This window comes from Schistocerca gregaria, chromosome X (genome assembly GCF_023897955.1).
Source record: "Schistocerca gregaria isolate iqSchGreg1 chromosome X, iqSchGreg1.2, whole genome shotgun sequence".
Lineage (NCBI taxonomy): Eukaryota > Metazoa > Arthropoda > Insecta > Orthoptera > Acrididae > Schistocerca > Schistocerca gregaria.
Window position 1 is genome coordinate 514,314,478 of NC_064931.1, and position 288,358 is coordinate 514,602,835.

Sequence of the window (288,358 nt, forward strand, 5' to 3'; positions counted from 1 at the left end):
CGTATTCTGTACCTCAGGGACCCACTGTTTACGAATCATGACAAATATTTTGTGTAATTATAATCCGGGGTAGCAACACAAACAACCTCCTTATATTCACTACATTAATCACTCATCGAAATTGTTGTAAAAAAAAAAAACACCACTAATAAACAGTGGACCATAAGACAACACAAAAATCATGGTTCAATAAACACAACCACGTGTGAGGGAAAATGTTTTGCTTTTTTAATCACACATCCAAATTGTAACGAAAAAAACCACCACTCATAAACAATGGACCGTTACCACACACATGAGAATAACACATGCATTTTTCAAATCAAGTAATTAAATTTTGATGTCGCATGGTGTAGCTGCAAAGTATGAGGCATCTTATCACAGTTCGCGTGGCTCTCCCCGTCGGAGGTTCGAGTCCTCCCTCAGGCAAGGGTTTTTGTGTTGTCCATAGCATAAGTTAGTTTAAGTTAGATTAAGTAGTGCATAAACCGCAGCAGTTTGGTCCCATAGTCCTTACCACAGATTTCCAAAATTTCCAATTATATTTTGGTAAAGAACGCACTCGCCGTAGCACAAAGAACATCTGAGGTTTTGTATGCATCGATGTTTGAGAACAGAAGCACCTTCCTCCGTGCGCTGCTGTAGTCACCATCATCATAACATTTCCACCCTACACTAAACGTATCTAGCAAAAACAACCTTTCAATAGAACAGACTCACTATCGCGAAATGAGCACTGTCCACCCAGAGGGATTGTCACAATGACTGGCAAGCCGTCAACTGATCAATTTGTGAGGAATATTCGTCCACTGCAGACACTCGAAATATTGAATCTTCTCCCGCAATACACACATCCACTTCTGTCGCCGCTCAGTGTGCATACTGGTAACTTTGCTGTTCAGCCACCCTGTGGACCTCTTCACAAGAATTGTTCCCAAGGCTACGGGCTACAACCGACAGATCAGATCATGCTTTGTAGCTAACTGGTCATTACAGGCTAAGCCACAGCGTCCGGCTGGCCAAGCTCCCGTAACCGTCCCTGATCCTGGCAGTAGCACACGCATGTGTGGCTTGGATGTATAGTTCTAACTGCAGTTCCATTCCAGACATAGACTCCCCAGTTTATAAAATCCACTTTACCCAATCCGAGACAGGGATGTTGCTTTGTCCATACACCTCGAATTTCTCACATGAAATGTAGATTTCTCCCTTTTATACAAGTTATTTTTGAAGACAGAAGAAATCGGAGCATACATGCTATTTCAATTCACTAAAGTATTGTTACTTCTTGTGAAAATTCTATTCAAAGGCATGGCATAAGCTTTATTCCAATAAATATTGTTCCATCAGGTAGAAAAATCTGTTCTTATCCGTTTAACATCTGTTGAGCCCTGTATCTTAGAACTATAATATTAAACTCGTTTTTGGCTCACGATGGAGTCTAAGAGCATGCTCTACCTCTGTCACAGAATGCCTCCTCACTTTCAACCTCTCTTAAAGTAGCCAAACGTCACAGATATCAAATTGATTCACTAATGAATTAAATTGATTATGAGAGTCTCGATTATATTCGTCAAGTAACCTTTACAGAAGATTCTGTGACGTCACTGGGGGCTTCCACAGGCTAGTTAGTCACTTCCTTTGACACCAAAATGAGTGGTAAACGTCGTTAAATGGCTGAAGATATGCAGTGCTAATCACGTTCTGCCTGTTGGTTACCATGTTAAGCTGGTGGGAGTAAGTCACTTAGAATGTCAGTATACTCCTCCTGACATAAATCTGCTGAGACTTATCGATCGATGGGGGTAGTAGGATGTTTCACTCTCTTCTCAACCCCCGTGACACCTCTGCTCCTGCCCCAATCTCCGCCATTGGCCCACATGTGAAAAGCAGCCACCACTGCCACCGCCAAACATGTATGAAGCTGCAGACATGGGTTTCCCTCAGAGTACAGCTCTGTAGAAGCAATCGTATAGTGTTCCGCCAAATAGGTGGTTGAATGCTTCAAGAACTCAAATGGGAATCTCTGGAGGTGTGCGATGCTCCTTTTGGGGAACACTATTGAAAACCGCCATTTACTGCTGACTGCAGAAGCATTCTACTGCCATCAACATACATTTCACGTAAGGACCACAAAGACGCAATATGAGAAATTGGGGCTCATATGGAGTAATATAGACAGCCCTTTTGTCCCTTGCTCTGTTTGCGAGTGGAACAGGAAATGAAGTGACTATTGGTGGTTCAAATGGCTCTAAGCACTATGGGACTTAATATCTGAGGTCATCAGTCCCCTAGACTTAGAACTACTTAAACCTAACGAATCTAAGAACATCACACACATCCGTGCCCGAGGCAGGATTCGAACCTGCAACCATAGCAATAGCGCGGTTCCAGACTGAAACTTCTAGAGCCGCTCGGCCACAGCTGCCGGCACTATTAATGGCACATGATATCGTCTGCCATAACTGTACAATGGCTTGCAAGGTATGCATGTAAATTTAGTCTACCTATGAAGCTGTCAGTTCTTGTGTTTATAGGCACACAAAACTCGCAGAACAATGTTGTCTCCTATTCATCGAGAACACAAGAGATGGATCTTCTGCTGCGGATTGTCTCTCTGTAAATACCTTCATATTAGTCTAATTTTCTCATAGCAGTCACTTTGAAAGATGTCTGTGAGATGTTGTAATATGTTTGTCCACAATATTTAGAAGAAACGGTATAGACCTTATCTCTCAACTCCCCTCTCATCAGAGTATCACTTACCAACCGTATTCTCATGAATCCTCCTGTCTTCGATATAATGCACATGAATTTACCTGATTTCAACGAGTAACAGATGTCCCCTGCTAAGCCACAGACAACCGATAAAGTATTGGGACATATTTATCATTCCCAAGTACCGTTATCCAAGATGGCGGCGATGACATCATCTAATATGGCGGCCGTGACGTCAGTCAAAATGGCGGATTTTGGTGGGAGGTTTGATTTTGGAGGGAACGTGCGACGACCCCATCCCCAGAAAAATGGCGCGAAGTTCAAATTCCAACATGATAATGCACCACACTGTGCTGATCTATACTAAGCAAAGAAAATGGCAATAAAGAAAGGACACTTGCATTAACATGACCTCCTCCTAGGGATTTGATCGAAAAAGGACTTGTCTTTATTATTTAACCAATTTCAAGCAGTTGTGTTCATCAAGGGGTCTGGACCTCCACTTATTTTATTTGATATCGGTGCTACCAGAGGGCGTTCTCACGTCAGATCATGATGCAAGTACCGTTATGCAAGATGGCGACAACTAGTGTGTTCACCACGAGCTCCAGAGCCCAACTGACTTAGTTCATATCGTGGCCACCAGAGGGCACTACTGTGACAGCAGGTGATGACAAGATCGTCTGCTCTCTCCCTCTCGCAAGCGTTATAACCAGACACGCGCCGTGTCAGCGGCCCACGAGCGAGCGACGGCTGACCTCACAGCCTCAAGCCCGCACCTTTATACTTGTGCCAGACAGTCTTCTATAAATATGCTAACGACTTCAACTGTACACATGTGCCGCCCCCCCCCCCCCCCCATGCGTTTGACGCAGCCCACACTGGTGAAAATTGCGTCTATACAGTTTCCCTTATACCGACGTCACAGAACCCCAAGGCGCAGCCCCCATACCTCAAGCCAGCATTGTCTTTACCGCGGATTGCAGAACAGCACAGGCTGCTTCCATCTAACGGAACATACATGACACGTTCAGGTGTGCGTACCCACCCCAGCATGGCTCACGCCGCGTCTCCCGGCGAAACGTCTGCGTGGCGGCTCGCCATCTAACAATGTTCCCAATGTTCTTCTTACGTCACATGTGCCTGTAAAAAAATAATAGCCAAGTCGACCTCTCAGGAATTGTATAGTGTCCCAGAAATAGTTAACGCCAGCTTTCTAGTTGTCTCAGCTAGTATACAAGGAAATTCTTACTCGAACAGAACAAGTTTACGAAAAGAACATCGAATGCACTCATCCCAGTGCTCCTAACGTCTTACTCCTCCAGACTTCAGTATACGTAAACGTTCCCCCCACTATGTAGAGACCCCTATATCCCAGCACAAAGGATGTCAATGAATCGAGCATTCTGATTGGCTCTTATCGAATTTACACGTCGAATTACTTATGCCGCCGGTATCTAAGCACCATCCACATATTCTTTCTAGGATTTTCAGCGGTTATTTTACACAGATCGTTAAATTGCATTGACAGTTGAACGCACAAAATTGTCTCCACATTATCAAATACATACCAGACTCACAAGAATATTGCAAGCCAAGAGCATATTTACCACTGTAACTACAATTAAATATTAAGATTGCTGCTACAGTCTGACACCAATCAATTTACACGTAATCTCTCCTCTTGGCTGTGCTTCGGCATCTATAGCGCATATAATTTTCCACTTCAAAACACTCTCTCATACCCTCATCGTTATCAATCTGCTCAATTTATACGTCCCTGACGATAGGACACACAGTCATCCTCTAGTCATGCCATAACATAAACCATACTAACTTTAAAGTGCAATATATACTCATTTGGCACAATGTAAACCACACTAACTTTACAATAAAATATATACACATTTAGACATTTTAGTGCAGTTATCTTGTATATCTTTACAGCACCCAAAAAAATTATCGTACGCCTACACTCACGCCAACTATATGTTACGATGCTTCCCAGTCTTAGGGAAGCACCATCAGCCTTTTCTTTCTTGCTACAGACGCGACATTCAGCAGTAATAAACTACTTTACACTGATCACCACTTCGCACGGACAACTAAACCTCACAAAGTGCCATACATATTGCCGAATACGTCAATATACCTACTCATTAAATTCTCCTCCCACTGTGGCCAGGAGCTTGAGTACGTATTAGTGCGTGAAACCGGTCTCCAACTCATCAATATATCAATGCGTACTGTGTCGATGTAGTAAACATACAGCTCCTATCCTACACCATACAAAATCACCGCTTTTACATCAGAACGCTTTCAGTGAATCGAAGTCACTCTCAGAACTGATGTACAAAAACAGACTCCTTTCCCCCTCGGTACAAACGCGCTACTGTTTCTGGTCCGGACCTGCCTGCCTGCTTGCGTTTCTTCAGACATCTCCAGACTCTGGGATTACAAGAACACACCTATTTTCGCCATAATATATCATTTTCGCCGTACTTCACGATATCAAGCACACAGCAGTAGCCTACCGATCGTTAGCGCAACATAATTCCGAATATATACACTGGATATTATTTATCTACAAACCCGAAACTTTAGCTACATGGAGTGTGCTCTAGACCACTGAGTAACTAGAAAAAACACATGAAAAATCATATTTCCACCCGCGATTATCGATCTCGCTGATATAACAGATTCCAAATCATCCCTGTAATTTACAAGCGAACTAAGGTCTTTCCCATGTCTAGAGAACAGGCAACCATCTCTTCCACATGCCAGATGCAAACACCACAATCGATCTTCTCTCAACTAAATAAAGGCGCGAAATGTGCAGAAGGAGTGAACGGAACAATTTACATGGGAGCGAATAACGGTCCGGCACAAACGCATCTCCATACAGAATCCTCTCAAATTTCCACTTGATCACGAAAGCCGCCCATCTTACGATTGTGGTCTCAATTGAACGTCATTCAACAATGAGCCAAGTATTGGAAATACAAAATGCTGTCGGCAGTCGCTCTCTAAATATAAATATCAATACCTTTCTTATGACTTGATATACTCTTGCCTTTGCTATCGCAGTACTCCAAGTCAAATCCATACCCTCTTTGCGACCGGACATAGTTATTTACTTTAGACAAACACAAACTCTATAAACCTTATGCTCAAATGCGATCATCACGCACCCACCACTACTACTAACTATTATCATACTTCATCAATGGATGATTACCTACGATAGGAAATAATGCTGACCCAAAATCAACTATTTGTGTGCATGTCTCTCAGATTTCTTCCTGCGAGTGCTACTACTGTGTCTTAGAAAGGGAGACGTAATCAGCCAGATGTTAAAGAAAAAACCCGATCGCAGCAATTACCGTATGTTACTGTCACAAGCGATCTTAGTTCTACAGATGCACACAAGTATCCCGCTTAAAAGCTATACCCACTTTACAAATGGTGGGACATTACCTCTGAATGAGGTAGTTTTTTTCGGACAAATACCGTGTCAGTGATCCTATGAGTGTATAAGCCCATGATGCACCCACAGGATAATATTACCACATTCTGAAAGTTATTCGGCTAAGGAATGTAGTATTTACGCGGTATTTGAAATTCAAACGGATAATTCTATATTAATTCCAGCGCATTCGCTCTGTATACCATATAACACATTTCACGATATATCCACAAACGTATAGGAGATGACTCATTGAGAAGGAACACAACCAGTAGTAGTAGATGATGTGCGGATTGAGATTGTAAGAAAATGTATACTAGCATCACGGATCTCTAGCGTTGCACTATCTGCTAGAAATCATGTCCATCATGTGCAATCTGGTCGTTCCATTCAAGCACATACTTTCATATGTTCACACTCAAGTGAATCATATTTCAGGCACTCATATCCCTAAACGAGTCACCTTCCTCGAAACTATCTGCTACAGTAAAATTACAACATGGTTTTAGTCACACCCTACACATGTTCCACCCGCACCCAATTCTACAGCTTCGCGCATGTGATCGTTCCAATTTAAGTCTGAACTGAGCAGAAGTCAGAGAAGGACATATACATCACATTCAGCACTCCATGTAGAAATAGAACGACCACATTTACTGGCAACAGGAGCGTGTTTTCACCATTGCGCGCAATGTCCTACGTCCCCGAACTAGATACAAGTACTACAGATCCGCGGCCTTTCAGTCAGCGAAACATATCATTATTCTCTACCCCCCAACATAGAAAAATTACCAACTATGAAAGCTCGTCCTATTTTCAAGTCATCTAGGGACCGATGCGCGTGCAATGACGTATAGCTGCGGTCTGCCTCCAGTGCGGAGAAACAGATTTCACAATACTTCCCCAGAATAGCGTAGCGTGTAGCCATCCAAATATTCCTAACGGTGTACCCATTCGCTCACATCAAACTGCTACAGCTACTGCTACTGACGCTGTCTCTATGACACGATCCTATTAAATATACAAGCACAGCAGAGACCACTTTAAAGTTTGTTCACCTATACTCTAGACGAATGATCGTATGAGGCGCCCTCTCTGGTTCTGTTTAGTTGTTTCAAACACTGTTTTCTAAAACGCTTTTGTACAACACCAAACATTTCCTTTTGTCTGCCATGACTTCGACGCCTGTGTCAGGTTCTAACCTGACATTAAGACGCTCTGGTCGACGGCCTCCCACAGAAAACTAGACGTCGCACAGTGTAAATGATTTTTTTACTGTAGCTATGATAACATGTGACACATGCTGGATGATTTTAAATAAAAGACACTTACGACATAAGGAAAGTAGGAGACTTTGGCTGTGTTGTGGAGAGTTTCTAAACTGATGTCCGAAAGCTATTGACGACCACTACATTTAAACTCATCTGTCACAATGACGGAATAGATGATGGCTCTGTGTTCCATTTCGAGTGATTGCTCATTTTGCCCTCATGTACGCGATCACTGTTTCGTTGCTAGCAACCCCCAGAAGCTGTCACCCATCCATAAAACTCATCCCCCAACTCAAACAAGACTTGTCAGTCAATCATTATGTGGTAACCAACAGCACATCAATGCACGGATGGGATGTAATGTTAAGCAAGACACTTTATAGGCCGAACAATTTTGCCAATTTTACAGTAACTGCAACACCAGCCAATCATATGATAGCATGTTTCCCCAATTTCAGTATCATAGCTAAACAATCTCTTCTCTACTTTGCGAGTTTAATTGCGAACATGGATAGTGTTTTGTTGGCAGAAGAGCCAACGGCGCGTTACTAGAGGAGGCCGAAATGCACGCGTTTTAGCTCACGCAGGCTGGCGTGAGGAGGGAAGAACTACACTGACGTGAGGTCTGGAACATGACAAAGAATTAGAATTCAGAAAGCGGGCGGAATTAGTTTGATATTTAACTTTAATCCATTAGTGATGAACGTCGCTCTTGACGGTACATGATTCACAATATTATCTGGTCAGATTATAGTAACTGAATATGGCGCCTTTCCTGTCGTCTCTGCAAATGAAAACGTATGTAGACAGCGAACCATCGCTAGCAAAGTCGGCTGTACAACTGGGGCGAGTGCTAGGGAGTCTCTCTAGATTGGACCTGCCGTGTGGCGGCGCTCGGTCTGCAATCACTGATAGTGGCGACACGCGGGTCCGACGTATACTAACGGACCGTGGCCGATTTAAAGGCTACCACCTAGAAAGTGTGGTGTCTGGCGGTGACACCACAGATAGATCACTGCTCAGTACGCCCACTCACTATTAATTCTCAAACACATAAATCATCAAAGTATACCAGACAGCACTCTACATATTTCTAAGACCTCGAGCATAGTACTTAATTTACGATCCATCTCTCTGTGTATGGAAGTCACACAGCATTCTCTCTGTCTTAGGGTAAAATTAGAGATTGAAAGACCATCCTCACACTGTCATTGACCAACCTGCGGTGCAGACCCGTTACCGAATTAATCTGCAACCGATCAGAAGAAGAAGACCGCTACACTCCACGTCTCGTGAATGAATCGAGCCTTAATAGTCCTAACCCGTCCAAGTGCACCAGTTTTCTTGATAAGGGAACTTGTCGAGGAGCTTAGTACTCCTTATCGATGTATAGTAACAGCTTTCAAAGTGCCGTAATGTAATAGCAGACATTTAAGAAGAACAAGAAAGGATTAATTTTTACACGCGATGTAGTTCCAGACGGATGGAGCTCGACACATTTTTACGTAAATCATTCAAGCTATCAACTCTAAAGTATTGTTCTAAGGTCTAGCATCGGTACCTGGACCATATTGGTGAGAGAGAGAACATAAACACACAAACTCCTAAGGCTACAACGTTCTGCACTTAAAACGGGCTGTAATGTTAGATCGCCTACGTTTCCGACATATCAGTCATAAGGAATGTAGCGTTGTTAATATTACATTGTGAGAAATATATTTCAAGCACATGACATACATCCTTCTTCCCTATTTCTCTACTATGAACTGTCTTATCGAACCGTAAAACGGAAAACAACTACTTCCGTAAAACGGAAAAAACAATAGGTGAATGGTGCTTTGATACCGGCGGCGTAAGTTATTCGGCATGTAAATTCGATAAGGGCCAATCAGAATGCTCGATTCATTGACATCGTTTGTGCTGGGATATAGGGGTTTCTACATAGTGGAGGGAACGTTTGCGTATGTTGAAATCTGGAGGGGTAAGACGTTAGGAGCGCTGGGATGAGTGCATTCGATGTTCTTTTCGTAAACTGGTTCTGTTAGAGTAGGAATTTCCATGCATACGAGCTGAGACATCTAGAAAGCTAGTGTCAACAATTTCTGGGACACTATACAATTCCTGAGAGGTCGACTGGGCTATTATTTTTTTACAAAGCAATGTGACATAAGAATATCATTGGGAACGTTGTTAGTTGGCGAACCGCCACGCAGACGTTTCGCCTGGAGACGCGGCGTGAGCCATGCTGGGGTGGGTACGCACAGCTGAACAAGTCACGAATTTTCCGTTAGATAGAAGCAGCCTGTGCTGTTCTGCCATCCGCAGGTAAAGACTATGCTGGCCTGAGGTGTCTCGAGTATAGGGGCTGCGCCTTGGGGTTCTGTGACGTCGATATAAGGGAAACTGTATAGACGCAACTTTCACCTGTGTCGGCCGTGTCTGCGCTCTGCACGAGTATGTGAGTCTTTGCTCCCGTCCGATCGTGTCATCATCGACGTCTAGGTGAGCACGTATTTAGATGGAAATTTCTCTAGTGTCAAGTGCGAAAAAGGATGTATCCGCGTCATGCCTATGGGCTGCTGTGTGTGGTTCGACAGCTGAAAGCCGCGTCACTTTGCGGAGCTGTCGGTAGCCTCCTATGCGCTCTAGTGGACAGGGGGCGGTGTCAGCGTACGTTGGTTGCATGTCTGTTGGATTATTTCACGAGCAGGTCTGTAGGCTGTGCTATGTATTATTTGGACAGTTTACATGTACTGATCGTGTCTACACATCACTGTACTACATTATTTAAGGGGAGTCTGAATGTCTGAACTTAAATTATTTGGGTAAATTAGGAGTTGTTTGCGTGTCTGGAGACCATTATTTAGGAGTAGTTTACAGATCTGTGGGCTGTGTGGCGTGACCCCAAGCACGTGTTTTGTATCAGTGCGATAAATATATTCCATATGTAAATAAAATGTTCGTAAATAAATAGAGTGCACTCCTTCTTTACTCTCCACAGCAGCCCAGCGCAGCCTGAGACATTTTGGCACCATTCTCGCCCCGACAGACCACCATCTGGGATTAGGTCATACGAGGGATGACAGTGCTATCTTGTGTCAGCAATGTATACTAGTACAGTTGGACACTAAATCTCGTGGTGGAGACACTGCCTGTAAAATAAAGACTTGTGTTCAGATCTGTTTTCCCGCCATTTCGCCCCACCATCCTGGACGACGCATGCACTATGCACGTTAGTACAGGTTAGTGCATGTTAGTACACGTTAGCCAGCCAACATGGGTCGGTAAGGGGATGTGGTGCTGGGTTGAGGATTGTATGGAGACTTTAACTATTTGATTCCAAGTCCAGGTGGGTGTGGTATTGGCGAAAATTGATTCCAAGCCATAGGTTCTATGAAGCCGAACCATGTGACTAATTTAGTAGCCGATAGGAATGCAGCGTTCTAGGTGTGGGGGGGTGCTATGTCATGAATGAACATTGATTGCACTCATAGTGGGAAAATGTGGAACTTCTCATTTGATCACAGAAAATTGAAATTGTAAATTCACTTATTGAATATGATTAAAATTGAAATAGAATTACGTACTTAGGTAATTGATACGTTACATGCGCGATGTTGGTGTCACATGCGTTCAGTTAAATTCCTTAGCATATTTTTAGAAGACTATGTCTGGCACGAGTATAAGGTGGGGGTTTGAGGCTGTGATGTCAGTGATTGCTCGCTCGCAGGCCGCTGATGTGACACGTCTACATCTCTACAACTACATCTACATCCTTACTCCGCAAGCCACCTGACGGTTTGTGGCGGAGGGTACCTTGATTACCTATATCGGTTGTCCCTTCTATTCCAGTCTCGTATTGTTCGTGTAAAGAAAGATTGTCGGTATGCCTCTCTGTGTGGGCTCTAATCTCTCTGATTTTATCCTCACGGTCTCTGCACGAGATATACGTAGGATGAAGCAATATACTGCTTGATTCCTCGGTGAAGGTATGTTCTCGAAACATCAACAAAAGCCCATACCGAGCTACTGAGTGTCTCTCTTGCAGAGTCTTCTACTGGAGTTTATCTATCATCTCCATAACGCTTTCGCGATTACTAAATGATCCTGTAACGAAGCGCGCTGCTCTCCGTTGGATCTTCTCTATCTCTTCTATTAACCCTATCTGGTACGCATCCCACACCGGTGAGCAGTATTCAAGCAGTGGGTGAACAAGTGTACTGTGACCTACTTCCTTTTCTTTTGGAGGTTATCAAGATTTAAGTGCTGCCATTGTAGCAGCAGTAACCGATCTAACAACTGCGTGAGACACACGTTGTCTTATATAGGCATTGCCAACAGCAGCACCATATTTTGCCTGTTTACATACCTCTGTGTTTGAATATGCATGCCTACACCAGTTCCTTTGGCGCTGCAGTGTAGTAATCATAGGAAACGATAAAGGAGATTAGGACAGTAGAGGGGTATTTATAGATAGGCATTCAATATCAGCGAATTCTAGGTAATATGCTTCTGAATTTCCTTGTGCAATTCACAGACCCTCTGCATGGTTTTGAATTCTCTCATGAACTTTAGTGTCCTATTTTTCTTCTTGTGATAGCTCTCTACCTAGTCAGTGAGTGGTGGAAGACTAGACTGGCTTTGACTAATGGAACACTTTTGATGGAATGTGATGGGATTTTGAGAGAATTAGCAAGTATTGTGACAACCTGTGTATCATTCCAAAGTACCGTTATCCAAGATGGCGGCGATGACGTCATCCAATAGGGCGGCTGTGACGTCAATCAAGATGGCGGATTTTGGCAGGAATTTTGAATTTTGGTGGGAAAGTGCCAAACTCCCCTCCCCAAGAAAAATGGCGCGAAGTTCAAATTTCAACACGATAATGCACCACAATATGCTTATCTCTAGTGAGCAAAGAAAATGGCACTAAAGAAAGGACACTTGTACTAACCTGACCTCCTCCTAAGGATTCGTTGGAAGGAAGGACTTGTCTATATTATTTAACCAACTTCAAGTAGGTGTGTTCGCCACTGGGTCTGCACTCCAACTGGCTTAGTTTATATCAGTGCCACCAGAGCGCGCTCTCCTGACGTCAGATCATGATGCAAGTACCGTTATTCAAGATGGCGGCACCCAGTTTGTTCACCACGAGCTCCAGAGCCCAACTGACTTAGTTCATATAATGGCCACCAAGGGTGCTACTGTGATGTCGGGTGATGACACAAGATCGTCTGCTCTCTCTCGCGTGCTCGTTATAATTGGACAGCTGTAGTGCCAGTACTGCCAGTGTCGTCGTAACTGCCATCTGCTTCACATCTGCTGTGCAGCGAGCTATGTAAATTTAAGTATTAACTGTGTTTTTCTCACACATCCTATCCAGCCTACGAAATCAACAATTTACTGTAGAGAGTTCATCAACTTTTAACTAGACTGCTAATTCACTAAACAACAATGAAAATGAGCACTACCTGTCTCTGGACTGTATTCAAAACAAACACGAAATCTATGGTACACTATTACTAGTACTCGAAAATTAAAGCTTCCTAAAACCAGTAACACACATAAAAAGAAGTGACAAGTAAGAAAAACATAGTTAATACTTATATTTACGTAGCTTGCTGCACAACAGATGTGTAGCAGCCGGCAGTGGTCAAAACACTGTACTATCGCATTAACTCAGCTCACCCCTTTTATCCACGGGATGCAGAAGTTCTTAGATATAGCACTCTTCAACTTCTGATCGGTTCTGACTTAAAATGGAACAATCACATGACAAAGCTTCAGCGAGGGTGGAGCAGATCGTGAGGAACATTTAAAAGATGCAGAGGGGTTGTCTAAAAATCCACTCTGGAGTTTTGTTGTACGTGATACTTAGTGGATGGGTTTGAAAAAGGTGACTCGTTTTGAGATATGAGAGTGACACAAATATGATTCACCTGCGGCTGTAATCATTAAAAGACGGCTCCATGGGATCCAAAGCAAGTATGTTGGTGAATGAATAGACTTGATTCCTAATTGCAGGCAGCATTTCTACCAGATAGAGTAACACTATCAGCGATTCTTGATGTGAGCCTGTAGAACGAAGGTGTATAGTCAAGAACATTGTCATCACAGGTTGGGCAAAATGGTCCTTTATAAGCTGGGGGGTCTATGTAGGGCTGGAATCAGGTAGAACTACTGTATAAGCCAAGCTGTACCTGTTTATTTTCCAGAGTACTGCAGCTGGCTGTAGAGGTGGACACGAGGAGTTGGCGACTGGAAGAAATTGGTTAGCTCACCCTGTGTCCAGCGGTTAGGTAGAAAGAAAGAGCCGACCTATCTGCTCTTGTCTGTGGTAGCGAGGGGTAGTGAAGTGACCTGTGTGCTGGGTTAGTGGAGATAGAAGTGGGAATGGGTGTTGCATGAGACAATATTCAAAATGATGAGTGTTTGCACTGGACGTATTGATAACATCCTAATTCCTAGCACTCCAATCATTCCCAGATGCCGTCCATAGTGGGAGTGGTGCACTCTGGCATACAGATGCATCCACTACTGTGGCTGCAGCGGAGGCAGTAGTTATCTTCAACCTCTGGGCGTTGACGCTGGTGGTGTATGAGGGGGTTGGCGAGCTGCATGAGGGCATCAAGACATGAGCGAACATTATGTGTGAGTGTTTCAGCAATATTCAACATATAGCTCTGACAACTACTGCTACGGACTAGATTGTGGTTTTAATTATGTCATAGTTAGTGCTTCTCAATACATCACAGTGGAATCTGTCTTTCAGAGGTATTTATTGTTATTGTTACTGTCCCATCACTTGGCAGGCCCTGCCTCCTCTTTCTTTGTCATAGCGCATCTGAGAGAAACAGTCAGTTTATAAATTCTATAGCACTTTTAAAAAAGAAAATACACTTAGAACAACCAGTTGTGGGCGGGACCTCCATAACTGTGATGGTGGCAAGGAAAATTGATGGATATCGATTTAATTAATTAATTATTCCATCAATTTGATACAGTGAGAGGAGGGGTGAGATGCCATTCGAATAACTTGAAGCAGCTTTTGTGTTACAATTGAGCTATGTCTTTTCAGTTTTTTCAGTCAGTTTAATTAAATAGTCAATTACCTTTATAACAAATCTGCAAATTTCATCATCTACTAGAGAGTGATTAATCAATATACCATGCACTGCAATTGATTTCAGCCAAATGGCCAATCAAATGAGCCTTTCCCCACTAATTTCCAGGTGGGGGAGGGGAGGGCAGGGTGATTTTGCAGATGAGGTGGGGTTAACTAATTGATCGATTTAATTATTTAGTCAATCAAATTGATAGAGTGAGAGGGGGTTACTACAATAACTGAGGTCTAGAAGTGTACTTGTATCAGTAAGGGGTGTATCCAGAGATGTGGGAGAGGAGGAAGGGGAGGGAGAGGAGCAGGGGGAGGGGTGCGTGTATCTTGGAGGGTGGAGGAACAGATTATCCCCAGATAGTCTTAAATCCCTTAACCAGACATTAGGTTAAGCATGTATTTTGCCAAGGGAGTCATAATTTGCTTAGCAGAATAATAGGTTAAGAACCTGTCAATCCAAAGACAACAATAGGTTTGGCCCTGAAAGTATACTTGCCCCTAATGTAGGCAACCCCCACTAACAAATTGTGTTTGTACTTTTACCCTACTACTGTCAGAGCCTTCACTGACAACACAATGTCTCTATCTCTCTCATTCTCCTCGTTATTTTTATAAAATCCAATGTAATAAAACTATAAAAAACTTTTCTAATGTCACCTGGAATAGAACTCTCTTAGGATACATTGATAACAAATACTGTCTGTGTGTTGACATCAGGCATATGTGGTGACCTCATTAAATATATAGTTACTGTGCCATTGGAGCAGCTGGTCAGTGATCGAAGCCACTCCCACGGACCTGTGTAAAGTTTCGTTGCCTGTACTGCTGGAAGACCATATCCCGTGGACTATAAATCACAATAGAGGGTTCTTGTACATTGAAGCAGTTTATGACTACGCCTTTGTACACCGCCATACATTTTATTTTTCTACCATGACTTTGCGGTCTGTCTTGGGTGTTAAACTGACATCAAGACGGTTTGATCCATTGGCTCCCAACAGAAAGCGGGACATCACATGGTATAACGTAAGCTACTCCCTTAACACACCAGGATGATGCAAATAAAAGACAGGGGTGACGTTCCTTACAAACAAATATGAGGAAAACATCGCAACATAATGAAACTGGAAGATTTAGTAGCATTTTGGAGCGTTTTGAAAAACCTGTCGAAGGTGATGACCTCTACGTTTGATCTCATCATCTGCTGTGATGGAATAGCAGATGCCTTGGTATTCCATTTTCGAAGAGACCAAGATAATTAGTTCCTCACATTGGTGGTGTATTTTGTATGTTTTCTGTATCCTAGGTGGTGGTCATCCTATGCCAAGTCTTTGGACACTGTGTCATTCATTATTATGACGTACAATGCATAACTGCATGTTGACCAGAGGGGATATTCTGCAGGACTTAAACCCATAGAGGATGGATAGTATGCACCATCATTTGTGAATCCCACCAGTGCAGAAATCGAACGTTTTTCACACATCCAGAAGAGCATGTAAGTATCCTCATTCCTCCATACTTTTTCTCATTTTCATCACTTTTACGTATTTTCCATCAGTTTTCGCAATTTTATCAGATTTTCCATAATTTCAACACATTTTACCCAGTTACTCGAGTTCCAAATCAACACTCTCGACGACTTGTCGCTTTAACAAAATGTATAACAGATTCGATCTCATGATGCTATCAGCCAATGACACTGCATAATGGTGCTAGTGATACAGACTGGAATTCTCGTTCCAGTAAAACAACTAACGTTCTGGAAGGACTTTTCTGTACCAATCTTACTTACATTATCCACGCAGTTGCACACTCTCTCTCTGGTGTATGCATGCTGAGGAGGTATGCAGTTCTTATTGGTGTACAGTAATACAAAACTGATTCATTTCAGATTGTTGCAGTGATGTACGATTAAGAAGAAAAAGAAAAGTTTCTTTTCAGCATGTGGAGTACAAGACAGAAGGACTTTGAAATATTTTATGTTAAATACTTGCGATATCAATTGTCTAGTATTGTTGTCGCTCTTTCAATCCATACCATGAAGGAATTGGAAAGAGAGATATGATTGTAGAAGGGAAACATTCATTCATAAAGCTACATGATTAGCAATTTAACATGCTATAAGTAGTAGGCAAAGCAGGCACCATCCCACTCTCCACTATTGCCAAATTTATTTAAGATGGCGGATCCAAGATGGCAGTGACAGATATGGCAACTTTGTGATGACATAATGGCGGGAAGTCAAATTTTGGACGGAAAATAGGTCAATTGGGCTACCTCCACTCCCCTCCATCCTCCCCAGAAAATGGTGGATAGTTCAGATTCCATCAGGGCAATGCAACACACCACAGCTGCCTCTACGAACCTAAGAAAATGGGAGGAAAAAAGGGTTCTTGGGAGACGTCCACTAACGTAAGTCACTCAACTGCCACCTCTTCCTAGGAATTCGCGGAAAAAAGGACTTGGCCTGTGGTGATAGGATGGACATATGTCTTTATTTAAACAATTGGAGGCAGTACCGCCATCAAGTGTGTTCACCACGGAGTCCAGAGTCCAACTGACCTAGTCCACAGTACCCCCACCTCAGGGCGCTGTCGTCCCTATGCCCCAGCACGAAGGCTGTCTTTTAATTGAATACAGCATTCTGATTGGCCCTTATTGAATTTACCCATCAAACTGCTGCTGCTGGTGGTGGTGTGGGAGCACCATCCGCCACTGTTTTCTGCAGATGAGATTTCACTGGCAAAAGTATTTTGTACAGATCGCCATATTGAACTGACAGTTAAACCCTGCAAAAGTGTCATACAGATCGTCAAATACGGAAAGTCTCTTACTCTGTTACAATGCTCTGCCACTGAGGACGGAAGGTTGAATATTAGTGCGTGAAACCAATCTCCAATCTGACAATATATCACCATGTACTGCCATATAAACATGCAACTGCTATCCTGCGCCATGCAAACCCACCCCTTTTACGTCATTCATATAGCTATCGACCAGCAGACATTCGTACATATACCCCAAAGACAGACAGCACCGTGTATATTCAACACTGCACTAGATATTTTCCCACAAGGTCAGGCGGTTATCAACTCCCAATGCATGATCAGAGCGTCCTCAGTGGACCGAAGTCAATCTCAGAACTGTTGTATAAAGGCTGGGTCAGTTTCCCACGACACAAAGACGTTACTGTTTCTGGTCCCGACCTGCTTGCTTTTCGACACCTATCTCCAGACTCTGGGGATTACAAGAACACATGTATTTTCGCATGGTTTGCCAGAATATTGTACCATTTACTCGATACTTCTCGATATCAAGCATATAGCAGTATAATTCCGAAGATACAGACTGGAAATTATTTCTCTAGAAACTCGAAACTTTAGCGAGGTGGATCGTGCTGTAAACCACTGGGTACCTAGAAACTTATCCCGTCTGCGGAGACCTTCACGAGAAAATCCGAAAAAAATAAAGAAAACTGATATCTCCACTCACAAATACTGATGTCGGTGATGTAACAGAACCCAAATCATCTGTATAATTTAAAAATTAACTAAGGCGTTTTGAGATATAAGAATGCCAGATATATGATTCACTTGTGGCTGTAATCATTAAAGGACTTCTATATAGAATCCAACACAGGTATGTGCTTGAATGGAAAGACTTGATTCCAAATCCCAGACAGCATTTATAGCGGATAGCGTAACACTAGAGATCTGAAAAGCTAGAGCACATTTCTTACAACCTCAATCGGCACACCATCTGCTACTGTTTGTTATCCTCCTCAATCAACCTTCGCGTATAACCCTGTGGATATATCACAGAACCTCTGACATGGCATCGAGACAGAATGCGTTACAAATACTGGGGAAATATCTAGTGGCGACAGCGTGAGGAGATGCAAATACTGGTTTCATACCACGCTCCTTAGTCGAATAACTTTCAAAATTCAGTAATTTTATTATGAGCGTGCATCATTGACGACATGTAACCGCAGTTGGTCTGATAATATACACTCCGACAGTCACCGTCTATATTCAGTGTCCCGGTATTTGTCTGGAAAAAACCACGTCATTCGTAGGTAATGCCATACCTTGATTTATAAAGTCAGTATAACATTTAACATGGATAATTATGTGCACCTGTAGAACCAAGACCACTTGTAACAGTAATATGATTTGTTCTTTAACGCCGGCTAGTGTGGCTGTGCGGTTCTAGGCGCTTCAGCCTGGAACCGTGTGGCCGCTACGGTCGCAGGTTCGAATCCTGCCTTGGGCATGGATGTCTGTGATGTCCTTAGGTTAGTTAGGTTTAAGTAGTTCTAAGTTCTAGGGGAATGATGACCACAGATGTTAAGTCCCATAGTGCTCAAAGCCATTTGAACCATTTGTTCTTTAACATTTGACGGTTCGTAAGACGATTACGTCTCTCTTTCTAAGACACAGTGGTTCCACTCGCAAGAAAACTTATGAGACATGTCCACCCATTGTTGATTTTCAGTCAGTATTATTTCGTATCGCCGGCAATCATTTTTTTGGCGAAGTATTATACTTAGTAGTAGGGGATGCGTGATAGGTTCGCCTCGAGCATCAGGCTTATAAAGTTTGTGTTTATGTTGAGACATGTGCAAAGGAAATGACTATGTCCAGTCATAAGGAAGGTATGGATTAATGTTGAATACTATAATAGCAAAGGGAAAAGTATGCCAAGTCATAAGAATGGTACAGATATTTCTATTTCCAGAGCCACAGCCATCAGCAGGTTGTATTTCCAATACTTCGCTCATTGTCGAATGTCGTTCAATGGAGACCGCCATCGTAACATTTAATTGTAAGTATAGCGATCAAATATATATATGTGACCGATTTCTTAGGATAAGTCTGTGTAGGGGTGCTTCTCATGCAGCGCCGGTGGCCTGTGGCGGGAATGATTAACGTTTCTGGCTAACGGTAGGAGCTGTCTGAATGGAGAGGTCTGTTGGGATGCAGGAATGTAACTGACTTAACCATGTCGTCCTCTAGACTTTCGAATAGTGGGCTAACATTTACTATGTGTTGGATACCTTTCGTGATGGCGCGGAAATTTAAGAAGATTCGATATGAACATGTGTTTGCGCTTGACCATTATCCCCCCCCATGTAAATTGTCCAGTTGGCTGCTTCTGCGCATTTCGCGCCTTTACTTAGTTGAGGGGGCATTGAGTGTAGCTTGTGCAGTAATGATGGAAATGTGTAGCTCCTTGGAAAACTACTAGAAATAGAACTGTAGGACATTGGGGTAACTCTTCAAGTCAAACAAAAGTTTTCAGAGTCTAAACGCGTGTAATATGTATTATTTGCGGAGTAAATTCACGGACGTCCTGTAGAAAGCTCTTCAAAGAACTGGGTATACTAACTACTGCCTCTCAGTATATTTACTCCTTAATGAAATTTGCCCTAAATAATATATCTATTTTTCCAACAAACAACTCAGTTCATACATACAATACGAGGAACAAAAATAATTTGCACAAGGACTTAAAAGTACAAAAAGGGGTCCACTAATCAGGAACACTCATCTGCAATAATTTGCCAGCAAACATAAAAAATTTAGTTACAAATAAAGATCAGTTTTAAAAGAGCCTGAAAGACTTACTGGTGGCCAACTCCTACTCCACTGACCAATTTTTTAATAGAAACACAAGACGTCAGAAAAACCACACCATGTGGTAAAAAGATGGAAAATAAAAGCCCACTGAGGATGCTGCAACTGCAGTGAAACATGTTTGGGTTATAAAACAAAACTGTGTTTTGCTAAAGGCGGACCCTATCCAAAAACATATATACTATTAGTATTGTTATTTCAGCTTTAAAAAAATTGACATGTTCCACATCCACGAGGATCTCCTCAGCACGAATGTATGGAACGGAAAACTAATCTAATCTAAAAGTAACACAAAACTGAAAAAGCACAACTGCTGTTCTAGTGGCTTCTGGCGTGTATAAAAGTATCAGATTTGTCAATGCTGATGATGTTAATGTACATAAAATCTTTCGTAATTGAAGTTGTTTCTACAACTTCTTTATGAAATGAAATACTGAATGTTAATTAAACTTCTCATAATGACTGAGGGCCTCCGTTAAGTATTTCTCCATTCCAGCAATAATTACTGAAAGGCTTTGTTTTGAAGTGTGAAATAAATAGTTCAGACTGGTTTATAAGACGCCGGTTATTAGCTAGATAAATGTTATTGCCAGCCTTACCGGTGCAGTTTCTTAAACAGATAATCTAAAATCTCGCCATGATCTCCTTCCGAAATTTTCGAACGAAACGTTGTCGATACTTTGTATTTCTTGTACCTCTGTCATTTACATAATTCTTTACTTACAGTCACTTTTACCTTTTCATCACAATAAAAGCAGCACAAGCTTCTAAGTAAAGAAGAGGATCCAAAACAGACTGCTTGCCCAATGAGGCAATGTGTGGACATATGACTCTCCATGCATCATTCGACAAATGTCTGTGCATTTTATTCTTGCGAATCTGTGATTGCGTGCAAGGAAAGACGCATCGTCGGGACATACCTTACAAGCGTTTTTAACTTTTGTTGCGTTGCTAAAAGTGATGGGTCCGTGTGATGCCACAGAAATGTGGTTGTTCCCACATGCAACATCGTCGAACCCATTCAAGAAGCGGCGAAGTGGTATCACTTTTATTGCATGTGGAAACCCAGCCGTGGGTACTGTAAAGTGGGGCTACTTTGCCGCTAGAGGGGTAACTTTTCTCCAAGCCCGGAAAAAGATTCACTCCTACCTAGCATCTATTCTAATAATTAATAAACATTCCGGGACAGTTCTGGTGTTGTCCAACAGTTGACAGTTTCTACTAACTCATATATTACATTAAATTATATTATATTAAATATTACCCTGGTATTATCATAAGTTTTATCCAAGATCGTACAACCATAAATACCGCGATGCCCTCTCTTTATATCTGGAAATGCCCTTCAAATAAAGATGTAATTTTTGACAAATGTAATGATATAGTTGATGGTATAAAACCCTTAAAATGGTTAAGTGAAGGACACATTATCTCAATGTCGAAGTTGCTCGATGGTGATGAATTTTTGTGAACTATTTTCCTAGTACAGTCACAGATATTTTGGCATACCAGTATATTTAATGAAACATGGAGCTTTTCTTTGATAACGAAACAACACTAAACTTTGTTAATGTTCGTTACATTTTTAACGTCTTGAATAAAAAAGTTGGCGTATTCTATTTTTTTTATTTTGTCCTTTTAATAGCAGAAAGTATATAAATGTTGGTTTACTATTGTCCAATAAGGTAACACAATAATTTTTATAGAACGTGGCATTGCCCCGACCTATTATCCTTCCTTAAAATAATGTTTACATTAAGTGCAGTAAAGTAACCCACTCCAGGGGCTACTTTCCTCCAATTTTTTAAACATTACAGAATTTCAGAAATAAATATTTGATTTCTTGTATGTTTTAGAATAGACTGACCTCATTTTCAGAAGTCATTTTACAAAACTACTTTGCATTACATGACTACAGCGCCCAAATGAGGAAAAAAGTAACCCCTCTTTTCGTTAAGTGTTTCGAATATATTAGAAGAAGTAAATAATAGTGAGTAATTTCGCAACAGAGTTTTTCTGCCACTCGCTCAGTTTTAACTGATTGTGGAGTCGTAATTGTTAAGCTCAAAACAGTGAAAAAATCCTGTTGACTTCAAAAGTTGAAGTATTGCCGGGTACGTCAAAGCGTTTCCAGATAAAGATAGTCTGCGGAATCACTGGTTGTGTGTATTGTAACATGATCTTTCCTTGTGTCACAGTTTAGTTTTGTGAGAGGAAGCCGGAGTGGAGGTGTGGTTAAGTACGTATGAATAATTGTTAACGTGCTTTATTTGTAATTAATGTAGTTTAAGCAGTAAAACAGAGGGCAAATTTCAAGAAGATATTTATCCCAAATGGATGTTTAATGTATTGTCTTTGTAAGTGGAGTGTCAGATCTCACATATTCGTGGTCGGAAAGTTTCTAACCTATAATTGTACTATTTTCTTGTCTTCAACTCGCTATCATATGCTTTAGAGACTTGTCTTCGACTATTTCATCGTGAGAGGCAATAATATTTTGAGCATACAGATATTAAAAAGCCCTCCGTGTTTAAAATCTTCGTAAGCATGTAAACATTACTATTGTAAGTGACAGGTTACGTGTTGTTCGTCAGCTTTTCATAGCTTATTTAAGAATTAGTGATGAAAATGCACCATCAATGAGTTTTTGCTCAGTTAACCCATTGTTTTGTATTAATTTGCTGCCATGCGATTTTGCAAACAGTCGATGTGAATGTCAGATGGGGACGGTGAAATTAGTTTGTCAAGTGGAAGAAATTGAAGATTTTATTTAGCATATATTTGGTTGGCCCGTTGGGTTAGAAAAACAGTATCGTAACTAATATTTAAATGGCTGTGAAGCAGTCCCTTGACACACGGATTCCAAGTTGTCAGAAAGATTGAACTACAGTGTTGTCAATAAACTGTTCCAGGTATTATTTGTATCATTCATCGAAATTTTCGTTTAGGAACTTGCAGGGTGCAAAAACTCTAATCTTACGGCGCAGTTGTTCTATGTTGTCATATCAGCTCACAGTGCAATGTGTTGGTTTTTCATATTTCTAATGTGTGGAGAAAGACTTGTGCAACGTTTCTGGATATGTATGTCATAGAGGACAAAGTGTAAACAGGCTGAATCATATAATACAGCAAAATGTATTTATAAAGTGTGATTTCTTTGTGGGAATGATGGACTGTTTGATATGTCAGTTGTTAAAATGAAATTGCACCCACAAAATATATCAACACTAGTAGGTTGGGCTACTGAGCCAGAATCCTGTAACTTGTGGAGTATCCAAGGGGGAAGTGTCATTTATTTGCATGAGAAAGTTAACTCTCAAATGTTGTCACTAAATTTCAGGACATAGTAAATAACTGCAAACCTTTGCAAAAATAGAAGGTATGACATTCTGTTGTTGAAATTGGTGTTTGTCAGCCTCTTTGGTATGCTTGCTTGTGCAGAAAATTGAAGCACCTCTAATCTGTCTGGAGCTTTTGACATGTCAACAGTGTGTGTCAGGTTAATAAGTATATACTAGTTGAAAGTTTGTCATCCTCAATTGACAGACTGCAGTAAAATTGGACAGTTCAGTCTAGTGGCTAGTGTCAGATTCATGGTCATAGCCAAATTCTTGGCAGCACACATACAAACTTGGGATAGTGGGAAATATGGGATTGGATGGAGTTAAGCAATAAGTTTCTGAAACACAGGAACTCAGCAGTCTTAGTAATAGTTTTCAATGCTGGAATTTATTTGCACTGCTAGCGATAAATATGTGCATTGTTGTTGGAGAGCTTATTAGTGTCATTAGCAAATCATAGCAATCACTTCGTACAATGATAGCTCGCCCAACTATATCATTTGCAGTTCATGCATTGACAAATAGAAACGTTTATAGGTACAGCATGCTGAGATTTGGATTAGAGGAACTCCTGCTGTCATTACAACTGAATAAGACAATTTAAATGTGTGTTCCCTTCTGTAAACAACTACCCTGTTGTATAGTCTCAAGAACTATCATAGCCTATGTGCATTTAGACACATTGCAAATAAGGATGGATTTGTTTAACCATGAAAGAGGAGGATCACAATCTTTGCAAGAAGATATGGCTCTACCACACTGTCATTCAAATGTCTTGGAGTATGTAAAGTGACACCTAATACATTTGAAGGTGTAAGTATTACAGTAATTAAAGTAAAAAGGAGATGCACAACAATATGTAACTATGTGAAAGGTTGCTAGATGTACTGGGTCAACTGAATCATTCAATACTTATCAGCTTTGTAATATGATGTACTAATTTGGCATGTACATCATACATGTGCAGGCAGAACATTATTTCTTTTGTGTGTATATTATGCACCTAGAGTGTTCAATGGATTTTAAGAAATTCCTAACGAACTCATGGAGGTAGGTAGATGACATCAAAAAAGGTGAAGAGCGACATGGCTGCTTATAGCTGAAGTCTGTAAAATAGTGTGGAGATTTCTGTAGGGGGCCTTTATAAATTTGTTTTGGCATCATTATAAGGCTGCTTTCAGTACATAAGGATGATGCGTAATGGTACTCAGACTGTTTATCATCTAATTTTACTGTAGTATTGAACTTCATAACCTAATAGATGGCTTGATGGCAGTGTGATAGTGAAATATTATTGATGCTAACTGCTTTCTCTTTCTTGGCCGCAGTCCCAGTTTTGTAACAGCACATGATGGTCAAGTGCCCATCTTGAATATGGCAATTAAGTCATTTCTTTTGTACTAATTTGTCTTTACATTGTTGACTTTGACTAGGGGTGTCGTGATAGGGTACATCAGGATGATATGACTCATTTAGACTTTGACTGTTATTGTTTAAACCTGTGCTTGTGGGGTGCATTCCAGTTTCAAACTTAACTTATACCTTCACAACAGATCAGTGTGTTACCGCAGCCTAAATTACCAAAAGTAATATAGGGCAAAAAGAAATTGTTAGTGTTGTGTGTGTGTGTGTGTGTGTGTGTGTGTGTGTGTGTGTGTAGGGGAATTGAGGTATATTTGGGTGTGGGGTTGTAACTGGGAACCCTCATATTTCCCTTTGCAGTTTGGGAATATTGTTTCTTGGCCATCAGATCTTCAAAGGAGCCAGCGACTTCAGTAGCACCATGAGACTTGGTAGTAACAAATGCATTTTTGGTGATAGTTGGATTTTTTGCTATTGTATCTTATTTTGTGATTTTTTGTGTTTAGTAAGGATTTTATTGTCGTAACACAAGTTGAAGCAATGAATAATATTTGTATCGGACTTTATATGAATATAGGCTATATTAAACAATTATTCACCTTGTTTTTTATGCAGATGGTATTTCACACAGAGAATACATTTAGGGTAAAACTAGAACTACTCAACTTTACCCTTATGACTTCGTTACATATAACTTGCATGTGGCATAAGAAGTTTATACTTTTTAACAGTATGCTAATTGCGTGTTAACATGTAATGCTTCAAACAGCTGTGTACGAGTTTTTGAAACTTATCCAAATGCTTAGAAAGGTACAAATTCCCAAGCAATCTTGACATCAGTTGAGTGAGGGCAGTTGATAACAGTAGGAATTTGTTTTTCTGCAGCAGGCCATTGCATTCCTGCACTTCTAGTATTTAGGGTGAAAAGGGGAACTTTTAGACAGAGCACTGTAAAGAACAGTAGCAGTGTGTCATCCAAGAGACTGAAATCTTCATCTATTTGTTTTATATCACTTCATATCTCACACCACATCTTCAAAGAGCAGAACTGATTTTTCTGCTGCTTGCCATGGCCATCCAACTTATTTAAAATGTTTAGAGGTCATGAAGCTGGCTAGAAAACAAAATGTCATGATTGTTTGCTTTGCACTACACCACCCTCTTACCAAATAACTCAGCATATGCTAGAGCAACAGCAACGCAATATGGCATATTGAGGTTCAAAAAGACAGGTATTTTCAAGTCGCGTGAAGATGAATTTGTACCATCAGCTAAGACAGAAAGAATAATGCCAGATTCCTAGAACACAAATGAGTTGAGTTACTGCTTCTTCTCCACAACCTGGTCTGTCAGCTAATGTGCAGAGACAGTCTGCATTCACTGTATCACCTGACAGTGTGGAGGAAGTTTCTCATTACTAGAAACTGTCATCTACCAAGCGAAGAGAAAAATGTGCTGTGATCAGTGTCTCTGTATGAAACTTAACTCGATGCTACAAAGAATCTTCACAACCTGTTAAAAGAAAATTCAGGAAGGACGCCTGATCCAGACCATCAAAATAATGTCAAAATACGTGTGAAGCAAAGACGCTCTTTGAAGGTAGGAGTGTAATGCCTTATTTATGCAAAGAAACGTACCTTTCAGCAAGAAAACCAGATTGTCAGGTAAAGTATTTAAACTGTAAGATGCAGCCCCATGTGGATTGTGCAGTGTGGAATGTAAGACTTCCATTGGTATCAGTGTGTATCTTGTCTATGGTGGAAAAAGTACCATTGCCCAGTTGTGTCCCACAAAGTACCTGCTTTTACTCCAGGCTATGGGCTATAACTGTACATTCCACAGTTAAAATATATACTAAATACAATTCAAACAAAAAATAAGTTCATATATGTTCATGCCCTATTTATCTTTTGCAAAAATAAATTTGAGGTTCTAACAATGAAAAGTGCCATTGCTGTTTGGTTTTTCTTGATGGTGGTGGTGATGAAATGTGAAAACAATTGTTTCCAAATAATTTTACTATTGTGTGTTGGCAGAATCATGAAGACATGGGACTTGTATGCAGGAGAGGCAGAATTGTGTTCATATGATCATCCTTAGTTAAATGTAGTGAATTACATGTGGTAAAGGATAAGATATTTTCTTAAGCAAGGTTATGAATAATATACCTCCACATTGGGCTCAGGCTCTAATGCCCTTGATCTCAATAGGACCATAAACTCTAACTTCTCCCACAGTCCATCTCGTGATAAGTCTGTGGAGTGTATTGGGTATGTTTTGGGGAGTATTCACTTGCACTTGATTCTGCTTCAATGGATGACCAATTTATGTTCAGTGTTAGTGAATGGATGCAGTTCTCTAGTGCAGCTGTCCTCAGAGTGGTGGAGCAAGCCCTACCTGGGAAGTCGCAGTGGGTACTAGCTTTTATTGAAAGATTTGTGTGTCATGTTATGTAAGAAAAAGACTGCTGGTGAACAAATTGCTAGCATACAGATTCTCATTTCCTGAACAAAGTTGGCAAGCTCCTCCTTTGTTAATGCCACCTTATTTCACCAGAATTGACCATTAAGAGCCTGTTGGCAGAAATGCTGATAAATCATGAGCAGTATTTTGTCACACAAATGTTGTCATTGATAACCCACAGTGTTAGCTACATGCTAAACATTTAAGAACTACTAATGACAATAAGTGAACATTTTGCTCAAGGCCATTAATAAAGACTAAACATTGGTCTTGACTGCAGCTGGAAGGGATCTGTGAGACATTGTTTTAAAGGTCCAACAGAGGCTGGCTCTTCTCTCTTTTCAAATTCAAGCACACTCCCATACAAAATGTGTAAATCTCAGAAAATTTCCAAATTTTAAACCACGTGCATTTTTAGTCTAATTTATTTTCTGTTTGTATGGTTAGTCTGAATGTAACGGTTTTTAAATTGGCATTTAAATGTTGTCTATTTTTGTATCATTTGGACATCATAATCTTTCACACATTAATACATTAGAAGTGGATTAAAAGCAATATAGATGGAAATAATTTGTGAATTACTTTGTAAAAAAAAAGCTATTTAGTGAAATAGGCATATTTGCTCAGTTACAATAACTGAACACGCTGCTGTGATTATTTACGAACTAGTTGTAATTGTTCCCTCACACCTCAAATAATGGATATGTGTGATAATTTTTTAAAGAGATATATTTAGTCCTGGTGTGATCCGAGAACACACTGTAATTATTATTGTTGTAACTAACAGGTGCAATAATTAGACAGAGGTATGGAGATCATGGGCTATTTTTGTGTCAAGTATGAGAAGTACTGAAAAAAGAGAATACAGTGGAGAGGATGGTGAGAGGAGGTGGTAAATAATTGGTTTCTGAAGGGGGGAGGGTGCAGTGGAAAATGTTTGAGAACCCTTGATCTAGTGCACCATCTGGAGTCCATGACGAGATGTCAGTTGCCCAGCTTCAAATATGTGATGACCGATTGATCTGTGGCATAGGCTGAGGTCAAGCTGAGGCTGAAAGATGACAGTTTGGTTATGAATTGACAAAGTTGTATGAAACACCTATGTTAATCAAATTTGCAAAGTGGCAACAAACACTTTGTTGATACCAAGTATCAAAGTCTCTCTAAAGAGAGCAGTTAAAAAATCAACCAAGCACATAAAACTATGAAGGTTAGAACTTAAATAGTGGCAACTATTTATTCACAACCGAAACAAGAGTTAAATGTTTGCACCTGTTACTGTCCTCAAGTAGTCACCAGTGCTGCGTAGAACCCAGTGCAAGTGATGTGGAAGGTGTACTATACCGTTAGCAGAGCTGGTTCTGTTGATGGTGTGATTGGACTTAAGTCTGATTATGGTTTGTTTTTGGAGCATCACCTGCAACCAGCTTTGCGAAAGAAGTGACAACACTTTCTGCACAACCCACCCATCATTTTGCACAGCAGTGCTCGGGCACATACAGTGCAAGCTGTGGCAGCTCTGTTTGGTCACTGGAACTGGGAAGTACTGTACCACCCACCATACTCCCGGAATTAAGTCCTTGTGACTTTGATTTGATTCTGAAGATGAAGGAACCACTTTGTGGCATTCTCTTTAGAAATATTCCAGAGAATAGACAGGCAGCAGACCACTCCATTTGCACCATCAACAGAACAGGCTCTGATAATGATATACTACGCCTTCCGCATCGCTGGCAATTGGTTCTACACAACGCGGGTGACTACTCTGAAGGACAGTAACAGGTGCAAATGTGTAACTCTTCTGTATCAGTTGTGAATAAATAGTTGCCACTATTTAAGTTCCAGCCCTCGTATTTGAGTAGAAGGCAGCTGCCAACACAAGTAATAAGAGTTATTTGGAAATGTAATTCATTCATGAACAAATTCTTCAAAAATTCTTGAGCAGACAATTTTTGCGTTTTGTTGCACAGCCTCCGACTTATCAAGTTGAGATAATGACATAGAAAAAAATTCAAAGAAGAGTTGCACAGTTCTATCATTGTTGTGTCAGGGTGTAGCTGTTATAAATGCTCAAAATATGGAAGTAATTGTTGGACAGACATAGTGATTCACTTAGATGTACTGCTTGGATTAGGAGTGTATTGTCTGGGATGAATTAAGATAATATTAATTCCTTCCACTTACACATGATATAGTGAGTATGAATCTAGTAACTTAACTGTCAGTTATATGGAAATAATGTGCATCTCAAGGTAGCCTTGTTAGGTCAAGAGAAAACTATCAGTTGTACAAAGCCAAATTTGGAATTATGTCAAAGTTGATTGTAAAATGTTTGTTTTATCCTTTGAGTCACAATAACTGATTGTGCAAGACTGTTTTTAGATTGAAAATAGGTTGACACATTCCACATTCGGTTTGCAAATGTTTCATAGAGCACTGTTATGTTAAAACAGACATTTTTCTTGAAAATTGCTTTATTTTGTTCTTTAATCTTCCATTCTTTCAACACAATGAAAAATACCTGAAAAATATTGAGAATAACCCTAAGGTTGATATGAGCACTGCAGACTTCAGAAAGTGTGGTCCACTTCACTTGTGTTGTATTCTCAAACCTGTGAAATGGCTTATCCATATAGTTATAAAAGGGCACAGAATTTTATGTGAAGCTTGATTTGTATCTAAAACTCCCTTTAATGTCAAACTTTTACCTGATAAGCCACAAGTTGATAATGTAGAATTTGTTGGAAAGAAAAAGTGGAAAAATCAGCATTGAATTGGGTAATAGTGGTCTGGAAACCACTCTTCACTCACTTTCTGGAACCACTGTCTTCGTAATTCTGTCTAGCCATATAGGTTTTTTGTTGGTTTCCCTTAACTGTGGAATCGTGAGGTGTACGTGACAGAATTTTCTGTGACTATGAAGATGGTAAAGCAACCAAACGCTTACTGACCTGCGACTATGCCTCGGAAGTCTCGCAACATGTGTTCCTCCATCCTTGTCCTGCTATTAATGGTCTTGACAAACATTTAAAAATAAACTACACAACACTGCACACTATTTTATGACCAACACTGTAACATGCAGGAGACTAAATATTTGAACCAGAACAGTAGGCTAAATCAGTTAACAAACTTTCACAAAGTTCACTGGAGGCAGACTAACATATCTTGACATGACTCTCAAATAGTAACCAGTGTGCACAAGTTCATAGTTAGGGTCACACTGATTCATACATAGTAACTGCACATTATATATATTATTGAAGCGAAATACGAACTAACTGAAAATTGCATGACGACGTATAGACAAAAAAATTCGATGATTAAAATTTCACTGGTAAACCGGGACTCGGTAACTTCACATTACCAAGTGAGGAGGCGTAGTGGTTAGCTCACTATACTTGCTTGCATTTGGGAGAACGATTGTTCAAACCTGCGTCCAGCCATCCTGTTTTAGGTTTTCCGTGATTTCCCTAAATTGCTTCAGGCAAATGCTGGGATGGTTCCTTTTAAAGGGCACGGCCAATTTCCTTCCCCGTGCTTCCCAAATGTGATGGGACTAATGACCTTGCTGTTTGGTCCACTTCCCCAAATCAACCAACCAAGTTGTAAACTTTACATCGTGGGTACTCACTACTGATTGACCAAGGCTTTGCACACCATTATAGATTGTGTTGTATGAAAAATTATAATTTGTTGAAATACAGAGCTACTAAGCGATTCTCAGAATTCGCTAGAAATTCTCAAGGAATTGAAATTTCCTAACTAGAATAATTAACAAACCAAAAAGTTATTTTCATGAAAATTTGCATTTTTGGAAACACAGTACTCAGGACTACGAAACTTTGGTACTGAATTTTTGAAATAACTGTATTTTAAGAGTAGAAAATTCTAGAACACTTAAATTTGAAATAGGAAAAAATAACTTTTGAAATATGAAGTTTGAGTAAAAAGTAATATATTTGTGGAAAAAGGAGAACGAGTACTTTCAAACGAGCCATACCAAATTAGAAGCAAACAACTCTTTGCTTATCAAAAATTTAATCTTCCCATATTTTGCATCTAAATCATGACTGTCTCTTTAAATAAAATATTTCTGTGTGAGCTGTTATCAGAAATCAAGAAAATACTTTGCAAAGAATAAAGTCTTGAACCTGCCTGCCTTAATAAGAAATTGGGAGTTTGAGTAATTATTGTGTGGTATATATTATTTACAATACAAGATCAGAAAACTAATAAAAATTGTCAAGAGTAGTAGAAAAAGTAATAGTATCAACATACTCTCTTAGAAAGTGTTGAGCAATTGTTGCTGCTATCTGTTTATCTTTTGTTGAACACTCATTTATTTTGTCCCTATTGAGGGATGCCTTTACAGGATGTAGAATTTTGTACATCTTTAATGCAGGGAAAATGCAGAAATCGTCTCTCAAATACAATAAATGAAGTGTTTTCCTACACACACACACACACACACACACACACACACACACACACACACACACACACACACACACACACACACACACACACACACACACAGGAACTTCAGAAAGTTAGTTACACATGCTGTCCCATGCTAAGACTGTTGCACAACATGAGTGGCACATTGTCAAATGAGTATGTATTCAGAATTTTGTGCAGGCATAGTTCTGTTGCAGTACGAGCAACAGGTGCATCAGTGTGTGGCTGAAATGGTACGGCAGATAGAAATTTCTACAAAGTGGAAGTACATGGGGCATTAAGATTCTTATTTGCTAAACATCGAAATTGTCGGCACAGACTCGGTGAAATTCAGATGGTATATGGACTCCCCAATGTCATGTCCAGTTAGTGAAATGGTACTAAAAATTTGACCGTGGCCTCACATATGTGTGAGATTGTAACTGGGAAGTCCAGACTTTGTACCATGCTATTTCCATCTTTACAGCAAGCTGACATAACACCTGGGAAAGAGATTTTAAATTGCATTCTCACAGAAGTTCTCAAATGGCTTCATGACCAAGAAGTGTTGAGAAATTGAACAATTTGTTGGACATTCAGATCAGAGACTTCAAAAAGTGTGTTAGACATCTAACTGAAGTTTAGTGCAGCATCTAGTAAGTTATTCGGCCTGGCATAATAATGAGTAACTTACTTTTGAAGTCCCATTGCATTTGCTGGCAATATGCAATGGAAAGATGACCTGCTAATTGCTTATGAAGATTTTTCTTGGCAGTTGATTTCTGTGTGTACAATTTGTACTTTCACATAATGGGAAATGTTCAGGCAGACATCTTATTGTGTACACTACAAATTTTTATGGTATCGGCTCAGTGAATGTCATTTCAGTGTTCAGAGAAGTGCTTTTCACTTACATTACTAAATTTGTGTTTAGACATACTGTATCTACATCTGTTATGACTTAAACTCCAGTTACATGATTCACAAGTCATAGAAAAAAGAAATATATCAGCAATAATTGCATTACACTTAAGTTTCACATACTTAAAAAATTGATAGCACATTTTGTGAGATGCACAGAAATAATCTGGCTGTATAATCAAACCTGTTGTCTTCATTTGTAGGCACATGTGCTGATCACTTGCTCAGCCCTTTTTCACTTTTTCATTTTAAATATCCTGGAACACTTAGAAGCCCAAGTTGAGCACAGAGGTGAATGCCAAGTGAACTCCCTGGAAAGCCACTCTTCAGCTGAAAAAGTCCATAGCCTCAAAACAAACATGATGCTGTATGTAGGTCTAAACACTGTTGCTGGTGTTTCTTTTGTAGACTTGAAAAAAAAAAAAATACATGTCCTTAGAGCTTGAGGGATTGTTGAATATCTGTAGTGAATTTGGGGTGGGCCTGAAGCTGCTGGCCATATTTAGAGCCACCTTAGCACACGCTAAATCCATGGTGACAAAATTGTTATGTCTATGCTGTTTTCAAGCTGTGTTAGACATCTACCCCAGTAAACAAAACTAATGAAAAAGGGTACATCCTGCTGAGAATAGGAATCAATTTTAAAGGGTTCAAAGTAGACTGTATAGCTTTTGCTGACACAAACATCCAGCCAAACTATATATAAACTTCTAAGATTCATATCAGCACATCAAAGAAAATTACTAAACAAACTGGGTTAGATCCTCTCCCACCCCCACTCCTTCCCCTTTCCCAGGAGCTCATAGTTCTTTTGAGTGGTATACATGACACCTTGAGCTCTTGAGGTACTACTTCCTATTTCTGTACCACATGCCTAACCCTATAGTGTTTCTCTCCCAGGGACTGTCAACTCTTCTGTGGATACATCTGTGTTGAGCATTGACCTTGAACCATTGCAGTACTCCTTCCTTTCATGTGTTGTGATTCTATTCTCTGACTGCACCTTCTCTCCTCGGTCTGTAGGAAGGCTTCCATGTTGACCTAAGGTTTCATATTTAAACTTACTTTCCCAATGAACTTAAGTTTGGCCCCGAGAACGGGGTTTGACTGTACCTTTTTTCCCCACAATTTTACAAGAATGCTTGCCATGTGGAGAAATCATCCATTGGGCACACTCATTGTGTGATTCTGTCTTAAGCAGCTCTTAGAGTAGTTGAATTAGGTGTCTAAAACATAAGGTAGCCAGTCCATTGTCTTGGTGGGGGGGGGGGGGGGGGGGCAGGGGGCATCAGGTACCCATACAGTACTATTGCTGTAATAACGTAGGAAGTGTATTGTTGGTGCCGGAGCAGCAAACTCCCCATGCAAGCCATGGAGTTTGTGGCTCTCAAGTGTGAGGCATAGGAACTCCGAGAAATACCTACCATGCTGGGAAGCCATTGCTGTGGCAAGATGGTGGCCATGAGTTGAGCAGGCTCCATTTGTAGAGGGTGGCACCGTGGCAGATAATCAGAGCGAAGAGGATTGAGCTTTTATACACCACATGCCCTTAAAAATCTTGCCGGACAGAATGAACCTGTTCAGTGCTGAAAGGTTTTTCCTTTCATGGCCACACCACAGGAAGAAAGAAAATTCAAAAGAAATGGACAGCACTGTCCTCAGTGCCTAGTTAATACCCAAACTAATGTAGAGTTGAAACTTCCTGGCAGATTAAAACTGTGTGCCCGACCGAGACTGGAACTCAGGACCTTTGCCTTTTGCGGGCAAGTGCTCTACCATCTGAGCTACCGAAGCATGACTCACGCCCGGTACTCACAGCTTTACTTCTGCCAGTACTTCGTCTCCTAATGTAGAGTTCTTCTTGAGTACAAAATGGTTTTTCATTGAACATGTTGAACAACAATTTGGGAAAGTATCATCCATTAGCAGAGTGAGAAGTGGCTGCATCCTTATTAAAACAGTGGCACATACTCTTCACAGGCATTGCTCTCCTGCAAGAAGCTACATGACGTCCCTGTCATCACCACCTTCCACAAGAACCTCATCATGAACCAGGATGTTATTTTTCTTAAAGATCTCGTCTTACAGGTAAATGAAGATCTGCATGCAAAAATGGGATGCCTGTTTTGTTCGTTGAAACCAATTGGGGCCAAAGGACACTGCTGTATTCTGCAGCTTTCATTTTGGCTGTAATATGTTACCTGAAACGGTCAGAGTATTGATTTACAGCGTTGATGTAAAACTGTACTTTCCATATTCCTCACTTCCCACTCTCCTCCTCATGTTGTCTTACATGTTCGCATTTTGGGCATGCTGTACCTATCTCTACATATCTGTAGACTGCATACGACCTAGTGTGAGCACAGTAATGTGTCCAACCACCAATATGTTTCATCTGTGGAGAGCAACATTCCCTTTGTTCTTTGAATTGCCCAATGTTAAAGAAAGGAAAAAGATACTAGAATGAAAAACCTTTCACTGCCTTTTGCATTCTGAGGCACACAAAACCTAGTAACTCCTATACTCAGTTCAAATAACCACAAACATTGCAAACACAGTAACTAAGCTCCTGTTAGTAACAAATGTGAAGTTATCTGCTTTTCCTTCATGTCAGACCTTGGTGGCAACCTGAGACCAACTGTATGTGGTAGGGACAGGATCCTCTTTTCCTCTGTTCCTCCTCCACCCACATTTGGAAACCCCCTCTCCCTACTGGAAAATATTGTTACTCATCTGGTATCCCACAGTGGAGAGTCACATTCCTCTGGATCTTCTCAGCAGACTAATGGTGCCCTGTGGTCTCAGCCACTGCTTAGTAGAAACAGGTCTATAGATTGCAAGACAACTCATTCATCCTTTTTTCCTGACACACAGCCACTAACCTCTAGACAGTTAAGACTTTACAAGGTGAATCAAGATAAAAAGGAGAAAGGAGATGCAAAAGAACAAAGACTGGCCCAATCTGTGGTTTTTCAGCAACCATTCATGAAATTTTCTTATGAATCGTCCTCACCAATGTTTGCTTCCACTTCAGATGTTCTTCCAGGAAGTCAGTTTTAATCTATATCCAGCCTGAAATTGTAGTTTGTTTCCTGAACAGATGCTGATTTCTTCTGTAATGCCCTCACTCTAAACAGATTTTAGTTTGCCACAGCCCACAAGCTAATTTGTCCATTGCACAAAGCTGACCACATGCTGTAAAATTATGGCACTAGATACACAAATTAAAAAAAATTGTGAATATGCTTTGCCCAAATTAAACGGTACAAATTAAAAAAATTTCAAGCGCTCTAATGTCCAGTTTCATAAAATTGCAAATGATTTGATCACTGCAAAGGCAACAAGAATAAATATTATTTTCCACGGACTCATTGCTTATTTTATAGTTCACAAGTCTGTCATACCTTCTTGAGTGCTTCTACTCTGATCTGAAGAAAGACACACTGCAGAAAAGATACGAAATCAGGTCAATGATGTTATCAAACCAAACTCCGAACAGGCCTCGGAAGGCCCAACGGTAAACCTTACCGGCCGACCGGTGTGCAATCCTGTCAATAGGCTTCACTGAACGTGTGGTGGAGGGGCACGTGGTCAGCACACGGCTCTCCCGGCTGCGGTCAGCTTACGTGACCGGAGCCACTACTCAATCAAGTGTCTCCTCAATTGGCCTCACAAGGGCGGAGTGCACCCCGCCTGCCGACAGCACTCGGCATACCACCCAGACGGAGGCTGTTATCACACACTACGAAATTTAAAATCACGGACAATGCTTCAAAGTTGAAATTAGCTGCCATATGTCTCATGCTTTGTCCATTCTTCACAATTCGTTGTGCAATGTGCGATGTACAAAACTGTTGAGCTGTTGTATTTCTCAAAGGGAGTCGATATGCATTCAGCAAACTTTGTGAAATACAAGGAAATTACAAGCAGAACAAGGACCGCCCAATTACTGCTTAATAGGTGGGAATTCATCAGTTCTGGAGGTGTTTGATGATACCATCAGTCAGCCCCAAGGAAGCCACGACCCAGCATATGCAACGATTGTCCAACTGGGCAAGTATTTATGAGAGTCAATTTCTGTAGAAGTAGTGATTTCTTACACTTGTATGAATCCAGATAATTACTATTTCCAACAGTTCGCCAGTTGTTCCTGAATTGATTACGTTGATGCCCCGTGATCGCAGCTTTTCAAAAGGACGAATGTGTACAGAAACAATGAAGTCACTTAGATATAAATTGGACAAATTTCAATTATGAACCATAACATTTCCTTCCTCTTACACACGTCATGTTGATTGTAAACAGTTATAATTTCATGGGATAGAAAATTGTCAAATGTTTTGTAGTTCTTACTCAAAAATTCGTTGCGTTATTTCTAATTTTTACCGAAAGTGAAGCGTAGGACTTGTTGGAAATTTTAAAACTGCGAGGGGGCGCAGCGGAAAATTATTAATCCTCTTTTCTTCCTAAGCAGGTTACAATGATGGATAAATAAAATACGTTGAATTAAAAAGAAAAGGTACTTCCCAGAGAAACAGTGACGAGTAATGGAAAAAGTGATACTGCCTTCCCATGGGTGAGTGGTCCTGATTCGCTATCAGGAAAGGAATGGTTTTGTCCATCTGTTTCTGACATACCAGGAGATTTGATTTCTTTTATTTCCGGCAATGAGGGTAAATATTTTTATCCTTGGATTACAGGTTTCGGCTAGCAGTGACCATCCAATCTGCAGCCAAGCATAGGAAATGAAGTACATCTACTGGACTGATTACACAGTAAAATGCCATAACAAAAAGTTACTTTCATGGGTGTGGAAACGTGCTTAAAATGTGACGAGGCATACCTGTTTTATAACACGTCCTATATAATAAAGCCATAATGGCAACGTCATAAAACCAGCTTGGTATCTTCGCACATATTTAAAATACGGCGTAAACTAGGCCACAGTGCGGGCGGAGTCATATTGTCAATAGCGCTACTGTTCATAAACTGCAGTACAGTAGCCACCTGTTTGTGCTTCACATATTCGTTAACTATAAAACTGCATAGAACACAATAGTGTCTATAGTGGGCTTGCCAAATGTGTGAATTATTACAGTGGGAAAATGTAACAACTAAAACAGGAATAAAGTTTAATTTAAAATTGTTGGAAGGAAATGGTCAACTGATGATATGATTAAAAGACGCTATTGTGGTCATTTTAAATATGTAAAAGAACAAGATTATGTAGCTAATAAAAGTATAAAATATTGTAACAGTCGTTTCTTGTTAATGACATGCACATAAAACGCAGGACAATGAAACGCGAGAGTAAAACAAAAACGTAAGAAAATGCAGCAATTGTGTTGCACTCTATACTATGTAATGACAGCGCAAATCAAACATACGAGGAGCGTTCAATAATTTAGATAAACTTTGTCTAATAAAGCAAAGATGGAATTGGGTACAAAATCGCGCTGTCCAGCAAGCAATTTTAGTGGCTCCTGCGTTTTTCACGTTGTATAGTTAAAGGTCTTCCACTAAATCGAGAGCACGGACTTTTTGCACTCTGTCGGGAACATATTCTTTCTTTAATGCACCCTATAGTATGGCCAGTTTCTGCTAAGTGTAACCCAAAGGCAGTATTACTGGCTGTAAACACTCCTTAAACCCTACATTAAAAGAACGATCGGTTGGCCGATAGAATACTTACCACAGTTATTGCCTCGATTCCGTATACACGACATCCGTTAAATTTATAATGTGCACTTCTAAACTTAATATTTTACGCACAGTTGTAGGGTGTTACCACCTTGAAAACCGCATTTGACTTCAGATTTTCTGAAGTAGTTCTATATTTGCTGGGACGCACGGCCGTGAAATTGCACTGGATGATTTTCATTCTTTGTCTATTTGTACTGTTTCCTGGCTGAGTGTGCGTTTACCTACTATGCGTATTTTGTTTCTGTAGTCTATTGTACGGGCGCATAAGATTTACAGAAAAATTTACTGGCTATTGCGGTTTGCTTTAAAATAGAGTTCTTTATGTATTTCATTGTTGGTCAAAGGTAGAAGAAATAGCCAGCGAATCATTGAGCTGAAGAAGGCACTTCTAATATTGTGGAAGATGGCTTGATCTGTCATTGATGATAATATCTGTACAGGTAGATTTTCTGACAATGGAGCAGACCACTGTGGCCGAGCGGTTCTAGACGCTTCAGTCTGGAACCGCGCGGCCGCTACGGTCGCAGGTTAGAATCCTGCCTCGGGCATGGATGAGTGTGATTTCCTTAGGTTAGTTAGGTTTAAGTAGTTGTAAGTTCTAGGGGACTGATGACCTCAGATTTGAGTCCCATGGTGCTCAGAGCCATTTGAACCATTTCTGAAAATGGAAAATTGTTTGTCAACTTTCTTAATAGTAAAGTATCGGTAACTAATGGAGTTCTCTTGTTCTGCTTCCATAGAAAGTTATTTTTGGGTACATGCAACCTATTGATTGGGCAAATGCGTTAACCTCATTGGTGTCACCCTCTGGTAGTAATAAAATATCGCCGACGTTGCATTTATAGTAAATAGGTTTTTCTGGTAACTGTGCAACTAGGCAAAGAATTCACTTTCTAAATCTCTCTCAAAAAAATTTGCTAATGTGGCAGCCAGACCATTGCCCGTCCCCTTTTCGTCATCATTCAATTCAGATTTTTAAAGTGAACTCCTCTGTCATTGAAGCGATGTAAGTGATGACGAAAATGCTTTGCTCCAAATGTCGGTACGGTAAATGTTTAGCGCGTTATAGTTGGTACTAAATAGCGTGTGAAGCAACTAAGATGGCAAAACTCGAAATCGCGGACACAGCTGTTGAAGTATGTTAGCTCTATCCAATCAAAATAGCTCTTGTGGTTAATCACGAGAGTAGGATTAAAAAAATTAATAATACAAGTTAGAGCTAAAGAACGCAATGGTCATTCAGGCAGATAACGTTCGTTCGTTCATTTGGCGGGGCGACGTCATTGGGAGAAGGAAGTCGGCCGTTCCCTTTAAAAGGCACCATCCCGACATTTGCCTGAAGCGATCTAGGGAAATGAGGCTGGTCGGACGCGGGTTTGAACCGTCGTCCTCCCGAATGCGAGTCCAGTGTGCTAACCACTGCGCCACCTCGCTCGGTGGCAGATACAGGAAGACAGCCATAGTTCTACAGGTTGTTCGAAAAGTCCCATTACAAACTTCTAATAGTTGTAGAGGGGAATGAGTACATAATATTTTGAACCAATGTCCGGAAACGTAGCCTTCCCTTTCTACGACGGTTTAAATTCAGAATTTTAACCCGTCCACTTCGCTTGAGGAACTGAATTAGGCATGGCACGTACGGTTATTAGGTAACAGTTCGAAAGGAGAGATACCGAAACATCTATCACTTAGGCACATTTGTCACTATTAACAGAAATTACGTTCTGTCCGTCAGTAAGCTGGGTGCTTTCTGTTTTAGAATAATGTAAACACCAAATGTTTAAATGTTAATACAAACAGATGTGCGTACGTGAGAAATTGATATTCAAGTTTCATTTCGAATTTTTATATAATTTTATTGAGTCACACCCGTAGAATGGAAACGATACGGTTCCGGATATGGTTTCATATTCAAAATATCATGTACTCACTCCCGTATAAAAGTCTTTGAAGTTTGCAACGGGAATTTCCGAACTCCCGGTATATGAAGCTATTGCATTGGCAGTCTGCAATTCTTTGCAGACAACGATGTAATAATGTTCATAGAGACCCAAGTGAGAAGTTCGACTGATCTGCGTAAGAAGACTGACTGCTCACAAATTCTTCTTAGTGAATATGAAAAGAAATCGCGTGAAACAATGAGTATTAAACTTCCCCAACTTGAAATCAAGATTCACTATCAAGGAAATACGATTCGCCCGTACGTACAATGTCACTATTCTACAAACTAAATAAGTTTAACAACAAACTTCAATTGGTTTACACATTTACTGTTTTGGGGTTAAAACAGTTCTGAGCTAGCAAATGCAATCGAGGACATACATATACATACCATATAATGGAAAAGCGGTATCCCTGGGCGTAAAAAACCTCTACAGTAATGCCCCAGTAAAAGAAACTGTTGAAATTCAGACGAAATCTGCTAACGAACGATAAGATTACCACGGCAGAATGTACAGAACAAATTGAATTTTTAGAGGTTGTTTTAGCTTAGTTTTTTCACTTTCAGTGGCAAAATATACTATCGAAAAGATGGTCTTGGGATGGGCAATAGTCTGGCTGGCACTTTAGCAGATACTTTAGTAAATGATTTAGAACGTAAATTTTTTGCTAAGTATTCACAGCTTCACGAAAAAACTATTTATTATAAACGTTACGTCGACGATATTTTATTACTGTTAGACAGTGACAACAATGAGGTTAACACATTTGCCCAAGCAATAGGCGGTATTCACCCAAAAATAATTTCTACTGCGGAGCACAAAAAAAGAACTCCATTAATTACGTAGACCTTACTATTCATAAAGTTGACAACCAACATAAATTTTCCATTTTCAGTAAACCCACATCCAAAGATCATCAATACCTGTTCATGCCATTCTCCATATCAATGGTGCACCGGCTCTTTCAGTGGCGGATACAGGATTTTGGTTTGGAAGGGCTTGACCCAGCTGAGGGTAGGTTTTATCAAGGTAAACACTAAAACGCACAAAAATTTATTTTGCTCACTTAACGCATAGCGAATCTCCTCAGATAAACTTATCTGAATTGTTCAGTGACTTCGACAGATGTTACGCTGTCATCATACGTGGGTAAATATACATGGCAGCAAACCGTCATTGTCACACGAAGGTATGATTTTATTAGTTTTTGCGAAGACAAGCTGCGCTCCATACGAAAAGTGAATATTGGTAATGTAGAGAGAATTTGTAAAGTAATTTTTATATTTGGGACAAACTCATTCGTCTCTTGATGCGCCCCTGCTGGCTGCTGTTTGAGGGAGATGTTTGACATTCCAAAGCTCCTTGCTAAGAATTATTTCCCTGATAAAGAGGATGAGGCAAGGCGCTGCTTGTAAACAGGTGCAGCTGCCAATAAAGAGTTCAGATTTTGTTTTTACGATGTCACTTGGTATAAGGGTGACCAGGTCGAGAAATGCAAAATGCTATGCTCTCGAAAATGCAAACTCTATGAAAGGAAGGAATAAATTCAGTCTGAAACAAAACACAACATGAATCATTTTGGAGCTCGAAAGACCATAACAGAAAAGAAAGAAGTGCTGCATCAAGCAAAAAACGTGTGCATGTACTAAAGGTATATTTTACTTGTGTCCTTAGCACCAGGAGATTCTATATTTCAGCGATGAGCTGAACGTTGTCGGTTCTGGATGCCTGCGCTGGGATGTCCAAAGGTTCTGCATTATTGTATGCCTCTTTGAAAATTTCTTCGTATTTGGTTGCTCTGTACCTGTCCAGTGTTCTTATTACATTGTCTGTCTAATTTTAATTTAAACTCAGACATAGAATTGGAGAACTTGCTATTCACTTTAGTTTCTATGTATACTTCTTCCCATCTGAAGCGATGCTAGCGTCCGAAGCGGCTAGGCTTTAGTAACAGAAGAATGGCATGATACATAAGAACTTGCAATTTTTAATGCTGCTACTTCCATTTTCCTTGTCACTAAACGTGCTGTTGAATTTTCCAATACGAATAGGGAAAGGGTAGTTAAAGTAATATCCCATATCCTATTAATGTTAATCTGTAATAATAAAATGTCAGTGCAGTGTAACTGGTGTGGAACATAAAGAAATATTGGCACTACATTAAACACTAATTTCTTCCTGTCTGAATTCATTAACTAGCATGCCTCAAAATGGAGAGCACAAGTCCGAATATTCTTGTAGAGATAGAGCGTTTCCTTCTTCAAAACGACGTTCTTGTATTTATAAGCCAGTTCTTGCTCCTTGGAGTGAAAATAAAAACATTTCTTTGTAAAAACAAAACGCATGCGTATTGGATAACAAAGCATTTTCACACCATGAATAAAATATCTTTTCGTTTGTACCCATATTATGTAATCCAAAAAGTTTCCTTGTTTTTCATTAACTGCTTATGGCACGCTAATTTTAAGTTTCTTACCTGTTTATACACGACCATAGTAACTACTTGCAAATATGCGTATTCTTACCTCAATCTAGCAGGTAACCGCTAGGGGGTCATGAGCACCTTAGCTCCTCTCTCCAACCTTTTGAATCCCATACTTCGCTCTTTTCTTTACCTTTGGCAGACAACGAAATACATGAGGAACTCTATATTTTACTGTAGATTGCAGTAGCCGATGGTTTTTCTGTAAATGATGGCTGTGCCCGTGCAGTAGCCCTAAGAAAGAAAAAACAAACAAGGTAAACGCAAATTCGACCAGAAAACACTATTAAGAAAGAAGGAATGAAAACTATCCCGGTGCAATTCACGGTAATGTGTCCCATCAAATACAGAAATACTTCAGAAAACCTAACTCTGTAACTTCGCGTGAAACATTAAGTTGAGAAGTGCACTTGACAAATTTAACGGCTGTGGTGTATACAGAACTGAGTGCAATAATTGTTATAAGTATTCTATCGGCCAAGCGATCGCTCTTTTAATGCAGGGTTTAAGGAGTATTTACAGCCAACAATACTGCCTTATTATAGAGAGCATTGAGACAGGTATGCGTATTCTCCAAAGAGCGATAAAGGCCGTGGTCTCGATTTATTGGAAGACCTTGAAATTTATAAAGTGAAAAAGCAGGAGCCACCAAAATTGCTCAGTGGACAACGCGATTTTGTACCCAATGCCTTCTTTGCTTTATTAGACAATGTTTTAGATAAATTATTGAACGCTCCTCGTGTTTATTTTTCACTGTCATTACATAGTATAGAGTGCAACACACATTTGCTGCATTTTCTTAAGTTTTTGTTTTACTCTCGCGTTTTATTGTTCCATCTCCGTTTTATAGGCTTACGCATTCCGTTTACAAGAAGTGACAATATTTTATACTTCCTTTGGAACGGCGTGTCGCAGGCTACGTGGCGGCGAAGATCCTTTGATTTCTCGCTTGTGCTGCATTCTGGCGGTTACAACGTGAGATGAGATGTCGCTGACTTCTTTCCCTAGTTACTCTGTCAACTTTATATTATTTTATTAGCTCTATAAGCTTATTCTTGTGTATGTTATTTTTTATCTAAAATGACCACAATAGCACCTTAGAATCACATATTATTACTTGACCATTTCCATCTAACAATTTTAAATTTAACTTTATTCGTGTTTTAGTTATTACAGTTTATCACTGTAATAACTTGTACATTCGGCAAGCCCGTCATAGACTTCACCTATTGTACTCATTTGTTGGATTCTGTACAGATTAATTAACGAATATGTGTAACTTTCAGTAGCGACATCTAACGAGCTTATGGCACAAACGCATTTGGCTACTGTACTGCAGTTTATCAACATCGCTCCGTCAGTCGCGCGCCCGTCACAGTATTGCTGCTGCTGCTGCCGCTCCGCCGTGATGAGCTCGTGGATGGGACTTGGCGAGCATTTGCCAAAGACGGAGGTTGCGCCTGTTCCCGAGCAGGTTTCATCCAGCCTCCCACGTACGACGACAGGACAGTAATTGGGTATGGCAGACCGTCGTCTGGCAGAGCTTTCTCCGTCGGCAGCCCCATCTGTCCCACCAGCTACATCGACCAAGCCTCCCTCGGACTTCGAGATGGAGGACTCCTCCGATGGCGAGATTCGAGGGAGAGGACTCGTGGCGGGCGGACGTTGTGCTGCAGGTCGCTGTTCTTAGAGCGCTCTACACTTACCGTAGCAAAGCAAAAGTTGTGTGCGATGTGTGTACACAACGCAACATAATTGTGTGCGAAAGCGCATGCTTTGCGTGTGCGCAGCAAATTTGTTGTGGTAAGACGTAGGCGTGGTCCCTTCGTGGCGCAGCTGCTGCCGGACTACTGGCAGTGCGGAGGTCGCGTTGGTCAGGCTGTTTTCGTTTTGAGCCGTTTGATCTGCTACCGACGTGTCTATCAGAAACTGCCGCAGGGCACCCTCCCTGCTCCTCCAAAAGTAGGGAAATTCCTACACCGGGGCCCGTGGTATCACCTGGAGACCCGCATGTAGTCCATGCTAGGGCTGGTGCTGTTCAAGGAAACCTAAAGGTACCAACAAATGAACAACTAGATTAACTTGGCAGTGTCGATCTGACTTCTGAAACCGCTACTTCAACCACATTGGGTAAACTCAAAGCCCCAGTCCGCTGCGGCGCCCTGTCTGTGGGCTCCCGCAGCCTTCCTTCCATAAATATCAATAAAGCAAAATCACGCAAACAGACGTAGACGAGATGCCAGCGACGAAGCGTATAGCCACTAGCCGGCTCGCTTTGGAGTATTCCACTACCGATGACACACAGCTGGGTGAGGAGGCTGTAGTCGTCAACATCCTCACCTCCAACACCTTTGTCCCGGTTTCAACCCCAGAAGCGGATGAAACTGTGGCGAAGAGAGATCAACCCTCCTCATCAGGGTGCCACCCAAAACAATAGAGGGAAAACATAGCCTCCCCACCCCATCATTGCCACTATCCAAAATGGCACTATGAAAATGATCAAAGCGACTGCGCCGATGTTAAAAGGTGGCCTCAGCACCTCATGTAGAGGCACATCGGAAACATTTCACGCCTCCACACCTCCCAGTTATAGGACGATAAAAGATTATTTCCAGAGGAACAGCATTCTCCGTCACACTTCCTCAGCAACAGAGCGAGACTCATTCAAGACGGTGATTAAATGTTCCCCCGCAGCACCGACTCAGCTTAAATCAAGGCAAACCTCATCTTCCGTAAGTTAAAAAAAAAAAGCGCACATCCATCGACCTCATACTACACCCTAACCAGAAGCACCGCGATTAAACACATGTTGCATTGCGGCATAACCATTGAAAAATATCAGTAGCCTGAAGGCCCTGGACAGTGCCAGCAGCTCTTTCACAATGCCAAAAATTGCAACCACCCTTTGAAGTGCGTGAAATGCGTTGGCGCCACCTCAGTGACACGTGCACCTAGAAACGGGACACCCGGGAAAATACTCTCTGCCGCGACAGCCATCTGGCAAAACTACAGCTGCTGCCATACTAGACAGGCTGATGGCGAGCCACTCCTCCGGTCGTGCCCTCGAACTGCTCCTGCTGCCACAAGGACTGCGAGCTCTGCTCCTGCAGCCACAGGTAAGAGCTCAGCTGTCATCGAAAGCCGCAGACCGAATGTGCCAGGGCATGAGTCGTACCCCTCGCTTCCCCACACGGTCGCCGCTGCTGCCTGACCGCCGCACTTCACCACCTTAGCGCTCTCCACCTCAGGGCGTAGAGGCTATTGCTACACAGCTGCAGGGCTCAGCCCAGCACTGAACCGGTTACGTTTCTGGAAGAGTTCCAAGAGCTGCGGCAACTGTTCTCAGGATTGTCTCGTCACAGTGTTCAACACATTTAAGGATATCGTTTCAAAGCTCCGAGCTGCATGTGATGCCCTAACAAAAAGATGATTATCGCTGAAAGAGCAATGACATTCATGACATGTCTTGATGGATTCACACAGGTCCAGAAGAATAAAAATAGCAACATGGAACGCCAACGGCGTTAAAACCAGGAAAAACCTTTTGGAAGACTTTCTAGAGTAGCATGCCATCGAGATTGTCTGACGGAAACTCACTTGAAGCCCGACGACCGATTCACTGTCAGAAATTATGCCGTCCACCGTACCGTGTGGACCGCCTAGGCGACAGGGCAACGGTATTGGTTAAGGGCAGAAGGTGCTTCGATCCCTTGGGACTTCTGCAGTCTATCGAGGCTGCCAGTGTAGCCAAAACGTTTGGCAAACTATTTCGGCCTACCACCAACTTTACGTGTCACTGTAAAAGACCTTCAGGCTCTACTTAGGTTTGACAATCGTATTGGTGGGAGGGGGGGGGCTAAATTCGAAACAGCCTGGGACAGTCGTGCCGAGAATGCAAGTGACAGGACTATGCGGGGTTCGTCGAGGGACACGCCATTCTTAGTGTCATCGCTCCAGATGAGCCCATGCACATTCCTGCCAGCGTGGACAAAAATGCTGATATCCTAGATATTTTTGTCGCGAAAAACTTGGATCTTGACGTGGCAGCCAGAGTGCACTACAAGCTGGACTCCGACCATAGTCCTGTCATGCTGGATCTCACAGTGTCGAAGACAAAGATGGCAAACACACGTGATCACAAACTGGGACAGGTATACCTACCTGGTGGGAGCACATGGAGGAAATTCCCCCTCTTCAGATGGAAGGAGACATGGACAAAGCCAATGAGAAATTCACAGGCACCCTCCAAGCCTGTGCTCACGCAACTAGCGTCAGGATAACCACTGATCCTGGCACAGGGACCTGTCCCCTGACATCTAGGACCTCACAGTCGCCAAACGCAGGTGGTGTAGGCTGTGGCAACGCTGTCGCGATCCAGCCAACTGCCGCCTGCTGCGGAGTCTAGAGGACCAGGCGAGACAAAGATTATAAGGACATGGGGCCGCTGCTGGGAGGAGAAACTAACATCCAGAAGCATAATCTGGAAAATAACCCGGTAGCGGAAATCTTCCACCAGAGAAAACAAGCCACTCCACAGCAAGAACGGTCTTGCATACGACGAACAAGAAAAGGCGGAAATAATGGCAAAATCATTGGAGTCACAATTCCGAACTCACGTCATCCACAATGTGAGTGATCAGCAAGAGAGAATAGTTATCTGACGAGTGACTCGGGTTAGAAATACGCAACCATGGACGAATTCGTGCCCGTTAGTCGGCCGACAATAAGTGCACTCATCAAGTGGCAGGGTAACCACAAAACTCCTGCCCCCGACTGCGTCCTCACCCCACTCCTAAAACACTTTCCCCTCCCGCCATATCCTTTCTAGCAAGCGTTTATAATGCCTGCTTGAAACTCTATTTCCCCTCTGTGTGGAAAACTGCAAAGGTCATCGCTCTTCCCAAACCCAATTAAAACCTGCTCCTCCCAGAAAGCTACAGGTCAATTTCTCTCCTAACTGGCCTGAGTAAACTCCTGGAACAAATAATCCTTTCACCCCTTCTGTCAGTTCTTTACAGAAAACATCATCTTTATGCCTGAACAGTTTGGATTATGCACTGAGCATTCCACTATACAATTCCTTCGCTTGGTAGAACGCATTTGTCTGGCCAGGGTAAGGAGAGCGTTGCTGGACGTAGGAGCATTGTTCCTGGACGTAGAAAAAGCAGTTGACCGCATCTAGCACAATGGCCTAATCTACAAACTAGATCAGATAGGCTGCCCAGTTCACATAATCTGTCATTGACTCCTTCCTTACACGACGTCAGTTCTTCGTAAGGAATGGAGACAAGTCCAGCCAGATACGACAGGAGTCCTGCAAGGTTCGATTTTAGGTCCTGTCTTTTATACCATATATGCGAATGACGTCCCTAGGCAGATTGGCAGAGAGATTGCGCTCTATGCGGATGACAACGCCATATACAGCAGCAGTCACAGCCTTCTCCTTACATGCCACCACCTCCAGCAACATGTCAATAAGATAATGCAGTGGTGCAACCGCTGGAAAATAAAGATCAATCCTACCAAGTGCAAGCGATCTATTTCAACCAAACAATCAAGCTCCCTGATCAACAATTCACCATTTACGGCGGTGATTTAACTCGGAGATATTCAATTATTTATCTGAGCCTCGAAATAAATCTACGCCTAACATCGAACAGGCACCGCACCATAGCAGAACACAGGCTGCCCCCCTCTTTTGTAGGTTATATCTCCTGTTGTAACGTGACAGAATAACCGTTCAGTGCAAACTCCTCGTCTGGTCTGTGGCGTCAGGCACAGCACTATCCTGACTGCAGTGTCTCCAGAACATAGTTTTCCGTGTCATCTCAGGCGCTGGCAGATACGTCCCCAGCGCACACGTGAGACACTTCCTAAGCCAAACCACCATTTACACACTTACTCAAGACAAATTTACAAAATTTTACGAAACACAAACTTCGCCCCACTTTATCATTCAAAATTCAGAAAACTCGCTACCAGAAGCTTCTCACAGACGCCAAAAATTAACCCTTACACGCCTCTTTAGGGACCAATAACACATACATAAAACACCAAACACAAGCTTACGCACACAACCCCAATCCCTCAACTTCACATACACTCCTAGCACACAGCCCAGTGGCACTTCATACGCAACCAAAACAACCCTGCCCTCGTCGTTCGATGACGATGATGTACTGGTGCACGACCCAGTACTAAGCACACGCTCCCAGCTGCAGAGTGAGAGCGCCACAGAATGGTCAGTGTACTGTTCCGCCTTGATGGCTAGCGGCGCAAGAGGTCGGCTGTGGTGCAAACAAGCGTCATCAAGAAGACACCTAAGAAGAAGAGGCATCCCGCAACCTCCAGTACAGGCAGAAAAAGCATCACAGCAGACAACGTCATTACGGGGCTTGCCTAGACGACCGTCTCGTCAAGGCGAGTGGCAAGGCCAGTTGCGACCCCCTCCCCACCGCCCACATTAACTGCCAGCAGATCGAACACCGACTACCGGACTGTGTCGGCTGAGGCATCAGCGTGACCAATCCACTGGCACTCGCACGCCTCAGTTCCGAAGAAGCTTTCAAAGATCGTGTTCCACGCTTCCCCAAGGTAGAGGCCCTGAATTCCTGAAGAAAGACGTGACCGACATTAATTTTGACGTGCGCAACCGGACGCGCGTCAAATACTATGTCACAAAGAAAGAGATGCCATCGTTGTTTATCACAGCTGACAAACCTGAGAACAGACAATTCTTCAAGCTCAAGCGATAGCCGACACAAAAGTCATAGTAGAAGCACTGAAACAGAAGAGGATGATGATGCAATGTTTTCGCTGACAAAATATGTTGCATGGGGCTCTCCACTGCTCCTTTACGGAGGTATGCGTGAAATGGGCAGAGAACCGCGCCAGCGGGCTTTGAGCGTTTCGCAAGACGCGGGCTCCCGAGGGCGCAAAACCCGGCGGCCAGCGCGTGCCGAGCGCGGATGTGAAGTTATAAAAGCCGCAGAAGCACACGGCCGGCCGCTCCGTCCGCCGTCAGCGAACAGGCGCTCGGGCGCCAGAGTGCCAGGCCCAAGTGAAGTATGGCGTCAAGAAAAGTGATACACTACGCGGGCGGAGCACAAGCTTCGCACGCAGCTACTCACTCGGCAGACGTGGGTGCGGCCACGCGGGCGAAAAAGGCGACGGTAGAACCTCTGATGCATCTGATGGCCTTGTGCTCCCCCTAGGTTGGCAGCGTCAGACGCTGCAACAACCCCTACAAGGTGAGATGGTAACATGTATGATGTGTCCATCGACTTTTCTCTATGTGCTGCCACTCGAGCAACTGCTCCATCTGCAGACGAGTCCAAGGGCTTGCACGCACAGAAACTAGTTCAGAAGCGTCATGAATTGATGACAAATGCATTCATACACAGTCGTCAGAGCGCTGGACGTTGGGGGCCGGCAGACGGGACCACGCTCTCGCAAGCTTCTGCGCCTGTAAAACTCTGACGTTGATCTTGCTTCGCAAGCTGTTGCTTGTAGCAGCACAAGCGCACACACACCATCTCTGAGCACTGCGACAACTCGCAGGTCTTGGAACCAAACCTGGACATTGTGATGGGAATCACTCCCCCTACCAGGCCATCCGAAGAAGAAATGGAAATCTAAACAAATTCACGGAAGCGCTGTGCTGACGTGAGAGGTTTCCAAACTCAGCAAACGTCCTGCTGCAGTGAGTCCGCGAATAAGAGCTCTTAGTAGAGCGTACGAGAAGGGTACTAGACCACAGCAAATGCGGGAAATGCCTGATGAAGATGGTCACGTCAGGCCAAACCGCAAGCACACCACGAAGGCCGTTACTCTTAACGCGCCAATGCAACAAAAGTTGAAACCGATAACCGTTACTATAGCCTGAACGACAATGCCAATGAAGCTACAACAATTGAAATGGACGTATGTGTGCCGGCAGAGCAAGGGAAAAAGATTACCACCTCCACCGCAGATAGTTATTAGCTGGAAAGAGGATTACAAGTTCCTCCAACTTAAAGTCAAATCGGTTGTACAGAGTAATTTTACCGTTCGTCTTGCCGGATGCAACGTGTACAAAGTCACAACACGCTTCAAAGACGATTATTAAGCACTGATGAAAACATTTAGGGACGAGGAACTACAGGTTTACGCATGAAGCAGTGATGAAAACAATTAGGGACGAAAACCTACGCATCTTTACGTTCTCTTAAGAACATGAAAAACAAATATCGCGTGTCTAATAGAGTACAGGCGGGAAAGACGTTTGCAAATGCCATGTCGATGCTTTGCGGGATAGCCGTATTTCCCCTCGCGAAAGTGAAGCTCGCGTAGGTGTGCAGGATAAGGGTAACAACCAGTATCCCAACAAAATACACGTTAGTGTGCAAGCGGGGGTGTGAGGGGCTGCCACTCACTATAGACTTCCGAAGGTCTGTGGCCCTATTTTCATGTAATTAGCGCAGTTCTTAATGCCTAGCCTACATATAATATGGGAATGGGGAATTTGGGCCGCGCGTTTGTTTTTTCACTCGTCATCCAATTTTGTGCAACTTGTTTGGCTACTTGCCACAGAATTCATGCCCAAGTAGTGTGTTGGGCCATGAGTGGTCAGTCCCCAGTGCACCTGGTTGCCCATGTTGGTGCTGTACTACTTCTGACTGCTGCGCCAATATGTAAAATTGGCGAGCAGTCTGTTTATATCCATCGCATAGTAATGCTACGTCTGTCACCGCAGGCACTTCTCTGGTGGTTCGGTTCTCATCTTGAAACACGTAGAACAAGGCGCAAAGCATTGTTTTATACCACCCGCAGTGTTGCAATATGTTTATTGGCTGCATTACCCCTCACTACAGCGCCGTATTCAAGAACAGGCCATATAAGGGCCAGATGAATTGTTACTGCACAATATGTGGATAGATTTGAAACGTAGTTCAGTTGGTGGTAGTTTTTCATACGTTAAAGTTCCTTCCCCCTGACCTCTCAGACATCTAGTCCCCACTATAGATGCGTATGGAGGGCCATGACTAGGTACTTCCTGGTTCTCGACCAAGGGATGGTGCTTCCCATGATGGAATCGGTCCTAAGTATGCTGGTAACTTTATTTCTCGTTATGATTAATGCCTTTGTCTTCGCTTCAAGCGTGTCTCATGCTTGTTGTACGCGACCATCTCACTATTTGCTCTCCTAAACTGCAAGCGATCAGCGCAGTGTCATCGCCGTATTGCGCCAGATCAATGCTTGGGGTTTTCGGAGTATTCGGCATTGTATAGAATGTATAGCAGGGGCACCAAGTAGAGACCCCTGTGGAACTCCGGCCCTGATTTGTCGCGATGACGAGACTCCTCCATCGCCGTTGACATGGAATGTTCTATTACTGAGGTACGATTTGAGCAGGGAAGGAGGCCGTTACGCCACATGGTGTCGAAGGACTTAGACACGTCTAATGGTACTTCCCCAAGGTACTCAAGACGGTTTATTATCCGCATTACCCGTTCAACTAACTACTCTTGTTAGTTGGAATTCCCCCTCCAGAAACCGAACTGCTCGTTCTGCAAGAGGCGCTCCATTGCAACATGTCTTTTCGGCTGTAAAGCATATAAACTTTCGAACACTTTCATGACAGCAGAAGCCTTGTAGGCCTAAAATTGCTCGCACGTCTGGGGTCCTTACTTGGTTTTGGAATGGCTTCCACCTCCACATATTTCCACATGGAGGGACATGTACCGGTCTTCAAGACGTTGTTAAATACCGCAGTTAAGGTCCGGACGTCTTCTGGCGGCAGTTGTTTGTCGATCTTGTATCCGATCTTATCTTACGAGGGTTCAAGTGTGCTAGGGGTTTTGCCACTTCATCTTCGGAAAAGTCATCTACGAGATCGTCTTCGTCTATTTGCGACAGAGATAGGAAACTGCTCCTCCACAAGCTGAATGTGTTTTTCGTCCACTGTCGTCAGTGGCGTGAAATACTCCGTGAACGCATCCGTCAAGGTGTTTGCCTTGGCATTCGGCTCGCTGACGATCTCCCGTCCCACTTAGTGGCGGAATGCGCAGCTATCTAAGTAAAAGCTGTTTTGTTATACGCCAGGCACTATAATGTGGTTCTGAGGTTCACGCCCCTCCCGTCTGTCTCGATTCTTGTGATTATCAACGGCAACCTTTGACGGCGAAGGCTGTTAATACGCGGTTTCGTCACGGGACTTCGTGTGAGGTGCCATACGCGAACTACACAGTTTTTTCCATAATGCCCTGCAGTATATTGGGAGGGAGGTTTTTGGAAAAAATCCCACACTTAACGTGGCTGTCGGGGAGTGGCTGCATCAACAGCTTTCAGTATGAGATGGTTAAATCCTGCAAGAGCCTCGTCCTCCCCGATTTCGTCTGTGTTACGTATTGCAGTGAGTGTGTGGGGGAAGTGCACTTTAAAGTGTTCCCAGTCGGCATCTCTGAGCTGGCGGTGGTCGTTATCTATTGTGCGCCCGTCGTTGTCGCAATCGAATACTACTGGTAGAGGATCCGACGGTAAGGCAGTCCTGACGGATGGAAAAGCGTTGTGACCTGCGCCTTTCAGGCTCGCGATGTCGAGGACCTCTGGGCGGCCATTTCTAGGATAGTGTGTCGTATCACTGGTCCTAACTACTGTAGCATTTTGTAGTTAGACGGCACGTAGGAGTCGCATAAAATTCACCGCCGATAGTCTGCCATGTGCCATAATAGCTTTTCAATGTCACATTGTAATAGTGGTCGTCACGGTTATCTGTAGCGTGATACAAAGGTAACCTGACATATGAACGTGCTGACTGCCACACTGGTTACTTCGTTTTTCGAACTGGGATGGCGAATTTCATGTGACAGCGTTCGACACACAATCTGTTAAACTTAGTATCGCTGTGTTAGCCATATTGTGTTCTCCTGCAGTAATGGCCTCTAGGGCTTCCAGTGTGAGCTGGCACACTGACAGAATCAGTGTTTTGAGCTTGTCTATGTTACTCTAACATGTTTCTGCACTAGTTTGACATTGCAGAGGAGTGTGCCAGTGCTTTTTGCCCAAGTTTTCTTAGATTCCTAACAACACGCTGCTGTCTTTGCGGTAGCAGTGGAAACTTCTGTCTTCTGCCCATTCCCGTGAGCGACTACGACAGGCGCTGGGCGTCCCCTTTTCGGTTCGCGCACTGGAACGGCTACCTCCGCTTTCTGTGGCAGCTCCAGCGGCTGGGCTAGCCAGTGAGTATGGCGTCGAGGAAGGTGGTACGCTACGTGGATGGAGCACAAGCTCTGCACGCATGTAAGTGGTCGTGGTCGTGGCTGCGGCCACTCACGCGCAAACCGTCGGTGGTAGCACTTCCGATGTGCCTGTTGACTTTGCAGTGTGTGCTTCCCCTCGATTGGCAGCGACACATGCTGCAACAACCACTGCAAGAAGCGATAGTAACCCCTATGATATTTCCATCCACTACCTACCACGTACAGCTACCCAAGCAGCTGCTTTAACTGTGAATGGGTCCTAGGGCACGCAAAGTTATTTAGAAGCGACATGTGTTCATAGCAATGCCTTCATACTCAGTCGCCTGAACGTTGGACGTTGGAGGCTGGCAGACAGCTCGTCCCAACCAAGAAGATGGTGCTGCGGCCAGGACCACCGTCCTGCACGCTTCTGCGCCTGTATAGCAGTCTGATGCTGAGGTTGCTCCACCAGTTGTTGTTCACCGTAGCGCAAACACACCATCTCCGAGCATTGCAAACGCGAGCGCCGACATCTCGCAGATTTTGGAAGTAAGCCTAGACATTGAGATGGGACTCTCCCGCTATCAGGCCATCCGAAGCAGGAATGGAAATCTAAACAAATTCACGGAAGCGCTGTGCTGACTTGAGAGCTTTCCAAACGCAGCAAACCTCCTGCTACAATGAGGCCGCGAGCAAGAAGTAGTAAAGTCCCTGAAAAGGCACAAGAGCATAGCAAACGCGGGAAATGCCTGATGGAGATGGTTATGTCAGCCCAAACCTTAAGCATACCGCGAGGGCAGTTGCTCTTAACGCACCAACCCAACAAGTCTATACCAATAATTGTGACTCCAGCCTGAATGCCAATGTCGATGAAGCGACAACAACCAACATGGACGTATCCGTGCCTCAACCACCGGTAGTTATTAACTGGAAAGAGGATTAGAAGTTTCTCCAACTTAAAATCAAATCGGTTGTGCAGAATAATTTCACCGTTCGTATTGAAGCATGCGACATGTACAAAATTAAGACGCACTTCAAAGATGATTATTAAACGATCAGAGATGGCAAACTACAGTTCTGTGTGTCCCTCAGAGCCGATGAAACTGATTAAGGAAATGTTTCGGTAGCTGCCCTTTAATATGTATCTAGCCAGATCACCTCCGTGAAGAACTGGGTTTTCTGGGCTTCTACGTCCTTTCTGTCAGGAAAATGAAGTCTTGTAAGACCCACAAAGAACAGCCTCTGTTACGCGTGGTGCTTCAGGACAATATCGCGCACAGGAAAATTTTCCAAGTAGAGTTCGTAGCGAATATATGAGTAGAAGTTGAAGAACTGAAAGGGAAGTGTGGGAGGGTACATTGCTGTAACTGCCAGGGTCTCGACGACATGACTAGATTTTTCAAGATGCACACCTGCTGCGTTAAATGTCCAGGAAGCCACGCAAGTGGTGAGTGCCCCTAACTGCAGACTGACAGACCTAAATGCTGTGATTGTCCGGAAAAGGATGTAGAATGTTACCATGGTTGTGCTGCATTTAGACGAGGCGGTGTGAAAAATAAATCTCGCGTGTCTAGTAAGGTGCAGACGGGCAAGATGTTGGCAAATGCCACGGGAGAGTCTGACTATGCCGGTACTCCCCAGGCAAGTTGTTTTTCCCCTCATGAAAGTGAAACTCGTGTAGATGTACAGAACAATGTCAGCCAGCATCCGAACAAAATTGATGTTGGTGTGCAGGCGGTGGTGGGGTTCTGCCTCAGGAAACGCGGGTAGTCATTCAAGGGCGCGAACTGAAAAACTTGCTGTAGTCGCTCATGGGAGCGCACAGTAGAGAGAGCAGTTTGCACCGATGCTGCAAACACAGCAGCCTGTCAATCAGGAATCGAAGAAAACTGAGGCATAAAGCATTAAACACTGTCCTCTGGGAAGTCAATCCACGCTGAGCCAAGTTCCAGCACCAATAAGCTCAAAACGCCGATTCTTTGAGTGCAACAGCTCATACTGGAACTCCCACAGACAACTGTCCCTGCAATGGAAAGCCCCCTGTGGGTCGGAGGTTAGAATAGGCCTGAGGTATTCCTGCCTGTCGTAAGAGGCGGCGAAAAGGAGTCTAAAGTTTCGGCCTTCATGTGACGGTCCTCTGAAGGGTTTGACCTCCATTTTTCATAATTTTCCCGAATAGCGAGCCAACTGGGAAGAGCGCCTTACATGGTGCGTTATGTACACTATGCATTGAGATCTTTAGCCTAGTTTCTCACTGTCGCATTGCAGTCCCACCCATTCTCCATCTCTTGGGTGAGGACACCTTCTGGGGTGCGTTTTCCACCATGCACTATGCAGCGCCACTTTTAGTGCCGACGATGACCATGGACTACTTTGCACCTCATATCCAGCACAGTAGCCAGTCCGTTGTGGTGGAGCCATCATGTACCCTGTTGGTTGTAGCCCCCTGACAACACAGGGATCGCTCTGCTGATGCCTGCACTATTAACTTCCCATGTATGCCAAGGAGTGGATGCCCATCACCCTGGGGAATTGGGACTCCCAGCAATGGCCATCCTGCCAGGTGGTCTTTGCTGCAGCTGGATGGCGCCTGTGGGGAGGGCCCCTGGTCAGAGTGAGTGGCGTCAGGGCTGATGACACGCCATGAAGTGTAGTACTTCATCTCTTGGTGGTGTCTGCCGCCAGCAGTGTCTAAGTGGGCAAAGTCTAATTTCAGTGCTAAGAAATAAGACACCAAGTCGTTCTCCTCCCTGGCCACACCATGGGAGGAACGCCAGGCTAAGGATGGCAGTGAAGCTTATTCGACCCGGTACCTCGTATGTATGAGAGTTGATGGGGAATCTCTCATGTCCACGAAGGCTCAGTTGTTTGTAGAGCATTTGGAGGGCAAGTTTGAGGAGGTGGAGGACTTGCCCAAAATGCGCTCTGGGTCAGTTTTGATAAAAACAGCATCCTCTGCCCAGTCACGGGACTTACTCGCTTGTGGCAAGTTGGGGAATGTTTCTGTTACCATCACGCCTCATAAGAGCTTAAATATGGTCCAGGGTATTATATTCCACAGCGACCTTCTTTTGTAGTCTGACAAGCTGTTCGCCAATTTAGAGTGGCGGGGTGTTCATTTTGTTCCACACATCCATCTGGGTCTGAAGGATAACCAGGTTGCCACAAGTGCCTTTATCTTGGCCTTCAAGAGTGGCACATTAGTCGAGAAGGTGAAGGTGATGTTCTGCCACTGTGATGTAAATGCAGTGCTTTGAATGCTGGACGTTTGGCCACACGTCTTCCTGCTGTACTTCCAGCCCCAGCTGTAGAGATTGTGGACGTCCATCCTATCCCAATACTCCATGTGCACCGCCTCCCATCTGTGTCAACTGTGGAGAGCGTCATTCACCTTGATCGCCAGACTGCAGGATTTTACAGAAAGAGAGGAAAATCATGGAGTACAAGACCCTGGACAGACTGACCTACACTGAGGCTGAGGAAATTAGAGTGCCTACACCCTGTGTCTATGATCTCCTCGTACGCCGCCACTACAAGAACAGTTGTCGCCCCATCAGTTCCTCGAATTCATGATGATTATGATGATTATGATGATTATGATGATTATGATGATTATGATGATTATGATGATTATGATGATTATGATGATTATGATGATTATGATGATTATGATGATTATGATGATTATGATGATTATTATTATGAATATGATTATTATTATGAATATGATTATTATTATGAATATGATTATTATGATTATTATTATGAATATGATTATTATTATGAATATGATTATTATGATTATTATTATGAATATGATTATTATTATGAATATGATTATTATTATGAATATGATTATTATGATTATTATGATTATTATTATGAATATGATTATTATGATTATTATGATTATTATGATTATTATGATTATTATGATTATTATGATTATTATGATGATTATGATGATTATGATTATTATGATGATTATGATTATTATGATGATTATGATTATGATGATTATGATTATGATGATTATGATTATGATGATGATTATTATGATGATGATTATTATGATGATTATGATGATTATTATTATTATGATGATTATGATGATTATTATTATTATGATGATGATTATTATTATGATGATGATTATTATTATTATGATGATGATTATTATTATTATGATGATGATTATTATTATTATGATGATGATTATTATTATTATGATGATGATTATTATTATTATGATGATGATTATTATTATTATGATGATGATTATTATTATTATGATGATGATTATTATTATTATGATGATTATTATTATTATGATGATTATTATTATTATGATGATTATTATTATTATGATGATTATTATTATTATGATTATGATTATGATTATGATGATGATGGGGCCTTCCCTCCCTGTTGCTGCTGCACCACATACTTTGGAGGCAACACCACCCCACTCCCCCAGCCATTGGGGATTTCAGTCCTCACTTCTAAGACAGAGAAGTGTAAGGCTTCTTCGGCTCCTCTCGCTAGGAAGGGGTCCTTTGGGTCACTCCATTCCCAGGTTTCTGCTAGTGGGAAAGATGACACCTGCCAGTGGCTGAAGAGCCCAAAAGCAGCTGCTTGTAGGGCTTCACACTCATCCTCAGTCCTGGAGATTGCTTTAGTGAAGTCCTCTCAGCCAGGGAAACCCAAGGAACAGCGCGAGAAATCGAAAAAGACCCCCAAGAACAAGACATTTGCGATGGCACCCATTCCACCACTAGTTACAAGCTCTGCATCTGAGGATGAGGTGGAGAATCTGGCGTCCACTGAGGACGTGGATCACGCCGGACCCTCAGACAATGGATATAGGCTGCTCAGGCAATAAATCGGTGGCGGCAGGTGACTATGAGGCGTAAACAGCCTCATCTTATGTTCCATGCCTTCCCAGTCTGACGATGTCATCCTCCAGTGGAAATGCGGCGGTTTTTTCCACATCCTGGCTGAGGTACGGCAACTGTTAAGCTTTACACCTTTCTGCATTGCCCTCCAGGAAACCTGGTTCCTGGCAATGCAGACCCCTGCTCTCCATGGCTATAAGGGATATTACAGTAACCATAGCGATTATAATAGTGTGTCAGGTGGAGTTTGCGTTTATGTCCTAAACTCAGTCTAGTGAAACTATGCAAATTCAAACCCCTCTTGAAGCTGTGGCTGTCAGAATACGGACAGCGCAGGAAATAACTGTCTGTAATGTATATCTTCCTCCATATGGTGCAGTACCCTGAATGTTTTAGCTGGACTGATTGCTCAACTCCCTAAACCTTTCCTACTTCAGGGAGATTTTAACGCCCATAACCCCTTGTGGGGTGGCGCCGTACTTACTGGCCAAGGCAGATATGTCGAAACTTTACTGTCTCAGCTCGACCTCTGCCTCTTAAATATTAGAGCCACCACACATTTCAGTGTGGCTCATGGTAGTTACTTGGCCATTGATTTATATATTTGCAGCGCAGGACTTCTCCCATCTATCCACTGGAGAGCCCGTGGCGACCTGCGTGGTAGTGACCATTTCCCTACTTCCTGTCACTCACTCGGCGTAAGGCCCATGGACACCTGCCCAGATGGGGCACACTGGGAAACTTTCACCTCTGATGTCATTTTTGAACCACCCCCTCCCCCCTCCACATGAACATCTTTGTGATGGTTGAGCAGGTGACTACCACAATCGTTTCTGCGGCAGACAATGCGATCCCTTGCTCTTTAGGGTGCCCCCGGTGAAAGACAGTCCCTTGGTGGTCGCTGGAAGCCGCTGAGGCAATTACAGAACGTTGGTGAGCTCTACAGCGACATGAGTGGCACCCTTCCCTAGAGCATCTGATAGACTTTAAGCGGCTCCATGCCTGTGTATGCCAGCTTATAGAACAGCAGAAACAGGAGTGTTAGGAGAATTACATGACAACCGTTGGGTGCCATATGTCACCTTCCCAAGTCTGGACGAAGATCAGATGTCGTTTTGGGTACCAGATTCCAACAGGTGTTCCTGGCGTTACCATCAATAGCGTGATATGTATCGACGAGATTGCCAAGCACTTTGCTGAGCACTGTGCTTGAGCCTCTGTGTCGAAGAATTACCCCGCAAGTTTTCGCACCCTCAAACTGTGGATGAAAAGAAAAGTCCTTTCGTTCACTACACGCCACAGTGAACCCTATAACACCCCATTCACGGAGTGGGAGCTCGTCAGGGCACTTGAACATTGCCCGAACACAGCTCCTGGGCTAAACCGGATCCATAGTCAGAAGATTAAACATCTCTCGTCTGACCGCAAGCGACATCTCCTCGTTATCTTCAACCGGATCTGATGCGATGGCGTCTTTCCGTCGCAATGGTGGGAGAGAAGCATCGTTCCGGTACTCAAACCCGGTAAAAAAAACCGCTTGGTGTGGATTGCTATCGGCCCATCAGCCTCACCAACGTTCGTAAGCTGCTGGAAAATATGGTGTGTCAGTGGTTGGGTTGGGTCCTGGACTCACGTGGCCTACTGGCTCCATGTCAGGGCGGCTTACGCCAGGGTCGCTCTACCACTGATAATCTTGTGTCCATCGAGTGTGCTATCCGAACAGCCTTTTCCAGACGTCAACACCTTGTTGCCATCTTTTTTGATCTATGCAAAGCGTATGACACCACCTGGCGAAATCATTACCTTGCCACATTATACGAGTGGGGTTTCAGAGGCCTGCTTCAGATTTTTATCCGGAATTGTCCCTTCGTACTTTCCGTGTCCAAGTTGGTGCCTCCCATAGTTTCCCCCATATCCAGGAGAATGGCGTTCCACAGGGCACTGTATTGAGTGTGTCACTATTTTTAGTGGCCATTATCGGTCTAGCAGCAGCTGTAGGACCGTCCGTCTCACCCTCTCTGTATGCAGACGACTTCTGCATTTCGTACTGCTCCACTAGCACTGGTGTTGCTCAGCGGCGCCTTCAGAGAGCCATCCACGAGGTGCAGTCATGGGCTCTCGCACACGGATTTGTTTTCAGCCGCTTAGTTGTGTGTCGTGCACTTCTGTCGGCATCATACCACTCATCTGGAACCAGAACTTTACCTTCATGACAGTCCACTCACTGTAGTGGAGACATAGATTCTTAGGACTGGTTTTCGACGCCTGATTCACGTGACTAGCTCACCTTCGTCAGCTTAAGTGGAAGTCGCCTAGCGACGGGAGCTTTTAGGACGAGTCCGGTGACCAGTGTCCTGGTGGAGGCCGGAGTCCCTCCATTGCAGATCCGTCGTGCACAACTGCTCGCCAGTTATGTTGCACAGATTTGTAGTTCTCCTGAGCATCGGAATTACTGTCTTCTTTTTCCACCTGTGGCAGTTCATCTCTCGCATCGGCGGCCCAGGTCACGACTAAAGGTTGCAGTTTGTGTGCAATCCCTTTTTTTTGAACTGGAGTCCTTCCCTTTACCACCTTCCATCCAGGTCCATCCGCGTACACCTCCATGGTGTACACCTAGGCCGCTGATTCGTCTGGACCTTTTGCATGGCCCTGAGGACTCGCTTAACCCCGCTGCTCTGTGCTGTCACTTCCACTCTATTCTTGACTGACTCATTGAACATCCTACAAGCTATCGACCAGTGCTACCTTTGTCATCCTTTGGTAGCGTCCATCCAGGATTCCATGTATGCCCAGGACTGATCCTGTCGTTCAGTGGTGTTTGTTTGGACCAAACAATGGTTCAAATGGCTCTGAGCACCATGGGACTTAAATCTGAGGTCATCAGTCACCTAGAACTTAAAACTACTTAAACCTAACTAACCTAAGGACGTCACACACATCCATGCCCGAGGCAGGATTCTAACCTACGACCGTAGCAGTCCCGCAGTTCCAGACTGAAGTGCCTAGAAATGCACGGCCACCGCAGTTCAAGAATGGGACCAACGACGACTGAAGAGAATCATTCAACATGACGAAGTGCAACCCTTCTGCAGATTGCTGCACATTTCAATACTGGGCCATCAACAAGTATCAGCGTGTGAACCAATCAATGAAACCTCATCGATGCGGGCTTTTGGAGTTGAAGGCCCTCCTGTGTACCCTTGATGGCTGCATGACACAAAGCTTTAGGCCTCGTCGTGGTCCGTCACCAGACATTGGACATGTTGATGATTAGAAACATGTTGCCTGGTTGGACGAGTCTCGTTCCATATTCCATCACGCAGATGGACATGTACAGGTATGGAGACACTCTCATGAATCCATGGACCGTGCATGTTAGCAAGGGACTGTTCAAGCTGGTGGAGGCCCTGTAACGGTGTGGGGCATGTACAGTTGGGGTGATATGGGACCCCTGATACGTCTAGATACAACTCTGGCAGGTGACACATAGGAAAGCATCCTGTCTGATTACTTGCAACCATTTGTGTCCATTATACATTCCGACGGACTTGGGCATTTCCAGCAGGACAATGCAACACCCCACACGTCCAGAAGTGCTACAAAGTGGCTCCAGGAACACTCTTCTGAGTTGGAAACACTTTAGCTGGTAACCATACTCCCCAGACATGAACATTATCGCGCATATCTGGTATGCTGTGCAGCGTGCTGTTCAGAAGAGATCTCCATCCCCTCATATTCCTGCAGATTTATGGACAGCCCTGCAGGATTCATGGCGTCATTTCCCACCAGCAATAATTCAGACATTAGTCGAGCCCATGCTACAGCGTGTTGCGGCACTTCCGGATGTTCACGGGGGCTCTACACGACATTAGGCAGGTGTAAAAGTTTCTTTGGCTGTTCAGTGTATAACAGCTCAAATTCGCCAGAAATATACGCTCGCTTTGCACAGAGTGGCTATCACCCCATTTGCATGGGGTTCGCTAAACCGGATTTCTTAAACTGATTTTCCAGTACTGCGTCTGGCTGATCATGTGAACACTTCAAAATCGACTCTGAAAATCACTTCTAGTTGCCGGTTTTCCAATTCCGCAATCGAATTTCTCTACCATGTAAACGCAACCTGTATTGAAACATGCTTGAGCTGTTGAGTTTCGTTTTGTTTTTAAACATTTTCAGCTAATGTGGACGGAATGGCGTTTTGTACACTGAAGGACAAATAGAAATATTGGACTGAAGCTGTTTACACCTCGTCTAACTGAAGAGAAAAAAATGATTGTGGTGATTAAATCATAAATTGCATCAGCTGTTTCCCAGCCGCCACATTAACAGGTCTTGAAGATCCGTATCAGACCTTAAAGCCGGGTTTACGCACGCAACAAAAGTGTCGCCACAACTAGTGGCATTCTGCAGTTGCTTGTGGGAACTCCCAGTTTTTAGTGGCGCATCCTAAGCGATGCAACTTTTGTCATGCTATAAAAAGTTCAGCTTGGTTTTTCTTTGTTGCGCCACTTCCCTACCACCACTGCTCCCTGACGGCATTATTGTGAAACACGAGCATATTCTCGCAGTCCTCGTGCAGTAATTTTTACTGTACTCCATTGGATGTCAGTATGATTTTATTTCATTTCTGAAAAAAAAGTGAAAACAATGGTGGTCGGCAGGTACACTTCCGCAGATTCTAGAACTAAAAGAACAGTAATCTATGCTTGATTTTTGTGCATCTCTCTCTCTCTCTCTCTCTCTCTCTCTCTCTCTCTCTCTCTCTCTCTCTCTCTCTCTGTGTGTGTGTGTGTGTGTGTGTGTGTGTGTGTGTGTGTTATATTTGCAAACAAATGCTATATCCCACGAATGAATAGCGCGTCACATAAGATTCGTAGTTTGTAAGCTGTGCAAGTATTTAAAATTTGTTGCGTCCTGTGTGAACGGTAGCTAACGATGCCACTACATCAAGCCACAAGCCATGGCGCCATATTAGATGCGTATGTGAACCCGGCGTTACATGTAAAGATGACAGCGAAAAACTGTTTCCTAAATTCGGTTTTCATCTTTCGGAAGATGTGTCGCATGTAAACGTAGTGTCTGCACCAGTATTTCTTAGACGGAAGTTGAACTTTATCGATGTTCATCGGGACAAAACGAGATATTCAATCAGCCGAATGAATATTGCATGTGTGATCCGGTGCAGTGAACACTGTGAAAGATATGCAAAAAATCCAGAAAAGGAACAATGTCAATAATAAAACTGGAACGAGAGTAATGTAACTCAGCTTTGTTTCGTATTGGTACTGGTTTGTATTTGCACAATGTACGCATTTTCATTAATAAACTGGGGAGATGTGCGAATGTTCACATAAAATTTCAACGAAATCCGTGATGATCGAGCAGGAAAATGTTGCAAAATTAGGAGATTTAACATGGTAAGACCCAATAATCCCACCGACGCACCTGGTTGAAGGTAACCGTGTGGTAAAACAGTGTCCTGCTGGGTGAAGTCGCCCATGACTACATGCTGCACGTTCTTGCCCGGCAGGAATCGTCGATTCTTCGAGGCCTTGAAGCGACCGAAGGCGTTATAATAGCATACGTTGGTGGCACTGCAATCTGTCGCATATTGCGGTTCTCTAAACTTTTTCAATACCGTTTCGCAAAAGGAACTTGTATCCCTTCCAGCAATCTACAGCAAGGAACTTTGGAGCACCATTGTAAAAGTACCGAGCTTTTTGACAGTCATGCTGCCCCATACATATTTATCATTCTCAGATGGATGTCTACCGGTATTTGTCCTACAGGAGCCAATATAAGAATAACAGCACGTTGGTCCAATTTTTGACATATTTGGCAACAACGCCGCCATAGTTAATTTCTGCTTCTACCGCACGCACGTCTGAAATACGTGAATGCCGCCCTAGTCCCTTGCCTACACGCTGGTGCTTTTTTACCTGCACCATAGTCTAGCTGCGTTACGTATATGCTGCAGCAACGCCCACAAACTAACTTTTTGACCACACCTTATACTTGGTCAAGTGCTCGATTTATCTTGGCACATAGTTGAATAATTTCAAATTAAATCAATTTGTAGTACTACTACAGAATAGGTAATTTAACAACTTCAATTTTTTGGTTACTATACTAATGAAACAAAAACCTCTGAAGATAATTGACAAATGGAATAATTGAATGTCTGCTTTATTGTTTCTGCACAAGTTCATGACGCTGTTGCAGACATTTTCCATTTTGGGTATCAAAGACACTTAATTTGGAAAATAGAAGAGATTCTATCAGAATATCCACGTTATGTTGGTATTTGCAGTCAGTTATGTGATGTCCTTCAGACTCACAATACATTCTGTGCATAATTTAAAAATTCTCTCTTTTTGTTCAGAGTATCTAAGCATTGTGGACTCCCTGGCTTGAACATTCTATAAGCCTGTATTAATCAACAACATAATTCTGTCCTACTCCCAGTGGGAGAATTTATTTTTTATGCATAATTCCTCCTCAGCATTAGCCTTAATTTTTTGAGTTAATTGTACTATTTTTGAAATGAGTTATGCAGGCATTTTAATAGTTGTGACGGCTTCTGCCACCGAATGTATCAGGATGATCAAATGTAGTGGGAAGACACCAAATGTAGTGGGTGGGTGCCAGGAGGTGCCGTATAAAAACTCGGCGAGAACTTCCCAAATGATTTATTTGCTTCCACTATAGTGCTCCGTTCACCTCAGTCTGTGTCACAGGGTCCCGCAGTGCTGAGGAAGCACCGCAGCGGCCTGTGGGACCCAATGCTGTGTTGTGCCGGCCTTGGCCGTCCCGCTGAGTTCTGATGATTTCAGGATGGCTGCGCCAGCACCCAACTCAGGTGCCACCGTCCCCATTGACTTTGTGCTGCTCCACCGGGAGCTGTAGGCCGGACCCGCTGCTGCTTCTTCCTCGCTGGCATAGCTGAGAACACGGCGGCAACGACCGCTTTTGATCCGGCGTCCGACTCTGTGGCACTCGCCTCGAAAGTCCCCGGCGTGTGTCGGGAGCAGAGACGACTGCCCGCAGTAGCTGTCGCCCCATCTGTTTCTGCGTGTAGCCTGGCAGTGTGACACGCCTCGCTGTCCAGGAGAGCTGCCACACTTGAATGAATCTCGTTAGAAAACACCTCATATTTATACTCGGCTGTGCGCCTCTGTCTTGCCAAGTGTGTCGCTTCGCGTCGCGTGTGCATAACACTTAGGTTGGCCAGTGGCTCTCTATTTGCTTTCGCAACTGCTGGTATGTGAAACTTACCACAATCTGGCTGTAACTTGTGCTCCGAATATCGCACAAAACTAACTTTCCCTATCCTAAACGGTGGTGCTGCTACATTATTTCCCTCTTCGGATAGATGTGGTCCCCGGGTCGACCTTTAATTAACTCTTAACTTGTTTTGGTTGGCACCTATGGCATATTTCCTTACTACTAGAATCTTAAATGTTGTCTAGTGCCCTATTAAAACCATGACATGAAACAAAACGTAAAAATCCCTTACTGGATGACCACTGCTCGATAAACCTCTTACCTACTCGTTTCACACCCTCGGTATCCAATCCACTGGGACTTGGACTGCCCTTGGTTCCCTTTGGGAATTGGCTCTTCACCTGATCAGATAGAAAAACAACACATAACAAAGTTAAGGCTGTGATGACACTTGGCACAGAGGTGCTCAAAATGATCGTTATTTGCCGTTGCCTTTCCCTATACTGAGCGACATATTGAAAAAGTTGTTCGGCTGATATGCGCCCCTCTTGCTCTAAAACGAACTGGTTTACAGATCTCAACAGACCTGGCTCCAGAGTTTGATTTAACAAGGTCAGATTCTGCCTTGGCAAAACTCAAAAGTGGCTTCTGGCCAGTACAGCTGTGGCTGTGTAAAATTCAATTACGTGACTCCTGACATTGACTCTGGCAGATGGAAAGTTGGACCTATTATGTTACACTTAGTTCCATTGATCAAAATTCTGCTTCCTTCGAGCTCTACACGTTTCGCTTCCGTAAACACTCCTTGCTCAAAACAGCTTGCTGCTACTACCACCATATTCTCGTAGGTGGAGAATATCCAATGCATCCTGACACATTGCAAGCTCAATTTTGGCTCTACAATGTCCCTTGTCTATTCCTTTCCCCCTGACTAAAAATAACTGCACCCTGCATGTGTCCCATATTTGTAGCTTCACAGATCTTCCTCAAACATCCGCTATTTTTTTATTCAAACCCAACACCAATCGTGTGACTACTTTCATCCTTAAATTTACGTTATATGAACTGGTGCAATAAGACTTTCCTGACCCAATGCTATCATACGACTCTGACATCGTTCAACACATATTTATTACGGCTTTGCCGAAAAATTTACTCCGACTCATTTATTTCCCCAGAACTGTGTTCGATTTCTCCCCCAACAACACTCCACATATTTCAGAAGCTACACTTAAATTTTCAGTGACCGGATGACAGAGATCACCATCACACTTCCTCCCTCATCAAAAGGACTGCTGCCCCTAGCAGGCACACAATACTGGAAAACACACATAAAATACAATTCTCACCTACTCTCGCCAACCCAACGATACATGACAAGAAAACAAAAAAGAAACTACAAATACTGTAAGACTTTCTAGATCACAAAGTATACGGTACTTCATGCTGTACTGTATATTCCCGATTTCCTCTGCACTTAGCAACTCTCTTCTCTCTCTTTCTTCCTCTTTCCTTCCTGTGACACACCTGGAATCACATCCGGGCAACCCTTAAATGGCTATAACCGCCCAATGTGTACTATCATTGTCCTAGTTGGCAGCTGCAGCTTAACATTAACAGGAGATGTGTGTGTGTGTGTGTGTGTGTGTGTGTGTGTGTAAGCTTAGGGCTGATGACCTTAGCAGTTCCCGAATTGTCCTTGCGAATTGACGTACAGATTCACCAGTCCTTCCTTTCTGTAGCTTCACTAAATCAAACGGTGACGGCATTTTTTGCCCGTACACTACCTCATGTGGAGACAAACCGGACTTCCACATTGTATACATGTACAATATGCTTCAAATACTCGTCCCACTGATGATAAGAATACACATAAAAACTCAACGCCTTTCCAATTGTTCTGTGTACCCATTCTGTCCTCCTGTTGGCCTGTGGATGCAATGCACTTGTCCTCAACTTCTTTGTTCAATTTACACAGCTCCTTAATTAAATCTGACATGAAGTTCGTACCTTGGTCAGTAATTATTGTCTCTGGTACACCAAACTTCAAAATCCAGTTATTTATTAACGCTTGTGTGACCAATTCAGCCTGTTATTGTCAGAACAAATCTGTTCCCCGATGGTGTTCACCTAAAAGGTCCTAAGACATCAATACCTAGGAAAGAAAATCGACATGTTGCTTTCAGTAATCATTGTAGCTGTATCTGTTTGACTCAAATCTGCTCTGAGCACATGGTATAGGATTCTTGACATACTGATCCACATCTCCTTTCCTAACTCTCCGCCACTCTATTCGCTGCTCTACACCCTCCATGACTGGATAACATGTGATCATGCACTTCCTTTAAAACCTCATCTCTCAGCTTCACTGGCACTACTACCCTTGGCTCTAACTTTGTTTCCCTGCACAGAAGACCGTTATACATATTAAACTGTGGCTGTGTCCGATACAACTGACAATTGTTGTCTGCATCCTATAATTTTTGCCATACTGCTAGGTCATAACCTAAAACTTCTAATTTTTCCACCTTTCTACTTAGTGCACCCACATTACCGTGCTGCTTCCCAGGCTTGTACACGACCTCGTAGTCGAATTCACTAAGCCTCACAGCCCATCTAGTGAGTCTAGTGGACAGATCGTTCAACCCCCAACAACCACTTAAACGCAGCATGATCTGTCACTACCCGAAATCTTCTCCCATATAAGTAACATTTAAAATATGTGATTCCATAGATTATGCTAAGTGTCTCCCTCTCTGTTGTTGAGTAATTCCTCTCTGCAACACTCAACTGCCTAGCGCATAGGCAACAGGATGTTCTTTCTCATCAATTTCCTGACTAAGAACACACCCTAATGCTCGATTCGATGCATCGCATGCTAGTATAAACTCCTTTTCAAAATCTGGAAACACAAGAACCGGACTTGATGTTAACACTTGTTCCAGTTTGTCAAACACTTTCCAATACTCTTCTGTCCACTCAAATTTCACACCCTTCCATAACAATCGTGTCAACGGCTGTGCTAAATCTGCAAAACACTTCATGGACTTTTGATAGAAATTACAAATTCCTATGAATGACTGCCCTTCCTTAACTTTTTTCGGTTTCCGAAAATCCCTACCAGCCTGTACCAACCTCGGATCTGTTTGCACTCCATCCATACTGATAATATGACCCAAATGTTTGCATTTTTCTAATGCAGAATGACACTTCTCCAGGCTCAAAGTCAAACAAGCTGCCCTTAACCTCGTAAAGACTTCCCTTAACTGCTGTCTGTTGCTCCCTACTACTTGAAAACACAATAATTTCATCCAAATAGAAAAGATCCTGCCGTGGTTTCAAACCCCTCAAGACACTGTCTAGCAATCTCTGAAACATTGCTGGAGCGTTTTTCAAACCCAATGGCATTCTAATGTACTGATAATGGCCTCCAGATGTAGATAAAGCAGTTCTTGGACGATCCTCTGGAGCCACCTTTAAATGATAACCATCTCTCAGATCCATCGTAGAAAAATACTGGCACTGTCTTAAGTGATCCAAAGTCTCCGATATGTTTGGAATGGGATATGCATCCATTACTGTCTTATTATTGAGGTATTTGTGGTACAAAAACAGTTAGAAAACTGCTTCGGAAGCAAAAGGAACTTCACAGCAAACATAAACATAGCCAAAGTCTTGCAGACAAACAAAAATTATGTGAAGCGAAATGTAGTGTGAGGAGAGCTATGCGAGAGGCGTTCAATGAATTTGAAAGTAGTTCTATGTACTGACTTGGCTGAAAATCCTAAGAAATTTTGGTCTTATGTCAAAGCGGTAGGTGGATCAAAACAAAATGTCCAGACACTCTGTGACCAAAATGGTACTGAAACAGAGAATGACAGAGGGATAGAGAAACAATTAAAATCGCTCAAAAGAGGAAAGGCCGCTGGACCTGATGGGATACCAGTTCGATTTTACATAGAGTACGCGAAGGAACTTGCCTCTCTTCTTGCAGCGGTGTACCATAGGTCTCTAGAAGAGCGTAGCGTTCCAAAGGATTGGAAAAGGGCACAGGTCATCCCCGTTTTCAAGAAGGGACGTCAAACAGATGTGCAGAACTATAGACCTATATTTTTAACGTCGATCAGTTGTAGAATTTTGGAACACGTATTATGTTCGACTATAATGACTTTTCTGGAGGCTAGAAATCTACTCTGTAGGAATCAGCATGGGTTTCAAAACAGACGGTCGTGTGAAACCCAGCTCGCGCTATTCGTCCATGAGACTCAGAGGGCCATACACACGGGTTCACAGGTAGATGGCGTGTTTCTTGACTTCCGCAAGGCATTTGACACAGTTCCCCACAGTCATTTAATGAACAAAGTAAGAGCATATGGACTATCAGACCAATTGTGTGATTGGATTGAGGAGTTCCTAGATAACAGAACGCAGCATGTCATTCTCAACGGAGAGAAGTCTTCCGAAGTAAGAGTGATTTCAGTTGTGCTGCGGGTGTGTCATAGGATCGTTGCTATTCACAACATACATAAATGACCTGGTGGAGGACATTTGAAGTTCACTAGGCTTTTTGCTGATGATGCTGTGGTGTATCGAGAGGTTGCAACAATGAAAAATTGTACTGAAATGCAGGAGGATCTGCAGCAAATTGACACATGGTGCAGGGTATGGCAATTGAATCTCAATGTAGACAAGTGTAATGTGCTGCAAATACGTAGAAAGATACATCCCTTATCATTTAGCTACAAAATAGCAGGTCAGCGACTGGAAGCAGTTAATTCCATAAATTATCTGGGAGTACGCATTAGGAGTGATTTAAAATAGAATGATCATATAAAGTTGCTCGTCGGTAAAGCAGATACCAGACTGAGATTCATTGGAAGAATCCTAAGGAAACACAATCCGAAAACAAAGGAAGTAGGTTACAATACGCTTCTTCGCCCACTGCTTGAATACTGCTCAACAGTGTGGGATCCGTACCAGATAGGGTTGATAGAAGAGATAGAGAAGATCCAACGGAGAGTAGCGCGCTTCGTTACAGGATCATCTAGTAATCGCGAAAGCGTTATGGAGATGATGGATAAACTTCCAGTGGAAGACTCTGCAGGAGATACGCTCAGTAGCTCGGTACGGGCTTTTGTTAAAGTTTCAAGAACATACCTCCACCGAAGAGTCAAGCAGTATATTGCTCCCTCCTACGTATATCTCGCGAAGAGACCATGGGGATAAAACCAGAGAGATTAGAGCCCACACAGAAGCATACCGACAATCCTTCTTTCCACGAACAATAAGAGACTGGAATAAAAGGGAGAACCGATAGAGGTACTCAGGGTACCCTGCGCCACACACGGTCAGGTGGCTTGCGGAGTATGGATGTAGATGTAGATTTTGCTTGGATTTTGTGCAAAATGTTTTGGTGTGGAGAACGGCAAATTTTGTAACCTGTAATTACGGAATTGTAGGCAGCCTTGCTTTCCTTAATTTTTGTATGTACTACGGTTTCTTTTTCATTAGTGTACTTCACATTCAAACTACTATATTCCTGTCACATCCCATCTCCCCTTTTCATGCTTGTAAGTTCCAGAATGAGATTTTCACTGTGCAGTGGAAGGTAGGAGAAGAGATATTGGCGTAAGTAAAGCTGTGAGGACGGGTGTGAGTCGTGCTTGGGTAGCTCAGTCGGTAGAGCACTTGCCCGCGAAAGGCAAAGGTCCAGAGTTAGTCTCGGTTCAGCACACAGTTTTAATGTGCCCGGAAGTTTCGTGCTTGTAAATTTGTCTGTTGTCGTTGTCGTCGTCAGTCCAAAGCCTGGTTTGGTACAGCTCCCCACACAAGGCTATCGTTGGCAGGCCTCTTTAGCTGTTTCTCCATACTGCACTTTACACACATTTAGACCTGCTTACTATTTTCAAGCCTTGATCTCCCTCTACAGTTTCTATGCTGTGTACTTCCTTCCATTATCAAATTGACAATTTTTGCTGTCTCAGCATGTCCTATCAACTGATCCATTTCTTTATTCAAGTTATGCTACAAATTTCATTTCCTCCCACTTTGATTCAGTACTTGCTCATTAGTTCTGTGGCCTACCCATCTAATTCTAAACATTGTCTGTACCATCACATTTAAATAAACTTCTTTCTCTCGTTTGAAGTGCTTATCGTCCAGGTTTCACTTCTGTACAGGGCTACACTCCATACAAAAATCTTGAGAGAGACCTCCTAACACTTAATTTTATATTCAGCATTAACATTTTTATGTTTTTCAGAAATGCTTTTCTTGCTATTGCATCTGCACTTCATATGTTTTCTACTTTGTCAGTTATTTTGCTACTAAAATAATAAAACTTAAATGCTACTTTTTGTGTCAGAGTTCCTAATGCAATATTTGTTATCATCATCTGATTTAATGTGATTACATTCCACTAACCTTCTTTTACTTTTGTCGATATTCATCCTATAAACTCTTTCAGAGACAAGATTCATTTCCTTTTTTTGCCACCTCTAACAGAGTTACAATGTTATTGGCAAAGTGCAAGTATTTATTTCTTCTCCATTTCCAAAATGCTCTTCCACTTTACTTTACTGCTTGCTCTTGTAGAGATTGAATAATATTGAAAAGAGGTTACAACCTTGTCCCACTTCCTTCTCGAGGACTGCTTTTGTGTTGTGCCTTTTGAATCTTATAACTGCAATCTGGTTTCTGTACGAGTTGTGGATAACTTTTCACTCCCTGTATTGTATCCTTGCTGCATTTAGAATTCCAGAGTGTGTATTCCAGTCCACATTTTCAGAAAATCTATCTACAAATGCCATGAAATGTAGGTTTGCCTTTCTTCGCTCTCTTTTTTCTAAGGTAAATTGTGAGGTGAAGGTGGCCTTGTTTGCTCATACATTTATTCAGCACACAGTCTGATACTCCCTGAGGTTGGCTTCTACCAGTTTTTACCGTTCCTCTGTGTGTAATCTGTGTCACTATTTCACAACCGTAACTTAATAAATTGATGGTTTGATACTATTCACACCTGTCAGTGCTTGGCTTCTTTGGAATTGAAATTATCAGATTCTTCTTTAAGACGGCAAGTCTTTTACTTGCCTGATGAATCTTGCATATGCAGTGGAATACTTTTGTCATGACTGGCTTTCCAAAGGATATCAATAATTCTGAGACATTCTATACTTCAGTCTTCCAAAGCTCTGCCAAATTCTTCTCATGGATCATATCTTACATCTCATCTTCATTTACTTCCTCTTCTCTTCCTATAATAATACGCTAAAGTTTGTTTCCATTTTATAGACTCTCTAGGTGTTCCTTCCACCTTTAGCCTTCCCATTTTGGTTACTATGGGTTGAGCATCTGAAATCTTAATATTCGTACAGGTTTTTGTCTTTCCTCCAAAGGTCTCCTTAAATTTCCTATAAGCTGCACCTATCTTTCCCATATCATGCATGCTCCTACAGTCATGTATGTCTCTTCCAACCAGTCCTGCTGTGCCAATTTGCACTTTCTGTCAATCTCATGTTTTGAACATTGTACTATTCATCTTGTCTGTCAAATAATGGATACAAGATTCAAAGTTTGTCACTAAAGTGACAACCTTTTACAGGTAAGCATTGCGTGTTATTAAATTTTGTGAGCAGAATGTACATTTAAGACAGAGTTTGATACACATCTGCTTTTATGCTATAGCTGCGCACAGTGATAAGCATTGTTAATCTGCACTTCACAGACTGACCTATGAATTGTGTTGTGTACGGTAAAATAGAAAATATAGATGAGCCAATATTTTTAAGTTTAGCTTTCACAGTTTATTACACTTCCATGTCTCGTGAACAGGCACACTGCAAAATTTCTATTTTTTAATAAAACTAACATGGGATATTAAAACTTTGCACCCAAGGTAGACTTGTAGCTAACTAACAGACAACATTTCTCTGCCCCACTGTTGCCGTCTATAAATATGTGATGACAATGGCTGTTGCAAATTGCATTGTTTTAACATAATAATTATTGGAATTACAGTCTGCGTTTATTGAATTTTGTAGAAAATTTGTTAGTACAAAATAAAATAAGATTTCCTGTGGCAAGAATTTATGTGGAAATGCATGTTTAGATAGAAAATTAATAAAATATACTGTGCGAACAATGATATCAAAATAATTTCAATTTACTTTGCAATTACTCAGTGAATTTTAGTACTACAGCCTCTGAGTCTTTGATACAAGATTAAGAAATACAGTCAAATATTCAGTTCGTATTTTGTAAAAAAAAAAATAAAGTTAAACAAGACCTTTTTACTACATTTTTTCTGTAATTGATGCATTAGTCTTTGGCAGTTTATCATTCAAAGAAAGAAATAATGTAATCTACATTCCAAAAATATGTAACACATGGTATGGTGGCAGATACTAGAATGTGATATCACACATTTCATAATGTCAAGCTTGGGTCACCATGGTATAATGTCTGTAATCTCCGTTTGACTACTTCATTTGGTGCATTTTTATATTTTTCCCTTTCATCAGTTAAATTCAATATCTTCTGTGTTATCCAAGGACTTTTACTTGGACTTTCCTTTTTGCCTGCTGGATCCACTGCTGCATTCACTATCTCAGCTCTCAGTCACCAATTTGCTGTCTGTTGTATTTCTTTTCCCTGTTTGTCTATAAGTGCCCAATGCTCTCTTTGAATCTCTCAACAACTTCTGATCCTCTGTTTGAAAGATCAGGTCTCCTTAATTTCCTAGCTTTCTATATTTCCTTTAGTGCAGGTCATAATGAATAAGTTATGGTCAGAGCCCACATCTACCTCTGAGAATGTTTTGCGTTTTACAAACTTATTCAAAATCTGTGCCTTATTGTTATAGAATTATGTAATCTGTTTGAAACCTTCTGGTGTCGCGAAGTGTCTTCCTTGCATACAATCTTATTTTATGATTTTTAAACCAAGTGTCTCAATGTGATCTGTTGCCATTAGAGTTGACAGTGCATTTGGTCATGTCCCTCAGCATTTATTTAGCTTTAATTTAGTAAAATCTTAGGGCACCATATTTTAGAGACAACTACTTCTTTAGCTCTGGGATACTGCCTAGCACATGACATTTAAAATTAACATATTTAAAAATAATTTACTTTTACTCCTGTAATATTCCGCAGGTAGAAATGTTTTTTTAAATATGGTTAGTTTTATGCACGAGTTCCTATGTGGTCAATGACAGTCAGCTTAGAATTTATTTGTGAGCTTAAAAAATTAAAGAGTGGACTAAAGATATGTGGCATTGCCCACAATTCTTCTACATATCAGAACCTTAAGTTCCTAATATCTCTCTCTATGTGAAGAAGCAAGGTGAAAATTGAATATTCTAGCAAAAAATTGATACTGTTACAGACAGAACGCAAGCTTAAATTTTTCAGGGATAGTGGAGGCAATCAGCCATGTATTTATCAATGTAACAATTTTGGCGTATGTCTCAAGTGATTTAAAAATCTTGGGAAACGTAAATCAGGATGATTGTATGGGAATTTGAACTCTGTTCCCCCCCAAAAGAAAGCTCAGTGTGTCAACCAGCTGGTATATGAGCAATGCTAACTACACCAGATTCCATAAATCCAGAAATAATAACTAAACCACGATGTTAGATCTGAGGGGACTTATCCTGGATCTAGAAACATGAAATATTTGTCTGTGTTGTCATGCACTATCAATGTTTGTGCTAAGAAAAAGTTTTAGGTGTACAGAATGGTTGTCAATTCATTATAGCAACACACTGCAGTGTGAGCAGAGTAAACAGGAATAATGCACTTAACAGCAATATAACAACTAATGTTGTCTGTGAATCCCAGAGAAAATAAAGTATTCTTTTTGTACAGCTGTTCTCAGTGTTGTAATGATCTGCGGAGCATTCTGAGCAGTGTGTCAAAAGTGCACTGATGTTTTTCGACCAAGTTGTTGCGATGGTCACAACTTCCATGGAATTACCAGCTTGGTCAAGGATTGTCATAATCTAGGATGAAATAATCTCTTGCCCTGACATAAGGAAATTTGTATGCCTGTATAGCTGCTCAGTCAGTGCATGTGACTTATGTGCGGAGAATGTGGATTCACTGAATTAAGAATGACATGATGACAGTGTATGACAGATACTACTTATAAATTTGTTTTTCTGTTATAATATATCTGGTTGCTGCAGTTCTTTACTAAGCTCTCATATTTGCTGGTAAGATTTTTGTCACTTGACACTGCAAAAATTTTTAAAATAACATTTTCTTTTTAAAGGTTCTGAAGTTTTAAAGACCAGGTGCGTGAGGGGCGCACCTGTGATCGCACCATGCCACGAAACAAGAGGCGTATCGAGCTCGTCACAGAAGATGAGCGCCAGTTCAGCAAGCGTGCAAGGAGTCATGTCAGGTACCAATGTTTCTAGAGTGAGCGAGCGAGTGAGTGAATCTGAATTTAAATTACTTTGAAATACATGTAGGCAGTCCCTCAGTGGGAGACCAATCTTTTTTTATTGAGATTATTTTTCTCGTTGGAAATGATATTGGTACATAGCCTGTCCATGTGTGCTGACATACTTGCTGCACTTGGGTAATTGTTATTGACAGTGCTGCATGTGAAAAAGGCACATATTATGTGTATTGAGATGGAGTAAAATAGAATACCTTTTCAAAAACTGAATTGGGATTGTGATATGTTAGATTTGGCTCTAGGTATATTATACTGGCTGAATGATGTTGTTGTTGTTTCACTGTTATATACTAGTATTATTGTTTCAGACACCTTTAGTGCTGTTGTTTATGCTTGAATGCCTCTGGAGATGGTAGATTCCTATTAAACAGAACACTGTACCAGAGTATGTTGGTTTAAATGTATGGTAGTTTCCTCTCACACATATTGAGTAAACTTCCTTAAACAGATCAGATATTAAGGGCACATTCAAAGGATGTACCAATTCATGTGCTATGAGGATACAACTATCCAGTTCAGTTTCTTGAACATCCTATAAAATCACAAATTACGCATTACTGTAGTACTCACTGTTAGTAACAATAGTGGGTTAGCACAGAGCTGGATAATTTAGATCTCAACCTGAGTAGCAAATAATGCATCAAAATTCATTTGCTAATCTTGTCACAGTATTGGTGATGGCAGTGTATGCCTGGTAGTTTGTTACTAATGATCACTTTATCATATGTTGATGGCCAGCCACCCATAATTTTTTTATTGTTTAATATACACTGAAGAGCCAAAGAAACTGGTACACCTGTCTAATATTGTGTAGGCTCCACACAAGCATACTGAAGAGCTGCAACACAATGTGGCATGGACTTGACTAATGCCTGAAATACAGCTGGAGGGAATTGACACCATGAATCCTGCAGGGCTGTCCATAAATCTGTAAGAGTACATGGGGGTGGAGATTTCTTGTGAACAGCACATTGCATGACATCCCAGATATGCTCAATAATTTTCAGGTCTGGGGAGTTTTGTGGCTGGTGGAAGTGGTTAAACTCGGAAGTGTGTTCCTTGAGCTACTCTCTAGCAATTCTGGATATGTGGGGTGTTGCATTGTCCTGCTGGTATTGCCAAAGTCTGTTGGAATGCACAGTGGACATCAATGAATGCAGGTGATAAGACTAGATGCTTACATATGTCACCTGTGAGAGTTGCATCTAGATGTATCGGGGGTCCCATGTCACTCCAACTGCACATGCCCCACACCATTACACAGCCTCCACCTGCTGGAACAGTCCCCTGCTGACATGCAGGGTCTTTGGATTCATGAGGTTGTCTCCATACCCTTACACGTCTTTCCACTTGATACAATTTAAAATGACTCGCCTGACCAGGCAATATGTTTACAGTCATTAACAGTCCAATGTTTGTGTTGATGGGCCCAGGTAAGGTGTAAAGCTTTGTGTTGTGCAGTCATCAAGGGTACACGAGTTGGCCTTTGGCTCCAAAACCCATTTAGATGAAGTTTTGTTGATTGGTTTGCACACTGACACTTGTTGATGGCCCAGCATTGAAATCTGGAGCAATTTTTAGAAGGGTTGCACTTCTGTCACACTGAATGATTCTCTTCAGTCTTTGTTGGTCCCATTCTTGCACGATCTTATTTCGGCTGCAGTGTTGTCAGAGATTTGATGTTTTACCAGATTCCTGATATTCATAGTACACTCGTCTAATGGTCGTATGAGAAAATGCCTACTTCATCCTACCTTGGAATGCTGTACCCCATCACTTATGCACCAACTATAGCACCATGTTCAGACTCACTGCATATTTTTGAATATGCATGCCTATGCCAGTTTCTTTGGCACTTCAGTGTATAAATGCTTGTATCCATTGTAGATACTTTACACATAGCTGCTCGTCACATTTATCACTTAAGAGGCAAAATATTTGTATACACACAGCAACATTCTTACAGAAGGTGCTTTGAAAGTTCAACATTTGTGCTACTTTATCTCTTGTTAGTCCTGTTTGGTATGGATCCCACACACTTCAGCAGTATTCTATCACATAGCACACAAACGATTTGTAAGCAGACTCCATTGTAAAGTGACTGCATTTTCTCAGTATACTGCCAGTAGATCGAAGTCTGCCACCAGATTTAGTGACTGATTTCTGTTAAGACTCATTGATATTGCAGTCACAGGATTTTTATTTTTGAAGTGGAAAATCTCACATTTTTGAACATTTAAAGCAGGTTGTCAGTCTTTGCATCATTTTAAATAATATCAAAGTCTGACTGAATATTTGTGCAGGTATCGGAAAGTACTCCATTATAGATAAATGGCATCATCTGCAAAAAGTCTGATGCTACTACTAATATTGTCTGACTAGTCATAAATATACATTGCGATGAGCACCTACCACAGTACAGTTTGCTAGTGCATACTTGAAGTTACTTGTACATATGTGTATGAACCAACATTAAAGATAACATTCTGCACCATACTTGGGAAATCCTGAATCCAATCACAAATTCAGTTGATAACTCATACTATTGCTTTCAGATGGCGCTCACAACTCTTGTTTGTGCATGCCCGGCGAGCATAGGGCCGTAAGCCATTACAGCATCTACCTCGTTTCTTGTGCTACACTCTTCCATTTGACTACCCTTACTTATCTTTAATTCCTTTTCCATGGTGGCAGTCTTTGATGGTGACTGTGCTGTATCTCTAGGTCCCATTTGATTTAATTTACTTAGCTGTCCATTTACTTCGCATGAGTTTTTGGCTGAAATTAATTTTGGTCCCCTTTTGGATTTAACCTCAAATTTCAAAATATTTTCTGTAGTATGGACTGACTGGGGAAGAAAACCCTAGCAGCACCATCTGCCTACAGCATTGAAGATCTTTTGTGCACAGTATCCACGTAGACTTGTGTATGTGCTTAAAAGCCAACACGGTAGCCAATCTGATGTGATTGGGTCATTATTTACCCTTTTGGTGTAGCCCCCCTGACAGCACAGGGATTACATTTTTGTAGCTTTAGCTGTTAGCATACCATGCATGCCAAGGAGTAGATGCCCATATTCTTGGGACATCAGGTCTCCTGGCAATGGCCATCATGCCAGATGACCTTTGCTGTTCTGGATTATGCCTGGGGAGAGCTCTTGAGTAGAGTAAGTGGCATCAGGGCAGACATTTTGCACATGAAATGCAGTGAACTCAACCAAATCAGTGCCCATACTGGTCTTAGTATCTTGATAAATAAATATAAATAATTCAATACAGATAGTTACCATAGAACTGCTTTCCCTACCCTGGCTACCCAATGGGAAGAGAGAGAAGCCAGAAGACTGGGAACGAAACAATGGAGATACTTTCAAAGGGATGAAACCATTATGTTTTTGGTGGAGCAAATAGAAGATAAATTTGGAGAAGTAGACTCATTGGGAAAATTGCAAAATGGATAACTTTTGATTAGTCTCCACTGCTGCACAATTTAAAGCGCAGGGGTGAGGACCGGGACACAAGGGCAGGGGCCAGGGCATCTCCCTCTACATACTGTAGCAGGAGAGGCGGGTGGTTCTAGACCCTACCTCTCTTGCCAGCTGCCTGTGTTATCCCTCTTTTCCTGTGTATTAATTGCTTTAGGTGTGGTTTGCTCCCTTCCACTGTCACACCCTGTTTCTCCATTTTAGGTGTTGCAACTGGTTGATTAGTGAATGCTGTTGCTCTTCAGTGTGTTTGCTATAATTAATTGGGGTGTGATGACTGGAGGAGGGATGGCCCCCATTGCATGCACAGTCCCAGGGGACACTCACCTGGCCCCACCCACCTCCTGCGTTGATCGTGTCTCGTGTTTCATTATTGACGGTATTATGAAAAGGATGGATTGCTACTCGCCATATAGTGGAGAATGTCAAATCAAACACCTTTCAGCCATCTAATTTCCAAACTGTTATTTTATTTTGCTGTCAGCTTCGGCAGTTTATACGCCATCTTCAACCCCCTAACCAATGTGTTGGAAGATTCCAACCTCAGTTCTTGTCAAAATGGGGGCCAGACGTATCTGTAGGTTTCTGCCTGATACAGTGATCACTTTGACCATCAACTGCACGACCATCATATAAACAATGTTTATCTGGACGATATGATTTTCAAAACCTAATGAAAACAAAATGGCATTGAATGTAGTGTTCAGAAACAAAAACCTATTCGATTATCTTTGTTTGTCTTTACAATTTGTCCAGCAAATCAGGGGGTCCATTCTGCCCCACCTTGTATAATGTAACATAATTAATAGTAAAATGAAAATGGAAAACACACAAATCCAATTATTTCACTTTTTGCTGAGATTTTTATTTTCATGTAAGGGGCATTCAAAAAGAAATGAACCGGAGGCATAATTACAGAAACTGGTACCCGAATGTTATAAGTATTGACCCTGGCTGTCGAGACACCAATGTGAACTATTTCTGCACGTGCAGCTGGATGTCGTTGTCAGAGGTGAATTGTTTGCCCCTCAGAGCCTTTTTAAGGGGACAAAAAATGGCCTAATCACAAAGAGAGAGGTCCGGACTGTATTGAGGGTCTCAGAGAACCTCCCATTTGAATTTCTGCAGGAGTGCCGCGATTGTGTTGGCTGTATGAGGCTTCGCATTCCCATAGAGTAGAATGACCCCCATGGGTGAGGTTGCATGGTCATTTTGATTTGATCGCTTGGTGAAGGATGGTCAAGGTTTGTGAGTAACGCTGGGCATTCACTGTTGTCCCATGCTGTAGCAAATGAATCAGAAGGGGGCCAGCTTGGTCAAAGGAGGTCAGCATAACCTTTTCTGCACTCATGTGGATGACGACATCCAGCTGTACGTGCGGAACTGGTTCACATCGCAGATCCGGGAATTTTATGCGACAGCCGTTCAACACCTTGCCACAGTGGGACAAGTGTCTCAATAGGCGGGGTCAATACTTCTAACACACAAGTGCTGGTTTCTGTAATTATGCCTCCGGCTCATTTCTTTTTGAACGCCCCTTATACTTAGAGAGAAACATTGCATTCCCCAGGGTAATATCATAAAAAACATTCACAGCATAAAAATTCAGAGCAAAATGAACAATGTGTGAAAGCTCATCTTTTACTGTGAATATCAACAACAAAAGCAACCTTGTCAGTGTTAGTAAGTACTTCACAATCTAGCAATAATTTGTGGTAAGCCACAAAAGCTGGAGCTTGTAATTGTTTATGGATCAAGACATTTAAATTATGTTGCTTCTACTTTTGATTTTTCTTTCATTCTGCGAAGAAAACAGTACAATTCTGTATTTAGCAAATGTAATTCACTACCTGTCGGTAAAAGTGTGTGTTGCAGGGTTGACAGAATTACTTTTAATGAGCACATTGGTATTCAGATTTCATTGACAAACAGTTGATCATACACTCCTGGAAATTGAAATAAGAACACCGTGAATTCATTGTCCCAGGAAGGGGAAACTTTGACACATTCCTGGGGTCAGATAAATCACATGATCACATTGACAGAACCACAGGCACATAGACACAGGCAGCAGAGCATGCATAATGTCGGCACTAGTACAGTGTATATCCACCTTTCGCAGCAATGCAGGCTGCTATTCTCCCATGGAGACGATCGTAGAGATGGTGGATGTAGTCCTGTGCAACGGCTTGCCATGCCTTTTCCACCTGGCACCTCAGTTGGACCAGCGATCGTGCTGGACGTGCAGACCGTGTGAGACGCTTCATCCAGTCCCAAACATGCTCAATGGGGGACAGATCCGGAGATGTTGATGGCCAGGGTAGTTGACTTACACCTTCTAGAGCACGTTGGGTGGCACGGGATACATGCAGACGTGCATTGTCCTGTTGGAACAGCAAGTTCCCTTGCCGGTCTAGGAATGGTAGAACTATGGGTTTGATGACGGTTTGGATGTACCGTGCACTATTCAGTGTCCCCTCGACGATCACCAGAGGTGTACGGCCAGTGTAGGAGATCGCTCCCCACACCATGATGCCGGGTGTTGGCCCTGTGTGCCTCGGTCGTATGCAGTCCTGATTGTGGCGCTCACCTGCACGGCGCCAAACACGCATACGACCATCATTGGCACCAAGGCAGAAGCGACTCTCATCGCTGAAGACGACACGTCTCCATCCGTCCCTCCATTCACGCCTGTCGCGACACCACAGGAGGCGGGCTGCACGATGTTGGGGCGTGAGCGGAAGACGGCCTAACGGTGTGCGGGACCATAGCCCAGCTTCATGGAGACAGTTGCGAATGGTCCTCGCCGATACCCCAGGAGCAACAGTGTCCCTAATTTGCTGGGAAGTGGCGGTGCGGTCCCCTACGGCACTGTGTAGGATCCTACGGTCTTGGTGTGCATCCGTGCATCGCTGTGGTCCGGTCCCAGGTCGACGGGCACGTGCACCTTCCGCCGACCACTGGCGACAACATCGATGTACTGTGGAGACCTCACGCCCCATGTGTTGAGCAATTCGGCGGTACATCCACCCGGTCTCCCGCATGCCCACTATACGCCCTCGCTCAAAGTCTGTCAACTGCACATATGGTTCATGTCCACGCTGTCGCGGCATGCTACCAGTGTTAAAGACTGCGATGGAGCTCCGTATGCCATGGCAAACTGGCTGACACTGACGGTGGCGGTGCACAAATGCTGCGCAGCTAGCGCCATTCGACGGCCAACACCGCGGTACCTGGTGTGTCCGCTGTGCCATGCGTGTGATCATTGCTTGTACAGCCCTCTCGCAGTGTCCGGAGCAAGTATGGTGGGTCTGACACACCGGTGTCAATGTGTTCTATTTTCCATTTCCAGGAGTGTATAAGGGGCAGTTGGTTTGCCCACCCCACTGGTCAGTAATGTACGGAAAGTCTCTATTTTGAAAAGGTCATAAAATTGTGTCCAAAAGGTTCCAAACTGTGTAAGTGTAGTCCAGATGTGGCTTAAATTCAAAGCAATAGTGTTGACAGTGATTGAGATTTTTGTACCAAAAAGTTAATAATAGATGGAAGTGGTCTGCCATGGTATTCAAAACAGATCACAAAGGTATTGCAGAAGTAACAAAAAAATCATGCCAGCTCTAAAAGAATGCAAAATCTCAAGGGTTGGCAATGATTTACAGTATCTCTAAATTTATTGTGGACTGTAAGTTCAGATGATTTTAATAGTTTCCACAATGAAACTCTGCAGTGAAACGTAACAGAAAATCCAAAGGTACTCTGGTAATCTGTAAACAAGCAAGAAACAGTTAGTACCTTCACTGTGCAAAAGCAATAGTAATAAAACAGTACCACTAAAGTGGAATTAGTGAATAATTTTCTGGAATTATTTCACCAAATCAAACAAAGTAAGCATTTTAGAATTTGAATCGAGAACAGTTTCCAACATAACTTTGAAGTAGATACCCTTGGTACAGTGAAGTGATTTAAATCACCTAATGAAGGCAGGTCTTTAGGTCCAGATTGTATGCCAGTTTCTTTCAGAGTATGATGGCATGATAGATCCATACATAGCAATCTTATATAACTGCCGACTAGACGAAATATCCATACTTAAAGGTGGGGAAGTTGCATAGGTCACATCAGTACTCAAGAAAGGAAACAGGAGTAATCCAGTGAATTACAGACCCATATCATATTTCCTTTAGTATCTTAGAACATACACTGTCTTCGAACATTCTGAATTACCTCAGAGAAAATGCTTTATTGACAAACGGTCAGCACATATTCAAAAATATTGTTCTTTTCAAACACAGCTAGCTCTTTATTCATAAGAGGTGGTACTGTCTACAGGGATCTCAAATTGATTTCAAATTCTTATTTATTTATATAATCTGATCTCATTAGGGGCATCAGGCCCCCTCTTACATTGGACCAGGGTTTCACACATACAGTTCCTTTTTTACATGATAATTATCTAAGAAATAACAATTTTCATAAAACAGGCAGTATTAAAATTATTTAAGAGTCAGTAGTGACAGTGAGAGTAAATAATACTGACTATGAACTAATAATATTGGCAGTACTTGTACTACAGCTGCTGCTACCATGAGTAGTGATAATAGTAATATTATTTTTGGATTTACAGAAGGCTTTTGACCCTGGTTCTCACAAGCAACTTCTAATCAAATTGCATGCCTATGGAGTATAGTTTCATTGTATGACTGGGTTCATTATTTCCTGTCAGAAAGGTCACAGTTTGTAGTAATTGATGGAAAGTCAGTGAGTAAAAAAGAAGTGATAGCTGGCATTCTACAAGGAAGTGTTGTAGGTCCTATGCTGTTCATAATCTGCATAAATGATTTATTAAACAATCTGAGCAGCTCTGTTAGATAGTTTGCAGAGTATGCTATTGTTTACCATTTTGTAAAGTCGTCAGATGATCAAAACCAATTGCAAGATTACTTAGTCAAAATATCTAAGTGATGAGAAATGTGGCAAGACAGTGAACAATAAAAAGTGTGACATAATCCATTTAAGTATTAAAACAAATCTGTTAAATTTTGGTTACATGATAAATCATGTGAATGAAACGGCTGTCCATTCAGCTAAGTCCTTACGGATTACTATTACAAACAACTTTAATACAAGTAGTCACATACATAGTACCATGGGAAAGGTGAACCAGAGGCTGCGTTTTACTGCCAGAAGATGCAACTCTCATTTCTAGTATCTTTATCATCAGAGTGAATACAACGAAATACAAACGGGAATCTTTCATACAGCATAGTAACTGCAAATACGTTATACCATCAATATCCCACAGGTCATTGAAATGGAGACGGGAAGCTTTGTAAGGTCCTGTGTGTAGCAAAAGATTGATGAAGACATTCATTGCCACACTGTATCTCGTGCATAACAAAATCTGTCAAACCATACATGAATGTTCATGTGCATGTTAGTGTACATAAGTGTCATCCATCAATTTATCATCAAAATAAAGAAAGATTTTTTTCAGTCTTTCACATCTTCACCAATGACTAACTGGCTTCATCTGTTATTTAATCTACCCACATTTACTTACATAGTAATCTTTATTAATAAAGGCCTTGGAAAATTTTCCACTTGAAGAAGCAGCCACATCTGTGTCCGTGTCATGTTGCTGTATTTAAAGTTGTCCTCTACATTTTCTCAGCTACTCTCATATACATCAGTTCATAGCAGATCTGACATAATTCTGTCATCTGTGAGAAACTTGTACATTTTCTGAAGAGACGTGAGAAAAAATATTTGACCCTTCCATGTGGAGGAAAATATGATAATACCAAAAACATGAAAATTACCATGCCTAATGTAGGAAACCAGTTGGCATTCAAAACAACTTGCAGTCATCTTGGAATGGATAAGTACAGGTTCTGTATGGTTTTCAAGTGAATCTTATATCGTTCTTCGTGCAAAATATTGGCAAGTTCAGGTAATGATACTGTAGATGGATAGCAATCACACACCCCTCTATCCAAAGTAGACCAAAAAGGCTAATTAATATTTAGATCGGGTGATAGGTGGCCAGGGGAGACGCAACAACTCATCCTTGTCCTCACAAAACCAGCCCTGGACAATGTGATCTGTGTGAATAGGGACCCTGTCATCTTGGAACACAGCATCACCATTGGGGAACAAACTTTATGCCGTGGAATGGACCTGATCAGCCAGAATGGTCACATAATCCTTGGCAGTAATGCAACCTTGCAGAGTAGTAATCATGGGATCCAAGGAATACCGTGACGTGAGTGCCTAAATCGTCACTGAACACCCACCATGTTTCAGTTCTTGGGTAGTAAATTTGTGCAGAAGTTGGAAACAGTGGAACCCAGGCTTATTTGACCAAATGCCATTCTCCTATTGCTCCATATTCCAGTTTTTATGGCTTGGGCATAATGGTGTCCTGTTATGGGCATTTTTATCACTGATACGTGGTTTTGGAATTCCAGCATTCCCTGCTTCTGGAGCTCCTTTGATGATGTTTTTGATGCTGACAGGGTTTGCGAGTGCAAAATTCAGTACTGCAGTGGTTTTTTTTTAGCTGTTAGCCTCCTATTTTTTCATCACAAGTCTCTTCAATGACCATCTGTCACAACCACTTAACACACACTTTCATCTGCATCAGGATTTGGTGCTTTCCCATTAAGCAGTATGAATCTTCAATATGGTACCCCGTGAAACACCAAACATTTCAGTTACTTGGGTTATGAAAGCACCTATCATATGATCACGAACAAATTGTCCACGTTTGAATTTACTTAGCTCCAACGTTATACACTAAGATTTAAACAGAATGCTGTTTTGACCATGACTGACACATGTAACATGTTGAGGACATTGAACAGGTGATGTTCGTGGTTAAATACAACAGTGCAATCTGCAGGCATGGCTAGCATGTGCATTTATGTTCAAGTATGCATTTCTCGTGGTGTTTCCATATGTTTGTCCAACCCCTGTACACACTTCCAAAAACTTGTAAGTATCACAAAAGTGACAGTAATAAATTTACTTCAGAGATGGTGCATATAGAGAGACAGTGGTGTTGATCACACACTCATGTTGGGATACTAAATGAAACAATGAGGGTGACAGTGGTATTAAACAAAGCTCAAGACAGACAAATTTACATTAGACCTTTGTTTCTTACAATGTCAGAAAAAAGTAGAGATGTTTACAGTGTAACAGTATGTACAAATTGATTTGCGATGTGGCTGTGTAATGGCCCATTCCACATCATTAAGATCTGTCATAAACTCGGGTCCCGAGTTCGAGTCTCGGTCGGGCACACAGTTTTAATCTGCCAGGAAGTTTCATATCAGTGCACACTACACTGCAGAGTGAAAATCTCATTCTTGTCATGTTACTAATTATCTAACTAACTAGATCACAAAGAAGAAAAACTCTTTGGTCATATTGATGAGGTGTGACCTGTTTAAGTGTTAATGAGACACAGAATCATAACCTTCTTTCTCTCCTTTAATATGGATACTTTTTCACGATATTAGTCAAGCATTTGTATCAAATTTTAGCTGTAGTAAGCTTCTGAGTGGTTGAGCAATTACCGTATAGCCCTGATCTTCCCATATTTGAAAGTCAATGATTTTCCGTAGTTGAACACTCCCAGCCATTGTGAAAAGTTAATGGAAGAAGCTACACAAAGACCTCTGAAATAACTGTTTTGTAAGTGCTTTCAAATGACAAAATTGTTTATTTCAGAAGAAATGATGCTTGTGTGTCTGAGTGTCTATTCTTTTGTGATCTATTCAGATTTCATTCCCCAAAGGCAAAATTAAAATTAGATGTTATTTCTTACTATCAATTGAAAAGCAAACTACTTTACTTTGCGTGGTAGCTTAGTTAATAAAGTTCACAGGTAAAGCTTTTGTGAGATTTAAAGTTTGTTTACGTTTGATCTGCAATAGTTTATTAGTGCAGCATTTTAGGTAATTAGTAAGCAAGTGAAATTGTTGGAGGTGGTAATCACTCATTTTCTTACAGCCTGTGAACTAACTTACGAGCTATTATAAAATGATGTACACTTTACTGTGAAATCAAAACCATAAGGCATCCTTCACTTTTTTTTAACATGTTCAGAGCATTGTTAGAAGGGAAAGAAATAATAAGTGATAGAAAAAAATCATGGTGCCAAACTCTGAACCTTTTTGGAGCTTCAGAATTGGACAATGAAAATATTGGTATGTGGCTGAGAGAGAACTGTAATGAGACAGAACTTTTATTGGTGATTAGTTTTCTCTTTATAATCTGGTTCTTAGTTACATGTGTAGTAAGTTTCCAAATCTGTTTCAGTTCTAGAAGAATTGCAAGAGACAATTCAGCATTTACTCAAAGACGATGTGTGCAGTTGTTTAGGGAATACACTGCGCCTACTGAACCAGACACATTGGGTACGTATCAGTGTTTTCAGTTTTTAATGAGGTGTTTGCTAGAGCTGTTAATGCCATCCAGTTTGTTGGTGTTCCTTCTCATCTTCATCATAGATGTGCTTTATAATTTTTAATCATTTGTGACTACTAACAACAATCTTAACTTCATGATGTATTGTTGAGCAATGCATTTATATTGGCTTAACTAGAGGGACACTCAACTACATTATGCTTAACTGTGCTTTGCACTAGATTGTCAGTCAGTATCCTGTCTCATGTGGCAGGCTCCAGGCCAAAGCTACATTGTTTGGTGATTTACATCACCAGCATGCAACGTACAAAGTTGGCTATAAAGTGTACCAGGAAGGCTTAATCTGGGCTCCATCCTGTTTTCTATGGTGCAGCTCACCCTCAGTCCACATCTCCATCCATTTTATAATGAAAGAGATTACATTTTCAACTAATCTCCTTCTCGCATTCCTACAACGATAGATTCTTTAGAGTGTCATTAAGAGAAAAATCTTAATGCTATTTTTCTTTAATCATAGTACTTAGCAGATTCTTCAAATAGGAACATTCTGCCACAAAAAGGAATTTTCATAGTACAGTGTCAACAAAGGTAGTACAATTGAAACTGCAAAAACAAAAGTCACTGTAAATTTGCTATAGCCTGTAGTAAACCAAACTAATGTGAGAAAGAGACTTCGCTTCTGCAAGAAACTCAAAATGTGACCTAACGTCTGACTGAAGTGTGAAATGTGATACACTGTGTTCACTCTTGCACTTTTCCCCAAGGCAAGATATGTTTACTTGTGATGCAGGTATTGTCAGCTACTGTATGTTGAATCTTCAAAGTTGATGGCAATTGTAGTGATAACCCCATTCACACAGCTCTGAATGTCAAAGGTTGGTTTGATGAGCATGAAGGACATCTAACATATTCTACCTGCCTTATCAATCCATTGTGACCTGTATATGAAAAATTTGCAATGTTCAGAGAACTGGGACATTTTCTGTGTAACAAATTTGTGTGTGTCAGTCCCCTGAAGGTAATGCCCATATTGGTGGCCTCCACACTAATTTAGTAAGTGTTAATACTGTTCGATCCAACTGCCAAGGTGCTTGACTTAATTAATTTTCTGTATACCATCTTCACTCTGTTACAGTTCGTATTTTGTGTTCCCTAGACACACCCAGTCAAAGTTTCCAAATCTAATATATTTTTGTTGAAAGCTGGGTCATCATTGCCCTCACACACTTGTCATATATACTGATAATTTTGTGACATATTATTGTGCTGTAGATAATGAGAAAGGTGGTGTTCCATAAAAGAATAAAGTGACATGAAGCTGATATTACAGGACCTGAAGGAATGGAAAAATTCTGTGCTGACATTGGTGTGGAGCCAGAAAATGTAGTAATGCTGGTATTAGCATGGAAGATGAATGCAAGGCAAATGGGATTTTTTACTCTTAATGAATGGCTGAGAGGTTTTGTGGATCTACAGTGAGTATCTATTTGTTATAGAGTGTACTGATGTGTATGCACATTTGAGTATATATATATATATATATATATATATATATATATATATATATATATATATATATATATATATATATATATATATATAGTGGTTAACAATTCCTGTTACATGTTTCTGGGAGTTGTAGAGGGGTCTTCATAGATAAAGTTTTTACCAGGAACCCATGTCCAGAAATGAAGTATTTGGATATAAAATAAGTTTGAGCATTGGGCCACTTTCAAATCTCCCGCTTCATGGTACTTGGACATAGTGAGAAGAGGGTCCTTTCATCAGACCCTGTTGTAATTATGGCATCACATACCACTTTCATCAGACATAAACAACAGATGCAAGAAATTGGAATGTTAAAACTAGGAGGGTTGGCTGTGGTGCTCCTTGGGCATACTATACTCTGCACTTTGAAGAGGACACCTCTTTGTCACATAAAAGAGAACCGAACAACTAGTACTTGAACCTTTTCCCATGCCATGGTCTCCTGTAAAGCAATCACGTCAAAGCTGATTGTGTCTGCTGTGTATACATTGATCTTCAAACATACTTCACTTGCAAAAGATATGTCTGGACACTAGTTTCTTACCAAAACTTTATCTACTAAGTTGCCTCTACAAACTTTAGGAATTGTGAAACACCCTGTTATATACACATGATTCAGCTATCAAGGGGAGGATCTGACGTGTGGGTAATTGCCTTTGATCAAGTTTTGCAAGGACTTTCTACATTGAAAATACACACACTTGTGTTTTACCTTAGCTTTCTGCTACACACTCCCTAGTTCTTGAAAAATAGTGGTCAAAGTTGATGATGGAAAACTGTATTCTCAGTGCTAGACATTGAAATAGCGCCTAAAAAAAAAACATTTTTATTATATAATGTTTCGTGTTTTCATGTTTAGCTAACGTATTTGCCATTCTGTACAGTTAGTGGAGGGAGGTCATTGGTTGTGCAGTTGAGACGTTAAGACTGCCAAATTTCTGGTCTGGGTTTGATCTTTGGTCATAGCTTTTTCCTTTGATATATTTTTAGGTTTATCTGATAATGGGAATATCTTCCTTTGCCTTTTTTGAAGTCAAACATTGGGAAGTATGATTAATAATGAAATTAATGAAATAAGTGAATACAATGTATTGACCATTATTTCCATTGTGATAAATGATGTGCTACGATAGGACTTTCCTAGGTGAAGGTGCTCAAGTGACCTGCACTGTGAAAGTGATACCACCAAAATCTACTTATCTTTGTCAACTGTGTGGTGGTTACTTTTCCCAATGGGTAAAGCATTTCATACCATGACTTCAAAATCGCGACATAGTAGCAGAGAAGAGAAATACAAGGTAGGGTTGATACTGTCAAAATTCATGCGTAGGTCCATAACAGGTTGTCTACACCTGTCACTCAAGATGTGCATTTATGCACTTGGTACATATCCAAATTTATATCTGATACATCTGTTTTCAGCTACATTATATGTGACATAACGAAAATAACTGTCAGTACATCATATACACTTGTTTGAATATTAATCACACCTCCCAGTGCCGTACTTCAAAAAAAGGCAAAGAAATGTATTCAGATTATCAGGATATTATCAGGTACACAAAAAATATTGGTTGAAAAAAGCCACGACCAAGAAGCAAACACAAACAAGTGGTTTGGTAGTCTAATGCATGGACTGCTTGACCACCGATCTTGTTCTACCAGTTGTGCAGAATGATAGTTACTCTAGCTACAGCAGGAAAACACACTCATTATTAACTTTAGATCTCATATTATATTAATAAAAGTGCTCGTTTTTTAGATTATTTTTTGATCTATAGCATTGAAAATACAATTTTTTTTATCATCGGCTTTGACCTCAGGGTGATTTTTTGGTGGGGGTAGGGGCGGGGGGGCTGGCAGGAGGAATAGATTGTGTAGCAGAAAGGCAAAACATGTCTTTATTTCAATGTGCATTTTCCTTGTAAAACTTGACCAAAATCGTAGGCCCACATGTCAGACCCTCCCCTTGTAAGCTATTCAGCTCATATATTACTGGCAAGTTTTAAGATACTGTAATTAAGTTTCAACTTGGTTGAATTATAAGAAAGTCCTCACAAAGTGGCATATAGCCTTTGGCCTTAGCTACATTATGAAATTGCAGTGCCTATGTTGTTCTGATTATGATGCAAAGCTCCTTTGAACATGCATGCATGTGCAAAGGAACAGGCACTGCAGCAATTGCAGTCATTGTGAAATACATTAAATGTATTCACAATTGCAAATGAGGACAACCATCAGCTGTTCAATGGAATGACAACAATGAAAATTTGTGACAGACTGGGACTCGAACCTGGATTTCTCGATTATTGCAAGCACTTGTTTTATTATTTGGCTATCTGTGCAGACCCAAACTGCCATGTCGTCAGCTATAACACTTCAGTATTGTATTTATCCACAGACACTGGGCAAGTGACCTTCAAGTAAAATGTTTCACCTTTATGGGAATATACATAATTGATGTACGAATACATGTTGTTGGTGCCCGGTAGACAACATATGGAAATTAGGGTCTAGACTTGGGTCGTGCACATCCAGCCAAGTGGTAAGGCGATTGCTCATGATAAGCAGGAAATCTAGGTTATAGTCCCGGTCCAGCACAAATTTTCGTTGTCATCTTTCCATTCTACAGCTGATGGTTGTCCTTATTCGCAATTGTGAACACATTTAGTTTATTTATGTTAGGAAGAGATCAACTTTGATTTTTCAAGTAGAAATTGTTATTAGTTACATTCCATCCTGGATTTTCCATTGTTTGGTGAGTAGCAGTCATATTATTGTTACAGTATCCCATCCCAGACTTTGCATTGTTTGATTTTTGCCTAATTACTTTCCTCACATCCCAAAACCCTGTGCTGCTTCCCTCTGTTACTATTCACTAATGCATACACTCAGTGTCCATCCTTTTCTTTCACTTCTTCCCTTGGTTTAACAGTCTGCCTAACCACTCGTGCTCCAACTTCAGAGCCACCCTGTCTATGGCCTTGTCCATGCACAACACACGGCAACATGACTGTGCGGATTTTAGGTGCAGCATCTCATGTCCCACATTCATTCCATCAGTACAACTATTCCTGGACCATAAAAGTGATCACACTTCCTCCATTCATCCTTACATATTTTCACCTATTTTTCAGTACCTTTCTGTGTTGAGCATACTTCGTTGAACCCAGTACCTAAGCCCTACCCCACTCCTCCCCCATCTCTTTTCTTATTCTTGCAAACTCGTTCTGATCACACATAATCTAGTTACAGCTGCTCCTCTCTTTCCACATATTTACCTGTTGACCTGCATCCCCCTACTATCATTTTTTTTATTTATTTTTCTTTTCATGTCAATGTTAGTTCATTTTCTTTTACTGTCAGACCTATTCCCTCTGATTTCACAATCATATTTTGTAATTTTTACTTTAATTTTATGCATTTTGTATTACCCACTATGGATATGTACACCAGTACAGAAAGTTTTCCTATCCCTAGCCACAATCCAGCCCCACATACTGTTCCTGCATTGCTGCCTAGCTCTTGGAATCTCCCCAGATGGCCTGACTGTCAAATTACTCTTCTCCGGCTGCAACCTATGTCTATTCAAATTCCGTCTGTTCCTAGCCCTTACCAACCTAGTCCTGCTAAACTATACAAACCATGCCCAAACCTCCTTGCTGTAACCCTTCTCCATCTGTAAAAGTCTCATGCTCTGCAATTCCAAATTCCTGCAACCCATCTCCAAAACTGAAACTCTAGGCCTCCGGGAACTAGAGCAAAATGCAGAGCACCACCCCAAAAAAACTCTCCAACCTGTCCACCTCGTACTCGCATATTGGCCAGCCACTATCCACCACCTATACAAGAGCCTCCATCATCACATCTCCCTCACACCCCTTCATAGGCACCAGACCCTGATTTGCAGACTTACTATCCTCCAACCTCCATACAGAATCCAGAACTTAAACAGACCCAAAACAGTCATGAGCCTATCCTCCAAAGAACTTACCTTTCTGCCCACTCCAGACTCAGTTGTGCTGGGCTTCTTAACGACTTTCTTTCCTTATCCAGGTCCTGAACATGTAAACCCAATTTTTGCCATCAACCCTGTCAGTCAAACTGAATTGGGATCCAGCACCTTATGGCAGTGGCCATGGGTGAGTTATGCTAGTGTGTGTGTGTGTGTGTGTGTGTGTGTGTGTGTGTGTGTGTGTGTGTGTGTGTGGGCGCGCGCGCGCGCGCCCCTTTCTGGAGAAAGGAATTTGAACACCAGAAAGGACTTGGTCCAAAAGCTTAAACATTTTAGTGTGATTTTTCATTGTGCCTATCTGATTCAATGCCTCCTCTGTGGAGAATAACATTCTATCCTTTCCATATTGTTATTGTTACATCCCAGACTTTCCACTGTGTAATTATTATTAAATTATTTCTTGAAGGTTGTGTGGAACTTTTCATTGAGACACCATCACACACTAAAATTTTCCCACACTCTGATGTGTTGAATAGAACATGCTGTAAAAAACTGTTTTTTTTTATTCTGATGTATCATGATAATGCCACAGGGAGTGAAATCAGGTAACTGGTAAACAATAAAGATTTTCTTTCAAAATAAAAGAATAGCATACAAAACAAAATTTATTCCTTAAAGAAATTTACAATGAATGCAGACCCACATGTAAAAAAAACTCAGTTGGAATTCTAGTATTAAATAGTTTCTTGTTGAGGGCAACCACAGCTGAAGAAATCCATGTTTCTGAAATAAAAAACTTTCAGCTATATGTCAACTTTTACAGGAGCATGAGCAATTTTGTGATGTCGTGTAACATATTCAGGTGTACATCTACAGAATTGGAAACATACAGTTGACATCATGATGATGAAACAGCTACCTGTCCTAATAATCCATGGTCTATGACAACCAATATGGAATACCCACACGTCAGGAAAACATTTGAACCCTGAAGTGGGAAAGAGGGGGACTCACTTTTCAAAACAAAACACTGCTACCAGCAAAAAGGAGCGTGTCATAATTCATTTGAATAACAAAGATGTTAAATGCATGTTTACCTACAGTGAAAAGAGCAAAATAAGAAATGGCAGAAAGCTGCAGAAGGCAACACTGGAAGCTCATGGTTACTTCATACTTTCAAGGACTGCTTGGTTATTGATCCTAGGCACACTGTATGCTCTTGCGTTTGGTTGATTTTGTTTGAACAATTTTTACGCAGAAGCATTTTGTAGTTCATATGGTTGTGCTGCGTAACGGGGGCCTCAGTCATTCCCATGATATTTGGATATGCATGAAAATGTTGGTAACTTTCCCCGCTGTGTGTGTGGTGGCACTAGTGCCCTCCATGACACACAGCAGCACATTGACTAGCAGATTGGCCCTTTATGGCAAGGCAGTTGGAGGATTGCTGTACACCACTACACCACTTCGTGATATGAAGTGAGTTTTCTTAACCAGGGGCTTTCAATGTTGCTAGCTGGGGGGGGGGGGGGGGGGCGAGGCGAGGCTAGGCTAGGCTAGGCTAGGCTAGGCTAGGCTAGGCTAGGCTTGGCTTGCCTTTGTTTGTTTCCTTATTTTGCTCATTTCATTGTAGGTACAGGAACTTTTGACATGTCAGGTTTTCAACTTGGCAATTTGAACTATGGTGCCCTGCCTGTGTTGGATAACAGTGTACCATTTTGTGAATGTTGAGTCGTCCTCCATCCCTTATGACATGTGAGAGTATTTCATAATGGTTGTCATAGGGAATAGATAATTAGAATAGGTATGTTTTTTTATCATAATGTTGATTGCATATTTCTTGTTTTGTAGATGTACACCTGAAGATGTGATTTGACATCATGAAACTGGTTGTGTTCCTGTAAAAGTTCATATACAGCTGAAAGCAATTTGTTTCAGAAACAGAAATTATAATCATTTTCACTTTTACTTTTATTTCTACATCTACATAAACACTGCACAAACCACCCTACGGTGCATGGTGGAAGGTACCCTGTACCACTATTAGACATTTCCTTTCCTGTTCCAGTTGGAAGTAAAGCAAGGCAAAAATGACTTGTCTGTATGCCTCCGTATGAGCCCTAATTTCTCATATCCTGTTTTCATGGTCATCATGCGCAATGTATGTTGGCAGCAGTGGAATTGTTTTGCAGCCAGCTTCAAACACTAGTTCTCTAAATTTTCTCATAGTGTTTCCCGAAAAAAACATTGCCTCCCATCCAGGGATTCCCATTTGAGTTCCTGAAGCACCTCCATAACACTTGGGTGTTGTTCGAACCTGCTGGTAACAAATCTACCAGCCTGCCTCTGAATTGCTTTGATGTCTTCATTCAGTCCTATATTGTATGGACCCAAACACTTGATCAGTACTTAAGAATAGGTTGCACTAGCATCCTATATGTGGTCTTCTTTACAGATGAATCACACTTGTCTCTGTCTCCCAATAAATGGAAGTCATCTGTTTGCCTTCTCTACCAAAATCCTCACACGCTCATTACATTTCATTTTGAATTGTTACACCCAGATATTTAAATAAGTTGACATTGTCAATCAGTACATAACTGATGCTGTGTTCGAACATTATGGGGTTGATTTTCCTACTCATCCATGTTAACTTACTTTTTTCGATATTTAGATCAGGCTGCAATTTATCACATCAGCTAGAAATTCTGTCTGCACTGCCAAAATACTAGTATAGAAGTAGTGGCGAGAAAATATGGCTTTCTATTCTACCTGTGAAGTTTATGGGTGTGGAGTGCTGGTTACTTCGTGTGTGTGTGTGTGTGTGTGTGTGTGTGTGTGTGTGTGTGTGTGTGTGTGTGTGTGTGTGTGTGTGTGTGTGTTAGGGGGTAATTCTTCCTCCAATCAGGGTAAATTAAATATACATCTTTATGGAGCATTCAGGATGTACACAAAGAGAACAGTTACTTTGTATGCACAAAGATATCGTGACCAGGTCCAACAGGAACGACAATTCATAGTGAATGTATAAAAAATATGGTTTGGAAAGACAGGTGAATTCAGTGCAGAGGGTAAGTGGGCAACAAAATAGATAATCTGGTGGCTGTTTCTCATAATTTATTTAGCTCAATACAAATTCCAGGTTCGTTCGAAAAAATCAGTCCCAATGTCATCTGCATTGTGCGCCTAAGCAGCTTCCATTTGTATTGTACGAAGGTCACTCCAAAAGAAATGCACACTATTTTTGTAAAAATACAGTTTTCATTCTGCATGTGTGAAAGTTTTACAGTGTGTAAATATATCCTTCCTGCTTGTTCTCAAACTTAGTTCAACCTGTTCCCATGAGTGGCGCTGTCACGGCGTGTCTTCAAGATGGCTGCTACACTTGACATTCGTCAGAAGCAGCATTCTGTCATAGAATTCCTGTGCTGTGAAAACGAGGCAGTGGGAAACATCCACAAGAGGTTGAAAAAGTTGTATGGAGATGCTGCTCTTGATTGCAGTACAGTTAGTCAGTGGGCACGCAGGTTACATGATGAAAGCAGGCACAGCAACATTGAGGATTGTCCTCGCAGCAGCAGGCCTCGTACTGCACACTCTCCAGATAATGTGGAGAGTGTTAACGAATTGGTGACTGCTGACAGATGCATCACAGTAAACAAATTGTCAAGCTACGTAGGGATAGGGTAAGGAAGTGTTTGCAGAATACTGAAAGTGTTGGCGTTAAAAACCATGTGGGTTCCCTGGATGTTGACAGTGGTTCACAAAGAAACAAGAAAAACGGTGTGCAGTGAACTTTTGGAACAGTGCGAGAATGGTGAAGATGAATTTCTTGGAAGAATTGTGACAGGTGATGAAACATGGCTCCATCATTTTTCACCAGAGACGAAGAGGCAGTCAATGGAGTGGCGTCATGCAAATTCACCCAAGAAAAAAAATTCAAAACCACACCTTCTGCTGGAAAAGTTATGGCTGTGGTGTTTTTTGATTCCGAAGGACTCTTGCTTGTGGACATCATGCGAAGTGGAACCACCATAAATACTGATGCATATGTAACTACACTGAAGAAACTTAAAGCTAGACTGGGTCATGTTCGACCACATCAGCAAAAGCAGGATATTTTGCTGTTGCACGACTATGCACGGCCACATTAGTCCAAAAACCACGGAAGTGATCACAAAACTCAAATGGACAATACTGATACACTCGCGTTACAGTCCTGACCTGGCTCCATGTGACTATCATCTCGTTGGCAAACTGAAAGACACTCTTTGTGGAACAAGGTTGGTCCAGAATTTTACCATGTGGATATACAAGTGCTTGTTCGAAGATGGCTTAAGGCAGTTGAGGGATGGAAATTATGTGGAGAAATGAAAATATTGTTCCTAAAGGATGTATCTACACATTGTAAGACTTTCAAACATGTAGATTAAAAGGTGAATTTCTTTTGGAGTGACCCTCGTACATTACTCCACACACAGATTAACTAGTGGATTAGCTGAAGACATAAGAAATTGTCACTTAGTTCCAATGCCTTATTACAATAGCTTCTTTCTTCAAGGAATTCTCCTTATTTGTGAAGTAATATTTATAAATTGTGGGAACTGAGTATGAGGAATGTACATTACTATACCATTCAGAATTTGCTCTTCCCAAAGCAGTTTGAGTATTGGAAGGAAGTGGCATGTGAATGTTTGAGAGATTATTGAAGACGGTATGAGTTGAAAATCTATAATAGCTAACATATATCCACACTTTCATACTGAAGTGCTACGAGCTGTCTTAATAATAGTAGTAATCTGTAGATGAGGGTAGTACCAGCATGTTCCTTGCCACTGAATAGGATGTCACTAGTTGGCCTGCACATATTTCTCATTTTTCTCCATTGCATTTTTTCTCCAGGATAAGCTCAAAGATGAAATTCATGCGAAAGTTCCAACAAACCAAGAGTCTTTAAAACATTCATTGCTGCAGTTAGCATATTAATATCTAAAGCTCCCTTTACACAGAAGTGACACAAGTGAACATGCGCCAACAAATGAGAATTTTCACTGATGTAAACATTGGGCATACATGAGTAAATGGCACTGGGTTCTGTTCAGTTCACATTTACTTGTGTTCTGCTGATTGTCAGTCTTTCAATGAACCATCAAAGTAAGTTTGTCTCATCGCTTCTACACTAGAAATATAGAAAGCTTTTATCTGCTATCTTGCTCTACTTTTGTTGTTGACATTAGTTGTGTTAGCAATGGAGTGGTCTATAGAGAATGTTAGGTTGCTAGTAGAAGAGTACAGAATTGTATGTGGGCCGAAGGGAAAGAAATAGAGTGGTAGGAAATTGACATAACACTCACGAGGTCCAACAGTAGATATGAGAAAGAAGATAAAATCATTAGATGCTTGCCTGAGGTCGGAATGGAGTGGATAAGCACAACCTTTTTAATTTTTTTATTAAAAAAAAACAAGAGTGGGCCACAGTTAAAGGGGAGGGGGTGCTCCAGGGATCGATGCTGGGGCCACTCTTCTTCCTTATTTATATAAATGATCTGCCCTCTAGTATTAAGTGATGCTAAAATATTTTTGTAGTAAAAGATGTTCTGTACAACATTGGCACTGTTTCAAACAGTGCAGTTCAGGACAGAAGTTCATGGCTTGTAGAAAATGAACTAACACTAAACCACAGCAAGACTCAGTTTTTACAGTTTCTAACACACAATTTGACCAAAATCATTTCACAGATTGGGCATATGATTAGCAAAACTGAACAGTTCAGATTTCTAGGTGGTCAGATAGACAGTAAACTGTCATGGAAAGCCCACATTAAGGATCTTGGTCAGACTTAGTGCTGCCAATTTTACTATTAGAACGGCATCTGAAGCAATCGATAGTTTGACACAAAAAGTAGTCTATTTTGCTTATTTTCATTCGCTTTTGAGGTATGGTATTTTATTTAATCTCCCCATTCTCAAAGGGTATTTTTGTCTCAGAAACAGGTGGTTTGGGCAATAAGTGGTGGTAGTAATCCAATCTGCGTTTGGATTGCACTTCCTTGACTGTTGTGCAGAAAGGCATGGAGTATACTGCTGCATCAATTTTCTACGACAAGAATTAAAAGATCTTAGCAATAATCCATGTGCTTTCAAATGTAAACTGAAGAGTTTTGTCATGGGTCATTCCTGTTCTGTCAAGGAGTTCCTTGAAAACTCAAGCCGATTCCTGTGTTATAGTGTCGATTGTGTTTACATAAACTTACGGCTTGTCATTTTTTTCAGATTCATAAATGTTTTACTTTATCTGTTATTACTTTTCGGTTATTATTTCATGTACTGCCACGTTCCATGATCTTGGAAATTTACTCTTCAATGTGGTCCCACGGAACTAAACATCTACAATAAATAAAAAAAATTAAGGAAACAATAAATTTCCTTGAAAGTAAATAGGTGTAAATATGTTTCTGTTATGCTGATTAAAATTAAAAATGTACCGCAGGCCTGATCATTTTTGTTGCTTATGATCATGGTATCTATAGAAACATAACTGTGGTACCACTGTTATGTTACAGGTATTTGATTATAATTAAAAATGGTTTAATGGAGATCACACTTCCTGCCCTCTAACAGACTATATAGCAAATTGTATGGTGTCTGTCTGACAGAACATGCGTCTCTCAAATTTCATGAATCATATTTTATTGACATCATGTTCCATATTTGTACTTCTATAAAATTGTTGAAGTGCTTTGCATACATCGTTGCAGACTTCAGGCACTATCTTAGATATAGCAACTACTGAACACTAAATGATCACTGACATAATTGTGTTCTGTTGCTAACAATGAGAGTGCAAACACTAGACTTTCTTCAGGCTATGTTGGTCATTGGTAATTAGTTTTCTGTTTTTCAATTTCATCCTCAGTTATAATGAAAAGTGTTAACCAACATATGTTCAAAGTTTTGGAAAAATGCTAAGGAAAGCTGGAGCTGCAGTTAAGTTTAAGTTCCCTACCTCCAGGCATCGTACACTTGCATACAAATTCAGTTACTTAAATTTTTCTTTTCCTACACCATTTTGCTTACATTGTCAAGAACTTTCCATACATAATACATAATAATCCCCCATGCAAAGTTATTTCTCTGAATGTCAAAATTTTGTATTGTTTTTCTAACTACGTAGTGTGCTGTGTGCTGATGTGCTGTGCTGTGCTGTGCTGTGTGCTGATTATTAGTGAAAAAAATTTTAAAAATGATGTAGCATTCATAGCTATGTTCATTATTTCAATGTTCTCTTCAGTTCCTTCTAGTATGTGTGCTTGTTCACAGATATAAGCAAATGATCTGGCAAATTGTTTGCGAATACACATTCCCTTGTGTTTGCTTCCATTCACTCCAGTATAAAGGGGATTTTAAGGAATCTCTTCAATCTGCCAATAAGGTTTTGTACTACAAACTGCAAACACGAATTGCATTAGAATTTCATAATTTCGAACACTTGAGGACTTCTATGGAATTTCTTGAAAGTGTTTTATAACTACTTCTTTTTTTACAATGAGTGCATCTGAAAATTAAACTTGTATTATTTTTTTTTCCCCTTCAGATATGTACTTCCACCTAAAAAAAGCATAGTTGATACTGCTATCTCTCTAATTAATATAGGTTGGCCATGTGTCCTTTATTGAGGACTTTCTTTAAATTTATCTGTGTAAAACTGAATTAAGATATCTTAAAACATTTTGGGAATACTTGACATGAACGATATATATACTGAACAGCACGATGAATGATTACTAGCTTATTACAGTTAGAAAAAGAATTGAATTTTTCACACTGTACTAGCATGCAAACTGGCTTCTAAAAATGCATACCACCTTCCTTTTTTAGCATGCTATCAGCATCTGAAGTTTTCAGAAAATTTCGGCTCTCTTCTTTGGATTCAGTTTACATGGGTACTGGCTTAGAACATAAGTCTCCTTTCTTCCCATTGTGAAATAGTATTTTTCTTGGAGAATATTGTAAAGCAGTCACAAGATGAGCACTAAAAGTATTTCTTTGTTGTAGCAGGAAACTGACATTCGTTAGTGTGTGTCTTTAGGTTTAAATTTGGCAGTTTTTCCCTAAGAGTCTTAATTAAATGAGTAGTTAGCCTGCACATTTGAAGGCCATATGTTAGAAAATGCATAATAAGTTTTGCCTTGAAATTTTGTATGCATAATGTAGAAACTCCACTTGCCATTTAGGAGAAATCAGGATAATGGTTTAGTTAGTGTGATAGGTCTCAGAACATTATGGTAAATGTGGAGGTACACAGCATTTTTGGCACAGTCATTCAGTTAGCTTTGCTTTCCTTAGTTGTAGCACATTTTGTGTTCTTTTTATGGGACATTCTTTTCTGTTGCTGGAATGTACATCAGGAAATGGGCACAATTATTTTTCTGTGCAAATCCAGTGATCTCGGTAGCAGCACCCAGTTTCTTCGGCGTCTCTCACTAAGAAGGGGTCCCTTGGGTCACTCCCTTCCCAGGTTGTTACCAGTGGCAAAGCAGACACCCACCAGTGGCTGAAGAAGCCACAGGTAGCTGGTCGTAGGGCTTGGTGGTCCTCTTCAGTCCCAGAGACTGAATCAATGAAGCCCTCCCAGCTATAGCAACCCAAGGCACAGCACAAGAAATTGAAACTGAAGACCCCTAAGAGCTAGGAAATTGTGGTGGCACCCTCACCACCACTACCTACAAGCTCTGTGTCTGAGGATGAGGTGGAGATTCTGGCATCCGCTGAGGACTTACATCTCGCCAGACCCTCAGAGAGGATGGATATCGCTCCCACAGGTACTAAATCAGCGGCAGCAGGTGACTCAGCAGTGTAACCTGCCTCCTCGGTCCCTTCACGACTTTTTTTGCCCGCGGACAATGTCATTCTCCAGTGGAATTGCAGCGGTTTTTTCCACCATCTTGCTGAGCTCCGCCAGCTTATCTGCCTGCACCCTTTCTTCTGTATTGCTCTCCAGGAAACTTGGTTTCCAGCAATGCGAACCCCCACCTTCCATGGCTATCGGGGTCATTATAAGAATTAGGCAGCTTGTGCAAGGATATCTGGTGGAGTTTGCATCTACATACTTAATTCTCTTTACAGCGAGTGTGTACCTCTTCAAACACCTTTAGAGGCTCTCTCTATTTGGGTGTGGACGTCTCAGGTTGTTACTGTCCGCAGTATCTATCTTCCGCGGGATGGTGATGTCCCACAGCCTGTATTGGCTGCACTGTTAGCCCAACTGCCGCCCTCTTTTCTGTTACTGGGCGACTTCAACACCCATAACCCTTTGTGGGTGGATTGGTGGCAACCGACCGAGGCACTCTTGTTGAGCAAGCGTTGGCACAGCTCGACCTTTCTCTCTTAAATAATGGTGCCCCCACACATTTAAGTGTGCTGCATGGCACATACTCAGCTGTCGACCTTTCGGTCTGCAGTCCTAGCCTTCTACCATCTGTCCAATGCAGTGTGCGCGACTACTTGTGCGGTAGTGACCACTTTCTGATCTTTCTGTCACTGCCACAGCGTCGCTCTCCTGGGTACCTCCCCAGATGGGCTTAGAATAAGGCTGACTGGGACTCATTCGCCTTTATTGCCAATATTTAGCCTCTTTCTCATGACGCCATGTATGTGGCAGAGCATTATGCTCAGAGTTCCACTTGTACGAATTACCCACTGGCCTTCCGCTCCCTTACAGGGTGGTTGGAACTTTGGAGCCTTTCATTCCATACGCACCTCCCCGAATTGTACAATGCTTTATTCAGTGAGTGGGAATTCCTAGCTGCTTGCCCTGATCCAGCTCCTGGGCTGGATCACATCTACTATCGGATGCTCAAACAGCACTCAGTGGACTGCCAGTCACACCACCTCGACCTTTTCAACCGTATCAGGGTTGAGGGTACGTTTCAATAGCAATGGCTTGAAAGCATAATCATCCCCGTGTTTAAACCTGGCCAGAACCCAGTAGAGGTGGACAGCTAAGACTCACCAACATTCCGTGCAAGTTGCTCGAACTCATGGTGAGCTGAAGGTTGAGGTGGCTAGTTGAGTCTCAGGGCCTTCTGGCTCTGTCTCTGGATGGGTTCCATAGGGGCTGCTCTGCCACCGATAATCTGGTCTACCTGGAGACTGCCATCTGCAAAGCATTTGCCCGCCAGTCTTCGGGATTTTCTGTTCTTCTGAACTTCGCATGATTTTTCTGTTGCCTCTAAAACAGCGTTGGGACCTGTTTTGTGTACCACGGGGGATCAGTTCCATCTCTTACCAATTTATGAGGTATGAATCTCTCAATTGCTGTTGCTACTATATCTTTGAATTTGAGCCACATCTCGTCTACATTTGCATAGTCAGTTTGGAAGGAATGTAGATTGTCTCGTAGGAAGGCTTCTAGTGACACTTCGTCTGCTTTTTTTAAATAAAATTATTTTGCGTTTGTTTCTGGTGGATTTGGAAGAAACGGTATTGAGCCTAGCTACAACGACCTTGTGATCACTAATCCCTGTATCGGTTATGATGCGCTCTATCAGCTCGGGATTGTTTGTAGCTAAGAGGTCAAGTGTGTTTTCGAAACCATTTACAATTCGCGTGGGTTCGTGGACTAACTGCTCGAAATAATTTTCAGAGAAAGCATTTAGGACAATCTCGGCAGATGTTTTCTGCCTACCACTGGCTTTGAACTCGTATTTTTGCCAACATATCGAGGGAAGGTTGAAGTCCCCACCAACTATAACCGTATAAGTGGGGTATTTATTTGTTACAAGACTCAAATTTTCTCTGAACTGTTCAGCAACTATATCGTCGGTGTCTGGGGGTCGGTAGAAGGAGCCAATTATTAACTTAGTGTGGCTGTTAAGTATAACCTCCACCCATACCAATTCACACGGAGTATCTACTTTGACTTCACTACAAGAGAAACCACTACTGACAGACACAAAAACTCTACCACCAATTCTGCCTAATCTATCTTTCCTGAACACCGTCTGAGACTTCGTAAAAATTTCTGCAGAACTTTTTTCAGGCGTTAGCCAGCTTTCTCTAGGCAGCAAACATGTTGCTGTGGTGGAGACACACTGCGTTTTTTGGCTTGCTTTTTGATGCCCGGCTGACTTGGCTCCCTCATATTCGGCAGCTAAAACAAATGTGCTGGTGCCATCTTAACGCTTTTCATTGCTTGAGTCATGCCAGCTGGGGTGCCGATCGGTCTACCATTCTCCGACTGTATCAGGCGTTGATTCAGTCCTATCTCAATTATGTGGAGCCTGGCTTATGGTTCAGCATCGCCTTCCGCATTGCGGTTGCTTGACCCCATACTTCACTGCGGGATCCGGCTCGCAACTGGAGCTTTCCGCACAAGCCCTGTAAACAGCATACTTGTGGAGGCTGATGTCCCTGCATTGTGGATTTGGCACTAACTACTACTGGCTGCTTATCCTGCACATGTTTGTAGCTTGCCCGGGCATCCAAATTACCATCTCTTCTTCCACAACTCGGTAATCCATTTTCCAGAACAATGGCCCTGGTCAGGGTGTACTACCATGGGTCACGTCTGTGCTCTTCGCGCTGGGCTTGTTTTCCCACCCCCACCTCTTTTCTGAGCCCATATACATATACCCCTGTGGTGTGTGACCCGCACATGCCTTTGGCTGGATTTGGCACAGGGCTCGAAGGACTCAGTCCCTCCTGAGGCCCTCCACTGCCACTTTCTTTCCATCCTTGCTGCATTTCACAGCTCTGATGTGGTCTATACCGACCATTGGATGGTTGCTGGTTGAGTTGGTTATGCTATTACTCTTGGGATCATTGTGAACAAGGTTCATTGCCGCCTGGCTGCAGTGTTTTCACTGCTGAGCTGGTAGCCATTTCTTGTGGCCTAGAGTATATCAGCTCCTGCTCAGGTGAGTCCTTTATCTGTAGTGATTCCCTGAGTGTTTTCTAGCTGTCAACCAGTGTTTTCTTCTCTCTCGTCTGATGCTGGCTATCCAGAAGTCCATCCGCACTCTTGCCCGTTGTGGCTGCTCCGTGATCTTCGTGGACACCGGGTCGTGTTGGCATCCCGGGTAATGAACGTGTTGACACACTTGCCAAACAGGCTGTGCGTGCACAAGCCCTGGAGATTGGCCTTTTGGAGTGTGACCTCCAGTCAGTTTTGTGGCAGAAGGTACTGGGTACCTGGGGTGATGTATGGCGCAACAAACTTCAGGTCATCAAGGAGACTACTGGTGTGTGGCGCTCCTCCTTGCGGGCCTCTTGCAAGGACTCTGTTGTACTCTGCCGGCTACACATCGGCCACATATGGCTGACGCACGGTTATTTATTGTGCCGCAAGGATTGTGTCGCTGTGGATTGGCATTGACGGTAGTCCACATTTTGTTGTACTGTCCACTTTCCACTGTGTTCAGCTAGACGTTTGCACTGCCTGATATGCTCCCTGCACTTTTAACAGATGACGCTGCAATGACAGGCTTCGTTTAGAGTTTTGTTCAAATAGGGGAGCTTTTATCACTTGATCTGAGAGGGTTTGTCCCCTTTATTGTGTTGAGTCTGGCCTTTGGCCTACAGCCTTAGATTGGGGTTTTTTAGTGTGTGTCTTGGTGGTTGGGTTATCGTTTTTTTGTTTCCATGGTCGGCCAACCACTGTAACACTGTGTGTTTTTTAATTCCTCTTTAATGATCTTTGTCTATGTCTTTCTTGTCCTGTGTCATTCCTTGTCATCTCCGTTGCTTGTTTTTGTTCCTTGTGGGTTTTTCATGATCATAGGAAAAGGGACCGATGGCCTTTGTTGTCTGGTCCCTTCAACACCCACAAACCAACCCACCAACCAGTGGTGTAGAACCTAATACAGATAATCTGTTTATAGCATATTCTGGGTGATGTACTGATTGCAACAACTGTTCGACCAAGTTCACATTAAGATAAGAAACTAATAGGTGATATATGCATCGAGTATGTAAATTTTCAGAATACAGAAAAAAAATTTAGGTAGCAGTTCATTGTGTGCCACTTCACTAAAACAGGGCCGCAATTTGGTCTTGTTAATCCACACAATCCTTTCCCAACTGATAATGCATAGCACACTTTGGTTTTAGAATTACCTCTGTTGACATCTGACCCCACTCTGTTTCTCTGTATTAAGAATCTCCTCTGTTTAGTCCTTTAAAAATCAAGAAATTAACACTATTATATACTTTCCACCTGCAGCTCAGACCTTTCATTTGGTGACTAAGCTTAGAATTTCCTCTATTTAGCTGCTTCCTAGAAAGATCAGCCCCTTAGGTAGCTCAGTTCCTAGTAAGTCATTTGCTTTATTGGTAGGTGTTTTGAATACACAGGAGAATACCTGGTATCTAAAAACTCCATTTAGCAAGAATCACACATGTATTGTGAGTACCCCACTTTGTTGACTGCAGGAAGACTGCTGTTTCAACAATCTCCACCTACCAGAATTTTAAAATTTAAACAGTAGCCATAACTCATACCACACATTCTAAATATTTTATTTCAGTCCTTTAATGTTTTGAATTGTTGCATCTGAGCCATCCTCTGAATTTCACAAAAAAATTGTCTAATGCACTATCTTTGTAAGTAAATCCTACATATTCTCACTTGACAGCGAAACAAGTGAAGCAAAGTGATTGTGTGTGCTGCCTTCTGTAATTTAAGTCAACTTCGTGTTGCTTTATGTTGTTGTTGTATTCATTTGCAGCCATTTGTTCCATCAATTTTATGGAATGAATACTCCATATATTCCAAAAATATCAAAATCTCAGAAGGCGTCTGATTGACATCTATTAGCTAATGTTGGTGAAATGCTAGTGAATTCAAGGGAGAATACTTTCACTGCATCCATTCACTAATTTTTTTTAGGCTTGTTCTAGTCCTAGTGGATAATCACTTTTTCTTTAAGATACTTGTCTCTTGAATTGTGAACCTACACAGAAATAACACTGTGTGTCTCATATATATTGAGTTTGAAAATACTCTTCAAAACACACTTTACAAAATTATTGTTTTCTCCTTCTTTTCAAAAATATCACTCGGAAGCTGTTTCGCAGCTGCAGAAGGAAATTTCAAACAAGTGCATCACTACACAGAAACAACACACAATGTAAACAAACACAGTAGAAAGCTGTGGGCTTCTTGTGTGTACCAATGCAGATGCACACATATTTGGCCTTAAAAATGCTCTGCATGGAGTTACGTCAAATGGAGTGAGAGCCTATTACAGTATAACAGTTATAATTTTGAGAGCACTAAAGTGCCACCTAGGCTTAAGTTTCCACTGTTTAGTCCATCATTTAATTGTGGAAGCATTTTGTCCGGAATGAGCTGTATATATTACATGTACTTGCCAGGAACAAAACATGTGTGTTTAGAAAGTGTTTTTCTGTATAAAATCTTCAGATGAAGTAGTGGAGGACTGAATGGCTGTGTATTTGAAGGGAGCAATATTGTTTGAAATATTTTTCATTGACAACTTTTTTGTTGTTGTAAAACCATAAATTGAAGCATGTTTCATTTACTTTTTCCCAAGTACTCATCCCCTTCCTCACTCCACAATCATAAGTGCCCCCCCCCCCCAACCCACCTTTCACTTGAGGGGACACACGTGGTATGCATTAAAAAGAGGAAACTTTTTGTGGAATTTGAATCTTTGGGATCTTGTGCATTACTCCCCAAAGGATTTTTCTGGAAAACTAGTTTTTGGACATTTATTTTATTGTGTTGGCCTGTCGCTCAGATTTGCTGTAAAATTAAGATTTGAAATTTACCATTCCTTCTAACTTACTTTTTAGTTTTTTATGTGATACTTGTGGTTAACCTGTAACAGTGCCCTTGCACAGCTGTTTTGCACGTGTTTTGTCTTTGGAAGTTTGTTTCGCTGGTTGCTCAGATCATTGTGTTTGTGGTGTTATCTTGTGGTGAATGTCGTTTTACTTAGATCTCTCTAAAGATGACTAAACCAAAAGGAATATTTGAAAAGAGAAAGTTTAAAGGCAATCAGCACAGAATGAACACTCTACGTACACATATATCACGTGAGAATGTCACAGCAGCACCAAATAAAAGGGGCCACTCAATACTGCTCATGGAACTTCATAAAAAAGGTCTCCTTTTTTAACAAACATAGAATGCTTGCAGTGACTAATGAAGAAAGGAACTATATTATTATGGACATGAGTATTTTACCGGACATTGTTTTTAGTTTTGTGAAGTGCAAGAAGTGTGGCGTATCTGAATGTGTGCATATTGAAGAAAGTGACAGAGGTAGAAAAGTTCTCACAATTCCACTATAAATTGTCATAAGACAGACCCAATGGGGCCTTATGATGTAGATACAAGACTTACGTATGCTCTACTTTGAGTTGGGAGAAGTATGGCTGCTGGAATTTTTTTTTTTTACACTGTAATGAATATGCATGCTCCAACAAAGAACTTTCAGATTCTGGAAGTATTATTGGAGAAATCTGTAGTGGAAGTTAGGAGAGTATGAGGAATGCTTTAAGGGAAGCCATTGTAAAAGATGAAGGTTGCACAGACCTTGCCATTGCTTTGGATGAGAGCTGGCAAAAGAGGGGCTCTTTCTCACTATATGATCTTGTTACAGTAAGAAACGTAGACACAGGTGAAGTCATTGGAGAAATTATGACCAAACAATGTCAAACTTGTAAAAGATTAACAGTAGTCATAAAGGAAGAGCGCAAACTGAAATATGCTTCAAACTCTAAGGATAACAGTGGTGGGATGGAAGTATTACGTGTAATATATAAGAGGCAAGAGGTGTTAATTACAACATGGTGTCTTGGAGATGGGGGGACACAAAGGCCTACATGAGGGTGGTGAATTCCAACTCATATGGCAATGTGGAAATTACCAAAATGGAATGTGTCAGCGATGTACAAAAAATGAGGACCAGATGTAGGAAATTAGCAGTTGACCTTAAAGGCAAAAGATTAGACTTTCGTAAACTGGTGACAGGAAAAGGTCATTTGACTAAAAACAAAGTAGAAAATCTCCAGAGATCTTATGGACAGGCAATTGGAAGGAATAAGGACAATATAGAAGCTATGAAGAATGATGTGTGATCAATATTTTTTTCATAAATCTATAGCTAAAAGCCCATATCATGGTCTCTGCCCAAAAACTGACACATCATGGGATGGGCTTAATAGGGCAAAAGTGACAAAAGAATCCTATTCGCATAAGCATATTTTTCCAGCAGCTGTACTTAGTGTGATAAAGTCCATATATAGAGATTTGGCGAGGCCTGAGCTACTGAAAGAGTGTTTTGCATGGGCAAACCGAAAAACCAAATAAGGATTTCAACAGCTTATTTGGAGTTGTCTATCAACTGTTTTAAGGTATGCAGACCTTAAAAATAGAAGTCCATGGTGCTGTTCTCACATACAGCTGTGGAAATATTGCCGAGTATTGGGTACTACTAAAATGAGGAATTATTCCTGGGAAGAATTTAGTCTCAGGTCTTCGCCACTGGGACAACTGTAGAGTGCACGTTGCTAAAAGATCTGTGACAAAAATGACAAAAAAGCAAGGTAGTAAGCTAGATGTTGCAAAAGAAAGCTGAAGGACAAGCAAGAGACAGAAGACAACAAAACAGTTGCATCAGGCTGTTTTAAATCATCTCTAAGTGTTCAAACTTGGCTCATTTTCTTTAAAAGTTATTTCCCAAAAAGTGATTTCCCAGATAAAACATTTACTAGAAAAGTTCCTTTTCCGGAAGAAACATTAAAGATAATTCAACGAAATTTGGGGTATAGCTAGGTAACTACAATCATCACCCATGGAACCTCAAATAATGTAAAATTTTGAATTATTTTCTTCTAAATAAAATTATAAATGAAAAAAGTGGCAATTTTGGATTCCTAAGTTTTCTATAAATTTTAGGAAGAAACTTAAAAATAATTGTTCAGGTTCATTATAATGCAGTGTAGGTACTTAATATGTGGTAGAAATTTCATTGTTATAGGTTCAATAACCTTCTCACAAATGGAACAGATGTTTGGTGTGAAACAAACATGGAATATACAGGGTGGTCCATTGATAGTGACAGGGCCAAATACCTCTCGAAATAAGCATCAAACAAAAAAAACTACGAAGAACGGAACTCGTCCAGCTTGAAGGGGGAAACCAGAGGGCGCTATGGTTGGCCCGCTGGATGGCGCTGCCATAGGTTAAACGGATATCAACTGTGGTTTTTAAATAGGAACCCCCATTTTTATTACATATTCGTGTAGCACATAAAGAAATATGAATGTTTTAGTTGGACCACTTTCTTGCTTTACAATAGATGGCGCTGTAATAGTCACAAACGTTTAAGTACGTGGCATCACGTAATATTCCACCAGTGAGGACGGTATTTGCTTCATTATACATTACCCCTGTTAAAGTGGACCGTTAACCAATTGCGGAAAAAGTCGATATTGTGTTGATGTATGGCTATTGTGATCAAAATGCCCAACGGGCGTGTGCTGCTCAGTATAGTGGACGACATCATCCAAAGTGTCCAGACCGTTCGCCGGATAGTTACGTTATTTAAGGAAACAGCAAATGTTGAGCCACATGTGAAACATCAACCACGACCTGCGAAAAATTGATGCCCACATGGATGTTATAGTTGCTGTCGCAGCTAATCCGCACATCAGTAGCAGACAAATTGCGTGAGAACTGGGAATCTCAAAAATGTCTGTGTGGAGAATACTAAATCGACATCGATTGCACCCGTACTATATTTCTATGCACCAGGGTTTGCATGGCGATGACTTTGAATGTCATGTACAGTTCTGCCAGTGGGCACAAGAGAAATTACAGGACGATGACAGATTTTTTGCACACGTTCTATTTAGCGATGAAGCGTCATTCACCAACAGCGGTAACGTAAACCAGCATAATATGCACTATTGGGCAACAGAAAATCCACGATGGCTGCAACAAGTGGAACATCACTGACCTTGGTGGGTTAATGTATAGTGCGGCTTTATGGGAGTAAGGATAATTGGCCCCCATTTTATTGATGGCGATCTAAATGGTGCAATGTATGCTGATTTCCTACGTAATGTTCTACCGATGCACTAAAAGATGTTTCACTGCATGGCAGAATGGCGATGTACTTCCAACGTGATGGGTGTCCAGCACATAGCTCACGTGCGGTTGAAGCAGTATTGAATAGCATATTTCGTGACAGGTAGATTGGTCATCGAAGCACCATACCGTGGCCTGCATGTTCACCAGATCTGATGTCCCCGGATTTCTTTCTTTGGGGAAAGTTGAAGGATATTTGCTATTGTGATCCACCGACAATGCCTGACAACATGTGTCAGCGCATTGTCAATGCATGTGCGAACATTACGGAAGGCGAACTACTCGTTGTTGAGAGGAATGTCGTTCGTTACGCGTATTGCCAATTGCATTGAGGTTGACGGACATCCTTTCAGTCACATATTGCTTTAATGTGGTATTTACAGGTAATCACACTGTTATAGCATGTGTTCTCAGAAATAAGTTCACAAAGGTACATGTATCACATTAGAACAACTTAAATAAAATGTTCAAACGTACCTACGTTCTGTAGTTTAATTTTAAAAACCTACTTGTTACCAACTGTTCATCTAAAATTGAGCCATATAAAATATTCACATTTCTTTATGTACTACACGAATATGTAATAAAAATGGGGTTCATATTTCAAAAAATGCAGTTGATATCCATTTGACCTATGGCAGCGCCATCTGGTTTTCCCCCTTCAAGCTAGACAAGTTTCGTTCTTTGTAGTTTTTTTTGTTTGGTGCTTATTTCTTGAGCTATTTGGCCCGGTCACTATCAATGGACCACCCTGTATAAGGAAATATGCTCCACATGCTGGTCCCCTTAATGTTTCATTTACCTTCAAATTACTTATTGTGTATATTTGTGCTAAATAAACCCGTTTTTGATTAACTCATTTTAAACATTTGAATAGTATATGGGTGAAAACACTCTTCCTTCATAATCAATGTAACATGCACAAAGTAACAAATGAAGAGGTGCTTAGAAGAGTACAGGAAACCAGATCTCTGTGGAGGCACGTCCAAACAAGAAGAGACAAACTTGTAGGGCACATCCTATGACACATCATCATTGGAATAGTAGCAGAAGGAGCTGTTGAGAGAAGGAATCAGTCGGGGCGACCAAGGATATCATACATGCAACAGATCATGAATGACATTGGATATAACACATATGTGGAAATGAAGAGGAAGGCAAACAAAAGAGAGGAGCGGCACTCTGCTGCAAACCAACCTCAGGGTTGAACACTAAAAGAAAGAAGACACTGAGGTGACAAGCCATAGGATAGTGATATGCACATATAGATAGTGGTAGTATTGCTTGCAAAACATATGGGGGTTGTTTTTTAAGTAAGGGCCGTTCGCGCGTATATTCCTGTAGTTCGTGCGGACGCCGCAACAAGCCACCGCGCCACTTGCCAGCATCCATCCCATTCACACTGATGCAAGTTGCAGCTCTGTAGCTGACGTGTACGCATCGCTGTGCTACTGTATAATGTTTATGATTATTGAATCGCCTGCCGCGTGTGAGATACGGTCAGTGATACGTTTTTTGACCGTGAGAAGCCTATCAGCTGCAGAAATTCATTACCAGTTACCAGAAGTTTATGGCTTGAATGCAATGAGTGAAGGTAAAGTGTGTCAATGGGTTAGTGTTTAAAAATGTCCGTCAAAACGTCCATGACGAAGAACAGTCAGGCTGGCCCTCTGTAATCACTGATGATTTGGTGGCTGCAGTCGAAACAGATTCGTGAGGACAGAAGATTCACAATTTCCACTCTTTCTTTGGAATTTCCACAAGTTTCAAGATCGGTTTTGTACAAAATTGTCTGAAAACCTAAACTTTAAGAAACTGTGTTCTCGGTGGGTACCCAGACTCCTCACAGAGGACCACAAAGGGAAGAGATTTGCCACTTAATTGCACTTCTTGATTCATTACGAGGAAGAAGGGGATGACATGTTGAGTCAAATTGTCGCTGGAGATGAAACATTGGTATCCCATATCACTCCCGAAAGCAAGCGACAATCGATGGAATGGCGACACACAACCTCACCCGTCAAGGTCAAAGCCAAACAGATGCTGTCAAAGTGCAAGATTATGGCAACTGTCTTCTGGGACCGACGCGGTGTTTTGCTAGTGGACTTTATGCCACGAGGAATGACAATCAACTCGGATGCCTCCTGTGCAACTCTAAAGAAGCTCAGCAGAGCAATTCAAAACAAAAGGCACGGCATGCTGACTAAAGGAGTTTTGCTCCTGCACAATAACGCTAGGCCTCACACATCTCAAGACTCTGGATTTGATTGATCCTTTTGGCTGGGAAGTTTTGGGCCGTGCACCATACAGCCCCGACCTTGCTCCTAGCGATTTTTCACCTTTTCCAGTACCTGAAACACCATCTTGGTGGGCAGTGCTTCAATGACGATGAAGTGAAAGCGGCCGTGAACTTTTGGCTGTCGGAGCAGGTGGCTGAATTCTTTGAAGAGGGAAATAAAAACTTAGTTTTACGGTATGACAAGTGCTTAAATAAACAAGGCAACTATGTAGAAAAATAGGTAAGTGTGTAGAATCAGAAAATAAGTTTTTACAAAAATTTTTCTATCCTTTTTTTAAAAATTAAAATGGCCCTTACTTAAAAAACAACTCTTGTGTGAAAGGGCAGTGCATTGGTGAAGCTGCCATTTGTTCTAATGTGATTCATGTGAAATGATTTCTGATGTGATGATGGCCACATGACAGGAATTAAGACTTTGAACACGGAATGGTAGTTCGACTTAGACTCATGGGACATTCCATTTCAGAAATTGGTAGGGAATTCAGTATGCAGAGATTCACAAATTTCAGGTATTATCTCTCACCACAGACAAAGCACAGGCAGAGACTGCCTTCACTCATCAACCAAGAAGAGTGATACTTTCATAGAGTTGTCAATGCTAATAGAAAAGCAACTCTCCCTGGAGAAATAACCTCAGAAATCAATGTGGGACATACAACAAACATATCCGTTAAGACAGTTGGGCGAAATTTGGCATTAATAAGCTATGGCAGCAGATGGCGGACACAGTCACGTTTGCTAACAGCGTGACATCCCCTACAGTGCCTCTCCTGGGCTTGTAACCATATTGGTTGGACTGTAAACTACTGGAAAACCTGGGCAGATGATTAAATTGCCAAAGAGGAAGTTTCATCTGCACGCATAAAGCTATTCAGAGAAGTAGCACACACAATGGGCAAGCAGACAAAGGAGAAGAAAATCATTAAGATGAAATTGAGCAAGAGAGAATAAATTCAACCATTAGCTCATAAACTTTGGTGTAGAGGTAAACTTACAAACATTTCAAAACAGTAAGTTCAACAGCTGAATATAATGGGTCCAGATAAGACATTTAAATTCTGTCAGACAATATTTATTAAAGTCTGGTTGGATGTGTGTAATGATCTGAAAGAGACAAGCAGGTTCAAAATTGCATGACCTTCCAACTGACAGGAAAAGTGTAGAATATGGTTTTCCAAAGTAAAGTATGGTTGGTTTACTTGTAATTTACAAGGAAATTAGAACTCTGTACTGTTGATGGTCTGAATGTATGGTACTACAGAGGCCAGATGACAGAGTGCACTACTCTTTGCTTTATGGCTGTTAGAATTTAATTTCAGAACATGGCTGTTAATATTCAGATTTCCTAGTTTTTAATCTGCCTAAAAGATTGTTATTACTGAAAAAATGATTTTGAATATAAAGAAAAGTTACCTATTAATGGAGAGAATTCACTAATGTGACAGAGCTAGATTCTGATTGCAGAAAGTGCTCAGCTCTGTTGGTAGGTATAAGAACTCAGTTCTCACAGTAAAAGAAAGGTATCCACAGTTGCGCATATAAACTACCATCAGCTGTATAATGGATTGACAAATTAGTACTGGACCAGGACCTGAACCTGGATTTCCCACGTATTCTAAGTAGTCGTTACCTTTAGACTACCAGAGCACATATCATGGCCACACCCAAAGTTCATACATCATCAACCTTGTTTCTACAACCCCTATACTCGTACATCCATTATGTATATTCCATACAGGGGAAACACCTTTACTTGAAAGTCGCTTGCCTGGTGTTGGCAGATAAATGTGATATTGCAGTCCCTGTGTTCTGAATTACAATGCAATGTTCTTTCAGATGTGCATGCATGTCCAAAGGAACATTTCATCATAATTTGGAATAACACAGTTACTGTTGTATTATATAGTTCTCACAGTGCCAGAGGTGTATAGCAATGACAATAAGACCCCATTTTAAAAGTACTGAATTTGAAATTTTTTTGTATCTCCTCGTAGGGCATTAATGTCTGAAGTTGAGCAGCTGTTACAACAGTATTCATATGATTATACTAGTTGTGCCTTGTGATGTTATCCCGTGGTTTAATAATTATTTATAAACAATTGCCCGGGTAAGTATTTATCACAACCTTCCATTATTCCATCTCATCCCTCCCTCCCAATCTGTTTCCTCTACCCCCCCCCCCCCCCCCCACTCTTAACTCCCCCCTCCCCCAATCTCTGTTCACCACCTCCTCTCCCTTCCCTGTCTTCCTCCTCCCACCTTCTCTCTCTTATGAGCCTTTTATCAGTGGCTTTGCTTGCATAAAATATATTTCACATGTATTTAGCGTATTTCACACATATTTCACCTGTATCTCTAGTGAATTTCTTTCTTCAGTTTAATTTTCATGAAGCCCAATGTTTATGATGTCATATCTTGCGAAATTTGTGTTGTACAATGATATAATTATGCAGGTACATCAAGTGATATATGTGGATACTGTCTGCAAACTGTTGCGATTAGAGTTAGTAGCAAAGAAGTAATACATTAAAACAGCAACCACAATGCAGTAGTTTCTCCTGCATCTTGGTGTTTCATGCCATCTCTCCTGAACTGTGTGTCATACAGTGGTATAATTTGCTGGTAATTCAGTGTTACATGTGCGTATTGGTAAAGAAGTAATAAATTAAAGTCTCATGTTTAATGCAGCAGTTTTACTGCACAATCAGCAAAAATATAGTAAGCTATAAATATTTTTCCTTCCCATCATTTTGTGGTGTTTGCACTGAGAAAAACTTTGGTGAGGTTGGATATTTGATCAGTTCAGTGTCAGCTTGTACAAAAAACAATTGCCGTATGATTAGGCTTGTGTGAACCAGTGAGTAGTCCTGCTGCAACTTTCACTTCATTGGGATAGCCCCGAGAACCCTGTGTAGTAGAAGAGTCCAGGAGACACACTCTCATGGCCTGTGGATGCTGAGACATCCTGGCAGTAAATAACTGTTTGTCGTATACTCGTCAGTGGCACACTGCATCTGTATTAGTGTTATGCTTGCAGCAAATCAACAAACAACACAATCTTAAAAATGGCATTGAGGGGACATGAACTATAATTACTTGTGTAAATAGAGTTCCTCAAATATTGCTATGTGGCTGCCATGTAACTGTACACGGTTGCTCTTATTTAGATGTTCAGTGTAGAAACATCATGGCATTTCAGATTCAAGTTAGTATTACAGAATGTATATAAAACAATATGCTCTAAATATATGCAGTTATGGACAATCAAAAAGGCCTATAAGTAATGTTGTTCCAGAGAGACGGAAACAAATACAGCACTAAAAGTGTGTTACATGTGGTGCTGCCAGTGCTTGTTTCTGGTGCGAATTGTACCTAACTGAAGGTACCTTAGCTTATCAAGAGATGTGAACAATTTTGTTTTGTTGACTGTACATACCAGCAGATTTCGTAAGGAATATAGTAATGTTTCAAAACAATGATTATAACATATAAGGAAAAACAATTAGTAACTTCAGCTTTTTCTCAAAGTTCCAAAAGCATCTTGTCAGATGGCAGTGCCAGACAAATATGGGAGGCAGATGTTACTACACGCACAACTGCATATTATTGTACTGGGATGTGTCCTGCATCAAACACAAAAGGGCATATCAAATGATGTTTTATGACATAATTTGACTTCTTGTAGGTGTGGAAGAATGGACAGTCATTGATGTGATGCACCAATTAACCTTTAGGTTTCCGGGCTGAGTCAGCAAAAGCAGCATCCTTCTAGGGTGACTCTGGCTGTCTCTATCTATTACAACCTCTTTTTCTCACGAAAAGATACAAGTTGAAATTTGTCACACATTAAGGTCTATAGTCCCTTGACAGTGTGAAAAATTTAAGCTCCTAAGTCAATGCAGTCAAAAGATATAGCCATATATGTCACACATTTTGATACTTGCAAACTCAGCCAATACCAATAGATGATCTCTGATAGATTTTTAATAATTTAAGGAGTAAAGGTATGAGAGTTACCTTTACTCCTCAGATTATTAAAAATGTGGTAGACATCAATAAAATTCCTTATAGACAGATAAGGAGATCACATACTCACGTCATATGTGGAAATGTCTCTAGCACTTACAAATCCAGCACCACCCAAAGCAACTATATGGAACGTAAATAATTTGACAATACAAAGTGTTGATAGACACCAAAGTGTTAAACTGTAAACTGAGCTATCAACTTCATGATAGGCATGCAAATGGTAATAAAATTTGCAAACGGAGTATGTAACTTGACACAAAGGGCTACATGGGAAATGATTATTTAGTGCCATAGCAGCAGTTTTTGTGCAGTAAAACAAAGCACACAGTGACAAACTTGGCAATGGTTGTATATATATTTAAATTATTAAAGTTAATACAGCTACTGAGGATATCATAGTCACACATACTAAAAAGTACTTCAGTTAACTTTGTTTATGGATCAATATTAAAACCTGAGATTGTATGTCTCCTTTTTGTACATTTATGCAGCATAGTAGAGACTCCCTTTTTTGCCCCCCTTAAACTGTCCTTTTTAACTATCTTTACTTATACTTGTAAAATTATTTCTTTGTAATGATGCAGTTTTGATGTGGATTTAAATTCTCTGTAGTAGAGAGCTTGCCGGCTTGAAGTGGAATTTTTCTTTCAGTTTAGAATTATAATATTACAGATATCCATAATACAGAATTTGCAGATTTCTTAGATACAATTAATCACACTGATGATCTAATTTTATTTTCAGGTGTGATACAATTCCAAAAATTCAGGCAAAGCTTGACTACCTAAAATCTCTTCTGAATGACTACAATACATTTAAAAGCATCTATAGATATGCATATGATTTTGCTCGGGTGAGTATTTTGTATAATTGCCTTTTTAATTCACAGGAATTGTCATGCACTACTGTAGTTGAGGAGTGAAGTATCTTCTAAACTTACTTTGTATGTGCGCAAGTGGATGGGGAAGTCTATGCCACATGAACTAAATGCAAATAGCTGCACAAATGGCGCATGTACATTTTCTGTATATCTATAAGCGGTTTGAAAGACTACAATCAAAGAAGCTCTTCTGGTTAGAGTACACCTAAATAAGCCCAAGTTGATTCACTACATTACTGTCCAAAAGTTAAGTGTAATCAGTAAAGCAGAAATAGAAAAGATGAGCAGATACTGTGGGAGTAAAAAAGTAGCCTACAAATGAGAACTGTGTGGTCTTTCTAAGAAACGTGAACTCGCTGCTCATTAATGGTGTGTGATTTAAAGATAATGAAAAGAAATGCATTAGACATACAATGTTGTTTCACTTTATTAACCAAGAGCTTCTCAGCAGAGTTTAATATGAGATACCACAAGATCTCAATTTGGATCCAGTCTTGCCACACTAAAGCAGGTTGAATAAATGATATTCTCAGCATTTAATGTCCTGCAGTGTGCTACCTTGAGACTGGAGCGTTTTAGGACATTTGAAATGTTGGTTATAGGCTATAATAAGGTCAACTAAGGGCAAACAACTCATCCAGTTGTGCATTCTTGACAGCATGAAAAAATTCCATTACGTCTGCAGAGCTTACCGCTGTCTCGGGGAATTGCAGTTGTCCAACAAACTTGCTATTAGAGACACAAAGAAGTTAATCTTCGTGCCAAACATTTGGTAGTCTCTCTCCTGCTTGCAGTTCATTTATCACTAAGTCAGGAGCACTGAAATTGGACCAATACTGTGTGTAGGAATTTAAGTTGTAATTTTCAGGTTATGTATGCCTATATTCAACTGAATGAACAAATTTTGTTATGCCCTATGTGTTAGGCCTTTATTTTTGTAATGGCATTGCAAGTGTTAAGGTTAATTAGATGTGTTCTTACCAAATAAATTCCACTCCATTTGGCAGAACAATTTTTGTTACACGTCTGTATATCTACATTTACATCTTTACCCTGTAAACCACTGTGAACTACATGGCAGAGGGTATGATCTATTGCACCAGATATTAGGGTTTCTTTCCATTCCATTCACATCTGGAGTGCAGGAAGAATGATTTTTTGAAAGCCCCTTCTGTATCTGTTCAGTATCTCTGGTTAGTCCTGTTTGGTATGGGTCCCACACAAATGATCAATATTCTGGAAGGAGTCACATGAATGATTTACAAGCCATCTCCTTGGTAGACTGCCTGCACTTTCCCAGTATTCTGTCAACTAACTGTAGTCTACCACCTGCTTTACCCACAACTGAGCCTATGTGGTCGTTCCATTTCATATCCCTACAAATTGTTACACTCAGGTACTGTATTTACTCAATTATGAGAGGAGTTTTTTTTCCCCAGATTCATCATTTGAAAACTATGGGATCATCTTGCATTCACATATTAAACTATTGCTGCTGAGGCCAATGCTTCTACGTTTTAGAATGTTTACATGATATATTTACATGATATAGGTGTCATCTTAAATTTACTGAAGAAGCTTGGACTATTGAGGTCACATGCAGATTTATTTTGTTGCGTTCAGAGGGATAGGTAGTACACACTGTACTTGTACTCAAACAGGTTCGAAATTTCTTGATATGCCAAAACGCTTGATACTATATCAACCTTGCTTGAACAGTCACATGAAATTTGACTTGAATGTCATTAGTGCAAGAGATATGCGAGAAACCATGAAGTAGTCATCACAAAAATCTTTTGCTCTGCTTAAATTTGACAATTTTGTGAAACAAAGTTGGACAGAATTTAATGTTGTTATCTTACAGACTTCTGTTGTATTTGAACAGCTTTGCAATAAAAATTCTTGTGCATGTATGGCTACAGTGTAAAAGCATTAATGATGCTTGTTACATATCGCTAACATTGAAAAGCAAAAATATTGCCCTCTAAAAAATATTATTTGATTCTGAATGCAAGTGATTATTTTGATTATGAGATATTGTAATGATTCATGAAGTGGGTTGCGAATGAGAAACTCGGTTGCTTTTCACATATTAGAATGCTCGGTAAAACATTATCACCTTTTAATAAGATTCAGAACAAGTAGTGACACTCGGGTAAGACAAGACAAAGAAAATTGATTGTGAATGAAATGCCTAAAAAAAACAAAATAAGTCGTATTAAAATGCGTATAATTGTTATCGCAAGAATAAATTACAGCAGAAAGACCCATTGTGCAGATAGTACCAACAGATGCCACTAGATCACAGAACAAGTGAAAGTAAGAGAATTTTACAGAATCATGATTGCGATCTTGTATTTTTGTATAAGTTGGTGGTATTACCTATGACCTACACCCTAGAAGATATTGCAGTCCATGTTTCACAGTTGCTCAGAACAGTATTATGGAAAAGTTGGAGTGGGAACAGTGGTACCAGCTTGGCTGAGAACTAGGATGGGAGCAGGGAGGGCAGTAGAGAACAGGCAGCAAATTCCACTGTGCTGCCAACCATGGGAACCTATACCGCTGCAGTTTGCGTGAAGCCATTTTAACTGACATTATAGTTGAACAAATAAATAACTATGGTGTACATTTCTGCAGGATACAGTGAAAGTCTAGATAGGAGCCAGTGGCACACTTACATGTTTCCTGCAACGGTGTCGTCATTGCTTATTGTGAGGTGTAACAGGAACAAGAAGGGGAGAGGGGTGTCAGCTGCTAGTTCTGCACATCCAATGAGAGAGTGGTGGGCAGATGATATATTTGGAAGCAAGAAACAGTGTACCATTCTCATGTCGGTATAGAAGTGAAAATAGATATGTATTCGGCTGAAAGCAGCTGCCTTCTCACGTTCCACCTTGACCACTACCTCAGATAATGCGTGTATTCAGAAGAAATAGTGTACTATTTGACCATGAAGACATAAATTTCGTAATTGTGGGTGATGAATAAAAATACTGATACCACAGATGACAGGCTTAGTAAGCAAAGTAAGGTAGTGAAGATATAAATTAATGTAAACCATTTCTTTTATTTTGTTTCTTCTTGTATTATCAAATTTGGGCAATCAATAAATAGATTAAGTTTAAAATAGATATAATACTAATGTTTTAGGCAGATACTTAGTGTCAGTAAAACAGTTTGTACCTTTACTTAGTCATAATATGTTAAAAATAAATTTGTCTCAAGACGACCTTATTTTTAAAAAAGGGGGAGGGTCATCTTATGCTGAGGGTCATCTTATGCTGAGGGTCATCTTATGCTGAGGGTCATCTTATGCTGAGGGTCATCTTATGCTGAGGGTCATCTTATGCTGAGGGTCATCTTATGCTGAGGGTCATCTTATGCTGAGGGTCATCTTATGCTGAGGGTCATCTTATGCTGAGGGTCATCTTATGCTGAGGGTCATCTTATGCTGAGGGTCATCTTATGCTGAGGGTCATCTTATGCTGAGGGCCACCCTGATATTTGTCAGAGTTCGCTTATTCCAGCTGACATACATTAATACTGCAGTCATACAATACTACGTTTTCTCATTTCATGAAGTGCACAATTTTTCGTTTCTGAACATGTAAAGCCAGTTGCCAGTCTTTGCAGCACTTTGAAATCTTATAGAGATCTAACAGAGTATTTATGCAGGTTCTTTTAGACAGTACTTCATTATAGATAACTGCAACTGCAAAAATTTTGAAGTTACTATTAATATTGACTGCAAGGTCATTAATATACAACATGAACAGCAAGGGTCATAATACACTTCCCTGATTCACACCTCAAGTTACTTCTACATCTAATAAGTCTTCATCAAACCTAACATGCTGCATCCTCCCTAGCAAAAAGTTGTCAACTCAGTCAAATTTCTCTTGAGATACTTGATATGATCGTACTTTTGACAGTAAACGTAGATGTGGTACTGAGTGAAATGCTTTTCAGAAATCAAGAAATACTGCATCTTCTGACTGCCTTGATTGAAAGCTTTCAGTATGTCATGTGCGAAAAGAACAAGTTTGGTTTCACATCATCCATGTTTTCAGAATCCATGCTGGTTGTCATGGAAGAGGTCATTTTGTTAGAGATACCTTGCTATGTTTGAGCTTAGTATATATACTCACATTCTACAAGACATGGATGTCAAGGATATTGGACAGTAGTTGTGCAGATCACTTCCACTGCCCTTCTTGTAGACATGTTACCTGTGCTTTCTTTCAAGTACTGGCCACAGTCTTTTGTTCAAGGGACGTAATACATTATAGTTATGGAAGGTGCTAATTCAGCTACAAATTTAGTATAGAATTTGATACAGATTCCATCGGGCCATGGAGATATGTTCAATTTTACAGTTTAAGCTGTTTTCAACACCACTGACACTAATACTTTTCACTCATCTTTCATTGGTACAAAGATTAAATTGGAACAGTTCTCCTGGGTTTTCCTCTATAAAGAACCATTTGAAAATTGAGTTAAGTATTTCAGATTTTACAAATGAAATGACATAATTTCAGAGAGTTTACTGGTCTAGTACGGATATGATTTTATCTATACAGACTGAAATGGCAAGTGTAAATTTGTACTAAGGTCAGGAATCAAAGCAGGAAACCTGGGTTCGATTCCCAGCCTCGGTACAAATTTTCACTGGCAGCTTCAGTCTATGTACATACAATTTCAGCTTTTGCTTTGCTACCCTCAGTTTCATTTCCTGTCTCGTTCACATGGGACTGGACTTAGTGCCAGTAACAGCCATTATGTAAGACCAGAATTTATGTGGGTGTTTTGAAAGACCATTTGATAATGTTCTGTTGTAATAGTCTTTGAAGGCTTTATGCATTGCTGTCTTGACACCCAAATGTGTTTCTTTCAGCATCTCTGTATCTATAGTCTTATGCTTTGTTTTACACCTATTGTGCTGTAGTTCCAGTTTATTTAGAAGTTTCTTTTCTTCAAGTATAAACTGTTCTATTCGGTACATATCTATTCAGTGTGTGGTCAACTATTCTTTTAAGCTTGAGCCATAGTTCCTCTACAGGCTCCTGTCCTTTGCTGAAAGTTTAAAGTTCTTAATTGAAATGTGACAATATTAATTTTTTTTGTAGTTTACTGAACACACATGCCTTTCTGATTGTTTAAGTTGTCTTTTGTTCTTTGGTAATTTTTGTTGCCATAACCACGTCGGGCTTATGGGGGATGATAGGATCCAATTAAAAGATTATACTCACCTCGATACCGAATCTTGCCCAAATACTCTCGCATGCAACTTCAGTTTCTACCTCGATGGGTTTGTATTTACTGTGACAAATAAACCACCTCCATTTCCCATTAGCCTGTCCTTTTGTGTACACTTAGATTTCCTCCTAAAATCTGGCTATCAATTCGGGTTTAGACCAGGTGTGTGTGTGTGTGTGTGTGTGTGTGTGTGTGTGTGTGTGTGTGTGTGTGTGTGTGTGTGTCAGTCACTGCTTTTTAGGAGTACTTTGAAAGAAAGGCTTCCTACAGGTGAAAATATTAAAATCCTAGTTAGCTGCCAAAGCATTCACAAGAAAGTGTCATTGTTCAATCTCACATTGATACTTCTGGGTTTCCTACAGCTATCATCTAAATCGGATGGAGAGTCGTTAAAAAAATTGCACCCACACACACAATCAGCTACATGGTTAGCAGCCTCTAATGTGATGTGTATTGTACACATGACCCATTTAGAGGGTCCCTACAGTCCTCAGTGCTAAGACCAAAGTCCAAGAAGTATCAGCCTAGTTTGTTGTTCTTGTTGTTGTTGTTGTTGTTGTCTTCAGTCCTGAGACTGGTTTCATGCAGCTCTTCATGCTACCCTATCCTGTGCAAGCTTCATCATCTCCCAGAACTTAATGCAACCTACATCCTTCTGAATCTGCTTAGTGTATTCATCTCTTGGTATCCCTCTACGATTTTTACCCTCCACGCTGCCCTCCAATACTAAACTGGTGATCCCTTGATGCCTGAGAACATGTCCTACCAACCGATCCCTTCTTCTAGTCAAGTTGTGCCACAAACTCTTCTCCCCAATTCTATTCAATACCTCCTCATTAGTCATGTGATCTACCCATCTAATCTTCAGCATTCTTCTGTAGCACCACATTTCGAAAGCTTCTATTCTTTTCTTGTCCAAACTATTTATCGTCCATGTTTCACTTCCATACATGGTTACCATCTATACAAATACTTCCAGAAATGACTTCCTGACACTTAAATCTATACTAGATGTTAACAAATTTCTCTTCTTCAGAAACACTTTCCTTGCCATTGCCAGTCTACGTTTTATATCCTCTCTACTTCGATCATCATCAGTTATTTTGCTCCCCAAATAGCAACTCATTTACTACTTCAAGTGTTTCATTTCCTAATCTAATTCCATCGGCATCACCCGACTTAATTCGACTACATTCCATTATCCTCGTTTTGCTTTTGCTGATGTTCATCTTATATCCTCGTTTCAAGACACTGTCCATTCCGTTCAACTGCTCTTCCGTCTTTCGCTGTCTGACAGAATTACAATGTCATTGGCTAACCTCGAAGTTTTTATTTCTTTTCCATGGATTTTAATACCTACTTTGAACTTCTAATTTCCTTTACTGCTAGGTCAATATACAGGTTGAATAGCATCAGGGAGAGGCTACAACCCTGTCTCACTCTGTTCCCAACCATTGCTTCCCTTTCATGTCCCTAACTGCCATCTGGTTTCTGTACAAATTGTAAATAGCCTTTCGCTCCCTGTATTTTAACTCTGCCACCTTCAGAATTTGAAACAGAGTATTCCAGTCAACATTGTCAAAAGCTTTCTCTAGGTCTACAAATGCTAGAAATGTAGGTTTGCCTTTCCTTAATCTTTATTCTAAGATAAGTCGTAAAGTCAGTATTGCCTCGTGTCTTCCAATATTTCTACGGAATCCAAAATGACCTCCCTTCCAGTTCTACCAGTTTCTCCATTCATCTGTAAAGAATTCGCATTAGTATTTTGCAGCTGTGACCTATTAAACTGATAGTTTGGTAATTTTCACGTCTGTCAACACCTACTTTCTTTTGGATTGGAATTATTATATTCTTCTTGAAGTCTGAGGATATTTCGCCTGCATTATACATCTTGCTCACTAGATGGTAGAGTTTTGTTAGGCTGTCAGTAGTACTAATGGAATGCTGTCTACTACCAGGGCCTTGTTTCGACGTAGGTCTTTCAATGCTTGGTCAAACTCTTCACGCAGTATCGTATCTCCTATTTCATCTTCATCTACATTCTCTTCCATTTCCATAATACAGCCCTTGTATAGACCCTCTATATACTTCTTCCACTCTTCTGCTTCCTCTTCTTTGTTTAGAATTGGGTTTCCATCTGAGCTCTTGATGTTCATGCAAGTGGTTCTCTTTTCTCCAAAGGTCTCTCTAATTTTCTTATAGGCAGTATGCATCTTACCCCTAGTGATATGCACCTCTACATCCTTACATTTGTCCTCTGGCCATACCTGCTTAGCCATTCTGCACTTCCTGTTGATCTCATTTTTGAGACGTTTGTATACCTTTTCACCTGCTTCATTTATTGCATTTTATATTTTCTCCTTTCATCAATTAAATTCAATATTTCTTCTGTTACCCAAGGATTTCTACTAGCCCTTGTCTTTTTACCTACTTGATCCTCTGCTGCCTTCACTACTTCATCTCTCAAAGCTACCCATTCATCTGCTACTGTGTTTCTTTCCCCCGTTCCTGTCAATTGTTCCCTTATGCTCTCCCTGAAATGCTGTACAACCTATGGTTTAGTCAGTTTATCCAGGTCCCTTCTCCTTAAATTCCCGCGTTTTTGCAGTTTCCTCAGTTTTAATCTACATTTCATAACCAATAGATTGTGGCCAGAGTCCACATCTGCCCCTGGAAATGTCTTACAATTTAAAACTTGGTTCCTAAATCACTGTCTTACCATTATATAATCTATCTGAAACCTGTCAGTATCTCCAGGCTTCTTCCATGTATACAACCTTCTTTTATGATTCTTGAACCAAGTGTTAGCTATGATTAAGTTATGCTCTGTGCAAAATTCTACCAGGCGGCTTCCTCTTTCATTTCTTAGCCCAAATCCATATTCACCTACTACATTTCCTTCTCTCCCTTTTCCTACACTCGAATTCCAGTCACCCATGACTATTAAATTTTCACCTCCCTTCACTATCTGATTAATTTCCTTTATTTCATCATACATTTCTTAAATTTCTTCATCTGCAGAGCTAGTTGGCATATAAACTTGTACTACTGTAGTAGGTGTGGGCTTCGTGTCTATCTTGGCCACAATAATGGGTTCACTATGCTGTTTGTAGTAGCTTACCCGCACTCCTATTTTGTTCTTACCCGCACTCCTGTTTTGTTGTTCATTATTAAACCTACTCCTGCATTACCCCTATTTGATTTTGTATTTATAACCCTGTATTCATCTGACCAAAAGTCTTCTTCCTCCTGCCACCGAACTTCACTAATTCCCACTATATCTAAGTGATACAGATGGCCGTACCGTACGTGCAACCACAATGGAGGGGTATCTGTTGAGAGGCCAGACAAACTTGTGGTCCCTGACGAGGGGCAGCAGCCTTTTCAGTAGTTGCAGGGGCAACATTGTGGACGATTGACTGATCTGGCCTTGGCTCACTAACCAAAATGGTCTTGCTTTGCTGTACTGCGAATGGCTGAAAGCATGGGGAAACTGCATCCGTAATTTTTCCCGAGGGCATGCAGCTTTACTGTATGGTTAAACGATAATAGCGTCCTCTTGGGTAAAATATTCCGGAGGTAAAATAGTCCCCCATTTGGCTCTGCAGGCGGGGACTACTCAAGAGGACGTCGTTATCAGGAGAAAGAAAACTGGCATTCTGCGGATTGGAGCGTGGAATGTCAGATCCCTTAATCGGGCAGGTAGATTAGGAAAAAAAAATGGGTTAAAGTTAGCTATAGTGGGAATTAGTGATATTCAAACCTCCGAAGTATCTGGTTTAATCCTTTCATTCAACTCAGAACCAAGGGGGCCACAATCAGTTTTAGGGACAATGTTACAAATTGTGAGCTTCATTAAAACTCTTGGACAACAGTGGTCTCCTCAACCTTCTTTGCCAGTTGCTGGAATGATCTGCAGTACGCCCTCAGAGCGCAGATGACAGGTGTCATTTGTTCCATCATGCACTGCAATCTGCATTTGGTTGCACTTTGTTCCGTCGTAGGCTGCCAGAATAGCCTCTTCAACATGTTGATTGAGGCACCACAGCATACACAATGTGTACACCTGGTGTTCTTTCATGTCCCTTATTGTCATTTCCCTGAGGGGTACCAGCATTCGCTGTTCGTTTGAGCTGCCGACAATTAAGACTCCTACCATTTTGCGTTTTCTTCCTCTTGACACTGAACAAAACAGGTTTACTTAAAACAGGTGAAGTTAGTCCCACTGACTCAGTTTGTTTGAGTGAAAGACAGCACCTCAGATTTTTTGATTAAGAGTGTCGGTATAAGACCTTGAATCTTCCCTGGTCCCTCTCCACCCTGTATATGTTGCCTAGATCTACCATTGAAATGCCACCCACAGTTAAGTGGAGGAGTAATGACAGATCTCCTACTTTCTGCAGAGGAAATGTGTTTCATAGGGTAGGATAGTACTTGAGGTAACTTTGACACCAGTACCACAGGTACATTACTCCTGGGCACTCTTCCAACACACAAATTCGCAGCAGGTGCGAGTTGTCTGACAGTAATCACGGTTATCTCTAGGTGCTTATGAATATCAAGCAACTTACCCAGTATTTGAGAACAGCATTCACAGTGGGGCTGCATCTTGGCTGGTGCAATGGACTACAGGACAGTGAACAAATAACTTTAAACTAAGCCTGCTGATTAGCTCATTATCAGTTGAGCTGAGAAATTACTAATGCCCTGTAAGAACTGAAGCATTTAAACAAAACCAGATTTCTATTAAGGCAGCAGAAAAACCTGTGGTAAAAATTAAAAATTTCCTCAAACTTTTTGAAGTTGATTGTAGTTTTTAGCAAATTAAAAAAATAGTTGATTTATGAAAAATGAGAGGAAAGTGGTAGTTTGTATAATCAGATGAATGTTGTGGAAAGAGACGTGGTGGTGGTGGTGGTGGTGGTGGTGGTGGTGGTGGTGGTGGTGGTGGTGGTGGTGTTTGATATGGTAGAGTATGTACATATGGAACTTGGCATGTCTCTTGGTGATAAGAGGAATACTGTTGATACGCAAGTGTTGCAGAAATGAGGTGTTAGACTTTCCAGAGGTGCAGTGTTTCAGGTTTTCCTATTTGTATTTTGGCAGTAGTTATAAGTAAGATACAAAAGAATTGAATGTTTAATTGATGGTTTTACAAACTTTTGCTGTGTTGATATAATGAGCAAATTGATCATTTCATGTATTTTGAGTTTCTACTATGACTTCGTTCCCTTCCATCAGGACAAGGAGCAACGCAGCATGGACATTGAGACTGCAAAGGCCATGTTGAAGTTGTTGCTGGGAAAACATTGGTCTCTCTTCAGTCAGTTCAACTCTTTCCTAGAAAGCTCAAAATACAAAGTTATTAATAAAGACCAATGGTGCAATATTTTTGAATTCTCGCGTACTATAGTGAATGATCTGTCTAATTACGATGTTGACGGTGCTTGTAAGTATGTTTGTTTTATTGTAGTCTTTAATGATCAAATGAGTGATTTATTTTTTCTGTCACTAAACAGTTGTATAAAAGTTGAAAAAATAATGCTTAGAAATGGAAACATATTCACCATTGCTACAGTGATTGTTTTCCCTGACCGTAAGTTGCATGTGTCTCCTGACTTTATTTTATTGTTCTTACTAGCCAAATTCCTTTGTTTTATCTGAATCAGTGCTCGTAACACTTTTTTGTGTACCAGTCGTTTGACAAATCTTAGCCGTGATGCAAAGTATCTTACAGCCATAATTTGGAATATAAAAATATTTTAAACAGTCTTTCTTTTATATAATGTGCTGTGTTAAACAACTGAAAGTTAGGAGAGGCACTGTACTGTGTCCATGAACTAATGTTTGGAGACTAATACATAAATTTTTGTATTCCCATAAACAATTTTCCCCATATGTCAACAGTGTAAGCTTATAGCAATTGCTCAGTGATTTTGCCAAGTGGATGGGTGGCTTATTGATGAAATGTCTTCCTCATGATTCAGCTTCATGTATCAAATTCTACTGTGCAAACTCTTCTTTGTCAAGAATATCAGCCGGCTCTCTGTGGCTTCTTTACAACATTTTATCCATGGTGATAGTTTTCTTCCTCTTACAGTGAAAGCTGTTGTGGATCTTCTGTACATTTGTTACACTTTCCAAACACTGTCCTTCTGTGCCATACACTAAATGTATGTCTGCAAGTTCCTGTAATGAGTAATGCTCCATCTTTGACAACTGGGCAGGTACTTAAACACAGCTAACTTCAACTGTGGTAATGTCACATATGAATGCATTTCGTTTTTCAAGGTAGTGTCAAAATATCGAGCTTTTGTTCGACAACAAATATAAGTAGTTTACAAACACATGCATCATACACATTGCTCATTAGAGATTATGTATGTCTGAAATATTAAGTTTCTAACTGTTGGTTCTTCATCTCAAACTACTTTCGCAAAGGGAAAAAATTTAACATTTATTTGACTACAGTGGCAGGTATCTACAAATGTACATGCATGCATGTTCCTGTACAGTGTGTGGTTGAGGTACAAAGTACAATTGCTAATCATTCCCTTTCCTGTTCCTTAAGCAAAAGGAGTGAGAAGGAAGTGATTGCTTGTTTACCTTGAGCCCTAGTCTTGCTTATTTTCTCTATACAGGCCTTTTGCAACATGGATATTGGAAGAAGTAGAATTGTTATGCAGTTTGTCAAATTGCTTGATGGTTTTAACTGTCTGGGCCAAGGTTTGAACCAAGAACCTTGACTGTATTCACCCCTTTTCAGAATGAAAATTCATCCTGGAAAAAGTTCAGCAGCCTTTTGTGAAATGGCCATCTTCCCTCCAGCAATTTGTATTGAAACTTGCAAAGTGTTTCTGTAGCACTCTTGTACTTATTGTACTGACTGGTGAGAAATCTAATAGCACACTGCCAAATTGCTTTGATGCATTCTGGTAATCCGACCTGGTAAGAATCTGACAATAGAGCAGTAGTCAAAAATCAATTACACAAGCAGTTCCACACTCAGCCACTTTGTAGGTGCATCAAATAATCTCGACAAACTGTAGTTGTTTATTCGTCTTCCCTACCCCTGACCTTGTGTACTCATTCAATTTCATGTTTACAATGTTATGCCTGGATATTTAATCATTATGTCAATGTCAAGTGGAATAGCATTCCAATGTTACAGGGATGTTTCTCTTACCCATTTGCCTAAACTTAAAACGTTGATAGCTGGAAGCCATAAAGTTGGAAGACTATAACAGTCTTCTCTGTTGACACTGAATTTGGTTTTTAGAGACTTTTACCATCTCCTGTATTTTACTTCTATAAATGTTGCACTCTTCAGGAAGCACACATGTTCTGTAAAAATGTAGATCTTTTCTGCTGTTGGTCTCATTCTCAGACAGTGCCAGTTTCACACAGAAAGTTTGTGTTCCTCATATTCTTAGTAGTAGCCCATTCTATAATTGTTTCCTAGTGTTAAGGGTATTGAGAGTAAGTGGTGTCAGTTTTTAGTGATAAGTATAGTGGATGTAAATCAATTCCATTATATCTTGTGAAGTCATTGTACAACAGCATAATGAATCAGTACTGAGAATACTAAATGTTAGTTGCTGAAAATGTATGACTCATGTATCACATCACGTTTCTGCACTACATTATCCCATCATCAAGTTGTATAAAACAAACACAAATCATTTCTTCATATTAGTACACATATTGAAACACACATGTAAATCAATCTATATTACCCTTTAGCATTACATACATAGTTAATGTACCATTAGGTAATGTCAGCTGTAAATGGCAAGCAACAACTGTGCATTGTGAAATACATGAGAACTTTTCCTTCTACATCTCAAGTTAGCAAGTAACGCTAGCACAAAGCTCAGTTATTAACTAAAGCCAACTGCCCTCGCCTGCCTAAGATTGTACTACCATGATTATATATATCACAGCCCCCCATTGATGCTACTGTCTACAGTAAAATATATGTGTCAGGTCATAGCAAACCCCAAAAACCAGTGTTGCACCTATGTTGCATTATTATCATCCATTGAGAATAACCAACAGGAAACATTAATACTTCATGACCATTAAGAAGCAGCAGCACAGGCAGCATCAACGTATTGCACATAAAGAACATGGTTGATTGCTGTCAAATTTAGATGAAATAGAGAGTTTTGCACTTTAAAGAAGGAATGCATCAATGTGTTAAATGAAAAGACAGGAGTGTCCTAGGGCATTTATGGGCCCACTTTAGTGATGTTCTTGTGAGAATCAGCCAGCAACCTACTCTTCTTAGTTGCCGTTAACTGGTAATGTTTCCTTTTGGTTATTCACAATGGATGCAAACATTAGAACTGAGGTGAAAGATTAGTTTTTAGGATTTGATATGATTTGATGTGTAAACTTTTCATAGATTTCACTGTAGACAGCAGCATTGTTTGGAGCTGTGATACATACACATCATCATAGAGCAATCTTCAGTAGGTGTGGGCAGTTGACTCTAGTTAATAACTGAGCTTTGTGCTAGTGTTACGCACCCATGTGAGATGTACAACGAGGAGTTTTTGTGTGTTTTTCAGTGCATGGTTGCTGCTCGATTTTTACTTTTCATCTTCAATAATGACATATTAAATTTAAGGTATGTAATACTACAGAGCGATATAGATAAATTTACATGTGCTTTAGTATGTGTAGTAACAGGAAGTAATGATGCTTCCTGGTTTTGCAGAACTTGATGGTGGGGTAATCTAATACTGAGATGTTGTGGTAAATGAATTGCACATTTTTTTACAACTGGTGCATAATATTGTTGGTACTAATCTGTCATATGTCAATCATTTTGTGCTATCACATTCAGAAGCAAGTGCAAACATTTCAAGGACAATGAATGGCTGTCTGCAAGCCTCTTGCTTCCGATAAGTGTGTGTGTGTGTGTGTGTGTGTGTGTGTGTGTGTGTGTGTGTGTGTTTCAAACAGCTAAAGTACATTCCACATCAGAATGTCTTACATTGTTAATTGTGAAGGTGGCTGTAATTGTGTAGGCTGCAATCTCATTGTATTGAATTTGCTCTTGTTCTGTGGTCTCAGGCTTGTACATCCTACGGTACACACTTTTTCCCCCAAAAGGTATGCCACCTTCTAAGCCAACATTGGCCAAAATTTTCTTAGAGTTTATATATTTATAACTGAGCCTGAACAGAGTGAGGAACTGGTACTCTGTTAAGGAGTTAATTTTATAGATATTTTAATATACTGCACTTTTAACTGAGGGCATTTATATTTCTGAAGAGGATCTCTTCTAGCTTAAATTCCAAATGTAGTCTTTAGTGGAATAAGGGTGTGTGGCATCAGTTTTTCCTCTTAAACAGCCTGTGAACATGAAGAATAATCTTTTGTGTACATTCAGTGATCTCATAAGTTTCATATTTATTTGGTCCCAAATACATAGCAGTACTCCATAGCAATCTTTCACCAATAAAACAAAGTGAAGGGGGCATGGTGAATAGTACACTGGACTTTTATTTGGAAGTATGGTGGTTCATATCTCAAAGATTTTTTATTTTATTTTATGGAAAATCTAAATTGCTTAAGACAAATTTGAGAAAGTGTCCTTTGAAAAGAATATTGCTGATTTATTTCTGAACTTGTGCCCAATCTCTAATGACGATATCATTCAGGGGTAGTTAAATCCTGTCTGTTTTCCTATTGATAAAAAAAATTGAATTTTCCCAGTATCTTACAAATAAATTGACATGCGCTATTTCCTTAATTATAATTGAGCTGATGGATAATTCTATGTACAGTGCCCGGACACTTGTAGGCTATTATTTGACAAAGATGGACACTAGTTATCACTTGGTAACCTGATAGTCAAAGGGTATTACGTGTGGGTGTTCCCCCCCCCCCCCCCCCATATGAAGTGTACCATAATATATTCCTCAACAGTAATAACTAGTTACCAGACTTTGCATCAGATTCATATTTTGTTCAGAACTTGCTGAATATTGCCACAAATATCTAATAATACGTACAAGCAGATAATTCTCCTATATGAAAAATCTAAGATTGAAGCTAACATTTTTATTGTGGTATATGAGCCACACTCTTTAAGACGACTTGCCCAGTGTCTTAACTACCACACCACTTTGCTTGTTGCCTACTTGAAAGTGATCCTAGATGCAGTGAAAGTATTGAGGAATGTTTAAACTGATCTACTGGTGCCATCCATTCTCAGACCTCCACCTTAGGTGGCCATATTGCCTCTAGCCAGTCCATTTCTATAAAAATACTGTACCACCAAGACTAATATATAGAAATTCCTTTGCAGTGCCTGCTGCACATGTATTTGAGATATCTTGTCTATGTTATCAATACTCTCCATGGTCATACTTCTTTTGTACTTTGTCACCCTACTATTGTACTTTGTCAGCCAACAGTTATTTTACTAGCAGATCTGGGAGATAAAGTTTGATGCTGCTTTGTTAATATGAATTGTCAAACTGTTTGCACAGCAGCATGAAACTTGTTTTAAAAATTTTCTCTCTCCAAAGGGAAGAGTCCTTACTTAGTTTAGGTAAAATAGAATATAGTGGGAAATAGCATACAAAGAAGAAAATTTTAATCAGTGAAGACTGTGCATAAGCCATAGTTCTGATATGGCAGATTTCTGTATATAGCCTGTTGCTTTAAGTCTTTTAGTATCTTCCCTGTAGACCACTGTCCATTTAACTTCGACATGATTATTTCCTTAATGGTGTTAAATACTCTTTTTATATTAAAAACAAAGATTCCAAGACTTACCAAGCGGGAAAGCGCCGGCAGACAGGCACATGAACAAAACACACAAACACACACACAGAATTACGAGCTTTCGCAACTGGCAGTTGCTTCGTCAGGAAAGAGGGAATATATAAGCTACTGCTAGTTAATGTTTGACTATCAGCTGTTCATAACTTAAATTAAAATATTTTGATATGCTTCGCCTAAAATATCTGTACTATAGTAAGGCTATTTGATGTTAAATGTTAAAAATTATTTTGGTGTTGGATGTAGTAGTGTTGCCTTGTGAAGTATAATCTTCATTCAACCTTGCTTACTGGTGTTTTTGACAGTAACAGCACACCTATTTCTGTTGGAAGTACATTAACAAATGAATTTCTGCAGGGCCGGTGATGCTGGACGAGTTCGTTGAGTGGCTTACTTCTGAGAGACAGGCTCAGCCTTACAGAAGCTGAAAGTAAGCTGTGTAGGAATTTCCATTGCTGTTGGAAACTTCTTTGCTTTCACCTTCATACCCTGCACTGCTGATTGGTTATGTTTAAACCAAACACACACACTAAACAATGTAACAGTTTTGTTAAGCCTCATGTAAAAGTTACAGATCAACGTTTACAATTTACAGTCATGTATTTGTAAAGTAACAGAGATATATATTGTTGCTCTAAGGTCCGATTCATAAATACATGTAAAGTACCTAAATCAATACATTATTTTTAAATATTGCTAATTACATGGTGCTCATCACGTACAATTGTTTATTTGGCGTGGAGAAAGAATTTGAGATGTTGAATATGTGTAGTGAAAATTATCGAGTCAGACAATGTATGCACACGCTCTGTGACAAGAAATTGACAAAATTCTATTTCACTCTGTTCTGTCTGATGATACTGCTTGTTTTTCCCCACTCATACTGCAGCTAATTATGTAATATACAATACATTTGTGTGAAGAACTCAGTTCCTAGCCACTGCTCAGCTCAAAGTCAAGTAAGTTTTGTTATCAAACATTCATGTGAATAGTGGGAAAAAGTGGTGAAAAATGACCTTGGTATCAATATATTTTTAAAACATTTCATGTCACTACAGCTAGTTTGGCTGTTTAATAGAGCATTAACAAATGAGGTGGAGAATTATGGAACAATGTAAGGAGAAGATTTGACCAAAGAAGATAATATGAACTATTTAAGTATGTAGGAGTATTTAAAGTGTGATTTATTAAATTGGTTGAAACTTTGTGTGTCCGAAACTGTAGTATGACGTGTGTGTGTGTGTGTGTGTGTGTGTGTGTGTGTGTGTGTGTGTGTGTGTGTATTTTCTCTGAAACAAGTACTTTGAGCTAATTGTGTGCCAACATGAGCAGAGAGAGAGAGAGAGAGAGAGAGAGAGAGAGAGAGAGAGAGAGAGAGGGAAAATGAGTCCAAAAAACTCATTATACAAAATAATTTATACATTTTTCGTTTTATATAACAGTCCAGCAGGATTTTATTCTGCTGGAAAGGGTAGAACCATAATAAAGATTAGATTCAAATGTTGTGTTAAGCAGTAATGTGTAATATTCAGACATGCTATATACTGTACTGATCCTGCCGTTTTCTGGTAACAGAGAAATGTGATCAAAAATTTGTACACAAATAATTTTCATTTTTATGTATCAAATTTGTTGTGCTGTATAAAAAGAATATTAAGTTTTGAAGTTATCTTGTTCTTACTGTACAAAACAGAATTATTAGAAGCTAAGTACCTTGCATTCCAAAAATTTTCTTTTTGTAGAAAACGTAATCATTATCTATTTTACTTACAGACTGAGTGTACAACACAAACAAGTCAGTGTGCATGTATATGATCTACAGTGACTGTAATGGGAAAAATGAATTTTGAGATGAATGGTTAATGAATTTGTATTTTTATCCAATCAGCTTTGTGATTCCCTCATAACTTGTAACATGTTGTTATTTGATAACAGTTGTAAGTATTCTGCATTGTAAGGCTGATATCTTATTCTGCAAACAGCTGATCTGTTTTGATGTAGAGAGGCTGAGACTTCCAGTACAGTGTTCAAAAGTTGGTTTAACAATTGTGTAGCTGCTCTCTCTCTTATGTATGTTGTAAAATAATTTTTGTTTATTTATCATTAGTTGTTGTCTGTGATTGTGCATTAATCTGTCGAAAATTGTGTATAAATGCATTTGTTCGGAATATGACCTGTCAAATAATACGCATACTTAAATATGCAAACAATGGAGAAAAACATGCAAAATTCACTTACAGGAGGAAAATCAGTTTATTGTATGAAGTAACATGCTTGCAGTCATAGATTATTCATATTCCAGACTTGTATATTGGCAGCTTTCTTCCAGAAAAAGTATTTAGATGAACAAAAAGATTGACGTGAGAAACATCAGTGGATTCAAACAATGCCAGAAAGATGACAGATGAATTTAATTGCAGTGGTTTATCTAATTTGCATTTTATAAATATAAGCTCTTCCAGTATCACTAAGATATTCATGTAACTCAGCTTTAATGAGAAATGTATATTTTAATTTGGATAGTAAGTTTCTTTAATCACATACTAAATTTGTAAAGAAGATACTTATTGAAGTGGTTTGTCACTACCATCATTGATACAAGACTTGACTTGGAACTGAAAATATACTGTTGACAATGTGGAAAAAGTTTGTCTGAATTAGAAATTCATTCCTATTTTTCTTATTGAGCTGTAGTTTATTTTCCCAATTAGTGTGATGAAAAACCTTGTAGAAAGAGAGAGAAAATTAGACCATTTGAATGTAATGGGAATAATGTTATATGGCTGCTTTTTTATCATCAGTCTTCCACTATTCATATATGCCTCAGCTTTATTGTATTGTTGTGACAACAGTGAAAAGAAAATGTGCTGATATTTTTCAGCTGTCCTTTTAGTATGCAGCTGCTGTGACTGGACTTATTCAGTTCCTCTCTACATTGCAAAGTTTTGTTCTATCCTCCTGCTCAGTCAGGGCAGAGCACGTGAATGCGGAGCAAAAAAATCAATATTAACAGTAAAATAGTCAGCAGTGATAAAAATGGGTGAGAGAGAGTGAATTTTATGGAGAAGAAAAGTAATAAGGTGAGAGGACCATCCATACAAAGTGATTTTCTTATTTTATACTGTTAAGGGCTTGAGAAAATAGTTGGATACAGGAACCAATAGAGAGCATATGAAATAGTGTGTTGGAGTTAAAGATAATATAAGTGAATTTTGTAAAAACTTGTATTTGTGGAAGAAATTCGATAAACAGATAGTGATGGAAAGGGGTTGGGGTGGTGATAGGTAGATATTTGAGATAGGTAGATAGTTGAGATTTGCATTTTGAATGTGACAATGAAAATGTAGGTGTGCTTCCACATGTGGACTTAGGATTCACATGCATTGTGTTAGGCTTTGAACACCTTGTTGAAGGTGTTGTGGACATCACCGAGTATGAGACTGATACCCAATTGTATAGGTGACACAATGATTTTGTTATTTAGAAGTTTTTAAGAAAGTTAACAGGAACAGTTGGTTAATGGCTCTGGTTTATAAAGTGGTAGCTTCCTTGAATTTGGAACACTGTTAGCAGAAGTCACATTTAGCTCTGTAGAATTCTTGTACATTCATTTACAAACCTTTGTTCTAGGAACCATAAACTCATCATTTATTACTGTCCTTGTGTGCCAACTATCTGTAAACTTACATATTTTTAGACTGCTTTGAGATTTATGTTCATACCCTATATACATTTCACTTTAGTCTCCTAATTCAATGAATTAACCAGATATTTCATCAGTTAATCACCTTACTTTTGGAATATTTTCACATTACCTTCTGGCATATTATGCAAGCATAAGCTGTACATCACTGTTGAACTGAAGACAGGCATATTTGAATCTGTTGCTCGTCATATAATCCAGAAACAAAACATATGCAGTTCGTATATTCCTTATGAATTTTCCTTTTTCAGAAGTTCCTTAACTGTGTGTAGTCACGTCCATAACTTCTACTCTTTCTTGGCTGTTATTCGTAAGCTGTGTAAACAGCTGAAAAATAATGCATACTTCTTCCTTATATATAAAATTCTATGCATGTTTTCTAAACACGTTACACAACCAGTTCCTCTCCTGCCCCCCCCCCCCCCCCCAATCGCTCTGCATCTACGCCCCCCCCCCAATCGCTCTGCATCTACGCCCCCCCCCCCCAATCGCTCTGCATCTACGCCCCCCCCCCCCAATCGCTCTGCATCTACGCCCCCCCCCCAATCGCTCTGCATCTACGCCCCCCCCCCAATCGCTCTGATTCTACGCCCCCCCCAATCGCTCTGATTCTACGCCCCCCCAATCGCTCTGATTCTACGCCCCCCCCCCCCAATCGCTCTGCATCTACGCCCCCCCCCAATCGCTCTGCATCTACGCCCCCCCCCTCCCCAATCGCTCTGCATCTACGCCCCCCCTCCCCAATCGCTCTGCATCTACGCCCCCCCCTCCCCAATCGCTCTGCATCTACGCCCCCCCCCCTCCCCAATCGCTCTGCATCTACGCCCCCCCCTCCCCAATCGCTCTGGACCTACGGCCCCCCCTCCCCAATCGCTCTGGACCTACGGCCCCCCCTCCCCAATCGCTCTGGACCTACGGCCCCCCCTCCCCAATCGCTCTGGACCTACGCCCCCCCCTCCCCAATCGCTCTGGACCTACGGCCCCCCCTCCCCAATCGCTCTGGACCTACGGCCCCCCCTCCCCAATCGCTCTGGACCTACGGCCCCCCCCTCCCCAATCGCTCTGGACCTACGGCCCCCCCCCTCCCCAATCGCTCTGGACCTACGGCCCCCCCCTCCCCAATCGCTCTGGACCTACGGCCCCCCCTCCCCAATCGCTCTGGACCTACGGGCCCCCCTCCCCCCCCAATCGCTCTGGACCTACGGCCCCCCCCTCCCCAATCGCTCTGGACCTACGGCCCCCCCCTCCCCAATCGCTCTGGACCTACGGCCCCCCCTCCCCAATCGCTCTGGACCTACGGCCCCCCCCTCCCCAATCGCTCTGGACCTACGGCCCCCCCTCCCCAATCGCTCTGGACCTACGGCCCCCCCTCCCCAATCGCTCTGGACCTACGGCCCCCCCCTCCCCAATCGCTCTGGACCTACGGCCCCCCCCTCCCCAATCGCTCTGGACCTACGCCCCCCCCTCCCCACCGATCCTCGACACACCGACCGTCGGTCTACTCCTGCTCCTGCCCCCCTCCCCCAACTGACCTTTGCCCTGCCCCCACCTCCCCCCAACTCCTCTCTCCTCTCTTCTCTTTACTCCTCCTCCTCCTCCTCCTCCTCCTCCTCCTCCTCCTCCTCCTAACTCTTGTCTCTCTCTCTCTCTGTCTCTCTCTCTGTCTCTCTCTCTGTCTCTCTCTCTGTCTCTCTCTCTGTCTCTCTCTCTGTCTCTCTCTCTGTCTCTCTCTCTGTCTCTCTTGTGTGTGTGTGTGTGTGTGTGTGTGTGTGTGTGTGTGTGTGTGTGTGTGTGTGTTTTTGAAATATATATATATATATATATATATATATATATATATATATATATATATAAATTTTTATTTTACTTCCAATATACTTACATGCCTGTGTTCTACATTTCTGGTAGATACTCTGTGTATTGGTCTCGTCTCTTGAAAAAGTTCAGTACGTTTGAAAACTTCAATGCATTTGAATTTTATAGTTTTGTATAATTTAATTTGCTGTCATCAGACGTATAATTGCACGTCATTTATTACCATTTCTCTTTCGGCCATATTTTGTAATGGCTTACAGTTAAAGTTTCCAGATATTATTAGAATTTTGCAGATTTCCTGTTAAAAACTGGAAGACTGAAGGAATGCAATGTTTTACAACTTGCACCTACTGTTTGAATAAAGTTTAATCAAGCTAATCAGCATTTTTGAAAGTGTAATTTTCATATGACACCAGTCTTTGTAAAACAGAAACTGGTAATGTTGCTAGATGCAAAAGATAATAGTTGATGGCAAGTGTTTCCAGAGTATAAGCTACATCCTTGTGTATATAAAGAAGAAAGGAATATGTTGGAAGGTGGCAGAAATGTATAGAGCCAAAAGTAACTGATCTACCTTTGCCACTTTGCTGCAACTTCACCTTCATTCCTAAAGCTACACACATTTGGAACCATAAGTTTGAACTTAATCAGATATTGCAGTTGCTAATTTCCTTACCACATTGGTGCTTTCAGTAAGTGGAAATAGTTAGGTTCACTTTCTTTACGTTTAGTTCTTTGCTTTATTTATTATTCCTTTCTTTTAATTTATAATACCTCTGGGGAACCTGCTGCATCTGTTGTATAAGGCTCACCTAGCCATGTTGGGCTCTGCCTTGGTGGACTTTTATTTCGCTAGATGCTTGTGGGACCAAGATGGATCCTTCAAACTTTTTCTCTTCCACCTCTCAATAGAATGGGTGGACTGCTGGTAGGTACCAACACCCAATCAAATAAGGCGGCTCATGTAGGTGATGTGATTAAATCTTACACGTTATGTCACTTTTAATAGCACAATACTCCCAGAACATATTAAGGTGGGTTTTCTTTGCTTAAATGTGCAGTCCTGTGTCCCCAACCCAATGCGCAGTTTGAAGTGCCAGTGCTTTGAGGACACCACTCTTGGATGTAAGGGAGAAGCCATGTGTTGTAAGGCTGCCCATAGAGAAATCAGTTGTTCATCTCCTCCAAAGTGTGTGAATTGCTTGGGGGCTCACCCTGTCTGGTGTATGGACTGCGGTGTCTTCCTTGAAGATACAGGAGACCAGAACCACAAGATGCCTCCCCTATGGTGAGGCCAGAAAGATTTAGAAGACCATGCAGCCTTCTTGACATTCACTACCTCCTCTGCTTGTGTTGTTAAACAGCCAGTACAGAAAACTAATGCTATTACGCAAACAGAGGTTGCTAGTGTTAGTACTGGTACCTTTATTTATGGTGCTGGAACTACTTTCCCCCCAAAACATCAGAGTGTCTGTGGTTTCTAACATTGTGGAGATCCGTGCACTGTTCAGTCTAGTCCACCGTCCAGTGATGCCACTACTGCAGCTGCAATTGTGGTTCCAAAACCTACCCAGGGCAAAAAAAAAAAAAAAATCAAAGACCAAGCGTCCTCAACCTACAGTCAGGAAGTAAACACACTGTTGATCTCATCCTATCTGACATCTCTCTTGACTCTTCGATAAAGCTAAAGGGCCTTGATGACAGACTGGGGCAATTGTACCACCACAAGACAGCTCCCGCACCCATTATGGGCTCCCGTTGCGGGCAGAAAGATAGGATGGAAGTGCAATCTCTGATAGATAGCTCTCATAGTGCAGTGGAACGTTAATGGGTTCAGGACATATGGAGGAACAAACTGCTAGCTCAGGAAAGCTCCCTGTGCCTGTGTTTACAAGAAACATATTTAAAAGCCACTGATTCCCTTGTGCTCCGAGGCTATAACCTTCACCGGAAGGATGGTCTGTCTGGGGTCAGAACCAAGAGAGGGGTTGCTGTATCTGTCAGTAACATCCATCACCCCCTCTGCTGTCCCCATGGCTACTGATCTGCAAGCAGTTACAGTTGAAATTCACGTGTGTTGGCAGATCTCTGATTGCTGTATCTACTTCTGCAGGATGCAGTAGAGTCAGGCTCTCGTAGATCTCGGAGGACACCTCTTGCGACAATTTTCCCTACTGAGAGACTTCAGTGCCTGTTGTCATGTGAGGCTTAACCTCTGCTTGCCCTCAGGGATGGTTGTGGAAAGCCTCACAACGTCCCACAAACTGCACATTGTCAACACAGGTGTATGCACACGTTTTGGTACTGCTACGTGGTCATTCTCAGCCATCGATATCTCTTTCTGCTCTCCAGCTCTTGCAGACTGGTGAAAGGAAGGTCATTGACGACCTTCATTTATGTGACCATTTCCCATTCCGCATTCTCCTACAGCTGGCTGTGTTTGAACACTGACAATGTCAATGAATGGATGGACCACATTGAGTGATCCATCATACCACTGACTTACCCATCCCAGAATTCTCAGATCATCTTAGGAGGAGACCTATACTTTGGTGGACAGATGAGTGTCGAACAGCAATCTGAGGCATGCATGTGGTTTTTTGACTATTTAAATGCCGTCCAACAGGAGACAACCTCTTATTCTTTAAAGTCACCAGAGCTAAGTCTCGATGCGCAATGAAGGGGAGTAAGAAAAGGTTAGGGAAAACATTCCTGGACTACCAACCATTCTGTCTATTTTACAACAGTATGGAAAGCCATTAGGACGATTTTGAGCAAACGCAATTGTTTTCTGACAGCAGCAGTACTGAAACAGGGGTGTCTCCAGACAACACCCAGACTTCACCCAAGACACCGGGGCAAAGCATTTTGCAACAATATTGCCAATTCAAGCCAGGACCTGGCATTTCGCCACTACAGTGCAGCTGTAGAGAGTTGGACTTCAGATCCAACAGTTCTGAGTCCTACAACTCTGCTCTCCATGTGGGAGCTGGAATTGGCCTGGTCTGAGACTTGACACTGCACCTGGTCATGACCAAATCTGGTACTGCATGCTTCAACATTTGCCAGCAGTGTCGAAGAAAATCCTCCTTGAATGTTTTAACATGATATGGTAGACAGATCCCTTCCCTAACTCGTAGAGAGAGGTAATTTTGATACCTCTTCTCAAACCAGGAAAGGACCATATGGGTCTCAGTAGTTATTGAAGTATTGCCTTAACGAGCTGTGTACGAAAGACCCTGGAATGAATGGTTAACTATCGTCTTGTCTGGTTTTTAAGAGCCCAGGCAACTCCTTAGCTGCTCTCAGTGTGGATTTTGGTCCACTATTGACAAGCTGACTGTACTATAAGCAGCTATCCAGCGGTATTTCCTACATAAACATAACTGTATTTCCATATTCTTTGATATCAGTAAGGCACATGACACAACTTGTAGACAGTATTCGTGCACAGCTACATTAACGAGGTTTTCAAGGCCACCTCCCCTTCTTCATACAGTCTTTCCTATCTCCTTGATTTATTATATCATGTGTTGATGACATGTTGTCAGATTGTTTTGAGCAGGAGAATGGTGTGTCTCAGGGCAGTGTTTTAAGCATTACCATCTTTGCTGCGCCCAGGGGCTCAGCATTCATTTGCTGGATACGGGCTTGGTGACCCTGGAGTTCCTGAGCTGGGGACTGGTAAGCGCCGCCACTCCCCTGTCACCATAAGCTCTGGGCAGGATTCAGCGGCCACCATGCGGCGCGGTGGTGGAGCGTTGTGTGTGTCAGGGAATGGGGATATTGCCTTGACCGCCCAGATTGTGAGAATGGCATAAACCTCTATAAAAAACCCTCAGTCTCAAGGTGTGCTGTGCGCTGATAAGATGCATAGCTGTTGAGGTGAAACAGTCGTTAGCGAGCAACCTCTGGGGAACCTGCCACACCTGCGTTTTATAAGGCTTACCTAGGCATGCGGGGCTCTGTCTAAGTGGACTTCTAGTTCCCTAGCTGCTCTTGGGACCGAGATGGATCCTTCAAACTCTTCTTTGCCTCCTTCCAGCAGAAAGGCTGAGGGCACGTGTAGCCAGTCCTCCTGACTCAGGAGCGAAATCTAAGAGTATCTAAACAAGTAACAGAACACATGCTGACGGTCAGAATTTGTTTTTAATCGTTAAAAGGAAAGAGGGCAGCTTCGAGAAGGTTTCCCTTTCTACATTCAAAAAGGGCTGGAGGGCATTGCTGGCGGTTTTAAATCATTGAAGCGCTTTAGTAATGAGTTGTTGTTGTTGTTGTTGTTGTTGTTGTTGTTGTTGTTGTTGTTGTTGGAAACCACTAGTTCCCAGCAACGCACAGTCCATTGGGGAATATGCCATTGAAATTGAGCTGCACACCACCTTGAATTACAGCAAAGGTGTTGTGATGTGCAGGGGGTTTGGTCGACATTCCCCAAGAGGAACTGAAAGATGAGTAGGCTCCAGCAAGAGTAGTGGAGGTGCGAAATATCATGAGAGGGGGGGGTGGTATGTGGGGTTCTTGTGAAGTCAGACTCTTTTATCCTGACATTTAATAGCACAAAACTCTCTGAGCATATTAAGGCAGGTTTCCTTCGCTTAAGTGTGGGGCCTTACATATCCAACCCAATGCAGTGTTCCAAATGCCAACGCATTTGGGCATACTACTCTTGGGTGTCGTGGAGAAGCTACTTGTGGTAGGTGTGGTCAGGCCACCCATGAAGGTGTCAATTGTTCGTCTCCAATGAAGTGTGTGAATTGCTCTCGGCCTCACCCCTTCTGGAGTTGGGATTGCACAGTGTATCTGGAAGAAAGGAAGACACAGGAGCTTGAAACTATTACGTGCATACCCCTATACTGAGGCAAAAAAGTTCTATAAATCCATGGTGCCCCCATGTTTCGCTACCTCCTTCGCTTGAGTTGTTAAACAACCCACATGGTAAGCTGAGGTTGCTAGTGTTGGCACTAATACCTATGTGTGTGTCCATGCACTTAGACTGCTTCAGTCGTTTCTAAGCCTGTCCCTCCCCAAAGAACTTCAGAAAAAGCTGTGGTTGCTGACATTGTAGAGCTGGCTGCCCCTCCAAAGGTTCTGTCTGGTACAGTGTCCAATGTTGCCACACCCACAACCACAGTTGTGGCTGCAAAGTCTACCCAGGGGAAAAATCCAAGGTTAAACGTCAAACACTGGTGGAATTGGGCAGAAAAATCCAGGCGATGTCGACATCGACCTCTCTGATGTGTCTATCGATTCTTTTTTGGAGGCTATGGAGCTTGATGTCAGATTGGGGCAACTGTCTCGCTCCAAAACAGAGCCTCCACCCATTGTGGGCTCCCCTCCCATCAGAGAGTCTGGATGAAAGTATTACCCCCTGATAGATGGCTCCATTATACAGTGGAACATGAATGGATTCAGGACGCACATGGAGGAACTGAAACTCCTAGTGCAGCAACGCCCTCTCTACTTCTGTTTGCAGGAAACAGACTTCAGAGCATCCGATGCCCCTACACTACGTGGCTATACCCTATATCGCAAGGATGACTTGCATGGGCAAAGAGCCAAAGGAGGAGTGCTGTGTTAGTCAATAATGGTACCACTCATCTGCTCTTCCCATGGATACCGATGTGCAAGCAGTTGCCGTTACAGTTTCTTTTCTTTATTTGCCTCTACTGGATGCAGTAGACTCTGAGGCTGTCACTGATCTTATTGCCCAACTCCCCCGACCATTTCGCCTCCTGGGCGACTTCAATACCAACTATGTCATGTGGGGCTCGACATTTACTTGCCCTTGGGGTTGAGTTTTTGAGGGCCTCCTGACATCTTGCGAGCTGTGCATCCTAAATGCTGGTGCTCCGACTCATTTCTGCACTGCTACTGGGTCTTTATCCGCCATTGACCTCTCTTTTTGCTCTCCAGCCCTTGCCGCCTCTGTTCACTGGGAGGTTACTGATGACCTTAATTCCAGCGACCACTTCCCGAGCCACCTTGAGCTACTCAATGGTGTGTTGCAGGAACAGAAGCCACAAGCATGGATGACTGGCGAGGCTAACTGTACATTGTTCGGCCAGTTGGCTGTGTTTGAACACCATAACACTTTCCAGGAATGGGTGGATCACATCACGTATGTGATCTATCACACTGATGATCTCTCCATCCCAAAGTCCTTTGGCCCTCTCCTGAGGCGACCTGTATCTTGGTGGACAGAAGAAAGCCATTTAGCTATCCAGGACAGTCGTGAGGCTCGTAGATGGTTTAAATGCCGCAAGACAATGGACAATCTTTCAACCTTTCGAATTGCATGAGCCAAGGCTCGCCATTTTATTAAAGAGAGCAGAAATCGGTCATGGCACGAGTTCCTGAACTCCGTAAATTGTTCCACTTGTTCTTCAAAAGTATGGGAAGCCATCCAGAGGATTTCTGGTAAACAAAGCCATTTACCAATAGCTGCAGTCCTGAACCAGGGTTGTTTCCAAACGATGCCCAAAGAAATTGCTCAGACGTTGGCAGAGCATTTTGCACTAACTACTGCCAATGCGAGCCAGGATCCAGTGTTTTGTCGCTACTGTGCAACTGTCGAAAGAGCAAAATTGGACTTTCGGCCGAACAGTTCTGAGGCCTAAAACTCCCCTTTCTCCATGTGGGAGCTCGAATCGGCGCTGACTGAGACTTCTGACACAGCACCAGGTCACGACCACATCTGGTACTCCATGCTTAGACATCTGTCAGCGACGTCAAAGGAAATCCTCCTCCAATGTTTTAATCTCATATGGCAGACAGGCATGTTCCCCACGTCATGGAGGGAGGCAATTCTCGTCCCTCTCCTCAAACCGGGAAAGGACCGCACATGTCGCAGTAGTTATCGTAGTATCACCTTGACGAGCTGTGTCAGAAAGATCCTGGAACAGATGGTTAACAGTTGTCTGGTGTAACTGTCAGAGACCGGAAACTCCTTTGCCGCTCTCAGTGTGGATTCCGAAAATTTCGGTCCACGGTCGACAACCTGACCCTCCTAGAGGCAACTATTCAGCAGGCTTTCCCCCATCAGCATCGGTGTATTCTTAAATATCAGTAAGGAATACAATACTACTTGGAGACATTGTATTCTTGCACAACTGCGTCAATGGGGCTTTCGTGGCCACCTCCCCATTCTCATTGTCTTTCCTGTCTCGGCAGTTTTTTCGGACCCGAGTTGGTCACACGCTGTTATATCGATTTGAGCAGGAGAATTGTGTCCCCCAGGGCAGTGTTTTAAGTGTCACCGTCTTTGCCATAGCCATCAAAAGTATAACGTTTACAATAAGAAGTCCAGTACAGTGCTCATTATTTGTGGATGACTTTGCTGTTTTCCGTTTCTCCTCCAGTGTTGCAACGGTGAGCCATAAGCTGCAATTTATAGTGTGACAGGTAGAGGAGTGGGCTACAAAGACCGGATTTCAATTTTCTGCTAATAAGTGTGTTTGTGTTCATTTTAATAGTTCTCATCGTCTTTTTAATTTGCCTGCCTTGCTTAAAGGGGACACTATCCTACAGTAGAAGAGGAATGGGTAGCTTTGAGGGATGAACTAGTGAAGGCAGCAGAGGATCAAGTAGGTAAAAAGACGAGGGCTAGTAGAAATCCTTGGGTAACAGAAGAAATATTGAATTTAATTGATAACAGGAGAAAATATAAAAATGCAGTAAATGAATCAGGCAAAAAGGAATACAAACGTCTCAAAAATATCGACAGTAACTGCAAAATTGCTAAGCGGGGATGGCTAGAGGACAAATGTAAGGATGTAGAGGCTTATCTCACTAGGGGTAAGATAGATACTGCCTACAGGAAAAATACAGAGACCTTTGGAGAAAAAAGAACTACTTGTATGAATATCAAGAGCTCAGATGGAAACCCAGTTCTAAGCAATGAAGGGAAAGCAGAAAGGTGGAAGGAGTATATAGAGGGTCTATGCAAGGGCGATGTACTTCAGGACAACATTATGGAAATGGAAGAGGTTGTAGATAAAGATGAAATGGGAGATATGAGACTGCGTGAAGAGTTTGACAGAGCACTGAAAGACCTGAGTCGAAACAAGGTCCCTGGAGTATACAACATTCCATTGGAACTACTTACAGCCTTGGGAGAGCCAGTCCTGACAAAACTGTACCATCTGGTGAGCAAGATGTATGAGACAGGCGAAATTCCCTCAGATTTAAAGAAGAATGTAACAATTCCAATCCCCCTGCGGGTTCGGGGGTAAGAATAGGCCCACGGTATTCCTGCCTGTCGTAAGAGGCGACTAAAAGGAGTCTCAAACGTTTCGGCCTTATGTGATGGTCCCCTACCGGGTTTGACCTCCATCTTCTAAATTCTTCCGAAGAGCGAGCTGATTGGGGAAGGGCGCCTTACAAGGTGCAATGTGTCCATCGCTCATTACCATCTCTAGCTTGGTTGGTCGTCGTTGCATAGCTGTCCCACCCACTCACCATCTCTAGGGCGTGGCTTTGTTCTTGGGTGCGGTTTTTGCAGTCTGCTCTGCTGTGTCGCTTTATGCGCCAACGACGATCATGGGCTACATTTCACCTGAAATCCAGCACGGTAGCCAGTCCGTTGTGGTGGGGCCGCCATGTACCCTGTCGGTTGTAGCCCCCTGACAACACAGGGATCGCTCTACTGATGGCTACGCCGTTAACTCCCCGCGTTTGCCAAGGAGTAGATGCCTGTCTCCTTGGGGCATCAGGACTCCCGGCAATGGCCATCGCGCCAGGTGGTCGTTGCTGAGGCTGGGTGGCGCCCGTGGGGAGGGCCCTTGGTCGGAGTAGGTGGCATCAGGGCGGATGACCCGCGATGAAGCGTGGTACATCATCTCTTGCTGGCGGCCAGCCGCCAGCAGTCTCTAAGCGTTCTCGGCCTCAATACAACGCTCAGGCATATGATCCACAATCGTTCCCCTCCCTGGCCACACCATGGGAGGAACGAAAGGCTACGGTTGGCAGCGAACCTTATTCACCTCGCTATTTAGTCTGTACACGAGTCGATGGGGAATCGTTTATGGCGACCAAGCCTCAGTTTTTTGTCGAGCACTTGGAGGACAAGTTTGGGGAGGTGGAGGGCTTGTCCAAAATGCGCTCTGGGGCAGTATTGATCAAAACGGCATCCTCTGCACAGTCACGGCGGTTACTCACTTGTGACAAGTTGGGGGATGTTTCCGTCACGATCACACCCCATAAGAGTCTCAACATGGTCCAGGGCATTATATTCCATAGGGACCTACTCTTGCAGTCAGACGACGAACTACGCGCCAATTTAGAACGGCGGGGTGTTCACTTCGTCCGGCGCGTCCATCGGGGTCCGAGGGATAATCAGGTAGCCACCGGTGCCTTCATCTTGGCCTTCGAGGGTGACGTCCTACCTGAAAAGGTCAAGGTGATGGTCTACCGATGTGATGTGAAGCCCTATATCCCTCCCCCGATGAGGTGTTTCAAATGCTGGAAGTTCGGCCACATGTCATCTCGGTGTACTTCCAGCATGACATGCAGAGATTGTGGACGCCCTTCACATCCTAATACTGCATGTGCGCCGCCTCCCATCTGTGTGAACTGCGGCGAACACCATTCCCCTTGCTCGCCAGACTGCAAGGTTCTACTGAAAGAACGAAGGATCATGGAATATAAGGCCCTGGACCGCATGACCTATACTGAGGCTAAGCGGAAATACGAGAGGCTACATCCTGTGGCTCTGACCAGCTCCTATGCCACCGCTGCCAAAACAGTAGTTTTGTCATCTGCTGCACCGATTCCACTGAACACTCTGAGCCGGAATACTACACCTGCCCCCTTGATGGTGGGGGGCACTTCCCCATCTGTTGCTCCTGCACCACCTACCTCAGGAGCAACGACCCCCCAACCATCGGGGACACAAGTCCCCAACTCTAAGCCGGAGAAGCGTCCGACTTCTTCAGCGACTCTCTCTCGCAAGGGATCCCTCGGGTCCCTCCCTTCCCAGGTTTCCACCTCTGGGAAGGGTGACGTCAGCCAATGGCTGAAAAGCAGGCCAGTGGCTGGTCGCAGGGCTTCCCGCTCCTCCTCCGTCCCGGAGACTGACTCGGTGGAGCCCTCCCAGCCAGTAAAGCCCAAGGAGCAGAGAGAGAAGACGAAGAAGAAGAAGGCCTCTAAGGCCAAGGAATGCGCGGTGGCATCCACCCCACCGCTCCATACAGGCTCTGCGTCTGAGGATGAGGTGGAGATCCTGGCGTCCGCTGAGGACCTGGATCTCGCCATACCCTCAGACGCCAAGGACGCCGATTGTACTGGTCCTCGATCGGTGACAGCAGGTGACCCAGTGACGTGATCTGCCTCCTCGGTCCCTTCACGCCTATTTCGCCCATGGACAAAGTGATTCTCCAGTGGAACTGCAGCGGTTTTTTCCACCACCTTGCTGAGCTCCGCCAACTCGTCAGCAGTCACCCTTTCTTCTGCATTGCCCTCCAGGAAACGTGGTTTCCGGCAATGCGGACCCCTGCCCTACGAGGGTATCGGGGTTATTATAAGAACCGGGCAGCTTATGAGAGGGTGTCTGGTGGAGTCTGCGTCTACGTCCTTAACTCCATCTACAGCGAGTGTGTGCCTCTTCATACACCCTTAGAGGCTGTCGCTGTACGGATGTGGACGCCTCAGCCTATTACTGTCTGCAGTTTGTACCTTCCGCCGGATGGTGATGTCTCTCGTCATGTGTTGGCTGCATTGATAGGACAACTGCCGCCTCCCTTTGTGTTGCTGGGCGACTTTAACGCCCATAACCCCTTGTGGGGTAGCGCCGCGATTACTGGCCGGGGCAGAGATGTCGAGACTCTTCTGTCACAGCTTGACATCTGCCTTTTAAACACGGGAGAGGCGACCCACTTTAGTGCGGTCCATGGCTCGTTTTCGGCCATTGACCTTTCTATTTGCAGCCCCGGACTTTCACCATCCATCCACTGGAGGGTCCATGACGACTTATGTGGTAGTGACCATTTCCCCATCTTTCTGTCACTGCCACAGCGTCACTCTTCTGAACGCCCCTCCAGATGGGCTCTGAATAAGGCTGATTGGGACTTATTTACATCTGTCGCAGTGATTGCACCTCCTTCCACTGATCCGATTGATGCGGTGGTTCAGTCGGTCACCACCAGCATCGTTTCTGCGGCGGCATCTGCGATTCCCTGTACATCCGGGTCACCTCGGCGGAGGACTGTGCCGTGGTGGTCGCCCGAGATCGCAGAGGCGATTCGAGATCGCCGGCGGGCTCTTCAGCGCCATAAGCGGCACCAGTCGTTGGAGACCCTCATTGCTTTTAAACACTTCCCCGCCCGAGCCCGACGCCTTATTCGCCAACGGAAGCAGGAGTGCTGGGAACGTTATGTTTCCACCATTGGCGTCCGTACCTCTGCATCGCAGGTTTGGGCCAAGATTCGGCGACTCCAAGGCTATCGGCCACCTGTCTCTGTCCCTGGGCTTTCGCTGAATGGAGCAGTGTGCACCGACTCCGACACGATTGCGGACCGGTTAGCAGAGCATTTTGCTCAGTGTTCCGCGTCAACGAACTACCCGTTGGCCTTCCGCTCCCGGAAAGAGCGGTTGGAAAGTCGGAGGCTTTCCTTTCACACGCGCCACGCGGAGTCGTACAATGCTCCTTTCAGCGAATGGGAATTCCAGAGCGCACTTTCTGCTTGCCCTGATACGGCTCCTGGACCAGACCGCATTCACAGCCAGATGCTGAAACACGTCTCAGTGCCTTGCCAGCGACGCCTCCTAGATCTTTTCAATCGCGTCTGGGTCGAGGGTGTTTTCCCGTGTCAATGGCGGGAAAGCATAGTCCTCCCCGTATTGAAACCTGGCAAGAACCCGCTGGAGGTGGACAGCTATCGCCCCATAAGCCTCACCAACGTTCCTTGCAAGTTGCTGGAACGTATGGTGAGCCGGAGGTTGAGTTGGCTCCTCGAGTCTCGGGGCCTTCTGGCTCCGTCTCAGGGTGGGTTCCGTAAAGGCCGCTCTGCCGTCGATAATCTGGTCTCCCTGGAGTCTGCCATCCGTACAGCCTTTGCGCGCCGCCAACATCTGGTTGCCGTCTTCTTCGACATGCGGAAGGCATACGATACGACTTGGCGCCATCACACCCTGGCCACACTTCATGGGTGGGGCCTTAGGGGCCCGCTCCCGATTTTTATTCAGAATTTTCTTTCGTATCGTTCCTTCCGCGTGCAAGTAGCTGCGTCGCATAGTTCCTTCCGGGTCCAGGAGAACGGGGTCCCACAGGGGTCTGTCCTCAGTGTGTCCCTGTTTTTAATTGCCATCAATGGGCTCGTTGAGGCGGTGGGGTCGTCCGTCGCGGCTTCTTTATATGCGGACGACTTCTGCCTATATTACAGCTCCAGTGGCATCGCCGCTGCTGAACGGCAGCTGCAAGGTGCCATCCGCAAGGCGCAGTCATGGGCTGTAGCGCACGGCTTCCAGTTTTCGGCCGCGAAGACCTGCGTTATGCATTTCTGCCGGCGTCGCACGGTTCACCCTGAGCCGCGCCTTTACCTTGACGGTGAACCTCTTGCTGTGGTCGCGACGCATCGGTTCTTGGGACTGGTGTTCGATACCCGGTTGACTTGGCTGCCCCATATTAGGCAGCTGAAGCAAACATGCTGGCGGCACTTAAACGCTCTCCGTTGCTTAAGCCACACCAGGTGGGGTGCCGACCGGTCCACCCTCCTCCACCTATATCAAGCGCTGATCCAGTCCCGCCTTGATTATGGGTGTGTGGCGTACGGTTCTGCCTCGCCTTCAGCATTGCGATTGCTGGATCCCATACACCACTGCGGGATCCGCCTCGCCACGGGAGCGTTCCGGACAAGCCCCGTCGACAGCATACTTGTGGAGGCTGGTGTCCCTCCATTGCGGTTCCGGCGTGACCGCCTTCTGGCCGCCTATGCCGCGCACGTTTATAGCATGCCAGGGCATCCAAACTACCGTCTCCTGTTCCCGCGCTCGATCGTCCATGTTCCAGACAGGCGGCCCCGGTCAGGGTATCCCATTGCGGTTCGCCTCCGGGACCTTCTCCGTGGCCTTGACTTTTTTCCTCTGCCGCCTGTTTTCCGGGCCAATCTCCGTCTGCCCCCGTGGAGTGTGCCCCGACCGTGCCTTCGGCTCGACTTGGCACAGGGTCCGAAGGTCTCAGTGCCTCCGGAGGCCCTCCACCGCCGCTTTCTTTCCATCCTGGCCGAGTTTCCGAACGCGGCGGTGGCCTACACCGACGGTTCGGTGGTCTCTGGTCACACTGGTTACGCTCTCACTGTACGGGATTATTGTGAGCAACGGTCATTGGCAGCTGGCTCCAGTGTATACACTGCCGAGTTGGTTGCCATCTATCGTGCCCTAGAGTTTCTCCGCTCCCGCTCAGGTGAGTCCTTTGTCATCTGTAGTGACTCCCTGAGCGGTTTACGAGCTCTTGACCAGTGTTTCCCTCGTTCCCGTCTGGTGATGGCCATCCAGGAGTCCCTCCATACTCTCGTCCGTTGCGGCCGCTCTGTCACCTTTGTTTGGTCCCCGGGTCACGTCGGCATCCCGGGTAACGAGCGGGTTGACGAACTGGCGAAACAGGCGGTCAGTTCCCCGGCCATGGAGATCGGTCTTTTAGAGAGTGACGTCCGATCCGTATTGCGGCAGAAGGTCCTTGCTGCTTGGCGTGATGAGTGGCGCACCCTGCCCTCTCCCAACAAACTTCGGGCAGTCAAGGAGACAACCAGTGTGTGGCGCTCCTCCATGCGGGGGTCTCGCAAGGACGCTGTCGTCCTCTGCCGGCTCCGCATAGGACATACCCGGCTCACGCACGCGTATCTCTTGTGCCGTGACGACCCGCCTCTCTGTCGCTGCGGATTGGCCCTGACCGTGGTACACGTCTTACTAGACTGCCCACTTTTAACTGCCCTCAGGCAGACGTTCGCGCTGCCTGATACACTCTCTGCTCTTTTAACCGATGACTCTACTATGGCTGACTTAGTTCTCCGTTTTATTCGAGCAGGGGGTTTTTATCATTCAATATGAGAGTCCCTTTTTATTTTTTTTAGTGTCGACAAGTGGCTTCTGGCCTGGGGTTTTAGTTTGTGGTGTTTTAATGTGTCCCTTGGTTGTTGGCCTTTCCAGTTTTATTTTCATGGTCGGCCAATGACCGTCGCACTCTGTGTGTCTTTTAATCTCTTTTCTCTGGTCTTCGTCTATGTCTTTCTTGTACTGTGTCGTCCCTTGTCGTCTCCGTTATGTGTTTATTGCTTGTTGGACTTTTCTTCGTGTATTATTATGGTCGTGGAACAAGGGACCGATGACCTAAGTAGTCTGGTCCCTTTAACCCCCACAAACCAACCAACCAACAATTCCAATCCCAAAGAAAGCAGGTGTTGACAGATGTGAAAATTACCGAACAATGTTTAATAAGCCACAGCTGCAAAATACTAACACGAATTCTTTACAGACGAATGGAAAAACTAGTAGAAGCCGACCTCGGGGAAGATCAGTTTGGATTCAGTAGAAATACTGGAACACGTGAGGGAATACTGACCCTACGACTTATCTCACAAAATAGATTAAGGAAAGGCAAACCTACGTTTCTAGCATTTGTAGACTTAGAGAAAGCTTTTGACAATGTTGACTGGAATACTCTTTCAAATTCTAAAGGTGGCAGGGGTAAAATACAGGGAGCGAAGGGCTGTTTGCAATTTGTACAGAATCCAGATGGCTGTAATAAGAGTTGAGGGACATGAAAGGGAAACAGTGGTTGGGAAGGGAGTAAGACAGGGTTGTAGCCTCTCCCCGATGCTATTCAATCTGTATATTGAGCAAGCAGTGAAGGAAACAAAAGAAAAATTCGGAGTAGGTATTAAAATCCATGGAGAAGCAATAAAAACGTTGAGGTTTGCCGATGACATCGTATCCTGCCAGAGACAGCAAAGGACTTGGAAGAGCAGTTGAACGGAATGGACAGTGTCTTAAAAGGAGGATATAAGATGAACATCAACAAAAGCAAAACGAGGATAATGGAATGTAGTCGAATTAAGTCGGGTGATGCCGATGGAATTAGATTAGGAAATGAAACACTTGAAGTAGTAAAGGAGTTTTGCTATTTGGGGAGCAAAATAACTGATGATGGTAGAAGTAGAGAGGATATAAAATGTAGACTGGCAATGGCAAGGAAAGCGTTTCTGAAGAAGAGAAATTTGTTAACATCGAGTATAGATTTAATGGTCAGGGAGTCGTTTCTGAAAGTATTTGTATGGAGCATAGCAATGTATGGAAGTGAAACATGGACAATAACTAGTTTGGACAAGAAGAGAATAGAAGCTTTCGAAATGTGGTGCTACAGAAGAATGCTGAAGATTAGATGGGTAGATCACGTAATGGAGGTATTGAATAGAATTGGGGAGAAGAGGAGTTTGTGGCCCAACTTGACAAAAAGAAGGGATCGGTTGGTAGGACATGTTCTGAGGCATCAAGGGATCACCAATTTAGTATTGGAGGGCAGCGTGGAGGGTAAAAATCGTAGAGGGAGACCAAGAGATGAATACACCAAGCAGATTCAGAAGGATGTAGACTGCAGTAGGTACTGGGAGATGAAGAGGTTTGTACAGGATAGAGTAGCATGGAGAGCTGCATCAAATCAGTCTCAGGACTGAAGGCGACGACAACAACAACAACAACAACAACAACAACAACGCGATTTCTGGGCCTCATTTTTGACTCCAGATTGTTGTTGTTGCCACACCCTGTGAGTCTTAAAAGCTCGTGGAAGACGCTGAGTATCCTCAAGCGCCTTAGCCACAGATCTTAGGGGGCGCACAGGGCGCGTCTCCTCCAGTTTTATCAGGCTTTTTTGCATTGATGGTTGGACTATGGGTGCCTTGTGTATGGTTCAGCTAGGCCCTCGTATTTGCGGATCCTTGGTGCTGTCCACCATGTGGGGATTCGTCAGGCCACAAGTGCTTATTGGACCAGTCCCATACCTAGCCTCTGCGCTGAGGCCGGGGAACCACCACTTACCATCTGGTGGCAGCTCCTACTGGTGCACCAGGCTTGTAAGTTTCTTACAGTTCCAACCTCACCTGTTCACCATATGATGCTCATCTGCCTCTGAATCGTCTTTTTTCCCACCATCCTCAGGCCATGATGCGGCTTGGGATCTGTGTGCAATGTGTGCTGGAATCCCTCGGTGTGGAGTCTGTACGACCCCAAATCCAGGGTTTCAACTTCCTGTCACCCTAGTTACTGGAGAGGCCCAGAGTGATTTTAGATCTGGTGCAGTACAAGAGAGAATGCACTCCTGCCACAGTTTTTAATGCAACATTTTCTGCTATTTTATCTGAGCACCACAACTATGTAGCTGTTTATACGCATGGGTCGAAACGGGGGGGATTCCATTGGTTGCTCTGTTGTTTTTCCGGATCGTGTCCTCAAGGTCCAACTGCCTCAGGCGTTCACTGTCTTTGATGCAGAATTGTCTGCGATCTTATGGGCACTGGAGCATATGAGATGTACTTCCCATCCTAAATGCCTTGTCTGTTCCGACTTCCTAAGTGCCCTCCACTCGTTGCGATGTTTGTATCCAGCAGATTAAATAGTCCAGAGAATCCAAGATACCCTCCTAAAACTATGGCGACTGGGGAAGGTGGTGGCTTTCTGCTGGATTCCAGGGCACGTCAGCATTGCTGGGAATGAAAGGGTGGATCTTGCAGCCAAGGAGGCGTGTCTCCATCGACAAGTATTTCATTGAATCCATCCCCCTGCACGCACTCACCTCGCTGTTGAGCTCATGAGTCATGTCAGTGGGAAGATGAGTGGCTGGAAATGACTGACTATAAGCTTTTTTTTTAGTCAAGCCCACAATGCGTGTATGGTGTACCTCCTTCCAGCCTCGTAGATACGATGAGGTTCTACTCACTCAGCTTTGGATAGGCCACAGTCCTATGATGCATGGCTTCCTGCCCAGCGAGAGGACTGTCCAATGTGTGGTGCTTGTGCTGCCCAGATCACTGAGCGCCACGTTTTATTGGATTGCATTTAATTTTCTGACCAGCAGGCCATGGCTGCCTTTCAGCGGATCTGCCATCTCTTTTACGCAATACTCAACCGAAGGTGGTTAAAGTTTTAAAGTTCTGTACTGTTTTACCAGTATTTTACGGAGAGGGTCTTAATTGTTCACAGGGTGACTGGCTCACCCTTATTTTATGTAAGTGTCCAGCCAGTGACAATTTCCTGTGGCATTTTTGACGCTCCATTTTTGTTTTACTTTCCTCTACAGCATTTTTCTTCTCTTCCTGTTTTCTTTGCATGTTTTTTGCCATAATCGTAGACAGTGTCATGTCTATGGTAAGGAGTCCTTTAGGGTGCTCCTTATTTGGAGACATTTTCATCGATGGTAAGGAGTTCCATATTTGATCAATTTTGCTCATACCTGTTTCATTTATTTGATTTGTGGATATCAATATGCCCCGTTTCAGCAACTGAGTGCTTAAGAAAAGGCACAATGAGTGGAAGAAGAAATCTTTTGTTGTTTCAAAGGGAGATGCTGCTCAGACTGCTTCACCGACTACTCCAAATGAACGTGATAAAACTACTTCCAGCTAGACACTTTGTGACAGCAAAGAAAAATTTGATAACTATGAAAGTGGCAGTATTGATGCGAATGAAATAATTAACATTTCCCTGCTCTCTAATATTTTGAAACATAATGTATTATGCCAAGCTTTCAAAGAAAGAGGACTGGAATTGAAAATAGCTTCACACATTGGTTTGGCATGTAAAATGTTATTGAAGTGTAACAAATCTGCTGCAGAAGTTTTGTTTTCTAATTGTAACAGTACTCCTTGTAGTGGTAATTGTGGAAAGAAGGTGTATGACATAAATGTTAGGTTAGTGTAGGTCTTGCATTGCACTGGCAAGGGCAGTGCTGCAGGGACAATGTTATGTGGAGTTAAGAGCTTGCCGATTTCACCAACCAAGTTTGGATTTTATAATGAATTGGTGGGATCTTCTGCTGAAGACATTGCTCAAGCAACAATGACTAAAGCAGTTGAAGCAGTTGAAGTTGTGACAGATAATGGGAATTGTGGAGATTTAACTGTTGATTTTGATGGAACATGGCAATGTAGAGGTCTTCAATCTCTAAATGGTGTTGACAGCTACCAGTGGAGACAGTTACAAAGTGATTGATATTCTCTCAAAACATTGTAGATGTAAGGGCAATTCCAAGGGTAAACATAGTCAAAGTTGTGAAGCTAATTTTCACGGCACGATTGGAGCAATGGTAGTAGAGGTAGTGAAAGCAATTTTTTCCAGATTACAGGAGTGGTATAATGTATAAAACACTATCTATCTAAGAGATGGTGATTCTAAGGGCTATAAAGTGCATTGGGATGTGCATAAGAGCATGGGGTCCCCCTGCGGGTTCAGGGGTTAGAATAGGCCCGCAGTATTCCTGCCTGCCGTAAGAGGCAACTAAAAGGAGTCTCAACCTTTTCGGCCTTACATGATGGTCCCCTCTCGGGTTTGACCTCCATCTTTCTAAATTGTTCCGAAGAGCGAGGCAATTGGGGAAGAGCACCTTATATGGTGCACTGTATCTGTTGTGCATTGAGACCTTTAGCCGGCTTTCTCGTCGTTACAATGGTGTCCCGCTCGTCCTCCATCTCTTGGGCGAGGATCCGTCCCTGGGTGCGATTACCACGCTGCACTTTTCGCTGCGATGACCACCTTATACATTTTTGGACCTAAGATCCAGCACGGTAGCCAGTCCGTTGTGGTGGGGCTGCCATGTACCCTGTTGGTTGTAGCCCCCCTGACAACACAGGGATCGCTCTACTGATGCCTGCGCCGTTTACTCACCATGTATGCCAAGGAGTAGAAGGCAATCTCCCTGGGGCATCAGGACTCCTGGCAATGGCCATCCTGCCAGGTGGCTCTTGCTGTGGCTGGGTGGCGCCCATGGGGAGGGCCCTTGGTCGGAGTAGGTGGCATCAGGGCAGATGTCCTGCAAAGAAGCGTGGTACATCATCTCTTGCTGATGGCCAGCCACCAGCAGTCTCTAAGCGTTCAAGGGCTCATTTCAAAGCTAACGTTTATGACCCCAAATCATTCCCATCCCTGGCCACACCATGGGAGGAACGACAGGCAATGAATGATAGTGACATGTATTCGCCCAGGTATCTCGTCTGTACCAGAGCTGATGGGAATCCTTTGTATCCATGAAGCCTCAGTTCTTTGTAGAGCATTTGGAGGATGAGTTTGGGGAGGTGGAGGGCTTCTCTAAAATGTGCTCTGGGTCAGTTTTGATAAAAACAGCATCCCCCGCCCAGTCACGCAGGTTGCTTGCTTGTGACACGTTGGGGGATGTTAACGTTACCATCACACCACATGAGAGTTTAAATATGGTCCAGGGTGCTGTTTTCCATAGGGACCTACTTCTGCAGTCTGATAAGGAGCTGCGCGCCAACTTGAGGCGTAGAGGTGTTCATTTGGTCCGGCGCGTTCATCGGGGTCTGAGGGACAATCAGGTTGCTACTGGTGCCTTCATCTTGGCCTTCGAGGGTGATACATTACTGGAGAAGGTCAAGGTGATGGTCTACCGTTGTGACTTCAAGCCCTATATCCCTCCCCCGATGCGGTGCTTTAAGTGCTGGAAGTTCGGCCATATGTCTTCCCGCTGTACTTCCAGCTTCACATGTCGAGATTGCGGACGCCCATCTAATCCCGATAATCCGTGTGCTCCGCCTCCCATCTGTGTCAACTGTGGAGAGCCTCATTCACCTTGCTCGCCAGACTGCAGGATCTTACAGAAAGAGCGCAAAATCATGGAATATAAGACCCTGGACCGACTGACTTATACTGAGGCTAAGCGGAAATTTGAACGGCTACATCCCGTGCGCATGATGTCATCTTATGCCTCCTGCTCCAGCTCCTTTAGCTGCACCACAGACAGTTGGCTCTCAGCGTCAGAGGACCTCACCTGCTCCCTTGACGATGGGGGCCCCTTCTCTTCCTGTTGCTCCCACACCATCTACCTTGGGAGCAGCACCCACTAAACCACCAGGGACACCAGTCCCCACTTCTAAGCCGGAGAAGCGTAAGTCTTCTTCGGCTTCTCTCGCTCGGAAGGGATCCCTTGGGTCACTCCTTTCCCAGGTTCCTACCAGCGGCACAGCAGACGCCAACCAGTGGCTGAAGAAGCCACAGGTTGCTGGTTGTCGAGCTTCGCCATCATCTTCGGTTCCGGAAGACCAAGGCACCTGCGGTGGCTCCTACTCAACAGCTACCTACAAGCTTTGCGTCTGAGGATGAGGTGGAGATTCTTGCGTCAGCTGAGGACCTCGATCTCGCCGGTCCCTCAGACGCAATGGATAGAATTTGCACGGGTGCTCCATCAGAGGCAGCAGGTGATCCAGCGGCGTAATATGCCTTCTCAGTCCCGCCAAGCCTTTCTCAGCCATGGACAACACCATCCTCCAGTGGAAGTGCAGCGGTTTCTTCCACCATCTAGCTGAGCTCCGCCAACTTATCAGCCTTCACCCTTTCCTCTGCATTGCTCTGCAGGAAACTTGGTTTCCGGCAATGCGAACCCCCGCCCTCCGTGGCTATCGGGGTTATTATAAGAACCGGGCAGCTTATGATAGGGTGTCTAGTGGCGTCTACATATATGTCCTGAACTCTCTTCACAGCAAGTCTGTACCTCTCCACACACCTTTAGAGGCTGTCGCTGTTCGGGTGTGGACGCCACAGGCTGTTATCGTCTGCAGTCTTTACCTTCCATCGGATGGTGATGTCGCGCAGCATGGCCTGGCTGCTCTGATAGCCCAATTGCCGCCACCTTTCTTATTACTGGGCGACTGTAACGCCCATAACCATCTGTGGGGTGGGTCAGTGGCCACAGGTCGAGGCGCCATCGTTGAGCATTTATTGGCGCAGCTCGAGCTCTCGATATTAAATGATGGTGCCTTCACACACTTCAGTGTGGCGCATGGCACATACTCCGCCATTGACCTTTCCATCTGAAGCCCTAGCCTCTTACCGTCTGTCCAGTGGAGAGTGCATGACGACCTTTGTGGTAGTGACCACTTTCTGATCTTTCTGTCACTGCCACAGCATCAGTCTTCTGGGCGCCCTAGCAGATGGGCTATGAATAAGGCTGACTGGTACTTGTTCTCCTCCACTGCCGCTATTGAGCCTCTCTCTAACGATGACATTGATGCAGTGGTTCAATCGGTCACCACCGGCATCGTTACTGCCACCGAATCTGCCATTCCCCGTTCTTCTGGGTCCCCTCGGCGGCGGACTGTGCCTTGGTGGTCGCCTGAGATCGCTGAAGCGATTAAAGCTCGCCGGCGGGCGCTCCAGCGTCACAAGCGACATCCCTCAATCAAACACCTTATCGCCTTCAAATGGCTGCATGGCGGTCCTACTTGCGGGCCTCTCGCTAGGAGTCTGTTGTTCTCTGCTGGCTGCGCATTGGGCACACATGGCTGACCCACCTTTATGTCGCTGCGGCTCCGTTTTGACAGTGGTCCACATTTTATTGGACTGTCCACTTTTAGCTGTGCTCAGGCAGTCGTTCGCACTGCCTGACACGCTCCCTGCGCTTTTAACAGATGACTCTGCTATGGCTGACTTAGTTTTACGTTTTATTCGGTCAGAGGGTTTTTATCGTTTAATCTGAGTGTTTCTGTTTCATTTTATTGTATTGTGTTGATTCTGGCTTTTGGCCTACGATTTTAAACTGAGTTTTTAATGTGTTCTCGGTGGTTGGCTTTTCCTTTTTTTTTTATCCCTATGGTCGGCGAACCACCGCCACACTCTGTGTGGTTTTACTTTGTTTTGTCTGTTCTTTCAGTATTTCTTGTTTTGTGTCGTCTGCCTTCTTTCCTGTTGTTCGTTTTTCTTCTCTTTAGGAGGTTTTTTTTTTTTTAAGGGACCGATGACCGTAGTAGTATGGTCCCTTTAATCCCATAAACCAACCAGAGCATGGGGGTTCACTTGCACAAACTAAAGCAGACATTAAGATCCCAGAAGCTTAGTGATGGTAAGACCCTTGGAGGAAGAGGAAGATTGACTGATGAAGCAATTGATAGATTGGAGAGGTATTATGGGTGTGCAGTTCGGCAACATACAAGAAGCACTGAACATGTAAGGAGAGCAGTATGGGAATTAATTTTTTCATACTGTGTCAACAAATGAGCGACTGCAACATGCACTGCTCTCCACAGGTGATGACTCATGGTGTAAGTACCAATCAGGAAAGGAATATGCCCATAAAAATAGTGTTCCAAATGCTGTAAGTGATGTAATTAAGCCCATATTCAGAGGTTTATTACTGCCAAGTTTACTGGAAAAGTGTTACGTAGGAAAAGACAAAATCCAAATGAAAGTGTAAATAATTTAATTTGGATTAGGATTCCCAAAAGAGTGTACAGATACACATTGCAGTTTGGGGTGTGTGATGCAGTGGCAACATACAGTGAAGGAAACATTATCAAATGTGATGTACTGAAACGTCATGTTTCCAACCAGGACACACCACCATTTCCACAATGCGCCTAATTGAAGAAGAAAGACTAAGAGGTGCAGGAAGAAGAGATAAAAGCCTAAAACATGCAGCAAAAGGGAAGAAAAGACCAGTGAAAAGGAAAATAACGCTGGAAAAAGAAGAGGATGCTGATGATCCATCATATGGGGGCAGGAATGTATTAAAAAACTATGAAAGCCATTTCCCATAACTTTAAAATTTTCATTTTTGAGGAACATTTTCTCAAACTGCTAACAGTATATTAATGAAATTTATACACAATTTCATGGTGTTTGTTCCTGTAGTCATGTCCTAGTTCATGAACCATGGGCAACATATGAGTGGCCAAGTAAGTGGTCCCGACAGTTGGGATACCAGTTACTGTGGAATAAGGCTGGGCATCTCGGACGTATTCTGAGTCGTGGTCACCTTTGTGCTCATATGGCAAAGACTACCAAATCCACCGGTTAGTCCCTCAACCGTTAAGGGTAAAACACAATGGGACTCGGGGCAAGTAAGGCTAGCAACCTGCTTCCCTGGTACTATAAATATGATGCTGGCAACAATCAGAGCAAAATGCCTCGGACCTTTGGAGGTGATGGAGTCCCACCTGTAACTGACAAACCAGGGACTCCTAAGATACGACTTGGCAAACAAATGGTAATGAGATGGGGAGTTATCAATACCAATTGGGGGCTACTGTGGGAAGAAGGTAGAGTTGGCAGAGGCTGGAAGTAAGATTGGGCTGGACGTTTTAGCTGTTAGTGACATTCAGGTAAGTGGTGAGAAAGAAGAGGAAGTGGGAGAATACAAGGTCTACCTGTCAGGAGTCAAATCAGGAATAGCACAATGGGGTGTAGGGCTTTACATCAGGAAACAAATGGAACCCGGCGTAGTTGCAATAAGGTATGTAAACGAACGACTGATGTGGATAGATTTGACAGTGTCTAGCAAGAAAATAAGGATAGTGCCAGTACATTCGCATTGTGAAGGGACAGATCAAGATAAGATGGATAGTTTTTATGAGGCACTCAGTGATGTAGTTGTTAGAGTAAAGGACAAGAACAGTGTTCTGCTCATGGGTGATTTTAACGCTAGGATTGGAAATCGAACAGATGGGTATGAAAAGGTTATAGGTAAATTTGGAGAGGATATGCAGGCAAACAGGAACGGGAAACAACTCTTGTGTTTCTGTGCCAGTATGGGCTTAGTAATCACAAACTCCTTTTTTTAAACATAAGAACATAAACCAGTATACTTGGGAAGGCAGGCGAACCAAATCTGTCATTGACTATAGAATAACAGATCAGGTATTCAGGAAGGCTGTGAGGGACAAACGTGTATTCAAGGGATTCTTTGATGACACTGATCATTATTTAATCTGCAGTGAAATTGGGATTGTCAGACCGAAAGTGCATGAGGTCAGGTCCATATGTAGGAGGATATGAGTGGAGAAGCTTCAGGATAAGGAAATCAGGCACAAGTACATAACAGCGTTCTCAGAAAGGTACCAGTTAGTTGAATGTAGTCAATTACAGCCACTGGAAAAGGAATGGACAAGGTACAGGGACGCAGTACTAGAAGTGGCTAAAGAATGTCTTGGAACAGTAGTGTGTAAAAGCAGGATGAAGCAAACAGATTGGTGGAATAATAGTCAAGGCAGCCTGTAAAAGGAAAAAGAAGGCGTACCAAAAATGGCTACATACTAGAACTCAGGTAGACAGAGAAAGTTATGTTGAAGAAAGAAACAAGGCCAAACAGATAACTGCAGCATCCAAGAAGAAATCTTGGGAAGACTTTGGAAACAGGTTGGAGACTATGGGTCAAGCTGCTGGAAAACCATTCTGGAGTGTAATTAGCAGTCTTCGAAAGAGATGTAAGAAGGAAATGACAAGTATTTTGGACAGGTCAGGAAAACTGCTGGTGAATCCTGTGGATGTCTTGGGCTGATGGTGGGAATATTTTGAAGAGTTGCTCAATGTAGGTGAAAATACGATCAGTAATATTTCAGATTTCGAGGTAGTATGGGATAGCAATGATGATGGAAATAGGATCACATTTGAGGAAGTAGAGAAAATGGTCAATAGATTGCAGTGCAAAAAAGCAGCTGGGGTGGATGAAATTAAGTCGGAACTCGTCAAATACAGTGGACTGTCAGGTCTTAAATGGCTGCAGAGGATAATGGAATTGGCCTGGGAGTTGGGACTGGTTCCATCAGACTGGACAAAAGCAGTAATCACACCAATCTTTAAACATGGAAACAGAAAAGATTGTAACAACTACAGAGGTATCTCTTTAATCAGTGTTGTGGGTAAAATCTTCTCAGGTATTGTTGAAAGGAAAGTGCGAGTATTAGTTGAGGACCAATTGGATGAAAATCAGTGTGGGTTTAGGCCTCTTAGAGGTTGTCAGGACCAGATCTTTAGCTTACGGCAAATAATGGAGAAGTGTTAAGAGTGGAACAGGGAATTGTATCTATGCTTTATAGATCCAGAAAAAGCATATGACCGGGTTCCTAGAAGCAAGCTGTTGTCTGTTCTACGAGATTATAGAATAGGAGGCAAGCTTTTGCAAGCATTTAAAGGTCTTTACATGGATAGTCAGGCAGCAGTTAAAGTTGACGGTAAATTGAGTTCATGGTTCAGAGTAGTTTCAGGGGTAAGACAAGGCTACAACCTGTCTCCACTGTTGTTCATATTATTTATGGATCATATGTTGAAAACAATAGACTGGCTGGGTGAGATCAAGATATGTGAACACAAAATAAGCAGTTTCGCATATGCGGATGACTTAGTTGTGATGGCAGATTCTATTGAAAGTTTGAAAAGTAATATTTCAGAGCTAGATCAGACATGTAAGGTCTATGGTATGAAGATTAGCATCTCCAAAACGAAAGTAATGTCAATGGGAAAGAAGTATAAACCAATTGAGTGCCAAATAGGAGGAACAAAGTTGGAATAGGTGGACGGTTTCAAGTACTTAGGATGCATATTCTCACGGGATGGCAACATAGTGAAAGAACTGGAAGCAAGGTGTAGCAAAGCTAATGCAGTGAGGGCTTAGCTACGATCTATTCTCTTCTGCAAGAAGGAAGTTATCTGTGCACCGTTAAATCTTTCGAGCAATTTTGTTGTATGGGAGCGAAAGCTGGGTGGATTTGGGTTACCTTATCAACAAGGTAGAGGATACAAATATGAAACTAGCTAGGATGATTGCAGGTACTAGTAGATGGGAACAATGGCAGGAGGGTGTCCACAATGAGGAAATCAAAGAAAAACTGGGAATGAACACTATAGATGTAGCAGTCAGGGCGCACAGGCTTAGATGGTGAGGTCATGTTACACGCATGGGAGAAGCAAGGTTACCCAAGAGACTCATGTGTTCAGCAGTAGAGGGTAGGAGTAGTTCGGGGCAGACCAAGGAGAAGGTACCTGGATTCGGTTAAGAATGATTTTGAAGTAATAGGTTTAACATCAGAAGAGGCACCAATGTTAGCACTGAATAGGGGATCATGGAGGAATTTTATAAGGGGGGGGGGCTATGCTCCAGACTGAATGCTGAAAGGCATAATGTCTTAGATGATGATGATGATGATGATGATGATGATGATGATGATGATGATGATGATGATGATTTACTACCTTTCCTTCATTTTTATAACAAATTGTAAAAAAAATATTGTATAATTCAAGAGTTACAGAAGAAAAAGTGCAAAATATTAGAGAAAAAATAAGCATCTGTTTAAAAAAAATTGTAAGACAAAAACTATTAAATATTTCTTAACATGGTGTTAAAACTTTGTAGAGAAATATTCTCTGAACATGTAGTCCAAATTTCAGAGCGATGTGTTTAATGGCTTTAGAAAAATTGTACCTTCTATTTGCCTAGGACAGTCTAAAAATATATCAGAATATATGTATCTGTGTGTTATCCCATCCCTAGCCCCCCACCATCCCCCTCGCCACTGACACCATTCCTGACAGGCAACTTCTAATCAACACAAGATTCCTACAGATTGTTTGCAGACGATCCTGTCATTTCCCGTCTTGTCAAGTCATCAGAGGTTGAAAACCAGTTGCAAAATTATTTACATGGGATGTCAGTATGTGGCAAAAGGTGGCAATTGGCTCTAAATAATGAACAGGGTGTAAATATCCACATGAGTACCAAAAGGAATCCTCTAAATTTTGGTTCGTGACAAATCGCCCAATTTAAACGCTGTGACTTACACTAAATATTTATTTTGATGATGCGAGTTAGCAAACATTATGACCCAAAGAGCCAAATGTTATGTCCTCATGCTAATGATAATAGGTTGGCAAATAGCTAAAGGGATCTGTCACCGTACAAATCTGGACAGGCAAGCAAAATGTTAGTTGACAGAAGTACGCTTAAATATATTTTACTCAGCTCATTGCTCAAGAACTGCTAAATTTTTGACAACTTGTGGGGACCATGGCTAGCTATAAGCAGAGGCCTGACATACGTGCGCATCTATGTACACTGAATATTTGCCAGTAGAGCTAGTTATCAATAGCTCAGTGTAATGTTCAGCGCCAACTAGCTACACGAAACAGCTCGAATTAGCAGAAGGTGTTCGCCACTAGTAACACCATCATGGCGGTCTTCATTGGTCTGTGGCCTGGAGGTTCTTTATTGGTCAGTTAGTCCTATTTGTCGTGTTGTTCAAAGTGCCCCTTGTGGCGGCCAAAAAAATTACCAAGGCACTGGACCCAGCAGTGTCAGTAAGCTACAATACTATAATTATGAATAACTTAAATTTGAATGATAACGTAGGTAATGTTTTGAGGAAAGCAAACCAAAGAGTGCGATTTATTGGTAGCACACTTAGAAAATGAAACAGGTCAGTAAGAACACAAGGGGAGTTCCCAGACAGTTGGTGTAACCAAGCATCAATGTGTCATGGGATTTCCCTCCCTGTCCCCTGCCAACAACAAAATTTGGGAAATTCAAATTTTGGTTGGATATGAAAGATGGTGATGGAACATGGTTACCAGGGCACACTGGCTCTGATATATACGAAGTCTCTGGTTACTGGAGCAGGCTCTCTGACATCAGAAGTAAAGATGGCTGACTTGGAATATTGGCTCTATAACGTCAGAATCCGAGACTTGGAATAATGGAATGGGCTCTCTGATGTCAGAATCAAAGACCTCACCACCTGTGGGTCCGGGGATTAGAATATGCCCGAGGTATTCCTGTCTGTCATAAGAGGTGACTAAAAGGAGTGTTTCACCTTTTGGCCTTTATATGTTGGTTCCCTGTAGGGTTTGACATCTATTTTCCGAAATTTTCCTGAAGAGTGAGCCAATTGCTGAAGGGCACCTTACATGGTGCATAGTGTACATCACGAACTGAGACCTCTCGCATCCTTCGTCAACATGGATCTGCACTTCTGCTCATTCTCTAGCTGTTGGGCAAGGCTGCCCTTATGGGTGTGTTTTCCTCCATCCTCTGTGCAGTATTGCTTTCTGCGCTGTCGACAATAATGGACTTCTTAGGTTGTTTGCGCCTGATATCCAGCATGGTGGCCAGTCTCTTGTGGTGGTGCCGCAATTTACCCTGTTGGTTGTAGCCTCCAACCACTCTGCCGATGTCTGCGCCGTTAACTCTCCATGTATGCCAAGGAGTACATGGCCATCACTGTGGGACATTGGGACTCATGGCAATGGCCATCGTGCCAGGTGGCCTTTGCTGCAGCTGGATGGCGGCTGTGGCGAGGGTACATGGTAGGAGTGGGTGGCATCAGGACAGATGACACACCATGAAGCGTAGTATGTCATTTCTTGCTAGTGGTCAAACACTAGAAGTCTCTAAGCAATCAAGTTCTAATTTCAATACGACCTCAAGTCGGTCTTGATGAAAACAGCATCATCTGCTCAGTCAGAGGCACTACTCGGCTGTTACAAGCTTGGGGATGTTTTCGTTTCCATCACGCCCCACAAGAGCTTAAATGTGGTCCAGGGTATCATTTCACAGGGACCTCCTTTTACAGTGTGACGATGAGCTGCACGTCAATTTAGAGGTGCTAGGTGTCCATTTCGTGCGGCGCGTCCACAGGGGTCCACCAGAGCCTTCATCTTGGCCTTCGAGGGTGACACATTATCCTAGAAGGTCAAGGTAATAGTCTACTGCTGTGACCTAAAGCACCAATGCGGCGTTGGAAGTTTGCCCATATGTCTTCCCACTGTACTTCCAGCGTCACCTGTCGGGATTGTGGACGTGCTTCACATCTCAATAATCCCTGTGACCTGCCTGCCATCTGTGTCAACTGCAGAGAGCACCATTCGCCTTGCTCGCCAGACTGCAGGAAAGACAGAAAAATAATGGAATACAAGACCCTGGACCAACTGACCTACGCAGAGGCTAAGAGAAAATGTGAGAGGCTACATCCTGTGCATATGTCAACCTACGCTGGCACTATGGAAACAGTTCTACCATCGTCCATTCCGCCAAATACAGTTGGCTCTGAGCCATCAGACTCGATCTGCCCCCTTGATGGTGATTGGGGGGGGGGGGGTGTCTTCCCTCCTTGTTGCGTCTGAACAACCTACTTCAGAAGCAAAACGCTCCTCCTCCTCCTCCTCCTCCTCTCAGCTGGAGAAGTGTAAGTCTTCTTCAGCTCCTCTCCCCAAGAAGGGATCCCTTGGGTCATTCCTTTCCCAGGTTCCTACCAGTTGCAAACCTGACACCTGCCAATGGCTGAAGCAACCACAGGTCATAGGGCTTCACTGTCCTCCTCAGTGCCTGAGACTGAATCAGTGAAGCCCTCCCAGCTGGACAAACCTAAGGAGCAGCGAGAAAAACCTAAAAAGAAAAAAACCTCCAACAACCAAGGCACTGCGGTGGCACCCAGACCACCACTACCTACAAGCTCTGTGTCTGAGAATAAAGTGCAGATCCTGCATCCGCTGACGACCTAGATCTCGCTGGGTTCTCAGACACAATGGATGTTGATGGCACAGGTACTCATCTGGTGGCAGCAGGTGACCCTGAAGCGTAGGCTGCCTCATTGAGTGTTTCATGCCTCACGATCATGTAATCCTCCAGTAGAATTGTGGCAACTGTTAAGCTTTACACCTGCTTTCTGCTTTGCTCTCCAGGAATCCAGGTTCCCGGCAATGTCCTCCATGACAATAAGGGATATTTCAGGAACCGTAGCGACTATAATCGAGTGTGAGGTGGAGTTTGCATCTATGTTCTGAACTCGGTATATAGGGAACCTGTGCCCCTTCAAATCCCTCTTGAAGCTATGGCTGTCAGGATATGGACGTCGCTGGAAATAACTGTCTGCAATGTATATCTTCCTCCCAGATGGTGCAGTACCCCTAAACGTAATGGCTGCACAGATTGATCAACTCCCTAAACCTTTCCTACTCTTGGGAGATTTTAACGAGCATAAACACCTGTGGGTGGCTCCATGCTTACTGTCCGAGGTAGGGAGGTGGAAAATTTACTGTCACAACTCGACCGGTGCTTCTTAAATACAGGTGCTCCCACACAATTCAGTATGGCACATGACACATATTCGGCCATTGCTCTTTCTCGGTTTGCAGTCATGGCCTTCTCCCATCTATCCACTGGAGAGCACGTGACGACCTGTGTGATAGTGACCACTTCCGCCTCTTCCTGTCGCTCCCCTGGCGTCAAGCCCATGGACGCCTACCCAGATGGGCTTTAACCAAGGCGGACTGGGAAGCCTTCACCTCTGCTTTCACCGCTGAATCTCCCCCACAAGATGCCATCGATGTTGTCGTTGAGCAGGTCACTACAAAGATCGTTTCTGCGGCGGTAAACGCGATCTCTCGTTCTTTAGGGTGCTCCGGCGAAAAACAGTCCCTTGGTGGTCGCCAGAAGTCGCTGAGGCAATTAAAGAGCGTCGGCGAACTCTACAGCGACACAAGCGGCACCTTTCCCTAGAGCACCTAATAACCTTTAAGTGATTCCCTACCCACATTCGCCAGCTTATAAAACGACGGAAGCAGGTGTGTTGGGAGAGGTGTGTGTCGACCATTGGATGCCATACATCACGTTCACAAGTCTGGATGAAGATCATGCATCTTTTTTGGGTACCAGACCCCAACAGGTCTTAACATAAATGGTATGTTATCTACCGACACAATCGTGATTGCCGAGCACTTTGGCGAGCACTTTGGCGAGCACTTTGGCGAGCACTTTGGCGAGCACTTTGGCGAGCACTTTGGCGAGCACTTTGGCGAGCACTTTGGCGAGCACTTTGGCGAGCACTTTGGCGAGCACTTTGGCGAGCACTTTGGCGAGCACTTTGGCGAGCACTTTGGCGAGCACTTTGGCGAGCACTTTGGCGAGCACTTTGGCGAGCACTTTGGCGAGCACTTTGGCGAGCACTTTGGCGAGCACTTTGGCGAGCACTTTGGCGAGCACTTTGGCGAGCACTTTGGCGAGCACTTTGGCGAGCACTTTGGCGAGCACTTTGGCGAGCACTTTGGCGAGCACTTTGGCGAGCACTTTGGCGAGCACTTTGGCGAGCACTTTGGCGAGCACTTTGGCGAGCACTTTGGCGAGCACTTTGGCGAGCACTTTGGCGAGCACTTTGGCGAGCACTTTGGCGAGCACTTTGGCGAGCACTTTGGCGAGCACTTTGGCGAGCACTTTGGCGAGCACTTTGGCGAGCACTTTGGCGAGCACTTTGGCGAGCACTTTGGCGAGCACCTGCATCAGAGAATTACCCCCAGCCTTTCGCACTCTCAAATGGTGGCCAGAAGAGAAAGTCCTCTCGTCCACTACATGTCACAGTAAATCCTATAACGCCCCATTTACAGAGTGGGAACTTCTCAGTGCCCTTGCACATTGCCCTGACACAGCTCCTGGGCCAGAACGGATCCATAGTCAGATCCAACCACAGCCACATCTTCTCTTCATCTTTAACCAGATCTGGTGTGATGGTGTCTTTCCATAGCAATAGCGGTAGAGCACCATCATTCCGTTTCTCAAACCAAGTAAAAACTGGCTTCATGTGGATAGCTACCAGCCCACCAACGTTCTTTGTAAGCTGCTAGAACATATGGTGCATCAGCAGTTGGGTTGGGTCCTGGAGTCATGAAGCCTACTGGCTCCATATCAAGGCAGCTTTCGCCAGGGTCGCTCTACCACTGATAATCTGGTGTCCCTCGAGGTTGCCATCTGAACAGCATTTTCCAGACGCCAACATCTGGTTGCCATCTCTTTTTACTTGTAAAGCATACGACATGACCTGGTGACATCATATCCTTGCCACATTGTATGAGTGGGGTTTCCAGGCCCCACTGCTGATTTTTATCCAAAACTTCCTGTAGCTCCGTACTTTCCATGTCCAACTAGGAGCCTACCATAGTTCCCCCCATATTCCCCCCCCCCGTATTCAGGAGAATGGCGTTCCGCAGAGCTCCGTATTAAGTGTATGTCTATTTTTTAGTGGCTCTTAATGGTCTAGCAGCAGCTGTAGTGCTATCAGTCTCACGTTCTCTGTATGCGGATGGCTCCTGCATTTCGTACTGCTCCTCCACAACTAGTGCTTCTGAGCGGCACCTACAGTCATGGGCTCTAGCCCACGGCTTCTAGTTTACAGCTGCGAAGTTGTGTCTCATGCATTTGTGATGGCATCACACCATTCATCCAGACCCAGAACTTTACCTTAACGTTGATCCACTCACTGTAGTGTAGACACATCGATTCTTAGGACTGGTTTTCGACGTCCAATCGACTTGGCTACCTCACCTTTGCCACCTTAAGCGGAAGTGCTGGCAGCACCTCAGTGCCCTCTGCTGCCTAAGCAACACCAACTGGGGTGCAGATCGCTCTACACTGCTGCAGCTCTATAGAAGACTTGTTCAATCCTGCCTTGACTACAGGAGTCTGGTTTACGGTTCGGTGGCACCCTCAGCATTGCGGTTACTCGACCCAATGCACCACTGTGGCATTCCCCTAGCGACAGGAGCTTTCAGAACACGTGCAGTGACCAGTGTCCTGGTGGAGGCCGGAATCCCTCCATTGCAGATCCAACGTGCACAGCTGCTCGCCAGTTATGTTGGACACATCTATAGTTCTCCTGCGCATCCAAATTACTATCAACTTTCCCAACCACAGCAGTTCATCTCCCCCATCAGTGGCCCAGGTGAGGGCCTACGATTGTGGTTTGCATCCAATCCTTTCTGTCTGAACTGGTCTCCTTCCAATTACCACCTCTCCTCAAGGTCTGTTCACATACACCTCCATGGTGTAAACCTAGGCCGCAGATTCTTCTGGACCTTTCGCATGGCCCTAAGGACTCTGTTAACCCTGCAGCTCTCCGATATCACTTCCTCTCGATCCTCGACAGGTACCGGGGCTATGAAGTGGTTTACATCGATGACTCAATGGCTGTTGGGCACATAGGCTTTGCGTGTGTTCATGGAGGACATATTGAACAGCACTCCTTGCCAGATGGCTGCAGTGTTTTCATTGCAGAGCTGGCGACCATATCTCATGCTCTTGAGCATATCTGCTCATGCCCTAGCGAGTCATTTCTCCTGTGTACTGATTCATTGAGCAGCCTACAAGCTATCGACCTGTGATATCCTCGCCATCCTTTGGTAGCGTCCATCCAGGAGTCCATCTGTGCCCAGGAACAGTTCCATCGTTCAGTGGTGTTTGTGTGGACCTTAGGACACGTCGGAATCCCAGGCAACAAACTTGCCGACAGGCTGGCTAACAGGCAACGCGGAAACCACTTCTGGAGATGAGCATCTCTGAAACTGATCAGCGTTCAGTCTTAAGCCACAGGGTTTCTTGGCTTTGGGAGACGGAATGGCATAACGGTATGCAAAACAAACTGCGTGTCATTAAGGAGACTACAAATGTGTGGATTCTTCCTGCAGTCCTTTCACAGGGAATCAGTTGTCCTCTGCCAGATCCACATTGGCCATACGTGGCTAATGCATGGTTACCTACTCCGTCACGAGGACCCACCTCAATGTCGCTCTGGCTCACAAATGACGGTCGTCCACCTCTTGCTGGACTTCTCACTTTTAGTCGCTCTGTGGCGGAGTATTAACTTTCCCAGCACCTTACCTTCGGTGTTGGACTACAATGCCTCAACAGCAGCTTTAGTTTTACATTTTACCCGTGAGGGTGAGTTTTATCATTTGATCTAAGTTTTAGTGCATGTTTTTGTCCCTGTGTGCCCTCCACCCTAGTGCTTTTAGGGTGGAGGTTTTAATGTGTTGCAGAGTGGCTGGCTCCTCCTTGTTATTCTCATGGTCAGCCAGCCACAGTAATCTGCTCTCTTGTTTTGATGTCTTCTACATTTTTCTGGCGTCTCTCTGTGGTTTTCTTGTCCGATTTTGTCCATTTTAGTGTTCGTTGTCCTTGTGTCATTCTCGTGGTTTTCTCCTTTCTTCCAGCTGTGTTTTGCATGTGTTGACTAGTTTACTCCAACCCTTGTGGAATTATTTTAATCGGAACGAGGGACCGATGACCTAGCAGTTTGCACACCCCCCTCCCCCTCTTTCAAAACCAACCAACCAATCCGTGACCTGAAATACTGGCACTGTCATATCAGATTTCCTGAGACAAAACAAGTTTGTGCAGCCCTCTCTAAGGCTGCTATTCGGTCAGAGGTTACTCAATCACTGCTTATTGCTTCTCCTAACTCTAAATTGGGGTCTTTCCACTTTATAACACCACACTAGGAGGGAAAGGACTTAACACCGCTGCCCCATGGTATTTCACAGGATGTCGGAGTCTCAGCACTTATTCACACTGAGCTATGCAACTACACTCCAGTCTGTTACGCTTAGCCAACCTCCACAAACACCCTGACATTAAAGTTTAAATAATTTGCCCCTCTACACCAGTTACTGTAAGTTCAAAATTTTGAGAAAATCCATTTACCCTAAGTTTAAAATGATGGGAAATCTGCTGACAGTCAAATTATATTGTACTCAACCTAATTTAAAACTGATTATCCCATTGATGCAGCGTTGGCCTGCCGCCGCCGCCACCACCACAGAGTGTACCACATTGTGTGACACTATTGAGAAACCCTGGCACCCGAATACTGCAGAGCACATGATGCAGTGCTAGGGCAAGTTTATGTTCAGCTATGAGTCTACAGCAGCAGTTGCTGCATCATAGAATGAGGAATGCAAACAGCCATCCCTTGTGTCTCATTCACACTGAAAAATACAAATGGATACAAGTCCCACCACAATCAGTGCACTCTGTAAGACGAAGCAGCTTTCAGATGTATTCCTAAGACGGTGAGATTTTACATTTAAGCATACCCAAAGCTTAGAACAGGAGTGCCTCCTGTTATGTTACAGGAAGGAGATGAATAGTTCAGACATTCCATATCAGAAGTAGCCTACATGGTCCTACAGACTGCCCACTCAAAGTTCGCCGCACATCACGTGACATCAAATGGTTCCATTTAAGTAGCAAACCATCCAGTGATATGGCTCTGCAAGCCAACTGCTGCCGTCTCATGCTGTGACTGCCCGCTTTTTCTTGCACATGATGGGTCTCGAGCATCCAACAGTTTGAAGGTTAGCAGATTCTCGCCCATTAGGCGATAAGGGCTGTGTGTCGTGCCATAATTGACACACTCTAGACTAGGAAATCTACCTCCAGCACCTCGCATACTTTCACCTAATAGGTTTCTTCTTGTACAGATTTGCAAATGCTAGGGACACAAACTTTAAGAGGATGAAACTAATACTTCGTACATCAAATACAGCATCGATTCTTCCTGACACAAGCCATTTATAAGTCGCTCGAGGGATGCATCATTCCTGTACTACTCGTATAATGCTTGTGATGATGCTACAGCCATAGCCCAATGTAACCTAAGTTAAAATGTCAGGGAAATTTGATAATGCATGCATCACATATATGCTTCAAACCAGATTGCACTGTCAAAGGGAAATAAATTTTAGAGTCATAAAGGTACTTGGGGCCTTCTGGCTCCATATCAGGGTGGGTTACATAAAGGCCGCTCTTCCGCCGACAATCTGGTGAAATGCTGAGTAGGCTTATTTTATTTTCGCATAAGGCACTTATTTTTTATTTTTCAAAGCACAGTTCTGCAACGAAAAACCCACACTGGTGTTTAAGCACAGATAGAGAAATCTGAACAATTATATAAGGAAAAGTTCATGATATATTTCGAAACCCCACTACAGACACAGGAGATCAGATATCTAACAGATTCTAGAATTGGAAGCACTTTCCTACAGATGAGAAAGATGGCTGAAATTTTTCTGTGAATTTTCGATGTCCTACAACTGCTGGGCTGGAGATTCTCTAAAGCCACAATGGCAGGTCAGAAACAGCATCCCACCTCTCTGAACCAGAGAAGGTTTGTCTGCCTGGACTTGGCTCTGAACACTCTAACAAAGAAGACATCTTCTGATTCTCTTTCATCACAGAACTATCTGTACATGGCTTGATCTGCTCCTCTGTTGTTCGAAAAACTTGCTATGTGTATGCACTGTGCTCAGTTGATGAGACGCTGGTGCCGAACAGGGAGGAGTTTAATAACTGTATTTCCTGTAAGCATTCAACATAGCCTCCTACCTGATGTGATTTTCAGAATAAGTACATGATTATAAATTGAGTTTTGGCTTATTATAAAGAAGACTATAAAAAATAAAAAATTCAGACTTCTGGCAAAATATTAACCTTGCATATTTTATGATATTTTTCCATTAAAATACAGCTTTTGCTATACACATGCTAAATTTTACATTGGTACATTAATAAATATGGCTTTAAAGATTCTGCATTACATCCTCCCCCCCCCCCCCCCCCCTTAAGGTTAACTTTACCAGATTCCCAACTGATTACCGAGGCTTTCATTGGAAATTATGTGGGAAGTTAAGATGAAGCATGGGAAGTGCTTATTAGAGTAATGAGGAAGAACAGATACTTGCAGGAGTTCAGTTGTAATGTGCAAGATTCTAATATGGAAGGTAACTATATCCTAGAAGAGAGAGAGGGGCAAAGTTACAGTCAACAACTCAAATATTTAATAGACAGAGGTCAGAATTAAGGGAAGCATTAACTGCTCATCACAATGTATTCTCTTATAAGCGTGGTGAAGTTAAAAGACATGATTGCCCCTTCAATGCAAAGCCTGGTCAAGTATTTTTCAAGAAACATGATCACAAGCATGTTGCGAGAAAGGAAACTGTTAAGAGGATAACAAGTAAGCCTCATGCAAACACATACCACTTGCAATACCCCAAAAGTAAGAGAGAACTAGGGCTACGAAACATTGTAGATCTGAAGCCTTTCAGAATTGACAGTAATTAGATTTTGTATGGAGTCTGCCACTCTTCAGCAGATACACAGTTTGGCATACTCTGCATGCCCTGCTGGGCGAAACTTTATTTCCCTTTCAAGTTTCATTCTCTTCATCTGCTCTATTAAATGGTAAGCAAGCAAGCAATATATGCCTTCATGTTGTAAATATGCTATTACTTTGTAATATCTTCCCTGTAAGCAAGAATGATACATGAATGGTGACTTACAAGAGAATATGAAAGGTAGTTTGCAATAGTAAATTCTAAATTTTAAATTAGCAGTGGATAACTTACGAGCACAAATGATAAAAAAATAAAGGCTAAAGTTAGTAATTAATAAATAAAACCCACCAATCGTATTAGTAACAACAAAATACAGATACTTTGCTTTAAAAGAAGTAATTGAACTTCAAAATTTCTGGAATCTGAAAGAATTAACTCTGCATAAGTTATTAATTTTCATGTTGGAGGTAGGGTTCTCTATAGAATAGATAAGAGAGACTAATAATATGGTGCAAAAGAGGCAAGCCGGAGCATGTCTTTATTAATATGAGACACGTGAAAGTGGTGTGTGGATTACACCAAAAATATGTGTAAATAACGAGGTCAGTAGGCTAACGAAAATAAAAGGGAGAAAGATGCGTCAAAATATGTAGGAAAGTGAAATGTATGGATAAATGAAACTAGGGAGAAATGAAGTCAGTAGGCTGGCGCATGCAAAATTGGTCTGTAGTTTCTTCATGTCTCGTAAAAAGGGCTGAAAAACGTGCAATCTTGCATAAGGCAGATTAAAGGATAAATGTAGACACATACTGACAACAATACAGATAACTGAATGTGTTAAAAAGTGCAGACTGTAGAGTGCTGGCAGGTTATAATAATAGATTTTTAGTTGTGTGTGTAAGAAAGCAAAGTAACTGCTGTCAAACAAATGACTTCTACAGCATACTAACCCATATGATAATAATTGAGCCATATGAAGATAGAAAATCGAGTAGCCTTTGTAAGCTGTAAGTAAAGCAACACGTATGGTAATGAAGTACATTATAAAATAGATCAAAATATGGGTATTTTTAAAAACCTATGTTTATGTTAAGACCATAATAGCTATGGCTCATAAAAAAATTGCAAAATTCGTGATTCAAACTTAGTAATCAAGTATCTAGTAAAGGTGAGCTAGAGTAACGTGATGATTTTTATGAGGTGGTGTAATCATTTCGAAAAAGCTGTTAGCAGTTTTCCAAATAATAAAATGTTAAAAAATAAAAATTATTCCTCATAACTTGTGTACCTAAATTATAGAAGGAAAATACAGTACATAAACTGTTTTGTGCTCCCTTAGATATAAGTTGAGAATAGAAGCTTAAGCCACGTTCATACATGCATCTAATGTGGCGCCACAGCTTGTGGCTTGCTGTAGTGGCATTGTTAGCTGTCATTCACACAAGATCCCACAAGTTCTACATAGTTGCATAGTATTCAATATGGCGTCAGTTGAAATCATATAGGTGGGTACGAATGATATAGAGAAGCTTATGGCCTTAGATGTGTGACAAGAGTTAAATACATGCAAGACTAAACCCTAATCCAGGATCTGAAAATAGTTTTTGCATGGAAATAAATCAAGGGAAACAAATTTATAAAAGAAATAACACTCGGAGACGAAAATGCTGTCTTCAATGGCAAACTAACCAACAGGTGGCATGTAATTATCATTTGCAGACACACCACTCTTTCAAGATTTCAAAGTCTTATTGTATTGGTTGATATAGGTATTTCAAATAGCTAATGTTTAGTTTAACAGCTGCCACATCACAAACTGGAGCTATTTCCTGGATACAGCTCACAATTTAGACAATGCTTGGTCTCGCAAATTATGAGGTTCATACGACTCTCTGTTTTGGTTACATATATGAAGTTGGTTTATTTATTCCTTTATGGACACCAACCATAGTGACTTCCCACCCTCTACCTTAAATGTTTTACTGAAAGTAAAAGGACACACACCACAGTGGCTACAGCTGTGATTAAATAAGTGAGTACTGAAAAGTGAAATGTTTTTGTGTGTTCCTTTTTCAGATAAAGACTGTAAATTCTAAATCACAAAATTAAATTTGTAATAATCGAAAATTTTATTTCATGTTCCTACTTCATTTTCTGCACACAATTTGTAAAAATCCACTATACTATGTTTTTCTATGTATTTGTATATATGGGCAATATTGTAGGTGTAGTATTAAGAAAAATTTAGCTAAAATCAATTTCACTTAAAAGTGGTCAGCTATATTAACATCACTTGTTTTTAGTATTTAATTTTGTTGAAAAGCTAATTTTTCACAAAAATAAAGTAAGGGTTATGAGGCAAAACAAGGGCTACATCATTGTAAGAAGTACAGAGGCAAGTAGGTGTGCCAGGGCTTACCCCAGTTCCCTCCTACTAGTGCCATGTCATCATAACGTACCTGTGCTTGATATACCAAGGATTGCACCACAATCTAAGAGTGAAATTAAAAATTAAAATAACTTTTCCAAACTTTGGCAGTGTATGCTAAATATGTAACGCAAAACATGTGAGCTTAAGAAAAAGAATAAGTGGCGCTGAATAATAAAACTACAAAGCTAAAAACTGTTCAGAATATGCAAAATTACGTCACAATTAAGTTACAAGTCTCAATCTGATAAGACCAATATTTGCTGAAAATCAGCGTCTTTACAAAAAAATTGAAGGCGCTAAATATTAGACTCAAAAAGATGAAAATTCATAAGTAACCTCAGTTACATGTAAAGACGTTATATATGTGACACCAGTAAGTTACCTCTATTAGTTTTCAAGGAATTTACAAAAAACCAAATTTGGAATGAAAACATCATTATTTGTATTACTGTAGATTAAGTATCATTTGTATTTGTAATACAGGCTTCCAATTACATTACTTGATTACATTCATGCTATAGTAAAGATGTATTGTAAATAAGTACGATTGCAAGGAATCTTGAAGAGGTAGTTCAAATGTCATGTTCGACAGTTGGTTCTGTTCTAAAAATTCTAGCCAGCACAGTTTAAATGGAATTGAGCTACAACTTTTGCAGTAAGTAAAGCAAAATTAACTCTATTTATATAAAAATTAAGAAGATTGTAAATTGTTGAACGACGGAGCTATTCGTTACTGTGTCTGAGAAACGGACTATTTGGAAATTTGCTAACAGTGCATGGGGGGGGGGGGGGAGAGAGAGAGAGGGGGGTATTAGTAGATGTTTCATTTTTTGGTCTGCTATGCTCATATATAAATATGGCCAGAGAGGCAATTGTAAGAGATACTTTGCACCAAGATATCTGTCTGACCGCATCAGAAAAGTGCCCAAATGCACTGAGCCTCAGATGGTGTCAAAGTTGGGCAGCTACCAAACGCGCTTTCAGTAAAATTAGGCAGTGGACTCAAGAGGACTGTACGCTGTCCTGGGTCACTTAGATTTCACAGAAGTAACTGTTTTTGTACTGCCCATGTGCAAAGCTGCAGAAATGGCAGCAGTCGTAAGATGCGTAGGGGCTACCTAAAACTAGGGTTGAATTTTACTGTAGCAGATAGGTTCGAGAGAGGTATCTCGTTTCGAGATATGAGAGAGTCAGAAATATGATTCACTTGTGCCTCTAATCATTAAAGGGCTTCACCATAGGATCCAACGCAGGTGTGTGCTTGAATGGAGGGACTTGATTCCAAATCCCAGACAGCATTTCTAGCGGATCGTGTGGCATGAGAGATCTGAATAGTTAGTCTACATTTCTTACGATCTTAATCAGCGCACCATCTACTACTGTCTGTTATCCTTCTCAAACAGCCATCACCTATAATTCGGTGGATAAATTGCAGAACCTCTGACATGGTATTGAGACAGAATATGTTAAAAATACTGGAGAAATATTTAGCGGCGTGAGGGAGTTGCAAATAGCGGTTTCATACTACATTCATTAGCCAAATCACTTTCAAAATTCAGCGATTTTATCACGAGGTTGCATTGTCGGCGACGTGTTGGTCTGGTAACATACACTCCCACGGTCACAGTCTCGGTATTTGTCTGGAAAAACCACGTGATTTGTAGGTAATGCCATGTCTCGGTTTATAAAGCCAGTATAACTTTCAACGTGGATACTTGTGTGCACCTGTAGAGCCAAGACCGCTTGTGACAGTAGCATATAGTAGTTGTCGCTATTGGGTTTTTTAACATCTGGTGGTTTGTAAGACGATTATTCCTCTCTAAGACACAGTGGTACCACTAGCAAGAAAAACTTACGAGACATGTCCACCCATCGTTGATTTTCACTCAGTATTATTTCGTATCGCCAGCGATCAGTTATCTACAAAGTATTATACTTAGTAATAGAGGATGCGTGATAGGTTTGCCTTGAGCATCAGGCTTATAAAGTATGTGTCTGTGTTCAGACATGTGCAAAGGAAATGACTATTTCCATTTGTAAGGAAGGTATGGATTTGGCGTGGAATACTGTGATGGCGAAGGGAAGAGTATGTAAAGTCATAAGAATGGTAGAGATATTTCTGTTTCCAGAACCACAGCAGTCAACAGGGTGTATTTCCGATACTTCACCCACTGTTGACCGTCGTTCAACTGAGATCGTGATCGTAACACCTAGTTGTAAGTACTGGGATAAAATATATATGTGACCGATTTCTTAGGGTGATGAGTTTACCTGTGTGTGTGCTTGGCGTGTAGAGCTGGTGGCCTGTGCTGGGATGGCTCACGTTTCCCATTAACAGTAGGATCTTTCTGAATGGAGAGACGTGTTGGATGGCAGGAATGTAGATGTCTTAAGTGGGTTGTCCTCTAGACGGTAGCATGGCGAACTAATACTTAATATGTGTTGGGTAGCTTACGTGATCACGTGGAAATTTGAGAAGATTGAATAGGGACGTGTGTTTGCGCTGGGCCGTTATTCCTTCCGATGTATATTGTTTGGTTGACTGCTTCTACACATTTCGCGCCTTTGAGGGAACAACAGCTGATTCCTCAAACTGGGGGCCTATCAAGTACGGGGTCCCACAGGGTTCGGTCTTAGGTCCTTTACTGTTCTTGATATATATATTAATGACTTACTATTCCACATTGATGAAGATGCAAAGTTAGTTCTTTTTGCTGATGATACAAGTATAGTAATAACATCCAAAAACCAAGAACTAAGTGATGTAATTGTAAATGATGTCTTTCACAAAATTATTAAGTGGGTCTCAGCAAATGGACTCTCTTTAAATTTTGATAAAACATAGTATATACAGTTCCGTACAGTAAATGGCACAACTCCAGTAATAAATATGGACTTTGAACAGAAGTCTGTAGCTAAGGTAGAATTTTCAAAATTTTTAGGTGTGGCCATTGATGAGAGGTTAAACTGGAAGCAACACTTTGATGGTCTGCTGAAACGTCTGAGTTCAGCTACGTATGCTATTAGGGTTATTGCAAATTTTGGTGACAAGAATCTCAGTAAATTAGCTTACTATGCCTACTTTCATTCATTGCTTTCGTATGGCATCATATTCTGGGGTAATTCATCGTAGAGTAGAAAAGTATTCATTGCTCAAAAACGTGTAATCAGAATAATTGCTGGAGCCCACCCACGGTTGTCCTACAGACATCTATTTAAGGATCTAGGGATCCTCACAGTAACCTAACAGTATATATATTCACTTATGAAATTTGTTGTTAATAATCCTACCCAGTTCAAAAGTAATAGCAGTGTGCATAGCTATAACACCAGGAGAAAGGATGATCTTCACTATGCAGGGTTAAATCTGACTTTGGCACAGAAAGAGGTAAATTATACTGCCACAAAAGTCTTTGGTCACCTACTAAACAGCATGAAAAGCCTGACAGATAGTCAACCAACATTTAAAAATAAATTAAAAGAATTTCTAGATGACAACTCCTTCTACTCACTGGCAGAATTTTTAGATATAAATCAAGGGAAAAGAAACTAGCTTAAACATTAGTGTCGTGCAATATTTTGTGTAATGCAATATCTTGTACATACATCTATTATTAACCTGACACGTTCCACATCATTACGAAGTGTCGTATTCATCATCAATGGAACAAGTATTAATCTAATCTAATCTAATCTAATCTAATCTAATCTAATCATCGCTTGTGGTGTGTGTGTCTAACAGGTGAAAGACACGTTTGCCAGTTCTCTACACTTGAGAAGCACGTTAGTTGATCTTGTAAATTATAGGGTTGATTTGGAATCTGTTACACCACCGACATTGGTTTTCGTGAATGGAAAAAATCAGTTTTCCTCTATTTGTTTCGTGTTCTCACGTAAATGTCTTTGCAGGAGTGACAAGTTTTTAGTTACCCAGTGGTCTAGAGCGCGCTCCACCTTTGTGGAGAAATAATTTCCAGTCTATATATTCGGAATTATGTTGTGCGAGCGATTGGTAGGATACAGATATCGAGAACTACTGCGAAAATGGTATAATATTATGGTAAACAATGCGAAAATACATGTGCTCTTGTAATCACAGAGTCTGGAGATGGGTGTAGAAAAGCAAGCAAGCAGTTACGGACCAGAAACAGTAACGCGTTTGTGCCGAGGGGGAATGAGCTCGAATTTGTAGAACAGTTCTGAGAGTGACTTCTGTCTGCTGAGGGTGCTCTGGTCACCTGTCGGGGGTGCTCGACCGCCGACCTCGCAGGGAAATATCTAGTGCTGCGAGGAGTTTATAAGGCGCTGTCTGTCTTCGCGGTAAATGTACAAATGATGTAAAAGGGCTGATTTTGTATGGCGCAGGATACAAATTCTATGTTTACTAGATCGACACGGTGATACATTGATATGTCAGAGGTGTGTTTCACGTTCTAATATTCAAGCTCCTGTCCTCAGTGGGAGTACAGTGTAGCTGAGTAGGAGTCTTTCTGTATTTGATGATTTGTAGGGTACTTTGCAATTTTTGGGTGTAGTATAGCTATCTGTATAAAATAGTTTTTGTGTCTGAAAGTCTCATCTGCAAAAAGAGAAAAAAAGGCGGGTGGTGCTTCCACACCAGTAGCACTGGCAGTTTGACAGTTAAGTTCAGTGACGGATGGGCTGTACTGTTAGGAATGTATCCTGTGCTATTCTGGGAGGTATTGCAACATCTCTCTCTCCGCACTAGACCCTATGCATCATCGTACAAGCAACGATACCTAGGTGAATACATATTTCGACAGGAATTACTCAGGTGTCAAGTATGAAAGAGATGGGGGCACCTCATCCTTGCTGGACTAGAACGGTCGCATCGTAGCTTCGCAGGCACTGCCGATGCACCTCAACTCTGGTGTTGGCGTCGGGTGTCACGTGTCAAGATATGTTTTTTATTAGAGTTCTTTTGTTTAAACTATATTCCATCTACATCTATGTCTACATATATACTCCGCTATCCATCAAGGGGTGTGTGCTCGAGGGCACTATTCGTGCCAAAGTCATATTTCCCCCCCTCCCCCCTCTGTTCAACTCTCAGATTGCGTTAGGGAAATACGACTGTCTGAATGCCTCAGTACAAACTCTAATTTCTCCAATCTTTGAATGGTAATCATTGTGCGATATGAAAGTTGTTGGTAATAATATATGCTCTACATCCTCAGAAAAGATAGGATTTTGGAATTCAGTGAGCAGCCCTTTCCATTTAGTGCGTCATCTACCTGCAAGTGTGTCCCACTTCAAACTTTCAATGAGATTTGTAACACTCTCGTGATGGCTAAATGTACCAGTCACGAATCTTGCAGTTCTTCTTTGGACCTTCTTAATCACTTGAATCAGACCCAACTGGTAAGGGCCCCCATACAGACAAACAATACTCTAAGAGCAATAGGATGCTGTGATTTAAAAAAAAAATTTACCCCATACATGTAAAGAATATCGATTTAATTAATTTGCATAAACTTTTTTATATCAACATGGTTTTAGAGGTACAATAGTTAAGGGGAGGCTGTGTGTGAGTGGGTGGCATGGAGCAGAACAGCAGGTTAAATGCAGAACACTAAGTTAATCTGAGTAATTTTTGTGTAAAACGCAGCACAATAGTTTAAGGGGTGAATGACAGAGAAGAATGTGCGAGAAATGGTGTTCAAAAACATGTGAAATTAGAAAAGCGTACCAGGAAATGATGGGAGGGTATAACCGATTACTTAATTTGGCATCAAAGGCGGTACAATAGTTTAAGGAAATGGGGGTGACATGGGAAATCACTTAACAGAACAATTGGATAAGTGATGACAGAGTCCCAAACATTAGGTTAAGACACACGGAGTACAGTGCTGAACATTAAGTTATGCCACGTGTTTGCTCCATGTAATTATTTCTTACAAGACCTACATGTTTCCAAACAGCAGAGAATGATGAGCAAGAGAAATCCAACCCCCCCCCCCCCGAACTGGTTTTTTATAAATAAACAATATACTCTTGAAATTCCTGTTATGAGACCATTCCTTTCCACCACCAGACCACCATCTTGGATTTCATCATGGAAGGGATGACAGTGCCGTGTGGTGGCAGTGCTGTGTACTAGCTCAGTTGGACTTCGGAGCACATGGCGACCACACTGTTTCCTGCCATTTTCTCCAGCGTCTTGGATTACGTCATGGAATGTACGGCAGTGCTCTCTGCTGGTGGTGCTGTGTACTAGGTCAGTTGGACTCCTGGACCTCGTGGTTAACACAGTGGATGGAGGTACTGCCTCTAACTATTTAAATAAATAGTGCATGCAAAATAAAGACTTATGTCCAGCACAGGTCTAGTCCTCTTCACCATTTTCAAGAAAGATGTGGCAGTCAGATGACTTAGGATAGTGGAGGTACCCAAGTGACCTATCTTCCCACCATTTTCTTAGGTTAGAAGAGGTTGTATTGTCCTGATGTAATTTGAACATCCTGCCAGGGGGCGTGGCATGGGGGCATGGCGGCATGGCACGTTCCCACCAGAGAGGTTAATTAATTGATCAATTTAATTAAGCAGTTAATCAAATTGATAAGAGTTAGAGGGGCCTATTTCAATAACTCAGACCTGAAAGTGTAACCTGCAGCAGTGAGGGGGGAGGGGGTTGGGGGGGGGGGGACAGTAGGTTAAGTGCCTGTCAATCAAAAGAAAATGGGGGTGATATGGAAAAGCACTTAACAGAACAATAGATTAAGTACCTGTCAATCAAAGGAGAACAATAGGTTTGTCCCCGAGTGCATACCTGCTCCTGATGTAGGCGACCTGCACTAACAAAATGCGCTGATGTCCTTGTTGCTCTACTACCATCTCTCAACTGTTAATGGTGCTGCTTCCAATAGGGATATTATTATTATTATTATTATTATTATTATTATTATTATTATTATTATTATTATTATTATTAGGGATACTATTATATTTTGTGTGTGTGAACTTTAAAAAGTACATCAATCAGTTACAACTCAAAACTAATATTTATAGTCATAGTTCCTGATCACACTGAGTAAATAGGAAGTATGAACATTTTCTTTCAGTGAGTACAAAGAGTAATGTGTACTTGTGGACTACAATTTATGGTCAGTATGTTCTCCAGCACTTTCTGGACGACCACAAAAATCGTTTTAAGATGGCAAAGATAGGTGTAAACACACAGACAATTTAAGTATCTAATTGTGCCACAGAATTCAGTGCCCCTTTCTTTGAAGGCAGTTGCTAATGATATTGATAAAAACCAACTATTTGCAAACATTTTGAAATACTGTTCCTCTGGCAATGTTTACATCAATGCCAAAACAATATACCAGACGAACCTAACACTCTATCACTCTATCACTGCTAGCATTTTTGCCAGCATAAATTTCAAAAATCAAACGAATCTTGAAGAGTTTGTCTCGGTTATCTTTCCCTTTAGACCATTCTTGATTACGGACCACACGAAAGTATGGCTGTAGCTGGAAGAACCAATTTCTGCTCATCATATCAGTAAATGAATGGAAGGCATTTTCATTACGCCCATTTCTTAAAAAACTGTTCTTATTCATGTTTACTTTTATGCAAACTAACTGAATCTTTCTGTACACCATAGATGTTGGACTACTCAGCAATGTGCTCAAATACATCATCATTAAGAAATGCTTCATAATATTGCAAGGGTGTCATTTCCTCTGCTGGTGGTGGTGGAAGTGATGATTCTCTTCCTGTGTGTTGCACCACAAAATTAGTTTCGCTAATTTTATAATCAGTATGCTTACATCTGTTTTACTTGTTGCTGTTCCTACTGATCATGTATAGATGGTGCCCCTTCATTTGTGTTATGGTTGCTTACATCTGCTTCTAGCTGAGAAACTACAACTTCAATACTTCATAATAAATAGTCATGAAGTTGAAGGAAATGGACGTCTGTGTTGTACTTACACTGATCAGCCAGAACGTCATAATTACATACCTAACAGCCTTGCCACGTCGCACCAGGGAGTTGGCACCACATCCGCGCACATGTCGCCTAATTCCATCAAATTCTGGGAAGTGGGACAATGAGCTCTAACACCACATTCAATCACATCCCAGACGTGTTCGATTGGGCTCAGATCTTGCGAGTTGTGGGACCAGCACATCAATAGAATCTCGCCACTATATTCCTCAAATTACTCTGTCACACTGCTGGTTTTGTAACATGACACATTATCTTGCTGAAAAGTGCCACTGCCATCAGGAAACATGATTGTCGTGAAGGGGTGTACATGGTCTGCATCCAGTGTACAGTACACCTTGACCATCATGGTGCCTTGTACAAGCTTCACTGAACAGATGTATGCCCACATGAATGTTCTCCAGAGCACATTGGACCTGCCACCAGCTTGTCTCCACCACACAATACAGGTGTCAAGGAGCTGTTGCCCTGAAAGACGACGGATTTCCTCCCTCTCATCAGCATGATCAAGAAGGTATAAGAATTTATCAGATCTTGCAACTCTCTACCACTGCACCAACGTCCTGTGCCAATGTTCATCTGCTCATTTCAGACATATTTGCCGATGTCGTGGTGCTAACATAGGCACGTGCATGGGTCGTAGGCTGCCGAGGCCCTTTGTTAGGAGTGCTCAGTGCACATTGTCTTCAGACACACTTCTACTTTGGTGTTAGTTCAGCCACAGTTCGTCACCTGTCCTGATTTACCAGTCTGCCCAACCTACTATGTCTGACATCTTTAATGAGTGGTGGCCGCCCAACCCCACAATGTCTGGACTTAGTTACACATTGATTTTTCCACGTGTTGAAGACACTCATCATGGTACTCCGCAAACACCCGACAAGTCATGAACTTTCCGAAATGCTCGTGCTAAGTACAGGCCTTCACAGCCTGTACTTAGTCAAACTCAAATAGATTGTGCACCTTCCCCACTCTACACATAGACAGCAAGCTCACTGATACTACATGCACCCTGCGTGTGTATGACTAACATGCACTCCTCGCTAGCTGACGCTGCTTTTGCCTGGACGGGTTTATATTGATAGTAAGTTGGCGGTCGTAATGTTCTGGCTGCTCAGTGTATACTTATATACTTTCTCACTATTATTACTTCTGTTAGTGAACCTTAGTTTGCGATTTCATATTTTGTCTCTTGCTTCTCTGTAATCACCGAAATTTAACCCACCCAATCCTTTTTCACCATATAAATGAAATTCATGACAGCTGCTTTGGAAAGAGCTTGAGAAGTTTCACCAATTTCGACAGTTTCATTTTTGTCCCCAGTATCTGATATATCACCATCAGGGACATCCATATGTACATTGTATACATTATGAAGTAAATTTATTACAAATTCAAGTTCAACGTCGGTAATGAGGCCAAACGTAATGAGAAAATGTTTAAAAATAGCCTAGATTATGATTTTACATCTGAAAAGAAAATTTTGAGCACGTGTTTCTGTAGTTTTGTGAAGTGAGGCACTAAGTTACGGAATTTCCACTCTACTTCACTGTTGGTTTGAAGCAAAATAAGAATTTTCATAGGTTATTGTATAAGGAAATTATTATGTAAGACATTTTTTTATGTAATTGAGCAGGAAGAATTTCGCAACATATGAAAATTATTTCACGATAAAGGAAGGTGTAAAACTGGCGTATTTTACGCCGTTTTTATCATCAGTTCATCACAATGTGGATTGCAGCAAATAGCCACACCCATCCATTTTTTCCCACACCCCTGCTCATGAGTTCCTGCCATCTGTTGCCAACAACAGTTATTACTGGCATGAGGCTTGACGTAAACAGTGGCAAAGAGTAGTGAAAATCGATATTATGTGAGTATGTGAAATATATATATGGGAAGAGTATATTTCCTATAAGCAACTCTGGTGGAGACAGGGTTAACGCAACAGTTCTTCTTGCATCAGCAGTAATCGTAACATGAGCACATCACAAACTTATAAAATATAACCACACTCAAGCATTATAAGGTTTATTTTTTACATTATTATTAGAATTATACACACATCAAAAAAAGTTTTGCAGCACCTCGGTTACTAGGGTTCCGGAAGCTGTACAGAAAATTGGAATAGAGATCAACATGAACATCATTTCCGCCGTTTTTATTGCTCATGAAAACCACACATTTCATATTGTGCCACCATACAGCGAGACCTTCAGAGGTGGTGATCCACATTGCTGTACACACTTGTACTTGAATACCCAGTAGCACGTCCTCTTCCATTGATGCATGCCTGTATTCTTCATGGCATACTATCCACAAGTTCATTAAGGCACTGTTGGTCCAGATTGTCCCACTCCTAAACAACGATTCGGCGTAGGTCCCTCAGAGTGGTTGGTGGGTCACGTCGTCCATAAACATCCCTTTTCAATCCATCCCAGGCAAGTTCGATGCGGTTCATGTCTGGAGAACATGTTGGCCACTCTAGTCGAGGAACTCATTCACAAGATGTCTATGATACAGTCCTGCATGACCGAGTAATCGAGCACAAAATACGAGATGGGGCGAGCACACCCTAACTGGATAGGCTGCCCGCACAAGTTCCTGTGCCCGAGCATTGAAGCCGTGACCGAATACGTAGCACGTAACTTCAAACACATTAAACGTGTCATTATCCGTGAGAGACTGCAGCCAGTACGGGCTTCTCATTTGTGGTGTGTCTCTCTCTCTGTAATCATGCAGTTCGAGGAAGCCAGTGCAGTAAGACGTAAGATTGAAACCAATTTTTACACATTGAAGAGACAGGAAGGTCTAAAAAGCCAAGTATGGAGCATATTTTTGTTGGTTGTAGACGAAAACAGTGCGTCTACTGGGTACGTATCGTGCATAAACTGCTCCACATTATTGTGTTTCCAATCGGGAACCACTCATTTAAAGAAACACAGTTGCAAGAAACCTCACAAAGATACAGCTCCTTCGGGAATACCGGCAATAATAAAAATAGTATTACAGCAAAGTGTGTTGCAATGTGTGCTAAAGATATGAGACCTTTTAATGCTGTTTCTGGTGGTTTCAGAGAACCAGAAGTTAACGTGGCAGATGTCATGCCACATCCCTCTACTATAAGCAGACATGTCAAAGAACAAGCTCACGGAATACGAAACAACATAATGCCTTCTGCTATTTCGGAAGTTATTAACAAAACATGTGCTGTGAGAGTTGATATGTGGACTGATTCGCATAATCAGATGCACTATATGACGCTTACAACACATTACATTAACAGAGATTGGTCTCTTGTGATCAATGTTTTATTTACAACAAAATTCCAGGACATTAGGAAGACGGGAGTAAATATTATAAAAGAAAGTGCTCTATGAATTTAGCTGTGTTACGTACCCGTTCTTGGAAACGTTACTTTTGTATTAAAAGAGAGAGACAGAGATAAATACATTGTGTGTGTGTGTGTGTGTGTGTGTGTGTGTGTGTGTGTGTGTGTGTGTGTGTGTGTGTGTGTGTGTGTGTGTGTGTGTGAGAGAGAGAGAGAGAGAGAGGAGAGAGAGAGGCAGAGGCAGAGGCAGAGAGAGGCGTTGGATTCGTACAGTACAGTGCAGCGAGCTGGGGCGAGGCGAGGTGAGACGTCAGCGGTGACGGGTCATGCTCGGTTATCCGCGTGTCCGGAATCCGGACATCAGACATGGGGCGAGTACGTGACCGAGCCGAGTCGTATGGGGCCAGACACGAGCTGCTCCTTCCCCCCCGTCAACAGGCGAGCCGTAACCGGCCAAACATAGAGCGTTGCAGCACTCTAGTCCATGAAGACGAATGCCTCGCCAATATGATGCTGATATGGTTGCATTGTTGATCGGAGGATGGCATTCACGTATCGTACAGCCATTACAGCGTCTTCCGTGACCACCAGCGGCGTATGTTGGCCCCATATAATGACACCCCAAAACACCGGGGAACCCCCACCTTGCTGCACTGGCTGGACAGTGTGTCCAAGGCGTTCAGCCTGTTCGGGTTGCCTCCAAACATGTCCCCAACGATTTTCTCGTTGAAGGCATATGCGACACTCATTGGTGAAGAGAACGTGATGCCAATCCTGAGTGGTCCATTTGGCATGTTGTTGGGCCCATCTGTATCGCGCTGCATGGTGTCGTGGTTGCAAAGATGGACCTTGCCATGGACGTCGGGAGTGAAGATGAGCACCATGCAGCCTATTGCGCACAGTTTGAGTCGTAAGACGACGTCCTGTGGCTGCACGAAAAGCATTATTCAACGTGGTTGATACTCCGAGACATAATACGTAGGTAGCAGTTATACACTGCAGTAGCAGCCCTTGAGCAACCTGAGCGAGAACTGTCATCGACAATTCCTGTCTCTCTGTATCGCCTCTATGTCCGAACAACATCGCTTTGGTTCACTCCGAGACGCCTGGACACTTTCCTTGTTGAGAGCTCTTCCTGGCACAAAGTTACAATGCGGACGTGATCGAACCGCGGTATTGACCGTCTAGGCATGGTTGAACTACAGACAACACGAGCTGTATACTTCCTTCCTGATGAAATGACTGGAACTGATCAGCTGTCGAACCCCCTCCATGTAATAGGCGCTGCTCATGCATAGTTGTTAACATCTTTGGGCAGGTTTAGTGACATCTCTGAACAGTCAAAGGGACTGTGTCTATGATACAATATCCACAGTTAAACTCTATGTTCAGGAGTTCTGGGAACCGGCGTGATGCAAACTTTTTTGATGTGTGTATTTCACTATATAACCAGCATATGAATTTTGAGGAACACCTTTTACCATTGTCGATGCAGTTTATGCATCAACATTTTTCGTTGCCACAGGATTTCATGTACATCACGGAATTATTGGAACAATTTTTTTAACAACATGTATATTTCGACATCTAATAAATCATTTCTCACCAAGACACCACTTTGGATTTTAGACTGCAGCATAATACCGACATTTCGTTGATGTGGTTTGATTATTCCTATATATCTCAATATACTGATGAGATAGAAATAGTTGTCCTAGTACAAATAGCACATTTGACTTCCAATCAAAAAGTGCTAATGAAGCAAAAGAATTCTAGTTTTATCTTCTAGAATATTTGTTAGGTTAATTGTTTCAATAATTGTCATAACGCTTGCAACAATCCTTTCTGAAGAATCAGTTAATGACTGAGAAAAAAGATCACCATTTGAATGTAGGTTCAGTCCAAAAAGATCATCATGAATACCTTTTTCTCTTCCATTATTCTTAATTGCCTTAATCTTCTTAATCTTTGGCATAGAAATTGCATAAATTTCACCAATTTTAATGGTCATAAAAACATAAAACACTATAATCTGAACAGTATCTACAATACACTTCCTTTTAGTTATTCTAGGAGGACTATACTATGAATAAATTTAAGGAGCTCTACAATGAGCAGATAAAAAGATTTTATTTAAATATAGCATTTGGATTGCATTAAAAAGTATTAATATTGCCTTTAATTGGCGCCAGTTTTTTGGTGTAAAGTTAGCGAAGTGCACTAGCAAGCACCAGTGCTAAACACTCACCTGAAAATGAGAGAATGGTAGACAACAAGAATCTGATATCATCCAGCTGCAATCCTAAAACTTAATGGAATAAGGGAAGCTCTCTTTGTATTATCGCGAAATAGGGGAGAGAATGCCACGAACATGATACACGAATTTAGAGGAAAGTCGTTAATAAAACAAAGAAAGGCGTTTTTCTCTGTGGTAGAATCTCCTCACGAAATTTCAGTCACCAACTATCTTCTCCAAATGCGAAAATATTTTGTTGGTGTACACCTACATAGTGAGAAACGATCATCATAAGAAAATGAAAGAAATCAGAGCTCTCACGGAAAGGGTGTGTTCATTTTCCCCGCACGCTGTTTGAGAGTAGAATGGTGAAGAAATATCTTGAAGGTGATTCGATGAACCCTCTGCCAGGTACTTAAATGTTAACTGCAGAGTAATCATGTAGATGTAGATGAAATTCTTCCTATAGTTCTGCTACTTCTATTCGAATGTTGCCCATGCTGTCAACAAGGGAGTGTAGAAGTCTTGCCAGGTTTAACCATGTGTCTAACAGGTCTAGTCGCAATTGTACAATACCCATATCTCAATTCACTATATCGGACACCCCACAACATAGCCACTCAGCTTCACCGCTAAACGTTTTACGTAATTTAGGATTATTCAACATTCTCCGTTCGGGGTTAGCCAGATGAGTGATATGCCATTAAGCCAAAATTCAATTTCTCTTTGCTTCCGCTTACATATGAACTAACTTGTTGTTCTCCTACTTCATATCAGTGGCGTCAGGTGTTACAAAGATAGTCTTCAAGAGTCTTCCTCCTGGATCTGATCGTCCATGCTTCCACCTTCTCAGGATGTACATCTGCAAATCAGATCCGTGGTCTGTTATTACTGCTCCCATAGGCGATCGTAAGTGGGCCACAATACCTGATGTCCTCCACATTTTCCTCAGTAACTCCTTTCTGATGGTTCTCCACGAAGGCTTAATCCTGCTTCCAAATATCATTTCTTAATGCTTAGACATTGTTCATCTGTATCTTTTTAGTGGCCACCACCATACTGAACACATCATTCATTCCTCTAAAATGTTAGGAATTATTGTTATAAAATCCTTTACTGTTTGTAATTATTTCGGTAATTTAATTCATGGTTCAATTTTTAGGTATTTTGAAATAAACCTGATACGCAAATTATGGATACAGCAGTGGTTTCTTCCCTATCAAAAGTTTCAAATCTGTCATCTGGTTTAATATTTATTGATTACTCTGTTTCTGGCCTTTGGTGGCGATCCATATGCTCGTCTTGGCATGTGGCATTCTTGGGAAGATTCGTAACACAATGTGTTATACATGCCACAAATGCTAACTGGAGTGGGCAATATTATGCTGTGGGGAACATTCACATGGCGTTTCATGAGATATGTGGTAGTAATCAATGGCAACATGACAGCTATAGACTGTATGAACATTATTGCAAAAAGGTTCTGAGCACTATGAGACTTAACTTCTGAGGTCATCAGTCCCCTAGAACTTAGAACTACTTAAACCTAACTAACCTAAGGACATCACACATATCCATGCCGGAGGCAGGACTAGAACCTGCAACCGTAGCGGTCGCTCGGTTCCAGACTGTAGCGTCTAGAACCGACATTTTTGCATACCGCGTAAATAACCTTCTACTTAATATGTTTCCTGATACTGATTGTGCCTTCCAGCAGAATAAGTGTCCATGTCACTATTGCAGAACTGTGCTACAGTGTTTGAGGAGCATAATCGTGTGATTTTAATTCTCTGGAACACTTATGAGACACTATCTTGTGACATCCCTGTGCCAATAAAACGCCAGTGCATAATTTAAAGGAGCTGCGTTATCTGTGTGTGGACATCTGGTGCCACCTACCTTCAGAAACCTGTCAAGAACTTATCGTATTCATGGCATGTGGAATCATTGTTGTATTGCATTCCAAATGTGGACCAACAAACTGTTAAGAAGGTGGTTACAATGTTTTGGCTCATCAGTTTGTATATGAATGGATATACTCTCTATCAAAACGTCTGACTTTCATTCTTTCTATACATATATCACCTTGATGATGTTTCAACATTCATAAATCAACTATGTGATCAGTGTGTGAATTTGACCTAAATGCTGACTAGACAGACTAAAAATAGCAGCATAGGCTTAAAGTATTGGTATAAACTAAATTTCATGCCACCATTTCATAGTGACTATAGGCACAATAATAAGTTAAAAAGTCAACATTTAAAAAAACCTTATATGAAGGTATTTCTACTGCTGTTGATGGTGAACGTATTTCTTGCTTACATTAAAAATGGAGCTATTAAGTGTTTGAATGAATTTGGTCTCTTCCAGATTATTGTCTCAATAGTCAAGTGAGTAATGACGTTTTAGTGGAAGCATTACCATTATTTCAAGTAACATATAATTTTGTAAAGAATTGTCAGCCATTTCAAGATACATTAAATTTTATCAAAGACCTAGATATGGTGTGAAAGACACATCAGCAAGCGGTAGTACGGTATCCATTGACAGAACAAGAAGAATACAAAATGACATTATGGAAGGGCAATAAGAAAGGTATTACAAGTAGCAGAAGTAGCATTTCATTTGTGGCAGAATCACTCAGAAATTCGGTTTGAACACGATAGCAATAAGCATGTTATAAAAAAACTAAACTCCAGAGTTACAGGAGTGCATGCACCTGCAGCCATATCATTCTCTGTCAAATGGCGTCATTCAATTGCAATATGAAGGGACATGGGGTCGGCACATTGCCCTCTCGGCAATTGACGGTTTTTCAGACCTTGTAGCCGCTACATCTTATTTAAGTAGCCCCTCAATTGGCATTACAAGGATGAGTGGATCCTTTCCAGTACTCTCACCAAGGAAACACCTCTGACACTATCAAGAATTGAACCCATGTACTCTGTATGCCAATCATTCGCACTCACCACTCAGCTATAGAGATGGGCAATATGCCTGATACGTTAATTACAAATAAAAGACCTACACATACACATGAATTTAATAGAGGTCACCACTGCCCAAGACAACTAAATGGAAAAGCTAATGTGTTACATCATGTACATCTATGTTCTGACTGTGAATAATGCTCCATTTGAAAGACATATTAAGATTAACACTAATACAGCTGAAGAAGAAAGAAATCTATTTGAAGTTTTAGTGTGTGAAGCTGGTTCATGCGTTAGAGCAACAAAACAGAGATATTTTTGTTTCAGTAATGTACCCATACTAGAATGATATTAATGGTATTCCAAATTTGCATCCAAAACATCAACGCAACCATCTACACAACCAATAAAATAAGTTATATCTTTTGTATCACCACTACCACATGCGTCCACTTCCCAAAATTTCTGTGATTGCATATCAATGGTGGAATGTGGTATATGTTTTCATGGTTCCTTAATATTTTTTAAAACGATTACCTTTCATTTGTAATCTTTTATGAACAGTGTACATCCAGTGAAGGGCTGTGCTGTGATAAAGTCAAATATACCAGTGGTATAAGTATAAGTTGGGTCCAACCTAGCTAAGTCAGTAGCACAGCTTACTTAAATCCACTCAAACATGAATTCATATGTACTTGGATGGACACACAGGTCATATGTTTCCAAGGTCGACTCAGTCTGAAATGAATACTGTGGGGGAACCCTGGGACCAAAGCAATGCACTGAGGATGTGCCTGCACACACAAAGGTCTCAGTGACAGGCAAGAGCTGTCAAGCGAGTGGGCTTGGGTTATAAGGAAGGATAAGTTAATGTAATGAATATTCTCAATTCCAAAAATTTCAAGAGAACGTCATAATTACTTTCCATCAGTTTTAGTGATTGTACCCTCAAACACTACCTTGTGGGACAGGACATCAGCCAGGGAATGTTTTTTACATCAACACCGTCTTCGTTGTCTTCTTGTAGCGATTGAAACACTACTAGTCTCTTTGGCGAATATCTTACAAATGATGTTAATTTCCGAAGAATCACCCAAATTCAAATTACGCGCCGAACAATGAACTAATATAGCTCTCGGCTGCAACTGAGTAATCCTAGTTTGTAATCCTGTTGAATATCCACTACCATGCTTGCGCCATCATAACATTAACAACGACAGTAGTTTATCTCGAGAGATTAAAAACTTATGACATCCTGGACGACTTCAGTAGTGTCCTAGAGCTTGCTGGAGGTACTTCATAGAAATCTATAAACAGCTCTTCAACTTGCACATTTTTATCGACATATCTGAAGCATGTGGATTTGATAGTTGTTCCTTCACTGACATAAGGAAAGTCTCACCTACAATGAGAGAAAAACTTTGTTCCGCTTTAATAGATTTCACAATATTTTGTTGTTTATCGCTGGGCAGTAAAGAGACAATCCCAGTCAATGTATCGTGAGAAACCTACTAATGTGCAGTTCGCTGCAGCCAAGATTTCAACTCAGGAGCATCTTCTGCTCTAAGCAGCAGCAATTAATGAATAATTGATGCTTGATCGGTGCGACCCTAAATTACTATTCCTTGCTGATTTAAAAATTGTAGTGACATTATTATCTTGGAAATCGCCTTGCGTGCGTTTTTCATATCTCCTAATTAATATGTTGACATCAGAGACGATACATTAGCTCCCTATTTGTTGTTCCTAGACGGGCGAACGATGAAGCGTACATTTTTCATGAACCCTGAAACGTTCAATTGTCTTTTGCCACAGGTAAAATCAATTGCAAGCAAATGCATTATGTGGATCCCTGCCTGCAGAAGTAGCAGTTGCTGGTGGAAGCACAGCTCGGGAATCAACAATTCTTTGTCCTAATATATGCAAGGAAATGTCTTTTTCCATCTTTCATGGTATGACCTGCTTCACGATTTATTGAGACTTTGTTGCTAATGTACCACAGGAACTGGCAGAAGACACATTCTTGGGTTTCGTATTCTTAACGGAACATGCTTTTCACTATGTTCAGTGTCAGTAACATCCATCAGTGGTGACGACGACAAACGTATGAAGAATTTATCCATAACGACTTCCATACCTACTGTTCGAATTCGGAAGTATTTAAAGAAGCAATACGCACTACTGAGTTTCAGCTTTCCACACATGTCCAGTAGTATCTCCCTTTTGGAAACTGAGAAAATCTTTTCTAGTGAAGAGCTTTTGCTCCACGCATCTGGTCAATAGGCGCTCTTCTTTGCATGAACTATTAATGCGGTAAGACACCTTTTTACTTAAAATGATAACTTCCCAGTCTCAGTTTAGGCTCCCATGTCTTTCCAAGCCATTGTCTCTCAGAGAATAAACAAAACAAAAATAATCCATTTTATATAAAAGAACTTCACTGAAATCGTAAACCATGCCGCTCTTATCTGTTTGCAACAAACAAAAGAAGAAAAAACCAATTACTGAGGTAGTCAGTCACAGTTGACTTCCTTATATTTCGGTTTATTCTTTAATAGCGCTCACTATTGGCAAGTAATTATTTTAAAACAATTGATGACGAGTGGAGGGGGCATACTACAGATTGTCACTTCTAAGGAAACCTCAAAGCAAGGCAAAAAGATAGGAATCTATTCACAATATGTATCCATTGTTATTGTGGGAACTGCCTTTCACTTGGCCAGAGACAGGCAAGGAATAGGGAAGTGTGTTGCTTGGTTGCCTTTGCACAAACATGTATGAAACAAAGAATTATGTTTTAAAGGTTAGAAATTTTAACTTCCATCTCAATTTTTAATTGCATGTTATTTATTGATAATGGCAAGTGAGAAATATTTCTTTTCTTTTCTTTTCATGAAGCTAAAAATCTTACAGGTGCAGTGCATTATTTACATGGGTGCTCAACCCCGAGAGCATCCTCCTAGTTGGCGTCCAGGTCAATCAAAGCAAGCCCATTATTTATCAGTTTCCAACGATATGTTATATATTTGTTTTTGAAAAATAGATTTGGATTGTTGATGATGATATTTAAAAACGGCAGTTTATACCGCCACTTACCCAGCCACTGGTCACTTCGCTAGCCCCCGCTTCTATGGGTGACAGCAGACAGGGTCATGCATTCTCTGTACCTACCCGTCTGCGCAGGCTGAGCTTGTCAGAGACTTCCTTCGCCAGCCACGGCACATTGCGAGTTAAGCAGCAGCGGCTTGGATGTATACAGTAATTGTAACCAACTCCACCCCAGCGTAGATCTCCCAGTTTAAAAAATCCAGTTTACACAATCCAAGACAGGAATGTTGTTGACCATACACCTCGAATTTCTCAAGAGAAATGTAGATTTCACCCTTTTATAAAAGTTATTTTCGAAGACAGAAGAAATCGGCGAATACACACGTGTTCACATCGGTAAAGTATCGTCACTTGTGGAAATCCTTTACAACACTATTGCATAGGCTATATTTCCTCTAAGTATTCTCTCATCAGGTAAAAACATCTATTCTAAGCAGCTTAATATCTGTTGCGTAATGCGTCACAGGACTATAATATTAAACTCATTTTTGGCTCATGACAGAAAGCTAAGATCTACTCCTGTCACAGGAGCCTCCTCACTTTCGAACTCCCCTAAAGTAACCAAACGCTCTGCCACATACAAAGTCTCTTCCGGTTATAGCATAGAATAACTGTAAATACCAGTTATATACTACGTATCTCTTTATAAATTCGGTAATAAATGTGATTTTATTACGATGGTCGTCTCTCCCGGTGTAGGTGTGAAATTGAAATTTCATTAAAAGACATCGCCACATCGAGAAACGCCAACTCCTGAATCATATCTGTGGTACCCCAGCCATCCCTTCCATCTGCCTGGCAGCACGTTGATGTCAAATTGTTTAGTTAAACTGATCATGAGACTCACTTCGCATGGCAAGAATTTCTTTTCAGCAGTCCGATTACACTCGTCAGGTAGCTCAAATGGAAATCTCTGGAGGGAAGACGTTGTTCTTTTCGAGGAACACTACTCAGAACCGACATTTGAAGCTGACCAGAGAACTATACAACGGCCACCAACATACCGGGTGATCAAAAAGTCAGTATAAATTTGAAAACTCAATAAACAACGGAATAATGTAGACAGAGAGATAAAAATTGACACACGTACTTGGAATGACCTGGGGTTCAAAAAATGTGTGACAGATGGCACTGGACAGAAAAACTGCTACTGTGACGGGTGAGAGGTACACCGATATGTTAAAAAATCGCATCATCCCCAGCCTGGCTGATAAACACCTGCTGGGACGTACGATGTTTATGCACGATGGCGCTCCACCCCATATTGCTAGACGCGTCATGCTTGGCCTCCCAGTTCCCCAGACCTCAGTCCGTGCGATTATTGGCTTTGGGGTTACCTGAAATCGCAAGTGTATCGTGATCGACCGACATCTCTAGGGATGCTGAAAGACAACATCCGACGCCAATGCCTCACCATAACTCCGGACCTGCTTTACAATGCTGTTCACTACATTATTCCTCCACTACAGCTAATGTTGAGGAACGATGGTGGACATATTGAGCATTTCCTGTAAAGAACATCATCTTTGCTTTGTCTTACTTTGTTATGCTAATTATTGCTATTCTGATCAGATGAAGCGCCATCTGTCGGACATTTTTTTGAACTTTTGTATTTTTTGGTTCTAATAAAAAAAACCGTGTCATTTCAAGCATGTGTGTCAATTTATACCTCTCTATCTACATTATTCCGTGATTTATTCAGTTTTCAAATTTATACTAACTTTTTGGTCACCCGGTACATGTCGCTTAAGGACCGCGCTATTGAAAACACGATCGCAACAACTGTTACTGCGACCCTGCATAAAAAGCGGTCTTGCTTCCAGAGGCACACACAAGCATCGCTAACGACATCCATGTTAAAAACTATACATGCTTTATAAATCAAGGTATGGCATTGCTTCCCAATGATGTGGTCTTCCATACAAATACCGCGACATTGAATACAGGCGGTGATTGCGAGAGTGTGTATTAACGGACCGAAAATGCAGGTGCAGTTTTCCAGAAGTGTAAGCTCGTAATGAAATCACCTTTCCACCGAATTGTGTCAAATGTTGAAATGTGTGTGAATTATAGGGACCAAACTACTAAGGTCATCAGTCCCTAGACTTACAGACTACTTCAACTAAATTAAACTAACGTATGCTAAGAACAACACACACATCGATGCCCGAGGACTCGAACCTCCGGCGGGAAGGGCCGCGCAGTCCGAGACACGGCGCCTCGGACCGCACGGCCAATCCGCGCGGCTTTAGGAAGTGATTCGACTAATGAACGTGGTGTTAAGCCGATATTTGCAACTCCCCCGTGCCACTTCAAGATATTTCCCACACTAACAAAGAGTATTTGTAACACATTGTATTTTAGTACAATGTAGACAATGGAGCATAGGTTCTGCGATATATCCACGGGGTTATTGATGACGGAGGATGATAGTTAATTGAGAATGATCACATACAGTAGATGGTGTGCTATGTGAGGAATATCTTAAAAATGCAGTGCTAGATTGAAGTTGTAAGAAATATAAAAAATAGTATGATCAATACACTGGCTTTGCAGATCTATAGTGTTACACTTTGTGGTAGAAATTCTGTCTGTGATTTGGAATCAAGTCTCTCCATCCAATCACACACTTGTGTGATTGGATCGGCCTGTACGCTTTTGTACTGTACGTGTCCCTTGACCTTTCCACTTCACCATCACATCGGAATCAGAGGACCTAGGGATGTTTGGGAGTGTTGAAATCTCGCGTACAGACAAATGACACAAGTGACACCCAATCACCTGACCACGTTCGAAGTCCGTGAGTTGTGCGGAGCGCACCATTCTGCTCTCTCACGATTTCTAATGACTACTGAAGTCGCTGATATGGAATACCTGGCAGTAGGTGGCAGCACACTGCACCTAATATCAAAAACGTAAGTTTTTGCGGGTGCTCGGATACTTTTGATCACATAGTGTATTGTCTTAGCTCCACCAACTATGTACAAGGCGTGAGGCTATGACCAAACGAAGCTTTCCCTTGCAACATAAGGTAGTAGAGAAGACAGTAGGAACAGTTATGGTGGTGTTTCTTATCGAGGAAATTAGGAAGACTTCACACCATACGGCAATCAGAAGGACGAAGATTTTGCTACTGCATTGCGGAGTTTTTCCAAACTACAAACAGGCACTACAATATGAAAGAGATCTACGTCTGTTGGGGTGCATTCATGTCTGTCACCCAAACATTCTCTCCATCCTCCTAATTTTGTACCATCCAACAGAGAAAAGCTACAAACTATAAAAACTTTGCTAATGTCCCCTGCTAGAGAACTCGATATCGCTCTCTTCCAATATATCGAAAACAGATAACATCTGCATGCTGACATCAAGCATATATCGCGATCATATTAAATATACAGGTGTTTGTCCATTGGAGCAGGTGGCCAGTGATCGAAGTTGGTTGTGTAGACCAGTGGAAAGTTTCATTGCCCGAGCTGTAGCAGGACCATATCCCACAGACTATCAATCGCAAGAGAGGATCCCTGTGTTGTTCTTTCATAAGCAGTTTGATACTTTGTTTTTCTGCTGTAACACATCCAAGCAGTTTATGACTACAGCTCTGTACTCTGACATACATTTTGTTTTTCCACCAAAACTTCTAGGTCTATGTCAAGCACTAAACCGACATTAACATATTTTGACCCACTGGCTCTCACAGAAAGCTGGACATCACAAGGTGTAAACTGTGCCACTCTCACAACACACAGGATGGTAGAAATAAAAGACAGAGGGGGTCTTTCTTATTGCCAAAAATGTGGAGGACATCCCAACATATGGAAACTGGAAGAGCTTGTAGTATTGTGGAGCATTTACAAACTGCTGTCCAAAGGTGATGACTTCCATATTTAATCTTATCTTCCACAGAGATGAGGTAGCAGATGTCTGGGTGTTTCGTTTCAAAGAGACCAAGAGCATTGATCCCTCGTGTTGCAGCCATGTACACGGTCATTGTTTCGTTGTTCGCCATCCCCAGAAGGTGTTGCTCCCACCAAGAATCTGTCCACTTCAAACAAGTGGTGTCCGTCAATCATTACGTGGTAAACAACAGCTTACCAGTGGACTTATGGGATGGAAAGGGCACAGTCGATATGGAACGATGTACTGTAATAAGCACCACAGTGGATAGTGCGATAAATTTCATCAGTTGATCTGTAATTTTAACACCGACTAATGACACGGTAGCACGCTTCCCATGAGTAAACCACCTGTAGATGACTGTGCAGTACATCCATTAATGCCTGATTCTCAGACATGTACACCAAAGTATAGCAGACACACTCCTATACCGATGCAGAAAATGTAGTCTATCAACAAAGGAGGTGGCTTACAAAGCACTCGTTCGACCTATACTTGAGTATTGGTCATCAGTGTGGGATCCGTACCAGATCGGGTTGACGGAGGAGATAGAGAAGATCCAAAGAAGAGCGGTGCGTTTCGTCACAGGGTTATTTGGTAACCGTGATAGCGCTACGGAGATGTTTAACAAACTCAAGTGGCAAACTCAGCAAGAGAGGCGCTCTGCATCGCGGTGTAGCTTGCTCGCCAGGTTTCGAGAGGGTGCGTTTCTGGATGAGGTATCGAATATATTGCTTCCCCCTACTTATACCTCCCGAGGAGATCACGAATGTAAAATTAGAGAGATTAGAGCGCGCACGGAGGCTTTCAGACAGTCGTTCTTCCCGCGAACCATACGAGACTGGAACAGGAAAGAGAGGTAATGACAATGGCACGTAAAGTGCCCTCCGCCACACACCGTTGGGTGACTTGCGGAGTATAAATGTAGATGTAGATGCAGTTAGGTTATCCACATATTTCTAGCACTTGAGTCATACTGCAGAATAGTGATCCAACAGGCCTCTTCTTCCACTTCTGTAACTGCAGAAGTTCTGCATAATTTTTTCACATCCGCTTCGGCATCCGGTTCCGTATTTTTATATCGGCAGTTTATCAGAAACTTCAACAATGGCGAGATTGTCGATGTGCGTGCTTATTGACCCAGGGTGCCAGCTGCTGTGCAGACTGAGTGGGGTGTGTAGCGAGCTAGCACATGCCCATAGTGATTGTTGCGTTTAATGGATTACTGGGCAGCGAACTCTGTCCATTGCCACGTTTTCCCGCTCATCAGTCAACTTTGTGTTTCTGTATAATATTACTATATTGTGCAGTGTTTTTCAATCAACAGTTTTGTGATGTAACATTAGTTAAGAGTGCAATAATGAAACCAAAAACAAGCCGTATTTGGAACTATTTCGTTGAAATTAATTATTTGAGTGCCAGAAGCAAAATCTGTGATAAAGTATGTTAGCGGAAAGGGCGTACGACCACCGCATTGAAGAGTCATTTTAAATCATTACATTTCGAGAGATTTGCAGAGTTTGAGAATTTAGATGAAACTATCAAACGATCAATGGAGGCGAAAGAACAAACAGGTAGTCAATATTTATACAATAATGTACTTGGTACTAATAATAAAATTCAATTATTATTGGGTGAGCCCTGTCCACTGCTGGTGCAAAGCTGTTTTATCTGAATGATTCACAATACAATAACATTTTAAAGAGATCACCCCACCTGTAGTACTGGAGGGTAGTGTTGGTGCAAGTCAACAGATAATGTGTCTTTTCTTGTTGCTGCTAGCACTTAACGATATAAGCGTTAACAGTCTGTAATATCTGACACACGAGTGTGTATTGGTTGCACTACACGAAATTTAAACTAAATTTACATCCCTGCCCCTCATCCACTCGGTGGTGAGCACTTTAAAAAGTTATCGCGCTCTACATAAAAAGATTTCTAAGAATTTTTATCTTCAATTGATCTTAGAAGAGTGATGGTACACACGTAACTGCTTATAATTTGAACCGGTACCAATGCCGTCGCATTTACTCAGTATAATGTTAATTTATTTATTTCATTTTATTCTCTTTATTGCATACCACGTGTCGGTAACCTCTTTACCATCATCAGCTCTGAAATAAACATCAATGATGGCAAATACGTTACTGAAACCTAGTATGCGATATGAAGAATAAGATCCAATATTTATAAATTAACATCTTCCTGAGAAACTGCAGCATGATTTACAAATTCGTTCAGGAACGTTTCTTTTCCATTGTCGCTTTAGCTGGGCTCACTTAATGATTTGGAATTTTTTTGTTTTACTTTTTATGTGTTTAATTTTGTGTGGTATTTTAATATTTTTATTATGTTGTTGATATAAGTTTCTTTTACTCCGGCCAAAGAGGCTAAACAACAACTTCCATTGGAACAAAGTCTGCATGTAAGTGATTATTGGGATTTTTCACACCTAAAGTCTCAACAAATGGATCGCGTTGATTGCTGAAATTAATTCCCTCTAGAACTTACCATTTAATTTTGTCGAGGGTATTGGCTTTCGCAGAGTAATGATTAATGAACACTGCTCTTCCAAAGTATAAGTTGAAAGGTTATGATTTTTATTTCGTATAACTTGTACAATAAGCTAGCAAGAAAAAAGAATTACTTGACGAATTTGAATAAATATCTTTCACAACTGACGTATGGTCTGATTTACATACAGGAACTTTATTACTTAGTTTGACTTTTCATGGTATTTCAAAGGACTTTCACAAGACGTCTATTGAAATGTTAAGTCATGACTGGGCGTCATACAGGTGACGTAATATCGACAACATTTGAAACGATACTTCAGGAATGCAGAATAAATTACCAAATAGTGCATAATGTTGTTCTTGATCATGGTTCTAACATGATTCAAGTATTGCAGTTGTCGTGCTTTGATGATGTGAATTGCGCAACATCAGATACAACTTTGTATTCGACCTGCTGCGTAATCACAGGATGTCTCCTACAAGTAACTGCTAAACTGAAAAAAACTGCCCCCCCCCCCCCATTTCAATCATTCCCTGGTCACACAAACCAAGCTGACACAAATTCAAGGAGAACACCTTAACCAACCGTCTCTATCTGTCATTCAGGATTGCCCAACACGGTAAATATTGTCAAATATGTAGAAATTATTTTAATTTTATGGTACATATTTAGTGTAAGTAATGTGTGTTTTGTTTTTATGAACATTCTGTTAATTTAATTTCTTCTATTTCCAGCTGGAGTAGCACATTCCATATGATGGCACGATTTTCCAGGATTCGCTAATTTTGTACTTATGTTCAAATCCAGTCACGGCGATCTACGTTGAAGACTAGATAAATGCTCAAAAATTTGTAAAAGTAATAAAACCATTCTAAGAAATTACTAGAAACTTAAGCAGTTCTCAGCCTAGCATTTCATCAGTCATACCGCTAATACAAATTCTTGTTCGCACTTTATTCTAAGAAGGAACAAAAATTGACACTTCAGAAGAGTTCCAGAATTCCAGTAGAAAATTACGTGATGAATTGATTTCAAAGACGAGATTTGGAGAACTAACCAAAAACGATAAATACACAATTGCGACGTACCTATATCCGCGTAGCAAGTCAAAATTTTTCAATGCCATCGTCACAGCGCAAGTTGAGTCAGAAATATTTCATCTGATGATGATGAAAACCAGAGAACGAAACTAATCTCAAGATAAATGCATACATACTAACTATAAATGGCCTCTATTTGAAACTGATAATCAGCCTTCAACAATTTGTGGGTTAATCACAGAATCTCAATTGTAGACTTCATTACAAACTGTAGAATTCATGTTGAATGTGGAACAAGACAAGCAAAACCCGACTGCAACTAAAGAAAACGACAATTTGTTTTTGATGTTACAATCAAACCCACTGCAGTACAAAAAGGAAAAAAGACTTCCTCTAAAAGATGATCCTCTACTGTGATGGTAATCAAATGGACATAAATACTGCTATCTATTGCCACTATCTCGCTAGTATTTGTCAGTTCCTCTTATCAGCGTAGCCAGTGAACAATTAAACAGTGGAGCTGACCTCATATACAAAGAACATCGAAATAGATTCAAGAGTGAAAAACCGCCAAAACTACTTTTTGTTAAATGTAGTCTGCCATTGAGAAAGTTTGAGTATTAATATAGGAAAAAATAATGTTTGATAAAGAAACATTACTTATTCTTTAATATTACACTTCCGCTTCTGCATTCGCACAATTTTCGCTTCCGCTAAAATTGACTTTTGACATGTGTTTCCGCTTCTGCTTCTGTTAACACACTTCTGTCACATCACTAGTGTCGAATTTACGACTAAGACATTCTCTAAGAGGATGAGAGTCATAGACTCTTCTCGCATTCATAGGATAGAGTTCGAGATTGAAACATCTCCCTGCATTGCCTTTGACCAACTGTCCCTGTAACACTGTCGCCCATATAATTTGCAACTGACCAGAAGTAGTAGGGTACTATCCCAGTACATTCCGTATCTCGTGAAGGAATACAGCGAGCTGAGTCCGTGACTGCGGTTCAGTGAAGACTGTTCCACACCTGTCTTACTCAAGGCACCCATCCAAGTGAACAAGATCCCTCCAGATACGTGCACCTGGAGATAGCATCCCTTATCAGTGTATAGTAGATATGAGAGTGTTGTGGTGATATAACAGACAGTTAAAAAAGAAACGTGGAGTTTATACAACATGGAGCTCCAGATGGGAGGTGTTTGAAGAGTTTTCCATTAATCAACTGTGCTATCAATTCTGAAGTGTGGTTCTAGTGTCTGGGATTATTTCCAAGAAGGTATTGGCAAGAGAGAAATGACTGCAGAACATAAACACGTACACTCCTAAGGCTACGCAGCTCTGCACTTAACGCACTATAATGTTAAAACCATGCGGTTTCCGAAATATTTGTCATGTAGAGTGCAACACTCTTAAGATTCTAATGCAGGACATACATGTCCAACATCTGACTTACGTCTATCCTGAAAGTTTTCTGTCCCACTCATTACAGCGACAACGTTAAGATAATAAAACTGCTTCCTTCTACATCAAAGAAAAACATAGATTCTTTGTGATACACGCACAATATACCTTTCCGAAGATGTATAGCACCCACTGTCGACATCCAATTACAGTTCAGAAATTAAGCAGTGCTCGCGTCAGTCCTGTAACATGATCGTCAGCAATAGGAAATTCATCTTACAAGGAAACAGACAAATGCATAGTAGTAGTTTTTGACATCTGAAATTATTTGCCATGCTGCATAACTCCATAAACAGGACAACGGTCAACCAAATGTATACACAGGATTTGCAGTACCTCACAAAATATCAGTCACTAACTTAGAATCACTGTAGTCATGAGACTGAACACTCCCTTTATGTCCAAGACAAGATGTGGCAGATAAATGGAGGAGTTTGCATCCATCTTCGTTTGTCTAGAGAAGGGGGTTGAAATAGGTTTTCGATCGACGGACATGATTCAGCATATCTGCATTGGCAGTCCTCTTCTGACTGTAGTAAGGAGAGGTTTGCTGTTGATGACTACAGGTAGATAGCGCTCTAAGCCACACACAGAACATGCAGTTGTATAGGAGTCAAAAGCAAGGTATACCACACAACTGATGAGTCCTGACAGAACAACTGAAAATGGTTAAATTCATAATAAATGACCTGCTGCACTATGCCTCTTCAGTCCACCATTAAATCATTCCTCGTTACAACTCCTCTTAACCGATCTCTTCATCTACCTTCTATCATCCTTTAACGCAGATCCATGTCAGTTTATAGGCAGATGGTTCTCTTTTCGAGGAAAGCATCAAAAACAGCAGTCAACTGGTATGTATCCCTATTACATCAATAGAGATACAGCTGAATGTTGTTCAAAACCCTGAAGCAACTATTCTGTAAGTTATTTGTTAGTCGACACAGCATGGTTCTGCATGGTAGAGCGAACAGAGAAGCACATTGTAAATACTGTTTGTTAGGGTTTCAAACACCTAAACAGTGTTGTGCAGGGTAAAACACACGATCTGTTCTGTAGTACAGTGCAGTTCCCATATCGGTTTCATGTGGGGGCCCCATGGCACAGGGAAGGTTCAAGACAGGATCGTAGAGCTCATAAGTGGATCCATGGCGCATTACATTGGGGATACATGCTGAAGGAGGATCCACCACGTGCTATGGGGGGGGGGGGGGGGGGGGGGACAGGGTTTGAAGTTGGATTCATCATGCATTATGACTGGGGATAGGATCCGGAGGTGGATCCACCACCTGTTATGACATGGATAATGTTGAAAAGTGGATCAACATGCGTTATGGCCGGGATATGTTTGGAATTGGATCCACCACTCGTTACAGCCAGGATAGGTTTCAAAGATGAATCCACTCGCTAGATGTCCGGGGCTGTGCCTGAAGTGGATTTACCAGCAGTAGGTTCGGTGTACGGACTGGCAGCTCCCACATGAAACCGATACAGGGGCACGCATATGTAGAAAAATAGTGCATCTGCGCTAGTTGATTACAACTGTACTACATTTACAAGTAATTTTAAAATACCTACCGAGAAGTGACATAAAATCGATAAACTTACGAAAATTGATGGAAAATACGTGAAAATTGAGGGAAAATACGGGAAAATGCTGGGAAATTGAGGGTGAATGAGGGAGTACTTGCATGCCTTCTGCTTGGTGCAGGAACATTCTTGCACATGGGAACAGGTATGTGACAGCAAGAGGAATACAAGCAAAAGTTGACATAGAAGCACTGGGGACCAGCAAAACAGTAATTTTTAGTGGACAGTGATAAGAAAGTTGGAATAGAATGTTTAATGTGAATGAACACTAAATATAGAGTATTATATTTATATATGTTGGATCACAAGCCGATGAGTGACCCTAAGGTTGTCAGCAACCACCTTATAAATTTTTATAAAGTATCCTTAGCTAAAGAGAGTTGTAGTACCACCTGGGGGAACTGCACTATGCTACAGAGTAGATCGTGTGTTTGACCCTGCACAAGACTGTTTAGGTGTTTCAAACCCATTGTATTTACAATGGGCTTCTCTGTTCTCTCTTCCATTCAGAACCATGCTGTGTCGACTAACAAATACCTTACAGAACAGTTGCTGCATGGTTTGAAACAACCTTCAGCTGTAACTGTATTGAGGTAATAGGGATACATACCAGTTGACTTCCGGTTTTAATGCTTTCCTGGAAAAGAGAACCATCTGCCTATAAATTGATATGGATCTGTGTTAAAGGATGATAGAAGGTGGATGGAGTGTTTGGTTAAGAGGGGTTGTAACAAGGAATTATTTAATGTTGTACTTATGACACATTCTATAGAGAGGGAGATGTTGCAGCAGGTCGCTTATCATGCGTTTATCCTTTTTTTGTTGCTGTTCTCTTGGTGCTCATTAGTTGTATCGGATAACTTGCTTTTGACTTCTATGCAATTGCGTGTTCTGTGTGTGGCTTAGAGCGCTACTACCTGCAGTCGTTAACAAAAAAAACTCTCCATGTAACAGTCAGCAAAGAATTTCCAATGCAGATGTGATTAATCATGTCCATCAATGGATAACCTGTTTCAACTGCTTCCTCTAGACAAACGAAGATGTATGCAAACTACTCCATTTCTCTGCCACATCTTGGACATAAAGTGAGTGTTCGGTCTCATAACTGCCGTGGTTCTAAGTTAGGGACAGGGGTTTGTGAAGTACTGCAAATCCTGTGTATTCATTTGATAGACAGTTGTCCTGTTTATGGAGATATGTAGCGAGACACGTAATTTCACATGTCGAACACTACTACTATGCATTTGTCTGTTTCCTTGTAAGATGCATTTCCCATTGCTGATGATCATGTTATAGGACTGATGCATAATTTCTGAACTGTAATCGGATGTCAACAGCGAGTGTTATACACCCTCAGAAAGTTGTATTGTGCATGTATTACAAAGAATGTATGTTCTTGTTCGGTGTAGAAGGAAGCAGTTCTATCTTGTTAAAGTTTGTCACTGTAGTGTGCGGAACAGAAAACTTGCATGGTGGACGTATGTCAGATAATGGACATGTATTTCCTGCATTAGAGTCTTAAGAGCGTTGCACTCTGCATAACTAATATTTCGATAACCGCATGGTTTTAATATTATATTGTTGCCTACATCAGGGTAAGGTATACACTCAGGGGCAAACCTATTGTTTGCCTTTGATTGACAAGTACTTAACCTATTATTCTCCTTTTGATTGACAGGCACTTAACCTATTGTTCCCCTGCCCCCTCCCCCTCCCTCCACCCCCTTCACTCTTGCTGCAATAACTACACTTTCAGGTCTGACTTATTTGAATAGCCCCTCTCACTCTTACCAATTTGATTGATTACTTAATTAAATTGATCAATTAATTAACCGCTCCCCCTCTGGTAAACCCCTCTCCCCTCCCAGATTTCCTCCCGGAAATTGGCGGGACGATCATTTGGAAGGAATTCGATTGTAGTGTATGGAATATTGTTTAAACAATTCAGACATTGTGTGGAATATTGTTTACTTAAACAATTTAGGGGATTCAAGGCAGTGTATGGAACAAATGGAAATTGGTGGAGAGGAAGGATCTCATAACAGGAAATTCAAGGGTATATTGTTCATTTATATAAAATTCAGTTTGTGTGGTTGGATTCTCTTAATCATTATTCTCTGCTGTTCGGAAACATGTAGGTCTTGTAAGAAGCAATTACATGGGGCAAATATGTTGCATAACCTACTGTTTGGCACTGTACTCTGGCTGTCTTAACCTAATGATTGGACCTTTATCAGCACTTAAGCTATTGTGCATGTGGTTTTCCATGTCACCCCCCATTTCCTTAAACTATTGTACCGCCTTTGGTACCAAATTAAGTAATTAGTTATGTCCTCCCACCATTTTCTGGTACACTTTTCGAATTTCACATACTTTTGAACGTCATTTCTGGCACATTCTTATTTATCACCCACCCCCTTAAACTATTGTACTGCATTTTACATAAAAATGATGCAAATTAACCTAGTGTTCTGCACTTAACCTGCTGTTCTTCTCCATGTCACCCACTCACGCACACCCTCCCTTAAAAACTGTACCCCTAACACCACGTTGATATAAAAAATTTATGCAAATTAATTAAATAATTGTCTTTCACGTGTATGGAGTAGCTTTTTTTTTAATTCGCAGCATCCTATTGGTCGGTGAAATCTATGGAATACAGTTTAAACAAAAGATCACTAATAAAAACACATCCTGCCATTGGACGCCCGCTGCCCCGGCCCCGACCCTACCCAGGCCGTAGCCACCACAGCATCGCTCTGGCGTCCATGGGCCGCCCCACCCCCCACCCCCCTCAGGCTAGCGGCAACCAGGCTGCTCGCAGCGGCCCGATTCCGCAGCATCTCCTCCTCCGCCGTCACTTCCTCGCCGATCACGTGAGGTACAGCACACATTTCTGTCCACCTCATCACAGAACTGCAAGGCGCGCTCACACCGCTCCCATGCGTGAAACGCCTCTGGGCAGCACGCGTATTTACCATAGCTGACGCTATACCTGTGGATACTAACGTCACTGATTGCGCTATAGAAATCTGTTCCAGAATAGCACAGGCTGATTTCTCCCTAGTTATCCTAACGAGACATTTCGAGCTGCATACAGCTGTGCTTACCTGCCCCAGCACGACTGACACCACGCAGCGAAACGTCCGTGTGGCGACTCACCATCTGAAAGGTTCTCAATGTTATAATGGCAACACATGGCTATGTAAAATTAGAGCCAAGTCGACCTCTCGGAAATTGTATTGTGTCCCAGAAATAGTTAACGGTCGCTTTTGTAGGAGCTTTTATGATGTCTCCCTTGTCCGCATAGAAATTCTTGTCCTAGCAGAACCTGTTTACGAAAATACCGCGGAATAACGCCGAATGCATTCCTCTTGATGGTCCTAACGTGGCATCCCATCCATCACGCCTTACCTTTCCTACTTTCAACATACACAAACGATCTAACCGCTATGTAGAGACTCCTATACCCCAGCACAAAGGATGTCTTGTGAATGAATGGTGGATTATGACTGGCTCTTATCGAATTTACCCGCCGAATTACTGATGCAGCCAGTGTGGAAGCACCGTCTGCCTTTTTTTTTTATTCTTTCTGCAGACGTGACTTTCAGCCGCAAAAAACTGTTTTATACATATAGTCATATTTCACCCACAATTAAACCTTGCAAAGTGTCCTACATATCGTTAAATACGGAAAGACTTTTACTCAATTACAATGCTATCCGACTGAGGACAGGAGCCTGAATATTAGAGCATTCAACTGATGTCCAACCCAGCAATATGTCACCGCATATCGTGTCGATGTAGTAAACATACAATTCGTATCCTGCGCCATACAAAATCACTCCTTTTACATCATTCCTACATATGATGCGAAGACAGGCAGCATAAGCATATGCACCATAGGTATACTCGTGGTACTAGATATTTTCCTTTAGGTTGGGCGGTCATCCAATCCCAATACGCGACCAGAGTGCCCTCAGTGGATTGAAGTCACTCTCAGAACTGATGTGCAAGGACTGACTCTTTTCCCCCTTGGCACAAATGCGTTGCTGTTTTTGGCCCAGACTTGCTTGCTTGCTCGCTTTTCTACACATATCTCCAGACTCTGTGATTACAAGAACATATCTAATATCGCATGGTTTGCCGTAATGTTACCCATTTTCGCGGTACTTCTCGATATCAAACACACAGCAGTATCCCACAGATTGCTCGGGCTACATAATTCCGAATATATAGACTTGAAATTATTTCTCTACACACCCGAAACTTTAGCTATGTGGGGCGTGCTGTAAACCACTGATCAACTAGAAACTTGTCACATCTGTAAAGACATTTACGTGGAAACTCGAAACAAATAGAGAAAACTGATATTTAAACTAGCAAATATCGATGTTCGTGATTTAGCAGATTCCAAATTATCCCTATAATTTACAAGTTCAACTAAGGTGTTTCTCATGTCTAGAGAACTGGAAAACGTGTCTTCCACATGCTAGATGCACACACCACAATCGATCTTCTCTCAACTAAATAAAGGCGCGAAATGTGGAGAAGCATTCAACCAAACAATTTACATGGGAGAGAATAATGGTTCAGCGCAAACACACCTCCATATTCAGTCTTCTCAAATTTCCAAGCGATCACGAAAGCTATCCAACACATACTAAGTATTAGTTTGCTGTTCACTCGTCTAGAGAACAATACAGTTAAGTCATCTACACTCCTACACTCCAACAGGCCTCTCCATTCTGACAACTCCTACCGTTAATGGGGATAGATTTATTAATTTATTGAATTAATTAATTAGTCAATCAAACTGATAGAGTTTGAGGGGGTTATTCAAGTAACTCAGGCCTTAAAGTGTGTTTGTATCAGCGAGGGGGAGGGGGTGGTACTGGATTTCCCAGAGGGCTGGGAGAGGACGATGGAGAGTGGAAGGGGTCGGAGGTTTCTCAGAGGACGGATTATCCCCAGGTTGTCATAAAACACTTAGCAGAACAATAGGTTAAGGTCATAAATCAATCTAGTTGGCCCCTGAGTTTATGTTTAGCACTGACGTAAGCAACATGCAATGCGGTGCAGACTGAAATTTGCCCTACTACTCACACCAACCACTGTGCACGCCGGAGTGCTGGCTGAAGTCGTCTCTACATCATCTGCAGTACTCAAAAAAGTCTCTCATCAGGCCGAGACGCTGCGGGAAGTAGCAGACGCAGTGCTGACCGTCCCATCGCCGTCTGCTACGCAGTCGTCGGACTAACTGACGCGCTCCAACGTCGTCCCGCACCCAGCAGCGATTTCTGGCCTGCAATGGGCCACCACAGCTGTCTGCGCCTAAGGCAGCAACGACGCCCAACATCTGAGAAGGGCAAATATGCTGACAACAACAACATCAGAAGAAACACATTCTGTGCACAACTGCAGATGATATGGAGACAAAGTATGTGAAGCCTTATAGCGTTCCGCTGGTGGAGCGCTCGAGGGGTGCCCCTGATGAAACTCTGTCTGCTTATCTGTCATTGGATATCTTCGGTGTGGTGAAGCAGCTTAAAAGACTTAATAGAAGCAAGTCTTTCGGTTTAGATCATACACAAATAAGGTTTCTTTCAGACAATAGACCCGTGCTTAGCTATCATATATACCCGCCCACTCAACGAGATATCTGTATTAAACCATCGGAAAGATGCGCAGGTCACATCAGTACCCAATGTTGCTCTTACGAAACACAACTATTTCTTTATTCACACGAAGTAATTGGTGCTATTGCCAAGTTATCTAGACTGATTCCATATTTCTAGATTTCCAGAAGGCTTTTCACACCGTTATTCACAAGAGACTTCTAATCAAATCGTGTGCCAGTGGAAATTTGTCCCAGCTGTAAGACTTGATTCATGATTTCCTGTCAGAAAGGTCACAGTTCGTAGAAATCGAAGAAAAATCATCGATTAAAATAGAAGCCATATCCGGCGTTTCCCAATGATGTTTCATAGACTCCCTGCCGTTCTTAATCTACACAAACGATATAAGAGACAATCTGAGGAGCCATCTTAGATTATTTGCAAATAGTGCTGTTATTTACCATGTAGTAAAGTCATCATAAGAAGAAAAACAATTTGCAAAACGACTTACACGTGATATCTGTATGGTGTGAAAAGTGGCATTTGTCTCTCAATAAGGAAAAGTGTGAGGTCATTCACATGAGTACGAGAAGAAATGTGATAAATTTCGGTTACACAATAAATCAACTAATTTAAAGGCAATAAGTTCGATTAAATAGCTAGGAACTGCAATTATGATCTACTTAAATTTGAATAATCACATAGATAATATTGGGGAGAAGGCAAAACAAAGACTACGTTATACTGACAGGACTCTTAGAAGATGCGACAAGTCTATTAAAGAGACTGCCAACACTACGCTAATTCATTCTCTGCTACAGTGTTGCTGTGCTGTGTGGGATCCTTACCAGATGAGACTGATGGAGCATATCGAAGAAGAACAAAGAACGAGAGCTCGTTTTGTACTATTGTGAAATAGGGCAGAGAATGTCACGGACACGATAGGCGAGCTGGGAGTAGGGGAACAAGGAGAAAATCAGCACGTTTTGTTAGTGTGGGTTGCGTACATCAGGGGCAGGTATGCATGCACTCAGGGGCAAACCTAATGTCCTCCTTTGACATCTTATTAACCTATTGTTCTGCTAAGAGGATCCTTTCTTTATTAACCTATTGTTCCCCCACCCCTCCCCACTCCTCCTCCTCCCCCAACCCCTCAGGAAACCGCCAACTCTCCACCCCACTCCTCACCAATAAAATCATACTTTTGATATAAATTTGATTGACTAATTAATTAAATCAATCAATTAATTAGGTCCACCCTCAGGGAAACCCCCAGTCCCCCCTCCCCTCCCCTATCCCTCCTTGAAATTTGAGGGAAAAAGACTTGGTTGATCGGTCATTTGGAGGGAATTTGGCTGGCCGCTGGTGCCAAGCGGTTCTAGGCGCTTCAGTCTGGAACCGCGCGACCGCTATGGTCGCAGGTTCGAATCCTGCCTCGGGCATGGATGTGTGTGATGTCCTTAGGTTAGTTAGGCTTAAGTAGATGACCTCAGATGTTAAGTCCCATAGAGCTCAGACCCACTTTTTTTTTTTTTGTTGTTGTTGAGGGAATTCGACTGCAGTGTATGGAACAATTGGGACAACATATGGAATATTGTTTACTGATTTATGGCAGCATATGGAATATAGTTTACTTCTTTATTTAAAGAATATGTCAGGGAATTTATTGCAGTGTTTAGAATATACAGGGTGTTACAAAAAGGTATGGACAAACTTTCAGGAAACAGTCCTCACATACAAATAAAGAAAAGATGTTATGTGTACATGTGTTCGGAAACGCTTAATTTCCATGTTAGAGCTCATTTTAGTTTCGTCAGTATGTACTGTACTTCCTCCATTCACCGCCAGTCGACCCAATTGAAGGAAGGTAATGTTGACTTCGGTGCTTGTGTTGACATGCGACTCATTGCTCTACAGTACTAGTATCAAGCATATCAGTACGTAGCATCAACAGGTTAGTGTTCATCACGAACGTGGTTTTGCAGTCAGTGCAACGTTTACAAATGCGGAGTTGGCAGATGCCCATTTGATGTATGGATTAGCACGGGGCAATAGCCGTGGCGCGGTACATTTGTATCGAGACGGATTTCCAGAACGAAGGTGTCCCGACAGGAAGACGTTCGAAGCAATTGATCGGCGTCTTAGGGAGCACGAACATTCCAGCCTATGACTCGCGACTGGGGAAGTCCTAAAACGACGAGGACACTGGAAATGGACGAGGCAATTATTCGTGCAGTTGACGATAAACCTAATGTCAGCGTCAGAGTAGTTGCTGCTGTACAAGGTAACGTTGACCACGTCACTGTATGGAGAGTGCTACGGGAGGACCAGTTGTTTCCGTACCTTGTACAGCGTATGCAGGCACTATCAGCAGCTGATTGGTCTCCACGGGTACACTTCTGCGAATGGTTCATCCAACAATGTGTCAATCCTCATGTCAGTGCAAATGTTCTCTTTACGGATGAGGCTTCATTCCAACGTGATCAAATTGTAAATTTTCACAATCAACGTGTGTGGGCTGACGAGAATCCGCACGCAATTGTGCAATCACGTCATCAACACAGATTTTCTGTGAACGTTTGGGCAGGTGATGTCTTGATTGGGCCCCATGTTCTTCCACCTTCGCTCATTGGAGCACGTTATCATGATTGCATACGGGATACTCTACCTGTGTTGCTAGAACATGTGCCTTAATAAGTATGGCACAACATGTGGTTCATGCACGATGGAGCTCCTGCACACTTCATTCGAAGTGTTCGTACGCTTCTCAACAACAGATTCGGTGACCGATGGATTGGCAGAGGCGGACTAATTCCATGGCCTCCTCGCTCTCCTGACATCAACCCTCTTGACTTTCATTTATGGGGGCATTTGAAAGCTCTTGACTACGCAACCCCGGTACCAAATATAGAGACTCTTCGTGCTCGTATTGTGGACGGCTGTGATACAATACGCCATTCTCCACGGCTGCATCAGCACATCAGGGATTCCATGCGACGGAGGGTGGTTGCATGTATCCTGCTAACGGAGGACATTTTGAACATTTCCTGTAACAAAGTGTTTGAAGTCACGTTGGTACGTTCTGTTGCTGTGTGTTTCCATTCCATGATTAATGTGATTTGAAGAGAAGTAATAAAATGAGCTCTAACATGGAAAGTAAGCTTTTCTGGATACATGTCCACATAACATCTTTTTCTTATTTGTGTGTGAGGAATGTTTCCTGAAAGTTTGGCCATACCTTTTTGTAACACCCTGTAGTTTATTTATGTATTTAAAGAGTTTTTCAAGAAATCGATCCCGTCTCCCACCCCTCCCTCCCCCTCGCCAGTACAGGTAATTTCAGGTCTGAGTTACTCAAATAGCCCCATCTCACTCCTATCAATTTGATTGACTACTTAATTAAGGTGATCAACCTTCCGCCTCTGGTAAACATCTCTCCATCCACCCCCTCTTCCCACCACATTTCCTACCCGGAAATTGGTGGCTCTGTGGTGGAGAGGAAGGATCTCATGACAGGAAACTCAAGAGTATATTGTTTATTTATTTAAAAATTAGTTTTCAGGGGTTGGATTTCTCTTGCTCATCATTCTCTACTGTTTGGAAAGATGCAGGTCTTGTAAGAAGTAATCAATTCGATCGCTTGTTTTCATTCCAATCGCACAAGGAATTACATCATGAAACACTTATCAAACGTTATTACACTGTAAAAATCTTTCAGTCGTGAAGCATGTGCCGTCCTCTGGACCACACAGAATACCACCGCACATGCTGTCAGTAGTCACGGTGCACCGACAGCCCCTGCAAAGCGACTATGTGGGCATAGGCTACAGAGCCATGCACAGGTGTCCATTCGGGTCCCGCAAGCATCAGGTGGCGGCACACCTTTCATCCTTGACACCGGAGATATTCCTTTTATAGAATGTGTTTGGACTAACTCTTGTAGGTGCTGCTAAACGGTTGTCAGTGGTATACTGACGTCTCATGTCCATGTAAAAAACAGCCAAGTCTCCCTCTTGACACATTATAGAAATTTTTGTAATGCTTCCCAGAATAACACAGAATGCATTCTTCCTAGCGATCCTAATGAAACAGCCAGTCCATTACCTATCAACTCTTCCCGGAAATCATAAGCTGCTGCAGAAATAGTTAATGGTCGGTATTGCTGTTGTAGGAGCTTTTGTATTGTCTCAGCTTGCCTGCAAGGAAATTCTTGCCCTAAAATAACCTACTAACGAAAATAGCCCAGAAAACGCCGAGTGCATTCCTCCTGATAATCCTAATGAGGCACTCCATCCACCACGTGTTACCCTTCCCAGAAATCGTAACGGCCTGCTTTCAACATACGTCTCAAGAACGGTAAGCGTTTCGCTCAATGTTCTCACCGCTAAAAGCCTTCATCATGTCTGTGGATGCTTGCAAAAACACTGTTAATCATAAAAGCATTCTTGTTGTTTGGGAAGAGAGAACTGTGTAAGCACAGACAAGAAAATCAGAACAATTACGCAAACAGGATTTGAAGCACTGTCCTACACAAGAGAAAAATGGCTGGAATTTTCGGTGTCCTACAGCTACTGGTCTGGAGATGTCCTAATACCACAATGGTGGATGAGGGACATCATCCCACCAGAGTTGGATGGTTTGCTTCTACTTGTCTTTGAACACTGGAACAAAGAAGACGTCATATTACTCTCATGCTTTCCATAGATACCTTGCCCCCATCTTGTTTAAACCAGTCTGTAGAGGCTCCTATGTCCCAGAACAAAATATGTCTTGTGAATAAATGGAGCATTCTGATTGGCTCTTACTGAATTTACCTGCAAATTGCTGATGCTGCCAGTGTGGCAGCACTGTCCGCCTTTCTTCTGCAGATGAGACTTTCAGTGGCAAAACTATTTTGTACAGATCGCCATGTTGCACTGACATTTAAACCCTGAAAAAGTGGTCTACAGATCGTCAATTATGGTAAGACGCTTCCACAATTACATTCCTCTGCCGCTGAAGACGGAAGCTTGAATATTTCAGCGTGAAACCGATCTTCAACCTGGCTATATTTCATCACATACTGTATTGATGCAGTAAACACACAGTTTGTATCCTGCAAAATAAGAAATCACCGCTTCTTCATCCTGCATATAGCTATTGAACATCAGACACTCGTACACATACCACAAAGACAGACAGCATAAGCACATGGACCGTATATAGCCTAGTCTTCCCTGCACTAGATATTTCCTGCAAGCTCTGTAGGTCATTCACTGCAGCCGACGCTCACAAGTCGTCTTCCCCCGCACACACACTGGCCTGACACATGACCAGAGCATCCTCAGTGGACCAATGTCACTCTCTGAACTGTTTTATGAAAGGCTGGGTCTGTTCCCCTTGGCACAAAGGCGTTACTGTCTCTGGCCCCAGCCTGCTTGCTTGCTTTCTTTCTACATCCATTTCCAGACTCTGGGATTACAAGAGTATATGTATTTTTACATGGCTTACCAGAATATAATACCATTTTCGCGATACTTCTCGATATCAAGCACATAGTAATATCGCTTGCATAGCAGTATCGCTTGCACAGTATAATTTCGAAGATATAGACTGGAAATTATTTCTCTAGAAACCCAAAACCTTAGCGAGGTGGAGCATGCTGTAAACCACTGAGTAACAAAAACTTATGTCATCTGTGAAGACTTTTACGTGAAAAGTCGAAAAAAATTGAGGAATCTGATATTTCCACTTGTGAATGCTGATGTCTGTCATATAACACATTCCAAACTATCCTTATAATTTACAAAGTCAACTAAGGTGATTCTCACGTCTTGAGAACCAGAAAACGTGTCTTCCACCCGTCTTTCACCTGCTAGATGCACGCAACACACACCACAATCGATGTTCTCTCAACCAAAATAAATGTGTAGAAGCAGTCAACCAGGCAATTCACATGGGAGGGAATAATGGTGCTTCACAACCACGAGTCCATATTGAATCTTCAGTGGAAAACACACACGATCACAAAGGCCTTCTAACAAGTACTGAGTACTAGTTCGCTATTCAGCCATCTAGAGGGCGACACGATTAGGTCAACTGCATTCCCATACCCCAACCGGCCTATCCATTTGGACGGCTGCTGCCATTAGCTGGAAATGTGAATCATTCCCACCATAGGCCACCGCCGCCGCCGCATGCCACACACCCACAGACAGAATCGTCCTAGGAAACCAGCTACATATATATTTGTTCGTTATACTTACAATTAAATATTACAATTGCGCTCTCAATTGGACGACATTCAACAATGGCAAAAGTATCGGAAATAACCCCTGGTGATGGCTGCGGCTCTGTAAATAGAAATATCTGTACCATTCCTACGACTTTACATATTTTTCCAAGTAAAAAGATTTTCATTCCCTTTGCTATCACTGTATTCCCCGTCAATTCCATAACTTCCTTATGACCGGACACAGTCATTTTCGTTGCACATCTCGGAACACATAAACATGCTTTATAAGCCTGATGTTCGAGGTGAAGCTATCACGCATCAGCAGTGGGATGAAGGGGGCGTCACCCCACTCTCTATTGTTGCCAAATTTATTCAAGATGGCAGCGATGACGTCATCCAAGACGACGGCATGTAGACTTGGCAACAGCGCATGACATCATCCAAGATGGCGGTTTTTTCAAGTAAAATAGGCCAATTGTGCTACGTCCACTAACGTAACCTCAAGAAAAAATGGCGGGAATTTTGAAATTAGGCGGGAAAATAGCCCAATTGTGCTATGTCCACTAACCTAAGCCTCCAGAAGAAAAAATGGCGGGAAATTTGAATTCCAACAGGATAATGCATGCAAAGACCGAGGATGTGTGACGCAAGCGGGCGGCGGCGCAGCGATTGTACAGTTATTACGCGTGTGTGAGAGCGAGTCCATTATCGGGGGTTCTAGTGCGGCTGTGACGTCACACTCGACAAGTTCCAGCGTGTCCAGCAAAAACATGTTTACGGCGTTGGAGCGATCGCTGGGCTCGCCCCCCGCACGAGTGGCCGGCTGCCTCAGGTGGCAGGTGTAGGCAGTGTCTCCGCTCGCCGGCCAGGGGGTGGTGAGGATTTGAACTAATTCAGTTGGAGCGTGGACGTCGTGGCGACTGCACTGCGATATCAAAGTTGTGTGTGCTGACTGTGTTGGAGAACAAGTGATGACTGTACTGCTTAAAATAAAGTCTTCAGTCCCTTCCCCCCTGCAAAATCAAAGGACCTGAATTATGTTACTATGAGTGCAGTTTATTATTTGACGTGATAATGATAGGCTACCAGTGAGAAAAAAGATAAGTGACGGAGAAAGCTCGTATGTGTAATTAATTATGGTGTTGGGATTTGAATTTGTGACAGACTTTTGTTATGGATGTAAGGAGAATGGCTTTCTCATTGAGAAAATCGGACATCTTGAATAAATAATAAATGGTAATAACACATAGAAGTACAGTTTTTGAGAGAATATCGTGTTGGAATTTGAATTTGGCGCAATTTTCTAGTGGAGGTAGGCCTATAATAATAAATGATAATGAATGATAATAAATGATAAGGAAAGACAATGAATGATAATGAATGTTAATAAATGATAATGAATGATAATGAATAATAAATAAAAGTTAGGTTTTGCAGCATTAGCGTGTTGGAATTTGAATTTGGAGAGAATTTTCCAGTGGAGGCAGGTCAGTAATAATAAATAATAATAAATGATAATGAATGATAATAAATGGCAATGAATGATAATGAATGTTAATAAATGGTAATCAATAATAAAGAGAAGTACGGTCTTTGCATGCATTATCCTGTTGGAATTCAAATTTCCCGCCATTTTTTCTTCTGGAGGCTTAGGTTAGTGGACATAGCACAATTGGGCTATTTTCCCGCCTAATTTCAAAATTCCCGCCATTTTTTCTTGAGGTTACGTTAGTGGACGTAGCACAATTGGCCTATTTTACTTGAAAAAACCGCCATCTTGGATGATGTTATGCGCTGTTGCCAAGTCTACATGCCGTCGTCTTGGATGACGTCATCGCTGCCATCTTGAATAAATTTGGCAACAATAGAGAGTGGGGTGACGCCCCCTTCATCCCACTGCTGATGCGTGATAGCTTCACCTCGAACATCAGGCTTATAAAGCATGTTTATGTGTTCCGAGATGTGCAACGAAAATGACTGTGTCCGGTCATAAGGAAGTTATGGAATTGACGGGGAATACAGTGATAGCAAAGGGAATGAAAATCTTTTTACTTGGAAAAATATGTAAAGTCGTAGGAATGGTACAGATATTTCTATTTACAGAGCCGCAGCCATCACCAGGGGTTATTTCCGATACTTTTGCCATTGTTGAATGTCGTCCAATTGAGAGCGCAATTGTAATATTTAATTGTAAGTATAACGAACAAATATATATGTAGCTGGTTTCCTAGGACGATTCTGTCTGTGGGTGTGTGGCATGCGGCGGCGGCGGTGGCCTATGGTGGGAATGATTCACATTTCCAGCTAATGGCAGCAGCCGTCCAAATGGATAGGCCGGTTGGGGTATGGGAATGCAGTTGACCTAATCGTGTCGCCCTCTAGATGGCTGAATAGCGAACTAGTACTCAGTACTTGTTGGAAGGCCTTTGTGATCGTGTGTGTTTTCCACTGAAGATTCAATATGGACTCGTGGTTGTGAAGCACCATTATTCCCTCCCATGTGAATTGCCTGGTTGACTGCTTCTACACATTTATTTTGGTTGAGAGAACATCGATTGTGGTGTGTGTTGCGTGCATCTAGCAGGTGAAAGACGGGTGGAAGACACGTTTTCTGGTTCTCAAGACGTGAGAATCACCTTAGTTGACTTTGTAAATTATAAGGATAGTTTGGAATGTGTTATATGACAGACATCAGCATTCACAAGTGGAAATATCAGATTCCTCAATTTTTTTCGACTTTTCACGTAAAAGTCTTCACAGATGACATAAGTTTTTGTTACTCAGTGGTTTACAGCATGCTCCACCTCGCTAAGGTTTTGGGTTTCTAGAGAAATAATTTCCAGTCTATATCTTCGAAATTATACTGTGCAGGCGATACTGCTATGCAAGCGATATTACTATGTGCTTGATATCGAGAAGTATCGCGAAAATGGTATTATATTCTGGTAAGCCATGTAAAAATACATATACTCTTGTAATCCCAGAGTCTGGAAATGGATGTAGAAAGAAAGCAAGCAAGCAGGCTGGGGCCAGAGACAGTAACGCCTTTGTGCCAAGGGGAACAGACCCAGCCTTTCATAAAACAGTTCAGAGAGTGACATTGGTCCACTGAGGATGCTCTGGTCATGTGTCAGGCCAGTGTGTGTGCGGGGGAAGACGACTTGTGAGCGTCGGCTGCAGTGAATGACCTACAGAGCTTGCAGGAAATATCTAGTGCAGGGAAGACTAGGCTATATACGGTCCATGTGCTTATGCTGTCTGTCTTTGTGGTATGTGTACGAGTGTCTGATGTTCAATAGCTATATGCAGGATGAAGAAGCGGTGATTTCTTATTTTGCAGGATACAAACTGTGTGTTTACTGCATCAATACAGTATGTGATGAAATATAGCCAGGTTGAAGATCGGTTTCACGCTGAAATATTCAAGCTTCCGTCTTCAGCGGCAGAGGAATGTAATTGTGGAAGCGTCTTACCATAATTGACGATCTGTAGACCACTTTTTCAGGGTTTAAATGTCAGTGCAACATGGCGATCTGTACAAAATAGTTTTGCCACTGAAAGTCTCATCTGCAGAAGAAAGGCGGACAGTGCTGCCACACTGGCAGCATCAGCAATTTGCAGGTAAATTCAGTAAGAGCCAATCAGAATGCTCCATTTATTCACAAGACATATTTTGTTCTGGGACATAGGAGCCTCTACAGACTGGTTTAAACAAGATGGGGGCAAGGTATCTATGGAAAGCATGAGAGTAATATGACGTCTTCTTTGTTCCAGTGTTCAAAGACAAGTAGAAGCAAACCATCCAACTCTGGTGGGATGATGTCCCTCATCCACCATTGTGGTATTAGGACATCTCCAGACCAGTAGCTGTAGGACACCGAAAATTCCAGCCATTTTTCTCTTGTGTAGGACAGTGCTTCAAATCCTGTTTGCGTAATTGTTCTGATTTTCTTGTCTGTGCTTACACAGTTCTCTCTTTCCAAACAACAAGAATGCTTTTATGATTAACAGTGTTTTTGCAAGCATCCACAGACATGATGAAGGCTTTTAGCGGTGAGAACATGAGCGAAACGCTTACCGTTCTTGAGACGTATGTTGAAAGCAGGCCGTTACGATTTCTGGGAAGGGTAACACGTGGTGGATGGAGTGCCTCATTAGGATTATCAGGAGGAACGCATTCAGCGTTTTCTGGGCTATTTTCGTTATTAGGTTATTTTAGGGCAAGAATTTCCATGCAGGCAAGCTGAGACAATACAAAAGCTCCTACAACAGCAAAACCGACCATTAACTATTTCTGTGGCACCTTATGATTTCCGGGAAGAGTTGATAGGTAATGGACTGGCTGTTTCATTAGGATCGCTAGGAAGAATGCATCCTGTGTTATTCTGGGAAGCATTGCAAAACATTTCTATAATGTGCCCAGAGGGAGTCTTGGGTGTTATTTACATGGACATGAGATGTCAGTGTAACACTGACAACCTCTTAGCTGCACCTACGAGAGTGAGGCGCTAGGTAAACATCTTGCGGCTATTCGTCAGCCATGTTGGCAAGGTAAACACGTTTTTTGACAGGAATTTCTCAGGTGTCAGTTATGAAAGGAGTGCTGCCGCCTGATGCTTGCGGGACTTGAATAGACACCTGTGTGTGTCTTGGCAGCTGACAGGCGCGTAGTCGCTTTGCGGTGTCTGGCGGTGCACCCCAACTACTGACGGCGTGTGCGGTGGTGTGCGGTCCAGTGGACTGCACATGCCTCACGATCGAAAGAGTTTTGCCAATGTAATTATGTGTGGTAGGTGTTTCATGACAGAATTCCATGCTCGATTGGAATGAAAGAAAATCGATCGATTTAATTACTTCTTACAAAACCTGCATGTTTTCAAACAGCAGAGAGTGATGAGCAAGAGAAATCCACCTACTGCAAACTGATTTTTTTTTAATGAGGAAACAATATACCCTTGAATGTCCTGTCATGAGATCCTTCCTCTCAACCACAGAGTCAACAATTTCCAGGTAGGAGATGGCGTAAGGGAGGATGTGGATGGGGAGTTTACCAGAGGGGGGAGGGTTTAATTAATTGATCAGTTTAACTAATTAGTGATTCAAATTGGTAAGAGTGAATGAGGGCTATTCGAATAATTCAGACCTGAAGGTGTACCTGTACCAGTGAAGGGGAGGGAAGGTTAGGGGTTGGAATCGATTTCCTGAAAAATTCTTGAAATAAATAAATACACTATAATCCATACACTGCCTTAAATCCTATTAATCGTTTAAATAAACAATATTCCGTAGATTGTCTAAATTGTTTAAACAATATTCCATACACTGCAATCGATTTCCTGACAAATTCTTTAACTAAATAAACAAACTATATTCCATACACTGCCATAAGTAATTAAACAATGTTCCATACATTATCTAAATTGTTTAAATAATATTCCATACATTACAGTCGAATTCCCTCCAAATGACCGCTCAACTGAGTCTTTTAGCCATCAATTTTCGTGAGGGCAGGGGAGAGGACGAGGGTCTGTGGTTTCCCTGAGGGTGGATTTAATTAATTGATTGATTTAATTAATTATTCAATCAATTTGATATCAAAAGCGTGCTTGTATTGGTGAGGGGAGGGTGGGAGGGTAGGAGGTTTCCTGAGGGGTTGGAGGTGGAGGAGGAGTTGGGAGGGGTGGGGAAACAGTAGGTTAAGGACCTGTCAATCAAAAGAATTGATTCCTTAGCTAAACAATAGCTTAATAACCTGTCAAACGAGAACAATATGTTAGCCCCTGAGTGCATACCTGCTCCTGATGTAGGTAACCCGCACTACCAAACTGTGCTGATTCTCTCTTTGTCTGCCTATTGCTGGGATGGCAATAATTAACACAAAGGCGTTTTTCTTTGCGGCAAGGCCTTTTCACGAATTGTCAGTCACCAACTGTCTCCTTTGAATGTAAAAGTATTTTACTGTCACCAACCTACATAGTGAGAAATGATCAGTATAATAAAATGAGAGAAATCAGAGTTCATACAGAAAGATTTAAGTGTTCAGTTTTTCCACATGCTGCTAGAGAGTGGAACAGCATAGAAAAAGCCTGTAGGTGTTTCGAAGAAACCTCCACCAGGCATTTAAGTGTGAACTGCGAGTTGTCATCTAGCTGTAGATGTAACTACTGGCGAATGTTTTGCAGTGTCTAATACTATTCGTAGCACCTGATGGCTCCTCTCAATATAGTTTTTTAAGTGCAACCTGCTGGAGCAGTTTGTTTTTGGTTCCACCCCATTTTCTACTACGCCGAAAAGAGGCAGGCTATTTTGACTTCGATAATGTTCTAGTTCGCTTGTGTAAATAAACAGTTCTTCTTCCTTAATTTTGTGCGTTCTTTTCATACTTAAGGCCTTTTAAGTTAATAACTTCTGCAGATTGCTTTCAACGACTTCTTGAATGTTGACCATTCTGCTATTCTCACCACGTCCTCGGCAGTGCACACCAATCAAGCCGAGGATGTTTCACTGGTGAAACGCGTCAACCACCAGAGCGGAATCCGCTATACGCGGAACCGAACAGAGGCCTCAACGTCCACCGACGACATTTGCTTGTGCGCCGCCGTTGCATGTGCTGCTCATTTGCTTGAGCTTTTACGCATTTACAGTGTATGTTGATGGTGTTAAACTGCGCTACTAAAACGTAATGCCTTTCAGACTATTTTCGGACGTTGGCTATGCCGCATTTCTTATCGCGTATGTGATCAAAAGAAGAGGCGAAAGCCATGAAGACGTTGATTTTGAAGATTTTGGAGTCCTCTCTGTCTTCGAGTAAGTGAGCAGTACTGTGGGGCGTTCTGCTAGAAGAGTAACTGTGCGTCGACTTAGTAAATGCTGGTAGAATGACAAAGGTGGAATACAACAAAAGGTGAAAGGCCGCCTACAAGAAGTAAATAAATCCAATGCCTTGCATGAAGGCGATTAATCGGAATAAGCAGTTAGCGTCATTTAATTACGAAGCAGGAATAATTGATTTAGAATTTGTTAACCTGTGGTCTTCAAAGTACGCACAATATTGATCAGGAGAAGTTCTTGATGGTCCTTAGACTCAAGCATACTGAGAGGAAGTTACCTCGTGTCATATGTTTCAAAGGGCTACTCAAACGGAAGGCACAATACAAACCGTATTCAATTATGTTTGCTGTAGAAAGTACAATCATAGCAACAGTACTAGTTTCAAGTTCAGCTGTTTTCTTAAGAACAATATTGTCCGTGCTTATATGATTACAACTGATGTAATTGGAAATCTCACAAATCAGGAAAAAAAATGTATGTTCTTAGAGATGCCGAGAGAGAATGGATGAAAAGTATTCTTAAAGATGTTGCTCCAAGGCAGTTGTATCTTCAATTAAATTACCTCTGCGACGAAAATCTTTCTTTGAGTGGTAATATTCAAGATGTGCAGGAATTATGTGTTTTGCAGAAAGCCAGACGGGAAGCTTTTCGTCATCGTGGTTTGGGTGAGAACGATTATGGATATGGTACTACGGTACCTCAGCCAAAATGCATAAGATTAGTACTTTCGTCGTGTATCCGTGCCATTTAAAGTCTTCGTGTTTTATTCCAAACAGGTTACTTTGTTAAAAATAATAAGGTATGCAATTTTGAATTTCGGCGCAGCAGGATGCGTAGTTTGCAGGCAGCCAGGAGTGAAGGAAAACGGAATTGATAACTATGCTGTAGTAGTAAATATTTACAGAATAATTCTACTTGTACTCGAAACCGTAAGTGCTACACATGACACCAGTTCAACTGTATCTTTGTTTGGATGTTTTAAACAATATTGTCTTAAAGGAGGCGCCAAATGACCAGTCTGTCCAGGATCGTAGTGGACTGGAGCTGGGCTGGTATATACATAGTTTTAGAAAAAAAAAATGTTGGTGTTAACTTCGTGGCATACTTGGACATCCTGTACCCTGACATTGTATCCGGTAATGCCTCTTTTAAGGGCCAGCGTTCAGCTACACTCTATTTTCGCTGCGCTCATTGCATGAATATTATATCTGTCCATCTCAAAAAACGAGACCTTTCAAAGTGATGGGTATGGCTATAATGGTTTCTGCAAAGAAGTGGGAAGAACTGCACTACATTTGTCAGCATTTCGTCACTGCCTTGATGAACAGCGTAATGGCGTAACGAGTTCAGGAATCGTTGGATATGCTAAATCATTTTCACACGAATGACCATTTGCTGTACTCCACAGACACCTCCGAAAGCGAATGTGAAGATTATATGCCAGCATCAACATTGTACGAAGCGAGCAGATTTTATTGGCTTTTCAAAACAGAGGTAGAAGAAACAGAAGAACAAATATTGCTGAAAATTGATACTGCCCATAATCTTTTCGATGACAAAGATTTTGTTCCGCATATTTTAAGGAGATATATGCCATTTGTGGATTTGTAGTTTGGAATTGCCATAGAGCTCGTGCTCGGCGGGGAAGACGGAAGTTGCAGCAGTGGAGAACTGGTTCAGGCAGATCAGAATGGGAAAGTCCTTAAGTCAGAAAACTGAAAGTCAGACGGTTCTTAGAAATCATGGAGACCCAAGTACCATCTGTTTTCAGAGAGTTTAAAATCAATGGTTCTCATTCAGTGGAAGAAGCTGCGGGAGGGTCAGAAGGGAAGAGAAGACGGAAGCAATTTGAAAATAATGTGTTCCAACTGCAGAGAAATTCTGGCAAAGAAAAAGAAAACAAACTTTATAATTTGAGACAGAATTTTGATGTCCCAGATGTTCACTATTCTGTGCACAGTTCCAAAGAAATTAAGTGCACAGGACGTAATAACGCCCTTGACTGTGTAACAGAATGTTTAAAGAATGGCTTCGTCAAGTATCCAGCCCACTGAGAAAAAAGATGGAATGTGGATTTTGTTGTTGCTGTTTTCCGTGACACGGTTGAGCCACTTAAAGATTATTGCACAGGAATTATTTTTCAGGATCATGAGAAAGATTTCTACATTGGCTCTCAGACAGCCGACAGCATTTCAAAACGAGGAAATTGTAGAAACGATCCTACATATCGGAAGAATCTCAACTATTTTGAAAGAATTTTCATACCAGTACATGCAAATGGCAGTCACTGATGTCCGTTTACAGTCATCATGTATTTGGATTCCTTGCGAAACCGGAATGGGAAAGACGAAGATTGCTTGTCAGTGTACAATGTTCAAAAACTTCTGTAGGTCGTGGAATTACTTGTCTATGCTCGATAAAGTGACATGCAGGGACTTTAAGCTGGTTGAGGTCGAACATTCAAGGCAAAAATATGGTTGGTGCTGTGGATTATTTGTCATTACTTATTTGAATACACTCCTGGAAATTGAAATAAGAACACCGTGAATTCATTGTCCCAGGAAGGGGAAACTTTATTGACACATTCCTGGGGTCAGATACATCACATGATCACACTGACAGAACCACAGGCACATAGACACAGGCAACAGAGCATGCACAATGTCGCCACTAGTACAGTGTATATCCACCTTTCGCAGCAATGCAGGCTGCTATTCTCCCATGGAGACGATCGTAGAGATGCTGGATGTAGTCCTGTGGAACGGCTTGCCATGCCATTTCCACCTGGCCCCTCAGTTGGACAGGCGTTCGTGCTGGACGTGCAGACCGCGTGAGACGACGCTTCATCCAGTCCCAAACATGCTCAATGGGGGACAGATCCGGAGATCTTGCTGGCCAGGGTAGTTGACTTACACCTTCTAGAGCACGTTGGGTGGCACAGGATACATGCGGACGTGCATTGTCCTGTTGGAACAGCAAGTTCCCTTGCCGGTCTAGGAATGGTAGAACGATGGGTTCGATGACGGTTTGGATGTACCGTGCACTATTCAGTGTCCCCTCGACGATCACCAGAGGTGTACGGCCAGTGTAGGAGATCGCTCCCCACACCATGATGCCGGGTGTTGGCCCTGTGTGCCTCGGTCGTATGCAGTCCTGATTGTGGCGCTCACCTGCACGGCGCCAAACACGCATACGACCATCATTGGCACCAAGGCAGAAGCGACTCTCATCGCTGAAGACGACACGTCTCTATTCGTCCCTCCATTCACGCCTGTCGCGACACCACTGGAGGCGGGCTGCACGATGTTGGGGCGTGAGCGGAAGACGGCCTAACGGTGTGCGGGACCGTAGCCCAGCTTCATGGAGACGGTTGCGAATGGTCCTCGCCGATACCCCGGGAGCAACAGTGTCCCTAATTTGCTGGGAAGTGGCGGTGCGGTCCCCTACGGCACTGCGTAGGATCCTACGGTCTTGGCGTGCATCCGTGCGTCGCTGCGGTCCGGTCCCAGATCAACGGGCACGTGCACCTTCCGCCGACCACTGGCGACAACATCGATGTACTGTGGAGACCTCACGCCCCACGTGTTGAGCAATTCGGCGGTACGTCCACCCGGCCTCCCGCATGCCCACTATACGCCCTCGCTCAAAGTCTGTCAACTGCACATACGGTTCACGTCCACGCTGTCGCGGCATGCTACCAGTGTTAAAGACTGCGATGGAGCTCCGTATGCAACGGCAAACTGGCTGACACTGACGGCGGCGGTGCACAAATGCTGCGCAGCTAGCGCCATTCGACGGCCACCACCGCGGTTCCTTGTGTGTCCGCTGTGCCGTGCGTGTTATCATTGCTTGTACAGCCCTCTCGCAGTGTCCGGAGCAAGTATGGTGGGTCTGACACACCGGTGTCAATGTGTTCTTTTTTCCATTTCCAGGAGTGTAACATGGCTGTAGGTAAATCATTCGCCAAAGGCGTAAATCCCTTATATGCAAGGAAGTTTTGGCAATTGTAGCTGTTGCAGATATCTGTAAATATGCACGGTAGATGTCTTTATAGTAGTGTAAGAGCAAATGATTGCCAAAATGTGAAATGCCGAAAGTGCTGATAATTAATATATGGCAACTGCTGTGAAGACTTTTGCAGTCTCAACGACGCAGAAAACTTTCAGTTCACGTGTGCAACACCGCACCTCTTTCTGAGTGAATAATGTGTTTTCCTATCTTTCTGCAAGCATAGTGGTTATATAACTACTGGAAAACCGACCACTTATCAAAAAGGGTAACCACTGGGACTGTGTGAAGCGCAGCAGTTCTGTTATAGTTACTACATTTAGAAATAATGTTTTCAACTGAGTAGACATAGTGTCAATGATGCCAGCCATAGGTGCATTCCTACTATCTGTGTAATCAAGTGATCGGATGAAATCTAGTAAAGTATTGAATACAAAGGTTAATTATATGGAAAATATTTTGAATACTGCCGTTACTTACACTAGGTTCTCACAATAAATTTGGCAAACTGATACTCGCCGAATCTAAGCACCGTATTCCTCGAGTGTAAGCAGACTTACGCCCGTTGAGGCCATGGAACAGCAAAAATTATGGGTCACCTCCCTCCACCTCTCCCTCATCCCCCCTCCATGAAACAGCATAAGAATGTATGGTACCCATATTTCTAAATACTTTAAAATATGATGTAGCATTAAAATTTGAATTTGATACCTGTATAATCTTTTTTTTCTCGGCATTTGTCCCACATTAGAGCAGGGTCCACCTGCATACATATCTTCCATTCAATAATGACTGAGGGAACTATTTTCTGGGGTAACTAGCTACTTAGAAAGAAAGTACTGACTGCACAAAGGCGAGCAGTACAGTAATATGTAGTGCTTACCCACGGGCTTCATGAAGGTACCTATGCGAGGAACTAGGCATTTTAACGGCATCAGCATAAAACTTACGGTATACTCACTCATGAAATTCGTGGAAAAGAATCCATCGCAATTTAAGAAGAACAATGAGGCCCATACCTACAACACTAGAGGCAAAAATTACCTTTATTACCCATTGTTGGCCGTCCCCGCTAGCTGTATGGCCAACTACCGAAGGTTGTTACTCAGAGTCCGCACGGCAGTACGACTAAACGTCCTACGGTCAATGGATATGCTGCAGCGAGTGTTACTCGTCAACCTTTATCTCGCACCCATGATGTGCCACGTGACACACCTTCTCCCCTGGATGCGCACGATGGCTATGAGGATTCAGGCGGCTTTTGGGTACTATGTATGTATGGGACAGCTCTTTAGGATACAGTACAACACGCTTACCCTCCCAGTGCGAGAGGGGGCCGTTGGTTTAGTGAACGTGCACGAGAAGGCGCGTGCCATGTATATTGATACTATGCTCAAACGGTGGCGCAACAGGAATCACTCGCTTACGGGGACGATCATCGAAGAACTAGCACCAACATCGTATCTTCCTCCAGTCAGTGTCGGCCATACATCGCACCCGTTAACGTATGTGCGCACGTTCATCGTGGAACACAGTTACGTTCGCGAGCGTTCACGGACGACCCGACAGTCGACATCGAAGGACGTGTACCATCTGCTTCTTCGACAGATCGCCCGGAATAGGGTGAAACGGAAACATCCAGCTGTTAATTGGCACGTGGTGTGGCGCACGGTCCACCACCCCAATCTACCTACATCACCCAGATCAACATGGTAAACCGTCGTGAACCGAAAATACCCTACGAATGATAAAAAGTACGCAATACATTTGACGGATTCGCCCTTGTGCCAGCAATGCGGCGACCTGGATACGGACGACCATCGGCTGGTCTGCGGCGAGGCATTGGCTGTCTGGACTCTCGCAAGAAAGATAATAGCGTTCATGCGGCGCACTATCTATACGGCAGTCTGTTCTGACATAGTATTTTTTCCAGAGGAAACGTATTTTCCGTGTCATAAGACGAGCACAGTGGCGTGGATCACAGGTATGACGGTCCATTACATCTATAGAGACACACGTCAGAACGTACTGAACGTCCTGGATTACTGGCAATACTTGCAAGATGGACACACAAAACTATTACGGCTACAAAAGTACACGGATTGGTATGCCAATTTCCTAGTAACGGTTTTTGCGGACCCGCCATATACTTGGGGTGTGCCGGGTGCGCAAAGATGAACGGCGGTGCTGTCGTTGTGAAACCGACTAAGTGATCAGCCAAGGACACTATGCGAGCATGCGACCTATGAAAAACTAACGCTTGCACATTTAGCAAATGGATGTACTTCAAATTTTGTTTCCACATCTATAAATACTTTTCTTAGGATGTCGGAGGTGACCCCACTTTAACTTTGTAGTTTAATTCATGCTGAATGGTAGGACGGCAGCGAGGTTCCTTCCAGGGCAGTTATCATGTGTCAGGACGTACTATGTTTATTTTGTGAATGATAAAGGTTTCTGTTTCTCCTACCTTCCTTAATAAAATAATAATAATAATAAAAACCCTCACTCCTGGCAAAAAAGTGTTTCCCTTGTGAAAAAAATAAAAAGTTGTTAGAGCACTTGCAAACAAAAAATAAATAAAACAAAGTGGTCAGCGTGACAGAATGTCAATCCTACGGGCCCGGGTTCGATTCCTGGCTGGGTCGGAGATTTTCTCCGTTGAAGGACTGGGTGTTGTGTTGTCCTAATCATCATCATTTCATTCCCATCGACTCGCAGATCGCCGAAGTGACGTCAAATCGAAAGACTTGCATCCGGCGAACGGTCTACCCGACGGGAGGCCCTAGTCACACGACATTTACATTTATTTTACCCATTATTAAATCTGTCACTGGCTCAGAAAGGAGTTTAAATATTGTTCCAAAATCCGACTTATACAAGCTTGAGAGGACATTTCCTGTATCGATAAGTGGCTGCCTGAACTGGTGAAGACAGCTAGCCTCTCACGGGGTGCGAAAGCTGTTGTAGCATTTTACAGCATCGTCCCCCATCAGATGATGTGACGATATTGGTTTCTGAGTTATCGACCACTGCAGTTCGGTGGAAAATTAGAAAAATGGCTCTGAGCACTATGGAACTTAAAAGTGGAGGTCATCAGTCCCCTAGAACTTAGAACTACTTAAACGTAACTAACCTAAGGACATCACACACATCCATGTCCGAGGCAGGATTCGAACCTGCGACCGTAGCGGTCGCGCGGTTCCAGACTGAAGCACCTGGAACCGCTCGGCCACTCCGGCTGGATCCTTCTTCATAGGCCAGACGTGTATTACAACACACAGAAAGCAGCTAATATGTTATGAAGAGCATATGTGGGACGATCCAGAGATGAGCACCACGTTTTCTCACGGACTGGTTTAGTAAGACCGAAAGCATCAAGAAGATGACCATTCAACTCCTCTGGTTGGCACTACAGGGCAGGCGTTGTACGATATGTTTACTGTTACATACCTAGAAGAGTAAATCAGCATACTGCTTTGTCCTACATATATCTCGCGACAGACCGTTACTCTAAAATTATAGAGATTCGAGCTCATATGTAAAATATCAACAGGCGTTCTTCCTGCGCACCATTAGCGACTGAAACAGGAAAGGGAGGAAATGGTAGTGGCATACATAGCATCCTGAACCACACACTATAAGATAGCTTCTGGTAAAAAAAGGAGATAGATGTTCCCGATTATTCTGCGACTGTTTCTCATACACATGTTTTAGTGGACTATAGCTGGGATTGAGATAGTATAAAACTGCACATATGTTTCTAGTGTGGAAATGCAAGCATACTGGGCAGCAATCGCAAATAAAGAGAAAAAACAACAGAGAGCCTTCCATACAGTGAAACAATATCTTTGGAGGATAACAGGAAAGCACTCATAGCTACATTTTGTTTGTATAGAATCGTTCAAAAGATATTTCTTCTTCGTGAAAGATGTAGTACCGGTAATGTGTTGTAGAAGCTGAATCAGAAATATGTAACAAAATTGTTGTCTGGTTGTCTGGTGTCTAAGGAGACTGAACAGTGCAGGTCATAAGTCCCCTATTCACACCCCAGGGTGAAAGCAGTGTACCTATTCTGTCTGGGTATAGAGTAAATTTTATGTGCAAATGCGAGAAAGTGTTTTCAGTGTTTATGTAGTGTGTATTTGAGGTAGAACACTGAAACCAGCGCGGTATTCACATGGTGGGGCGTGGAAAACCGCCTACAATCCACCTCCAGGTTGGCCGAAATACCGATCCTTCGTCGTTAATCTGCCAGGCGACGGCGATCCGGGGCCATCACATCTCCCCTTCCCGGGAACGGGCGCTTTAACATCCGCGCCTAACTAGACGCGTCAAGCAAAACGAAAAAAAAAAAAAAAAAAAGTTTCAAATGGCTCTGAGTACTATGGAACTTAACATCTGAGCTCATCAGTCCCCTAGAACTAAGAACTACCTAAACGTAACTAACTTAGCGATGTCACACACATCCATGCCCAAGGCAGGATTCGAACCTGCGACCGTAGCAGCTGCGCGGTTCAGGACTGAAGCGCCTAGAATCTCTCGGTCACCGCGGCCGGCCAGAACGATAAAATATCGTTGAATTACTAACATGAAGATAAAAATTTAATTCTTTTTTTGCTTTCCGTTTTGCGTACTTATTGAAAACCTCAAAACACTGAAAAATTGGAAACGAACCTGACCTCTGAATTTGTGTGAAGTCACTATTTGTGACCCACCGAAGGAGACGGACCTCTGGGCCTGCCCCCAGTTCCCTTGCCCCTGTTGTGACACAAAGGAAATGGTGTGTTGAGTTCACTGCTCGTTTACACAGGGGTTTATTGCTGCTTCCTGCGCGAAATCTGTCAGCCGGGGCTACATGCAGCGGTGTCTCTAGGCAGGCACGACGACAAACCAGCCACCGTCGCTAGCTATATTCTCCAAGTGGTACTGGCTTTGTGTGCAGGCAGTACTACGATCTGCATTGCAATTGTAACCTTTCTAATGATTATTCACGCAAACTAAGATAGATGTAGCTTCCCTGTATTAATGTAGTATTGTTTCATCATGAGTGTTGATCATTTTATTTGTCCCAGGCTATGAGTTTCGTTTCCACAAAAATCAGCTTTCATTTGATACTAACTCATTTTTGTGGAAAATTAAAGAAACCTACGTCTTCTGTCTTATGAACATATATGATACCCATATCCAGTTTCATGTATCCTTTCCTGTCATAAGTTGCCCAAAGTTAAAAAATTTGTTTGCACTATCAACTGAATAAGTGAAATGTTCATTCAAATCGTTGTCAGATTTAAATGCTAAATATTGATTCATTAGTTGTGCTCAGAATATCTTTCCCCTTTCCTTTTAAATTTGTCATGCCGCAGTAAAACAAATACCGCGTGTACCCACCAGCTCACCCTACGAGAATCAATAGTTTTAAAACGTACAAGTTACAGGCATCTCGTATTTTCTGCCATATTCAATTGCAAGTATCTCATACAATGTCGGTTATTCTGGCTTCATGTTTCGATATTGAATTGACGATAGAGTCTTCTCTGCGTGCTGCAAGTGGGGTATTGCGACGGCGAATATTTATTGAGTTACTGCCCTCTAAATGTGGCACCCGAAAGCACCAAGTGCATATTTTCTGCCATATTCAGCTTTCCGTATCTCCTAATCCGACAGTTAATATGGGCTAATGTTTCGTTATTGAACTAAAGAAGGAGTGTCTTCTGGATGCTGCAAGGGGGATATCGCGACGGAAAATATTTATTGAGATACTGGTCCCGGATTTTGGCAGTCGAGGGCGCCAAGCGCGAATTTTCTGATTTATTTAGCTGCCCATATCTCCTAACCGGACTGTTAATCTGACTTCATGTTTCTTTACTGCATTGAAGAAGGAGTGCTTTCGAGATGCTGCGAGTAGGATACTGCACCGGCGAATATACTGCAAATTTGGCAAGTGAAGGTGCCAAGCATGTATTTTACACCAAATTCAGCTGAGAATATCTCCAAGTCGGACATTTAATCTGGCCTCATATTCTACCGTTGATCTGAGCAAGGAGTGTTCTCTGGATGATGAAAGTGGGATATTGCGACGGCTAATATTCATTGAGTTGCTGACATGCAAAATTCGCAGCCGAAGGCGGAAAGCACGTATTTTTTACCACACTCATATAGCCATACCCCTTAATCGGACCGTTAATCTCGATTGATGTTTTGTTATTTAACTAAAGAAGGAGTGTTCTTTGGATGCCGCACGTGTGATATTACGATGACGAATATTTATTGTGTTACTGACCTCCACAATTGGCAGCTGAGGGCGCTAGGCGCATATTTTCTGTTGTATTCATCTGCCTTTATCTCCTAATCGGACCATTAATCTGGTTTCAAATTTTGTAATTGGACTAAAGAATTGGTGTACTCTGAATGCTGCAATTAGATATTGCGACGACGGATATTTATTGATTTATTGATCGTCAAATATAGAGGCCAATGGAGCGCATCGCGTATTTTTTGCAATTTTTGTTATCGGTGCGTCCTAACCGGCTGATTACTATAGTTTATTTTTTCACACAACACCAAGATTAAATGTTCTATCGATGCCGGATTTGGTATGTGGGATTTTAATTTTGTAGTTACAGCTCTCCGAATGTAAAATCTTCTAAACCTGGAATCTGGTTTCATAAGTTTCATTTTAAAATAGTTTTATGTTCTCAGTTACGTTTGTTCATTGTGTAGCAACGTTTCTGTGTCTTATATTAACTAAGTCTCGGTGTAATACGTTGTTTAATTAACGCTTAAGCTGCGACATGCTTCTACTGTTGACATTGAACCGTTTTGTACCTGCCGGCTATACTCCCCCCGCGGGGGAAAACGAAGCTATCTTCAGACTGGTTCTGAGGTGGGAATAAGTTATTATCCCAATCACAAATTCATCTCCCTGAGGTTCAAAATGGCTCTGAGCACTATGGGACTCAACATCTTAGGTCATAAGTCCCCTAGAACTTAGAACTAATTAAACCTAACTAACCTAAGGACATCACACACACCCATGCCCGAGGCAGGATTCGAACCTGCGACCGTAGCAGCCCCATGGTTCCAGACTGCAGCGCCAGAACCGCAAGACCACCGCGGCCGGCCATCTCCCTGAGGGTACCAATAGGTCCATTCAACAACTCTCCAGTCAGTACAGTATCTCCACCTCTATCTAAACAAAAGAGAAAGATTAAATAATACATCCGCAATAAGTGGTATATAAATGAGTTCAGGCTAGAGGTGGAGGAACTTGGATTTTTAATACTAAACAGATATTTGTCCTTGTGTTTACGACAAGCACATTCCAAATTAAGTGACATCCCTGGGCTAAGTACCGTAGCTACCACAGGAAAAATGACATCGGTGGGTAGAGATACACTATATGATCAAAATCACTTACAAGTTCGTGGCCCCCTCCATCGGCAATGCTGGAATTCAGTATTTTGTTGGCCCACCCTTAGCCTTGATGACAGCTTCCTCTCTCGCAGGCATACATTCAATCAGGTGCTGAAATGTTTCTTGGGGAATGGCAGGTATCGATGTCGGTCGGTAAGGTCTGACACGAAGTCGGCGTTCCAAAACATCCCAAAGGTGTTCTATAGAATTCAGGTCAAGACTCTGTGCAGGGCAGTCCATTACAGGGATGTTATTGTCGTGTAATCACTCCGCCACAGGCCGTGCATTATGAACAGGTGCTCGATTGTGTTGAAAGATGCAATCGCCATCTCTGAATTGTTCTTCAACAGTGGGATGCAAGAAGGTCCTTAAAACATCAATGTAGGCCCGTGCTGTGATACTGCCAAGCAAAACAACAAGGGGCGCAAGCCCCTCCATGAAAAACAAGACCACACCATAACAACACCTCCTCCGAATTTTACTGTTGGCAATACACATGCTGGCAGATGACGTTCACCGAGCATTCGCCATACCCACACCCTGCCATCGGATTGCCAAATTGTGTACCGTGATTCGTCACTCCACGCAACGTTTCTCCACTGTTCAATCGTCCAATTTTTACGCTCTTTACACAAGGCGAGGCGTCGTTTGGCATTTACCAGTGTGATGTGTGGCTTATGACCAGCCACTCGACCATAGAATCCAAGTTTTCTCACCTCCCACCTAACTGTCACAGTACTTGCAGTGGATCCTGATGCAGTTTGGAATTCCTGTGTGATGGTCTGGATAGATGTCTACCTATTACACATTACGACCCTCTTCAACTGTCGGCAGTCTCTGTCAGTCAACAGACGAGGTCGGCCTGTACGCTTTTGTGCTGTACGTGTCCCATCACAGACGTATGACATAAGTGACACTCGATCACTTGACCACGTTCGAAGTCCGTGAGTTCCGTGGAGCGCACCATTCTGCTCTCTCACGATGTCTAATGACTACTGAGGTCGCGGATATGGAGTACCTGGCGGTAGGTGGCAGCACAATCCACCTAATATGTAAAACGTATGTTTTTTTTTTTGGGGGGGGGGGGGTCCGGATCTTTTGATCACATAGTGTATAAAGGAGAGGCAGCCATTTTTGCAGGTATTTCCATTCACTCCTGATCCCTCCATCCACAACCAACCTACAAGCGGTTTCCTAACAGTACAAGGACACCAAATATAATGATATGTTCTTTTTATCAGTTACCTTATGCACCAATTGACCAAAAGGGTCTCACTAATCTCACCACACAGTTTCCCTGTCCTTTTCTTGAGTATATGGATACTACTTCACATCAAGTGCTACAGGTTAGCGCTTCTATATTTCCTAGTAGTTTCTTGTTGATGGATGGTTCAAATGGCTCTGAGCACTATGGGACTTAACTTCTGTGGTCATCAGTCCCCTAGAACTTAGAACTATTTAAACCTAACTAACTTAAGGACATCACACAGATCCATGCCCTAGGCAGGATTCGAACCTGCGACCGTAGCGGTCGCGCGGTTCTAGACTGTAGCGCCTAGAACCGCTCGGCCACTCAGGCCGGCATTGTTGATGGAGATCTACGTACTTTTATGAATATTGAGCAAATCACACGCTTAAGCAGTACTACAGGCTCTTCTGTGCCATACACCATATGTTTTTCTCTCCTACCATTTCACACACGAGCTCGGTAGCTATGGTTGTCGATTTGCACTCCCACAATTACTTTTCGATCAGGGTGTATCTAGCAGAAAGAACAGAAGGTAAAACTTAGCTACCCAGTTCGATGCTCAGCGTGCAGAATTGGGTACAGAAAATTGCTGATTCCCTCATCGACGAGCTATTAATCATTAAGCTATCTTCATTCTTTCCTTCAAAATCATATCAAACAGCTTCACTGTTACAAACATTGATGCAGACATATGGTACCTTCGTCCAGTTGTTTCACTAGCTTATTTCAAAGCCTTGTGCATACTCTCTAGGTCCACTTTTATGTTGAGTGCAGCTTGGTTCCTGTAAAATATGCCAAACACGTCACATTTTTTTCATAGTAGGTCTTGGAATAATGACCATAGCAACTTCTCTCACCTGCATTAATGTCTTAACAAGCTTGTATAACTCATTTCTGTTGTCCTTGTGCAGAATTTTACCCTTGGTGTTATTCCTCCATGCTCATTTTAGGAGCTGCTATTATTCTGTTCCAAGAAATACTGTAGGACTCCGAAGATCTGACATGAATACCTTGGGCCAAAACTGTCCAAACTGTGACTTTATATAGTTGAAAAATACAATCAACACATCACTGTCATTTCTGTCAGAAATGAGAAAAGTGCATCGGAATCCTTGCCTCATATCATACTAGTATTAGTATCATGGTAAATTCCAAATCATAGCCATTTAGCCCTAGAGTCCCATCAACACGAATACAATAATTTCCGTATTTTGCTAACAATTCAGCATGTGCATTATTAAATATTACTAACATGAAAGCTTCACTTCTTCATTTTAGGTGGAGGTAACACGAAACCTTTGCTGCTTAATTCCAAATAAAGGTTACTATTGCTTAAACGAGCAGTACACATGGATTATCGCTTTGATTAACTTTGTGTACCTAAGCTTCAACAGTGATTATGTCATTCGTGTGTGACTGAGTATGAAGCCAAATTACAAGAAGCTGCAACATTAATCAAGCCCTGCATCTTTGTGAGATATAATCTCAACAAATTTGAATCCTGGATTGTAGATCAAATTTTGTAAATGAAATGAGAAACAGGAGTCCTACAGCAAAATGTGCAAAACACTCTCTGGTTATTGTGGTGTCATATTTCGATACTTAAGTCTAGATCATGTCCAACATGAGGCGACCTAAAATTAACAAGGCACTTTCCTTCCTTATAGAGGTCTTTCATCTCTGCAGGGCGCTGTGCATTGATTTTGATGCTTTCCACCATTTTTAGTTGTGTTATCCCTTCACTTTCGGAGATTGACTGACCTGAAGGATGGAAAACATACATGTAGGTTGAGTAGTCATCAACGAACTTAATGCCACAGTGCTTGAGGAATCTGGATTGTGTAATGCATTCCATTTCCTCTTTCCACTTTAAAAATTCGCCTTCACAAGAGAACACCAAATTTCACAACATTTGATTTGCAGATTTGAAATGACCAATCCAACACTTTTTAGACTCAGCTTCAAATGTACACATCACACACTTCAACCTCTTCTGTAACCTCTTACGCCATGAATGTTTTGTGGTGTCTTGAAAAAAAAATGGCTCTGAGAACTCTGGGACTTAAAATTAGAAGTCATCAGTCCCCTAGAACTTTGAAATACTTAAACCTAACTAACCTAAGAACATCACACGCATCCATGCCCGAGGCAGGATTCGAACCTGTAACTGTAGCAGTCGTGTGGTACAACACATTAAAATATGTTAGTGTATGGTAATTATTGAAGTAAAAATACGCATAGTGTGGTCATATCATCCAGTACTAGTATCATGATAAATCCAAAATCATAGCCATTTAGACCTAGAGTCCCATCAACACAAATATAATCATTTGTATATTTTGCTAATAATTCACCATGTGCGTTATTAAATATTATTAACATGAAAGCTTCGCTTCTTCATTTCACGTGGAGGTAACACGAAACCTTTTTTTCTTAATTCCATGTACAGGTTTCTATGGCTTAAACTAGCAGTACACATGGATTATCGCTTTAATTAATTTTGTGTACCTAAGCTTCAACAGTGATTGCATCATTCGTGTGTGACTGAGTATGAAGCCAAATTACAAGAAGCTGCAACATTAATCAAGCTCTGCATCTTTGTGAGAGATAATCTCATCAAATTTGAATCCTGGATTGTAGATAACATTTTGTCAAGAAAATGAGAAACAGGAGTCCTACAGCAAAATGTGCAAAACACTCTCTGGTTATTGTGGTGTCAGATTTAGATGATTAAGTCTAGATCGTGTTCAACATGAGTCGACCTAAAATTAACAAGGTACTTTCCTTCTTTATAGAGGACTTTCATCCCTGTAGGACACTTTCCATTGATTTTGTTCCTTCCCACCATTTTTAGTTGTCTTATCCGTTCACCTTTGGAGATAAACAATCCTGAAGAAAGGCAAACATCCTTACAAGTGGAGGAATTACCAACAAATTTAGTGGCACAGTGTTTGACGAATTTTGGTTATGTAGCGCATTCCATTTCCTCTTTCAACTTGTGATCAACCCATAACTTTTAAGAATCAGCTTCAAATGTTCACATCATGCAGTTCAGTGTTTTTTTGCCACATTATGCCATGAGTGTTTTGCTGGTGGTGTTTTAATTTCTTTTACAAGTAAAATGCTTGTTGAATACGTAGTACTGGTAGGGACATGAATATTCATTATTTGTAACATGGGTTACGATTTCGTTCAGCTGCTGTGGAAGCACTTCGGAAATATGCTGCCTAAGTCTCGTGATAATTATACTAGTTTCCACTAGTTTCACACTTAGAAGCACTCATTTGAAATACTTTTAATTACACAGAACTACTAACAAGTACAGGGTGGTGATTCTTGTGGAAAACCTGGAATTCTCAGGGAATTACAGTTTACCTGGAAAATTTCAGGAAATTTCAAGATTTTTATAGAATCCCAGGGAATTCTGCATTTTAGTTTAGCAAATGGTTCAAATGGCTCTGAGCACTATGGGACTTAACATCTTAGGTCATCAGTCCCCTACAACTACTTAAACCTAACTAACCTAAGGTCATCACACACATCCATGCCTGAAGCAGGATTCGAATCTGCGACCGTAGCAGTCTCGCAGTTCCGGACTGAAGCTCCTAGAACTGCACGGCCACCACATTAGTTTATCACTGAAATTGAATTTTATTAATTGCAAATTTTACAATACATAATATTTTAAAGTGTGTTAATCATATGAATATTATTCCATACAAATTCTCAGTGTTTAAAAACTGGTTAAACTACTGCTTATGGTTGATATATAGTGTAACTGAGATAAAAGAAAAGCCATTCTTGTGGTATTCTGCCCCCCTCTTCCCTTCTGACCAATACTTTATCAGCAGTATACTGTCACAATCATCATTATCACACCTGGAATTCTCATGGAATTTTTTTTCCAAGTCTGAATAGCCACTTTGGAGGCAGCTTAACGCTATTAAATTACTAACATTGGTGTCCTGCGTTGTTTTCTTTGGACTGATGAATTGATACTATTAAATTGAAATACATTTGCAGGAGTTGCACTATTCCTCAATGTAATTTGAAATACAGTATGTGGAATAATATTCTTCAGATTTGTTGAGGCTGATGTGACAATTCAAAATAAATCATCTATGTATTTGTTCTCTGCAGTAGTCAACATCTGGGAGGTTCTCCTCACTATATACGTATACATTTTGAACTAAAACTAAGTATCTACTCCGATCCCTGTGAGAGCTTGGAGCTTGTAGTGTATGTGTTTCAGAGGAAATGAATTAATGTTAATGTGATAACTCATGTCTCATGTTTTAATGAATGGTTTTTTCAGATCCTATTCCCAATTTACTACACTGCTGGCCATTAAAATTATTACACCAAGAAGAAATACAGATGATAAACAGGTATTTATTGGACAAATATATTACACTAGAACTGACATGTTATTACATTTTCACGCAATTTGGGTGCATAGATCCTGAGAAATCAGTACCCAGGACTACCAGCTCTAATAACGGCCTTGATACGCCTGGGCATTGAGTCAAACAGAGCTTGGATGGCGTGTACAGACACAGCTGCCCATGCGGCTTCAGCACGATACTGCAGTTCATCAAGAGTAGTGACTCACATATTGTGACAAGCCAGTTGATTGGCCACCATTGACCAGACATTTTCAGTTGGTGAGACATCTGGAGAATTTGCTGGACAGGGCACCAGTCGAACATTTTCTGTATCTGGAAAGACCGTCAATGCGAACAAGAGGTGACCGAGACGTGTAAGCAATGGCACCCTATACCATGACGCCGGGTTATATGCCAGTATGGCGATGACGAATACACGCTTCCAATGTGCATTCACCGCGATGTCACCAAACACGGATGCGACCATCATGATGCTGTAAACAGAACCTGGATTCATCCGAAAAAATGATGTTTTGCCATTTGTGCACCCAGGTTCTTCGTTGAGTATACCATCGCACGATCTCCTGTCTGTGATGCAGCGTCAAGGGTAACCGCGCCCATGGTCTCCGAGCTGATAGTCCATGCTGCTGCAAACGTCGTCGAACTGTTCGTACAGATGGTTGTTGTCTTGCAAACATCCCCATCTGTTGACTCAGGGATCGAGACGTGGTTGCACGATCCGTTACAGTCATGCAGATAAGATGCCTGTCATCTCAACTGCTAGTGATACGAGATGGTTGGGATCCAGAATGGCATTCCGTATTACCCCCCTGAACCCACCGATTCCATATTCTGCTGATAGTCATTGGATCTCGACCAACGCGAGCAGTAATGTCGCGATACGATAAACTGCAATCGCGACAGGGTACAATCCGACCTTTATCAAAGTCGGAAACGTGTCATTTCTCATCCTTACACGAGGCATTACCCAGCGTTTCACCAGGCAACGCCGGTCAACTGCTATTTGTGTATGAAAAATCGGTTGGAAACTTTGCTCATGCCAACACGTTGTAGGTGTCGCCACCAGCGCCAATCTTGTGTGAATGCTCTGAAAAGCTAATCATTTGCATATGACAGTATCTTCTTCCTCTCGATTAAATTTCGCGTCTGTAGCATGTCATCTTCGTGGTGTGGCAATTTTAATGGCCGGTAGTGTATATTTTTGGTGTTCAGTATTTTGATTTGATTCGCATAATACCCATGTGATGTCATATCTCTATCGTAATTTATTACCTTTTGACACTGAGCAAGGGTGTAATTTAATGTACACAGTACATTCTTGTTTTATTTTTTGTGTTTACCTGATACTTTGTTGTTTTGCCTGACCTTTACTAAGCAAATACTGTATTTCAGTTTTAGATAATATTAGCCATGAGTGTTGTAATATGTTTCAACCACACTATTATCTATGTGTTTCACCAACTAAAGTACTTGGCTCGCTGAAACAGTAATCATACCGAATTGTCTTATTTTATTGAAAGCTTTTGAGAAAGATTTTAATTTTGGATGCAGTGGGAAAAACATTTTTATTTTCTTGAAGTATTCAGAGTTTAATATTGTATTACAATAGCTCCAGGGTTAGCAATTATATAATACCACTCACTTACAGAAACCTCTGTACCTAAAGACTGGAAAATTTCTCAAGTCACACCAATCCCCACAAGGGGAAATAGGAGTACTCCGCTGAAATACTGGCCCACATCACTAACATGGATTTGCAGTAGGGTTTTGTAACATATACTGTGTTCAAATATTATGAATTACCTAGACGAAAACTACACATTGTATTGTTTAGAACTGGGAACCTAGAAACTATGGAGAGGTTTCGTCCCTGCCATAGCCTGCAGTGGTTCACAACCCCACAACAGGCCACAGCAGTCCACTCACCCCACTGACGCCTCACACTGAACCCAAGGCTATTATGCCTTTCTGGTTGGGACGCCCCCCCCCTCCCCACACACACACACATCCGGAACGTCTCACATCAGATGAGTGTAACCCCAATGTTTGTGTGGTAGAGTAATTATGGTGTACACCTACATGGAGACAGTGTTTGCACAGCAATCGCCTACATAGTTTAACTGAGGCGGAAAATGGGGAACCAGCCGACATTCACTGAGGCAGATGGAAATCCGCCTTAAGAACCATCTACAGACTGGCCGGCACACGAGACCTCGAAACTAATCCGCCGGGCAGATTCATGCCAGGGACCAGCATGCCTGCCCGCCTAAAAAGCAGTGCATTAGGCTGCACGGCTAACCGGTTGGCTTATTGACACACAGTATGGATTCAGGAAACATTGTTCTTGTGAAAGACAATCAACTATCGACAGGGGATTTCAAAATTGAATCCATATTTTTATATTTCCAGAAGGCTCTCCACACCACTCCTCACATGTGTGTTCTAACCAAACTTCGTGCCTATTGCATATCGCTTCAGTTGTGCGACTGGCTTTGTGATTTACTGTCAGAAAGATCACAGTTAGTAGTAACAGATGGAAAGTCAACAAGTAAAACAGAAGTAATATCTAACATTCCCCAAAGAAGTGTTATAGTACCTTTATTCTTCCTGATGTATGTTAACGACATAGGAGACAAACTGAGCAGTCCTATTACATTTTTTGCAGATGATGCTGTCATTTGCCGTCTTGTAAGGTCATCAGATAACCAAAACAAATTGCAAAATGATTTAGATAAGATATCTGTATTGTGTGAAATGTGGCAATTGAATGTGAATAAAGGAAAGTGTGAAGTTATTCACATGAGTACTATAGAATTCCTCTAAATTTCGATTATGGGATAAGTCATACAAACCTTAAGGCTGTAAATTCAATTAAATACTTAGAGATTACAATTACAAATAATCTAAATTGGAACAATCACATACATAATGTTGTGGGTAGAGCAAACCAAAGACTGCGATTCATTGGCAGAACACTTAGTAGGTACAACAGGTCTACTAAAGAGACTGCTTACACCACACTTGTCCACCCTATTCTGGAGAACTGCTGTGTGGTGTGGGATCCGAATGAGGTGGAACTGATGGATGACATCGAAAAATTTCAAAGAAAAGCAGCTCGTTTTGTACTTTCTCGAAATAGGCCACAGACATGATACATGAATTGGAGTGGCTATCATTAAAACAAAATCTTTTTCGTTGCGCCGAAATTTGGTCATGAAATTTCAATCACCAGTTTTCTCCTCCAATTGCGAAAGCATTCTGTTGGCACCCACCTTCATAGGGAGAAAAGATCATCATGACAAAATAAAAGAAATCGGAGCTCACACAGAAAAACTTAAGTGCTCGTTTTTCCCACACACAGTTCGAAGTGGAACGGTAGAGAGAAAGCTTGAAGGCTGTTCATTGAACCCTCTGCCAGGCGCTTTATTGTGACTAAGAGACTAAACACATAAATTTGGATGTATGTTGCCACCAAATTAATAAAAAACATTTTTTGAATTTTTTGTTTTATACACTCCTGGAAATGGAAAAAGAACACATTGACACCGGTGTGTCAGACCCACCATACTTGCTCCGGACACTGCGAGAGGGCTGTACAAGCAATGATCACACGCGCGGCACAGCGGACACACCAGGAACCGCGGTGTTGGCCGTCGAATGGCGCTAGCTGCGCAGCATTTGTGCATCGCCACCGTCAGTGTCAGCCAGTTTGCCGTGGCATACGGAGCTCCATCGCAGTCTTTAACACTGGTAGCATGCCGCGACAGCGTGGACGTGAACCGTATGTGCAGTTGACGGACTTTGAGCGAGGGCGTATAGTGCGCATGCGGGAGGCCGGGTGGACGTACCGCCGAATTGCTCAACACGTGGGGCGGGAGGTCTCCACAGTACATCGATGTTGTCGCCAGTGGTCGGCGGACGGTGCACGTGCCCGTCGACCTGGGACCGGACTGCAGCGACGCACGGATGCACGCCAAGACCGTAGGATCCTACGCAGTGCCGTAGGGGACCGCACCGCCACTTCCCAGCAAATTAGGGACACTGTTGCTCCTGGGGTATCAGCGAGGACCATTCGCAACCGTCTCCATGAAGCTGGGCTACGGTCCCGCACACCGTTAGGCCGTCTTCCGCTCACGCCCCAACATCGTGCAGCCCGCCTCCAGTGGTGTCGCGACAGGCGTGAATGGAGGGACGAATAGAGACGTGTCGTCTTCAGCGATGAGAGTCGCTTCTGCCTTGGTGCCAATGATGGTTGTATGCGTGTTTGGCGCCGTGCAGGTGAGTGCCACAATCAGGACTGCATACGACCGAGGCACACAAGGCCAACACCCGGCATCATGGTGTGGGGAGCGATCTCCTACACTGGCCGTACACCTCTGGTGATCATCGAGGGGACACTGAATAGTGCACGGTACACCCAAACCGTCATCGAACCCATCGTTCTACCATTCCTAGACCGGCAAGGGAACTTGCTGTTCCAACAGGACAATGCACGTCCGCATGTATCCTGTGCCACCCAACATGCTCTAGAAGGTGTAAGTCAACTACCCTGGCCAGCAAGATCTCTGGATCTGTCCCCCATTGAGCATGTTTGGGACTGGATGAAGCGTCGTCTCACGCGGTCTGCACGTCCAGCACGAACGCTGGTCCAACTGAGGCGCCAGGTGGAAATGGCATGGCTAGCCGTTCCACAGGACTACATCCAGCATCTCTACGATCGTCTCCATGGGAGAATAGCAGCCTGCATTGCTGCGAAAGTTGGATATACACTGTACTAGTGGCGACATTGTGCATGCTCTGTTGCCTGTGTCTATGTGCCTGTGGTTCTGTCAGTGTGATCATGTGATGTATCTGACCCCAGGAATGTGTCAATAAAGTTTCCCCTTCCTGGGACAATGAATTCACGGTGTTCTTATTTCAATTTCCAGGAGTGTAGTAAGAAATCCAGTCTGTAGCAACATCATTTGAAATACCTAAATTAGCACTTTCATATCCAAAAAAATTTGATTTATTACATAATTTGAAAGTAATAAGAAAAGCACAAATATCCTTAACATTCAATTGTGAAACTAAATTTTTTGGTCAAATTTATTGAGACCTACCATATGTCTTAATCATTTCTTCCATTCTTTTTATTCCTTTACGTTCATTCTCGATTTGCTAAAATATATCATTTGATCTTCTAATTCTGCAAAATATTTTTGTTTATTGTGAAATAATTTTTCTCTAGCTCCCTAAATTTTTTCCTAGAGCACAACAATTATAGTCCAGTAGATGCATTTCAAATGGTAAGTTATTAGTTTATGTTTTTATTAAATTTTCACAATATTTTCCATTTTTCCAAAGATATGAAAGTTTACCACCTTACCTCTTGGTAAGAGGAGGTTGAGAGCACTACCTAGAGAGCGTGTCCTTTCTGTACGATACTATGCAAGGGGTTGGATGGCTCACACTGATGTGTGGGTCCCTGCATTCTATAGTTTTATTTTAAATAAATTCCTTTAACTTGACTTGTTTGTGATTTTTAAAGTATGTTAAAGATTGATGACAGTTGATTTCCTATTTATTTTAAACATTATCACTCGACTTTACAGCGATAGCAGCAATTGTTTCAGTTTACAGATATTACAATTTTACAACTTATAGCTCAGGTATATTATATAGTAATCATCACGCACATTTCTACAGGTAAGACGGAATTACGTTGGCCAAATGCATACCACTAAAGTCTCCCAATATTTTTCATAGGACATTCACTATATGAGGAGGATAACGTGCAAACTGGGGACCAGATACTTTAACACAGGGGGTCAAATTTCCTAAACTAACGAGATCATTCATTTCCTTATACAATCTAGAGCTGGAAATAAAAGAATTAGTACAAATATTCAAATACGCCCTGGGGGAGGGGGTTGTCAAACCACTTGGCCGTGACCAATCTCTCCACCCCAAATCTTGTGACACTGGAAAGTCTTTGACTTTACCTGCCTGTGCTGTCTCTCTGATCCCCTAACCAGGAGTAAGGTTGGCACTACTATATTACAGAACTACTTCCCAACAAAGCTTTGGCCACGCTTTACAGAAAGGTGTGAGGAGGATTAGGAAAGTTCATGTGCAGATTCACATTCACGTACAAGAAATGCATAATACACGAGACATATAAATATGTATTATGAAACCTGACGCATTTCTTTCCATCCGTCCACATGGGTTGTGTTCCACCCGTGGCTGGCCACGTCGTGTAATAAAATTGGCTGCAGAGCCGCCTCTGTTTCTATTTCCCGGTGCGAGCGAGCAGCGAAACCTGCTGCTTATAGAGCGGAAACTACTGCACCGTTTCAGATATATGATAAATTATTCACAAAACTAACTAAATAAGGTACAGTTTTTAATTGTTGATGATAAAATCGTTCAATTTAGTAGTTAACATATTTGATATACCAACTTTTTCATTATGGTAATTTTTATTTCCATCTAATTCTTCCCATGAGTCACTGGTAATCTATAAATTAAATCACATTCATCATTCATCCATACATTTGGTTCTTTTGTACTTTTTAACTAATCTTTCAACTTCTTTCTCATCATTTGAAGAATGTATACATTAGACTTACTTATCTGCTGCTAATTTTGTAAAATAAATTTAGACAATTTTGTATATCAAATTATTGTATTTGATACCTAGACTTGATTTTAATTTAGTTAGATATTATCAGAATATGGTGCTCCTGAATCAAATAATACACTTTCATAACTTGATAAATCAGTAGAAACAAATTGTGAATGTCGATCATTTGTAGTAATACATTTTTTTTATTTAAGAGGTCCCATCAATCCATTTGTACCTTCATCGGTTATTTCACCAATTTTTAAACTGTCTCTATCAAATTCTACAGTAAATTACCACTACATTCTAATGTACCCACAGACCCTAATCCAAAAAATTTATCTTCACTCCTCTTAATATATTTTAACATTCTTTCACTTACTTTTACTTTGTAACTCTATTTCTATTCTGCATATTTATATATCACATTCATATTTCTGATTCACTTGATATAGGTGGAATGGTTAAATTTATGGCAAATTAAAAATTTCTCTGAGTAATTATGATATGGAACTATTTGTTTTTCATTAACAGCTTTCAGAATAATATCGTGTAAGCCTCCTTTCCCTCTTTAACTTGTTCAACTGGATCAAAGGAGGCTGAACACGATTCCTCTCTTTCTCATATTCAGTCCTCATTCGTTATTCCAATGATCGGAAAACCATTTTTGTTCTTCAACTAAGTTTAGTTTTATCTAGCCCATTTAGACTTGCATATCATATTTTGCTACCAATCAATAAAAATACAGACCTTTAGTAATTATTACATGTTGTGTTTAACATTTATATCTATGTTACTCTTTAAATCTTTATGTTTAAAACCTATGTTCGTGTTTACTGTGTATGTTAAATGATTGAATAATTTGTAATGATGTTTATTTAACTTTTTTATTATCAACACATGGTCTTAGAAAATCAATTCAATTATATTCTTGAATTTATACAAATTAATAAGATAAAATGTTTTACCCTCACATTTGTAAAAATAATAACAACCATATGTATCTGGCCACATTTAACTTATTATTATACCCTGGACACATTGTGTTATATTGATCAATTTTTTCTGTTTCAATTTATTCTAAAGAATCAAGAGCTCCTGTAAATACATTTTTACATTCATGTATAATATGATCAGTATAGTTCATTACTAGAATTTTAATATCTATCTTTAGGGAAGTTTAATTATGATAACAAACATTAGACATATTGTTGGAAATTTTTAAATCATATTTCAATATGTAGCATGATTACTTTCTCTTTTTATGTCTTTTGTAAAAAGTCTCAACTCATGATCAGCCAAGCATTTACTACATTTTTCTTTAAAGTCACCAAATTAAAAGCAGCACCAAAAATTCATTGTAAATATGATTTAAATATCTATCATTACTTGTACATATATTTAAAACTGTCGGTTATCTCTCAATAAAATATTCTCTAATTATATCTTATTTTCAGGAATAAAATCATGAAAAAAATAACCGAATTATCTTCACATTCAACCAATGGTATAATTTCATCGCTATTTTCAATAAAATCAGCAACACTCTTGTTAACATTTTCCTCATTTTCATTCTGTTGATTTTTGGTTGATCTAAAGGTTTTATGCCTGTTTAACCATCCTGTAGCAAAAATATAATTATGAGTTATTAATGTTGTTTTTCCCATCTGCTAGGTGCAGTTATTGTGCATTGAACTGTGTAATAATTTACCATGTTTATTTTTTGATTTCTCCTCTGGTATTTTATGTTCCCAATGTGTTTTTATTTAATCGATAATAATTTATTAGTAATAAATGAAAAATTGCCACAATCTGAGAACTGCATTGGCAGCCACTTATTTCAAGTAAGTGGTAATTCGTGGCTTCTTAAGAAACGATTATCTGCAAGAGAGAGAGAGAGTTATGAAAGTATTCCACTAGTTGGTTTTTACACAACATTTTTCACTTCAAATGCCATACTGAAAGTAATGAAATATATTGTGATGAGAAACAAAAGGAATTACTGTTGCTGAATATGGTTTAGAAAGGTTAGAAAAATTTTTAATACAGAAACCTAATACATACACACACACACACACACACACACGCACACACACACACACACACACACACACACACACACTAATATTCTGAAAATTATACCATTAATGTTAATTTTAATTTAATTGTTGGGATATTAGTAATAAATGATGGTTATTTTCACTGTGAATCTAAGATTATTGCTTCATTTAAGCCTATCAACAAATTGAGTAAATCTATAATTTCGGAATCACATGATCCTTTGTTCATTATAATTCGTGATGAAATTCAAGATTTAGAAGTAAATATTATTGGATAAAATGATAATGTGATTGTTTTCACAGGTGTTATTGTAACAATTATTTTAGATGTGAATTAATAAATTTTAATTTTTATCACTGAACGAGACAGAGCTATTGGTTTTATTCGCATCCCATGAAGAAGAAAAGTAAAATTATTCTAAATGTTCCTAATAAAGATGTAGAAATTAACATTCATATTGGCGATGGCTGGCTAAATCCAAATCATACACAACTGTACATGAGTTTTAAAGTTTTTACTGCTGATGGAACAGACTATCCAAGATATGAGGGAATAATCTGATAAAAAAATAATTGATTGCTATGTAGGAAAGCTATTTGATTGAGAAGCCATAGAGAGAGGAAATAATGTTTCATACAATGGAACATCCACTTATTTCATTATCAGGTTTCATTGATTTAACTTTGCCTCTTGCCAAGGACAATGATTGGAAGGATATATACTTAGTAATGGTAAGCAAGAAAATGAGGCACTATTTCCACTGGAAATTACTGAAAGTTTTTTTAAAGATTATAAATAAGTAATCTGAGAGGTGATTTTACTGTTTGTTTTAGTTGGAGCTCGAGTACAAATGATGCTATTTTGAGATGGTCTGACTACAACAATGCTGGGGTCGAAATTAAAGAGACATTACCAGCAGAAGGTAAACTGGTAGCTGAGAATACGAAAATTCGAGTGCAAATTCTTAAATATCAATGTAAATATGAGCTTGAACAATGAGAAATTATACTGAAAACTTATAAAATACCGATTTCTTTTCATGAATTGCAGACTACAGAGGTATCTGGATTAAATGGTAAGGAAATCTTTGAGACTGATATCACAAATATTATAACTCAATGGAGTTTGATATGATTTGTTTTATATTAATTGTGTTTCAAATTAACTGTCAAAATAATCAGATACTTGATTAATCATTATATCATCATGTTAAAATATGAAAGGTCATAGACAAAAATATTGATCACTGCACAGGCTAAGTCTAAGTCTTCACTTAAGGTGGCCAATGAAATCGATCGCCCCTCAGAATTCTAAGTCCAGCAGTATGAACGATCTGGCATCACTGTAGGATGCAAGAGTGTGTGGAGGACGGGTTGTCCATTTCCTGAGTAGCTGCAAGGCACTGGATCCACGCACTGCAATGTAGCCACGAAGTTGCTATATCGAACCCACTCCATCCCAATTTTTTATTTGCATTTATTTGTCTACTAGTGTAGTCAGTCTGATAGAGCTAAAATAACCCACTTCACATTCTAACTCACCTGTAATGACAGAAATCTCCACAACAATTCTGCCACACAGTTTGCAGTTGTGTCAAGATAAAGTTTACACTTAGGACTTTCCTCACTTTCCAGATGCCCCCAGCAGCCAACTACCAGCCGCACACCACACTCTATGTCCATCAGGCATCGTGCGACCTCGTGAACGTGGCGCTTTGATTGTGTTCATCAGCTGTCATGTTGTAAATTGAAGTTCTTTTATCTAGCAGTTACATATTAGATTTTGCATTCTCGAAACTTATGAACGTTGTTGTAAGATAGAGTGACAAGTTGAGAATAGTGTAATGTTTGTAACATTATGTTTGCTCTGGGTTTAACAGAGGTGTGAAGCCAGTGAGGCAGCTTGAGCACTTGCACTTTGTGTAGAGCGACTGCTGTTGGGACAACCACTACAGCAAAGAATTTTACAGTTTCAAGAAAGGTCATTTGTTCTGTGATGACTCATTTTCTACATTTAGGGAGTCTGTATGACTGACTTATGTGATGAATTACGGCCATTTAACTGTAGTACGTCATTTTTATTCAACATACATCGTTAAGAAGCCGGGTGCAGGGGTACAACAGGCTGAAACTGAAAGCAATAAAAATCAAAAGGGTGACAGTGCATTTTAGACTGCACATCATCATTTAAAGCCAGATAATTTTCCTATTCTTCTATTATTATTGGAAGCGACCACAACTAAATCAGACTAATGGAATCCTATGAAACACTTCACTTTGTAATCGTCAAATCAATGACTGAGTTCGCCACACTTCGCTGGTCACTACTATAATATCGTTTATCAGTGATAATCCCATTTATGTCGCTCATTTTCTCTGTATTTTCAGAGGTGCAGCTCAAAGAACGCAGACACTGGATATTCATCACATAAAAAATAGCTATTTACCTTACATATTCATCTTCAGAGTAACAGCAGTCACCACTGAAAAAAGCAGTCACTAAGAAGCCGATAGGGCAGGTACGAAACTACATCCAGTGTCACATTTGTTTAAAAAATTGGTGTATTATGAGTCTGTGTTATGTGTGGGGTACTAGGATATAGATGCTACTCACCCACTGCTGAGCACCTCTTTCATGAGTGGAAGTTTAGCGTTACATATCAGCAGTGTATAGATAGTCTCTGGCAGTACTAGTACTGTCTGTCTATCTGTGCCGTGGTATTACACCCTGATAATTCCCATCAGAGTACTGTTGCAGGACAGAGGCATCGTTCATAAATTATACCACCAGGGATCTGTTAATAGCAACATGCACCAGCTGTGAAGCACTGTGTAGAAAATCTGCATAACACTTAGCATAGTGAACGTATCTTTATCTCGGTATCTCTTTGATCTTAAGCATAATGCAAGTTGAACAGCTCTTCAACATGTATGTTCTTCGCTTTTACTGACAGAACATCAGCACTGGTCATACTGTAATCATTATGAGAAGATACTTGTCATTCTTTCAATACTTATAAGCTCAATGACAGTTTCTCTTAAGGATGACTTATTCCAGACATTACTGTCTGCATGTTCGTTTCTTATTCCTTGTCCTGATGACAACTGCTTCTCCTTTCACGTTAGCAGCAGCTCGAATCGAACTAATACTGTGCATACTCGCTGGTGTCAATTTTACACAGTTCCTTGAGCCCACTTTTCCGCAAATTCTTGGTTTGGAATGGAGCGCCATTTGTAGCTTATGAAGCCTCTAACTGGATGTTCACGTTTTGCAATGAAAGCTGAGCTGTCCTTTCTTTTGTGCTCTTATGTTTCGGGAATGATACCAATGACAGAATTCTTTAAAAAAAATTTTAATGTGAGTAACTATCAAAAGCCCCGTTACTTTCTCATAATGTATGTATTATAACCACTTGAGAAGCTGTAGACATGTAGATCAGGTTTTGTGAATTAGCCATCAATTTTGAAAGTGCTTGTGGCAGGAAAACAGAGATAATTGTGACAGTTACTTGTTTACAATATTTACTATTTGGTTGCAGGATCTGAGTATTATAATTAACTACACTGTAGTTCAGAAACGCGAATAAAATCCATTTGGTAATCAGGCCCTCTTTTGCTGCGTCTTTCAGGCAGAAGAGACACTCGCTTCTGTGCCAGGCTTCACATCATCTGGTGAATCGAACTCTTCCAGCTCGTACTATTACTGAAACTTGGCAACAACGTAGAATATATTTGGCAATGGCGTGACTACCAAGTTACTTTTTGGATGACATATAAATATGGTGACAAATTCACTTGATATTTCCTTGTCAGTTTGATTGAATAATCTGAATTTTTTCTCTAAAGGTGTGATATAGGCAAATCACTTTATCACTTTATTCACTTTATTCTTTTGAGTCCATGCAGGACACTCCACGCCTAAATTACAACTAATCTCGTGTTTTATGTTGCAGTTTGTGACTTCTGGCCTCCACTGGGACAATGAGAAAGAGACAAGCACAACAGCACTTCTGTGGCGCTAAGGTAATGTGTGCGCTTCTGAAGTGACTGATAATCTGGGGTCACGGTTCCAGTCTCGCTGATGGCCAGAGCGTTTAGACATTCCATGACAGAGCTACAAGCAATCAGATCGAAAATCAATAAATGTATTATAACTATGAAACGCCAAATTTGCATAATGTTTCAGTTTGGCATAGGACAGGAAATAAACCATTTCGAAATAGCTTACTCATTCATGCTGTTATATGCCCACTCATGTTACAGTACTTTCTGTTTTATTAAAATAGACTTTTGTCATAAATTTACCATAGTAAGGTGAATTAAAGTTCTTAGACGTTGGCAACAAACACCAGCTGCGATAGACTCGATCCTGGGCAGCGTTTCGTAGTGCACAACATCTCTATTGAGCCACCAGTTGCAAAATATTACGTTCATATTTTCCTTTGGTTCAGGAGATATCTTTTCCTATGGTTCGCTATCAATTTCCTCTTAAGAAGTTAACATAAAGACATCATAACTAGAGACCATAATAATAATGCATAGGAACTCTCAAGGAGCGAAATGATGACGTGCAGGCTAAAATGCAGAAACAGTGACCCTTTTAATTTTTCTTGCTTTCGGTTTGAGCCTGATGCATAGCTGCACCAGGCTTCTAAACTTTGTCTGTTGAATACAAATAGCGTACTACAGTTAAATGGTCACAGTTCATCACATACGTCAGGCATAGAGACTCCCTAAATTTAGAAAATAAGTCATCATAGAACAGATGACCTTTCTTGAAACTGTAAAATTATTTGCTGTGGTGGTTTTCTGAACAGCAGTCGCTCTACACAAAGTGCAAGTGTTCAAGCTGCCTTACTGGCCTCACACCTCTGTTAAACCCAGAGCAAACAATGTGTTGCAAACATCACACTTTTTTACACTTGCCACTCTATTTTACAACTCTTGAACAACTTTCATAAGTATCGAGCATGCAAAATCTAATAAGTAACTGCTAGATAAAAGAACTTCAGATTACAAAATGACAGTTGATAAACACAATCATATTGTCATGTTCACCTGGATAGCCGACACCTCATTAAGGTGATGTGTGGCGTGCAGCTGGTAGCTGGCTGCCAGTACCTCTGTATAGTGAGAGGCACATCCCGATCATAAACCTGAACTTGCCACAAGCGCAAACTGTGTTGTGGAATTGTTGTGGAGATTTCTGTTATTACAGATGAGTTAAAATGTGAAGGGGCTATTTTTGAGCTTTATCAGACTGACTACATTAGCAGACAAAATGAATGCGAAACAGAAGTTGGGATGTAGTGGGTTCGGTATCACAGCTTCGTGGCTACATCGCATCACGTTTGCCACTAGACCAAGAGCGGTTAGTGGAGTGCAGCTACTAGCGAAATGGACAACCCTTCCTCCACACACTCCTGCATGCTACAGTGACGCCAGATTGTTCATATTGCCAGATTTAGAATTGTGAGAGGCGATCGGTTTTATTGGCTACCTTAAGTGAAGTCCCAGACTTAGCCAATGTGGCTATCCATATTTTTGTATAAGACTGTCCATAGTTTAAAATGATCATATAACAATTAATCAATCATCTGATCATTTTCACGGTAATCTGAAGCACAATAAATATAAAATAAACTGTATCAAACTCAACTGAGCTATAACATTTTGTGATATCAGTCTCAAACCTTTCATTACCATTTAATACTGATACCTCTGTAAACTGCAATTCATGAAAAAAATCGGTATTTTATGAGTTTTCCGTATAATTTCTCATTGTTCAAACTCATACTTAGATTTGTATTTAAGAACTTGAAAATGAAATTTCTGTATTCTCATTTACTAGTTTACCTTCTGCTGTTAATGTCTCTTCAGATTTGATCACAGTATCATTATAACCAGACCATCTCAAAATAGCATCATTTGTAATAGAGCTCCAAGTAAACAGTAAGATCACCTTCCCAGATTACATCTTTATAATCTTAAAAAAAACCTACAGTAATTTCCAATGTAAATTAGTGTCGAATTATCTTGCTTCTTCTCTTTGCGCTATTAAGTATACAGGGTGTTACAAAAAGGTACGGCCAAACTTTCAGGAAACATTCTCCACACACAAATGATGTTACGTGGACATGTGTCCGGAAACGCTTAATTTCCATGTTAGAGCTCATTTTAGTTTCGTCAGTATGTTCTTCCACCTACGCTGAATGGAGCATGTTATCATGATTCCATACGGGATACTCTACCTGTGCTGCTAGAACATGTGCCTTTACAAGTACAACACAACATGTGCTTCATGCACGATGGAGCTCTTGCATATTTCAGTCAAAGTGTTTGTAGCTTCTCAACAACAGATTCGGTGACCGATGGATTGGTAGAGGCGGACCAATTCCATGGCCTCCATGCTCTCCTGACCTCAACCCTCCTGACTTTCATTTATGGGGGCAATTTAAAACTCTTGTCTACGCAACCCCGGTACCAAATGTAGAGACTCTTCATGCTCGTATTGTGGATGGCTGTGATACAATACGCCATTCTCCAGGGCTGCATCATTGCATCACGGATTCAGTGAGACGGAAGGCATCCTCGCTAACGGAGGATGTTTTGAACATTTCCTGTAACAAAGTGTTTGAAGTCACGCTGGTACGTTCTGTTGCTGTGTGTTTCCATTCCATGATTAATGTGATTTGAAGAGAAGTAAGAAAATGAGCTCTAACATGGAAAGTAAGCGTTTCTGGACACATGTCCACATAACATATTTTCTTTCGTTGTGTGTGAGGAACGTTTCCTGAAAGTTTGGCCGTATCTTTTTGTAACACCCCGTATATCCTTCCATCCACATTTCTCAGCAATAAGCAAAGTTAAATCTATGACACCTGATGATGACACAAGTGGATGTTCTATTTTAGATGAAACATTATTTACGTTTTTATGGCTTCTCAATCAAACAACATTCATACGTAGTTGTCAATTAAATTTTTTATTAGATAATTCCTTCATTTCTTGAATAGTCTGTGCTATCAGCATTATTTGGATTTAGCCAGCCATCATCAATATGAATGTTAATTTGTACATCTTTATGAGGAATGTGTAGGATAATTTTACTTTTTTTCTTCATTGATAAGGATTAAAAATTATTAATTCATTACTAAAGTAACTGTTACAATAGAAGCACTGAAAAAATCAAATTATCATTATAATCAGTAATATTTATCTGTAAATCATGAATTTTGTCAAGAATTGTAATGAATAAAGGGTAACGTGATTCATAAATTCGTCATTAGGCTTCAATGAAGCAACAATGTTAGATTCACAGTCAAAATAATCATTCTTTATCAGAAATATTCCCACAATTAAATTAAAATTAACAGTAATGGTATAATTTTCTTAAAATTATTAGCAATTATCTTTTCTTGAGGCAGAGCAATGTTTTTGTATTAATAAAATTTTTTAGCTTTTTTCAACTATATCACCAACAGTAATTCCTATTTTCTCCATCATAATACAATTTATTACATTTAACATGACATTTGGAGTGAACTACTTTACAACTATCTCCTAAAGGTACAGTAAATCGTTTCTTAAGAAGTGATGAGTTACCATTTAATAGAAATAAGAAACTGTTGATGCAGTCTTCAGACTGTCTCAGTCTTTTCATTTATTACTAGTAAATTACTACTGAGTAAATATAAACACACTGGGAGCCTAAAATAAAAACGCCAGATGAGAAATCAAAAAATAAACATTGTAAACTATTACCCAGTAACTGAACCAAGCTGGTGAGGAAAAACAACATTATGACTAGTAATTATATTTTTCTACAGACTAGTTAAACTGGCACCAAAGTGATCATTTATATGTATATCCAAAAAGTGTAGATCTACCAATATATCAAAGGTTTATGAAAATCAGGAAAAAGTTAAAAAGCCTATAGATAATATTATTGAAAGTAGTGATGAAATTACACTATGGATGAATGTGATAATAATTCAGTTATTTTATTTATTGTTTTCTTTCTTGAAAATAAGATATAGCTAGAGAATATCTTTCTACAAGTACACATATGGGAACAGATTAGCTCAGTCATATTCATAAATACCTTACAGTTAGTGTGAGATAATCTATATTTTATAATTTAAAGAAAAATGTAGTAAACAGAATGAGATATTCACTCTGCAGCAGAGTGTTCACTGATATGAAACTTCCTGGCAGATTAAAACTGTGTGCCCGACCGAGACTGGAACTCAGGACCTTTGCCTTTTGCGGGCAAGTGCTCTACCATCTGAGCTACCGAAGCACGACTCACGTCTGGTACTCACAGCTTTACTTCTGCCAGTATCTTGTCTCCTACCTTCCAAACTTCACAGAAGCTCTCCTGAGATCCATGCAGAACTGCCAGGAAGTTTCAAATAAAGTAAATGTTGGACTAAGCATCAGTCGCATTTTTTCCCAATTGACATGACAAGGAAAAGTAATGACAGTAGGTATCGAAATAAGATTAAAAATTTTCTAACAACATGACTAATGCTTGTTTTCTTAATGAAATGGCCCTAAAGAAAGGTATTGACATTCTATTAATCAACCATACTGATCGTATTTTACATGAATGTAAAAAAGAATACACAGAAGCTCTTGATTATTTAGAACAATATGAAACATTAGGAAAACTTGATCAAAGTAACACAATGTGTGAATGGTCTAATGATGAAGCTAAATGTGCCCAAATACATGTGGTTGTTATAATTTTTACAAATATAAAGGTAAAACTTTGTATCTTATTAATTTTTATAAATTCATAAATATAATTTAACTGATTTTCTAAGACTATGTGTTGTAACATAAAGTTAAACATACATCATTATAAATGAAAAGTTAAATAATTTTTACTGTAGATTTTTCAGTCATTAAACATAATGTGAATATGATGTGATTCTTGAGTTTCTCCCGGCGTATTTGATAATCAAAATATCCACGGGTGTACTGCCGGTCTATAGTTTCCAACGGGCACAATATTTCGGTGATCAAACATGTCGCCATCATCAGGTGAACTGACGGACTGAGCTCCTGTGAACGCGCCGGCACGGAGATCCGTACGCTATGGCTGCTCAGGGGGAACTGGGTTCGGTCGCGGCGGCGGCCGATTTAAATACCCTCCGCCCGCGGCACGCTCCCTCCGCCGTCCGCGCGCCGCGCCACGGTAGCGCGGTGGAACAGATTGCGACGGCGTCTGAGATGACGTCGGTGTGATAGCTCTGTCCGCCGTGGTCGTCACAACTATGCGTTTGCTCGATTTACTCTTGATTAACCCAATCGCTGGTTCCCAAGCCTTGCTAAGATTATAGCCACAGTCACGGTTTATGAGGTCGTCATTGGTGCGAATTTCGATGGCCTCTCTAACAACGCTGTCCCAGTATCTCGACGTCTGTACCAGAATCCTCGTGCGGTCATACTCCATAGCGTGATTTTCCGACAAACAATGTTCAGCGACCGCCGACTTGCTCGGATACATCAGTCGAGTGTGCCTCTGGTGTTCACGGCATCGATCCTCGACGGTACGCATCGTCTGACCAATATACGACTTGCCACATTGACACGGAATCTGGTACACGCCGGCCTTCCTCAAACCGAGGTCATCTTTGGCGCTCCCCACCAGTGCACGAGTTTTATTCGGAGGACAAAACACAGTTCCGACCCGGTGTTTCTTCAGAATGCGGGCGATTTTCCCCGAGAGTGCGCCTGTGTATGGAATAAATGCAGTGCCTACCTCCTCCCTCGTGACTTCATCCATCTCAACAGGTTGTGATGCAGTGGTTGGGCGGAGAGCACGTTGGATCTGCCACTCTGAGTACCCATTTTTTCGAAATACAGTTCTCAGATGTTCCAATTCCTGGGGTAGACTCTCTGTGTCAGAGATAGTGCGCGCCCTATGTACTAGAGTTTTAAGTACCCCATTCCTCTGTGAAGGGTGGTGGCAGCTGTCTGCGTGCAAATACAGATCAGTGTGTGTTGCCTTCCGATACACCTCATGAACTAGGGTGCCGTCGGCCTGGGGGATGTTTGCAGGCTGTAGCTAAGCCATGTCTCCACTATATCCTTTCTTTCAGGAGTGCTAGTTCTGTAAGGTTCGCAGGAGAGCTTCTGTAAAGTTTGGAAGGTAGGAGACGAGATACTGGCAGAAGTAAAGCTTTACTTACAGTTTTAATCACCCCTGAAGTGCTAGTTCTGTAAGGTTCGCAGGAGAGCTACTGTAAAGGTTGGAAGGTAGGAGACGAGATACTGGCAGAAGTAAAGCTGTGAGTACCGGGCGTGAGTCGTGCTTCGGTAGCTCAGATGGTAGAGCACTTGCCCGTGAAAGGCAAAGGTCCCGAGTTCGAGTCTCGTTCGGGCACACAGTTTTAATCTGCCAGGAAGTTCCATATCAGCGCACACTCCGCTGCAGAGTGTTAATCTCATTCAGTGTTAGGATTGTTTGTTTAATAATACTGAACACTAGAAAACTAAGAATTTAGTATGAAGCAATAAACATGAGATTAATTCTGTTGAGATTCATAAGAAAACTTTATGTCCACATGACGATGGGAGATATGTTATGGGAGGTAAAATATATGCATTGAAGGTTAAATGATGTATGTCTGCACAACTTCAACTAAATTCAATAAAATGGACTGTTTGTAATCTCGCTATTCAAGGTCACCACGAATGTCATGGAGTATGTCACAGAATGGTGGTGTAACTCAGAATGCAGTCTTTAGGCACCAGATAGCACCCAATAACAACGGCCAACAGCTTGGTCACAGTGTGTCTGATAATAGTAAGGCAAAGTTCGTGTCACCCCACATTGCAGGTTGTCTACATCAGAGGCAGGTATACATTCAGGGGCAAACCTATTGTTCTCTTTTGATTGACAGGTCCTTAACTTATTGTTCTGCTAGAAGGATTATGAACCCCTGTGTATAATACATCCTTCTGATTACCAGGTCCTTAACCTATTGTTCACCCACCCATCCCTTTCCACCTCGTCCACCCCCTCCCCAGCCTCCTTCCACCCCTCTGGGAACTCGCCTCGCTGATACAAGCAAACTTTTGATATCAATTTCATTGAATAAGTAATGAGATCGATTAATTGATTAACCCCCATCTGGCAAACCCCCCAGCCCTCCACCTCCCCCACCCAAAAATTGGCGGGAAAAAGACTCCGTCGATTGGCCAGTTGGTAGCAAATTGATTGTAGTGTATGGAATGTTCTACATCTACGTGGATACCTTGGAAATCACATTTAAGTGCCTGGCAGAGGGTTCATAGAAACCCCCTTCACAATAATTCTCTATTACTCCAATCTTGTACAGCGCGTGGATAGAACGAACACCTATATGTCTCAGTGCTAGCTCAGATTTCCCTTATTTTATTATGGTGATCGTTTCTCCTTATGTACTTCAGAGTCAACTAAATATTTTCACATTCGAAGGAGAAAGTTGGTCATTGAAATGTCATGAGAACATTCCGCCTCACCGAAAAATCCTTTTGTTTTAATGATGTCCACCCCCAATCCTGTATCATTTTAGTTACACTCTCTCCCTTATTTCACGATAATACAAATCGTGCTGCCCTTCTTTGAACTTTCTCTGTGTACTCTATCAGTCCTATCTGCTAATGATCCCACACTGCACAGCAGTATTCTAAAAGAGTGGACAAGCATAGTGGAGGCAGTCTATTTAGTAGATCTGTTACATTTTCTATGTGTCCTGCCAAAAAACGGAGTCTTTGGTTAGCTTTCCCCACAAAATTTTGTATGCATTCCTTCCAATTTATGTTGTTCATAATTGTAATTACTAGGTATTTAGTTGAATTTACAGCCCTTAGTTTTGACTTATTTATCGTATAACCGAAGATTAACGGATTTCTTTTAACACTCATGTGGATAATCTCACACGTTTCGTTATTTAGGGTCAATTGCCAATTTTACCACCATGCATATATCTTTTCTAAATCGTTTTACAATTCGTTTTGATCTTCTGATGACTTCACTAGTCGATAAACGACAATGCCATCTGCAAACAATCTAAGACCGCCGCTCAGATTGTCTCCCAAATCGTTTATATAGATGAGAAACAGCAAAGGGGCTATAATAGTACCTTGGGGAACGCCAGAAGTCATTCCTGTTTCACTCGATGACTTTGCGTCATTTACTACGAACTGTGACCTCTCTGAGAGGAATCACGAGAATGATGTTTTCTAAATCCGTGTTGACTGTGTGTGAATAGACAGTTTTGTTTTAGGTAATTCATAATGTTCGAACACAATGTTCCAAAATCCTGCTGTATATTGACGTTAATGACATGGTCCTATAAATTAGTGGATTACTCCTACTACCTTTCTTGAATATTTGTGTGACCTGAGCAACTCTCCACTCTTTGAATACAGATCTTTCGTCGAACAGACGGATGTATATGATTGTTAAGTATGGAGCTATTGTATCAGCATACTTTGAAACCTAACTAGTATAGAGTCTGGGTTGAAGGACTTGCTTTTGTTAAATGATTTAAGTTGCTTCACTACTCCGACGATACCTACTTCTACAGTCCTCATGTTGATGGCTGTTCTCGATTTGAATTCTGGAATATTTACATTGTCTTCTTTGGTGAACGAATTTCGGAAGGCTGTGTTTAGTAACCGTCCTTTGGCAGAACTGTCATCGATAATTTTTCCATTACTATCGCGCAGAGAAGGCAATGATTGTTTCTTCCCGCTAGCATACCTCACATATGACCAGAATATCTTTGGACTTTCTGCCAGGTTTTGAGACAAAGTTTCATTGTGGAAACTAACTTAAGCATTTCGCATTGAAAACCGAGCAGAACTTCGAGCTTCTGTAAAACATCACCAATCTTCGAGATTTTGCATCCGTTTGAATTTGGCATGTTTTTTTCATTGTTTCTTCAACAGTGTTCTGATCCAGATTGATTACCAAGGAGGATCAGCTCCGTTGTTTGTTAATTTATTTGGTATAAATATCTCAACTGCTCCCCATGTTGTTTCTTAGAATTCAAGCCACATCTGGACTACACTTGCATTGTTAATTTGGAAGGAGTGATGTCTCTCAGGAAGGCGTCAAGTGAATTTTTATCTGATTTTTTGAATAGGTATATTTTTCGTTTATTTCTAAAGGATTAGGAACTTATGGTATTCAGTCTCCCTACGACAACCCTGCGTTGACTAATCCCAACATTCATTTTGATGTTCGTTATTAGCTCAGGAGTATTTGTTGCTAAGTGGTCAAGTGTGTTTTTGCAACCATTTACTATTCGAGAGGGCTCATGAAGTAACTGCTCGAAATAATTTTCAGAGAATGCGTTTAGCACAATTTTGGATCATGTTTTATGCATACCTCCGGAACTAAACATGTATTTTCGGCAACATATCGACGGTAAATTAAAGTCACCACCAACTATAATTGTATGAGTTGGGTACGTGTTTGAAATCAAACGAAAGTTTTCTTTGGCCTTTCAGCAGTTGTATCATCTGAATTAGGAGGTCGATAAAAGGATCCAGTTATTATTTTATTCTGGTTGCCAAGAATGACCTCTGCCCTTACTAACTCACAGCGAATATTTATATATTTATTTATGCATTTATTTTACCTGGCAAGATTAGGGCCTTCAGGCCCTCTCTTACACTTAACCAGGCATACTCAGATTCAACAAATTTCAGTTTCTACAGAACATTAAGGGCATATAATATGTTATACAGTATTAATGTTAAAGAATGATAATTATAACAATCAAAAAATAATTATAACAATCAATAATAATAATAATAATAATAATAATAATAATAATAATAATAATAGTAATAGTAATAGTAATCACTATGTAAATGAAAGTAAACATATTTTTCTTTTATGAATGTCAGTCCTATTGCTAGTTGGGAATTTTCTTATTATATTCTTGCAGCTTGTGAGTTATTCTCATCAAGCAGAGACATAAGACGATAGAATGGGGTGAAAGAGATATAGAAGAGGTAGATAGGTTAGAGGAAGAGAAATGGAATGGTAAAATTCGAAGCTATGATGGAGAGGAGAAAGAAAGAGATGAGAGGGGCACAACAATGGTGGATATACCATCCCTAATATGTAAATCTTGAGTTCCCTCTTGAATCTACTTCAGTTTTGCGACAAGCTAAACTACTCCTAACAGCGACAAACACGATACCGCCAACTGTGTTTATCCTATCCTTTCGAAACGCCATTAGGTTCTTCGCAAAAATTTCAGCCGAACTTATCTCTGTCTTGAGCCAACTTTCAGTGCCCATAACGATTTGAGCATCAGTGCTTTCCATTAGCGCTTGGAGCTCTGGTACTTCCCCAATACAGCTAAACAATTTAGACAATGTGTAGAATATTGTTTACTTAAAAATTTATGGGTTACAAGACGGTGTATTAAAATAGTTAATTTCTTTCTTTTACTTATTTAAAGAATTTGGCGGGGTACAGAACATTGTTTAAACAATTTAGACAATGTGTGAAATATTGCTTATTTAATTAATTTATGGGATAAGAGGCCGTGTATGGAATATTGTTTAAACAGTTTAGACAATATGTGGAGTACTGTTTATTTAAACAATTTACGGGATACACGGTGATGTGTGAAATATTTAAAGAACTGCGATGCTTTTCCATTCAGATCATGTAAGGAAACTTGTATTTACACTGTCACAGACCACTTAAACATACCTGAAAAACTTCGCGCCCCGCACGCAAGCTGCCCGAAATCGGGACGTTCCGTAGGGATTTTGGAAATGTCAGCGGGCTCGCCGCACCCCTGTTGGCTGTCGGCTGCCATCTCAAGTGGTCTGCATGCGTAAACCAACCTGTCGGATACCAGTGGATGCGAGAGACGCCTACCTTCCAAAGCAAATACCAGATTGCGAATCGATCCTAAAATACTGCTGCAGTTAATAAATATTTAATTTCTGGTTACATGATCTTGATGCAGGGAATACAAGGCGCACGCTTTAGCTATTTCACACACACAAAATTGACGCTGTCAAAAAAACTAGTAGGAGACTGACTCGAAATACACTTAAAAAAACGTTGCATACAAAGAGAGAGAGAGAGCTGTAGTTTGCTTTGCAGATGACAGGGACTAGCAAGAGATATTTCATACCGCCATTGGCTCTAAACTCCCCCAGCCTTCCTAGCACACCTCCTTGTGGTGCTCAAATCAAATGCTTCAAATGGCTCTGAGCACTATGGGACTTGACAGCTGAGGTCATCAGTCCCCTATAACTTAGAACTACTTAAACCTAACTAACCTAAGGACAGCACACACATCCATGCCCGAGGCAGGATTCGAACCTGCGAACGTAGCAGTCGCGCGGTTCCAGACTGAAGCGCCTAGAACCGCTTGGCCACTCCGGCCGGCCCCTTGTGGTGCATTTCACGAACTGCCTCAGGAGTTATTAAATCTGGTGTGGAATATCACATCTTGAAGATGTCACAAGTGTTGCTTCAGAGGATGTGCCATGGAAAATATTAATTTAATCGTTAATATAGCGTTTAAACAATTTGTTTCACATAGTTTAAAATTACTCGAAATAAAAAAAGATCGACACTGCACAGTAATTTGTGTACATAAACAACTGCGTTAAGTTTTTGATGAGGAATTTTATCAAATAACCCAAACCTTTTATTATATGATGCCACTACAGAATCAGTGATGTATGAAATGATAGTTGGAATTTCAAACTTCGCCGTGAATTTATACCGTCATGGTTATAGAAATCCCGACCACAGCAGGTGTGCAAATTGTATTTTCTTTCTTGAAACGCTATAGAATTTCCAAGTTAATTGGTTCTCTCCGCTACACCAGGTCGTAGAAGGGAGGGAAGAAAGTGTCTACCGTGTGATGGGATAGTGGCAACAATAACAACAATAACAGATACCTATGCAAGACAGAGTCCACTGCGATGTATTGAGGAGCACTAAACACGACACACTTAAACCACTACCAAGTCCGTAGCAGTAGTTGTCACGGCTACATGTCGGAGAGAGCTAAAAACACTCGCAAAGCCCGCGAACTCACCTCCCAGACGTCCACAGACAGTGCGCCTGTCCCGTCGTACAAATCCAGCGCCGTGTTCAGGGACCGGAAGAAATTACCGCCGCGGCCGCGAACGCAGCCACAGTCGTGGACGCATGTGTATGCCATGCATGGAGGCCAGCTGGGGATGACTGGAGTGGTAGGAATTCGGATGTTATCAACGCGTCCAGCGCAGACGTCCATCATTTTGAATCTTCTCTCATGCAACACACACACACGTCCGCTTCTGTCGTGCTCACCCAGCATACTGATCACCGCCAACCCTCGCTGGCGTGGGCAAGATCAGACAGGTTGGCGCATTCTTTGTATCCGGCGCAGGCTGACCTAATCCCTTAGGCTGGTATTACACTATCAAATTTCTTTGTCAAGTATCTTTGTCCAATATCATTGTCAAAGATATTTGATGGTGTAATAGGGAACTTTGTCAATTGTCGTCTAATATTTGATCAAATCTAGGGCCTCACTTTAGATTTGATCAAAGAAGTCGCTTGTCTTCTGTTCACTGCAATGTGACATGTTACCACATGGAGCGCTAGCATCGCTGCAGCATTCTGTCGCCTGTAGTGTTTTAATAAACATTGACGGTAAATACAATTGGTGTGTGCCGACAACTACAAAATTAATAGAGATGTATGAAGCTGATGAGGCGCTTTTTCAATGTAAGGCACGCCAAATACAAAAATTGATTAAGAAGATTGGAGACGTGACCTGACCTGACCTAACTTAACCTGACCTAACATAACGTGACCCTCTCCTGTAGCAAGAAATCGGAGTGTTATAGTGAGCCTATCTTCTGCAGATGTAGCAGTTCTTAAGTGAATATTGTGCTTTGTGATATGAGGATACACTTCATTGAGCACATACAGAAATGTATGCTCATCCATCCTTAAGTAATTGATGTATGACTTGATGTTCTCCACTATAAGCTCACATAGCAAGTTTTGTTGAATGCTTTTATTGTGTCGTCGTAAAACCCACGGCTTCACCCATGTATGTTTACTTTTTTCCCCTCCGCTTCTCTTCCGCAGATGCACAAAGTGCAATTGTGGTACATGCAACTGCTGCGGTTAATAACAAGTTGTTATTGTCAGCCATCTTGAATACCCCTTCTAGCACTACGTCAAAAATCTTTGTCAAATATATTTGATGGAATATTTGATCACATCTTTAATCAAATCTTTGACAAAGAAATTTGATAGTGTAATACCGGCCTTACTTTCAGCTACTGACTCCTCGTGACCACCGGTGCAATGAGCCATGGTGCACTGCAAAACAAGCGGCTGCAGTTTTCCGAGGCAGCGATGTTGTCAACCATACACCTGGAATTTCACAGGACTAGAATATTAAACACATTTTTGGCTCATGATGGAATGCTAAGATCTGTCACTATCACTGGACACCTCCTCACTTTCGGACTCCCTCTTAACGTAACAGCATAGAGAAGTTGTAAATATAAGGTCTAGACTACGTAAACCCTTACAAATTCGGTAATACATCTGATATCGTTACGATGGTCGTCTCTCCCTTTGTAGGTGAGAGATTAAAATATCCTTAAAAGATATCGCTGCAAACTCAGCTCTGTAAAATTTTGGAAATTTGTGGTAAGTTCCTAAGGGACCAAACTGCTGTGGTCATCGCTCCCTAGACTTACACACTACTTAATCTAACTTACGCTAAGGACAACACACACACACCCATGCTCGAGGGAGGACTCGAATCTCAGATGGGGAGGGGGGGGGGGGGAGCAGCCGTGCTAACTCTGTGGGGCTGATGCTGATGGATGCCAAGGGACCTCTGAGATTATTATGGGAAACGAATGCTGTATTGCGGCTTTTGCTATTGAAAAGACACTGAATGCATGTGAGTGAACTATATCTGTCTCGAATGAAGTTCGACTACTGGACTTCTTCCTCCAGTCATTGGATCGACCAGTCAATGCACCGAATGCTTCATGCCAACAATTGAAAGCAAGCTTACAAACAGCTGCACAACTTCAGATGAATTCAATAAAAGGACATATGCAAGTCAACCTTCAATGACCACTTTTAGTGTGCCATGTGAAACACAAACATAAATTTTAGAATGAGACGTTCTGAACACATAAAGCAGTGAAAACCATATATATTTGCAAACCACCTCATATAACAGACCCTACTTGCATACAAGTGCAAGGCGCACAGGTGCAAACGCAACTTAAAGTGTGCACAAGGAGGTTAGAATCTATGGAGACGCCTTAGGTTCTGTGTGAGATAGGTCAATCAGCGCGGACAAGCTCGCGGATATTCTATTGCATCTGACTACGACTCGGCCGAACGGAAGGCGGGAGCACGCTCTAGTCCGCTGCATCCAGTGTATAGCTGGTATTTTTCTAATACGATTATCAGTTACTTGGTGAAGTGCAGATAGATCCATTAATGTCCAGGTTTGGTCAATTTCCAAGGAATTAATTTAACCAGTCGTTGCATCTTTCCATTTTTCTGCCTCATTGCATGTAATTGTTTCATCATATGCTTCTGGTTCAATTTCATATAAAACAGATACTAGATTCTCATATCTTGCTGGCAGCCTTAATAATCTGCGATTTTTTAACTGAAATTTCCTATGACATTAAACAACTTCATCAGCCAGTCCTTCCTGTTCTCTGATATCTTAAGAATGTACATCACCAACTGCGACATAGTCGCGTATACGAACAGTGATCCAATACTGTAAAATGTTTTTTATTCCAGTCTTAGAACACAATATCAATTCTTTAGACAATGACCGGTTTCAGTCCGTAATGACCATCCTCAGATCTACAATATACAAATATAGACACCAACACAGCAGTGTTTCTTTCAACATAACACAGCAATACGTATCACAATATACTACCATACAACCAGGGAGATGTACAGATAAAATACGGTAAAACGTACCTTTTTTCACCAGGTCCTAAAGTGATAAGGTCATAATGGCATCGTCAAAAGATATAAATGTAATCAGCACAGCATCATAACATAGATCTAAAATAAGGTGTAGAATAGGCCACATCGTCCACACGGTCATTATTGCAATTGGCTACTGAACAACAAAACATCGCTGCTGAAGGTGGCTAATGGCAAATACGTAAAACCTACAGGAAGATGTGTCATTCGTGTAAGTGGCCATAAACGGCCCTTAGAATTCATTGTCTTATAACAGTGTAGTCATGACGTCATTCTCAGATGGTACTTTTTGAAAACTTCTCAGGCAATTATAGATTGTGATCGCGCGAAGATTATCCTAGGCGAAATGAGATACTGTGGACAGGAAGATGTGCATCTGAGTATGTGGAGACTATGTGTGGTCGATGAAGTGATCGTTTCTGCAGTCAGCTCTAGAAAGGTAACTGTCCCGTGTCATGCCATGCATCGGCCTGTGGATCTTGTAGTGGAATGTAAGAGAAGCATACCACTGAAGAATAACTTGGTCATCCCAGCCTCTGTCGTCTCATTTAAGAACGGATTCGGTGAATTGTGGATAGTTAACTGTCACCCAGAACCGCAGATACTTCCAAGGCGCATGTGCGTAGCGAACGTTGAGCCGTTAATTTAATAACAGCTGAGCGTCATACAGACCTCCCATGCCGAGCCTGTGAGCGAAATTAGCGCTACCATTACGACACAAGATCTTCTAACTCGACTATCACCAGATTTCACTAAGGAACAACAGAAAAAGTTACTTGCCATTCATCAACAGTTCTGTGAATGCTTCAATCCACAGGTGAAGAGAAAATTAGACAAATCTACGGCGAAGCACCGGATTAGCACTGGAAACCATCAACCAATCAGCCAGAGAGCATACCGTGTATCAGCAACGGAACGTCGAATAATTCGCGACGAGGTAGAGAAGCTTAATAAGATAACTAAAAACGATGTTTACCCTCTTCCACGAACTGACGATAGACTAGATTGTCTAAAGGAGGCTAAGATTTTCTCAACCATGGACATGTACTCGGGACACTGGCAAATCGAATTAGATGAGGCTGATCGTGAGAAAACTGCATTAATCACCCCTGAGGGCCTTTATGAGTTTAAGGTAATGCCGTTTGGTTTGTGTAATGCACCAGAAACTTTTGAGTGGATGATGGATAATCTCCTAAGGCACCTGAAGTGGACAATGTGTCTTTGTTATTTAGATGACATTATAATGTTCTCAAAGACATTTGATTAACATATAAAAAGACTGAGGTCCATCCTTAAGTGTCTCCAACAAGGTGGACTGAAACTTAATCCAAGAAAGTGTCTCTTTGGAGCAAAAGAAGTCAAAATACTTGGACACCTTGTGTCAAACAAAGTTGTGCGGCCACATGCAGCAAAGGTGAGATCTATAATGGATATTCCTATTCCTATAAGTATTGGAGATGAGAAGCTTCCTCAGATTATGTTCTTATTACTGTTGTTTTATCAAACACCTTTGTATCAAAGGCAGGCCACTCCAAGAGTTGTTAAAGCAGATGCTAAATTTATCTGGGGTGGTGCTCAACAAGACTCTTTCGATGTGCTGCGAAAAGCTCTGATGACTGACACTGTACTTGGCCTGTATGATGAGAGAGCACTTACAGAACTACACACAGATGCCAACGGGTATGGGATTGGCGCTGTTCTGGTGCAAATTTCGGAAGAAAGGTGTAGGTTATAGCCTATGCTTCTAGGAAACTTACAAAGGCCGAGAGAAACTACTCAACTACAGAATCCGGGCCATGTGCAAATTTCGACAGTATCCCTATGGAAGGCGATTCACAGTTGTTACGGACCATCATTCACTTTGTTGGTTGACAGGTCTTAAGGATCCAACAGGACGAGTCTCCAGGTGGGCGCTACATCTTCAAGAGTATGACATTACCATTGTGCACAAAAGTGGAAGAAAACGCCTAGATGCCGATTGTTTCTCAAGAAACCTTGTGCAAGGCCATCAAGTCTTTTATGAAGATAGTGCCTGTCTCGCTGCACTCCAGGATCTCTCTTCTGAGCAGGAGAAGGACGCCAAGATACCTCAAATTATGCTTGCCTTTAATCGGTCAGAGGATGTGAAAGGACAATTTAAGATAGTTAATGGATTACTTTGGAAGAAAATCTTTGATCCGTTTGGAAAGAGATGGCTACCAGTGATTCCTAAACACATGTGCTAAGATGTTCTACAGAAATTCCACGACACACCTGAGTCCGGACGTTTAGGATTTTTTAAGACATACGATAAAATCCGCAAGAGATTTTTCTGGCCTGGTTTATTAAGGAGTGTCCGTCACTATGTGTCACACTGTCGAGAGTGCCAGAGGAGAAAGGCAGTCCCTCAGAAACCGCCTGGCCGACTCATACCAATTCCACCATCCGAAACGCTTTTCCAACGTGTTGGCATTGACCCCCTCGGACGATTTCCAACGTCTGCTCGTGGGAATAGATGGATTATTGTTTGCACTGATTATCTGACACGCTATGCCATTACAAAAGCCGTGAAAACAGCCGAAGCATCCGAGGTAGCCAAATTAATCGTTGAAGACATTGTATTAAAATACGGTGCCATAAGGTTGTTAATTACGGAACGTTTTTCAATCGAATCTTGTGACAGAGATAAACCGTCGGTGCAACATTACTCATCACATGAGGACTGCCTACCAACAGCAAACTACCACTAAACCGAACGCCTTAATAAGACCTTGGCCAACATGCTATCAATGTTCGTCAATGTTGAGCACAGCAACGGGGATAAGGTGCTACCTTTTGTGATGTTCGCCTACAACACCGCCAAACAAGACACCACAGGATTTACACCATTTTTCCTGGTGCATGGGCGTGAGGCGACTGCGACGATGGACACTGTGTTTCCGTTACATCCTGATGACGTGGACGACGACTACATCGGCCAAGTGTTAACCAGAGCTGAGGAAGCTCGGCAGTTAGCTCGACTCCGCACGCTGCAGGCTCAAGAAAACGATCGCCTAAGGTATGACGCGAGCCTATCAGCCTGGTGACATCGTTTGGATCTTCACTCCTGTTCTGAAGGTTGGTCTCTCTGAGAAGCTCCTCAGGCGCTACTTTGGACCTTATAAGGTTGTAAGACAGTTGTCTGATCTTACTTATGAAGTTGAAGATTTCGAACCCGACACAAGACGACGAAAGATCAGAGATGCGGTCCACGTCCTTCGAATGAAGCCCTATAAGGATCCTGCAACCCAGGGTAAATTCGAAGCTCCAGCGACAAACAAGCAGAAAGGTGACGAAGAGCGTAGCGGCAAAAGAAGTCCTAAGAATATCACCGCCAGGGCGAGAATCAGTAACCGGGAGTCGAAGTATGCAGGACCGATGACTCGTTCCCGGACTAGGACGACGTAACACCGAGACGCTTTTTTCGTAAGGAGGGAGCAATGTCGCAGAAGAAGCTGAGTAGCACCGTGCTGTACTGGTTATGACACTAAACTATAGCATGGAGGGTCGTTAGTTCAAAACTCACCTAAACTGTGCAATTTTAATTTCTATATTCGGTTCGAGTACATTCTGGAAGCATCCAGAAATGCCAAGAATCGTTGAACCGGAATGTTCTGGAGCCGTATACATACTGTATGTGTTCTGGCCGGAGGCAGTTCACTCCTCGCTGTGGTATGTGTAAGTGCTGAATAAACCTTCGTTAAGTGAAGTTACTGTTCGTTAGTCATCTAATTACACCTTCTGCTACATGACAATATATGTAGCCACTGTAGTGCAGTCACTTTACCAACTGAGCTATAATGGCTACATGGGTATATATACCCCTGGCAATTTCATCTATCATTCAGTTTGACAATGAGTGAAGACACTGTCATGATGTAGACGTTTTTCAAGCAGTCTGGTGCTGTTGTGGCATTCTAGACATGGCAGTGAAAATACTGGCATCAAAAGCATTATTACTTGTGGTATTATAGACAGTGCACTGAAAATAGTTTGTTATGAGAGGTGTGAAAAAATAAAAAGACACACAACTTGCAATAATAAACATCGTTTTTAGCAGTTGTACTTTTGCATGCACTATATCAAAAAATCCTCTAGTTCTTTCTTTATCTTCTTATCACCTGTACAATAATTACCAAATAAAGCTTCCTCATAGGCACAAAATTCAGCATATACTTTCTTCATACTGATGGGTGCATCATAAAAATCAGGTATTCCATGCATAAATTCAGTACAGATGGCTTCTATGTCTATCAAGATCGACTATGGCACTAGATTTGTACATGAACTGAAACACTGTTGTAAATCATCCAGACATACACACTGCACATGATGATAGTTCACAATGTCGTTGCACACAGTTTAAATACTTAACAGCCAGGGATTCAGTCTCTCCACCACAAGAGATGACAAAATACTTAGTCCATATAAGTTAATAATGGTGGCATGTTGTAGATAAATGGACAGGTCCTCTCATTTCACCAGAAGTGCAGTGTCATCATACATTGTTGTAATCGATAGCATTAGACCAGTATAATAAATTTCCAGAGGAGAATGAGATGGATAATACTCAGTACTCATCTGCGCATTGATGTGGGGTATAGCAAACATAGTTCATCCTATTCTAACTCATTAAACTGCATTTTAACACTCTTTGTCACATTTCCAATCTTCAGCACAACACACCAGTCACTCTCCACTGATGTTTCTATACCAATATTTAGACGCTTTGAGACACTATCAGTTATATTACAGGTTGAAGTGAAAAGCAGTTGCTCACTGGAAGCAATTGGCACCTCCTTATCCACACCATCTGCACTCTGTCTCTGCACTACCACTGGAATGTTCTGGGACAGCGTGTATATCAGAGCCCAGTAGTGACCTACACCTTGCTGTCTAGGAACACAAGCTCACTTCTGCAAGTTGAGGGTAGGCTGAGTGTCTTCATCACACCAACAGATGGGTGGAACAAGCGTCAGAGACCAGCACTGAACTGCTTCTTGCTGTTTAGAATCACCAGCAGCAGACTTGCATGAGCTGTATGTGGGCTCATTGTCTTCATTACACAAATCGATGAAGAGAAAAGACATTAGCAGCTCGTTGTCCTGCTCCAGCATACTCGCCAGGTTCACTACAGAAGCGCACATGGTCACTGCAGGTCCAGACACGTTGGACCGCGCTGCAGGTGCTGACACGTTGGAGCTTGATGCTGCTCCCAGTACGATGGCAGTTGTAATATTCGATACTTACTTTTTAGCTTCTTACTGTTCTGAAGGAGGGCGCTAGTGGACCTCGACTACTGCTGCTGAGGCTTCATAGTTCTTCTTCTCCATCTTCTTCTTATTCTTCTTCCACTGTCAGACTACAAGGAAGAGCAAGGAGCTACTGTGTCTGCCTTATATCCCCTCAACCTGTAATCATGTGGCCAGATGCAGCACACCCACCAATTTCTGGGCGAATGCAATGGCCCTATCAGCTCCCAATACATTTTTTTTTTCATCCATGACATCACTATTTCCAGAGCCCCCTGGTGGTGGTTTCTTGAGTTAGCCACACAGTGTGAAGCTGCTGAAGAGGACACAGCCATTTTTCCCATAATTTTCCAAGGGCAGGGGAGAGCAGGGTAGGGGGAAAGAAAGTGAGGGATGGGGTGACATCGGCATGTGACATCACCAGATAATGTCATCAGTATGATGTTGCCATATCTACCTCTTATAGAGAAGAAGTGGTGGAGGGGCTCTTATATTAAATAAATTTGGCAACAACACAGACTGTCTGAGTATCAGCTTTACTCCCCTACTGCTGCTGGTTACAGTTGTCAACAATAACAGTAAACCATGGACAATAACAATCAGAAAACATAGTCAGATTTCAGCACATGCACATACTCTCGCCATATAGTATGCATACATGGATTTATGAGGCTTCAGAAATGCTTTCTATTTCTGCACATGGATAATCTTTCTGGTAACTCTCATAGATCCACCTGTACTAAATACTGGGACAAGAATTAGTACAGACTTACCTTGTGCCTTTACCATCCAAAAAAACTATACTCTTACCAAGAGAAAATGGTTGCTAGACCTTACAGGACCAAAAATGAAAATTGTTATTGTATTTGCACTAATAATCACTAGCAGAATTTTCCTATAAATTTTACAATTTGACTTGAGTGAAAAAATGAAACATGTAAGCACAAATTTGTTTCTCTATTTTTGTCAATAACATTACTTCACTTAATGAAAGAGAAATGATATCACTAATTAGTCTTACTATTTTACATTAATCTTGCAAGATCTTAATAGCCAAATTACAATGAACTATAGCAGTTACTGTTTAGAATAGTGAACAATAGCATTTTGCTTTTATAAATTAACTAACCACTTTTCCTGAGTGCTGAGGGCATTTCGTTTATATTTCTATTTAGTAATATTGACAATATTGCATAAACATTTGTACTGCAATTATTATTTTTCTGTTAACAAAATGACTTTGGAGGATAACATGGGAGCAAATAAATGATAGGCTTTCCAATAATACTAAAAGCCAATTGACACAAGCCATCACATCACATCAAAAGATTCCAAAATGCAGTACAAATTGTGGCATTCTCACAGGCCATCAGCGGACTGTCAGTTACTTCAAGGTTTCTCGGAAAGAAAGTTTTAATGGTGTCATCGTCAGTTAATATCAGAAGTTAATCCATTTTTGCCACCCCCACTCGTGTCATAGTAGTTGATTTTGTGCTTCTGTTTCTTCTTTATTTTTTTATTGTGCTTCGTTTTTGTGGCTTATTTAAATTTTCCATGACAACTTGGATTTTTTTCCATTGAGTGTTCTTTCACAAACGAGGTACAATACCTCAAAGTGACAAATCATATTGATGTTACAGTAACGTAATAGAGTTTTTGCCCACACTGTATATAAATAAGAACATAAGTTGATGAAACAATTTTCATTAAATAAAACCTTAAGTGAAAAAGTTAGGTCTAAAGCTGGAGAAAAATTTAGTTGTTTATGCTGTTATTAGTTATGTAAGAAGAAAACATAATGAATAAAGTAAATGTGCTCTATTTATTCCCTGACAAACATTGTTTGATGTGTTTGTATGTACAAATTTTCGCTAGTAAATAAATGTCGATCTTTCGAAATGTTGTTTCACTTCACAGCACTTTACAGCACAAAACCGTTTAAGAACTTACCGTATGAAGTTTGCTCTGGTCATTAATAACTTTATCGTTGTTAGTTACTCAATATTGATACTATACTCCAAATTTTTGTATCACAGATGGTAACTCATAAACCCACTTTCACCATTCAGTACTGGACTAAGAAAATTGAAGTGACTTGACATGACACTGTGAACACATCTTGATGTGGCGTGAACTGGTCTGAATGCACATTATTATAGCTAGCTGTTAGTTAAGTTGGCTGTAGAATCTTAGTTTAAGTCCATATGTTATTTATTTCTTTACACTAATGTTATCTTCTTCAAAGTAATCCCCATTAGATATTATAAACTTGTACCAGCACTTCTTTCAGTCCCCAAAACATTTGTGGAAATTGATCGTTGTGATAGCACTTAGCTCTTTCAGCGACGCGTTCTTAATCTCATCTAAGCTTGTAAAACGACGACCCTTAATATTTGGAAACAGAAAAAAGTCACACAAACCATCTATACCTGGCATATATGAAGGCTGGGGCATTATTACAGTGCTATTTTTCGCCCAAACGTCCCGAATAAGCAACGAAATGTGAGCAGGTGGATTATTGTGGGGCAAAGGCTATGACCTGTTTTGCCAAAAATTCGGGAGTTTCTTTCGAGCGGGTTCCGGTAAACGGCACTGAACTTGTAGGTAGTACCTCGTATTGTTCGAGGAACCTTTTGGCAAGAACTCATGGTGCACCATGCCTTTAAAATAGAAGAAAACAGTAAGCAGAACTTTCAGATCCGAGCGCTCTTGCCCGAGGTTTTACGGTGTTGGCGATCCAGAATGCCTTCACTGGGACGATTGAGCCTTAGTTTGCATGTCGTACCCGTACTCACACGTTTCATCACATGCTGCTACACGTTTCAGTAGTTGTGCATTGCTGCTGACTTCATTTAGTGAGTCCTGAGCAGCTCCCATACACCGCTGTCTTTGCTTGAAATTCAACACATTTGGTACAAATTTTACTATCAAACGTTTCATATCCAAAACATCCAAAAGATTTCATGACATGAGCTAGTTAATATGCCAACATCATCAGCAGCTTCTCTGATTGTGATTCGGCGATCGTTCAAAATCATTTCTTTCACTTCTTCCACATTTACATAGGTTGTTGATTTGCTATAGAGTCTTCAACTCCTTCACGACCTTATTGGAAACGCTTAAATCACTCATAAATCATTGTTTTAGTCATAGAAGACTCACCACAAGCAACATGCACCATTTCTAAAACTTTGTTACATTTTATTCCATTCCTACAGTAAAATTTAATGTAAATCCATTTTTAAAACAAATCAATAATCGCCACTTGTAAGCAAACACATGTAACCTCCTTGACAACCGACAACAGACCTAAGTACAGATATATTTCAGATATATTTAGCAAACCAACAACAAAAAATTGTGCAATACGAACTAATACAATCCTTCAAAATTGCAAGATTCCCCACACTTTTTGAACACACCTCGTACATAGCAAAAAGTCTGTAGTTTTCATATCCATGTATTACTGAGCAACACAGTACAAAATCTAACAATACTGGTGATGAAAAATTATACAAGAACTCAAATTATGAGCCCATGTTTATCTCTTTTTGCTGAGATAATGTATGAAGAAATTTAACAATTATCAGAATTAACCATTGCCTGTAGCATGTCAGACACCGAAAGAGAAAATGAGGAGGAGTAAGCAGCAAAGAAGATTCATTTGTCTGCAGATAGCCCTGGTGCCACGGCAGAGCCAGAGTTCACAAAACAATTAGTTTACAGTGGGGTGTGTATATCTACATGATGAAATACAAGTTCATCGTGCATAAGGTTTTAGACAATCCTATTGAGTCTCGTTGCATTTGAATTTGTGGCCCTTATGACAGAGCACAAGGCAGAGGACATGACTTTCAATGAAACAATGAAACTAGTGAAAGACCATATAGAGATCGCGGCTTCAGTGATTCAGAAGCACTATAAGTTTCATAAGAGAAATCAACTGTGAGAAGGACCTGTTCTACAGTACATATCTGAGTTGAAATCTTTGGCACAGCATTGCAAGTTAAAGATAATCTGCAAGAATTCCTTTGGAACAGATTAGTGTGTGATATAACAAGTAAAACTATTCGGAAAAATCTGTTTGTAGAACGCAAGCTGACATTCAATATATGCCAAGAAATTGCAATGACAACTGAGATCGCTGAAACGGACAAAGCAATAGCTGACCATGGATATAGTGAAGCTTCTTCAAGCAGAATGCATGAAGTGAACTTGCAGTCTGTAACTCCACATTGTTATTGTTGTGGCAAACAAGGACAGATGAAACCACAATGTCCACTAAAAGAATCCATTTGTAAAATCCGTGGAGACCAAGGATATGATCTAAAAATATGTCTCATAAAGGAGAAGCAGTTAACATTCGGCAACTCAAAGCCCAAAGGAAACAAGCAGGAGTAGAAGAAAGACGACAAGCCAGGGTACAAGAAGAAACCTAGGAAAGTGTACAAGTTGGTGTTGGAAGATTCTGATACTGATTCAGAGGAAACAAATTCCAACAATGGGGAAGCAGAGAAGCGTGTAATATTAAAAAATATCATGCTTAGAAAACTGCGCACTGAAGGAAGTGTTTACCAAAAAAATTACCTAAATGAAGAAAATGTCAGTACTTGCAAGGAAGGCTACAGTCTTTATGTGTGTTCCACTGTGGCAAAGCAAGTTCCAGCTGTAAAGATATAGCGTTTAGTGATAGCCTATCACTACAGACTATACCTTTTCTTAGACCAAGTATTCATATCTTTGATGGTGAAGCATAACTGTGTTTGGTAATAATGTTAAACATAACTGCAATTTATTTCTGTTTCTCTAATGGAGAAGTTTTGTTTTCTTATTATTACTGGAATATGGAAAGACTTAAAATTCTTTCGTTTATTTTATCTGCACTTGTAATATTAACTATGATGTGAAGAACTGCTGTGTAAATCGTAGACATGCAATCATAGAGAATAACAGTGGAAGTAAAAGTTAAGCAGTGATATACAGAACGTGTTAGGTGGCGACTGTGTGTGCGACAATTTGTGGGATGCACGTTGTAGATTTGAGATGCAAAAACTTGCCAGGACAGTGAATCGTGGAACTTAACTGCTGACGACTCGGAGTAGCGTCGCAGTGCGTAATGAAAGTTGAAGTGATCATTATGAACAGAAAGATTGTACGGTTTGACTACTACTAAATGGACAGTGTCTCAACATGGTACTGACAATGCTTACGCGAGTAGCCGTTATACTTACTGCTACAGTGTGAGTGAAACTGCTTTTACATTTAACCGCATCGCGAGAGTCAAGGCTCCGTAAAACTGTGTAATGTATTTGTCTTCTTAATGAAAAGCCGAGTGTTTGAAGCCGTAACTGTCGCGCTGAACGTCATTACAATTGTGGATCATGTGCAAAAACGGTTTCACTGACTGTGAATTTGCTATCGCAGGTGACGAACAGTTATGTCGCGTTTGCAAATCACGAGGAGTATGTAAAATACTGAAATGAGAAATAGGTGTGTACAACGAGTAATAAACGTGCACAGGCTAAAGCTGTGGATTACATCTATTCCATCAGTGGCCTGTTAAACACCACTGCAGATGACTTTGCAACATAATCAAGAAGAGACTTCATCACCATACTTCGCTGTGGAAATACGACAAACACAGTTGCTGCAATAATTTCATCTGCAACATCAAATGTCACCGCCGTCATCTTAACACGACGCCACGCCCCTGCAACAACGAACAGGTAAGCTGAATGACTGTGCATTCTCGACAGGTAAAGACTAACAGAATTTAGCTGTTCAAATTGTAAATTAATTGTTTCGTTATAAAAGTGTTTCATTTCTTTTCCTTTTCTTAACATTACTACATAGGTACAATTGCTTTCAATGTTTCTATGTTGAACCACTATTAGTCATAAGTATTTTACTTTTACTTACACTATATTTCTTTAGAATTAATGCTCCTGCAGTTACATATATTTTATATGGATTTTGAGAGGATTTGTAACAAACATGTGTCCAGTGTTGTTTGAAAAGCAAGTTTGATTATCTTAATGTCTGATATGGTTGCATGCATTAGTTGCCATTAGTTTCCAGCCACTGACCAACAAAATTAAAACAGTTTGTTTGCTGTTGGTCTACCCTTGTGGTGAGGACAAATAGGCTGCATACGCATGCTGTGATGTCACCACACAGTCACTAACAGGACAAAGAGAGTACTAGCACAGTTTTTTGTGTGGGTTGTATACATTCAGGCGCAAGTATACATTCAGGGGCATCATACATTCTTGTCTTGTCTTGCTAATTTATTTATGATCCCCTGGGAGATGATTTATAACCCTGTGGAGATAATCAATCTTTCTGAGAAACTCCCCCACCCCTTCTCCTCGCCCACCTCTTTCCAACCCATCTAGGAAATCCCCAACACTCCCCCTTGCCAATACAAGCACACTTTTGATATCAAATTAATTGATTTATTAATTAAATTGATGAACTAAATACCGCCCTACAATATCCCTCTAGCCCTACCCTCCCCTCCTGCACTGCCCTCTCTGCTATCTGGAAACTGGCGACAAACAGACACAATCTGTGCTGAAATGCTGGAGAGGAAGGATATAGGGTAGTTTATTGCCTTTATTTTGTGTACTACCCTGCTGGAAATTGACAGGAAAAGCTCAGACCTCCCCTCCCCTCCCCTCCACCCCTCCCACCTCCCCACACAGAAATAAATGGCGGGAAAATCGCTCAGCCTTTGCAGAGTTGTTGGTGTGGAAGGTGCAAGTATTACCCTCTCCAGCACGAACACGCTCTAACTACGTAATTACACTGGTGCAGACTGAAGGTGTTGTTGCAAGAAAATTTTCGCGTGTGTGCTCACCTTTACATGAAGGGACTGACTGTGCTAGCACACAATGCTAACATCAGCGGTCGTCCCACCCCCCTGTCTCACGCCCCCTCAATCTCCACTGTGCACAGAAAAAAATTTCAGGAGAAAGACTTGGTCTGTGCTGGACAGGAAGGATCTCACAACACGAAACTCAAATCTATGTCAATTATATATTGATGCATTTTCTTTCTTTAATAAGTTTCTGGGAGATAGGACTCCCACACTTAGGTAGAGTTCACATCTGTACCCCAGCCCCCCCTACCCACAACTTAATTTGTAATCTCCAAGGAATGAAATAAAGATCAGGTTAGTGGCCACCATTTGGGGTCCCCTAAGCATGTAGCTGCCGTCGTGAGGCCGGCACAGAGGACGAAAGCTGCCCAATGTCCTAATTACGTATCACAATACTAAATACCGCCGACCACAGACCGAATGTTGGCCTCCTTTGATCTCGCAGCCCCAAATAAAGCATCAAGTAGTGGCATTCTGTTGATTGGGAAATTCCATACTCGCTTCCTGTCTTTGTCTCCGTCACGAGGCTACTTCCTGTTTGTGTGTGTGATCCAAATGGTTCAAATGGCTCTGAGCACTGTGGGACTTAACATCTTAGGTGACCAGTCCCCTAGAACTTAGAACTACTAAAACCTAACTAACCTAAGGATATCACACACACCCATGCCCAAGGCAGGTTTCTAACCTGCGACCGTAGCAGCCCCGCGATTCCGGACTGCAGCGCCTAGAACCGCACGGCCACCGCGGCCGGCTGTGATCCAATGTCTCCAAACCTGCAGATGGAGATTTCCATCTCTTCTCATAATACTGTGTTCCTGTTGGCTAATGCTTCGGACAAAGAGAGAGTAGACGCAGTTTCGGTATAAAAATACAGAGAAATAGTCCATTTGAACTACCCTATCAAATTAATCGTATAACAATTTACAAGAGTCAAACAAGAAACTTCTTGGCAGATTAAAACTGTGCGCCCGACCGAGACTAGAACTCAAGACCTTTGCCTTTTGCGGGCAAGTGCTCATACCATCTGAGATACCGAAGCACGACTCACGCCCGGTCTCACAGCTTTACTTCTGCCTATATTTCGTCTCCTACCTTCCAAACATTACAGAAGCTCTCCTGCGAACCTTGGAGAACCAGCACTCCTGAAAGAAAGGATATTGCGGAGACATAGCTTAGCCACAGTCTGGGGGATGTTTCCAGAATGAGATTTTCACTCTGAAAGCGGAGTGTGCGCTGATATGAAACTTCCTGGCAGATTGAAACTGTGTGCCCGACGGAGACTCGAACAGTTTTAATGTGCCAGGAAGTTTCATATCAGTGCACATTCCGCTGCAGAGTGAAAATCTCATTCAAGAGTCAAAGAGTTCGCTCAAAACACTCACTACCACCTTACAATGACGCATTTTTTGTAATAAAAATATACTTTGAACGTTTGAAAATCAAACACAAACATTTTGCAAATCAAGTAATTAAATTTCTGCCACAAATAGTTGATAGCCCTCCCATGAACCATGGACCTTGCCATTGATGGGGAGGCTTGCGAGCCTCAGCGATACAAGTAGCCGTACCGTAGGTGCAACCACAACGGAGGAGTATCTGTTGAGAGGCCAGACAAACGTGTGGTTCCTGAAGAGGGGCAGCAGCCTTTTCAATGGTTGCAGGGGCAACAGCCTGGAAGATCGACTGATCTGGCCTTGTAACATTAACCAAAACGGCCTTGCTATTTTGGTACTGCGAACGGCTGAAAGCAAGGGAAACTACAGCTGTAATTTTTTCCGAGGGCATGCAGCTTAAATGATGATGGCGTCCTCTTGGGTAAAATATTCCGGAGGTAAAATAGTCCCCCATCCGGATCTCCGGGCTGGGACCACTCAAGAGGATGTCGTTATCAGGAGAAAGAAAACTGACGTTCTACGGATCGGAGCGTGGAATGTCAGATCCATTAATCGGGCAGGTAGGTTAGAAAATTTAAAAAGGGAATTGGATAGTTTGAAGTTAGATATGGTGGGAATTAGTGAAGTTCGGTGGCAGGAGGAACAAGACATCTGGTCAGGTGACTACAGGGTTATAAACACAAAATCAAATAGGGGTAATGCTGGAGTAGGTTTTATAATGAATAGGAAAATAGGAATGCGGGTAAGCTACTACAAACAGCATAGTGAACGCATTATTGTGGCCAAGATAGATACGAAGCCCACACCTACTACAGTAGTACAAGTTTATATGCCAACTAGCTCTGCAGATGACGAAGAAATTGAAGAAATGTATGATGAAATAAAATAAATTATTCAGATAGTGAAGGGTGACGAAAATTTAATAGTCATAGGTGACTGGAATTCGAGTGTAGGAAAAGGGAGAGAAGGAAACGTAGTAGGTGAATATGGTTTGG

The 288,358-nt window shown here is 41.8% G+C and overlaps 3 protein-coding genes across 3 annotated transcripts; all 3 read left to right on the forward strand.

Moving 5' to 3' along the window:
• The first annotated feature begins 22,223 nt into the window (after positions 1-22,223).
• Positions 22,224-136,856, forward strand: LOC126299522 (DCN1-like protein 4). The gene is made up of 7 exons (XM_049991491.1): positions 22,224-22,453; positions 76,477-76,608; positions 88,478-88,575; positions 89,916-90,060; positions 119,281-119,389; positions 129,917-130,124; positions 135,833-136,856. Exons 2-7 carry the CDS (start codon positions 76,529-76,531, stop codon positions 135,901-135,903), a joined length of 711 nt encoding a protein of 236 aa, XP_049847448.1. The 5' UTR covers positions 22,224-22,453; positions 76,477-76,528; the 3' UTR covers positions 135,904-136,856.
• Positions 57,597-65,374, forward strand: LOC126298170 (unconventional myosin-XV-like). The gene is made up of 2 exons (XM_049989480.1): positions 57,597-58,502; positions 65,366-65,374. Exons 1-2 carry the CDS (start codon positions 57,597-57,599, stop codon positions 65,372-65,374), a joined length of 915 nt encoding a protein of 304 aa, XP_049845437.1.
• A 31,661-nt stretch (positions 136,857-168,517) lies between the features above and the next one.
• Positions 168,518-172,237, forward strand: LOC126298171 (uncharacterized; the record flags this gene model as incomplete). The annotated part of the gene is made up of 2 exons (XM_049989481.1): positions 168,518-168,540; positions 171,688-172,237. Coding segments are annotated over exons 1-2 (573 nt in total), but the record flags the coding sequence as incomplete, so codon positions are not given.
• Positions 172,238-288,358: the final 116,121 nt, after the last annotated feature.

Bases quoted from the DNA above. Each gene is read 5' to 3' on its own strand.
- LOC126298170 (XM_049989480.1), top strand. From the start codon at position 57,597: ATGATCTCCTCGTACGCCGCCACTACAAGAACAGTTGTCGCCCCATCA.
- LOC126299522 (XM_049991491.1), top strand. From the start codon at position 76,529: ATGCCACGAAACAAGAGGCGTATCGAGCTCGTCACAGAAGATGAGCGC. The intron at 88,576-89,915 runs GTACGTATCAGT...CTGATATTACAG, and splicing joins TACTGAACCAGACACATTGG to GACCTGAAGGAATGGAAAAA. The intron at 130,125-135,832 runs GTAAGTATGTTT...GAATTTCTGCAG, and splicing joins TTACGATGTTGACGGTGCTT to GGCCGGTGATGCTGGACGAG.